This window comes from Aptenodytes patagonicus, chromosome 11 (assembly GCF_965638725.1).
Source record: "Aptenodytes patagonicus chromosome 11, bAptPat1.pri.cur, whole genome shotgun sequence".
Classification (NCBI taxonomy): Eukaryota; Metazoa; Chordata; class Aves; order Sphenisciformes; family Spheniscidae; genus Aptenodytes; species Aptenodytes patagonicus.
The window spans coordinates 20,553,420-20,841,777 of NC_134959.1; the positions used below are offsets into that span (position 1 = coordinate 20,553,420).

General features: G+C 38.3%; 5 protein-coding genes across 18 annotated transcripts; 2 read left to right on the forward strand and 3 right to left on the reverse strand.

Annotated features, from left to right (window-relative positions):
* The first annotated feature begins 41,345 nt into the window (after positions 1-41,345).
* On the forward strand, positions 41,346-166,822 carry SMPD3 (sphingomyelin phosphodiesterase 3). 2 transcript variants are annotated; one of them, XM_076349341.1, is made up of 8 exons: positions 41,346-41,515; positions 128,364-129,988; positions 142,816-142,891; positions 150,505-150,660; positions 153,960-154,049; positions 154,914-154,977; positions 160,461-160,623; positions 162,128-166,822. In XM_076349341.1, exons 2-8 carry the CDS (start codon positions 128,651-128,653, stop codon positions 162,227-162,229), a joined length of 1,989 nt encoding a protein of 662 aa, XP_076205456.1. In that variant the 5' UTR covers positions 41,346-41,515; positions 128,364-128,650; the 3' UTR covers positions 162,230-166,822. The 2 variants fall into 2 exon arrangements, with proteins under 2 accessions (XP_076205456.1, XP_076205457.1); XM_076349342.1 differs by lacking the exon at positions 41,346-41,515 and adding an exon at positions 58,807-58,821.
* Positions 166,823-180,906: 14,084 nt separating this feature from the next.
* On the reverse strand, positions 180,907-200,321 carry PRMT7 (protein arginine methyltransferase 7). The gene is made up of 18 exons (XM_076349343.1): positions 200,269-200,321; positions 199,410-199,583; positions 198,560-198,596; positions 197,033-197,182; positions 195,488-195,596; positions 195,038-195,150; positions 193,579-193,820; positions 193,259-193,436; positions 191,996-192,123; positions 191,045-191,186; positions 190,467-190,550; positions 189,153-189,200; positions 187,314-187,403; positions 186,462-186,623; positions 183,953-184,027; positions 182,984-183,144; positions 181,710-181,806; positions 180,907-181,127 (listed from the first exon to the last, which is right to left on the reverse strand). Exons 2-18 carry the CDS (start codon positions 199,502-199,504, stop codon positions 180,969-180,971), a joined length of 2,070 nt encoding a protein of 689 aa, XP_076205458.1. The 5' UTR covers positions 199,505-199,583; positions 200,269-200,321; the 3' UTR covers positions 180,907-180,968.
* Positions 200,322-200,395: 74 nt separating this feature from the next.
* Positions 200,396-207,393, forward strand: SLC7A6OS (solute carrier family 7 member 6 opposite strand). Of its 2 annotated transcripts, none has more exons than XM_076349363.1 (5): positions 200,396-200,554; positions 201,479-201,856; positions 203,714-203,914; positions 204,723-204,852; positions 205,318-207,393. In XM_076349363.1, exons 1-5 carry the CDS (start codon positions 200,396-200,398, stop codon positions 205,437-205,439), a joined length of 990 nt encoding a protein of 329 aa, XP_076205478.1. In that variant the 3' UTR covers positions 205,440-207,393. The 2 variants fall into 2 exon arrangements, with proteins under 2 accessions (XP_076205478.1, XP_076205479.1); XM_076349364.1 differs by having other exon boundaries at positions 203,717-203,914.
* A 122-nt stretch (positions 207,394-207,515) lies between these two features.
* SLC7A6 (solute carrier family 7 member 6) lies at positions 207,516-239,260 on the reverse strand. 10 transcript variants are annotated; one of them, XM_076349353.1, is made up of 13 exons: positions 239,206-239,258; positions 238,040-238,105; positions 234,894-235,049; positions 234,470-234,586; positions 232,305-232,877; positions 228,441-228,566; positions 226,474-226,618; positions 223,798-223,921; positions 212,214-212,317; positions 211,060-211,156; positions 210,663-210,812; positions 209,740-209,923; positions 207,516-208,368 (listed from the first exon to the last, which is right to left on the reverse strand). In XM_076349353.1, the coding sequence occupies exons 5-13, from the start codon at positions 232,834-232,836 to the stop codon at positions 208,274-208,276; spliced, it is 1,557 nt and encodes a 518-aa protein (XP_076205468.1). In that variant the 5' UTR covers positions 232,837-232,877; positions 234,470-234,586; positions 234,894-235,049; positions 238,040-238,105; positions 239,206-239,258; the 3' UTR covers positions 207,516-208,273. The 10 variants fall into 10 exon arrangements, with proteins under 10 accessions (XP_076205468.1, XP_076205466.1, XP_076205463.1 ...); XM_076349351.1 differs by lacking the exon at positions 239,206-239,258 and adding an exon at positions 238,414-238,754; XM_076349348.1 differs by lacking the exon at positions 239,206-239,258 and adding an exon at positions 238,273-238,754.
* A 13,259-nt stretch (positions 239,261-252,519) lies between these two features.
* Positions 252,520-270,506, reverse strand: LOC143165706 (receptor-interacting serine/threonine-protein kinase 2-like). 3 transcript variants are annotated; one of them, XM_076349345.1, is made up of 12 exons: positions 270,427-270,506; positions 267,849-268,010; positions 265,460-265,613; positions 264,053-264,208; positions 263,762-263,910; positions 261,859-261,908; positions 260,560-260,721; positions 259,722-259,807; positions 258,130-258,198; positions 257,177-257,345; positions 256,117-256,269; positions 252,520-254,038 (listed from the first exon to the last, which is right to left on the reverse strand). In XM_076349345.1, the coding sequence occupies exons 2-12, from the start codon at positions 267,998-268,000 to the stop codon at positions 253,716-253,718; spliced, it is 1,623 nt and encodes a 540-aa protein (XP_076205460.1). In that variant the 5' UTR covers positions 268,001-268,010; positions 270,427-270,506; the 3' UTR covers positions 252,520-253,715. The 3 variants fall into 3 exon arrangements, with proteins under 3 accessions (XP_076205460.1, XP_076205459.1, XP_076205462.1); XM_076349344.1 differs by having other exon boundaries at positions 267,849-268,014; XM_076349347.1 differs by lacking the exon at positions 267,849-268,010.
* Between the last annotated feature and the right edge of the window lie 17,852 nt (positions 270,507-288,358).

The following is a 288,358-nucleotide window of genomic DNA, read 5'->3' on the forward strand; positions in this document are numbered from 1 at the left end:
TAAATGAAAAGATGCTCAGCAAATAGAAAACTGTCACTAAAATATAAAGTCAATCTGGTACATGCTAACTAAAGTGCTAAAATCAGACATATTTAGCTATTAATTTTGCCTTGGTAAAACACAGTGATTACCTATCCTTACCGTAGCTCTTCTTCAGTTTACTGCTTATAACAACACGCTGTTCGTTAATGTAAGGTAATAAATCTCTTCTGCAATAATATTTTATTGATGCATGGCTGTGTGTGGGAACAGAATCTACTGGTTAACCATTGTTATGATCCTTCAGCTTTTTATGGTAAGAAAATATCTCGCTTAAAAAGCAATGTGTACTCATGAATGTTTGCAGCTTAACTATTTAATCTCATATATTCTTCTAAGGATCTTCTTATTAGCTGGACTTTGATTTGCTAAATTCTAAATTTAATTGGAATTTGGAAGATTTATATAATACTTGCATGCCAATTGTAACCGTAAGTCTTCATTCACAAAACTCTCCTTTTGGCCCCACATGCCTCTTTTAAGCAGTCAACTCAAGAAGTTAAACACCAAAGTAATTGGGAAATACTACATGGTTTGAGTAGGATATACCAGCTTTTGTAATTACAAAAAACCAGGAAAGTACAAATGAACATTTCTACACATTTTCTACAAACAAGCAAGCTAAAATAAGTGACATAACTATGTAACTATGAAAACATAATCCTATAATTGGAATTCCAAGAACAGCATAAGCAAGCTACATTCCTTTTTTCCCTCCATTCCACACAAATTCTCTTGCTAATCTTCCATGATATTTCCATCCAGAGATAAACTGTCACAGGAGTACAGAACATATACACATAAGAATCATCAAAATCAGAATGACGAATGTAGAGTTAGAATAACCAGACTTCTCCATTTTTCAGACCACACTTGATCTCACCAAGTTGGAAACTGAAGTGCCATTATGTGCCTTAAACAGAGTTCTTTATTCCATTTGTGCTTCAGAAGAGGAACTGTGTTAGGTGGATTTAAAGTACTGCTCTTTTTACATGAACAAAAGCAGTCTTCTTCATTCTTCCTGTTCTATTTAAGTAGTTTCCTTTCTTGCTCTGGTGACAGTGACATCATCTCCTAATTCACATGTGATGCATGATCTGGCTCATAAACTACAAGATTGATTTTGATATAACTGACTATATATTTAATGTGTAAATCTAGATGCTAGAAACGTTCAGCATTTTTACTCTTACTTAACTTTTCTGATAAGCTCAGTTGCATCCTCTTAGAAATTGAGATAAAATTACTTGAATATTTCAGACTTTGAACAAAATGCTTGCTTATCGTCTAAACTTAAACTATTTGCAGTTTTTAAAAAAGAATGTCTGTGTTTATTACTATAACTGCAGGTACAGAAAAGACCTATTTCTAAGTTTGGGATGCATAATATAAAAAAATTTAAAACTTCCATACACTTAAAAAAATGCAGTTAGCTCAGCAATCTAAGTCTGGCCTTAGAAAGGAATGTTAAGATATAGTATGATGTATTTCATGCTCTACTGCAGTGAAATGAATTTTAAAAATGAGCTGGAGATTAAAATCTTCTCTAAAACAGATGGTTATAGACACCCCTGGAATTACAATCAATGATAATAATTAACCTTAATAATAAAAAAAAATCCTATAAATTCAAGAAAATAATTAATTACTACATCTAAAGAAAGAATACCAAGTGACTGAACAGGATATTTTAGCACAGAGTAAGTTCTTCTTTCCTTATCTGATCATCTCTGCTACATGCAAGGGAAGACCAACAGGCACGGATTACTGTCACGCTCTTGAACCTTTAGGTAACTTGAAGAGATATTCCATAATCCTTTACTCATAGCAGAGATGATCCTAGCTCCAGAGTTGCTCATAGAAGCACTCAATATATTTAGCACATGAGGAGAGAGTTTTTGGGTGAGACAAGTATGTAGGGAGAGGGAAGGTCGTAAATTATTAAATGCTTCAAGAGTTATGCCTGTTACTGAATGACTGCAAGAGTCATCTTTTGTAAAGGGAGGTGATTTTGAAACAAAGCAATATTCAGACAGAATGCTGAAATCAGTCTAAAGAACTCAGGAACTCTACTCTCTTGATAGGTCTATACTATAATATTGTACTTCATAAGTATCAATAAAGATACATCCTCCAAATTCTAACTAAGATTGTTCAACATTTTGCCACAGCTTTCCTGCTACTAATAAACAAACTAACTAGATTAATGCTAGCTTGGATAGGCTTAAAAATGCTGCAATATAATAAACATATCCACAAAATAATCTCTTACAGAGTTTTGATACTTCAACATGCTTCTGAAGACAAATGCTCAGAATGTAAAACTGTTTTTTCATATGATACTTTAAGTCAGAGCAGATGGCAAACAATTTAAAAATTTTGACTTGCTAAAGCCCTCACTTTATTTTCTCTCTTACTCTTGATTTTTTGCTAAGCTTCCACTTAAAGATTATTTGTAATAAACAGAAAAAGAAGAATCTACTTCAAACAGCACTAAATTGGGTATGTCTCTACATAATAGAATACTTAAAAGTCAAAATCAACATTCCAACTTGAATGTATACTGTGCATCTTTATTTTTGTCAATTATGTGCATCATCTTAAACATTATTTTCTCTGTGAATTGCTGCTCCTTGTAACACTGCAAAAAATAAAAAAAGAAATGGTCACGTTCTACTTTCTTAAGGTCATAATACAAATTGTCACTCCTGTTACTATAGAAACAGAGTGGATTTCATCATTCTAATGCACGCAGCGATAATTGTTTTTATTTCAGTCTATGGATAGGTAGTTAATGGTGCCAGCTGCAGTTAGCACAGACACAGACTATTGTCATCTAAGCACAAAGCTGCTGTCTCCTGTTCTGTCACTGTGAGCTTTCCTAACCATCAGCAATTCATAGGAGAACATTCAGGCAGAAAGAAGAGCTGTTCACAGGCCTTCGCTCTGTGGCTAAAATAGAATTCCCTGCAGGAATTATGTTTTCATATGAAAAGCAAATAAATAAGGCACAGCACAGAGTGCTGCTTCAGATTGTCCAGTCAGGCCATTGCAGAAAAACTAGTTTCTACGTGGCAGCTCATAAAATTTGGATTGTATTGAGAAAAAGTTCAGTTGACATCCTATCCATAACGCAAACTTTCTCTAGAAAGTACAGCTAGATTTCATAAGCTTACAATTAACACAGGTCTCTATGCAACTGCATATTTTAACCTTGATATTATAAACAGATCAACAGGTATTAAGTAAATGTGAATACTGCAGTTCTGTGAGATCACAGCTATTACATGTATGCTCAAATTTAGGCTCATTTAGAACATACAAATGGATAGTAACATAAAACAAAATCGTAAGTGAAAGCAATATGGGATAAGAAGACTACTATCCAAATTCCAGGGTCATCCAATCCCTACCCAAAATTAAGGTTGCATCAGTTTTAAAACTGATGTACTCTAAAATAAGCAGTTAATGGCCCCACAGAACATTATGACACATAGGGAATATTGGTGTTTTTGGATGCCATCTTTCCTAACCCACAAACACACATACCGGCTAGCACTGACAGTTTTATTTCATGTATTATATCAAACTTGAGCTTCGTCTCAATTTAGGACGCGTACCACACTTTTAGTTCCTCTGGATATTTATTTCACAGAATCACAAAGTGGTTGAGGTTGGAAGGGACCTCTGGAGGTCATCTTGTCCAACCCTCCTGCTCAAGCAGGGTCACCTAGAGCAGACCACATCCAGACGTCTTTTGAGTTATCTCGCCAACCTGTTCTGGCACTCAGTCACCCACACAGTAAAAAAAGTGTTTATGTTCAGACAGAACCTCCTGTGTTTCAGTTTGCACCCACTGCCTCTTGTCGTGTCACTAGGCACCATGGAAAGGAGCCTAGTTCCACCTTCTTTACACCCTCCCTTCAGAGATTTATGCACATTGATGAGGTGCCCCCTGAGCCTTCTCTCTTCTAGGCTAAACAATCCCAGCTCTCTCTACCTTTCCTCATAGAAGAGATGCTCCAGTCCCTTATGCTGGACTCGCTCCAGTAGCTCCATCTCCCTCTTGCAGCGGGCAGCCCAGAACTGGACACAGTACTCCAGGCATGGCCTCACCAGTGCTGAACAGAGGGGACGGATCACCTTCCTTGGCCTGCTGGCAACACTCCTCCTAACATAACCCAGGATACCATTAGCCCTCTTTGCCACAAGGGCACATTGCCAGCTCATTGTCAACTTGCCATCCATCAGTATTCCCAGACCCTTTTTTGTAAAGCTGCTTTCCAGCCAGTCAGCCCCCAGTATGGACTGGTGCCTGGGGCTGCTCCTCCCCAAGTGCAGGTTGTTGCATTGTCCTTTACTGAATTGTGTGAGGTTCCTGTCAGCCCATTTCTCCAGCCTGTTGAGGTCGTTCTGCATGGCAGCACAACCCCCTGGTGTATCAGCCACTCCTCCCAGCTTGGTATCACCAGCAAACTTGCTGAGGGCCTTTGACATAGTCTTCCATTGTATCCTTAGAGCCAAAATGGCGAGATATGGACTGGTGAAGTAGACTATGAGGAGAGCAGAAAATCAGCTGGACCATTGGGCTTAAAAGGTTGTGATCAGCAGTACAACGTCCAGCTGGTGGCCAGTTACTAGTGGTGTCCTTCAGAGGCAAATACCAGGGCCAGTACTGTTCAAAGTCTTTATTAATGACCTAGATAATAGGACAGAATGCAATTTGGACAATATAAAATCAGGGGGAATGGCTGATAGGCTGGAGGTTACAGCAACTGTTCAGAGACACCTCAACAGGCTGAAGAAACAGGCTTTCAAGAACCTCATGAAGTTCAACAAATGCAAATACAACAGTACAGACTGTGGAATGATTGGACTGAAAGCAGCTTTGCAGTAAAGATCTCAAGAGGACAGTAAGCTGAACATGAGTCAGCAGTGTATTGAATGACAATTGCACGCTATGCAAAAGCATAGCCAGCAGGTTGAGGAAAGTGATTACTTCCCTCTGTTCACGACTTCTGAGACCATTGCTGGAGCACTGTGTCCTATTTTTGGCAACTCGGTATTGAAAGACATAACAGACTGGAGGAAGCTCAGTGGGGACCACCAGGACGATCAGGAGGCTGAAGCACATGACATATGGAGAAGCTGAGAGTACAGCTCTAAGAAGAGAAGGCTCAGGGGAGACTTCAACTACCCAGTGACAAGGTATGGAGAAAATGGAGCCAGACTCTTCTTGGACGACAAGGGGCAACAGACCTAAATTGGAACATGAAAAGTTTCAGCCAGATCAAAATGCATTTTTTTCAGCACAAAGGCAGTAAAACAGTAGAACATGAACATCTTTTTACTGAGAAGGTGACCGAGTACTGGAACAGGTTGCCCAAAAAGTTGTGGTAGCTCCATTCGTGGAGATAATCAGAAGTCTTCTGGATATGATCTAGGTGACCCTGCTTGAACAGGGGGTTGGACAAGATGACCTCCAGCCACCCCTTCCAGTCTAAACCATCCTATGGTTCTCTGACAGTTTGTACACCTTTGGTTTGACATCTCTACCACAACTTCAGACTGATCCGGTAAGTATTTGCCAGAACAAATCCAACCTGAGAAAGCTTTGTATGTTTAACTTGTCTAACAGAGGACACTTGAATACTGTGTCTCACCTAAGACACTTAAGTTTTGCCCAAACAAGGTCTAACCATCATGTGAAACAGCAGCAAAATGCAATCTGCTGTAATCTGTGCTCTCTGACAGTATGAGAGAATGTTGTTTTTCATAATAACTTTCTGTTAATTCTCTAAACTGGCTCTTTTCAGGATTATTTGAAGAACAGGAAATCACATGTGAATGGGTATTACACAGGTGTTGGCACTGTACTAATTTATTTTTACTTCAGATGCATTCTACAATTTGCTGAGCTGAGCAACGAGTGGAGTACTCTTTCTTAGTGTACAGTTAATAAGGAATAACTATCATAACTGTTACTTATATTAAAAGTATTGTTACCACTTTTACTAAGCTTTGGCTTGAGCCATGAAAGATTTATTCCCAATCAGTTATTCTCAGTTCATGTTAATTTGGTTATAATTAATGGAAGTTATGGGGAATATTATCTCCTTGTAAGAGATGCAGCTAATGTGTAGTTTAAATATTAATGAGCTTATTCTTTATAAGGATAACTGCAGTGCTTAATGTAGATTAGCCAAGCAGACAGTTGTTTTTCTTAAAATTAAGGTGCTTCAAATCAATAGGTTTACAGGTTAACTATAAAGCACTATTTTCTGTACTTAGCCTTCCTTGCTCAACACCATGAAGTACATAAATTGTACACAGGATTGTATTTCCCTCTGACATGTGTCTGTGCAATTTGGTTCTGAAAAATCTCTCAGAAACCAATAATAGGATATGAAAAGCAATTGGCTTTTGTCAATTTGCCCAATTTAGAACTGACAAAAATGCTGTAATGAATTAGAGAAGTGTATCATCAAAAATAGACATTTATGCAAAGTACTATGAAAACTGAATTATGACTAGAATTATACTTGGAAACGTCTGTTTAGAGGTCCCATCTGTGAACACAGCAAATTATAACAGACAAAATGTTGATGGTGGTATAATTCGTGAATACCAATAATGACATTAGCTGTTGCTGGACAGATAATACATAGTCACCAAGCCACATAACTCCTGTACAGTTCTTTCAGTAATCATTTCTCCTCAGATCCTAAGAATTGTAACATACAGATTCTTAGTCAAGAGGTTCTACGTAGCATATCCCTGCATGTCTCTGACTACTGAGGTTTTCCCAGTTCCTCTGGGATTCTTCACTCTGTTATTCATACATATGTACATACGTACCCTACTTATTTTGTATTTAGGTCACATCCACTATGCACACACAGCAGCACCAAACAGGTCACCATATGTCCAAAAATTCCACATATGTTTGTTATGCATGTACATTCAAAAATGTATTTGATTTACAACAATGAGCATATACATTTGTTCAGAAATACAGTAATCAACTATAATTTTAACAATATGTCAGCAACACAGTAAGCACAGTCTTTTGGGGAAACATTAGGCTTACTGCATGTGTTCTCCATAGTGCATATACACATACAACTTCCTAGTAAATCTCAGGCAAATATGATAGCCCTATATATTCTGAACCTTTTTTTTGGCAGACAGCCAGACTGGAAAGATTCTGCTGCAGCCCTATAAGCTATATTTGGTCATAACTCACTTCCCAGCAAGTATATATAAAACTATGTGAGAGGAAAAACAAGGTTCTAATTCTCACCCATTTGCAAAGAACCCAGTGGAAAGAAAACCAACAGTGTTCTCTGCAAATGTGGCTTGCTGCATAAAGTTGGAAATGACTGTGACTATGATTCCCGCTCTTTGGGCCCTGGCACATTTGCCCACAACCTGGCACATTTGCTCAGGCCAGGCATTGAGCTGTGACTTGGAACAGAAACAAAGTATGATCAGTGAAGTTGTGTTGGCTTTTTTTTTTTTTTAACAAGTGTCCTCTTTGAGCAAGTATAGCTAAAATAAATAGACCATAATAGGAAGAGAGTAATTTAGGTATATTTCAGCAGTCAGCTTGACTCCCATAAAACTTTGTTATGGATAGATGTTAAATACTTCACCTTCTTTAATAATTCTACAGCATATCACATTATACTGTTTTCTAAGATGAACTTAATCAGCATGCACTATGTGGCAAAAAGACATGAAAACTACATAAGAACAGAAAACGTACAGTGATATAAAGCACAGCAGTACAATTAGAATTTGGACAGCAATAGTCCATCAAAAGTGGCATTCTTTCACATTCCAAATATCAATTAGTGAGATCAGTACCTTGTGTTTCCCTAGGACTCCAGCTACACTGGTAACCAGGCATGCACATATAATTTACAGCTATCAATATAAGAACAGAAGGAAAAGTGCCCTTCCTCCAAAAAGGAGCAAAACTGAAGCATGTAAAAAACACCTGTAACATTTCAAGACAAGTAATCTATGCAATTACAGGGGTTTTTTTTTGATGAACTATAAAATCATACCAGGCTGAATGAACTCAAAGACAAACCACTTGGAAAAAATTCACTGCAAAATACTTCTATAGCTCATTTTTTAACTACTTACATGGGGCTGCATCTGATTAATTTCAGGGAAAGTAGACGAGAGAATCTTTGTCTTTGATAGGATTAATTAAATATGCAACTTCAGAGAGATTATCCTTACATATGTTGTTGGTTCCCTCCTGCTACATGGAACATGCCTGAAAGGCGGGGAGAACTTTGTTACACTCTTATCTTTTATGCTCATACCAGCACAGAGCAGTGATTTAGGGTCTTGACTAGGAAAGAAAAAAAAATATTAAAAAATCATTATTATTCAAACAACTATTCACCAAGTTTATGGTATTTACACATAGGTTACTTAATGAATAGTGACTACTTGAATTCTTTCTTGAACCTTCTTGGGACTCCAGAGTAAGCCTTCACAGAACAATGCAGACAATACTGGGAAAGATCCAGTTCTTCATGAAATCCAGACAGATTTTGCATACATAAGAAAATCAGCTTGCTTTCTTACAAGTGTCTTTTTGTAGGCAGCTGTTAATTTTCTCAATAGCTTTTGTGCTTTCATTGTATTTCACTATACTTGGAATGGTGTGGAACACAACAACAAACAGAAACAGCCTCACATGTATCAAATTCATCTGGCCATCCGGAAAAACTGCTAGCTTTTTATTTAGGATCTGCTACAACAGCACTGCTCCTGCCCTTATATCTCTGACACCTCTTTCAAGCTGTTATCTTTCTTCACTCATCCTCCTATCAGTGTTAGCAATAGATGAGCTTTGGTTACCACCATGTTTATGCTTTATCACTAAGCATGCAAGAGCAACCAGGAGCAATTGCCTGTGACTTCAGTAGAGTTACTGCATTAATCTGCCAATAACTGGAAACCAATCCAGAAAATTGCACCTACATGAAATAGTGCGATTGATTTTCATGGGCCCATGGCATAAATAAAAATGTAACATTTTGCAAATATACCTGAGCATTCTTGGGGGGGGGGGTATGAAGAACAAGGAGTTAACCATTTATTTCACTAAGCATGATAATGCACAGAATTACCCAGTTGTTTCAAGTTTACATTGTTTAAATCAATCCAGTTCTTCAGAGCAGTACTCTTTGTATTTTACCTACAATGAATTTCTAAAAAACAGCAATCTATACAGACACATATTTTCAGCGAGAGCCATCAAAAATATTTATTCCTCATTTCAAGTCTTTCTTCTACAATTTTAGTCATTAATACGTTTAGTGAATAAACATTAAAAACTATTGTACACAGTAAAATTTAACAAGGAATCTTACATTCAAGCAGAAAGACAAAAGCAGAGTATCTGGATCTTTTTCTATTAAGATGGCAAAACCTGATTAAGACAGCAAGTACACCTGTTTATACAATCAGTCTACACTTCAAAATGGAAATGGGCATTTTTCCACACCATAAATGTAATTGCACCAAAATGGTATTTTACATCTCTAAACTCATGTTCACAAGGTCAAACTGATTTTCTATTTTTTCACAGCTCCCTCAATTATTGTCAATATTTTCAGAATTCTACTGACAAGTCTTCTATGTGGTATGAAAAGTAAAACTTGGGAATCACTAAAGGCAGAAAAGGTAGAATCTGTTAAACACTGAGTACACATTTGTTGCTGGAGATGTAGAATTACAGCCTCAAGTAGGTTTGGGTTGTTTTTTTGTTTTTTTTGGTTTTTTTCAGTAAAACTTTTACTATAAGTATTCAAAAAGAACTTCATCAGGATTACAGCATTCCTGCATCAGGCACCTTTGTACAGTTCCTATCCCAAATTTCTGTCCCCTGTGCATCATAAAGCTCAGTAAGACACGTTGCCACTAGTACAGACAACATGCAGAAATCTTACCAGATAATGAAATAAGGATGCTTCATGTACTGAACCTGACAGACTATCAGCTTAACTGAGCATGCAACATTACCTGCAACAATCCTAATGGAGAGTGCAGAGAGAAACCTTTTGATCACAGAATTAGTGAATGGTTGAGGTTGGAAGGGACCTCTGGAGGTCATCTGGTCCAACCCTCCTGCTCAAGCAGGGTCGCCTATAGCTGGTTGCCTAGGACTGTGTCCATGTAATTTTTGAGCATCTCCATGGATGGAGACTCCACCTCTGGCCAACTTGTTCCAGTGCTCAGTCACCCGCACAGCAAGAAAAGAAAAAAAAGGGGGGGACGGGACTGGGAAAAAAAAAGTAAAGAAGAGTGTTTCCTGATGTTCAGACAGAACCTCCTGTGTTTCAGTTTGCACCCACTGCCTCCTGTCCTGTCACTGGGCACCACAGAAAACAGCCTGGTTCTGTCTTCTTTATACCCTCCCTTCAGAGATTTATGCACATTGATGAGGCCCCCCCGGAGCCTTCTCAGTTCTAGACTTAACAGTCCCAACTCTCTCTGCCTTTCCTCACAGGAGAGATGCCCCAGCCCCTTAACGATCTTCATGGCTGTTTGTTGAACTCTCTCCAGTAGCTTAATCTCTCTATTATAGTGGGCAGCCCGGAACTGGACACAGTACACAAGGCGCGGCCTCACCAGTGCTGAGTATAGGCACTTCGCAATCATTAATTTCTCAACACACAGTTCAATGGGAGATAAATAGTCTATACATCCTTCACTCACTTCTATTCTATAAGTAAATTCTAGAGCTCACAGTACACTTAATAGAACTTTTTAGATGCTAATATGGAATACTTCCAAGCCACTCTCCTTTAGGATATACATACAGCTATTAGAGAGGGGTTTGAGAGACAGGATATTATTTATTAACAACATTTTAATGTAGGCTGCCTTGTTCAGCAAAGTAAATTTGGTCTGGGAAGAAACCTTTCCCCATCAGCTCTTAAAATGATTCAGGTAATATTCTGTCTGATCAAAAGACTAGCCAATTTCCTCCTGACCACATCCTTCTCTGCTCTGACAGTGAATGCAATGAAATACAAGCCTGCAGGCACATGCTGGAGTAAAAATATTTTTAGATTTTTAATCCCCTGGCTGGATACAGCCACATTAAATATAGATTACCTTTTATGACTAGAGACAAAACTGAATGAAAGAAGGAAAAATGTCACTGAATAAGAAAGAAGCATGGCAATGAAGGTATATCACGTACTGTAGATAATATACATTAGCTTTCTGTATGCTGTATGTTCATCATATGAAGTAGAACAATGAAGACAGTATTTCTGGTGTACATAATTTAATATTAATAATTTATAAATATATTCTTACTCTAATTCCATGACTGAACCATCCTTGAATTTACAGGGCCTCATTTGTAAGAGTCCTCTATACAAAATGAGATTCAAGCCCTACAACCTCCATTTATATAGCCATGTCTTGGGATATAGAGAATATGGAACACTTTTCCATTTAAAAAATTTTTAAAACTCAGTGGTATTTTACCAAATATGCAAAACTTCAGTTCCCTTGGCTAGCCTTGCAAAATGAAACAGTACTATTTTGATGAAGGATTCAAAATACAGCTTATTATTATAAATAGTACGATAAGCTGATCTTTCAATTAGGTTTTCACTGTACTGGTATGGTCAACAACTTAGAGTCTTCCTGTTATAATTTTAAATATGTTTATTTGGCTTTGTATTGAGTCTTCAGGATACCTTCCTTGGTTATGGATAAAATTTCTATTTTCTACAAGTGCATTTGCCTTTAATACAGAACTACAGATCAAGCAAACAATTCAATCTTCACTGTGAAGTAGTTGGTTAGTCATATGTCATGAGTTAAGTGAGATGAAACTGTTCAGCTCTAGTGAATAAGTGGTTGCTGGGAAGGACTATTGTGAAAATTGATTATACACTGAACAGTTTAGCAGTAGACAGGGAGAAAAACCATTAAATCCTATGTTTTAAAAGATTACCCCCAATTTATCCCATTTATTCCAAGATTCACAGAGCCAAACATTTCTGCCTGGAACAGACTGTATATAGGATGGACCGAGGAAAATGAAGGTGTTCCAACCAATAGCTCACAACATTCATGTTACTTTCAACAGAAGTAGCAAGCCTTTCCTGCGAAAATGCTTCTTTGACTAGTCCAGAATCCAAATTTACTGAGCTAATCTGGAAGCTTCCTTTCATTTATAAACCCAAATCCTTTTTTGGTGTATCTTAATGACATATATTAAAACCCAAGGGCAGAGGGAAAGGAAAAAAAAAAAAATGAACTCCCCACCCTTTGCACACATTTTTCTGGTCTGGTATATATAAAATCAGTCATCTGTTACAGAAAAAAAAAAGGAACTATCGCTTTTACTTCCAACACAGCAGTAATAACAAGGTGCCTAACTAGACAGCCAGTGGGATGGTAAAAGTACTGCATTTTTTTTTTTTTAAAGCATTCTTTGATTTTTTTCAAAAGAATCTTATTTTGTGGGTTTTTTTTACAAAAATAGCTCTTTTCCCAAAATGGCATGGCAGACATCTGAAACACAGATCAACTGGGAGACTGGAAAAGTTCTTAGCGGACACAGCTCTGGCTAGAGTTTTCTACAGAATAAACACTACCACTTAGCAATGACTGAATTTAAGGGCTCTGCTCCAAAAATAATGCAGAACTCCAGCTTTGCCTATTGCATAGAAGCGAGAAACATTCGACTTCAACATCTTTCTGCTGATGAAAAAGGCCTATTTGGGTTGAAATTCCATATTAAAGTGTAACGTTCATTTTTGTAAAGTAAGAATCATTAAATAGTACTGAAGCATCTATTACTGAAGTCACTAGCACCACAATGTTTAAAACACTTCTAACTCATACTTCTATTTCTGGATACTTTTTTTTCCCTGTTTGAAATTTTGAAATTGTTCACAGCTGAAAGGAAACTGAAGCCAGCCTTTAAATAACTGTCTATGTAGATGAGAGATGGCTAAATTTTGAAGATCTAAGGAGTCAAGAAGAGCACAATAAGCATACGAAGCCCATTTGATTACAGAGGGTCAGACTAGGCTGTGTTTGATCAAGTGTTATATATTCTCCTGAAATAACCTTTAAACTTGTGGAAACTTTCAATACATTACAATATATAGAATATAGAGCATAATCCTTCACCTCTTATATTAAACTGCCTTTGCAGAATTCCTCTCTCAAAATGTCTTCTATTAAGACTTCATATTAGCTAAAACAGTATGTTGGAAGAATCCTCCTTGTTTCATCAGTCTTCCTAAGAAAGAGGTCTCAGCATAGTAAAATTATTTCTGTTTCCAATGGTCCCTGTCCAACTCTGAGCTCTTAATTAATTTTCCAAACACTTATTTTATCCCTTCTCCTATTGTTAGGTCATCTTCTACCAATGTCTGTCTGAAGGGAGGTTCAGTTGAAAACCTTACCAGTTATGAGGCATAATTGTGTTCATATTCAACACTGGTATAAACCAGCTGGAGTCAGTAGACAGGCACTGGCTCATTCCAGAGCTGAATTCAATACTTTGTGTTTACATTAATTGTTTCACCATTTGAAACAAATGTTTATTTAAAGCTGATTGAGGCAAGAGCTGACACAGTGTGCCATTTATATCATCAGTGCCTTTGCCACTCCATCTCAGCAGGTTTTACTTTGAAGAAGCAAAAATAGCTTCATCAGACACAGAAAGAAAATCTTAAAGCTCTGGTTAATCAGCAGCAGTCTGTGAAGAAAACAGCAAAGTAATGAAATCTCCACTTCTGAATAATTTTACTTGGGAAGCAGTGAGATTCCAGCATAAATTAATTCTGAACACCAGCTCAGTTTTCAGCTAGAATAAATCAATCAAGTACTGAAGCTGAATTCACAGCTCTTCATGGCATACTCTTTAGGGAAGGATGCAGAAAGATTAAAAAAAAATTTAAGGCACTAAATTTTTTTTCCTACACAGGAGATCCATTACTTGTACAATAGAAATCAGTTACTGACATAGGGACTTTTAATAACCTTATGTTCTCAATATTCCAAATACAAGTAATCGACACATTGGAAGGCATGTAGAGATACCCAGTGTCTAAACACATTTAGACATTCTTTGCCTTTTTTTTCCCTCCTCGATCTAGCGAACACAGCTGTCAGACCTGCAGCACCAGAGTATTTCTGAGATTACATATCTACTTTACCCATAACCAGACTGCAAATATGGGAAAAAAAAAAAAGTTCAAATCTGTTAGAAAAGAATCTTAACTAGATTACCGTGGCCATTTACGCTAACAATAAATTTAGTATTATTTAACAAGATGGACAATTAACACAGAGAAGCAATGCTATATGCTCATCAGTGCACTGTAGGCAAGTTTACCATTACCCACTTTTACGTGGTTTCTAGAGTAACTACAGATTTTTTTTTTTTTTCCAGTATTCTCTTCCCCCTCCTCCCTCAAATCACACAAGAATGAACCAGTTTCTAAAACCTATGCACTGCAGTAAAGCAAGGTTTTCCAAACTCTCCATTAACCAAATCCCAAAGAGTTATTCATAAGCACCTTGTATGAGGAATGTTATTTGCCTGGCTAAATTTCCAAGATTGACAGCTATATTAACATCAGCAATCCTACTAAAATTACAGGCAAAAACAACCACATAAAATCATTCCACTTTTGGCTTGCAAACCAGGCAACATGTGAATGCTAAAACTTGCATTGATACATGCACATACATCATCAGGAACTATAAAAGTACTGACTTTATTTTAAAAGGGTCTAGGAGAGCAGAAATTTTGAATTATGGTGAGAACACCAATATGTGAGATGTAATGCTATCCTGTACATTGAAAACACTCTGAGTATCAGTATTTAGCAGAATTACTCTACAAGGCTCTCTACTACATATTTTCCAAGTTTAGCATAGGTATACAGTATTTAAAGTACATGTTTGTACTTCTGAAGAACACCACCCAGATTTACTGTTTTTAACTAGTAGAAATTAGTTTTATTTAGAAAGGATTAAATGTATATTAAATAAAAAACTAAATGGCTTTGAAATACAATTTTTGTTTTATTTTTGTAGTATTTTATAATTTTAAAGTATTTTTGTAAATACAAAATACTTCTCTTAAAAGTCAACACATTTAAAACGTGTTATTAATGCAAAATATTTACAGATTTATCTGTCTCACTTCACAAACTAAGAACTTTTTAAATGCAAGCACCTAACTACAAAGTAGCTATTGACAATTTTGAAAGATGAAGAAGAGACAGAGGAGTAAGTAGAGAGAAACACAGAAAAAATACGTGAGGAAGAAAACATCTGTCTAAAGGTGATATACAGACACCTGATGATTTTGAAAGCATACGTAGATGCAGAAGAAACTGTATAATTTTTACAGATTTTGACCACGTACAAAAGTAGGGAAGAAAATGTCACAGTTAAATAAATGAAGTATTATTTTGTCTACAATGCGGGGTGGGGTAGGTAGGGGTGTTATTCAATGCAGGAAAGTGATTTAATTTTTGTAAAGAACTTTTAAAATGTATTCATATATGTCCGATATGAACTATTAACCTGTCCATGAAGAAGCCAAATGCAAACTAAGAATGCTTATGGAATTTATATTCCAGCAAAACTTCTGAGCTTGTGGGGAACATCATCAGCCCTGGAGGCTTCCTGCTGCTGAGCTCCTAGGTGCCATTTCCATTATCGCAGACAAATGAAAACATTCCTGGAGACGACACAGGCCACAAGGGAATTACAAAACACAAGCACCTAAGGTGGTGGGATGCGAACAGCCTGGCAAATGGGGGAAGCCAGTAGCACCATTTACTGTGTGAATATATTGTGTCAAAACAAAATGCTTACTGGTGCAATCTCACTGAAAAGGAATCGGTATTGTGCAGTATCTCCCAATGAACCTCTATTAAAAGGCAAAAACATGACCCAAAAATTCAGTTTTTTGCAGGAATAGGTCTTACGTGAACTGGTATTCGTACAAAGTTCCTAAAGGAGCACCATTTTTAAAATTCAATCCTTTCAGAAGGATTACTAATGAACAGGAGTATATGGCTCAAACTGACTTAATCCTTTTAAATCACCTAAAAAAAGGGAATATTCAGAGTATTTTCAATGAAAATATTCTTGGAGCTTTTAAGCCAGGTACAAGTCTTGCACCGGACAGGCATTGTTAATCAGCTGACACGTTACTCAGCGTAGTTTCAAAAAAATTAATTTCCTTTCTTCATGATTGTTGCTGCCTTCAAATGCCATGTACTGAAGGTGAAATCAAGCCAGCCACTGAGTAAAACGGCCTATTCTTTAACCACCATTAGCTAAGTACCTCTTTTCACAACAAATACATGACAGAATTACTTTCAGAGTGCAAAAAAAGTATTTGGTTTAAATCAGGATTTTCCATTTGCACAGCATTAAATATTTTCTGTGAGAAAATTTCATGGGCATATATATTTACATCTTCTGCAAACGAATATTTGCATGTATTCAGTTTGGTGTGAGAATATTTTGAGAATATCATAACTATACAGCCACAAAGCTGAGGACAAGAGCACACAAAGTCTCCAGGGAAGTAATATAGGTAGTAACCTGCATGAATAATCCTATATTTATGCAGTTCTTGCATCTCCTCTGAACAATTTTACTAAACAACCTTTGATCCTTCCTTCTAAGCCATCTAAGAAATATTGGTCTAATCCAGTATAGTAATTCTTATGCTCTTACATAATTGACAGGCAAGGAGTAACAACAACTTTAATTCCTATATGCAGTTAAAATTTAGAATATATTTCTTAGTGTGAATTACTGAGGCTAACCCACCATAGTAACCTGACTCTCTAAATAGAAAAAGGAGTGGAAATAGTATAGCAACACCGACAATGAGTGCTCACTGCAGCGTGAGTTTGCTCAAAAAAAGCTATCATTTTTGTAACAACAAAAATTTTTAATAGAATGTAGAAAATAGCATTCTTTGTTTCAAAACTGGTATTTCTGCCATAATAAGAATATCTGCATAGAACAGCTTTCTACTAAGAGAGGAATCGCTTAAGTTCCCAAATGAACAGCCAGTATAGGATCAGACTGATATGGGTCTGAATTGGGTCCAAAGCCAAAGAAACCTGAAGTCAAATGGAAAGCCCTGAAGTATGGATTATTTTCTACTGTGTTTTACTCATTGCTGCAGTTATTTCCTTTACAGGAGAACGACAGCTACCTGAAGTTCTATTCGTCTCTTGACAAAGGTGGTATTTTTGAGGTTTTGGGATTTTTTGGGGGGTAGGAAGAGGTGGTTTGTTTTTGTTGGGGTTTTTGTGTGGTTTGTTTTAAATTCAAGGTACAAAGATTGAGAAGTTGTGGAGCCCCTTGGCCAGCACTGCAGAAGTTGTGAGCCAGCTCTTAGGAGTTCTGTTGCTGCACTCTGATAGCACCATGCTTTCCAACAGCACAAATCAGAGAAGGGACTATCCACATGGAAGTGAAAGTCCCCTATATGAATTTATTCTGATCTCTGAAAAATCCAGCAAAACAATGGCCTCACTGTACAATATATTATGAGCATGGTACATGTGCAAACTTATATGGAAAGTCAAAAAAAGGGTTTGCAATGCTCATTTAAACTGCCAGAGTTGTGATCTTTCATCTTTTCCTCATTTGGAGGCAGTTCAGATTTCTGAAAGATGCCTTCTGCTTCTCATAGTCAGCTTTGCCCTTCTTTTTAGGCATGCCAACTTCCTTGTGGGTTTTCTCAAGTAATTTTTTACAACTGATAGGTATTCACTATAATATTCATAATCCTCAATTATTTTTTTCATAGAGAAGACTGAAATATTTCCTCAAAAGTATATATTATTAAGCTAACATTTGTAACTATGAGTAGCTCTACTCAAGGCAATGAGACCAGTCATGGAGTAAGGTGGTATTTCTCATAACGAAAGAAAATAAAAACCTAAATATAGTATACAAAAGTCATTGTGTTGAATCTGTATCTGTTTTGGAATCTAACTTGAAGGTTTGGTAGCAACTTCATTTACAAAGGTTGCAATCTAATACAAAGACAGACATGCTTTTGCTGCTGCATTCCAAAACTTCATCAGAACGTTCAAATCTTAATAGTCTAGTCATCTGTTTTTGAAAGTATGATATTCTACAGCAAAGCTCCAGAACACTGGAATGATTCTTTTATTACTTGTTTCCCAGAATTTTAACTGAACAGGATTTAGGATTTGAGTAATTTTAGCAAACCTATCCTAAAAAACACCCAATCTTCTGTTGTTTTATATTGCATGCAATCTTTGTGCAAAGTTCATAAAAAGCTCAACTATAAATTTTGAAAAGGAGTCCACATCAGCCATACTTTCATAGGGAATTTATCATTCCAACCACTCATACTTTATAGAAGTATAATGAAGAGAAAGCAGCTAAAGCGCTATTTAAGATATACCATAAAACTTCAGGCCTTCACAAGCTAGGGATGGTAGGGAGGGGAAGGAGGTAGAAAAAAATTCATCCCCAACACTATCTTATACTATCTCAAGTACCCAGTCACAGAAAATGAGGATCAGTTAAATAGAAAGTAAAAGGAAGAAATAAAAATTACATCCTAGGTTAGAAGTAGGCTGTTTTGAGTGAGCCAAATGTAGCTCTAAGATCATTCCACCTTAGCTAATCAACTTGCTACAATTTAGGTGACTGAAGTGTCTGAAAACATCTTTTTGTAATTTTATTCCATCACTGCACACATCTATCTTAAAGAAAATGTGTCCTTAGATCCATGAATATAACATATCCTACTCATTCCATTCCTTTGGGTACTTGACCAGTCTTCCAGAGCGCAATGAAATTTAGAAGGCATTAAAAGGATACCAGAAATTCCAGACTAATTAAAGAGCTGGTAATGCATAAAATTGCTGTGGAAAAATAACGTTCTTGTGATCAGTATTAGCTAGAAAATTTCTCCATTATCCTGCTGTATTTCAAGGTAAATGCCTAAACCTTTAAAATCCCTCACAAATTTTTAGCAGTTGAACATCTGGAATTCTGAGAAACTTCTGAAGGGGAAAAAAGTATTTTTTTTTTTTTAGTAAGAAAACCATCACTTATTTAAGCTGTAACTTGCGTAGTCCCTAGAACCCCTAGCATTTTTGCAAAGAGGGATTTTTATCTGAAGAGAGACTCACTGTACTTTGTCTTCAGACTACAATTGAATGGTTTCTGCTAAAGGACCTGTGATAGGGGAGTTGGTCAGTTTCTGTGGTGAGGAACATTCACCCTAGAAATCAGCAATAGTACCAAAAAAAAAAAAAAATTAATATATATAATGCCAACCACTAAAAAAGCACCCTGACAAAGGAACATAAGCTGTTCCTTGCTCATCAGGACCATGTTTTCAGCTAGGTGAGAAAGGAATTGAAGGTAGAAAGGTTTAAGTTTTCTAAAAATGTTGTTCTTAGAACAACAGGTATTAGAAAATACTTTCCTTAATATAAGCTGTCATTTCATACTGGAAAACCATATAATTTCACATTCTGATGAATTAAGGGACTTCCCACTGCATAGCAATCTCTGAATCTCAAGTGATTCATCTCATTGGCACTTACCAAATTACTGAACTAATCCTCATATGCTTTACAACAGTTTAAAACAAAGACCTTCGTAAAACTGTGTGTGCAATGCCTCTAGAATTGGCAACCTTTACTCCAGTCTCCTGTGTACTCTGAGTGATTTTTGCTAACTTGTGGTGGTAGGTAAAAAAATCTGTATTTCTTCCATCCTTTACTGTAAGAAAAGAATAATGTGCACAATCCTTTGCTGTGACCTATGCTCTCAGATACTTTATTCAGAGTTAAGAGACGGTTTAAATTCCTTAAGATATTTTAGAAACTATTTCAGCAAATTACTGAGTTAATGTTACAAGAACTCCTTCATTTGCATTTTTTTCAGTACCTGCACAAAGAACATCATCACCTCCCTGCTGTTGGCCTACGTGTGCCACAGAGAACAGAACCATAAAACATGTAAGTTGGCTGTGTTATCATCTAGATGGAAACAAAACGTGCAAATACCAAATACTAGATGAGCTATATCCTTTACTGTAGGAAAAAGGAATTTCTAGGAGTGCTTCCTGACCTCCCAGTTACTGACACAAACCTGGACACTGACCACAGAAAACTAAAGGAGACATTTTTTCTAGGGAATGTTAGAGCATCACATCCTAGCCAACCTTTCTGTATTGCTTCCGGAAGACAGACAGAAGGCAGGCATTTCGATGTTATAAAAATAAATAAATAAATAGCTTTCCACAAAGAGACTTGTCCTATGTTCTACTAAGACTAACTTCATTATCTTATACTGGTGAAGCAGCCTCAGCAGGGGAAGACTTGAGTTTTGATAATGAATCTTTTGGTTGTTACAAAAGTAAAGCATAGGACCTTAAACACAATCACATTTGTGTCATCACACAACTTTAACAGTTTCAACTAAAAAGGAAATAATTAATTCACCTGGGACCAAATCAGAAATTATCACATCAAAGGAACCCATCTGAGAGTTAAGAGTACATTAAACAGTTGTATTTTCTGGAAAGATAACTGGGATGACTATCAATAAATAAGCACCTTCTTGAGACCTACTTCTGAGAAAGACACCAGTTGGAAGCTCACCAATAAATGAATACCGTTGGAAAGACGGAACACATGGCACATAATGAGAAGTATGATGGGTCTTCAACATTAGAACAAGAGTCATATTTGTAAGCTTTCTTCTGCTTCTCTCAAGATTGATAGTCTTCTGCTGTAACTGTTTCTAAAACACATAAGCCTAGACGTTGACCAAGTATTAACTGAAAGCTTAATGGTGTAAAACAGAGTGCAGCTTCCTCATTTCTCATCACTCCCTGAAGGATGATGATTATTCTTTCCTCTTGCTTCAGAAGCCAAAAGCTCTCTGTTCATTTGTTGTGATTTCCCAGGAGATCAAGGGAGACAGAAATTACACTGTCATGACCGCAGCTCTCAATGTTTTCTTTGTAACCACAGCATCTCAGATTTCAGATTTGTTTTTTAATGCTTGCTAGTGACCCACATCAATGCAGTTCAAAGAAAACATAATTATATAAAAGTCACTGCAGAGTCCAAATTAAAGATCTCATAACTGATCTGAATGACAGGTCTGTCTATAGCAGAAGGCTTGAATTGCAAGGCTTGCTTCTCCTTAAACTAATGGTAGACTCCTCCGTGGTCTCAGTTTCGCTCTTTATTGCTTAAATTAGAAGACTAAAATACACTAGTTAGCAAAGATGTTTTGCACCACATTCATCTCTGAAATTACTCCCCTAACTTGATAAGAATAAACATTTTTGCTTTACAAAAAAGAAATCACAGTAATTCTAGTGTTGTACTATGAGAAGTGCTAGCGGTTACTATGCAGACAGGTAGTAAATTCAGAATTAGGAAAATAAAGCTTAAGCAACAGCAAGAAATTAAGGATTTAAAACACTGTCTTGCTAGCTGCTGGCTGCACAGATGCCACAAACCAAAAAGTATGACTGGCTCAAACTAGTACATCATGGTCACTAGCTTTTAATTTCCACTGTTAGGGAAAACTTTTAAACTTGTTTCTACGTGACAACACTCAACGTAATTGCAAAGATGGTGACAATTATCATGAGCACAGGAAAGCAGAGCAGTAAAACTACTGCTGCATGCTAAAGTAAAATTTTACAAAGTAGCATAGAAATTTTTTCCTCAGCAGTCGTTAATCACAGGTCAGTTTGTTTCAAGCTAGACTTTGGTGCCTTGAGTACAACACAGCCACTGCAGCTGCTACTCAAACTCCGTTTAATTTCACTGTAAAAATGATTTTAAAAGCTGGAACTACTCAATGTCATAACTTAAGCGGAACTTTGGGCCTTCTACTGTAATCATTACTGGACCACATATCACAAGAAGAAAGATATCATATCACAGCTGTTACCAGAACAGCTAGCAAAATCCTGTGAATGAGCAAGGTTGGCAAACTGTAGCAGCCGGCCCTGTGATACTGCCACAGCAAACAAGAACGTAATAAACTTCTTGCTGAAAGAAATACTTGGCATCTTCAAAAGACCTAAAGAAATCTATTCCAGCTGAACAGACCAGCTCAGCAAGAAAGTGTAGCTCTACCAAGGGTACCCATGCCACTTGACTGATTTCTGATACCCTCTAGGATTTAAAGAACATTATACCTACATAAACCAATGCAGTATCATACCAAAATGTCTCATCTACCTCAGCCACTTCAAGTTAGGGATGTGTTAGCTGAAGGAGAATGCCATGCTAATGCAGCTCAAACAGCTGTCAGTATCCAAGCCAGTCGGAGCAGACCTAGCACTTGTACCCAAGGAAAGCACCTGCTTATGGCAAGTCGAACGGAACACATAATCCCTGAAGTGACATCGAAATGCACCCTCAGAGTGAGCTAAATATGGGCTTCTGCATTCCTGCTATCTCTTTTTTGTAAAGGATGTTTATTTCAGCCCCTTCCCTTCCACCAGCACAGGCACATACAACTAATTTTGGAGTGGAAAACTAAATCTTCACCAAACGAGCAGTTTTCTGAAAAGCACAATCACAGTACTGCATATACATCAGTGTCAGACTGGCAGCAGGTTGGAAACTTTTCATCACAGAAACTGGGTTTTGCCTTCAGCTTCCTAGGAAGCATGGCCTGAGTTCTTACTGGTTTGTGTATTTTATAGTCCGCTTGTACTTCAGTAAAACCAAAACCCATTTCTGTGTAGTGCTCTCCATGGTTTTAAAATGCATTATTGAATCCCACAGATTCTCTGGTAGGATCACTGAATCTTTTTAACAGGTCATGTTTAGTACATGTGAAAGTATATGTTCGTGATTTGCTAAGTGGACAGATGAGGCAAAGTGTTACTACGAAACCTAACTAAGCTTTCTCTGGCTAGTGAATGCTTAGAACAGTCTACAGAAATCCTTTAACATTAACCTCAAGAAAACTGTTCCTGCAGTTCATTCAATCAGAATTCTTGCTAGTACAGCTGCTTCTCTACACATACTTACAGGCCAAGAAATCACATAGTACTGAGTCGTTACAAAACCTCTTCTGGAAATTACTCTGGCTGACAAAAAGCAAACAAAAGCCAAAACTCAATTCTGGACTGTTTAGGGTCCTCTCAAAAAAGCCAGCATATAAAGATTAAAAAGGTTCATGTGAATGACGAAAGTAAGAATTTCATTTCTGCCTTATTTTCAGCCTGTCGTCAAACAAAGCTTTCTTGCTGTTTATCAAGGAAGATCTGTAGCTTTGCTGCTATATTTCATCCTGGTGTCAGATACTATATGGAATATACATTTGCCTTCCACCCATAAATTAATCAAGCTTAAGAACTGCAACGTTTTGCATTTCACATGTAAACATTTGTGAGCTCTAGTTGGTAAAACTGAAGAAATTAAGTTATTCTTCTTATCTTTTGTGTTGTTTTGTCATTTCCATAATATTATCGCAGAGATCAGAATTAGGCCAAGTGATACAAAGAAAGTGATTTCAATTTAATACAAAAACATACCACTTATGTCTAATACATTTGCATATAGATTTCAGAACTGAAAAGAGACTGAGGATGATGCATAGTAGCTTTCCAAAAACTACTGGACTCATTATCTTTCCTTATGCTATCTTGATCTATTCAGGATGACTGATGTTTTAGCAACTTTTATTTTAAATTTCTCAGGACTTAAATACTGTTCAACTGATATTTTATACACAGAGGATTAAGTTATCTACTTGAGCAAAGACTTCAAAATCAGGTCTTTCTGATGATATTTTTACCATACTGAGCAAGAAGCTACAAAGAAAAGAATTGTTATATTAGCTTGATTATGCCTATGATTAGCTCAGTTTTGCCTCTGATGCCGGCCAGTATCAGACACTGATTACAAAAGAGTAGGGATTTTGAATCCACTTTGTAGACAAACCAGGGCATTATTGTGTTAGGCTCCAAGTCTTCATTCGCTATATAGGTGAAAGTTGTACAGCACATTCTTTTAAAAAAACAACATTAATGCAGTATAAAGCATACTAAAATATATAAAAAGGCAAAATTTAGTTCTGTAGTTAAACCCAGAAAAACCTAAAAAACTCATCTCCTATGTCAGCTTAGGAGTGGCTGTCTTCCAGATGACTCTAAAGTCCACTTCTCAACTATTTACCAATTCTGCTTCTAGATACTGGGAGCAGTATTTTACAGATCAGAAGATGGACTGGAAGCCTACTGAAGAGAGAAGGTAAAATGGTATATAGTATTTGTGGTAGGAGAGAACACTACAGCAGACTTAATAGGCTCTGCAGAACTCAGTCTGTCGACAAGAATGAACACAGAAAGGTCATGGCCGAAAAGAACTGAGGAAGGCTTCAGAGAAGACTGTTCATAGGAAGTGCATGTATTAAAAAAGGCAGTCCTTTCTAAACTAAAACGTGGAGCTGTAGAACAAAGTCTGAATTTCTGTGCATGTTTTTGAGCCTCCTTTAGGCTATAACCACAGTAACACAAAACTAACAAGTTCTCAGACCCAACTTATGAGAGAGATATCTACATTATTGTCTTGTTGAAGTCAACACTAGGAGCTCAAATAATGAACTTTTTTCAAAACTGCTTTAAGTGCTACTTTCAGTGAAAGCCATTGTGCTTGTGAAGACTTTTGTCCTCCTTTTCCACAATGCTCGTAGGTTGTTCCCAGTTCCTACACAAGAATTGCCTACAAAGGTATGACACCATTTTAAGACACCAGAGCAACTGAATTTATTTCAGTTTTCTACTTTTAGTTACAGTAAGAGCTACTCTAGATTTCATGTTACATTGTAGCATATTATATTTGGATATATTTACCATGTTCTATAACTCAGTCTTTCATCTTGATAAAACAGAGAGAAGATCACAGAATTGGAAAAATGTGTTGTTTTGATATACCAAATGAATTCAGAGTGCATATGAGCAAAAGGAGGGTAAAGGAAAACATGACAAAGGTGAACATCTTCAATTATTTGTAAAAGATGCTAGTTCTACATAATAATGTAACCACTTCCACATTTGAAATAAGATGTTTCTCGAGAATTCTTGTGGCAGCCAGGAAGATCCCTGCTGCAGGCCATGCAAAACAGTACAAGAAAAAAGTAAACAAAACCAGGCATAGCTTGTCCTAGTGAAAGGAGATGGGAACATTTTGCACAGAGATTACATTTTTATTTGATTAAAACTTCAACAGTGCTCATGGCATTAGACCATTTAATTAATTTACTGGAAGATTAGTTTCAATGCTATGCCTTTTAATAGAAACTTAACCTGCAAGTCAGAATTTCTGAAATGAGCAAGACAACTAGCATATTTCAAATACCAAATTAACTCTTATTTAATGAAGCATATATATAAGTCTAAAACAATCTCATAAAAATCTATTGAAAGTAGGAACACTCTGTATTAGTCAGCGGAAAAAGAAGAATTACTGTTAAAAGTAAAGCTGACAGAGTAACGTTTTTCCTATTCTTCAGTGTTCTGACATGAAAAACAAATCCATTGCAGATCACAATGAAATCAAGACTTTACAGGTGTTCATGGAAGTATAAGGAGAGGGAACTCTTGTCCCAGAAGCACCTGGTTTGCAGCCAAGGTATTCACTGATGAATTCAGATGCAAATCCTTGGTTTAGTTAATTCGAACCTAGCTCCTAACATCCAAGCTACTGGCCATCCAGACAGCATGTTTGCCTCAGTACTTCCTTGTTGATGTGATTTCATACATTAACAGATAAATACTCATGAACCAACAAATACTAGGAGCTACACCCTGAAACAAATCATTTAGAGATCAGAGCTCAAATACAAACCGGCAAAGTTCAGGAAAGAGATCGTATTTCTCAATGTGCTGTTGATAGTGCCTCTTTTTATTTTTTGGCTCACAGACAGTCATTTTCAAGAAGTAACAAGAATTGTGTTGTGTCCCACCATGGCTTTTGCACACAGAAGCTATGCAAAATACACTGTTGTCAGGATAGACACAGTAAGAAGGAATGAAAAGAAGGATATTTGGCAGAAAGTCTCTCTCATTTGCAGGAGCGGTTATGCGTCCACTTCACATTCTCTTTGCTAATAAACACAGATAAAAGGACTTGACAACTTTCCTTTCCAGTAAGTGGAAGGCATATGAGAACATACATGATTTTTAAATTTTCTGTCTGAGAAAATGTACAGAATATCAAGTCTTTGTACTTGCTAGCTCATTCTTAAATACATTCCATACCCAGTTATCTTACAGTAGAGTCAAAGGAAAAAAAAAACCACAACACCAAACTTCAATGCTGTTCACTACCTATGTCCAAGAAGTGTTTCCAGAGGACTACAAGTATTTTTCAATGCTTTTTATTTTAGTCTCCTGACTGAAAATTTAATTTCTCTTGGTCCTGTGATATCAGTCTTGGCAGATGATGCCTAATGACAACATTCTGATGTTAAGAAAACAGAAAAACCCTGTGATTTAATAAGAACACAAAGAACAGCTATCTTATTTCAGCTCATGACCTGTGATTAGTGCTGCACCTCTTCTACATTACAGAGTTAGATTAAATGGTAAGTAAATATATTTCTTGGTAGGTTTTAATATCAAGTGACAACTGGGTGATGCATAAATAATTCCAACAAGTCTTAACCAACTAAGCGAACAGTGTACCAGTGCCACAGCATACAACTGTTGGTAATGGCAATTATTATCAAGCATATGTCCTGGTTTCAGCTGGGATAGAGTTAATTTTCTTCCTAGTAGCTGGTATAGTGCCATGGTTTGGATTTAGCATGAGAATAATGTGATAACACACTGATGGTTTAGTTGTTGCTGCGTAGTGCTTACACTAGTCAAGGACTTTTCAGCTTCCCATGCCCTGCCGACTGAGAAGGCTGGAGGTGCACAAGAAGCTGGGAGGGGGCACAGCCAGGACAGCTGACCCAAACTGGCCAAAGGGACATTCCATACCATGGGACGTCATGCTCAGTATATAAACTGGGGAAAGCTGGCCGGGGGGGCCGCTGCTCGGGGACTGGCTGAGCATTGGTCAGCGGGTGGTGAGCAATTGCATTGTGCATCACTTGCTTTGTATATTCTTTTATTATAATAATTATTTTATTTCAATTATTAAACTGTTCTTATCTCAACCCACGAGTTTTCTCACTTTTACTCTTCTGATTCTCTCCCCCATACCACTGGGGCGGGGGGAGAGTGAGCGAGCGGCTGTGTGGTGCTCAGTTGCCGGCTGAGGTTAAACCATGACAGCATAGTTAAAAAAAAAAATCCATCTCACTGGATTCAGAAAATAGGGGAATGGTTTAGATGCTATGTTCAGTTTCCCAGCCAACTTAGGAGAGCCACTGTCACTCTGCTGTATGGTAACTTACTTCAGAAGAGCACCTTTCATATCAGAAGGAAGACAGAATCAGGTACAAAGAAAATTTTTTGTTAGATGAGGAAATAAATATACAAATCAGAATTAATATCATGTTAAGCTAGTTTAGGTTTGAAATGAAACTCAGATAATTCTAAGTTATGATTCCCGTAATTAGAAATTGCATTTCCCCATCTTTGTCATGAGACTGGATAGCACCTGCTTGCAGGAGTTTCATAGCAAACAGATGAGCAACTTCTGCTCTAAAACCCACCTGTGAAATCCTAAAACATAAGACAGTATTATGTCTTTTATTTGCTGAACTTTGCTGGGATGCAGAGGAGACAAACGTACTGTTTCTGTAAGAGCTGATACGACTTAATCCAGCTTGAGTATTTACCCCACTGTAACCTTTTGTTTAGATGAGCTCTTGAGGGCCCAAGCTCTTCTCTTCCTGGGTAAGTAAGTACTGTGCATAAATGTGATCTTCTAGAGCAAAGTCTGTGAGTGTGTCTGGTATTTGTACAAAGGTGTATTTGTAGAATGGAAAGGTTTTGTGCTGCCTTCCTTTGCTCTGAACCTATGCTTTGTTCAGCCCTGAGGAAGTGACCTGGAAAAAAGTGAACTTGCAAGATATGGGAAATAAGTTTTTTATGACGCAAAGTGCACAGCATTAATAAAAGCAGAACTGCCAGGTGGTAAATAAGCTTAATGAGGAAATCATACATACTTTGACAGAAATCTTCTGGACACAATGCACAAAAATAGATAATGAAAACCCTAACAGTCAGTCCATGTCTTTTGGCTAATACTGAGCCTGCTCTCATTAAGAACAAACCTTTAAAGCAAACTCTACACTAGAAGTTTTAAAATTCTGTTAGATGAGCTAGTGTTCATTCCCTATCCTTTATAAAAATCCACATAAATTAACTTCATGCTGTATTCAACAAATGTGCAGAAGCATGATCAAAAGAGTATATTTTATTTCTGCATAAGCTGCAGAATTCCCTTGATTACTTGGGCATTCTAAGCATTTGAAAATGAAAGGTATTTCACCCATCTGCCCAAATAGGTGACAGAACTTTTTACACCAATGATCTAGGGAGGTGCACAACATAAATTAGGCAGGCCTGTTCCAATAAACTGACAAATTCCTTTTACAAAACTGCTCAGCCCCAAATGGTATATAGTAATTAGCATAAGAGGTACTTAACACCTCATCAACACAAGGAAATCGCCAATACTTCGGGTTCCACGTGTAAAGAAATAGTTAAATACTTACAACCGTTCATTCCTTGGCCTTTTTATGCTAGCACTTTCAAGAAAGGTGCTAATCTGTATTAAATCTTTGGGAGACTTGTGATGCACGTGTTCAGCAACCATATCATTTTACTTATATACTAATATTGTCACACAGCCAGTCTACTGCTCGTGGCCATAAGGTGCTACCCAGCTTTTCTAACCTTTACTTCCTCGTCTCCTAAAATCTGCTCTGATTTTGAATTTCAGAACTGTTTTTGCAATGGACAATTACTATGCCTTAGGGACACTTGAAAGTCATCTCCAGAAATACAGTACCTAATCTTAGGACAGGATTGTATATATTCTATTCTCTTCATAAACTTGAAACACAGTAATCAGTTCACAATACGTAAATTAGCTCAGATTCTCAGATGCACTACAGCTTATCTTGGTAAAGAATATTTTTGTTTGTCTTAAATATGCTTCTTGCTTTTTCTGAGTGACCGCCCCTTCTTTGTACTTGATGAGACAATCGCTATTCACTCTCTCCAAACTAATATAATTTTTTTAGACCTTCATCCTACTCCCTCTAGTTGTCTCTTTTCCAGACTAAAGGGTGCTAACCTACCAAGCCTTCACAATTTAAGTTGGAAAAAAGTAGGATGTACAAAGCTGGTCATGAATAAGCTACTTAATACTGCAGTTCTTTGGGGATTAAAATCAGGGGTCTTCATGCCAGAAAACTCTACAGTTACAAGACTACTGTTATACCTGGGAAACAGTCACCCAAATAAACAGCAACCTACTTAAAATGTAGTTGAAAGAATAATGGAGAGCATAAACTTTTAAAACATCTGTTAAAACACTTCCTTCAAGTGTATACAGATAAACATCACATCTTCATATTTGGGTGACATAGGCAAATTTCTTACTAAAGTAATTATTAAAGGGCTCATTTCTTACTACAGTAATAATTAAAGGGTTGACAAGCTTATCTGCTGTTTTAGAAAACACTTTTTCTAAAATTGCAGAATTGTATCATAAGAACTTCTAGATTTTAAATATACAAATTGGGTATTGGAAAGCTTGTTTTTAGCAGGAAATACTCCAATGGCAATGGTGATTAAATAGCTTGCAATTTCTGGCACTTCTACTGTCATATTCCCTTGAACTGCTGACTTGCTACTTTTCCAGAGCGTATACCTTCATGAAAGCCATTAGTGATAGACTGAGGAAAATTTTCCTTGGAGTAATAACCTGCCCCCTCAATCCAATTCTTGATTTAGAATTCAGTGAAGATACAATTTTTAAAAAGGAAACGGAGTTGAGCATGAGAAACGAGGAGTTATCTAAATGGCTTTAAATGAAAACACATTTCTGTTCGTTCTCAATTTCACAACTAAATGGCTTGTGGCAAATGCTCAGCATAGATAAAAGTTCATAATCCTTTTAATAACAACTTGCCTGCTGTTCAAATCCATTTTATTTTTTGGTTAACTGCAGATATTTTGGAAAGTATCATAAAATCATAAGAAACTAATTAATTGTTTTGTTGATGCAATCCATTTTTTATGTCACAGGGTGTGAAACTGCTAAAATACTAAAACTGGAAATTCAAGGAGGATATTATTATGAAAAATAAATTAGGCTGTTCAATATCATCTTCATATTCTTTTAGTTAGCATTGGAGAAAGGAAGTATTTAGCACAGAAATCTAGTCCGGAACAAGTTTTCAGTCTTCAGTTAGCATTTAGCCTGAACAATATTCTGCAGCTGAGATGATCTTGCACCTATTGTGCAGTGTGAGGTAGTTTTGCGCCTACCACAGCTAACAGTTTCAAAAAAGGCACTCGTGTCTGCAGGAGATAAAAGCAAGGAACTTGGCAGTTTATCACTTCAAAAACAAATCTCTCTCTCATAGTACAAACTAAAAATGTTTCACTGGAAGAGAATACTATGTCATACAAGAAAAAAATTAACCTCTCTTATATTCTGAGTCAGCAAGTCACTGAGATTTCTACCAAATTCAGATGTTCACATTCATTATACCTCCTGATTATCTTGTTGAATTATGTTCTTAGAGGAATTAAGGATTTAAATAATCAGTAAGTTTTTAAAACTAAACACCTAGTGGGAATATCTTAAATGAAAACCTTGTAGAACATACAACTTTAAATGCTGAAATCTTTCTTCCAAAAGCAGAAAGGAAAGAATCATATAATAGTGAGTATTTGGGTGGTAAAGGACAGCTCGTAGTTACTTAACAACTTAACTTTTTTTCATCTTCAATAAACAAATCTACCAAGAAAGCCAACTAGCAAGATCACCCAAAACAAAGAAAAGTAGCCACAAATATCTTCAAATGTATTTTTTTCCATCACAAAAATTAGAAGGAAATAGAGAAGCTGCTCAATTCTAGACTTTGGTCTGATCTTTTGATTTGCTTCATTACGCAAGGTGTTGATTACGTCTCATCTCTCTAATATTATTTTCTCAGAGGCTTCTGTCTTAGCAGATAATGAGGTCTGTTTCATGAATCTCATTAAACTTTTTCCTAACTTTATATTACAGCAAATTTTTCACCAGATAGGCAGCATATGGCTTCAGTGTGGACTAATACTTAATGAATCCTGTTTTAATTAGCTTAATCCTTTCCCCCGTCTGTACTAGTTAACAACCTATGCTCAGATCAAATTTTCTTGAAATAATCTGTTATTCAAAATGAATCTGAGAATCGAAGTTAATTTTTTACTAGAACCTAATAAGGCAAACTGTTTATGGCAATTATTCAATATTAAACTAATTTGAATTACAAAGGATTCTGAAATTTCCCAACTTGGATGTCCAAAAGTAGGCAGCTTGATCTATGCTTCAGTATCTAAATTAATGGTCTGTCTTTTCAAATATGCTAAGTAAAATTATTTTATTGCCTAATAAGGCTTAACTAATTAAATCTTGCACAAACTTAATATTTTTGAAGGATTATGAAAGTGGCAAATACTTGGTTTTCATTTCCCAAATAGCTCACAAAAAGAAGAATGATATTTTAATGTTCTTGTATTAAAAAGTAACATAAGTGGCTTTATACTCCAACATAAATAAAACATTAAACAACACAGTAAAACCACCCATAACATCAATGAAGTTGTCTACTAAAAACCAAAACATCCAATTCAAATGAATAATGAAAGGCTTCAGCACAGTTTTTACGCTTACAATATTTACTTATAGATCATCTAATTTCCTCCTAGGGCTAATGTGGAAACTGGAAGCTGCTGCCATACACAATCAATAATCCTCCTAGAAGCTTAGTGTGAGATATAGGAGACTGCCAAAAGTAGTCAGCCAGAAATTAAATTAATTTGGGTTTTTTGGTTGGTTTTATATTTTAAAGGAGAAAGCAATACAAACATTTCCCAGCATCCCTCATTTAGCTTACTGACTTTTCCTTGTGAAGGATGATGTTCAAATCTTCTAAAGCTTTGTTTGACTGGCTGGACCTTATTAACACGATTTGAACTTGAAGAAAAAGCAACAAAACATTTTGGAGTTTATAATTTCTGTGAAGTGTTTGTCACAACACAGAGGGCAAGTTCAGCTTATCAGTCTTCACTGCTATTAGACATATTTGGGGCCCAGAAGAAGGTCAAGTAATTTTTCCATGGGGTAAGAAATTATCTGGTTGCGTTAGAAAGCGGAATTCCAATAAAAGATCACATCTGATAAAAGGTACACACATTCTTCCTAGGAACAGCAAGAACCAGAAACAAGAAGATTCAAATACACAAGACGCTGCACATTTTAACTAGTGCTGTTATTTGACAACAAGACAAACATCCAACTATGTAAAACAATTTAATTGGGCCTCTGAAATATTAACTATAGAGTTCAGCCAATGTTTTCCAGTTTGTGTTCTTGAAGTCAAGCCTAGAGAGTTACTCTTCTAAAAGTCATCCAGCCTGACTCATTAAAAAGATAACATTTTTAGGGAATGATCAGAATGGTCCACCATAAAAAAGTTGCATCGGGCACTGCCAAGAATGAAAGCATCCAAAATTCTGAAATTACAACTGCAAATTTAGCTCTAGTTCCATTTTTAGGTACACTAACGAAACTGTTTTAGGCATTCAAATAAAAGCAGTTTTCAGAAGTGAAAAGATGCAAAATCTGAAAATAAGTATTCAGACTGAATTTTTGGCCTTTGTTAGCATTAGAGCACTGTTGATATCTGATGGAAAAATTACATTTCAGTGATAATTACTTTCCTGTTATTCTATGGATTAGTTCAGTTCAACGGTATTAGATATTTGCCCTTCTAAAGGCTAGTGACAGATTAAAACTTCTCCTTGGTACATTTAAAAGTTGCCTGTAAAATCTTCAGATATTCTCTTTGGATCTCATGTTTACACAGTATTTGCACAGCATGCTCACATTGTGTTTGTTCTCTGACAGACAAATCTCTTGTGATACATTGTTATGATACATTGTGATACAATCATTGTTAAGGTTTTATTCAGGAACCATTTTTTTCCTCTTGAAGTATTTCTGTATTCATGGCCATTTTGCCTAATTTATGCTAAGTTGTTTAAATAATGTTTTTTCCTCCTCTTTGTTCCGAATCATAACTTATGTCTATCCAGCATGGACAGCACTGTGTATCAAATGCAGAACTGTTTGTCTTTCCTCTCCTGTCCGCCCTCCTTTTCTTCTCTTTCTCTCAAAAGCAGTTCTGCTGCACAAAAGCATCTGCTACACAGTTCCAAAAAAACCCCCAAAAAGCAAAGTGCTACAGAGACTTTGGGAAGACGTGAAGGGAGGTGGAAGTTCTCTCATAATCTCAGTTTACAGGGAAGGGCCACTCATTTGGAATGGTTTCAATGACAAGTCACAAACTAAATCTTAGTGTTTTTCATTTCTCTGAGCAAAAGCCAAACATCTTTTGGAGTCCAAATGTCTTTCATACTGTTCTCAGATATCAGTACTATTGAAAACCCTTTATAAAATTGGTCATTCATCCAGTATAACCGAAAAGCTTCCCATCTAGTTATTCATGTTACAGGACATGAATTATATTGAACTTTGGGACATTTTAAGCATTTTCTCTCTACGATGTCATCTTAAGTAAAACATCTGGGCAGACTTTAGAAATTCATAAAAGAAAATTTTAATTAAATCATGCCTTGTCACTAACTTCTTGAAAGCAAGTAACCTTTCATGAAGGTTTTTAATGGAGATTTTGCTGAACCACTTAAGAAAATCATCTCAGAATGAACACTCACTATTTCTGTGGCAACCCATCATTTACGTGATTACCCAGAAGAGTATTTTAACATCTCACAGACAGAAGCTGGTAATGTATTCCAAAACAAGGAGCTTTTTACTGATGGCTGGCAGTGAAGTGTGTTCCTTGATACCTATTTTAACATCTATAAAAATAAACTTTTCTGAAATACTAAAGTAACAATCTAACTCACAAATCCATCATGTTCAAAGAATTCGGAACAATTTCTCAGCAGGTTTAAAAAGCCACAGAGCTCCTAACTTACATTAAAATATCTGACCTGTTAATACACTCATTCATTAAAAATAAAAAAATCATGTCTTTGTTTTATACCTGAAATTTCCACTTTCTCTACAGTCATTTAAATTTCAAAGTTATTAAAGTATACATCCTAACTGTTGAGTGATAGATCTGTAGGCACAAGTAAGTTCCCCCACCACTGGGCTATCCAGAAAAATAAATATTAAGCATGATTTGGAGAGCTTTAAAGCCAAACACAAGGACAAGTTCTTAGATTTGCTGACAAATGATTGCTTTAACGTTATTTTCTCAAGCTTTAAACAGAAGCTGTGCATAGCCCTTCTCTCTGCAAGGGAAACACAAACACTAGAAGTGAAGAGAAATAATCAGTAAAATTTGAGCCCTAAGAAGAAGGTAGCCTATTATCTTGAAATAGCTATAATCCTCAAAACTTGGCAATACTTGCAAGGGTAGAGAACTGCCAAAAATCAAGTTAGGAGATTATGCCTACTACTTGATACTAATTTCAATTCTGATTAAATGGCAAGTCCAAAAATCAAGAAGGGACAAGCATTTCAAAAAATCAACATAAACTAGTAATCACTCAAAAGTACAAAGGACTAATCAGAAAAATCCTTAAATTTATTAACTGAGCTGTAAGAGTATTTCATGCACTGTACATGTGCTGATTCTGGTTTGTTTATTTTTTTAAATACAGGGGAAGGCCTCCTTTACTGGGACATTTATATGTTATATAAATCCAATAATGAAGGAATCTGTCTGCATTCCCAAGGATGGACAGTGAACAAGAAGGAATACAGATGAGTGTACAGCTCTCAACAGGAGGATCAAAAATTGGAGCCATTTTTATTTATCCAGTGAAACCAGGTTTGTAGTATCTATTACACTTCATTAAAACTGTTCACAGGACAAAAGCATGAGATGCCCTGCTGTTTCTGATTATTAGGGCAAGGCTAATAGCTATCTTCATCTTCTGTTGCTCACTTGGATGCTACAATTATCCTGGCCAATAGGACTTGAAAAAGGATACCCATTCTTGCAGAAATCTGAAGCATAGTCTACTAGTCCGGACACGTACACTGCTTAAAAATTGACAGATTCAACCATAATTGTTCAATTTGCTGAGCCACAAAAAGATCTGAAGCTGAAAATAAACATTTGACTCCTGCTTCGCTGTCTTTTATACACTCTACCAAAGAACACAATAATGGATTGTGTGCCCTCCACCTAAGCTTATGTGTTTTCCTGTAGTTACTCTCTAATTTTAATCCTTCACTTTTACCTGTTTTTCCACTAAGATCTAGAAATATCTCAAGACGTTTGTCAGTTGGGCTTTAAAATGAGATTGCTTAGATTTCTAATGAACAAATAAGAGAAATAAAGGTTGGGGGGGAAAAAAAAAAAAAAGATTTCAGACTGCTTTCCAATGCTGATGAGGTAAAAACCAACCTACCTACACACCCCAAAACATCTTGTTCCCTAAAGATATCATCCAGATACTGGATAAATCACCCACCCTGGTCACCTCATAAGAGGTAATGAAACCTCTTATGATTTTGAACTTAGTAAAATTTTTAGCACTAGGTATTTGATGATAGCTAACTAAATTAAGTGTGATATTGCTGTCTTGAATATAAATTCAGAGTTGAGAGAAATATTGAGAGAGAAAAAAAGTGCAAGAAAGTTGCTTTAATGACACTATTTTTAACTCTCAACATTTTCTAAATACAATCTGCTCTATATAGTTGATTTGACTGCAATTTATATTAAGGAAATATTTCAACAACATACTGCTTTTTGATAAAAAAGCTTGTAGTTAAGAGCATAAAAGTGATTAAAATGAAGTTTCTGGTGGTGGCCTGAAGAAAGCTTCGTTGGGCTGCACCCAGTAACAACACTGAGAGGGGTTTTGGTTTTTTTTGTTCCCCCTCCACTGCAATAGAAATAACCTGTCATGGTCAAAAATGTTCTTAGATTATAAGTATTGCATTTATTCTTCCCTGGTAAAGAAAGATAATTCTCATCCATACCAATAAAAAATTTCCTCCATAAATTATGGGCAGCCTCAAGCTAACTTCATGCATCATAAATACCAAATGAGAATACTAACTGTCAAGTACTAGATGTCTTCATGTCTTAATCTATGATCATTTGCCTTCCAGTTGTGTGGTCCAATAAGTGATTTAAAAGCAATTTTATAGGGCTGCAATAGTGGTTTTGTACACTACAGGCCTTCAGTTCTTGATGGTAAGCTGAATTTAGAAGCAATTGCTACTCTCTTGTCATGCAAATCCAAGTAATATTGAAAGCCAGGGTTCATGGGCTAAAAGTTTGGCGTTCATTAGTTTGACTGTGTATTTAGGAAGCTGAATTAAATAATGTTTTATTTTTAAGGATATTTTTATTTATATTATAAAGGCAGGCAAACATGGCATGCCATATTTGCTTGCCTTTCAGAAACTGAGACTTGAAATGCCACTCCATTAAAGAAGTTAAACTAAAGGTGCAGCAGAAGATTAAGCAAACTTGCTTTTTGGGGACCTTGCCAGTAAAATATTTTTCCTTATCAATACAACACTATTAATGGAAAACCAAGCCAACTTTATTCTCTTGATCAACTTTTACCTCCTAATAGCTTCAGATATAGTTTAGTCATTATAAGACCCCTTATCCTTCCTTGCTGACAGCAGGACAGTTAGTATAATCAATTCTCTTTTCTTTACACAAAGGACAGCTGCCTTATGATGAACAAGGCATAGATTTTTCTCTCTCATAAAAAATATTCCTGACTTAAGTTTTTCACTCTTCATGTAGGCTCCACAGTGAGGGTGTCAGAAGCCATGGCATAAAGTTAGACTGGAAAAATTAATTTCCCACTGTGGATACTAATAAATGAAAGTATACAATGAAATCATACTATAACTAAAAAAATATATTTTCATAGCAGTAACAGAACTTGCAGGCAATAATTCCAATACCTACCCCATTGCCTTATACTGCACCTTGCTTTCTCTGCTGCTTTCATTCTCTGCTTTAATTCCCTTACCTTACTGCTTTCCAACAATACAGCACAATTAGAGGTACTGCATTGTGCTCCACTTCATTTCTGCTAACACGACAGTAGTTACTACAGCTGTAGTCACCTTCTGTGAAGCCAACTTGATCATCATCTTGGATCCCCCAAATCTTTGAGAATTACCAGATAAGGTTGGACTGTCTAATTAACGCCTTTTAGCATTATTGTCTGACATTTCCTCTTTCATAACTCTGAAATCTTGCACATCTACAACTATTTCACACTTTTTTGCTTCTGGTTTGTTAACTGATATTCTAAAATCAACTGCTTTCTCAGTTCAGCCTATTTTTTCTGTGTATTTGATATCTATGCTTGAACAGTAATAAACAAACCATTACAACTACATGCATAGAATACTGTGCCATGGTATCTCTTACTGATAAAACATTTAACTTCAAATGGCAGAATCATGAAAGAGTTATGCAGGACATCTCAAATCAGTTTTCAGTACTCTCTATGTGAACTGGAAGGTCTAAAACATATTTAGGTAGTGACTACTTAAGGGCAGATCAAGGCTGTCTCTAAGAAGGATTTTTTAAAATGTTTGTTGCATTTTTGAGTAAATACCTTGAATTTATTCTTTTATATATCCTTTCAATTATATGAGGCTCTTACGGTATATGGCTGTGCCATTTATTTTAGCTACACCATTTGGCACAATCTCTGCTTTTCTATTCTGTTATCAACTAGACAGAAATTCTTCTTCTGCTATTTTAATTTGTCAGTTTATTTCTTTGCAAGGCAAAGAAAGTGTTGACCCTGTATGGTTATAATTTACCGAGGATGAGAAAATGGAGGTAGTGAGGATGAACATCTGCTGTTCTTTCACTTAATAAGAGAAAACCTTTGGAAGCGTAATTGGGCAATCCTTAGACAGAATGATCAGTGATCCTTCAGTATGTCTAATTAAATGTTTACTAAGCCCATCAATAGGAATTTGGATGTACAACAAACTGAAAAGCAGCAACACATTGAGGTATCTGTAGAAAATAACATTAGTAACCTTTTCTCGCTTTCCTTCATAAGATAGATGAGCTGCTGGGATAAATGCAAGAATTTCACTGAAATTGGGAAGAAATTTAATCTTCTATCTGGGTTTCCCTCTATCTGTTTTATGTGTGCAAGAAAATGGGAATCGCCGTCTGCAGGGTAAGCAGACTGGTTGCTGTTGACAACAGCACACTACAGCTGCTGTTAGCAAAAACCAGGATTCATTAATCCAGTTATCCAGCTGTACTCGAATGGCTGACGACTGCCTGTGTAAGATCTTAAAGAACTTTTCATATTTCATTTGATAAAGATAGTTCACTTTTACTTCTGTCTGGAACCATGTGTAACTGTAACAAACTTAACCTAGGCAGACCTAACTCCAGTTTCAAAGGAATTTCTGTGTGAATTTGGAAGCAAAGTGATGTTCGTTCTTCTATTTCAGTGCCCAAAAACTTATAATTCAGAACTGTGGGTACGAAAGAGAAGAGTAGGAAAGATGTGAGATCTGAGGTTTGGATTAACTAAGTTACCTGCAACTTGTATAAAATTGTTTTAGTCACTAAGTCCTTTAATTGAAAGATAATCTGAACTGTGTTACTGTTTGAATTAATATATTTAGATTATTCACAACTATTTTGACTGTATTTTGGATATCTATTTCAATTTTTCTGCTTTGCAAAGCAGAAAATGGTTACTGCTTTAGTAGGACCCTTTCAGCTAACAAAAGAACAAACTTGGCTTCATTAAGATTAACGGGGAGCTCAAATAGCACACCAAAGCCCCAGTTTTGAGGACGTACATTCTATTGTTACTTGAATGTGAAGGAAATGACAAAAGGAAGAAATTGTTTTTCATTATTTGTTCTTTACTATACCAAGAACTCATTTTTAATAATCTCAAGAGTCATTATTCAAAATGAAGCATTTGCCTTATAGTTCCATAAATACTTTCCACACCTACAATTTGCTTCAGTCAAATAAAAGTTGTAAAAAAGTAAATACCATTTTAAACTCATCTACTATACTTTGCCTCAACTGATGAAAAGTTCCGGTAGGGAACTGAGAATACATAGTTCTGATCTAAGCAAGTCTTGTGAAAACAGTGGGGAAGGTACTTCAGGAAATAATTTAGAAGTCATCATGTAGAAAGATTAGAATAATTATCAAACAGCTGTATGTATTCCACAGACTTTACTTACACTGTGATCAAGTTAGTATGCTGGTGGCATATAATGTAGTATCAGAGCAGGCATCCATTACAACACAAATCTGACAGTACTTTAAATCGAAGAATCACTATGCAACACGTAGTATCAGAGTCAGTGTCAACTTCCACCTTTTTGGGATAGCTGCAGAAGTGAACTTGCTCAGTAGGGCGTGGCTGTGTGGTCCAGTTGCTATCAAGGAAACCTGTTACATTTAAGAACTATCCAAGAAAGCATCTGAAAGGGGATGAGAAATCATTATAATATCCACCCATTGAAAAAAAGAAGCAGTAAACCTAACTTCTTCTGTATCACTAGTTTAGAATAAACCACATAGGGATGAAGACAACCCAAAGGAAGATTTTGCTAACATAGTGTAAATAAAACATACTGCTTAGTTTAATTTGGTTGTCCTATATTGCTTGCTAGCTTGCAGCACAGTTGCTAAAAACCTTCTCCTAGATGAAGGCGATGGTTGGACATCAGGGTTTCAAAGCAGCAATAGCAGGGGCATGCATGCAACCCGAACACGCAGGATTCTATATGCAAGTTTCCAGCACCTTTCAATACCCTGTAATTCAGGGTAAGAGATGGGCTAGGTCTCAAACTTCTAAATTAACTCGTTAACCTTAACTCTCTTTTTAAATAACTCTTAAAAGATTCTTCTACTATGGTCATTACCAAAAGTGTAAGTTAACTTCTAATTAAAACTGCACTGAATAATGACTTTTTCTTTTGACGAGCAAGTAAATAGAAAATCTGTTTGGAAATACTGTATCAGTTCATTTGTAAGTTAACTAATAACACACCCTGCTTCACAAAATGCCTCATAATTATCTGAAGAGCCCTGTATAAACTTTGGTATTAGCGACGCCTTTCTGGAAGCCAGCTGCAATTGGGTTACAGTGGTTTTTTGCCACATTTTTTTGCGGTGCTTTGATTAGCAAGGCAGAGTCCTCACTCTCTTTAGCTGCTTACACGTATCTTCTAGCTTCTGAATCTTGGTGGGAGGGAGGAAGGGAGCACGGCTTCCAGGACTTTCTCGAAGACCTGAAGAACTATAGTAACTTTTTTTTATTCTCCCCTAAAAAAGCCCCTAACACCGCGGAAGAACGGTAGTATCCTAGACTTCTGTTAAAAAAAAAAAAAAAGAAAAGAAACAAAAAAGAACACAAACATTTTGAGAAGTCTCCACAAATAGCGCAGCTGCCCACTGACAACGTACCAGTGAGGGGCAGCCTCGGCACCGCGAAACGCCAGGCAGGAGGAGCTCTGCCGCTCTGAGGGAGCGGAAAACCGTTGGTTCGTCCGCGCGCCCCGCCCTGAGGCGGCAGGCACGAGCGCCTCTCTCCCACCCGCGGGCCCACACCGGGGGAGAGGCGCAAGGCCGCCGGCTCCCAAGCGGGCCGCTAGTCAGCCCCCCTCACGGCGCCGGGCGGGAGGCACTGCCCTACCGAGCCCCTGACGCCGGTGCTCTCAGCGCTCCACAAGCGACAGGACTACAACTCCCGGCTGCCCCCGGGAACAAAGCCGTCTCCTCCCGCAGCGGGGGCGGCTGGGAAGTGTGGTCATTCCCGCCCTTTCTGCTCGGCCGCCGCCCGCGGGCCCGGTCCCCGCCTGCGGCGGGAGCGGGGTGGGGCGGAGCGGCCGCAGCGCCGCGCAGCGAGGCGGGAGGCGGCGCGGCCCTCCCGCGCCCAGGGGCGGGGAGCGCGGCGCCGGCCCCGCCTGTGGCGCTCCGTGGAGCTGTTCAGCGCCCAGGTGCTGAGTCTCCCCCCGGCTTACGGAGGCTCCGGCGGCTCTCCCTTCCCACCGCTCCTCGGCGCGGCGATGGCTCCGGCGCTCAGCCGCCTCTGCCAGGCACTCTGAGCGCCCGCCCGCCCGCCGCGCCCCGGCGTGGATGCAGCAGCTCCAGGCGCCCCTGGCTCCGCGGGGGAACGCGGCAGGTAAAGCCTCTCCCTCCCACCCATCCGCATTGCATCCCCGCCCGCCCCTCTGCTCTGAGCTGCCTGCGGGGCCCGGCTCGAGGGGCTTTTGCCGACCCGAGAGCCGGAGGCTGACGGAAAGGCGAGTTGTCTGGCAGGGAGCGAGCACCGCGAGGTGGACCACGGGGAACAAAGCGGTGCAGTGCATGTGCTTTTTAAGTAGTTTCGTTATTTTAATTTCCATGGGGTGGGGAAGAGAAGAGAAGAGAGGGAAGGCTGGTTAACTGCAGATATCTGTGCTTAGTTATATGTAGAACACCCCCCCACACCCCCAAATATATTAATTTGCTCTTGGAATTATGTTCCTATTCTCATGGTTCAGCAATGGAAAAGATAAAGGCAGTGTTTGTCATACAGGTAAGGTAGTGCTATAGTCAAGACTGCAAAATGGTTTCCTTGAGTACCCTCCTTAGCTGTAGTGCTTGTATAGATTTTGCACAGCTACAATTTCTTACTTATTTCTGTGTGGATTACTGGCCCCACTAAAGAGCTAGGACAAGCAGCAGGTTAGAGGCAGGCTAGCATATACTGTTTCTGAGAATAAGTGTCAGAAAAGGGAGGAAAAAATTCCACTGTATTTAAGGCCAAATGACAAGTTATATCCTACATGAAGTCATTTACAGCCAAGCATTGTGCTGCTATGCCTGATGCTTCAGGCTTCCTCTTAGTGCTGGGTGATGAATATGGAATTGAGCAAGCATATTAAACATGCATAATCAAGCAGCAAGTGTTAACTGCTTGTATGTGTAGTAGCTTCTGTTGTCAAAGGATTGGTGAGTATTCCTTAGCTATCAAAAGACCGTATGTTTTACCCTAGAGTAGGCTGCAGCTGGTTTTTTTTGTATTGGTAATACAGGTTGACTTACAATTTCTCAGAGTGGCATGGGAAGGGGGAGGCTGGCAAAACGGAAACTCAGCACTTTTCTTGGGTGTAGATAGTGAGAAAAGTTTAACCTAGGAGACTGCATGCAGCCAGACCAGGAACTTGCACAGTTTCTATGCTGATTTTGACAAGAAACTGAAGAACCAAACTAAGATTAAAAAATTGCTTCCTTTAGAAAACCAAATGCGGTCTAATTAGCATACTCTTAACACTTCTGCCCTGTGTCAAGAAAGAATTTCTTTGTGTATAAGGCAGCCCCTGCTCTGCACGTTATTAAACCAGAAAAAGAGCCAGACAGGCAACTGCTGGGATCAGTAAGGCAGGTGTTTAAAAGCAAGTTGATGGGACTCGCATCAGTTCCCATGTTATTAAAGATTCTCCATCCTGGATAGAAACTTAGTACTTCTCCTATTTCATCAACTTGGACTTTTTTTTTTCCTACTAATAATTTTAAGGTTTATGTATGTAATCCATTTCCAAGATAGCATGCATTCAATTTGTCTTATATAGGCTGCAGTTTAACAGTTTTTGTGCTTTACTGTAATAAAAAAGTTGAACAGATTGGATACCATCTCACAGTCATTACACATCCAAAAAACTCTCCTTCTGATGGGCACCTTGGACATGCAGGGGCATCACATCAGGCCCTTAAAAGGAGTCTTTTAGGAATCGAGTTAACAATTATAAGTGCATATAGTGTATTACTGAAAAATTAAAAATCAATTTGTGCATATGACTATGCAAGGCAAGCTTCCCCCCCCCCCAGCAGAATTAAAAGATTTCCTAACACAGCTCCTCCCTACCTCTGCCTTTTAGTCTCAGCACCACAGAAGCCTCAGAACATGTGATCGGCTATGTGTGATTTAAACTGTGCTATTGAATTTTTTCCACGGGGAACAATTACTATAGAGTGACAAGTCAACCATTTTGATCTTAACAGATCTAGCTCTGTTTAGTGATGGTAACCATAGCATACACTGCCTAACCCAGTCTGAATATCTCACTGTGGCAGTTCGCTTCTAATTTAAAAGGACGCTGTTAAACCTTAAAATAGACTCTCATTTTTGGGTAGGAATGAAAGAGGCTTAATACCAGAAGAGCACTGTAGACATTTCAGTTGTACATTTTCAGTTGCTGCTGCCTGCAACAGCCCTTGAGAAGCCACTAAAATATCAGAAGAGCGAAGCAGCATGCTCTGACCACACCCCTACATTGCCATAATTCATAAACCGAGACTCTGTGCTTGCTGCCACATTCATATTTTTACCTGGTCAGTTAGGACAAAGACAAAGCTGCTTTGTGCTAATGAAGCTAGTGCAGCATGCTTTTAATAGAGCAAATGATCTGGTCTTCCCAAAATATTTTAGAAAGGATGCTTCTATTACCCTGACACTGTTTACACTAAAGGCTATTGCAAACAGAACATTTATGCTAATTACTTACATGTTGGCTTGGGCAATAAACAATCAATATTTTTCTGACGTAGGATCCACTGCCAACTTTCCCTGCCCAGTTATTCATGCATTCAGCACAGTAAATCTCAATTTGCAATCTCTTCATGGAAATATTTATTTTAACTTCTATAGTAGACTACTGAAGTCATGGAAATGTTTCCATTACACTTAAATAAAAGTCTATTTTTCAAAAAGACTTGCACAAGAAACTGACCTGGAAATATTTTTAACATTAGAGCCACTGTTATGATCACACTATACAGCAACGCAGTAAGGGTTGGGTTTTGGGTTTTTTTTTTTAAGATTAAAAAATCCTTGTAAGCACAATCTGTACAAAAATTCTATAGTTAAAAATCAACTTGTGCTATTGAAAAGCAGAGACTAGTGGTTTTTTACCGCTACCTGTATGAGGGAGAGTGACAAGACACATACCTTTATGAAGGAGAACCAAAGTACCCTGTATTACCAAAAAACATCTTTCAATATGCTATTCTCTTCCCTGGATTGTGGCTGGGATGACCCATGTATTTTCTACAACTCTAAAAAGAGAAAAAATAGTTTTATGTATTGTATAGTGCCAATTTTCTGCTTGAATTCTAGCAAAGCTTGGCATTAAATGTAACTAGATTTTACTTATCCCCATAAATGTCTTTAAATTGTTAGTATGATACGCCCAAGATATTTAAATGCACAATGCAATAGGCAGTTACTGAACTGCTTCCTCTTACAAGAGGGGGCCTGTTAACTTAAAAGGAGTAATCCCAGTCACTTGCTTCAAGTAGCAAGTAATATTCTCAGTAATTTTTGAAGGTATAGCTCCTAACTTGCAAATATTTGACTATAGATTTTAAGCATTTGTAGTAAGTTCTCCACAACACTCAGGAGTAAACAGAAGAAAGCTGTAGCCGCTCTCCAAGCATGATTGCTATAATCATGTACTTTTACGTATCACAGTTCAAACTCACTGTAAAATCTGGGAAAACGTTAGACTACAGTTGAATTGTGCCATTGTTGTAAAAAGGAACAGTCCATAACTTGAGCTGACAATACAATGCTGACAAAGATTTGTGCAGAAATATTCACTTCCATTTTATTTTGTCTTGAACAACTAGTTTCTGAGAAATGTGTAGTTTGTGGACAGTATCTATGTAGAATTGCAATGAATACAAGATTTTCCCTTGACTAAGTTCTACTCAACTTTGTTTCTAGTGCTTGGGATGGGGGTAAGAAGAGGAAGAAGATGGGATAGAGGGCAAGCCCTGCACATAAGGTTGTATTTATCCACTGGGAAGTCACCAGATTTTGGCAGTTCCTGACTTAATCATGCAAATACTGCCCTTTGGTAGCTACACTGTCAGGGTCACCCAGCTTTTACTCTAAAAGCAGGCAGAATGCTGCCATACCTTAATGAAGCAACCAACAAACATCCTCTTAAGTCAAAGCAGGAGCAGGCAACTTCATGATTATAGAATATCTCAGTGAAGGTGAGGAAGACTGAGAAATCTCTCAGTCTTGAATCTTGTGCTACAAGTCTGAGGTTTAACAAGTATATTTAAAGAACAGAAAGAAAGCACTCTGTGTATGAGCTGACCCCAGCCGCCTCAGTGGGAGTGGATGCCTGGGCAGCATGCCTGCTGTTCTGTCTGATGATTATTCCCTCTGGCTGCTGGCCTACTAGGCTTCAGGTTAAATGCTACTTTGTAGTTTGTATTCTTCACTCACCTGCTATTCTACAGATAGCATAGATGATGTGCCTGGACTAGCACCTGTTCGTGAGAACTGCACGAAGTAACTTATTCTGTCATTCTTCAGGTTTCTTTTTTTGCTTTTTTTGAGACTCGTCTGAGGCTGCTATCAAAAAGTTGCAGGTGGTTTTTTTTTTAAACCTCTTGCTACTTGTCCTCAAAAAGTGCAACTTGACAAAATTTGTAAATACAGCCGTCTTAGATATTCCATATGAAACACACAGGACCAAATTCTTTAAAATTTCTGAAACAGACAGAATTTCCATTAGCTTCAGTTTAAGATGGTTATACAGTCTTCTTTAGATTTGGATCCAAGATGTCTCAGACATTACAAAAGAAGAGTCATCTATGCACAACCAATATTCCACTCATAAGAAGTTTAGCCTCTGTCTGTCCACTTAGCTTTATGCCTGCAGATAGGGACTATTCTTACTTACATTTGCAGGTAGAGAGCAGCTCTGGTGACATGGTTTGGTATCTTTGCTTTGGAAGTGCATTAAAATTTCAGCATCACCAATACAGAGCAGATAAACATTAAATTGGCATCCTAAAAATATGGGAAACGATTCTTAAAGGTGCCCTTTGTTAACATTCCTTCAGCATCTGTTGAAACTTGCACTTTGGAAACTAGCATGTGACCTATGACACAGCTCAACTACAGAATTAGAACAAGTTTTAACAACTCTGTTCAGTTTTGAGATCATTCAAAATGCATATTCTTCAGATAATCAAGAGGATGTTTAGTCCAGAAATATGTTACCAGAGAATGAGTTACACTTAGACAACCTAAGCTGAGAAGTTCTGATTTAAATATGACGTACATCAAGGCTTAGTCTTATATCACTGTCTCATGGGAGAAATACCACAAGATGCACTATGAGTTCAGTGCAAACTGCAGATAACGTGTCCTAGGCACTGTTCTGGGTAGCTGAACGTTGTCTTAAAGAATACACTTAAGGAAAAAGTTTAACGTGTTTACTGTACAATCACACCACCACCCACTCCCTTGCTTGCTATAAAGCATCAACTTGAACAGGATTCTATTACTGTTACATAATTTCAAAGTTTAACCACATACAGCTCCTTAAATCTGAAAGCTGAGATAATAAATGCAAGACAAGTATTTTCTCTTTGGTACTTAAGACTTCTGTCAACTACTGTAACTCAGGCACAATCTATTTCAGTATTAACAATAGCAAAAATAACGTCTAAAGTGACAAGCTGTATCTGCCACTCAAAAGTACACAAACTTTTAATATATTTTAATAACTGACTCGAGGAGAGGAGAGAGAATCACAGGATTCCATCTGTCCCTCTTGACTATTTCTAAACAAGTTAATGTTTGATTAACAGTTTTGCTTCAACACAGGTTTTGGGTTATTTTTTGTTCTTTCCCACCTATACTGTGCTTCAAGTACAGTAGAAGCTATTCACTTTTAAGCAAGATGTCTTGCTTTAATCTCCTCTCTGCCAAAAGAGGAGTTAAATAGTCACTTTGCTCCCTTCACTTACTCAAACATTGACAAAGCCATGTTGGAAAAAGGGATAAAAATCCATTGACTCCTTTAGGGTAACTGCAAAGAGGCTAGCAGAAAGATTCATGATCACTTGCCTCAGGAAGTTGTGCAACTTTGTTTTCTTTCTTTACTAAGCAATTACTGGATGGAGAAAAGGCAGAGTTTAACCCTGCCCAGGAAGAGATAATATTATTTCAAAAAAAATTAGCAGCTATCAGTTGAGGGGCTGTAGCTTTCTATACAGGGTACTCCACCCTTCCCATATTGCTAAGCAGAACTGCCTGTCACTGATGTATGAAAACAATGAGAAATTCTGCCTCAGTGAGAGATGACAAGTGAAGTGAAGATACATTAAAATAGTGAGTGTGCCCTGAAACACTTCAAATATCACAGATTGGAAGAAAAACTAATCAGTTTCTAACTCCTCAGCACAGTTACTTCTGCGAAATCAGTACTGCCATACAGATGAGAGATCAGCATTTCATAGGTTTTTCTATAGAAGTGCTTCATCCAGCTCAAAGCTGAACTCCACTGATGACCCTACCAGAAGAAGGAAAAGACAGGGAGAGTCTGGAAAACGCAACATAGACAGGAGTCTCTTATCCAAGCTAAAGAACTGGCAGAGACCAATGAAGAAGGATAAAAATCTTGTTAATTTTATTATTTCTGTGTGGGCTGGGATATGTTAGTAAATCTATTCAGAGGGTAGAGAGAAGTTTGTGTTCTCTTGTCCCCATAAGTGACAGGAAAGAAGGATAAAATCCATGTTGGAAACCCTTAGTGCCTCTTTGAGAGAGAAAGAGAGGGAGGAAAAGACCCTGACAATTAGTGCCCATAATTAATTCCTGAGCATAAGGATGCATATTTTGCTGACACACATTGGAGAGGAGGATTCTTGCTAGTCATAGAGGATGCATGTACCATCACTTTTTCATGATGAAACTTAAAGCTCTATAGAGCTTTAACTTTAAGCTGCACGTACCCTTCAAATATGGCAAGACAATGCAAAAGTAAAGATGACTGTATAGTCTAAAAACAGCACTTCATTGTTTCTAGTCCTGGGGAAACTTTTCTTACTCCCACACCAGAGGTGGAAAAATTACTGAAAAAAGCCTGTCCTGATAAGGTGCAATTATGTAGATTACTCTAGTTGCTGCCAGGGTATCAGCTACATGATAAGCATTCCTTTGAAAGAACAACGTACAATGGAAATGAAGCATGAGAAGTTGGCTACTACAGACTGGCAGACCTAATTCCAATTGTATGCTGCTGTAAATGGGTGGGCATATCTTGGGTATAAAATGATTTTTATTCACTGAGAGAAGGCCCTGAATTTGTCACTTCAGCTTCCTTGTTAAACTATTAATTTTCAAATAACATGAGTGACAGAAATAGATAATTACAACTTTTTAAAAGCCAGCCTTCTGATCACTTCTCAGAACCTTCAGCTTTAGCCCAATATTCTCCTCTTTGTCTTCCAAAGTGAAACAGTAATGTATCCAAGGTACATAAGGTGAAAAGGTACAGGCACAGCTAAACCTTTATTGAACATAGAAACCTTTACTGAAAGTTTCTGACACACAGCACACAGGCTGCTGATGCACACATCTAATTACATTAGTCTGCATTTTGGTCTTGCAAGAAAAGGCTATGGAACACGAGTCAATCTGTAGGTGCAGAACACTACCTTACCAGATTACTAGGTCAGCACGAAGTAAGTATTCCTTCATATGTTCACTGTTTTGACTTTCCAAGACAGTCTGCACAAGTAACTTACAACAAATATGAAGAGTTCATCTCTGCCAGCTGATATGATGCTTGATTTCATTATTTCACAATGGTAAGCTCCTTCAAGTTTAGTTTATATGCTAACCTGGCAGATTTTGCACACTACACTTCCTCAGAAAGAAAAAGCTAAGCCCAGTCCTAAAAGAAAGAAACAAACAAACCCCACACACAGGCTTCCATTCAGGTCAATCATTCTCCTCAGATCTTAATGCTTTTGACTATTATTTTTCCTACTATTTTGTCTCACACAAACAAGTTTAAAGTGTCACACCAAAGAGGGGAAAAAGATTTTTAATTTGTTTAGTTGTTGTAAACTACTTCCATCACACCCATTCACTCCTTCATCTGGTAGTCTGCCAGCAGCTACCTACAATTCTTAGAAAGGGTTCATAACGTATCCACAAAGAAAGTTTTCCTCTATGCAATCTCAGTTTCAAATGTATGTATTTCTTTCCCATAGAAGCTAGGAAAATCCTGACAGATGGAAGAACCAGTAAACAGCTTCAGCCCTGGAAAGGCTGCATATTAACTCTATGTCAAGCAGAGATTACAGCTCTAATTTCATAATCTGCCTCTGAAGAGCTACTTCTGACAATGCTGCAGGGCCCAGCTCCAGATTTCTCCATTCAGAACTTACCTATATGCAGCCTTTATGTCTGCACCACAACACAAGTTATATCATTCATTTTTACACAATATGGGAAGTTACTTAATCTAACTTCTTACTGAACCCATTATAAGTAAATGGAACAGCCTGCCTTGTTTTAGAAAGTATGAAAAAGATTAGTAAGCTCTACACAGTGATGTTTCTGTTACTTTAGGATGTCGCAGATGAGCATGTCTTGGCAACTGGAAGTGTGACTTATTCAGACAGTTTCAATAAAACGTAAATCTATTTAATTAGAATACAATGTAAAAACTATGATGAAGCTAAAGCCTCTGTATTTTCCATGATAGAAAGATTCTATTAACCTAATGCAAAAGTTAAGTTTTATTCACTTCACACTTCCTTAACTATATTGGTTCAAATTTTGACTGGTTTGTTAGCAGGAATTCTCTTCGGTAACTCAGATTATTTAAAGTACAGAATTTTGAAATCTTGTGAGGCCTAATGATTTTTTTTTTAATTTTATTTTTTACAGGGGGAATTGAGAGATTCCTTTTCATTAATAGGATGCTAAGTAGCAGCTAGCTCCTTCTAGCCTAGCATGTAAGTGGATTTTGTCTGCTCTTAAAATACCCTTCCAATCACATTGTGGTGAATAGTTTTATTCTTCTGTAGTGAGTTTACTTGTTATTTGCAGCACAGTAAATTAACATAGGCAGTGTGTTCACCTAACAATGATGACATTCCTTAATATTAATGGGATAATGCTTAGTTTGAACCCAGGCTACAGAGTATATCCTAGTTACAAGGAGGGAAGATAAGTTGTAGCTCATCAGCTTCTATCTGCAGCTTTCTTGGGTTTGACTACTTACTCTTTTTAGCATAAGATATCTGCAGCTTCACTTAATGAGATGAAAAGTTTTTTAGTTACTAGTTCATAGTTGCAGACTTCTAGACATTTTCAAATTCATCTGCCTCTCATGGTCATACTTAATCGTAAGGCTTGTCTTGACCACACTTGAGAATCTCACTTAATAGGGTTTTGGAGACAACTTCTGCAGCCTCAAATACTAGCACTATGCCACCTTCCTATCTGAAGTCACATCCTGGGGGCAGGAAGTTGACTTGCCTGAGAGAAAGACAGAGAATAAATTAATTTACACTCTCACTCTTTTCCATGCTGCTGTCTTACTTGACTGTTTTCACTTTCTGTGCACAAAGACCGCACAAAAAAGGCCTGGGCAATGCCAGAAAGACACTATGTAAAACTTTTAGTAAGACTGCAAACTTTTCTGTACCACTGGAATTATTATACTAGCATAAATTCTATTACCAATATAGTAATACAGCTTTAACTTCCTAGCCCAGAACAGACCAATCTATTATGAACATTCCTTTACCAGCATAAGAGTATCACAATGGGAGAAGACCTGTTTCAGCTGCAATGGTTTAGTTTGGAAACAAACCTTCCTCACATAGACAGTCCCTCACTAGAGGTATTAAATGACAGGTCTAAATTTACCCTGGAGGTCATAAGTACAGTGGGAAAATAAAATCCTGCTTACTAATTAGTAGTTACCACTGTAAGCACACTCAGTTTTCTTTATCATTAAGAAACAACACATATGAAAGACCCTTAGAAGATGACAAACAGTAATATGCCAATAAAATTGCCAATGTGACGCCCATCCACAAGAAGGGTCGGAAGGAGGATCCGGGGAACTACAGGCCTGTCAGCCTGACCTCGGTGCCGGGGAAGATTATGGAGCGGCTCATCTTGAGGGCGCTCACAAGGCATGAGCGGGACAACCAGGGGATCCGGCCTAGCCAGCATGGATTCATTAGAGGCAGGTCCTGCTTGACCAACCTGATCTCCTTCTATGACCAGGTGACCCGCCTAGTGGATGAAGGAAAGGCTGTGGATGTGGTCTACCTGGACTTCAGCAAGGCCTTTGACACCGTCTCCCACAGCATTCTCCTAGAGAAGCTGGCGGCTCACGGCTTAGACAGGTGGACTCTGCGCTGGGTCAAAAACTGGCTGGATGGCCGGGCCCAGAGAGTTGTGGTGAATGGAGTTACATCCAGTTGGCGGCCGGTCACAAGCGGTGTTCCCCAGGGCTCAGTACTGGGGCCGGTCTTGTTTAATATCTTTATTGATGATCTGGATGAGGGGATTGAGTGCACCCTCAGTAAGTTTGCAGACGACACCAAGTTGGGCGGGAGTGTTGATCTGCTCGAGGGTAGGAAGGCTCTGCAGAGGGACCTGGACAGGCTGGATGGATGGGCCCAGGCCAACTGTATGAGGTTCAACAAGGACAAGTGCCGGGTCCTGCACTTCGGCCACAACAACCCCATGCAGCGCTACAGGCTTGGGGAAGAGTGGCTGGAAAGCTGCCCAGCAGAGAAGGACCTGGGGGTGTTGGTCGACAGCCGGCTGAACATGAGCCGGCAGTGTGCCCAGGCGGCCAAGAAGGCCAATGGCATCCTGGCCTGTATCAGAAATAGTGTGGCCAGTAGGAGTAGGGAAGCGATCGTGCCCCTGTACTCGGCACTGGTGAGGCCGCACCTCGAATACTGTGTTCAGTTTTGGGCCCCTCACTACAAGAAGGACGTTGAGGTGCTGGAGCGTGTCCAGAGAAGGGCAACGAGGCTGGTGAGGGGTCTGGAGAACAAGTCTTATGAGGAGCGGCTGAGGGAACTGGGGTTGTTTAGCCTGGAGAAAAGGAGGCTGAGGGGAGACCTCATGGCTCTCTACAACTACCTGAAAGGAGGTTGTAGCGAGGTGGGTGTTGGTCTCTTCTCCCAAGTAACAAGCGATAGGACGAGAGGAAATGGCCTCAAGTTGCGGCAGGGGAGGTTTAGATTGGATGTAAGGAAAAATTTCTTTACTGAAAGAGTGGTGAAACATTGGAACAGGCTGCCCAGGGAAGTGGTGGAGTCCCCATCCCTGGAGGTATTTAAAAGACGTGTAGATGAGGTGCTTAGGGACATGGTTTAGTGGGCATGGTGGTGTTGGGTTGACGGTTGGACTCGATGATCTTAGAGGTCTTTTCCAACCTCAATGATTCTATGATTCTATGATTCTAATATCTAACATGCAAATCAGTGTCCCAGGAGTTTTAATCTCCTGGGGCCTTCTTCATGAGGACAGCTGCCAGCTACAGATGCTTGGCTGACTAATTGGCACTAGCAATAAACAATATTTGAATTTGTCCAGGAAAGGAGCAGAGGGTCTGAGAAAGGCTTATCAACATACATGAAAAAAAAAATCTGGTATGCCTCTATGTTCATTGAAATTATTATCTGTGTGATTCATTTCTACCCCTGAAAATTGCACTAACACCAAGTAGTCATTTATAATGCTCTAGACACTATCTAAATGAACCTTAGCTATTGGCAGATTATAAAGCAGGTATAGTATACAAAAATAAAACAAACTGCTACTATAATAAGGGATACTATACACTCGGGGCTTCATAAAGCAATTTTGCATCCAGACCTGACTGGCTTACAAGCAAATAGAACTTTTCATCAAAAAGATCGCTAGATTGTTTAGCAATATGCCAGCCCCTGAGCTACAAGACAACCTATCCTATCTGTAACACTGATACTGCTACAAAGAAGTTGTTCTCTAACTCCTTGACAAAAGATATCAATCTAATGTTTCTCAGGAGCTATTACCTGACTTATGTAATATCTGAAAGTATTTAGATGCCTCTTTCAGAGACTTTAAAGAATAGAGTTACTGGGAAACAACAAACAGAACTGGATTAGACTTTCCTTGCATTCAGACATGCACTTTTGAGACAGAATTCAGGGGCAAGCTAGGTTGTCAAATTGAAGAAAATTACTCTAAAAATTTCAGGAAAAGAAATGAAGTGATAGAAAAACAAGTTGCAAAAGAACCTGTAAAAAGGAGGAGGCTGAAGAAAGCAACCGTAAGTGCCAAGGACTGAATAGAGAGGATTGAAATATAGGATATTTGTGTGCAGCAACAATTGTTTTAAAAGCTTCTGCATAAAAAAATAACAGCTGACAGTGTACTCACTAGAACCCGCATGCAGTCCGAGAAGGAGAGCTGTTAAGATAGCGAGTGAGCCAGCAAGACAGATGGCTGGTGAAGGAACTGACACTGCAAGAGCTAGAACATTCAGTAGCGAGGAAAAACAACAGCTATACCCATTAAGGAACCACTGCCAAGCACATAAGTGAAGTGAGAGGAATCATGCAATTTCAACAGTTTCTATAAAAATGTGGATGATGTGCTGAACTGCAGGCAATGTATAAGGCCCCAAGCCTGACAGTTCAGCATCAGTGCAGAAGCAAAGAGACAATGGAATGATTAAGAGGTCAAGCATTACTTGAAAAAACAGCAACAAATAGTTCAGAGATGTATAAGTGATTTCACAAGCGAGTACAGAAAATACTCGATAGACGTAAGCACTGAAAAGATAAATCTATCACCTAGAATTCATTTGCAAAAAGCTAATTCTTGGTATTCAATATGAAAAACAGTGTCAGAAGCTAAGAATTGTGAACAGTCCCCCCAGATTTAAAATCTGTCTACTAAGAATAAAGTAGTTTCCACAAAGCTTGCATTTCTCACAGCTACAGACTTACTATCAGTAAGATTCCAGACATTCGTAACACTCAACTGCAATACCTGTATCTTGAGACCCACTTAATATCTGCAATCAAGTTTCCACATGCTTTCAAATACTTTTAGTACTATCCACTCCTCTTCACATTTACAAAAAAACCCTGGAATATTTGGCCATAACATATTCTTGGAAATAGAGTGACTTAAACGTACAGGGGGTGGGGGTTGCAGGAAGAACAAGTTTGAGAATTGAACAGTTCTGCATGCACAGGGAGGTGTCCTGAGGTCTCATGAAAATTGATCTCAAATTTTATTAGCGCTTGATACCATCATAAGCAGCAATAGTTCTGACAAAAAAAGAGATGCATAATAATACCCAAAATGGGCACCTAAACAAAAAAATTGTTTCTACATTGACTACTGATTAGTCAATTTACTTTTTCTTACTACTTTTCCAGCCCATTACTGCTGCCAGTCATCGAGAACAAGAGGAAAACTGCATCCTCCTTTTGAGTTCTGTGATGGTGTTTTTGTATTTAGGGTTGCATTACTACACAGATATACACTTCAGTACATGCTGTTTTCATTAAACATGTACTGTATAATATTAAGAGTGTTTAAGCTGTACAGTTAAAGAAAAAAAGCTCATTGCTGAAGACAGCTCTTCCAAAATTCTTTAAGCTGTGCTGAGACTTTTACCAATACTGCAGAAGAAAAATGGCTGTGGCATGAACAAGTAGAATATTAAAACTCCTGTCAAATTTCTTACAGAATAAGATTATCTTTCTGGTATTCAGAAAATTAGATTACTTTCCAAGATGCAGAAAGATTTTTAATACACAGGCCAGGCAACCTAATTAAGTAAACAGTATGGGATGGCTCCAAAACATTATAGCTCACACGTTAATGCAAAAAGCCAACATAATTACGAAGTACCCATCCCAGACTTCTGGGTACATACAATAGATTTAAACAAATCACTAATGTAATAATGAGTATAAAAATCATCATCAGAATGACAAAAATAAGTCAGTGCAACTGAAAAAAACTAATTAATATGCTTACAGTTCAGAGAAAAAAAAACAGTTTAAGAGTCATCATCAGCCAGACTACCTAAATCTACTACTAATCAAGCTACTTTAAAAAGGCAGGTAGTACAAGTCTTAGATTAAACCATTCTCTCTGAAAACTACAGAGAACTTCCATTAAGTGGAAACAGGTTCACAAAGAGCTGATAGAGCTCAAATACACCCCATCCCCCCAAAAACACACCCCATCCCCCCAAAAACCTCACACCTCACTATCTACAGATATATCAGAAATTAAAACGCACTTCCATGATATTTTCCCTCTTCTTCAGGCCCTCTCAAGTTTCCCTTTCCTAGCTTTTTGTTGCATTCCAGTTCTGCTAGAAGGCAGCAGCAACGTGAAGCAACAGTGAGAGGGCAGGAAAGCCATTGCTGCTACAAGGAGATGCCAGGAGGCCAAACAGGTAACATGAGCAGCTCTTCTACATCCCAGAGAGGATTACTATCTCTCCCATGCAACGCTCACTTAATGCAGTCAACTTCTGCCAGGCTTACACTCAATCCTCTGATTCCATACCTTAGTCACTTGCCAGTTTAGGAACTGGTAGAAGTGGTTTAATAGTCAGCAAGCCAGCCAGGCAGTCTGGCATCAATAAAGATGGCAGGACTTATTAATTATAATCAGTTAAGGCACTTTTTTTCCCGGTTTAAAAACTGACCGTGGTGTTAAAAGCTTGTTGCATAGTATCAGAAAGATATAGGTGAAGCAAGGGTATTCCTCAAGAGGGCACTGACACTTTACTTCTGAAGCTAACACTGGATACCTCCAAACAAATATAACATTGAGAAGAATAACATACAGATTATACTTCATCCGGAGAACACCAACTGATGTTTCACTCTTCACCAAAGCTAGGCACCTGGCTCCCAAGAGCAGGAGAATCTTTCTTTCACCAAATCGCCTCACAGTATCAACCACCACCATCTTGTACTCCCCTCGGCTTCACAGTCGTTACACAGCGCTGCCCTCGCCTCTGGTTGGTGTTTTCCCGCCGTGTCTCCGCCTCTGCTGCCGAGCAGCCAATCAGAGCGAGGGCGGCGGGAAAACGGGATCTCCACTACCGCGCCTGTTGGAGGGTGAGGGCGCCATTACAGCTTCCTCAGAGCAGGCGAGGAACGGTTCGGTTTCTGAACGTGCGATCTCCTCAGGGGAGGTAAGCCCCTAGGCAGTAACCAAAACCGGTTTCCTTCGTTCATCTCTTTCTTGGCCTTACACACTAGCCTTGCAGAATAAGGGGGGGAAAAAAAAAAAGAAAAGACGGGAGAAAAAAGCCTGGACGAGTGCAGGAATGGTGGCAGCTGAGGGAGAGGCTGGGGAGGTCTGGGAGGTGTGAGGAGGGTCAGTGAGCGGGAAGGCGTGGCCTACCATTGCCGGGTTTCCTGGGTCACCCTGCTCCTCAGAGTGTGGATTTCTGTTTGTAAAGCTCTCTTAGTTCTGTTTCTCCAGTGTTGTTGCTGGAAATTAACCCTGCTAGGCAGCATGGAGCAAAGGTGTTTCAATGGCAGTAGATTTATTAAATAATTAAATGTTTTATGAAATAATTTGTTACTAAATTACTAAAAGCAATGTTTTAATAGGGAGATTGTGTAAAACACTAAGGCTTTGTTTTTTTGTTGGTGTGCAGATCCTTACTCAGACTGTACCAAGCTGAGATCAAATTAACCCGGTTACTGTTTTTGTTGGAAGGGGAGGTCTGAGGCGAGAATCAGGGCAGATGTGCCCATTTGCAGTGCACCTCATGAATGACCAGCCCATCTCACAAAACATAGAGTTAGTCAAAAGGAACAACAGATGATAAGTAAGTCTTACACTGCAATTTCTTTCTGCTGAATTTACTGAAAAATGAAGGAAGCATAGTCTATCTGCCATCCTCCCCCCTTTAAGTGGGTGAATCTATAAGTTGGGTAAGCACTCTTGATCGTTGAGGGTACACTGGGGTGGAGCTCTTCTGTGGGTCTCTGTATCAGATTTTATTGAGACAGTGGATTTTAAGAGCTTGGGATCAAATTGATTAACTATTCTGTGTTGTGTTTGCTCAAGGGGCAGGAAGGAAACATTAAATTATACCCACTTGAAGTTACTTGCTAATGAATAATGTAATTATACGCTAGGGTATTAGAAGGTTTTTACATTAAGTCCCTGATGTTTTTGTTGTCTCATAAGAATCATCTATGTTTAGATAAGCTAGAATTAACATTGCCTGTTTAAAAAGTCTGTATTTGTAACTGGGGTGAAGAAAGTTTGTGTTAAGAAAATAAGATGTTTAAATTATCAGGGCAGGTGGTAACAATAAAAGCCAAACACTTCTACATTAGATGTCATACACATCTTTTAATGGCAAGAGTTCCTTAACAGGTGCTTGGAGACTTATCCTTATATCTCTGATTACAGCATGCAAAAAAGTCTGATGATTCTCCTTTTTCTGTATGGCAGTTCAGGGAACTAACGGAAACTGACTTTCTAGTGTAGTAACTATGAATGGGCCAAAGCGGTCATTTCAGTTTTACATTTGAACGTAAAAGTGTAAGCAGCTACTGTACTGCTAAATTCAAGTATCTTCAAAGAAACTCCAATAACAACACAAATTTTATTCATGTCTTTGGGACAAAGAATTGTGCTGAAGGCAGAATTTTGACCTTCATATTCCATATTTTATATTAAAGTTCAAAGTTGTGAAAGCTTCAAAATGTATAATTCAATCTCATTTTGCACAGTAGTTTCTTTTAGGAAGTGATTCCTGGAGTGCGTGTTAAAGCTAAGTGATACCATCCTAGTCCACTGAAATAACAAATGGCTATGTTCTCTTTTGCAATTGTATAAATTATCAGTTGGATGAATATTCTATTGTTGTCTTTTTTGCCCATGTCATGTAAACCCAATTCATTTACATAGATTCAACCTGATTTGGTTACAGGAAAAGAAAGGTCTGAGGGATTGCTGCATTTTCTTTCAGGCCAGCTCATTGTTCTGGCTCTAATTTACTGTCACTAGCAACACCCTAGGCTGACATCAGTGAGGAACTGGCAAAAGGAAGAGGTGCTAATTTCTTGCTCAGAAAGGCTAATGTATAAATAAAAGAGGGGCTAAACCCAAAACTGGCCCATGGACAGTGCCAGTAAATGTAGTAGTAGTAAGCTTTGTCATTTAAAGTAGATTTATTCAGTAGATTTATTCAGTCTGTTCTAGGTTGCCTCTTGCCTTGCTCCTCCCCTGGTAGAAATACATATTGTCAGGAGTCCCAAAACCTTTAGTGGCTGCAGTGTTGGTTTTGAGCATTTGAAAACAGATTTTTAAGATCTCAGAGCCAGGTTTTCAAGTACTTGGCATCTATAATGGGGACAGATTTTCAAAAGAGGTTAGCACTGACTGTTCTAAGCTCTTGTGAAGATTTGTCCATTTTGATTTTGTGCCCAACTGAACTGATCTGTTGAAAATCTGGTCCCTATAGCTAAGCATGGCATTCTTGGGCAGTAATAACATGTCCAAAAAAAAAAAAAAAAAGGCAAGCTATGCAGCAGCCCTCATTCAGTTCAGTACCCCAAAGCTGCCACTCAGTACGGAGTAAGACAGGCTTGAGCTCTCTGGTATGTGCAGGCAAATAATTTTCCAGGTTGAGACCAAACTTAGCAGTGAAAGTAACTATTGTTTTGCTACCTCTGTAGCAAATTCTGGCTGTGTGTTTATTTAAAGTATAAGCTTTTGTGAAAGGGAGGCTGCTAGTTATAAGAGTGCAAAATGTCATTTGTGTTTGGGAAAGCACAGGAGTGAAATGCTTTAATTAAAATTTACTTAAGTAACCATTAATAATAATGTGAGTTCTGAGATACCACCACTGCTTCTAGAGTTGTGCTGCCTTCTGGCCTAGAGGCTGGGATAAACACTTTGATTCCCTTTCACTGTAATCAATGGTGCAATTTCTACTGAGTTTGATTTAGCAGTGTTGAGTCCTGTATTAAAATAGTTGCAGTACAAACAAAAATGAATGTTTTGTGTTGGAAAAAACTTATTTCAGTTGGCCATCTTTTTTACTGGCAGAGCTGTTACAGGGTAGTAATAATGATTCATGTGGTCTTTCTGACTAGTTATGTGACTTATTATTGCAGATTCAGGCACTGTAGAAGATTTTTAGTTCTGTTTTTGAATAATTCCTTTAATCTGAAATTTAGTTGTCCATTTGTGCAATGTTTTGACCTTGTCTTTGATCCCTTAAAAATCACTATGTCTGATTAGATATTGAATAGTTAAATACATTTTACATGGTTGGAGATTAGTTTGTATTTATGAGATGTACTTACTGTAGTTATGTGAATTCTGTATAAGGATTTAATATTTTACTTTTATTATCAGGACACAAGTGATAATTATGAATTTGCAAAGTTTTTGTAAATGGATTTGGAATTAATTTCTGTGCCAAGTCCAGCCACGGAAAGACAGTTTCCTTAAGCTTAGGTAGATCTTTTTTCTTATTTAGTTTGCAGTCCCACAAACTTTGCAATGCCTTACTAGTGAATAAAAGCTGTGTGTGATGTGCCTGTTTTGCCAAGTGGGAATGTAGTGTGAGATTCCGTGTAAAATTTGCTAGTCCTGCTTCTGTAGAAGCAGAAAAAGAGATACTGATCAACTTTATTTGATAGAAAATGATTTGTAATGGAAAAAGTAAATCCTCTGTTTTAAATGCAGGAGATATTAACATGGCTGTTTTATAATAATGTAGTATGGCTTTGGACAAAACTTCTTTTATACATGATCATCACTTGATACCAGTATAAACCCTGGGAAAATGAATTATTAATTGTTGCAACTAAAGAAACAAACCAATAATTTTCTGTGGACTTTTGAGGGAAGAAGAAAAGAAAAATCAAAACAGAGCTGTGTTTTTGCATGCATTGTACTTCTTTTGTGCTGTGCTTGCACAGTTTAAATATGGACTTTAAATAATCCAGATTAAGCAGACTATAATACCGTAATTCTTATGTAGGAAGCATGGGATACCTGTCTATACGCTAGTGTTGCACTTACAGAATAGCTGAGTGAACCTCAGATAAACAAATGAAAATAAACTCAAAATGGCTAAATTTAAGTCAGTAACTCTCAGAGCAGTAAGACTCAGAAACATTCAAATAAAGGTGATAAGGGAAGAGAGATGAATTGTTGTTAAGATAACTGCTTTACAGACCTTTCATAAAATTGAACTGGAGACTTAAGACATCATGCTGTTTCTAGCCTGCCAGTGTTAGCTGGAGCAAACTCTAGGCTTTTAAAAAACTTAATAAGTTAGAATAGTATGGTGATTGTACAGATTGAAAAAACTTGCATGAAGAGAACTGCCCATAAACACTGTCACCACTCTCTGAGCTCCAGGTACAGGTCCTTCCATTTTGCTTCAGAGCCTGTCTATGTGGTTGAATGGAGACTTTATTTTACTTGCAACTTAGCTGTGATGATATGACATTATTCTGTTTTGTTGGTGTCAAGTGCAAGCAAGTTTAATATAAAAGATCTTGATTGGGCTTTGAGATATATTCTTGTGTTCATTGTTAGCGTGTACACAAAGTTCTGGAGTTTCAGTTATCCTTCTAGTGTTGCATACGTGCACGCTAATAAACACATGTAATATGTGCTCTGAAGTCAGTGACATATAGAGTCTAAAATTATCTATATCAATTTCATGTAGCAGTTGCTAATTTTTCATCTCGTGATTTTTTTTTTTTTTTAATGTAGAACTTGAACACTAAAATTGCAACGAATAGCCTGTACATACTCTGTAGATCAGTGAAAGCTATTTTCCCAGACACATCATTGGGTCACTGAGCTTCCTCTCTGTCTTTTATGGTATGTACACAGTTGTCACAGTGGTAAATGCATAAGGTTTAGAAGGGGTATGTTTTAGAAATCTTTCCTCTTTCATCACAAAGACTGAAGATATTCAAAATTTGTAAAAAAAAATCTATCACGGAAGACTAGAGAAATCTCACAGCAGTCACAAATCTCATTTTGGACAAAGAATATTTGATGTGCTTATGATGCGACAGCTTCCTTTGTCACGCTTTCGGGGGGGTTAACTCTGTTTTACATCTGTATCCCTTGAATGTCCTTCTGCAAATGAAGATTTAATTTGGTGAGGCTAATATAGTGAATCTGATTCAGCTCGCACCTCACTGACATTGTGAGCCCATTATGGCATTATTACTCTCCAGTTACAGGCATGAAGGTAAGAAGTGGCCCAGTAATGAAGAGCACACACCCAGAGCAGTGTGGCAAGAATTTTAAATGAGGCAAAAGGAAAAAAAAAAAACAAACATATCTACTACACTGATATCTATCAAAAGGCCACTTTTCATAAGTGGCTACTTTGAAAGAGTCCCCAAGAAGTGTTAGTGCTAAATATTACTGTGCCATCATCCGTTCATGCAGGCTACAGACTGGAATTTGTCTCAGATGCAGATTTCTACAATTTCTTTAGTTTTATGTACTGCATAGCACTTGTACTGAAACAAGGTCAAGCAGTTTGGTATCATAACGTTTATTTAATTTGTGAGAATAATGTCTAAGCCACACTTCAAAAAAAAAACCTAACATGGAAGCATATTTTCTGCTTTAGTGTTTCATGTGCTTTCAGTTTTGAAAATCAAATATTCAGTGTCAAATGATTTATTTGTGCTCTAGAAAACACAAATATTTACTAGCATTGGTATAAAATCAATGTAACTGTCTTCTGTGGTTTAAGATATTAGAAACTAGCTTTGTGTGCCTTTCCAAAATGTCCTTTCTCCTGTATGAGTAGAATTTTGTGAGACTGACTGTTATGGGATCCTGCAGGATATGTTTTTAGAGAAACTCCTCCCTGCTGTAGGATCACTTCACTGAGACTGTTCTGGATGTGCTGCAGTAAACTAAAAGGATTAGAGGAAGCAGAGGGATAATAACTGTCAGTAGGGGGCAGAGTCCATATAAATTACATGTGTAGTATCAAATGATTTAATACTGCTTCAAAAGTATGAGTATTTCCATTCTGAAGAAAAAACAGACCCACAGAGGACTGGTGGCCAGAGAAAATGGAATAAACCTGAGCAGCGAGGAAATAACTTTTTTTGATACAGTAAAGAGCGAAATCCAAGAAAAATGGCAGAAGCAGAGGCAAAAACTGCACATTCTTTTCAGAGGAGGTATATCAAACTTGAGGTGCTCCTGACAGAGGAAGAGAATCAGTGGAATATGAATAGTAAGACTGCCAACTGGCAGAATAGCAAGTAATAGTGAGTTTCATTTAGATACTTTTTGCCCTTTTTACCAATTTATCTACAAATAGTCACATAAAGATTCCAAAGTTGTCAGCTGCAGTGTGACATGCTGTGATACAATGTAGTACTTTGGGGATGCAGATCCATGCTCAGTTTTAAGATGATGCAGATCAGTGCTGCTACACACAGTTTTTAGCTGCATCAATTCCTTGGTTTAGTTGACTGTGCAGGGCTGCTTGAGGTACTAGTGTCAGTGCGAAGGATATGGTGAAAATGCATATAGCAGGAGGGAAGAAATAAAAACCAATCCTTTCTGGTGGCTGCACAGATTCACTCTAGCTGAGTCAAAATTTCTGTGAATGTATGAAAAATGGACTTGCACATAGTTTAGTTACTCCTTGCCATTTGGAGTAGTTTATTAAATTATTAAATGTCATCTTGCATCTTGTCTGTCCAGTTTTCTGCTCTGGTTTGCTTTAAAACCGGAAAAATTCACTTAAGTGTTCTAGGTGCTATGGAGACAGTGCTGATGTCAGAAATGTTTTCAGTGGGGCCCTGGAAAAGGGAAACAGATGGCTGCAGTTACTGTTGAACATGGTTGGTTGTTGGTGCATAACACAGAGCAATGGAGTGCAGTACAGAATTGCTGAGCTAGCAGTGGATGTGGTAGAATTGGGAAGGTAGCAGAGCTTGCGGAGAGGCGGAGGTTGTTAGCTTACCCCCAGTGCTGTGTTAATGAAACTCAGTTTCTTTGTGTCCCGTTGTGACCACACAGGGCAGAGCCACACCATATGGCTGCATTAGCTTGAATTGATGCCAGCTCAGGCATCTGTATTATTTGCAGACTTGGGCCAGATTACACTGCCTATTCAACTCTGGCTTTTCTTCTGTCCCAGTATATGATGGAGTATCTTTCTGGTACTTGGGTTATCTTGACCTTTATAGACCTTTATTTTCTAGGTGGCTTCTCAACTCATGGAGCTTTTATAAGAACTGAGGAGTCAGGGGTGAAGAGATAGTATAGGTGTAGCTTGAAGTGCCACTGTTAATGAAATAAATGCTTGTTTTTTCTTAAGCATTGAACTTTTGGGTGATGTTAATTGCTGTTGCCATTAATAACTTGCCACAGTATCTTGCACTGAACTGGAGCAAAACCAGAAACTGAACCCCCCAAAAAGTTTTCCAAATCCCAGACTTCCCCCTCACTCTTGAGAAAAAGCCTTCTTCTATGAACCTTGAATCCAATTTTGTGCAGTTAAGATCAATGCAGAACTCTGCTGTTAAGGTCATTTGCTTGGTTCTTGAGTTAGCCACCCTGCATGGTTTCCCTACGTGCCTCTTAAGTATACTTGTGACAGGATCTTTCCAGCTATTTCCAAGCAAAGCTGCTTAGTTGTGGTCTGCTCTGCCTTATCTATTGCCTCACTTGCTGTTATTTTTTATTCTGAACTACAAATGAGCAGTCAAAATGTCTTGGTTGTTGATTTATCAAGCTTTCTAACAAGCCCCTTTTGTTTTACCTTCCCTTGTGTTTAGAAGAAGCTGCGTCTAAATATCCCTTGAGGTCACCTTCCTTCCTTTCAAGTCCATCCTTTTGAAACTTTCATTTGCTGTGATATCTATAAAGCCTTTACAGTGATTAAACAGTGCTTATCACAGTGTTCAAAATCATCTTGTTACTTGTACTTTCCAGTCACTCTGTGCTGTTGTCTAAAAATAAAACAAAAGATTCTGTAAGCTCTTCAGTGCAGAGATTGTCTTTTTGTACAAGTGTTTAACACAGCAGGGCCAGGAATCCAGGCAGGGGCCTATAATACCAGCTTGAGATAGAAGAAAAAAATGTTTCCAGGTATAAATTATTTTTTGATAGGAAGGTAACTGTAAGGTGCCTTCAGGGATCATTTCTGCATAATGAAATGTGCATTAATGCTAACAATATGCAATCATTTTTAATCAGGCTGACATGTCTACAATGCAAAGAACAAATTTTTTTATTATTAATGGTATTTAGGGCACCAGTAGCATTTACGTGAGCTAGAATGGGCTATGTGACAAAATGATTCTGTGCTCGAAAGCTACAATTATTCTGTAAACTTCAAAATCCAGAATTTCTGCATTTGATTGGCTCAGGCTGAAAGCTGGAGAAAAAATGGTTTGCCTTTTATGCATTCTGTCAGCTACAACAATGCTAACCAAGGAAAGTGTCATCTCCCTAGAGTCTCTTTTCAGACAAAAGTACTATAGGGCAATAATGAATCTCAAAAGAAATTCATGATCGGAAAAAGCAGTGTTTTGCATATAAATGTTTCTAATGGAGCTATGAGCATCAGTCTTGTGCTCTATTACTTTGAAAAATACCATGTGAATCCCTGTAGCTTTTAGTAATTCAAGACATGAAAGGTGTTATTTATTTTAATTTGTATTATGTTCCTTATAAAATATTAAATAATCCTTTGGCATCAAAAAGTACTATTAGGTCTTTAAGACTGTACAGAAATATTGTTCATAACTTCAAAAGCTTAAGTTGCTAATGGATGACATATATAAACCATGATCAGCAGAGAACAATTCCTACTGGTCTCCTAGATAGAAGTATCTACAGGTATGTAGATCAAAATCTGTAAGAAATACATACTTCTACCAGTATTGTTGACCTGATTAAATCTTTAAAAACAAAGTCATACTATACAGCCCCAAATAAGTGGCTTAATTTTTTAAATTTTCTCTTAATTTTTCTCTCTGTATCGTCTGTCACTATCATTTGGGCCTATACAGCACAGATTTCCAGCTCATCTCTTCAGCCAGGGAGTAGACTCCCTGACAATTTTTTATTTTAAAAGAATTCATAAGATTCATTAAAATTCATATAATTTGCTGAAACCTTAGAAGAAAAAAGTATGTTAGGGGTTGTTAATCTTAAGTCTATTAGATCAGCGTTAAATTAAAAAGAATGTTAGACCTTTTTTCTGCTGTATTGCATGGGAAATTGATTACTCTCTTGATTGTCCATCTTGATGCCATAGCCATCCCCAAGCTCTGCCCACAAAGCTTACCATCACAAAAATGAAGCTGTGCTGAGATTCCACTGCCACATGCGATTGAAACAAAATGTTGACATTTCTTGGAAATTTCAGAAGTGTATATACAAGCTGAGTTTTGTGCATAGATTTTTCAAACCAAGGAAGTATTTTAGTGTTTGTATTAGTTTTTTCAAGTTCTGCTGTTACAAAAAGCTACTCTAATACTTTGTTTAGTGAAGCAGGAATAAATGATAACCTGCACTTGGGTGTTTTTGTTTGTTGTCATTGCACACACACCCCTCCCCCCCCAAAAAAAAAGTAGCCTATGTAATACACGTAAAGGATTGCTATATGCTACAGGGAAGGACTACTGAGACTAAAACAAGAAGAACTGACTGTGGAAGAATCTGTTCTGTTCCATTAGGACTTTGGTATAAGTAGCAATCCAGCCTATTTTGCAAATAGAAACTTCATCCCAACGTCTTGTCCTTGTGTTCCAGTAGTGTTGCCTGAATAACTTATGACGAAGTACAGTGGGATTTGGGCCCGAATAAATGGGCATATTGTCTCTAAGTTGTTTTCTGTGGTTCTGGAAAATACTGACAACAAGTAGTTTCATTTCTTCTTGGGCATAACTGTGACCTGGTTGCATTGTGCATAATAGATTTTTTTTTTTTCCCCAGTTACAGTTTTTCATTGGAAATGAACTTGTAAAATTTAAGTCACTCAGGAGTCCATGGCACTTCTTGCAACAGCGAGGGGTTGAGGAACTCAAATGAAAAGCACTAATTGCTTTCTGCAGTATATTTTTGTTTGCTATTAGAAAGTACTGTAGCAATGTCTGCATTTTTCTAAGGATTGTACTCAGCTATTCTCTTTTCCTGAGATAGTTGGGCTCCAGTGGAGACTGCAAATGTTTTTGCCTGAAGATAGAGCCAATTCTGACGTGGCTTACGTTAGTTAGTGCTTATTTTGCTAGTGTTTGGCAGCAAACAGTATGTAGTTACTAGCTAAAAAAATAGTGTAGAATCTTTTGGGATGATAGTAACTGCTTTAAAAGTAAGATTCTGATTTCAGGGTTTAATGCAAGTCTGAAACTGGAGAAAGTGCATCTGATGGATAAGATGAGCAGGTAGTTCTGCATTACTTCAGTGTGCAGTATCATCTGCTTTGCCATATGCAACTTGTTTATCAGAGATCTGGATTCCAAAATAGAGTTTCTTTTGACTGGGTTTCTCTCCTGGACTCTTTTGATGACTTCTTCATATGAAGTTTTAAATAAAGGAAACAATAAATTAGCATCTGACCTAAATCTGCCTTTCGCTTTCAAAGTCAAATAGCTGATAAAAACCTGCATATAAGCTGGCATTGCACTCCAGCATTCAGAACCAGAAGAATTTACAAAAGATTAAAGGTCATAAATACTTGTAAAAGTGTCTGTTGCTAGACTATGTTTGTGGCCTCTAAGATTTAGGTGTTCTTTGAAATGTCTGTGGCTCTCCAGTATCATTGGGAGCTACCCTTTGTATGACGAATCTCTTTCATGTTTTTATGAGAAAAATTGAGAGAGAATAGCAAACACTCTAGAGAGGGGCAAGAGAACGTATGGGGAAATAAGACATATGTTTAGTTTGTAGTAGAGATTTTTTTTTTTTCTTCCTGAGTATTAGGAGTTTAGTTATCGCTTAGTCTCAAACATTACCAGTATTTCATGTTCCTCAATTTTTGTCTGCTGCTAATCACCATTGTATCCTTCATTCTTTACTGCTGGGCATTGAAAAAGAAAAAAATGAGATAACATTAAAACTGTCCTTATTGGTTCTAATGTCTTTAGTGTACTGTTTTAGAATCAGAAATTCAAGTATTTTCACGTGTCGAGTCACTAGAGGAGTACTTTTCCCTAAGACATATTATACCTTTTCTCACTTTAATGGTGACATCTCATGGAACTGGCAGATTTCTAGTTATTGTTCGATCTTTCTCTATAGAAAAATAGAATTTACATGAGAGCTTCCTATTTCTAATCCCTATTTGAGGTAGCATTCTGTGTAGCATGCTTTCTTTTCCTTAGTAAATCCTGTTTGAAAGATTTTGCTGGTTTGAGAAATTAGTTCTGCTCTACTGTTCACTTCACAATTCCTCATTTTCCTTTGCTATAAATTTGACTTCTGAAAAAATCCCTTGTTTTTCAGACAGAGGCAAAATAACTTTAATCGTTTCATCTTTTTTTCTCCCATTTCTGTATGGAACCTTCATTCTTACTCTTAGTCCTTTGTGTAAAAAATGGTGAAATTTAATTTTAATTAAGTTTTGGGAGGTGAAATTCACATAATTGAGACTGTCTTTTTATTAAACTGTGGTTCCTGAAAAAAACAGAAGAGGCTTAATGGACTGAATGTAAGATTTAGGAACTGGGAGATCTGGATTCTTTCCCTGTTACTGCATGTTTTCTCTGTGTGACATCTTGAAATCTTGTTCCCTCCTGCCTTTAGAAGTGCTGAAGAATTATCTGTGGAAAATGTACCAATTTATAGATGATAGTTAGAAAGCATACGCATTGTTTAGCTTTATTTTTAAGTGTTTGAGTTGTATGAGGCCCTGTGCTGTCCTCTTATATGAAAACTGTTAACTTTGAATATTCTTAACTACCAGTACTTTCTGTAAATATAAAGCCATTCTTTAAATACTCAGGTGTTTGTCTGTTCATGATAGTGTTTTTCTACAGTTTAATTACGGTTAAAATTTTAAAACTGGCATGGATTTATTAGTACAAGTGACCTTTTCTGCTAGTATCTTCAAGAGAACAAGGACAAAGAAACAGGTGTTCTGGCTGAACTATTCTATTTTCAACTTTCTAAGTAGTTTCAAAGGGCAAGGAAAACACACAGGTTACGCTTTTGTGAGGGGTATTCAGCTTGTCTAGCTTTGTGCAACTACAGTATAAACACACTGTCTCCACAGCATCTGAGCTAATCATCTGCATCACCTTTATTGTCAGTGGAAAGACTGAAGTACTTCAGTGTCCAGTTCATTTCAGCTTTGTAAATCTGAATGAAAATAGCTGCTTTACAGAGATCGGAGCCGTCTGCCTTGTTACGCCCATAAAACTTCTTAGCTATATTTGTAAGGGAAGAAGAGCACAATACATTTGGTTGTGTCTTGTATCGCTTCAGATGATGTTTAAACTACATACGTCTGTCCTGAATATGCTTAAACATAGAACAGATTTGCTTTGAATAGGTTTTGTCCAAAAACTAATCACTTGTAACAGACTGCCGTTACTAACATATAGCACAGCTAAATGACTTCTCTTCTTCATGGAGAGTTGTGGCGCCATCAAGACATGCTTGTTCTATAAAGTGCGTAACATAATTCTTTCATTTTAAAAGTGGAGCATTTGATTAGTGACTGTCTCTATTTACTCCTTCTTAATGTCAGGTGGATGTTGATGTGTTGTATTGTTAAGTCTAATGCTTGTGCTAAAGGCAACAATTAATTAAAGTAAATCTGAATTAAAAGAAAATATGAAGAAACAATATGTCCAGGGAAAGAGAGCATTGTAGCATTACTTAGAAATTGTATCAAAAACTAAAGCAGACATACAAATAAAAAGAAAAGTTGCAGTTTCCAAACAGTTAGTTACTCTTGTCTTGTTTGCTCAGGTGAACTGTGATAGGAAGTATAAAATAGTAAAGTAATCAGTGTTTTTTTTGAATCTTTGAAGACTGATACCTGTTAGGTTATGAATACTGAAATTTTGTGGAACGATGGTAAGAAATTATCAGTTTGTCATTCCTGTGTCCTGCTTATATGTCTACAGTAAATGTCTTACCATGGATTTCTTTAGCCTTAATCCAAAAGCACTGCATAGATCTCAGATGGCTGTTGTCCCCCAAACAAAGCACATTTGCTTTTGCAGAAGATAGATGACCATGGGCACCCTTTATTTGTTACAGTCACTCCTCCACAAGTTGTTGTTAAGTCTGTTACGTGAATAATGTCCAGCGATAGTGAAAACTGAAGACTTGAATTTCATACATTTATTTTTCAGTTTACAAGATGTTAAGATCTTTCTCTAAAAATAAATACTTACTGCTCTGTATTTTCTGCCTGATAATTATTGAGAATGTAAAATAACTTCATATATAACTCAGTGTGGATAAACACTGAAAATGTTAAATGCTTGGTTAGAACTTCAAACACTTTTTTTTTTTAAATTTAACTAACATTAGTGTGGCCCTACTAAAGAGAACACGCTGAAGGTTAAGTGAAACTCAGCATTTTGTGTTGGATAGGATGAAGGGAAAATATTCTGTAAAGGGTATACATGTATAATGTGAGTTACAGAGAAGTATATAGGTTGGCAAAGCAACACCATCCCATTGACACTAATGTGATGCTGATTTTGACTGTTTTGGTCCAAAGACTGGGATTTCCCACTGTAAACTTTCCTTTTTGTAAGAATCAACAAGTAAGATGGTATGGGTTTGCAATTTGTTTTCTCTTTTCAGAGGTATGGGAGATTTGCACATTCTGTATAAGTAGTGTGTGTGAGAGACTGATTTATGCAGACTTATGTGGATTATGCATATGCAATTAGATACATAACATAGATTAAATTTTGAGGTTTTTTTTGGTTTGGGTTTTTTCTTTTTTTTTTTTCCCCTCTTTCCAGAAGACCTGTTTATGTAAGTTGCATAGAACTCGCTGAGAATGTATGTATCTGTGTGTGTATATATATGCAAGTGCATTGGTTATATTGTACAATTCTTATTTGGATATTTATGTATATTCATCTTATAAAAATTGTTGTCAGTAGCACTAGAGTTAGGTCCCAGTTTTCCTTCAGATAAAAGGACCAAGGAGGCAGTGTTTATTTTGTCTTTCTACAAAAATTAAAATTAGTTCTTATTTTCAGACTTTTAAGTTGGCTGACCTGCAGACTGTAATTTCCATGACTAGGGCGATGAGCTTTGAGAGGCAGGATATTTGAAAGAACTGTACTTAGCTTTCTGTGTGAAGATTGTTCTTAATTAAAGATTTAGGAATCTTAGGTTGAGAGAATGCAGTCATTTTGAGCTTAGACTTTTCTATAGCTTGCAGTCCAGGCTTCTGAGAATTTGGGAATCAAGTGTTTGCTTTTTTTTACTTTTTTAGTGAAAGCTGCTGACTGACACACTTTTTCAGTCTAGTATGTTTTGGGTTTGTTTGTTTGGTGGTTTTTTTTTTTGATCTAGAAGCAGCTGTAAGTAGCTATTGTAAATAGGTAAATGTATCTTCCAGATGTATTTGTAGATTGTGGCTGTCCTGGACCACACAACACATAAAAAAAGAGTAAAAAGCCACATTAGAAATTATATTTGAACACCAGCTGAATGAAGGTATGTGCCAAAATTTTTTTTTCTGCAGGTCTGCAGATGAAATAAACTGCATCGATATATCTTCAGATAAGTTAACAAGTGTTCTAATTTCTGTCATTACTGCATTACAAAGCAAGTACTGTCATATCAACTGCAATGAAGTAGTATCTCTCCAGTCTTTTTTATTTAAATACGCATAACATTCATGCCCATGTTCTGTACTACTGTTCCTGAGTATAATGAATTCTGCCTTTAACACTGCAAGGAAGGCAAGTTTCAGAAGATAGTTACAGTTCTGTGTATTTGTATATGTGCAGAATTATTCAATGATGTATGACTATACCTAAATAACGTCAGGTATCTCTGTATATGATATGACTCAGAAGCTACTTTAGCAAGTCAGTTTAAAACAAACAAACAAAAAGGTGTAGTCTAGCTAAGATTCTGGACTTGTGCTTTCACATTCCAAATGATGACTCAGTGATATTACAGTGTACTCTGACACATGGTCATCCATCACTATGAGTCTGTGATCCCATAATAAGAAGTACAGAGATTAATGTTTTATTACAGCAAGGTAGCTTTTACAATTACATATGTAATGAGAGAGGGAGCAGGGGGATTGTAAAGCCTCCATCTTTCTATAATTAATATGGAACTCAAATGACCTAAAAATGTAGAACATTATCATCCTGGAAAAATTAGCTGTCTTAAGTTTCATTCTTCCCTGCCATCATGGTTCGTTAATGAGGAAAATCCTTTCCATTGCTATTTTGTACAAAATGATATTCAGCAAGAACAGAGAGTGCTTATTATCTTCTAGATGATACTTAACCCTATCAACAACCATACAGAACAATTTTATCTCTGCAGTGAAACGTATGTAGCTTACACTATGGTTCTTTCAGTATGGTTCATAATAGTGAGATAGCTCCTTTAAATAGCTGTTTGGTTGGTTCTTTGTATTCTGCTCCTGAGAAATGATTTGCAAGATAGGAAGAATAGCACTAGGTCTGCTTGATTCTGCTTTCTATCCTGCTCTTGCCCTTTCCAAAATTCATTTTGAGAAAGGTACAGATTCACAAGCATGGTCTGGTATAGAAGATGATTACTCCACAGGTCAATACTGTTTTCCTTAGTAATTTGCAGTTAAAAATGGTGGGAAAGTTGTATTATCATCTGTTCATTCCCTCAAATTGATTACAGTGAAAGCAGGTTTGGCCTGCAAATTGGGGAAGAGTAGGGTAAGAAAATCTACCCATAGTGACCAGAGTTATTCTGTTATCTTGTCTGCTTCTAATCCAACACTAGTTCTTGATGTGATTCAGAAACGGAGCCACTGATTTAATGGTGTAGCCTTTACAATGTGGTAATGGTTACTTAAAGTTACAAGATGGAATTATATATCTGATTATGTTTGATTTAGACAGTAACAGAATCATCAATTTCTTAAGATGCAATAAGACAACTAATAGCCTGCTATACATTCTACAGCTGTCTCCTGAAATGTTAAAAGATCAATAGGTCTGTAAGGTCAGGGAGTGGGGCAGTTGAAAAAAGACAAGAACAACTTGTATTGAAGAAGGGTGATGGAAAGGAGGGAGAAGATGATTAGCTACCTAGCATCACAGCTTATCAGGGACACAACACTAATGCAGCTAATCCATATAAACCTAGCAACTAACAATGGGGGAAAAGCCATGCTCCTGAAACCTGGGAGTAAGGAGGAATCCACCTAGTTGTGGATTCATTATGAATGGTACTTGCAAATGTGGGCACATCGCAGTCAGGTTGAAGGCAAATCTTAAGTTTTGATGACTTCAGGAAACTGTTTAAAGCCCTTTAAAGGGCTGGGATGGAAGAAGAAATAGAAAATAAAGTAAATCCTTAAAATGCTTTACTAGTTAAAAATACTCCATACATAGGTCACTATAAGTAAAGAAAAGAAAATATGGCATGTTTTCTCATCAGATTGAACCATGAATAAAATGTTAAATATTGTCATGAAAGACCTTTAATATTCATAGCTAATATTTACCAATCCAAAGAGAAAACAATGATTAACTTTTGGCAGAATAAACCCTTTTGTTTTTCTAAGTGTCTTTTTTTTTTTTAACATTCTTTCCTTTTTTCTTGCTTTGCAGCTTTACTAGAAGACTACCTTCTGTAGTCTTTCATGCTAGAAAACAGAATGTACATCTATTGGATAACTCAGTGGGTACCTTGCTGATTTTATAGGTAACCTTTAGGAGGCAGGCACAGTGGCAGTAATGCTCCTAATGTCTGTTCTGTGTCATTTGTTCAGTAAAGGTGCTGACCTCTTCCCATAAAGTATTGTCATTGTGCAGTGTAATAGGAATATTATTTAGGAAATAGTCCTAAGCTTACTGAAATTGATAGGTATTTTGTCCATCTGCTACTTTGCACTCAGGGTGAGTCCTGTAGCGTCCCATTTTGTAAAGCAATTAAACATTCTTGAACTGTCTTCAAGCTTGTTGCCTTCCCCCATTGAACTGTTGTCAGGAAAAAAACAAACATAGCATCTGTTTCTCTTTGACAGAATTAATAAAATAGAATGCTGACAGGATACAGAACACATAATTTCAGAACTGCTGTTATGCATCGTTCTTCCCCAGCAGTGGAAAAGCCAAGTACAGCTTGATATCCTGCAACAACCCTCAAGATGAATTCCTTTAAGTAAAGCTGTCAATTTGCTAATTATATCTCAAGTTTATATCAGAAGTTCTAATAGAAATGTATGTAGCTTTTGTTAACTCCTCTCTCACTTTAAGGAAAAAAAGAATTTGATGTCAGAGTTGCTAGATTGATGTCAAAGTTACCTGTTGCAGTTCAGAGACTTGCTTACTTGGTCACCTGCCTGCTGTTAAACTTAACTGAGAACTGCAAAGGTATGTTAAATGCTGTGGATGTACTTGCTGGATTTATAGCATCATTTTCTTCCATTCACTGCTTTGCTCTATGATGATGGGTAAAACACTTAGGAGCCTAGTTTGAACCATCTGTTAAATAGGCTTAATGTTAAATTATAGAACTGACTGGATGCTGAAACCAGCAGATAATCTTTTGAATGGACATAGCGGCATGTTCAGGCCAAGAAGTAAGAAGTGCAGTATAGAGGGGTTAGAGACTTTTGAGAGTCTCTCTAATTAAACAAAAACCCAAACCCACAAAACGCAGAGTTGAAAATTAAAGCAGCTCAGGTTAGTTAGTGTCTGACCATTAAATCAGTTTTCTGGAGTCAGAACCAAACACTGTGGGAGCTAGAAATGAAGCAGTTTCCACTCGAAATTTTATTTGGGTAGAGATGTTGAGGTAATGATTATAAAATGACTCGAGATGTTTAGGGGAATAGGTCCATAAAAAGCGTAACTTTGGATTTACTGCTTTCTTATTAATAAAACGTAATTACTGTCTTGCTATAATAAAATATATTAAAATATTACTTAAAGTATATCTCATTAACCTCAGCAACCTTAGATATTTTTTAGCAGAGAAATTAACATTTGTTGAGAGCAAATATAATTTTCAAGTTAGAAAGAGCTTATAGAGAGTTAAAGCTGTGCAGGATCATTTTTCATCCATTTTTCTTTTTTACCACAGTAATTAGGCACAATGCCAGGCAGCACAATGGAAAAGCAATTTTCTTTAATAGAATATTTTTTTACAGGCACTGCTGGACACATATGGACATCTTTATTTTTCTTCCTTGTGAAGCTTTCTTCACGGTTGTATCTTCTATGGGAAAGACTTTTGGTCATTAATTAATTTTTTTCTAAGGTATCTACATGCTGTTTGAGGTTTGAGCCATTTCAGTTAGAAAGGTGATTGCTCACACTGGCCATAATGTTTTGGAGTTTTTTTGTCCTCAAGATACCATGAGGGTAGTTGATATGGAACAATGTTGACTAATATGGTGCACAAAGAACATTTTGGAAGTAACGTCAGTTTGTCCTGCATGTTTTTAGCAGAGTTAACTGGGGAGTAGAAAACAGGAAAAAAATGTTTTCAATCCCTTACATCACTAAAAGAATGCTTCTGCTGCTCAGATACTTACCTCTGTAGCTCCTGACTTCCAGCATGATTCTATGTAAAGAAGAAAGTGGTTTACTGCAGTAGTTCCTTAAATTTGTGTTTTACAGGGCTTTTTGTATCTTTGTAGGACTGGCTGTGTTTGCAAGAATATTTTCTTTGGCTGAAATGTTAAGAGCTATTTGCAGACAACCGAGCTGTAGAGAAGGGTTTTTTTGTGTTCTGTCTGGTTTAAAAGGCTGTAACACCATTTCATTCCTGTTACTGGCCTGTGGTACATGAGATTTCTAAAGCTTTGAGTTTGATTTTATGGTATTTCTGATTTTATTGAAATCTAGTCTACATGTTGTGTGGATCTCATAGTGTCCATTTTTCATTCTGCTACTGTAGTTCAACTATTAGAGTATGAATAATCAAGTTTGGAGTTGATTTAAAAAAATCACCAACTCTCAGCATTAGCAATTCACTCAGGAATTGGAGGTGTATTTATTTTCCTTTAAATACTTCTTAAGGCCTAAGTTAAAGCTTTCAGATATAAAATTTGAGTAGTTTGGAACTAAGATGGTAGTAAACAGATAATTGAGTTTAACCAGATTGCTTTTTATGGTTTTGAAATGCATGACCTTGAAAAGATTTTATACTATGTTGTAGGCTTTCATCAACACTAGTAAGCTATATAGCAAGAGGCGACCTCTTCTCATCCAAAGTCTATTGTGAAGTCAAAAGTCCTCTTCTCAGTGCTGTAAATTTTTTTTACTATAGTTCAGTGAGTTACTTAGCAAAAATATACCTCTTTTATTGCCAAGGCAGCTGTCTTTTAAAGTTTATTGTGTCTGTTAATTTAGACTCCAGTCCCAGTTTGTGTTCATAAAGCCTTTTCAGGAGGATAAAATACTGAATGTAAAAATTAGTGTGTTAGGTTTTAAGACTTTACAGGCTTGTTTTGGATTGAACAATTTTGTAGCTGCCTTGAGATACTAATTGCATCCATAGAAACTGTGAGAGTGCTAGTTACCTAGAGAGCTCCTTCTTTACTTCCCATTTCTACAAGTAAAATGCAAAAATTTTGCATGATGACTGCCATCTTCCAGAAAATCTGTGCTCCTTTTTGTTTGTGGGATGAGTTGAATGGTTTTGACCATTTTATATAAGCTCTAAAGCACTTCAAATCTTTTAGGCATAGCACAGTAATAAGTGCATGTGGTAGACTTGATTTCCATACAGTCTCTCTGAATCAACTTGTGTAATTGGAGTCTGAACAATGTAAGGAGTGCATATATATAATGTTTTGCGATAATATAATAATAATAATATTATGCAACCTGGTGCATAACTTGGTCTCTCTAAACTAAAGGGTATTAACTTGAGGAATACAGGGGACCACTTTCCCATGCCTCTTTATTGTATATTCAGTTGATACTTTAACTATTATGCTTTCATTGCTTTACTGTGGGAGGGGCATGGCCTCATAAAAGATCCACAAAATTACAATAACAAAATGTAATGGTAGGGATAGGAATGCCTCCATTACAGAGATGGTGCTGCTTCTGCCCAGGGCTTGCAAGTCAGTCTTAACCCTTTTGTGAGTTGCATCAGTAAATGCTTCTGGGAGTGGACGGAATCTGTAATTCCAGACTGCTTGCAGTGTGTTCCTTTCTAGTTATATGCCAGTTTCAGCTGGTAGACTTAGACCTGGGAGAGTGCAGTTAAATACAGTTTTTCCACAATTATCTAATTCCATAATTTGTATTCTAGACATGGTTTTCTTTGCATGAATTTTTGATATATATTAGAATTCAAAGAGACTGAGTGGGGAAATTTAGGACATTTTTGTATGCTAAGGGAAGTGACTTTAGTATTATTGTTTGTAAGAGGAGGAAAAAAGATCTACAGTCCAAAATGAATTGCATATAGAAAACTACATTTGAAGTTGCCGGTAAAGAATATATTTAAGGTTTTGTTCATGGAAAAAATAGTACATCTTCCACTACTTAGCTTCATGGGTATAATATACAGTCTTACTTGAAGGTCTCTGTTGGGGTGGAACAATTTCTCCTAGAGTATACAAAGCTTAGTATTACTGTCTGGCACACATCCTGCTGAAGGACCTGGGAAGTGTCAGAAGTTTGGTTTCTCAGGCTGAAATTTCTTCTGTTTCTTGCTTGCTTTGTATGAGGAATCATACAGCATGTGCTATACAGGCATTTTTGTGTATGCAATATACCTGCAGGCATCATTCTTTATTGTAATGTTTCTGCACCTTTTTTAATCTAAAGTGATCTTACTGATTACAGAAAAGTAAAAAAAACCCCAACCCACGAGTCATGTTACTTTATTGAAAGAAAAATCCAGATGTGCTATAAAATAGGACTAATGCTTGAATATTTGTTACATCTTCATTCCTCCCTCCCATTTTATCATGTTTATGAATGTGTGTTGCAGGGAAGGTGGTTTTTTTAATCAAGTTTTCTGACCCTTTCATGGACCGCATTCTGTTCTCATAGATTGCAGCTAGCGAGTGGGTCACAACAGGGGAAAGCTGTTCATAGGCCTCGCATATCTAACTTGTATTTGTCTGGTTGGTAATTGGTTAGAAACCAGTGCAGTAGTAAACGAGCAGAAACTGCATAATTTTAATGGTTTCTTCTAAGGAGTGGACCAAGAACTGAACACTGAAGAGATGTAACAACAATAGCAGCAGCTGTTGTTTTTGTGTCCATTAACACTGACGGAAGTTGTTTGCTGCTCCCTTCAATGGGAAAAAGATTGTGGCTAATAACTTGTGGTAATAACTTTTTAGCTTGTAGTGACAGGATACACGTAGATGTTTAGTCTAAAAATCACTCAGAAATTAAAATCAAAGAGAGTGGAGAGTGCTCAGTCCCTGTCAGGCAGTTGATGCTCTGTTTCTTTGCTGTTTCTTTTCTCCTCTGCCTCTGGTTTTAAAATGCTGCAGGGAAGGTTCAGAGGCTTGGTATTTTTCCAGCCAGTAGGCTGAAGTAGTAGCTGCACTGAAGCAATTCCTTAGCTGTAGTTTCTGAGCCCATGGTTCAGGGTTGGTGGATTCTCTTATTTTACTATGTTAGGTAGAAGTTTGTTGTTCAGACTTAGTACAAGCGGGAAGGACTTTGCCTATATAGTGGAGGTGTTTTCATTATGTAACTTCTTTTATAACTCTCTTCTATCTATGTGAAATGTAATCACTTCTGAAAATTGGCAGTCACCTAAAAAAATTATACACAAAGGAACTTTGTTATTTTAATGATGTAATATACAGTTGGATTATTTCAGACACATACAAACCAATTTAAAATAGAAAACTAATAAATGCTTTCCCTTAAATCTATTGATATTTCTTGACTGAGAGCTATGTGTGAATTCTTACATTTTTAAGGAGATAAAATTCTTTCATGCTTTCAGTTATTAAAAAAATGTTTCATAATCTTCATTTGTTTGACTCAAAGTTGGCTCTTTTTATCAGAGATTTGCTGTCTTATTTTTGAAAAGCCCATTGTTTGCCTCTGAAAGGTTCTTAATAGGGCTTTAACAGGAGACTAAATTTGAACAGCCAGAAATATTTGAATATAAAGTTAGCTCATTCTCACTCTGGATTGCTTAAATTTTAATCTTGTGAACTGCAGCAAAAAATTTGAAAATCTGTCCCCTCTTCCTCTTCTGCAACTTTAGCCCTTGAATTTATTCTCTACTAGCAAAATCCTGTATGTGCTACTGATTCTTTTATCAGCATCATTATTATTTGTGTACTATAGACATCAAAATTTACTTCTGCTTCTATTTTAGGAAATCTAATTTCTTTCGACCTGTAGGGAGAAAAAAGTTATATACTTAGATGTGTCACACACAGACTGTTCTAAAAATGTTTCAAATATTAGATTATGATTCTTTTATTAACTTTTATTTGATGAAAATTATGTTTACTTATTGATCAGTAATTTTGAGTTATAGATATCTAATTTCTGGTTAAGAAACAATAGTCTTAATTATGCAGGAACAAGAGAGGACTGAAAGAAAGCTTGAAACATCAAGCACTAACCTTGCATCTTGTTTAGGCATGGGTTTTTTTACTCCATTTCATGGTCTTTTCATGTAACAGTGCATGAAGAACCAGATCTAGGAAACAGGCTGAGTTAAACTGGGTATTTTTTTCCTGAAGAAATTGTACTTTTGTTTTATTCATAAATTTGAAAAAAAAGGATGAGCACTTTTCTTGATGGCCTTAGCTAATAGTTTAAAGGAAGGGGAGCAAATGCCCAAGTTCTATGCATGCTTCCTAGCTTGGGGACCAGAAATATTCTAGACATTTCATTGTGAACTGTGCTGAAACTAATCAGCTCAGCGCACAGAGTGTTTTCTGAATCAACCTGGATCATGTGGATCCAGCTCAGATTTCTCTGCACTATGCTCCTGGTGCTGAGATTTGCTTCTACTGTGCTAGCTCAAAGAGTGTTTGTATGCATGGGCTAAATACACTCATATTTATCCTTGTTCTCATTAATGAAAGGACTTGAGACTCTATAAACCCCTGAATAACCTGGTCTGACCTCATAGCTGACCCTACATTGAGCCAGAGGCTGGACTACAGGCCTCCTGAGGGCCCTTCCAAGATGAATTTCCTATGAGTATGGAGAGGCCACTAAGGACTTTGGCATTCTAATGTGTGGTGAAACCTGTTTGGGGGACAATTCCTTCATTAAACTGAAAATGAGCTAAGCTTTTTTTAACTGAAGAATTCTTAGGTGAGTTATGCAAAGTAAAAAGGTTACTTAATTCAGGCATGTACAGTGTCTTCTGAACGGAGTTGGTGCTGAACAATCCTGATGGTCAACCTAAATGGAGGTAAGTGATTTTGAATAATCAAATTCTGAGAACAGCCAGGAGTAATGTGGCTCATTAGTATGCTACAGTCATTTTATGGTAGTAGTTTGACACACGTACAGTTAAACCTGAGTTCCCATCCATTAAAATGATGATGTGATAACTGTTTACTACTAGTCCAAGTGGTTGGCAGCTGTAATAACACCAAATAATAAGAAGACTGCATAGCGCATATGTCATTGAATAAATGAAATTTATTATTGCTTAGTAAGGTAAATTTAATATGTAGTGAACTTTTGTATGCAGTAAAGCAAACTGTATGATTACAGTTGTAACAACGTCATTAATATCCATGTAGTATAAAAATGGAATTTTATGGCTAATTGTATATGTGAAGTATAAATCTAAGCTAGGTCTATTGGTCCAAATATTTGACTATTCACCTGCTGATGATGACCAGGTACTTGATAGCTGTGTCTTCCCAGCCTTTGCACGGTTGAGAAAAGTAGCAGTTCCCATTTCTCCCTAAATCCAGGTCCTCACCTTGGCTCCTAGTGTTGAAGTCAAATTAATAGAGAGGGAGTGGGGAAAGTGCAGATTGAATGACTTTAAGAGTGAGCTGGATATCAATATACCATGCTTAGCTGGGAGCACTGTTTGGTTATCCCTGAGGGTGGTTTCATGATATACTTCAGCCAATCTAATGTCACACTGCAGCTGTCTGTGCAGGCTTGCCTTCCCTCTGCACTGATCCAACTCACCATTAGCACCAGCACAAAGTAGATGGCAGGAATGCAATACATGGACAGGAGACTGCCTTTTCAGCTGCAGCACTGAGTTGTACCTTCACAGAAGTTAGGTTCAGCTGAACGTGGTAATACGAACCCTGTAGTTTCCTCTGTTATGCTTCCTACTCAGGACTCTGCTTTGAAAGAGGACAGGATGTTCTCTCCTTAATACCTCGCAAGAACGCAAACCTCCCCAATCTGCTATACTGTACTTCCATGTTTGGAAATGTTGCAAATGGTGATCTAATTCTGTTGGTTTGAGGGAAGGTGAGACATCGGCTGGTGCCCCAGTTGTACACAAAAGCCAGGCTTTAGGCCTGGTGCCATGGTAGGGTGCTAAATAATAGCAGAGATTGGTTTTAGGCCATTGACGTCTGGATTATTGGCCCTGCATGTTTCCTCTGCACCAAATTCTATTAAAAATCCAGCAGGATTTTTTTTCCAGTGACCTTCCCCTTCTACCATATTGAAGCAAGTGCCACAGGATAAGCAGCGTTAGGTTCTTTGTATCCCTTCTGTATTCCAGGCAAATAATCTCCCCGCCGACCCCCCCACAAGGCTGAAACCTCTGTGTAAATTAAAAATCTGATTATGCAAACACTGAATCATCATCAGTTCCTACTGCAGAATATTGTAGACAAAGGTGATTTTTTTTCTACATAACCCCTGTATGTCAAAATATGGATTAATTGAAAACAAAATCATTTGCCAAATAGGATTGTTTTCCATTAATCTCTCACCTTAAAAAAAAAAAAAATTTTTTTTGAACCAAAATTAATGTAACTTTACATTTTTGTATTTTCAAAATGAAATATTTAGAGTTTTAATTAAAAATAATTTTTTTCAGTTATTTTCTGGAGAAGAAAAGTCCTAAAATCAAAATACAATTATTTAAAATTAAGCTAATGACTTTGAACCAAAATTAAGATGGAGGGGGCAGCCACTCAGTTGAAAGTTTTCCACTTTTGAGGAAATATTTCAGTATTTTAGACCTTCTACTGACCTGAGAAAATTATTTCATACAGAGCTTTTCACAGGAGTTCACAGAAGACAAGATCTTGCATGTTTTAGACTTCTTTTAAAACCTAAACCCAAATGTATTTTCAGATGACTGCGTAGCCGTGATAAAGGTGGGATCATTGTCTACTGTAATACTGAACCATGCCAAAATCTTGGTTCTGGACATTTTATTAGTAGTTAGATCTTCTAGAGACTAGTAATTTTCACCAGTGTTGTACAAAAACACAAGAAGGCACTGTCTGCTCCCTAAAAGTCTTTCTTGTCTGTTTAGGTTGGCAAGAACACGTGGCAAGGCGGGGATGGAGAGGGGAAAAATGACATGTCCAAATCTCAGAGAGGGCTGTGAGCAAGAGCCACAGACAGAACCAGAATCTAAACATTAGTCTAGGGATGTAACCAAGCAGTTCTGTCTGAGTAATTGCAAGACTTGAAGTGGGGAGGGGGGAACAGATCTGCTCTTTCCCACAGGCTTTCCACTGCATGTTTTAGCTCTCCTGTCACTTATGTGGAAAATTCTCTCATCTTTCTTGCATCGCTTTCTTTGCGCTTTTTTTAGCGCAGACTGTCTTTCGAATCCTATAGTGTGGTGGGTTTTTTTTGGGGAAGGATATGTGTGTTTGCTTTCTTTGGGAAATGCTGTCTTTTTACAAACTCCTAATTACTTTTTTGCATTTAATTTCTCTTACAGTTTGCTTCATTCTGTATTGGGTACTTTTTTTTTCTTTCTTTTTTTTTCTTTTTTTCCCCCCATCTTTTTTCCAACAATTTCTAGCTGCTGCTGGGCCAGAATAATTCCTGATAACTTCCATCAGGATGTATGAAAGACATGATGTGTCCCAAAGACTTCAGAGCTTGAATAGGGGCTTTCCAAGGGAAAGAGGTCAGAATGGTCCAAATAGCAAACTTCGAAGCCAAAAACTGACCTTACATCAGTGTGGAGGCCCAGCAGCTGTACCCAACCAGGCGCGAGGAAAAGAAAGAATTGGACTAGAGGCACACCTTGTACTGAATAGGGTGCTTAGAGGTTGCCTGGAGGCTGTTTGCCCAGAGAGAAGAGGTTGCGTAATGGGGATCAGTCTCTGGACAAGTCTGATCCCTTCTGAAATAAAACCTGGAAAGAAAATCTAGCCTTCGTAATATGAAGGGCTTTGATAATGCTTTTAGGGCTACAATAACATATTGCTGCTACTACTGCTTGCTTTACTGACATAAAAGGGACAGAAATTTGAAGCCCATTTCCTGAACATACAGAGAAGGATGAAAACCATTTCTAGATATTTTTGTAAACAACGTAATCCACTTAGCTTGTTTATTTCTTTTATATTGTTTGGGGAGATTACTACTAGGTTGCTTTCTCTTTCTGATCAAGTTTTCCAGAGATCTTCACGATAGGCTCACAATTTTTAAGGGTTTTTTGTGTTTGGAAACCATAATGTTTGTGTATATAGGGTTTTTTTTAATCTCACAAGAATTCACAGACATCGTGGACTCAAGTTAAAATAATCAGCTCAGCCATGCTCACAGTCAAACAGTAAAATTGTGCTTGCAGGTGTTGCTTGTGTAAAGCCAAATGTAATTGCTAGAGAAGTCAGCAGGAAATCTGATTCACTTGTATCTGAACCAAGTTCACAAACGGCTGCAATGATTAGCAGCATGACTTCTGTATGTCCAACTGTTCCCCTGCAGAAAGTCTTAGAATGATTCTAGAACCTGTCATCAAAAATTTGTCCTATTATTGCAAAGCTTGAACATGTCCCATGTAGAATAGTACTTAAATCACAGTCAGTAGTCTCAAGCTTCTTATTTTCTTTAAAGTCAGATTTGACCAAAATATTAGCAACCAGCATGGCTTTTTCCTTTGCTTAACCACAGGGTACAAATCTCAGGTTTTTAACTGCTGCTAATCTGTTGTTGAATCCCACTGAGGAGAAAAGGTTGCTGCATAATGATTTCCAAATAGGTCTTTAAAATTAGAAAACAATATGTTTATTGGGAAATATACAAAGTTCTTATTGTCTGGTATTAAATTTGAAAGTTTTGCATTAGAAATAGTTTGTGGAGCATTAGGTTGTCTATGCTGCAGTACTCCTTAGAGTCAGAAATTACTATTTTTGGGGACCAACAGCATAGTCATGGTTTTGTGAGGAAAACCCAAACTACTACGGTTGGGAATGTCATTTGGTTTTGTTTTGTTTTTCAAATCTCAAGAATTTGATAGTGGAGTGTGTTCTGGAATGTTTACACGTACAAGTAGCTGTGGAATCTTTATAAAAGTAGGCTGCTGGGAGGGCTTTTTTTTGTTTTCAAGACAGCTGTTTATAGCTCTTGAGTTTACAAAGATTTGTGCATGTAAATTGACCTGCTGAAGCAGAGATGGGTATTTATAAGAGAAAAATCTGTATGAGTAGCATTGCAGAAACTTTTTCTTCCTTAAAGCCTTATTTGACTAGCCAAATTATTTTTATGTATTCATAATCATTTATATATGATTTTTCTGCTGCTAATCCCTGACTAGAGAACTATTCTTACCTTTGGTATGCTGGCATTAGTTGTTGAAATCACAAATGTATGTTTGCAGGACCCGATGTGAATATTCACCGGTGTGATTCTTATTGGTGTTAATAGAATAACATAGCAAACTTCTTTAGGAGCCAGATCTTCAGTCCAGGGAAGCCAGGATATGTGTTCCCTGATAGGTCTTGGAAGGTTCTGTCTTCTGATGTGGTCAGCGTTCATAGAGAGTTGCATGTACTCTCTCTCCATCAGTACAGCAGGAACTGGTTGCAGTCAAGATCTCTCTGCAAAACTACAGTAATTGACTGCAGTGTCGGTAAGATAATGCAACGTGCTGAACACTGCTGCTGAGGGAAGAGGGTGCTGAGCACATGGCTGGAAAAATCCGTAGCTGGCTGCTGAATGCGGGAAAGAAAAATGGATATTCTTCAAAAAAAAAAAAAAAAGAAAAAAAAAAAGGCCTGAAACTTCTGATGTGTTGTAGAATGTTAAACGTTGTTTAGGGATATTCATATTGAATAAACTTTGGAAACATAGCTGAGGTAAATATTGTAAATATGTAATATTGTAAATAAATGAATTTTTGGAAGCCTTTGGGAAGTTAATGTGTTCTACTGATAGCTGCAGATTTAAGATGCATCTGCACAGTTAACTTTTTTTCTGTGTTCTTATACAAAATGTTGAATCAGTGCCTCTGAAAACTAATAAGGAGAGGAGTATGTCTGTCTTTCTGGCTGGCTGCTTCAGAACAAAGTAGTTCAGAGGTACAATGAAAAGCAGTCGTTGTCTTGTCTTATCACTTTTGTGCCATATGTTCGTTTACACAATTCAAACGGTGACTGTATAAGACTATCCAGTCTTCTGTAGAGGATGGTGTGGAGCTGTGTAAAGGGTTTCTGACAAGTGTTTGTGGTAACTGTTGAACTTGGAACTCAGTTGTACATTCCATTTTGCTTATGCCACTTTTTTTACAAGAAGTTTCTAAAGTAATTAGAGCAGAATAGTAATTTTGTTTCAGAAATATTAATTGTAAAGCCCTGATTACTATGGACTGTGCATGAGGTACTCTGTAATTCCATCTAGAATTTGTGGAACTTGATGGTAGAACAAAACCATACAGCTAAATGTCAAGAATGGTGCGTTAGTATAAAGTAAAATCTTCGATTACCTGATTCCTGAAAACTGCTTTAATGACCATGCTTTGTCACATACCTTTCTCATGCTTTGCTTAGCAAAGGTAAATACCTACAACCTGAAAATGCCATCATTTGGTGTATAGTTCTTTTCCAGCAGAAATCTGCTGTGTTTCTCTTGCACCTTTCCTCTTCAACAGGCATTGCTGAAATTTATGAAAGAACGGTAAACGTCTCGTATCACTGATAGCAAGGCAAGCACATTGGTGGTGAAATTTTTTTTGTTGTTGTTGGGTTTGGGTTTTTTTATTTTGTGGGTTTGTTTCTTTTAAGAATGTTATAACTGGAAAATGTTGAAGTGTGGAACATCTCAGTCATGGCAGAAACGAATGTCAGGGTTGAGTGAGTGATGCAGCTGGAAGTACAAAACAAATGTAACACAATTTATTTGGCTTTTGTGACTTACACCCATCAGGAAAATCTAAGGCGTCTATTATGTATGACAAATGAGCTGGTGAATCCAGGCTTGGAAACATAACTTTTGATTACTGTTGGGAATACTGTACTTGATTTGATGGAAAAGATTTGCCAAGAGCATTATGAGAATTGCTATGTCGTTTAATAGATGCTTAAAAGATACAGTGGGGTAGGATAGATGTGGGGGAACTCTATTAGGGAAGTGGTTACTCTAAGCCCCAGCAATGCTAGACTGCTAACACCATCTGTCCCTTTGTCTTCTGATTGTCTTACTTGCAAGATTTCTGTTTACATAGTTTTAGAAGCTGCAATCCTTGAATGTGCAGGATCCTGTAATAGTTTTTTACAATATGGATGGGAAAATTATCCATGTACCATTAGCCAGCTGACTTCAAAGCATCATAAAAAGTGATTATTATTTTTTTTTCTAGTGCAGATGGTAGTAGAATTCTCTTACGGTACATTTGATGTATATTTACCAACTGGTATGCCTAAACCAGTGACAGCATTTTCTGATTATATGCATCCCTTCTGAGGGTTGTATGACTACAAGGCATAGGATGTTTGAGCAACTGGTGAGACATATATGCAGGGCATGCTTATTAACTTTTGTATGTAAAATTCTGATGCTTGATACTGGATTTCTTTTAAATATCATTGCTTATTCTTATTTACAGTACACTCTGTGTGTAGGGCAATTACCTGTGTTTTTTCTAATAGCATCTGATATACTATCATGAAGAGAGAGCCTCTGGTCATGAGTGCAAATCTTAACATCAAGGCTGCAAAAACAACGTTTTGGATCCCTAAGAGATCACCTCTATTTCTTTGCCTGAGTCTCTGTAATATTTATGGGCTTTCTAGAAGGGATTTGTCTCTCTCATTGCAGTTCCAAAATAAAGTAAGGTTTGAATCTTGGTTTCAGTTTAAAAGGGAGGAGTAACATTCGAAGGAAGGAGGGCATTTTTTGAAGTGGAAGTAACTGTCTGTAAAGATGACTGGCAATTTGCCAAAAGAATGGCATGCAGAGAGGTCAAAAATAATAAATAAAAGACTTAATAAAAGATATGATTAAGCAAGATTAAAAGGATAAAATATCTAATGTGAAGGACTGGTGGTTTCTTTTAGCCATGTTGGCAATAATAACAACAAATTTCTCATGGGAAGTCTCAGTCAAATTTAGACATTGACAAATAGAGCTGTTCTTTAAGGAGAATTTTCTAGGTACAGAGAACAAATTAGATTATTATTGTAAGCCTAGAGGTCTACTAATATGTAAATCAGGTGATTTACATATTCTGAGTGATTTTACATCTAAGATGCTATAAGTCTTAGAATTCTCCAGTGTGAAGAATGAACAAATAAAGTCAACATTTGTTCATGAGTGAAAAGCATTCTCTCTGTTCTCAAAGTGGTTAATGGGCTGACTAAAACTGATATGGCTAAGAAATAACTTTCACAACAAATATTCTTCTTTGGAGCAGAAAGGTAAGGGCACTGGGGGCAGGAGAAAATGCACCCAGACACAAAACTGACATCGCACCTGTTGCTCTGCTGCTATGGTATTTCAATGGTAGAAATGCCATCTCCGTATGGTATTTGAGAATAATTTTGGAACCATGTGTTTAGCTTGCTATCTCAGTATCCCACTCTTTTTACTGTGGCACTTTTACCCACATATGAGGATGGACTTCCTGGTAATTTTGTTTGAGTCAAAGAACTAAGTTCTGGAAAAGAGCAGCCCTTTCCAGCTTGTTGCATCTGACCTTTCAGAAGTTGAGGTTCCAATTTCCTGATCCAGATGGTTGAGGAAATCTTTCTAATAGAGTAAATCTCTACAGATGCAAACAGTTCATTAATAATTCAAATTGCCTGAATTAAGACAGTCATTCCATTCTTTATTCAGTGTTTGAATTAGTGTAATCTTATTTCCTTTATTTCCTGTACTGCCTTTACCAAATCTTATTTTGATATAGCATATGAGTAGGCCATGCTATGAAATAACATATTGTAAGGGGTTCTATTAAATGACTTTGGTCATGATAATTTAAGCAGTGAAGACTAGCATGTATATGAAAAGAAATCTTTACATATAAAACCCAGAAATGCTTACAAATAGCTTGTGGTATTATATCATTACGTCCAGTCATTTGCAGTCAAATCTCAGTGTGATAATCAATCTGGTCTAACAGTAATTTGGATAAGAAACTTCCAGAGATAACTAGGTCTTCTATTCAGTATTTTCTCTATATCTAGTTTTACGTAATTTGAACACTTCTTAAATATTAACTGTTCTAGCATTCAGTTTTAAAACAGTACATGGTGTTTCATCTTAAAAATGAGGTAAATTTATTGTTGTTGCAGTTGGTTTTTTCTTAGTTGTAGAAAGAAATGGTTTTGTGTGAGAAAGGTAAGAACACGCTGCTCAGTTCACTGCTAAGATATAGATGTGTAAGTCCCATGTGACAAATACATCTAGATTTCCTAACGATTTAGGAAAAAAACACCCAAAAACCCACAAAATAAAAAGCAATGCAGGTAGCAGAACCTGGTGATGTGCAGAACAGGAATCTTTGTTCTGAATTTTAAAAGGATGTGGTTATATAATACAAGCTTCATTACTCGACTGGTCCCAACCTTCCTAGGTAACAAGAAGACATGGTCTTAGCCTTTAGTCAGAGTTTAGCATGGAAAATAAACTGATAAATGTGCCTGAGCAGGGTTTGAGCTTTTTTGTAATAGTTTCTAGAGGCTTATAGATCATCTTGCACTGAAGTGTGGATACTGTACTTGGCCGTCTGTCATTCAAATGTTTCATGGACTGTTCCAAAATGAATTAGAAGAAATTGTGTCTTATTTAAGATTCATGTTCACTTGCCACTGTATCCTTTTTATTAACTTTGAAATACATTGATTTTTAAATTTAGCACACTATTCTACATGTGGAACTACAGTAGCTATGGAAGCGAGTGAACACCACCTCCTACGATTCTAACCCTTATTAAAAAGAAATTGATAATAGAAAAAGGCATAAATTTGCACACAGTATTGCTTCAAGTTCTAAATTTGCTATTTGCAAATTAACAACTCTTTCACCACTAGGTTTTTTGGAGTTAATCTTGCGCTTCCATTTTGTGCACCAAAGGTGTCCTCTCTCTCTCTCTCACAAATTAGAAATGGCCCCATCTGGTAGAGTAAAGAGTCATTAAAAATGCTAAGTTACAAAAAGAAGTAGATGATCATATTAATTTCTGTAATAATATTTAAAGATGATGTTTCTGGCCAATGGGAACAGTATGGAATTGCGTGGTATCACTTAAACTTTATGGGAAAGTAATTCTAATTTTTTTTTCACTCTCAATGTCCGTATAAGAAATTAGATGTTTAGAAGGCAAATTCATTCCAAAGCTACTGTACCGCTACTGTACAGAACTCAGTGAGTCAGAAATACTGGTTAACCTACACTGAACAAGCCTGGACTCTTACACTATAGGAAACAGCAGAGCCCTGCAGAGTGAGGCTTATGAAGCTGAACTGAGCTCAAGTGGAGGTGAAGGACCCTATTGTTCAATCAAGAAGAAAAGCTCTTAAATACTTATTTGTGTTCCTGATTGGCTTTTGGCCATACCTGCTTAATCAGTGTGCTGCCAATAACCTTTACTAGTGAGAATTGGGCTCTCCAGAAAAATGGGGATTGCAGATACTAAGCAGAACAAGTGTGTGGTGTTTTTTTTTTCCTGGTAGTAAAAGTGTAAATGCACCAGGCCACTTCAGTTCTTTGTCTCATAAACATTTCTTTGAAACACAGAAAATACCTCCCTCTTTTTTAGCTTCTTGTTTTTGGTAAACGGATTTTCTTTGGGAGGGGGAGAATTGTTTCTTTTAAAGTATTCATCTTTCTAATAGACAGGAAGTGTAATACCCTGACTGCTCTAGCAGTCAATTACAATTGGTTACACTGCTTACAATTACTTTTTACAAATACACTGCTTACAATTGGTTGCACTTTCTTTGAGTTCTACAAAATTGCACAGTAAAGTAACAGTATAGCGTGAAACCCACAGACTGCCCCCCTCTCACACACCTGCAGTCATTATAAATGCTATTTCTGCAAACATTAGGCACACAGCACTATGAATGACCAGGCATTATGGCTTCTCTTTGTCAGATAGCAATTGTTAGATTATGTGAACATGAACACGGAAGTATTTCCGCATCCAGTTGTCTCCACTGACGGTGGCCAAAGCACTATGAATGCTTTTGAGGAAGGTTGGCTTTATTGGTGGGTAGCAAGAAAGGACAGTGGTTTTAGAGATCTAATGTTTTAGAGAAGAGGGAAGGTAAAGTGGAAGAACTGAGACATGGGAGAGATCTTGCAAGCAGCCAAGACACTTCTGTTAATTATATTGCCTTTTTTTTTTTTTAAAGCTGTAAGGAATTGGGAAAAAATGAAGTTGAGATTTGATTAATGGTTGCCTAGACTGCAGTATGAAGGAAATGGATAAAATGCTTTTGAAATAAATTTGACTTTTAAAAAAGAAAGAGAATCTGTTATTGCTCTCTCTTTGTTACATTATCCTCTGGCAAATGAGATACACTTTGGAAGAACAAAACGTAGTTGAGATACCAGTGTGACAGCACGTCTCATTCACAGTCATAGAAATTTCCAGAATGTATCAGAATCATGTTCTCTGTTTCTGCAAGAAGAGATGGCGATATTACTACATGGTGGTGCAAAGAGGCATCACATATTATAGGTGCCTGGAATGCTTAGAATATAATTTTATTAAGCGCACTTTCTAACTATTGAGTAAACCCTTGCATGTATAAAAGAGAAAGTTACATAAACCTTCAGATTGACAAGATTACTTAATTTGCTCATTACTTGTCATGGGGATATATTATAGCCCCTTACCATCTCCACAGCATGTCCACTACAAGCATTGTCTAATGAATTCTTAATTTGTTATGCACCACGTGACTTTGACTGGGCCAAGTTAGTGTATATTGTGCAAATGGAGTGTAGAAACGGGCAACACTAATGGGAAGTCATTCACTCAGTCACTGAGGGAGTCCTTGAGACACTGTTATGGATAAGGATAAACTGTACGCATTGTGATTTCCAGACCTTTTTTTCTGATAGTCTTCTAATGCGTAGTGTGTCATTAGTCTGCAAGTTACTCTTCTGTGATAAAAATAATGGAAGCATGGTATAGGCACTCTTTTCTTTCTTTTAAAAATGTTAAAACTGACTTTTTTCCTGTATGTAAAATTAGATCTACAAATATGATGGCTATTAAGGTAACTTAGGGTCAAATTTAATTGAAAAACATCCTTATTTACAAAAATAATTTTAAAATGAACTGAACTATCTTTTAAAGACTTTTTCTAATTCTGACCACTCTTCTGCTTTTCTACTGAAATTGGTAATGAAGGCACCAGAGTAAAATTGAAATTTAGCCCATTCTGTCCTTAATGTGACTCTAGTCAGATTGACAAAGGTTTTGATGCATATTCTTTCTTGACACTGTTTTGAGGAGTACAGCCATGTATAACTTTTTCCTTAAGGTCTTTTTTTTTTTAATCTAAGCTGTGCTTCTGCTTCTCCCTCCTGGTTGTGTTTTCAGACAAACCCCCTCTTCCCCTTTTTACCCCAAATAAACAGTGCTATCAGTCTAAATTTACTTGATTCTGAAGCTAACAAAAAACTCGGATGACTGCTAACAGGAAAAAAAAAGAAAGCCATAGAGCCTGCGGTTACCATGCCAACACTGTTCCCTGGGGTGTAGCCACACAGAGATGGATGCTGTGAAATTAAGCTCTGTGTGATAGGCAGGGAGGTGTGCACTATTTGAAGCTTTCATGTACGTTATATTTTACCATTTGTATGTTTAATGTTATGCATTAATCTGGTCTTTCTGTTGTTCCCTTCTCCCTCTGTGTGCACACTACAGTTTCCTATTTTTGTGGAGTGTAAGAGAACTTGGCGTTTCAAAACGTACAGTGTATAGTAAGTTCCATGAAAAATGGATTATAAAATGGATGTGATATGATGAAGAAAGAGTGGCTTCTGACTCAAATTCTGCCTGCCATCTAGTTGTCTCTGTAAAGTTGTTGGAGTTGTACTCTGATCTCATTTATTTTGGACATGCACAGTCTATTTGTGGTGGCAATATAGGGATAAGCAAATTGTTTCACAAGAGGACCACTAGCAAAACTATCACATGAGACAGTGGTGCAGGACAAAACTTACTTTAAATGTGTTTCTGTGCTTATGTGTGATTTTTCTAAATTTGCCTACAGCTGATCTTTAGGTATTTGTCAAACAGCAGACAAACCTCCTTTTTCTTAATATTCTAGATGTGTTTACCTAATGCTGCATCCTCCTTTGGAGTCATAGCTTACTCCTCACTACACAAGTACTCCTTCCTTAGATTCAAGAAAAGGGCACTATTCCGTATTCTCCTCTCTCCCACCCTGTGTTTGTGCTTTCTGGGTTGGGGGAGATGACAAGAGATTAGGGAATATCATTCTCAATAAGTTTTTAAGCAGGTCATAAATCTCTAAGGCCTTCACAGACCTTAATTAGAATTGTATGTTACAGTTCTACAATGTTGTCCTATTTGAATGTTTTGATTTAGTGACTGCTTTGAGAGCACCTTTTAATACCTTCACAAACTTACTGACTTCTTGAAGCTAATACTTTCTATGAGTTAAACAGCTCAGGTTTTTTTTTTTTTTCCTGCTGCTTTATTTGTTTCTCAATCCTCCACTCAGACATACATGAAAAGTACAAACAGAACTGTTTATAACATGGTGAGCTTGCCAGGTTTACTTACTTGAACTTTCTTGGAAGGCTATGGATTGGTTATGTAAATGGAAATTCTGTGGGATGTTTTACTAACATTTTTTTCAAGTCTCTGAGAGGTTACTTTGTGTACTAGAAATGCCAGTCTTGAAGATTTAGACTGAAAGCATCATAAAGTTCACGTGGCTCCAAAATTTAGTAGTCTGTTTAGATTTTTCTTGAGTCAGATTAAAGAAAGCAGTCTTTAACTCAATAGCAGCTAATTAAAAGTATCTAAATTGCAATGTTTTTGCATACTGATTTTTGCTAAAGACATAAAGCAACAGGGTGAAATTAATGGTAACTGCGCTTATATAATGTCCCAATGAGGTTTTCTTCCTTCCAGACCACAGTTACACTAAGAAATGTTCAGCACAGCAGCAAGTGCACTTTGTCAGTGTTTATTATTAAACATTGAAAATGCAGCTAAAACATAAGATCTCAGCCAAAAAGGTAACTAAATCTATTAGTTAGTTATGTGGAATTATAAAAGGGATTAATATATATTGCAACGAAGTTTAAAAAGCTGGTCTGCTAGTAGATACAAGCTTATCAAACCAAAACAACGTGGATTGTGGTTTAGATCTACTGGGTGCAGCTGTGTATACTGGAGACTTACGAATTAAAGTTTAAAGATAACTAAGATACTAACGCATCTGACTCTTTCCTGTCAACCAGTGGTTTCTTCTGGGAGGGTTTTTCTGAGATGGCAGCCAGAGCTTCATGTATTTAAGTCTTCATATTGCACCAGGCTCAATGAAGTTGTTCTTGACATCTGCAAGCATCGTGTTAATGAGGCTGAACTATAGAAAGGGGAATGAGTGCAGAAAATCTAATTAGGAGCTGCTGCATAACAGCTGTTATATCGACACATAGTACAGACATAGAAACACTACATAGATGATGGACTCTAATTTCATATGATATATGTATATTTTATGTGTGATGCACATAATTGCCTGTCTTGGATATATGTCTGACAGACAGAGTCTGTCTTGGACTGCCTCATTTGCATAGTAAGCTATTTTCCTGTGACTCCATATGATGTATGAATTCCTTGAGCAGTTGAGGCCGGCTCCTTATTTGTCCACAAAATTTGACTGTGAAAGCATGGGAGTTGGAATTCTGGCTTAACAAAGATTTTCATAACCCCAATCCTTTCCTGTAAGAAGTATGAATTAAGCTGAGGGGAAGAATCTGGAGCTGTAAGTAATTAAAACTTACCTCTTTTGTATTTTTATAGAATTCCCTGGAACAGATTATATTTTTTAGGTTGTAGCCTGTAGGGATTGTGTATTGATCAACTGTATAAATGTAATGAACTTTTCACTTGATGAGAACATGCATAAGCACATATCAACTTTGCAGAATTTTTCTCGTAAGCAAAGAAGCCTTTGACTATTATCTTATATCATCAACTTTGGATTTCTGTTGGTCTTTTAACAACTGAATTGTGTAAGGCCAAATTCTGCAGCCAGAACTCAAATGAAACTTCTGTTGCCCCATGGAATGATGGCATGACATTATTCTTGAATGCCTGCTGCTACTATATGAAAAAGAACTCTGCTATTACATTTGTGATCCACCTTGGAGGAAGACTGTTTTTCAAAAAAGTTTCATTTGGTCATATTAGCTAATGAACTGAGCAGGCCTCAAATGTAATAACTTTGTAAAACAGTATGTATAAATTTAGTTTCTGTAGAGATTAATGCAACTTTTGCAGCTACTTTAATGGGAAGAAGCCAGGCAACAGCAGGACATGATAGCTAGATGAGTCGTGTGTACCTGAAATTAATCTGAAATTTTTAGCCGTAACTAGTGGTTAATGCAAAGCTTTTAATTGTGACTCACAGGAAATCAGCTCACAGAGGATACTTTAATCTGTACATCATGCACTGTCAGGCAGAACACCTGGAAACATGATTTAAGTGGTAACTCTATGCACTACACCTATCTACCTTCCACTACCCCGGAAATGAGCTTGGTATTCTGATGCATAAGTGAAGACATGCCTCTGAATTAAAACGCATCAGGTTGTCTGAATGCGGAAATTAACCACCTGATTGAAAGTGTGCCTCATAAATATTAACTCTAACTGCATTGTAAAAATAGAAAGCATATTACAACATCCAGTTAATAAACAGATGCCTTCTCTTTAGCATGTGTTACCCTTTATCCGCTCCCATTTTCTTCAGGAATGTTTTCAGAAGATTGTCACTTGACTTTTCCTGTAGTGGATTTGTTTGTCAAATGAAGACCTGAACCTTGGAGTCTGCAGCTTGATCCTAGTGTGTGCTCGTGTGCTAATCTTTGTGCTGAGCTGCTTTCAGGCTTAAATCCTGAAAGATGTACTTAAAATGGAGATTGTATGTTACTAAATAAGCCTTGATTTGCAAAGGAAGAGTGAAGGAAGAAATCACAGTCAAAGAATGGGCTAAAAAGCAGCTGGACACAGTTGATCATAATACAGTGCTGCCAGTATAGTAAAAATGTTACCAGTCATATTAAACTGGCAATGGGTTGCTCTCATAGGAATCTCTTTGCATATTTAAAGCCAGTGCAGCAGAGTTGTGTGATTAGGACTTCCCAAGATGATAGTAAAGTCTGTTGAGTATCCCCATGCAATTCTAAAATCTAAGAATAAAATTTACCTCACTTAATTACTGCCCAAGCAATAAAGCTAGAGTTGAACTATATGTCTGAGAAAATAATTAAGACCTCTATAATGTGCTTGGAATTTCTGGTATCAGGGGAAGCTAGTTCTGAGTTTTCCTATGGTACTACCTGAGAGGTCTCAGTGCTGCTTGATGTCTTGCTTTTGCTGTTAGGAAAGCTGGTTGGTTCAGCCCTGCTAGCAGATCTTGCTAGCTATTGACAAAACAAAAAACCCCTAAACTGTCTGAATGTCTTATGTTGATGTTGGTACTGGTAATGAGGTAGCTGTACTTAATGAAGCACCAAATTCTTCAAATTAATTATTTATTGTTTCTTTTTGAGAGGTGTTGTCTTAATGCCAGTATTAAAATTTCATTTTGGTAATGTTAGTTGTCAGAGTACTTGGAAGTTTTATGTAATTGTCACTCTAATGCTGTTTTACAATAATGCTGTTCAACACGTTTAGCTATGAAGAGTGTAGTCACAGTATTCAAGAATTAAAATAATGTTAATGCAGCTCATCTTGAAAAAATTGATATACAACAGTATCAACATAATGCATTCATACATTGGGTAGGGTTGGTCCTAACATACAAGTAATTTCAGTGTGTTTCTTATTCACAGTATGTTTCTATAATAAACTTATTAAACTGGAGCTTTATATAACAGTCCATCAAAATATACAGCAATAGCTAAATTAAATATGAGTGACTGTAATGGAGAAAGAGAGAAGGAAATATATTAATAATGAAAAAATAGTGGCAGTAAAAGTAATATTAAATTTGGATGGGAGAGCTGATGAGGTAAAAGGATGCAGAATACAAGGTGGTCAGTGTAAGGAGATGAGCAGTTCAAGTGCAATCACACAGGGTGTCTTCATCATAAAAAGACTAACAGATACGTAAGAGATGTTGTTAGACGTTCTCTGTTTTGTTTAGGGATTCTCTACTCTAAAACACTTCAACATGAATGTGTAGAAAGTGGAAGGCTATGCTGGTGACCTTTGAAAGAAAAGACAACATTTGAGCTGAAAACTATCCCAGGATTTTATTTCACTGTCTATTATATTGTAAGCTACCAAGGAGAGCTTATGCTGTGGGATTTTTCTCCTTTATTTGTTTATGCATTTATGTTACAGTTTTTTGCTTATGCTTATACTCTTGAAGTTTTATTTTCCTTGAAGCTTATGCTGTGCAAGTGTTTGCATGCACAAATGGACATCCAGGCATGCAGGGTTCAGTAATAACAAATAATAATAGCATTTCACCTCTTTTGTCTGTAGTGTGATGGCAACGTGTGTTCCATTAGCACTCTGATTGCAGTGCTGTTGTCAAGATTCCTGGTTTTTGCTGCTGGATTCTGAAAGCACTTGATCAATTGATCTTGGAAACATGCTGAGCTTTTTCCCAAAGCCTTTTACACTCACTGTCAGCAGGTGAAATTTTTAACAGTTTGATCCTATCTGTAAATCACTACAATAGAGGTGGAGGAATCAATAAACGTTTAATGATTTTTATTGAACCAGAGAATTGGGAATCTTTACGTAAACAGAAGTTTCCTCTTTCGGCAGTATTTGTTTGTAAAACTAGGTGAATAATACAAGGATCTCAATAGGACACTGAGTGCTTTTCCTTGCAGTTAGTAAATAAAAGTATCTTTTTCTACTTTCTGGAAAACTCCCTGTAACATATGGCCTGCACCTACCTAATTTTTTAACTCTTCATTTTATGTGGTATATTTTACCAGCATTGCTTCTCCATTCTGTGATGACTATAGTCATAGAAATTGATTCTGATGGGCGTTATTATTATCGGAGGATTCTAGACAGTCTGTGGCTTGTCTTGAATGATGTGTGTAAGCAGGTCTGTGTGTCATACAAAGACATTTTTTGTCAACCGCTAAGCTCAAGAATTCAAATCCAGATTTTAGTTTCTGCAGCTGTAGAATCTCCCTTAGATATCTGTCAGACTTTGTTGTCTTCCTTTGCTTCCCCCCCTCCCCCTTTTTCAAAGCTCTCCTGTTTCTTGAAAGTCTCAGCCATGATGCTGAGAAAATCTTCCAATACCACTATTTAGAGTAACCTCTTATGTTCTCTAGTACTTTCCACAATTCATTGGAACCCTAATTTTTTTTCTTTTTCTGATTTCCCTGTGTTTCCTACTCTTCTTAAATGTAACTGAATAAACTTAAGATTTGTATAATGTACAAGAACTAATTTCATTTAGACCTTCTTCACAGACTGTTACTTTGAGTACTGAAGTTGATGTAACAATTGAGTAGTGAGTGGCGGAAAACTTTGAACTCACCAGTTCACTAAAATGAAATACGTGTTTTAATAATTACATGATCTGAAGCTCAGTCTTAGCTGTGTGTTTAATAAGTCATGAACTATGACAATGACAGAATAAATAACAAGTTATGTGGTGAGAGAAGCTTGTTAATCCCAAGCTAGATTTTGAGTATTTAGCTGTTACACTTACCAGTGTATCTTGAAACCACTTGAAAACGTTGAATGAATGAATTAATTTTGAGGTGGGTTAAGAAATGTCTTTCAGCCAACAAAAAAGACTACTTAATTCCATTTATTAAATTTTATAATTTTGTGGGTCAGACAATGTATGAAATACGTTGTAGAAAACAAAGTTATATAATGAATTTTCTGCTCATTGTTTTTCTTTCTTGATGCCAAAGGATCTTCTTATCATTTGCGGACTTCTTAAAATTTTAACTTGCAACTCATTCTTCATGATGTACTGTATCATTTTTGAAGTTTGTGAAATATAGCACAACTTAGCTAAACATTTGTCAGTCTGTGTTCAGACTGTTACCTTCATAATTTAGAATGTAATCTGATTTCTTTAGAACCACTGCTTATGCAGGTGCATGCATGTTATTGCTTTGGCTGTTCAGTTAAGACAAACTGGCAAGGTTTGGTAAACATGCTAACTACTAATATGATTTTTTTTAGTTTACTTTGTGGTGAGGAAGGAGCTAATATTGGAATGAATATGCTGGAAAGAAGATGAAATTTTTCTTTCAAAATGTCAAAATTATCAAACAATGGGAAATTTCTTGCTGCAGAGAAGTGTTTTTTTTAATACCAAACATAGATTTTAAGTATTCAGGATATAAAACTTACATGCAATCCATTCCATTGTACAGGAAATCTGGGTGACAAAGTGGTCAAAACTTTCAGCCCTGTGTTAGTTGTATCCCCAGTCCTGCTAGGCCTCATGGAGCTAAACTGCTCTTTGTTCTAGAGGCGCTGTGCAGCACTGGGAGAAACCTATCAACATATGTAAAATTGTTGATTTCTGCTTTCACCCACTTCCTTTGTGAGGAAGGAAGTCGGGTTTTGCCCTGATTACAGCCTTTGGTGTAGTTCTGGCAACCCATTCTCCTGGCGTTGAAAGTAGATAAACTCCTGCAAGCCATGATTTGCATTGATGCAATTTATTGCAATTTCAGATGGGTGCAAACAGTGCACTTTTTTGGGGAGTTCTTGTGTTAAGGGAGGCAGCGTATTGTTTGTAAACTTAAGATGTGCCTGAGGCTGATGGCTGAGGGCATTGGTGAGGTGAGGTGAGAAACTGAAGACTAACAGAAGTTTGTAAGGGAGTAAGAAACTCTAGAATTGTTAGCCTCTGGTAAGTCAGCTTTTGGCAAGACAGGAAAGATTATGATCATTGGAAAAAGCACAATAATATTTTTCCCTCTTTTTCTTCCCTCTTTCTTTTCTGTCCTCTCATCAAGGAAATAAAAGTTACTTCAAAGATAAAAGATGTAAAAGATAAATCTTGAAAATTTCTAAAGGAGGATTTTAAAATGAACACTATATTGGGTTAAAATGAGGGTGACTCAGAAAAATAACAGGACTATTGCTATTTGAATTAGGATTATGTGTATGTCTCTGGAAATATGTGCACTGGTGTAAGAGAGCTGATTACAATATTGCAGTGTTACAGGATTGGGGTTTGAGATCTTTTTGTAACACAAGATGACACGAATCTCAGAGTGATCGTTTGGTATTATACTTGGCATGACTATATATCAAGCCACTCCGAATCTAATTGCACAAAATAGCAGACAAGTTTTGATCAGTAAATAAAAGGATATGAAGACTGGTGGATGGAACCCACATCAGAAGGAAGAAGAGGCACTTACAGCACATTTCTTTAGATTCACAGACTATGGAATATAACTGGAGGAAGTCTGTAAATGTCTTCTGTGAAAGACTTGCATATAAAGATCCGTGATCATGACATCCGCAGTTGGGACATATTTTCATGTGGGACTATAGTGATTCCTTGGGAATGGTAAAGGGAAAAAGCACAAAGAGTTACTTAGTGTATAAAAAGAAAGGGTGATGTGCTAAGTAGGTAGCCATATGCAAAGTGTCTGGTGTCTGTTAGGAGAAAAATTCTTTAAGTTGATCTTTTTCCTAATACTCCTTCCTCACCCCTTCACAAATATATCCATTTTCTTTTGAAGTATGCGTACGGATAGCAGGCTTGTACTACATGAATCACCTTTTTATTTTATTCTTTTATTTTTTAATAGTTTGTATTTTAAAGATGTTTATAAAAGCAGTTTTCTTTTTGTATAACCACTTGCCTAATTCTGTTTATAGCACCAATTTAATATTAAAAAAAGGGAAACAAATATGATAGGAAAAGACAGTGAATTTTTGAAAGTTGCAACCAAGAATGTGAAAGGCTAGTAATAAAGAGTGTTAGACCCAAGTTCAAATCCAGAGTTGCAATGTGACAGTTCCAAACTTAGCAGCTGGTGCTTATCTAGATGTCTGACAGAGCAAAGCTTTGACTTCAGTAACACATACCCTAATAATTCAAATCTTAGTTTATATATGCATTAGGAAAGACCCTTTGCAGTTGGAAGTCATTATTTTGTCATCCTTTTAAGGCGAACTGTGTGCTTGCTGGTCCTTTGACCTTTATCCTAGCCTATTAGGGTAAGTGTGGTTGGGTAAATGACAGCAAAAACTTGCTAGCAGCCTTATATAAGAATCCCCCCGAATATAAACAGATGAAAGTTGTGATGTGGGTGTATTTTGGAGAACGCTGTTGTTAGACGTTTGTTCCTGTTGTCCTATTGCTTAGCAATAGGAAATGGGGACCTCCCATCTCCCTGTATATGCTGCTGCTTTAGTAAAATCTTTACTCTGTCCAAAATTGGGGATTTTGCTTTCCCTTTGCATATTTCTCTGAGTGATTTTACTGTCTTCTGCTGTGTATTGGAGGAGTTTGGACTAATATTCCCTATATGCAGTGCTGTATACTGGAGAGGTTTGCGCTAATATTTCCTAGGCAGTGGGGAGAACACCCACCTTCTAACTGACATGTTGGTCATTGATCCTATCAAAGACAAAAAGCTAACTGACCATATTGATAAGTCAGTGGAGGAAGTTGGGAAAGTGAAAAAATCATTAATTAAATGACTGTTGTGGGCTGATACTAGAGAATTTAAACAAGAAATGCTTAGAAGAGATTGTTTGAAAAGATAATGGTGGAAACTAGCTGAGGTTGCTTGAAGAAAGTAAATACTGTACATCAACAGCTTACTGGTATTCTAAGCCCTGACCAGTGCTATGAGAACTTTTTGGGTGATGTTTCTGCTCTGTCATTTTCTCTCTGTGATTCTTCAGAGAGTGTTTAAGACCTAAGGAATGAACAACACAGTGTCTTGAGGACAGAGAGCAGGACTCCAGTCTGTGTTCTACTATCTACTTCCAGGACTGTTTCATGTAGTTACCTCATCCAGAAACTGTATGGTTGAGAATACTCCCACTAGGTGAGTGCTCTTGATAAGCCTTTAACTGAGCTCTGCTCAGTTCCTTTGAAAGTGTACCAATGCCTGTCTGCAATGGATGAACAAGCCTGTGGAGGCCAACAGGGTGGCACAATTTTCTGCAGCCTTGTGAGATGATTGTCAGAATTTTAACCAAGTAACAGAATATCATTAAACAGCTAATTCCAGCTAGTTTCTTGCTCGTGTTATCAGTTAATTTGAATTCTAAACTCTAAAGGTAACGTTCAGTATGAACTGTCTGGCAAAGCTAGGCGTCCAGTGCAGAGGGTTCCTCTGAAGTCCAGGTACCTAAAAGCTAAGGAATGAAATGGCTTTCAGGTGTCTATAAGAATAGAAGTTTTCTGTTAGATCACAGCCAGTTTCTCTACCTGTCCAGGACATCCTTAGAAAATAATCTTTCATCTGTCTTTCTTACCCCATACTCCCTTCCCCATGCAATGCTTTAGGTGATAGAATAATACAGCTTTAAAGCACCTGAGATTAGATACCCTTCTGAGAGTACATGTAAGAGACTAAGATATGGAAATGAATTGCAAGTCATTACATTCCAATAATTAGGTAAAAGAGAGCACAATATGCCTCAGAACACAGAAATCGGGGTAATTTTTTAAAACTTTTTGTTAAAGAAAAGATGTGGCAGCAGTATGTTAATGATCTTGTACTCAGATTCTTCATCACTCAGATATGCTGCAAGAACTGCCATTGTAAAGCAGATTAATGTCACAAAAAGGTAGTGTCAAACACATTACCTCTTTCTTTTCATACAGTTCTAAAAACACGATTTCACCCAAGCTTGTGTACTTTTTGTGTAACTATTATTATTCTGTGCAAACTTCATTTTAATGAAGCATGAATTTGAGGAATAGTTCACGCTTTCATTTAAATGAAAGCTGATCTTTAAGGCAGCTGGAATACCCATTTTAAAAACAGTGCTTATATTTGGAATATGTACTCTGATTATTGTGAATTAAATACTCCTTTGAAAGATATGGTTCTCTACAGAGTCCTCATTAGGCTTTACATTAACAGTTGAACAAGATTTATGGTTTTTTTTAGGGTCCTACTTGAAAAATCATCTGCTTCATCTGGCTGTAGATCCAGTCTATAGAATAAACTCAAGCTGTACAGAAGGGTTGCGTTAACATGTTTAGATCAAAAGAAAGTAAAAAAGGGAAAAGCATCTTCCTGGATCAGTCTTTTAAATTGTTTTGGAGGGTCTGCAAATGAAAAGATGTGTATATGGATAAATATATGTGTGTGTATGTATATGTATTATATAAATGTATTACATAAATATAAATATATGTTTTTTATATATATATTCCATGTAAAAAGTAAAAGCATACACGTACAACTTTTATTTATACATGTGAAGAGAATGATGGACTGACCTACTGTTTTCTCTAGAATTTTTTTGTTTGTTTTTAAGTAAAAATGTTGCAAGTGCTTCTCCTGATGCGTTCTTAAAGCCTCCTGAGATTCAAAATAACCTGTTGGCTATGCTTGCATTTGTATCACATGGTAGTTAAGCATGTTAGCAGCAACTATATTCCTGGCACCCTGTGAGGATCCACTTCTGCCTCCAGAAACTGATTTCAGCAAATAATTTTAAAAATGGTCTCACTTAGCACAGCTCTGCTGGCAAGCGATGACTGGTAAGAATGGAACAGATTTTTTTTTTTTTTTTTTTTTTTTTTTTAAATAAAAGTGATTAGTGTAAAATGTTTCCAATTCAGTAGTGACCTTGAAGAGTGAAGTGGATCAGTTTTCAAAGGCTGACATTGAAAATTGATTTTGGGATAAAGTCCATATCTACTGCAAATGATATTTGGTCTCAGTCCGAAGGTGATACTAAACCTTGAAAATAAATTACTTTCTACTAACCCAGTTTATATAAAATTTGCATTTCCCTTCTATATAAAAAATTGTTTCCCTGAAGATAGAACTAACATCCAGTAACATGAACTTTGATGTCTACATATACACGCTTCTCTAGTACAAAGATCCATAGTTGAGTTAGGATCCTTAAGGCTTGCATATCGTTGCTTCTCGCACTAGTTAGAAGCACTTACCATAAAATTGAATATTCTCTTGCAAGTTAATGATTCTACTGAAAATCTCTTGAAGGTGGTGATATGCTTGGGAATGTCTTCGATTTATTTTTCACAGGAGATTTTTTGCAGAAATACTTGTTTTTTCATGACAGCTTTCATTTCAAAATTGTGAGCTAACTGGACAATAATACTAATTTGCAAAAATCAAACCAGTATGTTTCTACAAAACTCTGCTAGTTTGATTCTTCATTGTCATGCTGTTTACTCATTCAGGCACAGCCAGTGGATTCAAGATCCTCAAAAAGGACTTATGTTCCTAAATACTTGTTTCAGGCACACGTCTTTTTGTCACATCTTGGATTATTTGGCTTTTAATTGTAGTTCTTCAGCACTTGTGCTTTTGTTCCGGAGATTACAGGAAAACAATCTTACTGCATCCTGTAAAATTATTCAGTGGATTGTTTTACACGTTTGTGGCATGCATATGATGCATGCTTCACCAGATCTTCCTTTAGTTAGCAGAAGCTGTACAAATGCTTTTTTTTTGTCAATGTTTGCAGGGGTTTGCATAGCAGGATCATTTCAAATTTTAAAGTGTTACTGATTGTTTTATCATACGTTACTGAGTTACAGGAAGGCAACCTAATTATTCTGTTGTAAATCCTATCGTGGACCAGTCACTCACATCAGTCAGTATTCTAGTGAGCAAACTTGGGGGAAAAAGTGATCCAAACAGTGTGTAATTATTCTTAAGCAGCTGCTCACAGTGGGTATGACAGCCTGGTACTTTCTTTCCCATGAAAGCATGTGAAGAATTCTTTTGCTGATGCAAAGTTTTTCTTGCTTATTGCTGTGGTTTCTTTCCACTACCATTTATTGCAGATACTTTTCAAGAATTTGTCATGTTCCCTTTGATTTTTTTTTTTTAATTATTATTTATTTATTTTTAATTTTTGTTGGTCTTGCTGAAGTAGATCAGCCTGCATCTGGAAGGGAGGTATAGGGTTGTTACAAACTGGCGTAAGAGTTAAGTTCTCTGAGTCCTCCAAGATAAAGATGGAGTCTTATTTGAGGTACTGACTTCTAAGGAGACCAGAAAATCCCACCTTCGATGCTTTGTGTGTGAGGAGGGGTACGTTTCATTCTTAATTCCAAGAAACTGCATAAATCTATGTTGCTCTTTTTGTAGAGGAGGAACAAAGCACTGATTTGTAGTGTTGGAAAAAGTCAGAGCTGTAACACTGAACGACTTCCCTGGTGGCTTTCTATCAAAGACATTTTTAAAGGCATTTAAGCACCAAACTGTTCTTTGTGCCTTTTAAAAATCCCTCCTGTGAAAACAAAGGTGATTTAGAAAGGCTTTTCAATTGCAAAGCCTTTGATAAGACTTCATAGTGGTTTCACAATTTCAGGACAAACATTCTTAATCTAATAGCTACTTGCTTACAAACAAACTCATGCTTTCTTAAATGCATTCTTAGTAATAAGGAGGCCGTAATGAATGTCTGGATACCTGATCTGGATCCCTGAACAGGATGAGTTGTGAGCAGTGTACCCTGAAAGAGATGCCTAACAGAGAGCAGTGCTTTAGTTCCTTGTTGACTGTTACATAAATGTGTATTAAATTTTCCAGTGCTCATCTCCATATTTATTGCAAACTGGATTTGGTGCTTTTCTTCATATGTTTCCTTACTAGCTTATTCCTAGCTTCTAAACCATGTTGGCTTGGATCCCTACTGAAGTTATTTGTTTTGTTGGCATCATGTGTTAATGGTGTTTTTGTGTAGTCAGGGTTATCTATCTGAAAATTCTTACCAGTCTTGAGCTACCCATTACTAGCATAACTTCCATGAACGATTAGAATATGCACAGGAACAAATGCTACTCTTGGGCTACAGACTCAATTTCCTAATACAAAATCAGTTGTGTTGTTCACTTATATTGCATGCTATGTAAGGGGTTCCTATGAGGTCAGGACCTCACTATGGTTGCTAGCATATTGACATGTCATTAAAAGACAGTTGTTGCTGCAAAAAGGCATAAAACCTTTGAGGACAAGATGTAGATCATAATAATAGTGATGGAGGGTTGCTCTTCCTGTATTTGTCAAATACTCATCTCCACGCAAAAACATATCTTGGTGACTATTAGGATCATCATGTCCAAAAAAATGTTACTTTTTTGTATTGTCAGGATTGTATATATTTTCAATAATCATATTACTTCTGCTGCAGATCTGGGGAAGAGAGATGCTGCATTTATGCCTTTGTTGTTTAATTAGCACAGCTAGCTTAATTTTCTGATTTCAGAGCTTGTTAACATGAACTGCATTTGAAAACGGTATTTTTCATTTAGTGAAATTGCATTAATGGGGCTAAAACTTGCTCAATAACTGCATGACATTTTAAAGAATTTTGTGATTTTTGTATGCCATGTGGCATCAGTTTACAGTACTTGGTGTCCTTTTTAAGGAATGTAAGACTAGAAGGGACCATCTGGGTTATCAAATACAAAGCCCTCACAATTGCAGGCAACAGAGAGAAACAAAGGTGGTGCAGAAAGGCCCACAGAGTATTTTTCTTCCATGTACTCTCCCTTGCCAAAGACAATAAAGATAAAGCACTTCCCAAAACCTTAAAACAAAGCAAAAAATATTTTTAATTAAGAAGAAAGTGAACTACTGTTTCAGGTTTCATCATGGCCAAGAAGAAAAGCTAAAGTGTCGTGAATTGCATACAAATTGAGAGAAAAAAGAAAGCACTTACAATTAACTGAGAACAGGATTCAGAAGACGTGAGAATTTTTGCAGTTTACTTACTGCCAACTGCATTTCTGAAAGCAAAAACGAGCCACTAGTTGGCACACAGACTGTGTATAAACCTCTTATCAGTTTGGAAGGGCCATCAAGGCTATTGAAGTATGGCTATCCAAAGCACAAGTCTATCATTCTGAGCTACAAGGAACATGTCATTTCATAGTATAAATTGTCTTTATCTTCAAGTTGAATATAAACCAACAATTATGAAAAGATAGTCTAGTAACGCAGCTATTCCTTGGAAGCAATTTTTAGTGGGTTGATTTCAAGTTAATTTGGAAAACCAGCATCTTTTGTTCAGAGAAAGAAACTGCATGTGTTACCATAACATTATGCATATCAGCACCCATTACAGTAGCATTTAAGTTGATTTTAATAGGAGGAGCTTTTCAGAGCCATAAAGGGGGCAGTCAGTTGTTTAGTTCCTTAATGAGTTCAAAAGAGTGAGATTCTTGTTTCTGTCTTAGTGTCTCTTGAAAGACATATCTTTTTTCCATGTTTGGGCAAAAATGAACAGGTGAATGTATACTCTATGTATTTGTAGTTTCTTAATCCACAGGGGCACATACTATATTGAGTTCATCTCCAGAAGAGATTTAGGCATGAGGGAATTTACTCTTCCCCAGCCCTTTCTCCCTTGGGATCTCTATACACAGTAGAGAGAGAGATTCCTGCTGAGTTTTAGGTATTTTTTTATTCTTTTCATATTATCTGTGATTACTTTTAATTCTTTTCTGTTGTTTTTAGGAAGATTTTATATCATAAAAGAAAAATACTTCGCCCTTGTCTGAATGAAAGAAATAATTTAATACTATGGAGAAGGATGGGCTGACAGTATTAAACATGCACATATGCACTACAACAAATCCACCAGTTCTTTCCTACAGTTATTATGTGAGCGATTATAAAACAGCTTAACAGTTCTGTTTGTCAATGTTAATATATGCAAATACATACATGAAAGTTCATGCACACCTACACACTCATCAGTTCATATAGATGAACTCCTGCCTTTTGTCTTCATTACTGTCAAAGTTGCGTAAGGGGCATGATCTGCTCCTGTGGAACACATAACACAGGCTGGTGGACAAATTCTGTCTTTGGATCTGTACAGCTCCCACTTGCTCAGATTTGAGCTGCTCACAGAAATGCAAGGATAAAAGCAGGCCTACAAGAGTGAAATATGCAAGGAAAGACTAAAAATGTGGCAGTTGGTCTTCGGTTGGCTGCAACTGTGTATTCCCACTGAGGAGGGTGCCTGATCTGCTGAGGTGTTAGGAGGAGATTGTTCTTGAGTAATAGAAAAGCTAAAAGTCAGGTTAGGTTGTTTATCGTTACTATATTCTTAAACTGCACATGCTTATGGATTTTAAGTAATTAAATTTCTTGCTGTCTCTACAGATTATTCAGCTCACTTTGGTGTATCTTGAAAGGATTTTACGTGTTACCTTCAGATGATTTTCAGTGATACCTAGAGAAGAATTTAATTGATCTTGGAAAAAATGAGTATCTGCATTAGAATGGGTTTGGGTTTTTTTTTAATTATTATTTATTATTAAGAGTTGGTAGCTGGTAATTGTGACCATCTCCTCTAGCTCTTATTTAGGTATAGCTCAGGCAAAGCTTTATTAATTTGATTGGGAATATTGCTTAGCAGAGATTGTAAGATTTGTTTCCAAGTGTCATGTTTAATTTATATAGTACCCATACTTACTTAATTTCCAGTAATAACAGAAATTATCTAAAGACTTTTAAAATGCCTTTTTAAATTATAGTAATATACAGGTAGAGCAGTAGGATAGAAAGTTATTTAATAACTTTGTAGATGCAAACAGAAATTTTAATTAAAATAATTTAGGTTACCTCATGCTTCCATAAAGTCAGCACACAATACAGGAAGCACAGAACACTAAATAATAAATTCTAGAATGTTAAAACAGGTGGCAATTAAAAATAAAGCAGAATAAATTAAAAAAAAGCCAAAAAAAAGTCCCTGTGTATTTCTCCAGTGATTGTGGAGCTCTGTCTTTTCCTTCTTTATGCAAAACATTTCTGTCAAGGCCTGTCTTTCCTAACCCTTGCAAAGAAATATACCACCACATAAACAGAAGCAGATACTGTTTCATCTCTCATACACTGAGTAACCTCAGTACTGGTAAGGGGTTTTTGCCTGTTACTATCTACATCTGTTTTAAAAACTGTACTGTTGGAGGAAAAATTCTCCTTAGCATTTCCAGTGCAAGCACATAAAACCACAAATCTGACAAACAATGCACACTACTGAACACTTTAAAAATTGCTAAATAGTACAGAATGCTAAATTAGTACAGAATTTCCAAGAGATATGGTAACAGCATTGTTCTTGTGAAAGATAAGCAGCAATCGTGCTGGTTAAGCAAGCAGTATTATTTATTTGTTGGGAGCTTCTTGCATTATTTTTATGAATATAATATTGCTTGCCTCTTTTTATTGTTGTTTCTTATTGTTTCATGTTGCTTTGCTATTTGCATTCAAAGGGCTATCTCTTGCTAAGTTCACGTCTTATGTCTGCAGAAGACAAGGAGTAGCTTTAAATAATCCCTCTGACAACATTTAGTAGACTGTGCTGAGTGCTAACAGTGAATTTTATCTCCAGTATCTCAGGGTGTGATACCAGATATGAGTTGAGAAGTTTCAGCAGACTTGGATTGAACTACCTTTTTTGATTAAAAATAAAATCCCCAGAAATTACTGAGAGGCACCCTCCAGCAGACAGAACCCTTCTCCTTAGAAGATAATGAAGCTAGGATAAGTTGGCCCTAACGTTCATGCTTCCCCTCAGTAAGATATAGGAAGAACTTGGAAGAATTCCTTTCTTTGAATTCTTTCTTCTGATTGCTATATTCCCATGTGCAATTAGACTATTAATTTCGAAAGAGTTGTTCTGGGTCTCTGCATTTACACAATGGTCTTAGCTCTCCTTGTAGCTGAAATGCTAGCTGGTTGCCTTTGCTGAGAAACTGGTGAATGAGAGTTCAGTTACCTGGGGCATTACAACTCAAGGAATGATGCAATTCTACCTCAAGGGTCTGATCTTTCTGGGGATGCATTTCTAAGAAGCCCTCAGAGATTTCAGACTGCAAAGGTGAAGATTACTCTACAAGAGACATAGAGCCTAGCTGAAGAAATATGAAAGATAATTGTAGCTTTAGTGTAGCAGCAGGTAGGCTGCCTGGATGAACCTGTTCTTTCCCTTTCTGGACTTCAGGTCTTCAAGGAACTGATGTTCCTTGATCTGTTTCTAATGACAGTTCGTTAGAGGACTCCAGTGTGGGTCTTTACTGTGAATAATATTAATATGCTGAATGCTTCCAAATGGATGTTTGGCGTGTATGTATTTGTTTGTTTTGTCAGAAAATTATTTTGGTGGGTGGCCAAATCGATTGTAAAATTAAGTAGGTAACAGCGTACAACTTTAACATTAAATAGTTACGGCTACTGTGAGCTACTCCTGCTGGTATGAGCTTTCTCTGTGAAGCAAGTATAGCATCTATCTTTCATGTATTCTGCATTTGTACTGACGTAATGATTCTGAACTTAGAATCAATAAGCTGAGAGTGAATTAGTCATTATATATGAGTATTGTGTCCTTTCCCAGGGAATTTAATCAGTAACACCATACGCAATTAATTTGAACTAATCTAAGCAGGTTACAACAGGAACAGGAGCAAGCATATATTCATAACAATCAGGCAACACCTATATTAAATGTTCAGATTAAAATTATAATTTGAATTAAAATTCAAGTGAGGTCCATTTACCTTTAACCAGTTTCTTGGAAATAATCACTGCTGAAGTACATATTGAGCCATTTCATTAACCTTTAAAAGAATGCCTGTAAGTGTTGCTCCTTGGCTGAGATGTTAATATGCTAGTCATGCTGATGACCTGTTCACAAAAGCTGAATTACCAGCTGCATTTGCATTGATCTACGAATGAAGAGTGCTATTTTAGAGCTGAGTGTTGTTCTCGAACCACAACTGTATATACTTATTTGAGTGATAATACAACAAACATTAATTATGTTGATGAAAATGCGTCAGTTTTTAATGTGATTAGTATGAAATATATCTTTTTTTATATATGATGGGAAATCTTATACAATGAATAACAATTTGTCCATCAAAGACACCAAGATAGACACTTACTGCACTCCTGAAAGCTTATGGTGTGGAGGGGGTGAGACACAGGGCAAGAAATTAAGTCATCTCAGTGGGGAAAGTTGCTTGACTAGCATTACACAGCTAATTGTTGCCTCAAAGAATAAAATTCTTATCTATTTTCAAAGGGCAGCTTGTCTTTTGGTATGCTGACTGGCTGCAGGTTCACCAGCTTATTGGGCTCAATAGTGATCAGTGAGGTGCCTCCCTAACAAGCTGTGCCCAAATTCAAGCTCTAACACAGCACAGAACTTGAGCAGGTAAGTCAGCGTGGACTGGGAAATTGGGCAGCGAATGAGGAGGTGCACCCAGAGGTCCAAGAGCTCGCCTAGGGTCATGTGACAGGAGCAGGAATGTGCTTTGCTTTGTGTCTGTCACAGCTCCTGCTGCTCAGCAGTCTCTGGATCACCCTGTCTCAGCTGCTTATGTTGTGCGGTGGCAAGGAGGCAAAGGCAGGGCAGCATTTGAATTGGGACCATGGATGATAGAGAGATGTCAGAAACAGTGAAGCATGTCTGGAAGTTTTGTGAATCAGTGCTTTGTCCTGTAGTGGCTGCCATAACCTGGTCATTACTCTGGTCATCAAGTTTTTCCTACCAGTGCAATAAAAAGTAATACAAGTTATTTAGAATTACAGTGTTAGGCTGTTGTGGAGGCCATCCTTTAGTCCTGACCTGACCATTCAGTTAGTTTTTAATTCCATCATTACCACTGTCTCTTTGGGATGGAAGCTAGTGACAAGAGATGCATCTCTGGTTCATTCCTGTAATATTTCTCTTTAATTTAGCATGTCTTGAAGGTAGGGTTTTAAATCTAAAAGTAGGTAAAAGTGCTACCTGGAAAGCAGTCGTATGCTGTATAACTACGAATGAGTAGAAACACAATGTATTAGCAGTACTTGCATGTCTGCGTGCATTAAAAGAAAACTGTGAAATAGAAAAATGGTAGGCAGAGGAAAAAAAAAGGCACGTTGTAAGATTCGGGTTTCCTACTGTGTGAATGGCAAAGTCTTTTGTTGGTGATGATCTTTTTTGTGTAGGTGTACCTAACCTATTCCTGTTTTGGGAATTTCCATAAAGAATTAGTAGTAGTAGTAGTAATAATAATAATAATAATAATAATGTTATACTCCCTCAAATAAGAAGAAATAGTGATTCAAAGGATTTTTCTAAAGGAAAGAAAGATGCTGTCACAAACCATAGGGAAAAAGAAATGGGGACCTATATGTCCAATAGCTAGTAAATCACTAAAAACTAGGGCTAGCAGGTTTGTATCATAAAGCAAAACAAAGTTAAGTCACACATCCTGTGTTATGATTACTTTGAGTATTTGATGGGAACATTGCCTAGATTATCCACTTATAAATAAGAGGTTTTTTTCATTGAATTAAAGCATAAAGTCTGTCCTAGCCTCACTATGTGAAACTGAAATTACAGTAGTTAAACCTCATCGGCTTGCAGCCTCCTCGTATGAGGCACAATATCAAATACTCCTCCTCAGCTGTTTTCCCTGTGGTTGCTAGAGTTACAGCTGATGACTGCTACTGTATGTTGTGCTTCCTGGGAAGTCTCAAGTGTGTTGTTTCAGACAGAGACCGGCTCTTTTAAAGGTAACTGGAGAGTTCAGACTGATGGTATTCAGGACACAAATGTATTTTGTTTTTAAGAATCGGTGTGTATGCTGATGACAGTGATAGTTTGATATGTGAGGGTTTGACTACTCAGTGCCTGTCTGGGAAACGTGCTGCAGTCTGTAGTTAGCGAGTTAGCTTGTAAGGGAATACGATTTTTACATATCATAAAAATTACTTAATGGTGGTAGAGTTCTGTTTTGATTCTTCTGCTGATGGTATTTTAACATGAAGCATTGTGTATTTTGTAAAAGCAAGCAAAGATGTAGTTAGAGGAGAACTAACCGAAGCTGTCTTCTCTTTACATTGCAACTTGGAGAGATGACTGAATTAAAAAAAAACTTAGTCCACTGAAGTGCCAAACAACCAAGATATCAGTACAGTTGGTAAGCAAAGTATGTGCGGTTTGTTGATCATTCTGATTATCCCAGAGATATAATCCCAGAGATTATTCTCTTTTGAAAAAATGTAGTTTTCCTGGTAATTATTTAAAACATTTGGACACTGAAACCTTACGCTTACACAGCAAGCTGACACAATGTGATCAGTGGCATTCTAAGCTTTCACAATTTAAAATGTGCCATCACTCTGCCCTCCAAATAAAGCCAGAGGTTTGTATGTTTGTAGTAATCATAAATGAGCCAAATCACCTTTGAGCCAAATGTATGCAGAAGTCATTTGTTTTCAAATGTCCTATTCCTGGTCAGTACATCCAGAATGGTAAACACGATGTCCAGTCTTTGGATCAGTATACTTTAAAATCTAACACTGAGATCTGTTAGTGTCAGCAAGGGTCCATGCAGATGGTTGCTGCAGTGATGGGATTTAAGAAAGGGTCATTCTACACAGTGGAATACAATCACTAAATTCATTTATAAAGCCTTCCATATGCTTTGTTGAAGGCAACTTTTTATTTCTGTTTGTGGTACTGCATATTAAAACCTAGGTTTTTGTTGGTAAATTCTTATTCCAGATTCACATGAGTCATCCCTATCCATTTAGACTTCAAAAACCCAGTGGAGTAAGGATCGAGACATTCACCTCAGTGCTTCCTTGTGTTTGGGCTTGCAGGTGATATGTACAAGCTGTCTTAATTCAATCCTATCCGACTTCTCTGTGTGTTACTCTGTTAACATTTCTAATGTTGTTTTTAACATGCCTTTTTTTGAAATGCAATCAAATTAAGGAAGAAAAGGTCAGTAATAGGAGATCTCTCTTGGAGGAGTTTGTGGCATCTGACACCCATATTCAAGTCCCTTGTGTCCTAGTGACAGAAGCTAGCATTCAGCTGCTGTGGTATTAACTTAATTTGCAGGTGGCATCACCTTTTGTGTGTAGTAATAAAAGGGAAAGTGAGCATTTTGCATTCAGTATTATTGAAGCCCTTTACTCTGACATTTATTAAAAAATATAGCACTGGTACTGATGAGTATTAATCTGAATTCTCAAGCATATTGTTTGAAGCATATCCCAAGATTACAAAAGAAGGTCTTGTTCTGAGCCCCAGTGGGGGGCTGCTTAGGAGGTACATGTGTGGGTTAGGCGGTCAGAAAAAAAATGATTTTTAAAAAATTTATTTATAGAAGCTTCCCCCCAGAAAGCCCATAAACCTTTCTGTTATTTCAACTTTCCAAATATTCTACTGAGCGCAACAGAGAAGAGAAATGTTTTGGGTTGAACTCTGCCCTATAAGATAATCAACATTATTAGAGTGCTGTTAGAGTAATGCAAAGTTTGAGGTTCCTGATCTTTTTTCCTCTACCAAGTCAAGTTTTGCTTCAAAGTACTTTTTTCACATGGCTGTTGCTGCAAGTAGATGATGTGAGTTTCTTCAGAGACTGACACTGATTGTGGCTGACTGGAGAGTTAGTGGTTAGAATGGCATGCTTGAAAAGCCACAGCTAGTGTCTGAAAAAGGTTTAGACCTGGCTGAATTACTTGTTACCCACAAATTTATACAACCGATCTGTATGAGCCATGGTAGATGGACTCAGCAAAGAACTTTCAAGTGTGGGTCCTAACTTAAGATAAATACTTCACAGTTTCCAGTGCATACTTGTTATATAAATGTAACATATAAATCTGTTATATAACTATAGCACGTAGCTGTAATATAGCTGGTGAATGTAAATAGCTTACTAGAGGCCTAAGACAGGGAACAGCCAATACACATTTGCCTGTAGACATCAATGTTGATTACAAAAGCAGTTGTTTCCTCAAAACTTGTCAGAGTTCTTGCAATTGAAGAGAGGGATGAATGTGGTAAAACAAGGCAGCTATTTGGCTTCTGAGAAATATTCACAAACATGGAATTAGGGCTTTTGTTTGTTGCTGTTCTGCTTTGTTTGTTTTCAGATAATGTTGCAGCACAGAAAATCCTGGGATGTAGAAAAAGAATAATCAGTAAACCTGCATTTAAATAACAGTTGACTTCAAAGAGCGTCTTTCATACTAGAGAAGTGTTTTTGGAACTTAAATGAATTTGCTTTGAATTTACTTAGCTTGTATTCATACCTTCCTTTCTTCTGTCAGTTCCTTGTAATTTCATTGATATATGTATCAACTGTGTGTTTGAAAACATAGTATAATGGTGACATAATTAATATGCCAAGCAGCACATGAAGGAACCTTGACAGGTTTGTGGTTTACCAACAATAACTTTATGAGATTAGGCTGGAGCTCTCAAACTGACCTACATGAGTTGTTTACTTAATTTCTCATAATGCTGAAAATCAAGTTGTATTATCAGCTGAGTGAGCAGCAAAGTCTTACTGTCTTCACTACTTACCAGTTGGACTTCTTTGCCTTAGCGGAGCCAGTCATAATTCTCAATTAATTTCATGATAATAACTTCAGAGAGTAATTTTGATCTCAGCTACAAAATTACTTCTTTAAATGCATAAGACAGTCTGAGATACAAAGGAAAAATTATTCATTAGGAAAAATGGAACATAGAACAAAAAAAACAGAACACAAACTTTTTTAGTTTAGTACAAGAGTTTTTTGTCTTTGGAAGGCTTAATCTTGTATGTACCGGCCTTATGGCTTTTGCCCTGTAGTGTTTCCCATCAAAACAGATCAATAATCCTGTTAACCAGAATGAACGGTTGGACTTGATCTTAAAGGTCTTTTCCAACCTAAATGATTCTATAACTCTATGAATAGTGTAACCAGCTGGTCATACCTGCTTTCAGTGTCCTGTGCGAGTTCAGTGATCTCAGCCCAGGCCCTGACCAGCTTGACAACACTTACTACAAAATGCATCAGCAAATTTCGTGGTTGTTTTTGCTGTAGGGCTCAAGAGTGAATGAACGTGGCTTGTAAATAAATGACATCTCTTCCCTAGGAAAAGGTCATTGACTTTTGGGTAATTGTGTAGCTTGTGGATTATGCTGGTCCATGGGTATCTTTGTGATAGCAGTCTGCTGCACATAGCTAAGGCAGTTGTTTCTCTCAGTCATATTACAATGAGTTGTCCTTTTGGTGTGGAAAGTTTGACATTTAATTCCATAGACACAAGTCATTTCTTGTTACCTGTAGCCAAGACACACTGGAATTTGAAGTTCTGCTGCCTGTGCTGTACTGTATAGCTCTATGTCAATACACGAGGCTTCTGGTCTCTTGATTTATCAGCTTAACAACTGTCAGATTCATACAACAAATTCAGAATAAAAATTAAAGTTCTCTTTTGTGAATTCCCTTCACTAGAGGTAATTCAAAGGCTTTATTTCCTCAGATTTGCTGGTGCGTTTATTGCACGTAGAAATAATTATCTGAGATAAAAATCTACTGCACTTTGACTCCCGTTGATAGTGTAGCTCATTACACCCCCATTATAATTACTACCCTCTTTATGTATACCTCGTTAAACACTTGAAAAACAGGCATCCAGGGGATGCTGTTTTAAGAAACTATTTAAGTGATCAGGTTGAATTATGTAAGATACTAACAGTATGTTCCCTCTACATCACCTCAAATCTTACAAAATTTGGGATGCATAATAATCAGAATTATATAAATAATGTTATTCTGTCTAACAGTGCTCTGATACTTTCCCAGTATGCATTTGCTTCACTAATGCAAATTTACCTCTGGGAATAGTCCTATTAAAGGCAATATAGTAGTGCAAGCCATGGCCAACAAACAAATGGCATCTCTACCTGCAATACTCGAGTAAATGTATGTCCTGCAAAGTGTAGCATAGGCAAGGGGCAGTTAGCAGAGGTAGAAATGCAACTAATAGCTAATAAAGATTGCTTTGCCCTTAAAAAAACCCCCGACAGTTGCTGTTTCATCGCTGAAGCTGTACCATTCATAACACAGACTCTCAGATACTGGTATGTGACAACTTCAAGTTTGTGGTGGGGATTTGATAACCCAAAACCAAGAAGATGAAACGTAGCAGAGATGTAGCATTCCACAACTTCAACTTTTTTCTTTGACAACTGTCCTGTTACATGGAGGAGATAATGCAAACTTACACTGGAATATGAATTTAATTTCAGTGCTGAAGAGCTTCACTTCCAAGATCATAGTGTTCAACAAACGAAAGCCTGCATTTCTAGTAAAGACAATTAAATTTTTTAGGAATGTATTTCTGCTCTACAAAATGACTCTTAAAATTGAATTCCGAAGTGAATCAAAGTGCAAAGTGCGTTTATTTAATGGCAGGACAAGGCTATGTTCGTTTGGAAGATGTAGCAAAAGTCTTTCCAGCTTTAGGCATTGCTATTAACAGATTCTGCTGTGTGAATGCTGTACTTCTTAGCACTTTCATAACCCTCATAATTTATACAGGTATCATACATGTCTATGGTATGTATGTCTATAATGTCAAGGATGGTCTTTGAAAATGATGGACTGCATAGTTGGTCCAGGGAATGGAACAAACTTGACAAATGCATCGATGCAGATCTTGTCAAACCAAAACCCCATTTAACTTGTCATGGTAGAACTGGCTGTGTAGAAGCTACTAAAACCAAACTTTGTGAAGGTAAAATTAGTTGCTTGAACTGTGAGTATGCATCAGAGATCTGGTTAAAAAAAAAAACAACAAACACAAAACAAACCCAAAAACACACCACTTTTTTGTTTTTCTGACCATGTTTTGACCAAATTTTAATGCACTCAGTTTTCCCCCCCCCGGAATAGCTGTATTTATTTGTAGTATCTTGTCTTCTTGCTAAACAGTTGCAACAGTAAAGCTTACCTGACTGAGTAAAAGCAGCAGTGAGGATCTAGGATGCTTGCTTTGCATCCTAAATGTAATACTGAGATCAAGTTTATATTGGAGATAGGCCCAGGTCTATTCTGAAGTCAACGCTTCTGGTTCTCTAAAGTTTTGTTATTTGGATTGAGATCTTATTTAGACTTGTCTTATATTCTAGTATATGGAAAATATCATGCATGATATTTCATGCATGAAAATCTAATCTGGAAATGCCATGCATTTGTGTGCACAGCTTCTGTTTATTTATTAAGCAACAGCTGTTTCAATTAAACATTTTACTTTCAGTCACAATGAAAAAATGGGTTATAGTTTGAGTCGGTAGAATTTTTTAAAAGCATATTAAATATTTAAACAATATTAAATATTTAAACAATTTTTTTTCTACTGATGGCTAAGAGAGGCATCTAGTATGCCTCATCTGTGTGATCATCTGTTGGTGATCACACAAGAACACTGCAGAGATTCCTTTTAAATATGTAAATAAACTACTCTGTCCCTCCTGCTCGTTCTGGGTATAGAAAACTTGCTGATTTCATTGTAGTTGCAAGAGTAATTAAAAAATAGGGGTTGGGGTGTAAAATGAAATATCTGTACATTGTCCTGATCTTTACAACTGCATTTAATAACAGAAAAAACATAAACAATTACTGTATTTTTAAGGAAAATAAAAGTCCACAGAATACTAAGGAACTTCGTATGCAGATATGCATACCCAAATACAGTAGCTGCTCATTTTCACTTGTTCATTGTTTTTTCCTTTTAAATTCTTGTCAGGTTCTTTTACTGGCTTATGCTATTCTCTGATTTAGTGGTAGAAATGTTAGAATGTTCCGTATTTAGCATAGCTTCTCGTTTCTTTTCTAAACATGGACCACTGAGTAACAACAACACAATTTTGATGTTTCAGGGTGTGTTATGGATTAAGCATTATTTTTTCCATGCTACAAAAATCAGATTTCCCTTTATTCCTGTTTTTCCACAGAGATATAAAATCTTTTGGTTCAGAAATCAGATTCCCCTTTCCCTACTCCCCCTCAAATTCTGCGTTCACTTCGTTCTACCAAATCCCGCCCCCCCAACCCATGCACAAAAACACAGTGATGTATGTGGAGTAGGAATCTCTGAAACATGGAACCTGAAAGGTTGGAAGCATCCAGACGTGAGCCAGGATCTGTTCTGCCAGCAGAAAATATGGGAGACACTTAGGCAATTTAGTGGAGAGTGCCAGAAACCTGGTTCTTATCAGTAGACTTCAAAGGATGCTTTGTGACTGAACGCTGCTTCCTGTGCTGTAACAGTAAGGCATCCAGAACATACTGAGCATGTTTCCCGGTTTGTCAGAATGTCTCGGAAGGGGAAGAGGAAGGATCAGCATTTTCTGTATAACCCAATACTTAATAAAAAGTGAAATAAGTTTTAGGTTGAGTGGGAAACATATTGCAGTCCTTCTGTTTTGCATTCTTGTGAGAGTCTAGATGATTTTTTTTTTTTCCCCAAGAATGCTATTTTGGTGGCAGACACATTTAAAAAAAAGCTGCAGGGTGTCTCTAGAAATGCGTAGAAGTGGAGTCATGTAGTTAGATAGTAAGTGGATTCTTGGCATGGGTCTTATCGGATATAACTTACTGTTCTTGCAGAGATACCCAGTGTAACAGAGTGGCATATTACTCCATTGTAGACAGTGAAGAGTTGAAATAGGTCTGCACCACTGTTCTATGATGTGTTTTGTAGTTGTAACATGGCGTGAGGCTTCCTAGAATAAACCTGCACAAAATCTTCTCTCTGCTTTCTTAGGAGTGGTTTTAAGACAAATCGCCAAACAGATTTTGTGGTTTTAAATATTTCATTCACAAGTATTTGAGATGAATAGCTTTGTAATATCTGAGCAAAATTCAGCCATGCTTTATGTAAAGATGGCAACAAATGTTCTCTGAGACAAAGTACAAACTGATTGGATGGGATATTTAAAAAAATCATATATTGCTGTCTTTTTTTATGTCTTACTCTGTAACAAGAAATGAAAATATGAGACGATTGGTGTACTTTAGTCTACCAGCATATTACAGTGAAATGGATTTACAAACGAATAAACAAAATGTTTTTGCTTGAATTTGTTACCACATTCAAAAAGTCAAAAGTGTAGAGTGCTCTGGGTTGTTGTTGTTGGGTTTTTTTTGTTTGTTTGTTTTTTAACAGAATTTTAATAGACATGTTTAACTGTTTGAGGCTGGCTATTTTCATCGTGTATACCTCAGAACAATTTAATCTTAAAAAAAAATCTTGAGTTTGAAGTCTTGCGTTTTTGTCAGGCTGATATGGTAACAAGTTTTGGGGGAAAGATTCAGTATTTATGTGTTGAGTTTTGAGTAATGCTGATTCTTTTATGATTATCCACCATACAATTAGATCTCTGTGAATCCTGAGGAAATATGCCTTTGTCATTAGAGCAGGAAATTGTGAGTTAAGGAGTCTAATTTCAGGGTTTCCATGAAAACTTAAGTTACAAATGCTCTGTTTTTCCAATTTTCCATATATAGAACATGAATAAATATACTTTAATTTTCTTTATAGGGGTAGCTGTGTTTTAATTCAATTGAGTTGTATTTTAATTTCCTTTATAAATTATTTTGAGAATTGCAGGTGAGCTTTTTTTATAGAAGAACAGATATTTATTGGCAGGGATTTGTGTTGGATTTACTGTAGGCTAAGATAACTTTTCTTTGCCAGCTGTTAAGAACAACTTCAACAGTATAAAAATACCCACTCTGGGGAAATTTGATTACTTTATAATTCTATCTGATGAGCCATATTGGACTAACCAGAAGCCTGAAGGCTTGAAGTGCTGCTTGAGAAAGTACAGCTTTTCATTTTACAGGGAGCCTATGCTCCCTGACAATTTATGGGCTAGGCATGGCTGTAGTCAGGCCTCTGTAGGTTTTAGATGGTGAAAGATGAGTAGGAAAAATTTTGTCTCCAATTCTGTCTTGCGCACCCAAAGCTAATATTGTTCCATCTCACTAAGATTTGTTAAACAAACCATCTACAAAGATTAGATTTATTTAGCCATTATTGAATTACTCCAGCTCCTGTAAAATATGAGGCTAAAGCACACTAAAAGGTGATTTTGTAAATAGAGCCCATTTCATTTCTAAACAGAGCTTAGTGTCACAGATTCGTGCATTTGTATGCTGCAGTTGTCTCACTACTGAAGTACACCAAATAAGGTCTCAAAATAGAGAGTGTTTAGCTTTCCAGGTACTGAGTGAGATCACCAAGTGGTCAGATGAATTTTTTTTGTCTAAATCTTGCCTGATAGCAAAGCTTTTCTGAAAACTTAAAGCTGTATGAAGTATTTGCTGTTATTTTCAGCCATTAGAGGATACACTGTTGATTCTACTTCTCACCAGTTCCTAAGGCCATAAATATTAATTGTTAATTTGGAAATACGTGATTGTGTCTCCTGTACAAGAAGAGACAGTTTTGCTGATTAGGATTTTTTTTTTATGAATTCCTGAAGAAGTTACTCAAATGATGCACTTTAAATTTATGTTTTAAAGTAATGTCCTTGCTGATCATAACTGGCATTGGTTGTTGTGTTACTTTGCATAACCATGATATTTTTAGAGGCATTTGTGGCATTGGCCCCTCTAAAACACAACAGAAACTGTCAGTCTGCCTCTGTTTCCACTGAAATACAAATAATTTATGAAAGCTTCTGGAGTCCAGATTTTTAGATGAGTCTTTGCGCTCTACAGCGAAGTAGAACTAAATGCCCTATTAAAAAGTTCCCATATGGCATGTATCTGACTAGGCAGCTTATGTTTACAGGCTGGTATTGGTGCACTCAAATTCAAATAACAGAATACACAAAGTTTTTCAGGGTATATTTTAGAATTTAGAGTTGGATTGGTGAAGTTTTCTGGGTTTGGGTCAGGCCTGCTGGGAGCCATTAGTACAGCTGGTGTGTAGCTTGGTGTAGACACACCAATTGTCTGTTCATTGTTGGGATTGCAGTCTATATGTGTAAAGTAAAGAATAAATCTCTTCTAGGCTTGAAAGGTATGATGTATCCCTTCTGCATTTATGACTCCAGACATAAGTTTTAAGCAAGTAATATCTGTTGTGTCAGGGTGGAATCAAGGTTGCTTGCAGGAATAGAAAAGCTGGTTGTTTTCTGCAATAATGAATTCAGCTTCAATTTTCCATCCATTTTGAAAGAAAAGAGGGACAAAACTGTCATGTTTTTCATGTTTTTCAATTGGTTATAATTGTTTAGATATATTTTTAATGTGTGTTTCCATACATTAACATAATTGAATTTATATTTTAATATTAAGTTTAAAACTTAATCCAATTTAATTTAGGTGGCAGAAGGTGTGTGGGTATGGTTTTTGTCTAGGAATATGATCTGGGACTACCAAATTGAGATGATTTGCTTTTGGAAATGAGAATCTGTTGCCGTGCCACACTTAACTGTAAAGCACAGAGCAAGTTTTACAGTCTGATCATAAGCAAATTTTCAGCTCTGTGATAGAAAAACTCCCATTTGGGGTGAGGAGGTATATAGGATACCATGCCAGCATGAAGCTTGGTTTCTCTGCTGAGGTGACTAAGCAGCAGACCAGCTACACCCAATCTTTTGTCAAATGAACAGGATTACTACCTCCCATTCATTGTGGGCAGGCTGTCATATAGGTGACAAGAGCTACCTTTGTCGCTACCAGTCCAACTCCAGTAGGGTGGGCTCTGTTACTGAAGGGCTGATTTGCTCTGAGTAGTCGACAGACTTCATAGCCCTGTTTCAGGTCCCTTAAGCTACGAAGGCTGTGGTTAATAACAGCACTGTATCTGCTTAAACGTACAGCTTTTACAGAAACTCTGTGAGAGGCATCATTGAGGTTCCAAAGACTCCTTTTGAAAATTTAGCCCAAGTGCTCGATAACCTCTTTATTTCGAACAGAGATTGCATCATCATAACTCTACTCCTTACTAAATACGCCAGAGGCTTGAGCAGGCTTTGTGCCTCACCCCCTCTGTGAACTTGTGGGGGTGGGGGTTTGTTTTGTTTTGGTTTGGTTTTTTTGTTTGTTTGTTTTTTGTTTTTTTCTGCAGACACGTACTTAACTGCTGACATCACTGGTATTCAGTGAGACTTGTAAATTCACACTTCTTAATATTTTATTTTTTACAGGTTAGTTCAATTAAGCTAGACATCTTGTTTATAATGGCTTCTTGCCTGATGGCAGCCTATGGACATAAGAGACAAGCTGCAGAGTAGCTCGGCAATGTTTGATTACCTTCTTTAGAAAGAAGGAAGAAAGCTTAGGGAGAAACTGGTAAATGAACATCACAGTGGCAAGTCTGCAAAAACACTTTCCTCCTTCCCTTCTCCTTCTGACAAATCCTTAGTTTGAATGGGTACTGCTTTATTCATCAGTATCAGTAATACTCCTAATTCAACTTCTCATATCATAGTGGATCCACATCTTTACTAGGTTTTTACTAAGATTTTCATAAGCTGTAAATTGTTATTGACTTAAGTGGAAGTTAAGGTGAGCCAATAAGTGCTGCTTAAATTCCCTTACCCTACATCTTGAACTGCTTCATGAAATGAGTCCTATACAAGATGACAGGATTTCAGTTAAAACATCAGGCTGTGAAGTGATCACAAGGGAACAAGAAAGCATCTCCATTAGAGCCACTGACACCTTGAGATAGCTGCATCTCTGTAATTACAGCCATGTAATCAAGCATGGAAAACAGTTCACATGTATTTTGCCTTTTGGAGTAGGTTGTTTTTTTTTCCAGAAGGGTAGTTTGTTCTTGAACTAGACTCTAATTAAAAGCATGTATAAGAATAATCAGGGGAAAGAGACTGAATGAAGAAAGGGAGAATTTATGAAGTGTGTGTGTGAGCAAAACCAGATGAGAGGCCATGAAGGAAAGCAGAGATTAAGTTGTGGTTTGTCTAATAAGCAAGGTTGAGACCCTGAGTGGGAATTCTCTCAGTTCTCTCCGATCTTCATTTCGCCTATTCTCAGTTTCAAACACTAATTTGTGCTGTTTTGCATGGTATAGTGGCAGCATTGTTGTAAGCTGTATTTCTGTGCTTCAAATTACAATGACAATAACGAAATAAAGCTAACAAAAAGTCAACACAGTCTAAATAAACTGCTTTTCTAGAATCCAATTTTAGATACATATTGCTATGACTTTCACTGAAGACCAAGCAATTGTCAGGATTCATGAAAAACTAGTTTTAATGAATTTATGTGAATTATTATGTGGAGTTACCCATAGAGTAACTTTCCAAATCAGTTAGTCACTTCAGCAGTTCTATTCTGTTTTTAGAAAATAACTGTCTTGCAGTGATTTACATGTATTTTAAAAATACAGTTGAGATGTTAATAGCAAATCTGAAGAAATTTGAGTTGTCTGAATTTGAGAGTGTATTTTAGTTTTCTAAGAAAAAGGAAGTTAAAAATTTTCTGACCATTTCTAGACTGTCCGCATAACCTTATTATTGCAACATTTGTTGTTTTCCTTCTGTTTCTCTATCATTTGTTGACTTGTATTGTCCTTTATTTAGTTTGCAAGCTATGTTGGAGCTAGGAACATCTCTTTTGATCTATGATGTCTCTAGCATACTTCTGGGCATAATTGTAATCATAAAAATCTTTGAAACCTTTCCACCTGATGTCTTGTTATCACTAAAGTTGAGATGTTCTATACTGGCACCATAAAAAAGACTAAATAAAGTCTTTTTTTAGCCTTCAAACACTTTGAAAATAACACAAAACAACTAAACAAGACTGCAGTTTACGTCTGTAGCATACAAAAATATCTGTTTCAATGCAATATCTTAAGTTCTCCCTTAATCTCTCAAAACCCTATGAATAAAGCATTGGATTACCAAGTAATACTGTTCATCACATGGAATTAGGCACTTTAGCTTTAGGCTCCATCTAAATCGTTGCATTAGGAGAGATGTTACTGACGTCATGTTTTCCAAGTTGCAGTTGACTCACGTGGTGCCTTCCCTTGCCCTTTAAGATCTTGCTGAGATAAAATGTGTCTCTCATGACTCTCTTAATTCTCTCTTTTTGGGTGGCTTTGGGGCACTAGCACGCATATGGTTTTGTAGCTAAGAGACAGGAGTAGGAAGCTTAGTTCCTGTTCATGTGCGTGCCAGTGAGTCTGTAACGGAGCTTTGGCAAATTGTGTGATTTCCTTCATCTATAAGATTATTAAATTAGAATAATATATTACTTGCAAGAAGAGTGTTTTTAATTAGGGCCTTGATGTGCCGACGTCTGTCTGCAATATGCAGAAATTTAAAGGACATCTAGCTCATGATTCCCTCCTCCCTTTTCTCCAACTATCATGTTTTAAAACTTGCTGTGGTACCAGAGTTTTTGTACTTCTGTATCATTATTTGTGAGAATTCTGTTACAATTCATAAAATAAAATGGATGGAATGCATCTCTGTACCCAAATCCCTATTGCCTCCCCACTTCAGCTGGGTAGCAAATAAGGAATGCAGCTGGCACCTGGTCAAAAACTGTCCAGCAATTCCTGATTTTCAGAGGTACTATCGCTGTTTAAGGCAGAGGAAGTGTAGGAGTCACCACTGGGGCCTTGAACCCTTGTTCAGTCCTTAGTGTTTACAAAGAATTACATTCTTGCTAAATGTTGTTAAAACAGACCTCAGTCTGAACCAATTTGCTTTCTGATACTTGCTGTGTAATCTTATCCCGTGAAAGGATTTCTGATTGCATTCATTTTTCTTCCTTTTTTACTAATACACGATAGTATGTTGTATCTGCAGTAAGCATGAATTCCTTAGATTTAGTATGTCCCCTTGATCTGGATAATTGCTTTTGTGAAGCCATTTTAGTTGAGCATTTTGTGGTTTGTTGGACAGCTGTTTATCTTGTAGATTATTGATGCTGCAGTCCATAACAGAACCGGCATGAGTTATGTTTGGTTTTTTTACTTCATCATATCATCGAGCAGGTGTTGACTAGTCTATTTACAAAACTGTCACTTGATGTTATGTTTCCCTAGGAGTTGTAACACCCTGTCATCATATATTTAAGAAAATTCTTATCTATGGAAGACCTAATTAGACAAATTATTATGGATCCACTGTGGTTCTGCATTTTTTCTGGTGTGTTATTTTAAAATAGTAAAAGTCAAGTTGACCTTACAGTCTGCAACACCAACTGCAGCTTTCACCAGAAAGGTCATTAGCCTGAAAGTTGGAATATAAGGTTTGCAGTCCGTCCTCACTTCACATACCCCAAACAACAGTGTTCTGTTTACCCTTGGCACTGTTGTAAACAAGAACCTTTCTGGTCTGCTGAGTGATTATGTAAATAGACGGGGCTTTTATAAAGTTTTTTAAGCATCCAGTAGAACAGAATAACTTCTTTACAGTTTTTTTTCTTGTCTAATGGTAATTACATAATTGGACAGGTTTTAAGTTATTTTTTTCTATCTGGTATGTAGATGCCAGAGTCTCTTTTGAGCATTCTTACTAAGGAGTCCTAAAAATCATTCAGGTAAACAAATCTGCTAGGCTTCCCTCTATTATCAATGTCCCAGAATGCCTTTGGCAATGAGTAAATGCCAAGCATTTGTTATTTGGCACTTGACTAGTCACTCATTTATTTAAACTCAAACATGTTGCATAAGATTGTGAAAGTTATGCTAAGCTAATAATTAAAAACAAAAAAAATAACCTCTCTTGATCCAGCCTTTCCAATTTCCATCTGAATAGTACTATCAGGGCAAAAATACACAGGACCATATATCCCATTAAACGTAATTGACTGCCTGGTGTTGGCAAAACGTGCAGTTGGCAGTGAGCAATTGCAGGGGTGTTATTCTTACACTCAGAAGGCTAGGTGTCTGTTGCTGCAGTAAAACAGCTCCTTTTTCTTCTCTCCCCCCCCCCTTTTATTTTTAGACAGGTTTTGGTGATCTTTTCCTGATATCGGTACATGCATATTTATTAAGCATCGTTTGCTGTCTTGAAGATTCTATATAAGATCTCTAAGATACAGCTTTCCTTGCATGCCCAGGAGACAGTAGTTAAAAGCAGTTTTCTATTGTGGTACTGCCATCCTTTTTAATGCATGCGCTTACTGACTCTTCCTTCTCTATAGTATTTGGGAACCAACTACTTGGTTTTGCATTTAAAGGTCTTTATAATCTTGTCCCCACGCAACCTGATTTTTCTCATTCTATTTTAGAATTTGATTCCTACCTCCAGTCAGTTTTTGTTACGAGCCACTGTCACCATCTTACTAGATTTTTCAGACTAACACTTACTTGCTTGCCCCAGGGTTGCCTTTCACTTCTGGGAAGAAGTATCTGCAAAACTATCTCATCTTCATCTCTTCCTTTATTAAAATTCTTCTTTGCCATGGTGCCTACCAAAAATGTATGGCTGCAAATCTGATGTTCCGTGATGATCGGGAATCTAGACTGAGGGAAGAATTTTCTTATCATTAATAAACAAAAAATGTGTGGTAAAAAGGGAGCTAGTTAAGCCATATATTTTAATGCCTTACTTATTGCTTCTGACCTGTGCAGTATACTCTGTGTCAGCAGTCTGGTATTGCATGTGTACCACAATTAAAAACGTGCTGGTAGTAGGAACATAAATGAGTTGCAAGGGCTTGGTTTGAAGAGGCAGAAATCTAAAAGGTGAGAAAAAAAATTGAAGAATTGCATTTTTATTCTGACTCTAAGGCGGCATTGCTTTGTAAAACTGTATTTCTCTCTTCTATGTCCCTTATCATTGTTTTATTTGCTATTAAATAGAAATAGAAATGCCCTTCCGTCTCTGGGTGCACTGCAGAATGTTTAAAATACACATAAAACTACTATTTCCTTAATTTTGGCTCCCTGAGAGCCCCAAATTTTAACTGAACTTATGCCAATAAATACTCGTATGTAACTTTAATCTCTCCAAGATGTCAGAAATAAAGATGAGTTTTGAAGCATGGTCCAGTGTACAACCTCTCTTTTGCTTATTTGGCGAATGGTTTTTATCCAGTGCTGCTTAGTATTATTTACATTCTAGGTTTGAAACTTGAAACATTATAAATGGGAATTCTGCCTTCATCAGTCATCTAGCTTTGCCCCTTTTACTGGGTAATGTCACAGTTTCAGTTTATGGAGAGTGACATTGCATTCATTGGTGATACCAATCTCGAGGTTGATAAATTTGGATTAATGTGAGTGGGTTTTTTTTTTAAATAATTTACATTTCATATTATCAAAACCTGTGTTAAAACCTCAACTTACTACAAGTTGTTAAATGACTTAAATTACTTTAAAAAAGTATGTAAGCTGTATGTATACTGCCAAGCTTTTTTAATAAGATCATGCCCCTAACAATTTGTTGTCTTTGGTTAATCATGACATTTGCTAAATACCTCAGGTCAGAATTTCCCAACTGGTAAGGCAACTTTTGAAAGACATCATCTGTCTTCAGAGGAAAGACGTGAAACTGTTTTTCTTATTTGATACATTCAATTAGTATTGTTTCCTTCAAAGCTGAAAATTGGAATTTAAAAACAATGATGTTAATTATGATTAATTTATATTTAGCTTAAGTAGTCACTATATGTAAGAAACCTTTAACAGGAAATCATATCAGGAGTTTTTGTGGGCTGTAGCTGAATGAAATTGAACTGCAGCTTGAACTAAATAATGGGTATTAAATACCTCAATATTAAAGCAAAGTAGTTTGACTTACTATTTTTAATAAACTGAAAATTAAAAATTTGAAACCATATTCCAACCATATGAAGAGTATTTTAATTGATTTACATCAACCCATTTTGTTTTAAAGTGCAGCAAAGCAAGTAGTATTTTATAGCAAACAAATGTTTTCTGCTCTTAAATACAAGGTGCCTTTGCCATTGTGCCTCCATCACATCACTTTTTTTTTTTTTAAGGACTTTGGCAATTCAGGCAAATTCAACTTCAGTGGTAAAATACTAGATGTAATAGTCTTTTAGAGCAGCCTAGAGATAACTGCTAAACACCATTTGCAAGGTTCTGAAAACAACTAATATAAATAAATATAAATATTGGTGTGAATGGATTATAAAATAAAAGAAACTCCAAACTATATTTCTCAGTGTAAGGCCTAAAATTCATTGTAGAAATGTGTTTCGTGACAACATCAGTCATGTGCATTAAATGGTCAGTGTACTGATTTTATTGGCAGAAATACCAGTCCCTTGTTGTTGGAGTTGCCCTAGAACCACAGTCTTTAACAGACTATCAAAAATGCTAAATTAAACAAAAAAGAGAAATAATTTAGACTGTAAGGCAAAATTAGTACGAGAAAATCTGCTTTAAACTTTTAATAACTGTTACGTATGTTTTCTGTCTTTTGTTTTTACAGATTTCCTTTCTGCCTCCGGAGTGTTTCGTTATGGCAGCCTCCAGTGAACAATGACATCCTTTGACAAATATAGATGCCAAAAAGCCAGACGAAAACAGTGGCCTTGTTTCATTTTTACTGCAACACAGTGAAATGGTGCTCTTAAAGTTTTGGTATTGACTCTCACTGGAAAAAAACAAACTCCTGACTGGACCTTTTTTCCCCAGCCTTCTCCCAGTGTTCTTATGGAGGCTTGACACAGTGACATCATGTAGTAGGCCCTGAAGCGTTGTCATAATTAAGTTGCAATGGTTTTATACACTTCCCCATTTCCCAACAGCTTTCTATCAGTTCTGCATTCTTTTTCCTGGGGCCTGATTTTCCCATGCTACTGGTTAGCAGATAGGCTTGTGGCCTCTTTTGTTCCAACCACCTATGAAAAACGTCAACGAGCAGATGATCCATGCTATTTTCATGCACTCTGCATCATTATTACCACTCCCATCTACTTGGCACTGTTGGTAGCCTCTCTTCCTTTTGCTCTGATTGGTTTCTTGTTATGGTCCCCACTCCAGTCAGCCAGAAGGCCATATATCTACTCCAGACTAGAAGACAAGAGCCATGCCAATGGAGCCACCCTGCTCACTGAATGGAAGGCTGCAGGGAATGGGAAAAGCTTCTGCTTTGGCAGTGCCAATGTTTGCCTGCTGCCAGATTCTCTGGCAAGATTTAATAATGTTTTCAACACACAGGCTAGGGCTAAAGAGATTGGCCGGAGGATCCGAAATGGAGCAAGCAGACCACAGATCAAAATATACATAGATTCTCCTACCAACACATCCATCAGTGCAGCAAGTTTTAGCAGCTTGGTCTCCCCCCAGGGTGGAGATAACACTAATCGTACTGTTAATGCTGGCATCAAAAGGACAACATCAATGGAGTATAAAGGAGACAATTCTGGCTCAAACAACAGTGAGGATAGTAGAGAAGATAAAGGTGGAGCTGGAGAGCCAAATGAGGGAGAAGAAAACACTTGCATTGTCCGCATAAATGGAGAGGATAATGGCCACATGTCAGACACAGAAATGGATACCGTCAATGGCCAGGCTCATGCCAGTGGCCCAGCAGAGCCCTCACTGGAAAGTGACGTGGAGATCTCAAAAACACCTAACCACAAACAGAAGGAAGGAGATTCTGGGAGTTTAGACAGCTACTCTGCCTCACGAGAGTCCTTAGTTAAAGTTCGCGTTGGAGATGGTACAGTGGACCAAAGCACTGTCAACAACAAGCTCCTCTACAAAGCTTCAATCATGAAGAAGACTTCAGTGCGGAAAAAGAAACATACAGATGAGACCTTTGATCATGAGATCTCTGCTTTCTTCCCTGCCAACTTGGACTTTCTGTGTTTGCAGGAAGTGTTTGACAAAAGAGCTGCGGAGAAATTGAAAGAGCAGCTTCATCACTATTTTGAATACATTGTCTATGATGTTGGGGTCTACAGTTGCCATGGCTGCTGTAGCTTTAAGTTTGTGAACAGTGGTCTACTTTTTGCCAGCCGCTATCCTGTTATGGATGCTGCCTATCACTGTTACCCCAATGGAAGAGGAACGGACTCCCTGGCTTCCAAGGGAGCCTTGTTTCTCAAGGTAAGAGCCTTTTTGAAGCCATAAATATTGACTCTATATACGTGATACATTATAAAGTTACGTTATTTTCTCTCAGTCATTTCTGTTAGAGTTCAAAGAGGCAATATTCAGTTCTAGATTACCTACTATAACCTATATATAGGTTTTGTGGTCTAGATACTGTGTTAAAGTGATGGATGTGCGTGAAATAATGGGGGACTTTTGGAGGCAGAACTTGAGTATAATTTCAAGTGTCAAAATTTGAAGTAGTTTCATGTAATTTTAGTTTCTTTTTTGCAGAAATCTCTTTAATAAAATGCACAAATTCTAAGCTTCATGACATGAATATAGTACAGTGGGCATTACTGTTAGAAACCAGCTTATGCATGTTGTGTGTTTATGTGGGAATCAAAAGTCTAAATGCCAGTAGAATAAAACTGAAAGAATTGCAATGAACTGTATGGCTATCCCTCTCTCTTGGATGCAAAAGAACTGTTAAGGAGAGATACAAAGAAGAGTAAACCACAAAAAAAATACGCCTGGGACACTGGGGAGCACAGAGGTTTTACACTTTATTTACACAGTTTACTTAAATTAACTAATGGTAGTGAGAACGCGAAGCCTGGGGTTATACTTCTGTAAATCATGAAAAGCAGAAATAAAAGTCTGCGTGCAGTGATTTGCTTTTCTAGCACTAGTGGCTGTTCATGCTTAATTCTTGGGAAAATCTGGCTGTGCTCTTCATGAACTGGAAAGCGAGCTCTTCTACTTTGTGATTAATCAAGAACCAAAACTTTGTGCAGAGATCCAAATCTGTAGACCCAAACCTCGACAGGTCAGAAAATCTCCTAGGATACTGGATTTCAGATTTTGTGATTTTGTCAGAGTTTGGAATGAGTTTCACTAACTAACACCTGAACTTTTTTCCTAATGCTAGCAAAATACATTAGGTGCTCAAATGACATGTTCTTTCTAGCGCATATGCTCACGAGTCCTCAACAAAAGCCATTAATAGCCCTGAAGAATATGGATTGTTAGTAAGGATCAGTGGGGTTTTTTGTACCCGCTGTTTGTAATTTATAAACAAAGCAAAAACTTTTGGTATTGTGGCTTGCATAAAAAAAGCAAATACTAGAATTTGCAGTCCGATAGTAGTCCAGTATTTCACATACATCTGACATAAACAAAAGCCTATCATATTGGAATACAGGTTTCCAAAAATTGGGTCTAAGCTTTCTATATTCCACTCTTATGCGTTTATAAACAGCTAAAGTTTCTTTTTTTCATCATAAACTGCTTGTCGTGGTTTAATTTCAGTCAGCAACTAAGCACCACGCAGCCGCTCGCTCACTCCCCCCCACCCAGTGGGATGGGGGAGAGAATTGGAAGAGCACAAGTTAGAAAAACTCGTGGTTTGAGATAAAAACAGTTTAATAATTGAAATAAAATGATAATAATAAAATAATAATAATAATAATAATAATAATAATAATAATAATAATAATAATAATACTACACAAAGCAAGTGATGCACAGTACAATTGCTCACCACCCGCTGACCGATGCCCAGCCAGTCCCCGAGCAGTGGCCCCCCCGGCCAGCTTTCCCCAGTTTATGTACTAAGCATGATGTCCCATGGTATGGAATGTCCCTGTGGCCAGTTTGGCTGTGCCCCCTCCCAGCTTCTTGTGCACCTCCAGCCTTCTCAGTCGGTAGAGCATGGGAAGCTGAAAAGTCCTTGGCTAGTGTAAGCATTACCTAGCAACAACTAAACCATCGGTGTGTTATCAACTTTGTTCTCATCCTAAATCCAAAACACAGCACTGTACCAGCTACTAGAAAGGAAATTAACTCTATCCCTGCTGAAACCAGGACACTGCTGCATGCAAAAAATGAACGTACATGTTGTGCAGTATAAATATTGCCAGGGTCACAAAGACTACCCTTCAATATATGCATATATTAGGGATTAAGAGATTAAGAACAATCTGCTTTCAACTGCCCATTGCCGAGTCATTGATTTGCTACCCTGCTAGGCAGGCCGCAATGTCTCCATTTCTCCTGCAGAAAATTAAGCCTCTCTTCAAAATTCCACTGGGATGATGAACTTAATTTTGGATTGGAGTTGTTAAATAATGTTACAGTTGAGCAGGGAATAGGGACCAATTATTGTGAAGATTGGAAGACGACTACATTCTTTTAAATGTGACAGAATTCTGGCCCAGCTAAAAGACCATTTTTCCTCATGTCTGTGTCATTCTGACATACTGTACCTTATACCTAAAATATTTTTCATTCTGAGTTAAGTCTATCCTGATATGAAATGACTTTCTGTCTGAATTGTACATTAAGTGATCACTGGTCATTTCTTTCTTTGACCAAAAAAAAAAAAAGTAGGAACGATCTATTTAATTTTAGCTTTGAAACAAAGTAGATTTGAAGGTTGTTTTTCTTGATGTAGTGCTTCATCAGCAACTGAGCGTGTGTGGACTCCGGAGACAAAAGCTACAGTAAGTAAAAACCTGGTTTGTTTTTGAAGTCAGTGAGAATCAATCCATTAACTTCAGAGGTCTTGAGGTCAATCATGGGATAGCAGCAAGCTAGCGAAGCGTATAGTAACTGTGGTTGGAAGGTGTCATTCTAGCCAGTAGTCTGCCGTTCAGAATGGACAGCTTACATCACTGCTTTTTAGATACTTCTTTTACTGGCTCTTACATTATTTTGTATGTATATAACGCAATCCAGTACTACATTAGAGTCTATCTCAGTGTGGTTTCCACGATAGTAAGATAGCCTTGCAGAACAAGAGTCTTCTAATGGCTTTCCATTCAGCAGTGGCGTGGAGTTAAGTGTCTCTGTCCTGTGCAAACTCTGTTTTTAAGTTCCTGACTCCTGTGGAAAGCACGGTGCTGAAGTAAAAAAGACATCAATTGAGTTTTGTTTTGGAAGTATACTTACGAAGACTGCTCCCCTTGCATAGCTTCCATCTTTGAGTAAAGGAGCAATTGCCCTCTCTGTTGTTTTTAAAAAAAAAAAAAAAAAAAAAAAAAAAGTTGTGAAAAGCGAGTGAGGGGAGGAGACTTGCATATTTTGAAAATATGGATAAAATCACGTAATGTTTCCACTCATTAGGAGGATGAAGCCTTTATTCAAATCTTTCTGAACCTCAGGAAAGACCCAACATCCAAATTCAGAAGAATGTTCAGAGAAAAAGAAACTGGTTCTGATTTAATGAGTACGGTTTGTCTCCTTACTGCAAATATAACTGTGAAGGAGATAAATTAAAGGTCCCGGAACTAAATGTTTGATGAAAGTTGAATTATTGTGAACAAAAAGGCAAAACTGTTTTGGGGGAGTTGTGTTACAAAACAGATCCCTACTGCCAAGGTACAAGTGTTTCACACATTTTTTTCCTGTTGGAATAGCTTCTGTTTCCAGTGAAGAGGAAATGATTTTCCATTGCCCCCTCTTCCCTGCCCTGCCTTCACCATCTAGACTGTAAAGTTCAATTGGAGATTTGGAAGGATTTGAGAGATTTGCTTAGTCATACAGAATTATTTTACCTGAGAGACTTACACAGCTCAAGGGTTATTATAGCTATAATAACAATCAGCTCTTACGTACTGCTTTTCATTCATATGTCTCAGAGTGTGTAATAAAAGGTCACTATGTGCTTAATAGAAGGAGAAACTGAAGTGCAAGAAGGTAAAGTGATTTGATTGTGGCTTAACACCTGGGGTGTCACAACCAAGGAAAGACGTTGGAAATAAATCACAGAGGCTTTTAAAACACTGCTTCATGCTACTGACTTCATGCTACCTAACAGCTATCTGGAGACCTGTGCCAAGGAATTTTGCTAGCCCTGGTCTGTTCTCTTCCTAAAGATGTCTGCCACAAAAGGTGCTGCTGCTGGCATTTTCCTGGCAGAGATCACAGGCTGGTTTTTCCATCTGTACAGGCTGATGCTTTCCAGGTCAGGATGCAGGCTGTGAGTAGCTATTGTGTAAAGCTCATTTTCTGCATAACTGGAGGACTAATTTACATTCAGCACTTTGATCTCTTCAAACTCTAGCAGTGTTTCTGTCTCCAATCTGAGGGTCTCATTAGGACATACGAGGGACACAGCCACAGAAAAAATAGCATGTAAGAAGGGGGAAATGTCACTTGCATCTAAGCAAGTTTCACGTCTGAAGTGTTAAACCACTGTTCCTAGTTGCTGCTCAAGACTCGGAGGAGAAGTTAGCAAATATATAAATCAGCCAATCCATTTTCCTACTTTGACAGTCTGGGCCCTTGGGAGACTCTGCCGTGACACTCTGTTCTAGCACTGCATTTCACGTTAATTTAAAATGCCTAAGAAAAGAACCCTTGAGTCTGCTTTGTAGGTTTTATAACTCCTCTTGTCTCTTACTGCTGCTCTGCTACAGATAGAGGAGGGAAGTGGGATGGACGCAGATGCTGTCCTGTGCTGGTGATTCTAACTAAAAAGCTAGCTTGTATGTATGTGTATATAACACAGTGCAGATCGCAGTGTTCTCGGTTACTCTGCAGCTGTTGGTTTGACACATACATAATTTTAATTCACAGTGGTTTTGATGAATTTAAAGGAAGTTTTAAAATACGTCTCTTTCAGAAATTGGATGATTTTGCAGTCAGATGAAGTTTAAAAGGTATCGATGAGTGCTGAGCAGAGATTGTGTAATGCATCACCTGTTTGTAATCTACTAGAAGGTTTCAAAATATCAACATTCATCTTTAGATAGAGGGGTTAGTATGTAGCCTTAGTTACACTGTCTTTCAGGGATGCTGTGTAAGTTTTAGACAGTAGTGTAATAAAACCAGAAAACATCCTTAACTTGACCTGATGAGTTACTGAATTGGAGAGCTTGTCCGTATTTTTCCAGATGTATCAATCTAATAAAAGCTGTCACTTCTGCTGACAAATTTTGCCTCTCTCTTATCCTTAAATTGCAATAGCTGTAACTGGAACGTAACTCTAAGCCATACAAGACACATAAATGCATACTTGGGGTAGGGAGGTGAATGAAAGAGGTATTGTTCTCAAAATGGCTATTAACTGCGGAGAGGTTTTGGAGGGGTTTTCCTCCCACCGAGACTGGGAGATATGAAGTATGTTGCCTAGAAGGCTGTTCTTCCTACCATTCGTAGTAGGAAATTATTCTGGTTTTTGGCATCTGCCAAGACAGAGAATTTTAGCAAAAATAAGAATTATTGCTTACAATACAGTATGTGAATGTAGAGCAAAAGCAAAACCGCAGTCTGATGTGGGTAGTTTGAACAGCTAATAGTATTCTAACAAAATCAAAAGGAATCAAAAGGAAAAAATGTCTTGTGGTTTTTGCTAAATTTCTGAAAGAACTTGTATTTAATTAATATTAATTCCTAAGCTTATTAACAGATTTACTTTTCAAATTCCCTGAAAATTAATGCTGTTCTCAGGAAGTACAGTAATTGTGCAGAGAACATGTTATTATTCATTGCTTAAAGGAAACCTAGCAACCTTTGCTTTATGTGCAAAGCTAAACTTGTTTTCAAAAGAGCTGACATGGTGGCAACAGATGGTAGAAGGAGCAGGAGCTCTGACTGCAAAACTGCTTTGAAGCAGTTTTTACTATTTGCTACTCTCGAGGCGCACCTGCTTTGTGTGATAAAATGAGGGTTCCCTGAATTAACCTCTGTGAGTCTCCTTTTTGATATTACTGATGCAGATACGTTTTGCTTGGGTAATTTAAGCTGTCTTTACTGTCCCATGCCAACTGGTGTGTGCTGTGGCCGAGAGCGAAGGGGCAGCTGCACAGCATACTGAGGGGAAGCTTTTTTACCTAAGAATTACACAGAAAAGGGGAATGGCTGTTTTCTGACCCCAGTAAAAGATCATCTAGAGATTTCAGTGGTTAGATTTTCTTGTCCTTGATCATTTGTCCAGTATCTACAGTTATCCCAAGATGCAGAAAAGAAACGTCTAGCGCTGTTCATGAATTTGTTTAGATAACTCTAAAGCTGTGCCACTTAAGTCAGGAGGGTAGCCTAAACATTTTCCACGTGTTCAGTTTCTGCTATAAAATGTTAATGCGGGAATCAGACAGAGTCCAATAAACTGCCTGAGACTTTTTTTAAAAAAGAAAAAAAAGACCCTACCATGGCACTGTACCATGTTCCTTACTTTGATATAATTAATGTTATTAATCATGGTCTTTTTCTCCTTCGTTAATGGGGACAAATTAAAACTGTTATGCAGTTTTGAGAGAATGTGAGCTGTGGGCTTTATCCTCTCCAGAAGAGGAAGAGCCCTTCATTCATGGCACCAATTTACAGCCGCTTTCCCTCACATGTAAGCTTAATGAAGCTTTGCCAAATAACTAATTCTCTGAGTTCATGGAACAATAATTGTCACGTGGTGGTGGTGGGAAATAGGATTCTGAAATAATCAAGAGTGAATGCGGCTAGAAAGAATTACAGAGCACCAAACAGAATTTTGAGCTGACCTCTATAACATTTTAAATGCCTTTAATTTATTTAATATGCTTAAATAATACATTTATAATAATAAATTAGTAATTTAACTAATGTGTCTTCTCTAGAAGCTGCTACATATCCCTGAAGGCAAAAAGCAGAGCTGTCAAAGTACTAAAAATGAGATAGATCTTTTTACACTATGTCTAAGCTAACCAAAAAACTACTACAAAGAACACAAAGTGCAGGAATAAAACACGTCTTTCTTGGAAGTTACCACTGTGGGACAGGAGTAATTGAATTGTGAATGTGAGTAGTTGCAAGTTTTCCTTGACATCTTCTCTCTTATCAGTAACAGGAATGAGGACTTGGGCACACAGTTTGACTGGCTATTCCAGTAAATTTCTTGGTGCCAACTCTCCTGATTGTCTTGGAAAATTGCTGAAATGGGAAAAAAATGCCCAGGAGGGGTTGATACAATTTGGGAGATTACAAAAAGTTGTACTGGAAAGAAAGAGAAACTATATTTTCCATTTCTTTCTTTTCTCTTCCTCAGGCTATTGTTTGCTCATTATAATTACATAGGATGTCTAGAATGATATTCCCACTGTAGCTGAAATAGGGCGGTACAAACAGTATACTGTTGCCAGCACATCTCAGAGCATCAAACCCAGTAAGTCTGAACCACGAGTGTGTGTGGCAATACTGCTACTTGTGCATATACAGTTGCTTTATCTGCAGTAATTCCGTTGAATCTCATGCTCCTGTATTTTCAATGGAGCTTCCCTTGAACTTAAACAATATTGGCTACATACATTAAGATGAGTATTTCTGTGGGAGTAAGTCACTGTCACATCTACTGTAAAGTCTGTTTCTGTGCCCTGCTCTTATTCTCTGTCTGGGGTGTTTTGTTTCTAAGACAAACAGTAACTCGAGGCCCCTGCTTAGATGATGTTCTTTACAAATGCAGCGTTCGTGCTTTTGTTTTTAAGGAGAGAGGTTTTTTCCCCACAGAGCATGCAGGTGTGCTCTTCAGCCTGGCTAGTTTTTCTTCATAATATGAACATCATTAGCTTGGTTCTTGTCATGACCGTACATTTGTTTGCTGTAGAGCTAGACTTCGGAGACATACCCTCTTCAAAAGATTAACGCAGGAATCAGTACTACAGTTCGCATTTATTCCAATGGCAAAATTGACACCTTCATGGTCAACTAAGCTGATGAAAGGAATGGTTTTGCTCATTTACTGCTCATTTACAGAGCTCTAGCTCTTCTGTGTAGCATCCCATCTCCCTGAAGGATTCTTAATGTTGCTTTCAGATTACGTACCTTTCCCAGCCTTGGGTTTATTGGCCGCGTGTAGACAGTGGGTTCATAAACTCTGTGGAGCTCTTTTTCCAGGAGTACGCCAAAATTTTAGCTCTCTTCTGGTTTGCACACCTGGCTTTGCTTCCCATGAAGGAAGAGGCAATGGCATATGCTTGGACTTGTATGTATATAAACCCTTCATATTGGAGGGTACACATTTAAGAAACTGTCTGCTTTATTTAGGATTTTTTTGAATGGCTACCTCCTGGCAATGTGAAGCTTCTAGAAGATGTCACTAAAGGTTAAGTTCCCCTCATAACAAACCTTTTGTTTTTGTCTACACGTTATTGGTCAGTGTTTGAGAATCTGGTTTGAGTCTTTAATCGAGTGAGATTTCTCATGTACAGCGCGGCCCAAATTTTTAAGCATTAAAGAGCATTTCCTTCCAAGTAGCTGATGATTTATTAACACAGCAATGACATGTTTGAAGCTGGTTTTTTTTAAGCTGGTATTGAAATACCCCTGGTATTTAGGTAGCATTTCCCTGTTTTTTGTTTAAGTATCTGTTGATGCTTTTCTTGACATCCAGACGTAATAGGACTGTTTTGCACTGCTGGGACGGATGTGTGTAAATACAAACTGTTAAAGACAAGATATTTGTCATGTTTGCAGCTTTGTATACTTATTATACTGGAGTATGGTAAACATGAGATGTGCAAGATTTTCCAGCTAGCTCAGAAAACTCCCATGATAGCAAGTAATGTGATTGAATTTAAAGTTATTTCCTTCACTCTAGCTCTAAAATTTCAACTGTTGGTACTCATTACATTTTTTTTTCTTGTCAACACCACTCTTTCTGCCGTGGCCCTGTTGGCTGGATTTCTTTCATGAGCACTGTTCGTTACCTGATACCAGTGTAACTGGAGGACATACTACTCCTCAGTCCATACAGGACAAGTTTTTCATACACAGTTATAGGAATATACACAATTTTGCGTAGTACAGCACAGTATCAGTATGGTCTTTCCAACGGATTGTACTAATGTGCTATGGCACAGAGATGAAATATTTTAATAAAAAGACCTTGGTGTCAAGTACTTTTGTGTACTTGACACAGTCAGTACGCTGACTGAAAATAGAAAAATTCAGAGCTGTCAGTCTTGCACTTACCTACTTAATTTACAGGCAAGGAACAAATGTAAATATGTAGCAGTAGAAACTGGCATTTTGAATTCCAAACACAACCTTAGCAGGCTTTCCCCTTTACGGAAAAAAGCCTCTTTCTCATGTGTAATGAGCTTTTCATGCCCCTCACCCCAACAGCTAACAAAATGTAATGCTCGGTGGTGTAACAGGGTTCAGAATCCACTCCTAGCTTCCAAATGTTTGACTAGTTTGATTACTTAAACTTTGCAAATGTACTGAGAATTGGAACATATTTTGCATATTTCAACATAATGTTGAAAGATATTAATTTGTTTCTGTCAAAATTATATCATTGGGACACTTTATAAAACCACAAATATGTTCTCTCAGTTTCAGTTTTACCTCTAGGTAACATCAGAGTTTAACAGGATATCACATCTTTTTCCTCTTGTAATAATTACCCCATTTTAAAACACTGGGAACTTACAAATATATTTAGATATTACCTTCCTACAAATTTCCATAGACATAGAAGAGTGGTCCATGACACAACTAAGACTACACAGTCATTTCTAGAAAGCCATATATGAAGTAGTTCCCTGTTTAGAAGGGTAATTCAATGAATGTATTATTGATACAGAGCTACTAATGCAGAACGGCTGAGGTGAACTTAAGTCAGGCTTATGGTGAAGGAGCCACTCTGGCTTATTTGCTTACATATATTTTCTTTGTAAATGTGAATTTAGAAGTTTCTTCTGTATTAAGCAGCAAAAATTACATTTGTGAAGTGCTGACTTGGTTTGGTGGAAGTGAAACCTTTCTGCCAAGATCCACGTTGCAGGCTGAAATGAACGCTCAGTGTTGTCTTCCTGAAGGACTGCCACGTAGCTGCTCAGGCCAAGTCACCACAATATAATATACCCTTGAAAATGGAACAGTCTAAAAGTAGCTACAGTATTTGGCCACACAAAGGAATGTTTTTATGCAGAATTATAGGGCTTGTAATATTCCAGAGGTCAAGTAGTTTTCCTGTCTGCACATCCCATAGTCCTTGTCCATCTGTGAAATACCAGATTAGACTGAATAATCAGATTTTCCTTACTATTTTATTTCAGACCATATTTAATATACTAGTGCTTCTGCTGTAGCTGGGAATTGACTGGGAGGCTGCAAGGATATTTATTTTCTCTCCTAGTAGTTGTCACAAATATTTGTCTCCATTATGATTATACTCAAAATGACTCTGCTTGGTGGTTTACATCAATACTGCCACTCAAAAAAAACCCCAACCAACCCAACCCAAAAGTCAAAAAAAAAGTTGGAGGAAATGTGAAAGCTGGGAGACAAGCTGCTTTGGATGTACTTCCATGCCGGCACTTTCCAAGGAAATTCTAATTATGTTAATGTCTTCAGCTCTTGCTTTTGAGCTGCCTTTTTTTTTTTTTTTTTTTTTTTTTTTAATTAGCAGGGTGTTTATGAAAGCCCCTTTCCTTTTCCCCTCAGGGGTGTGTGTAAAGCAGCCGTTGTTCCTAGCAAGTGCGGAGCCCAGGGGCACTGTCCCCCTGTGGTGGCAACCCTGAGGGGCATTGGTTGCGCTCACCCACCAGCATACAGCGGCAGTCAGTCTTTCTTCTAGGCCATTTCTTGTCATTAGAGAGCAAAAGATCCCAAGTCCATTCCAGTATGGATCTGTGCACACAGGGAAACCGTATGATACATGTTTATTTATGATTAATGGAAATCAGTGTGATCCTATGCATAAATTGGTTAATGAGTACGAGGCCTTGTCAGGCACTCCATTAAGGCTGCACAGGAAATTCTAAAGCCAATTTGAGCTGACTTCTTATTCTCAACTTGACTATAATTTACGTTTGGATGTTCAGCTTTTGGACTTAAATCTTTTATGCTTTTTGGATAGAGACACTGAAAATGACTCCATCTGCTTTAGTCAGTAAGAGGATTATAAGCAGCACATTCTCGCTAGAAGGCAGAAAACTTTACGTGCAGTATTTTCTTTTCAGTGTGGTTACAGTAGATGGCATTGAAAGATGTATGACATGCACACTTTTTCTCTGCAGCAGGAGACACTGCAGATTTGTTAACTAGTAGAGACTTTACAATATATAGTTTTCAGTGTCGAAGAGAAAATCTGATTTTGAGTTATTAAGTTTGGAAACTATATTCATACACCTGCCTTTCCTAGATAATAGAGGATATAAACCAACGGTTTCCCACTTTTCTATTGGAATGGCATATGTTGCATAAAAAACTGGAGAGTGCGCTCCTTTTAATTCACCTGTGACATTGTGATATATTCAGACCAAGGCAGCCTGAAGGAGGAAGAAAGAGGTCTGCGTAGCGAAGCTTCTGCAGTAGTCGCTAATAGCCATCCAGCAGATCGGCGTATCCTTCGAGACTCTGCCACAATCTTGTGAGCTTAGGAGAATCCTCTGGCTTAGGGGTAGATCCACCAGTGATTGCGTGTATTTTCCTTGTCTTCCTCTGCCTTCACCCTCCCTGAAGCAGGTTCACTGGATGGGAACAGCAGTAAGAATGCCATCAATACCCATTTGGAAAACTGTCTAAAAGAGGACTGAACAGACTGAGGACAGAACAATGCCAGTTGTTTATTACGTACTCTTCTAGCTGGAACAAAAACTGAAATTTAACAAGGCATTGTTGAGTACAAATGACTTCCAAATTTGCTTACTGCAAAGCTGACTTTCCAGTTATAAAATGAATCAGATGGTTCTTGGATAGCTGAAAAACAAGAAAACCAACGAAGCTGACAAAATTGTGTCTGTATGAAATGGACCTCTGCTTGTTATTTAGAGGTATCAGCTGAAATCTGAGCCTAGCCTTGTGAAGGAGAGTCATCTGTGGGGTTGTTTTCTGAGCCCTGGGTACAACATTCCTCTGTGGGCATTTTCTTTAGGAGGCCATGCAGTGTTGCCACGTTAATTGTCAACAGGAAAACCATACGCTCAAACTAGTTTCTTGCCTCAATCCAAAGCTTGATCTTGATCTTGATCCCAAAATCATTGGGAATTTTGATTTGCAGCTGTATAAGTCCTGAACTGCCAAAACCTTCAATAGAGTTGAAAACCTAAACCAGAACTTGATTCTAATTTGCTTGTGTGTCCACCACCAAATATATTTTTAAAAGATCGTAGCATATGATATAGATGAGGAATTATACTACGTTCCAGCTTCCCTGGAAGTCCTGCCTCTTCTGTGTGTAAGAGCAGGGGCACACATTGTGTTTTCAGCTGGCTGACAGACATGGGGGCTGCTGCTGTGAGCTGAAGAATGTAAACACTGTGCTCAGACAGAGCAAAAATCCCCAACACCTTTGTAGAAGAACGTAAAAAATCCATCAAAATCCAAAACTTGCTGTGGAATGGAGAAAACACGGGTCAAGACCAGTATTTATTTCGTCGTTCATCCTTTTCCCCAGACTCCCTTGGCATTTTTTCCTTCTACATTCTAGTCATACACAGATAGGAAGAATTAGACTGCTGATAGTGTTAGTATTATATGGCACTTCAGTGGTGGGCCTGAATCTTGCATATGAACAAGAGCTGGGATGCAAAAGGGTGGCAACGCAACTGGGACAGAGAACCAGTGGGATTGCGAAGAGCAGGAGAAAGTCACATTTTTGCTATCAAAATGGAAACGTTGAAGTAGTGGTGGCCAGGAAGGGGAGTCAGTGTGCTAGCAGCAAGTGGGACCCCAATAAGCCCCAGAGTGTCTCTGGTGGGTTTTTGTACGTGTGTATGTGTGTTTTCAAAACGGAGCTAGATGGAAAGAGTGGTGAAAAAAGGCCAATACCGTGTACAAAGGCTGCACAGCCGGGGTTGGAAGTGGAGTTGTATGAGCTCTTCCATTAATCACCTTTTTATTTCCTCCTTCCCTTCCAGGTGCAAGTGGGAAGTACACCTCAGGACCAAAGAATTGTGGGATACATTTCCTGCACTCACTTGCAAGCTATTGCAGGTACTGTCCTAATTTGCATATCTTGGTTTTTCATTATTTCTAGGCCTGTGGTGCCTATTCTTGCGCAAAAGTAGCAAGTATCGCTCCTCCAGTATTTCTGATAAAGGGCAGTGTGCATTGCAAATAGCAGTGAAATAGTGAAGAAAGAAGGGTAGACAAGTATCCCCAAACCTTCACATTTTCAGTCTTGGAGTAATTAAGTATTATAGGACACAAACAAAAAATATCCCTTGAGACCTTTTCTTCCTTTTGCTTCCTCTTAACCAAATATTGTTATTTTAGCAAATACCTTACTATCTTCATTACTCAACAGCATTTAACAACCCATACTGTGAGTATCAGCATATAAACTAAAATTTCTTTGTATGTAACTAGGGGATTATCAGAAGATACAAGTGGGGACAGTTTTTCCATCAGAAACTGGCAGCTGGAATAAGCCCAAATTCTTTGGTTTTTGACCTGCAAATTTCATACACAAATGGCTAGCAAGTTAATACACTCATTGAAAACTTCCCTTGGTCGTGTTCAAAAGCAGTTCCACTATTACATTTACTACAGCATGACACGGCATGCTCTGTGTCCTTTGTTTCATGAAACAGTATTTTCTAAGGTTGTTAAAGATACATAAAATGCAAAAACTCTTAGCAGGGTGTGGAAGGCTTTTTTGGAATTTTCATTGAGTTACCTTAAAAAAGAATGAGATGTTCTTTAATAGCAGGTTTCTGTGTCTGCGAGATACATGGACTCCACTGCTTCCCATAACCAGACTGGAATTTCATGTAGCTCTGTCAGGTTATGGTGGAGCCTGTTCCTCCTCAACCATCTTACGACCTTTTATGACCTTTTTTCATGATAGTATCTCAAAACTCAGCTCTCCTTTTAATATTAATATTCAGAACAAGACTGAGGTAGATGGGTGGCCTTATCTCCATTTTACAACCCAAGTCCAGAAAGCAAGGGGAAGAAAAATTAGTAACATCAGGTTGTTTTATTCCATTTTTACTGTTCTGATGCATACATTTTGAAATCGAGACGCTTCTCCATTTTAGCTGTTTGCCTGAACACTCATCAATTAAAATTGACAAATACTTGAAATTCTTGGGAGATGTCTACAGAAAATTTTCCATGTCTCTCTCCTATCTTTTGCATCAGAACTATCAGTTCTATACTTAGAGTAGGTGTAGTAATAAAATAAAAGTCAAATCTACATACCTTTACTTTGTGTAAGATCAGAATTTAATTTAGCCAGAGGGGTGGATATCCTTAGTTTTACTTGATGCAACTGCGATTCTTGTGCTCCTGAGAGCTGGAGAGGACAACATAGCCCTCCTAGACTGCTTGAAGACAGCACGTACGCTGCAGATTGAGGCAAAAAAGTAGTGTATTATAAATGGTAGAACTTCGAACCTAGGTGCTACAGCATGTCTAGCTTAATCCAGTCAGGCAGCTAGCATTCTTTCCGCTTTGTCAGCGCGCCAGTTGCAGAGAGACAGACTTGGGAACAAAACTGTCAGTCCCTGAAGTACATTAGAGAGACTGGATCGTTCTAAAGAAGATTCGTGAATTTTTCAGCTGCACTTTAACAATGTAACGTCCTTCTTTGGTTTTCTATTTTAAACTCTGGAATTACGGTAATGTACTGTGAGATTGCTGTTGTGGAGCTGAGATTTGTTGCTCTTCTAGTTTAGGTTATAAACCTCCATTTTTAGTCCTGTTCTTTTTTACAACTTGGTCATGTAGTCTTTGAGAACCACGTTGTGAAATCCCTAAAACATTGAAGAGGAAGAGGGGGGAGGGAAGAAGAATGGGGAAGTAATGTTCTATTTTCACAGTCAGCCTAAAGCTTCTTCAAGGGTAAAACGCAACCTTTCATTTTCCTACTTACATTCTTGCTTCTTATTTTTAGGCTTATCTAGTTCAAACTACATTCAAATAGAGCAGACAATGATTTAGGAGTCTGACTGTCCTTTGATACATCATATTAGTTTATGTAATGAAATGGAAAACTAAAGTTCGTAAGTTTGGCAGAGCTGTGCTTTCTGATTTGTATCATCTGATTCATAATTTTTTTAATGTGTGAAATGTTATCCAAAAAACAGTTCAACGATGTAAAGATGTGGTATCTATAAAAACAAGCACTGTTTGAAAGGTTAGACATTTAAATCATCTTGTCATGCATGGCTGAGTGCAATTTGGCATCCCTTCTGGGATACATAAACTTACACTTGACAGTTGTGATACTCATCTAAGTATAAAATGAAAGGATCCAACTGCTTATGGTCAGGGACGAACTACTAGTGCTTTTTTCAAGAGATGTGCTGGCTCAACTCTGTTCTGAGCAATTACTATTTTTTCAGACCTGACATTCACCTTTCTCAGTAAAACTTTAGAATTAGATGTAACTTATAGAATCATAGAATAGTTTGGGTTGGAAGGGACCTCTGAAGGCCATCTAGTCCAACCCCCCTGCCGTGGGCAGGGACATCTGCAACTAGATCAGGCTGCTCAGAGCCCCATCCAACCTGACCTGGAATGTTTCCAGGGATGGGGCATCCACCACCTCTCGGGGCAACCTCTGCCAGTGCTTCACCACCCTCAGCGTAAAACATTTCTTCCTTATATCTAGTCTAAATCTACCCCCCTTTAGTTTAAAGCCATTCCCCCTTGTCCTGTCGCAACAGGCCCTGCTAAAAAGTCTGCCGCCAATCCTCTCGGTTCTCTACCTATTACTGAATGGTGCTGTGTAGCAGCTCTTTGTTTCCACTGTGGAAATAGCTGCATTTCAGTGACAAATGAAGGGATCCTTTAATGAGACTTGAATGTAATTATTTTCCAAGGGGCTGTTAAGTTTACATGGTTCTTTTATGTCTTTCAATTAGTCAGTGATTAATGTTCTGGACAGGTTTTGCTGCCTAGAATCCACCCACCTCCCAGGTCCCTTTGAGTCATGCCTTTCAGACACCCCACTAAGCCATCAAAACAGAGTAAGCCTCAAGCTATTCCAGCCCAGGCCTGGGGTAGCGTGCTGGACGCCATCTCAGAACCTTGTTCACGTCCCTGTTTTGCATTTGTGTGAATCTAGTCATTAGCAGTAGAGGTGCTGGCAACACGCTTCACTAGCACCAGTTTCAGGTCCCACAAGCCTACACACAGCTTAAGCAGAACTCGGCTCAGGACTGAGAGAGATCCCTCAGTGTTTGAAATTCTGACTGTGCAATCAGGAGTAACTTCAGTGCCAAGCATCCTTAGGCAGTGATTCCACATATGTTTCTGAAATAGCAAAGCTGGCGTATCCACACCGTGGCAGCCTGCCCTTGCCCCCTCTTCTCAGTTGTGCGAACACAGCTGTTGTAGGCTGTGTTGCACTTGACTGGGGACCTGACCTAGCTGAAAAGTAACCCCGCAGAACAAAAGGGGTTTTTTTGTTGTTGTTTTGGGTTTTCTGGTGGTTTGATTTTATTTTGTTTTCCCAGCCTATCCTGGATTAAGTATGTTAGAAGTGTAGGGGTCTGCTTAATCTGTCACACAGTCAGGTGTGACACAGCCTGTCTCATGGCTACACTGAAGGCTTTGGTTGTGACTTGGAAACAGTTTTTTCCTTTTGACTAGGCTTTACATCCTATGCTTTACAAGCTTTTTTTGCTCACCTTCCCCAGGTTCCCTGCCAATATATCCCATAGTGCTTATCGGTGCTGAGAACTCTGGTTTAAAAACCTCCACTGGATCTTTTAATTTCCTCTGACTAGGTCCGTCAGCTGCCTTGTTCAACCACCGTAGTGCTCCTTCTAACATCTTTCAGAGTAGGACAAAACAGTCTTCCTCAGTGTACAGTACCTACCTGCAGTTCTAACTAAAGCCAGGATTTCACTTCAGCATTTCCGAAGTGAATGGAAAGGGCAAGTATGATTATTCTATAATGAACAGAGATGAAGTATTTATTTATGCTGGCTGAAGTTTCCCACACTGCCCTTTTGTCCTTCCACAAAATTTGAAGCTGAAGGGAACTTGCAGAGAATTTGGAAATGCTGACTGCAGGAACCAGTCACAACACAATTATTTGCATTTTTCCAGGCCAGTTACTGAGGAAAACAGTGTAGAACAATTAGCACAAATCTGTATCTCTGGTTAATCACTGGTGGCAGTCAATCAGATCAATGATTCTGTCTGAACATTTAATTAGAGCTGAAGGCTGGAAGAAGTGGAATGTTAGTGTGGGGAGTTACTACCTAGTTCTTTTCCGTTAATATTTACTGATGCTATTTCATTTCAGCAGCAGTTTCTGAAATGTCTGCTCCCCTGATTGTTCTGGATTCAGGTTTGGCTTCTCCTCTACTTAGGAGTCTGATTAGTTCAGTTAGCTTCATCTCCAAAGCTATTGATCATTGGGAGCTGGTAACTTCTGCATACAGATACGTGCAGTACCTGCTGTGTAGCTGCAGTAAGCTGGATACCGTTAGTTTAATATTAATCTCAGAAAACAGTTCTATTTGAGTTGCATTAGAGGATCCCATCTTTTGTCATGGAAATGTAGCTCACTTCATTGCACACATTCCACATAGTGTACTGAAGTGCAATTACTTCTATGACCTCTAGTGGGGATAATCAGAGACGCCAGACTATCACAAGTTCTACACTTTTTCTAAAAAGAAATGAAAGTCATGTTTCTAGAGTTCCAAGGCTACTATTTTTCTGTAGAGCCCCCTGAGGTTATCTGGTGTACAGTGCTGCCTCAAAGGCTCAGCATTCTTACCGAGGGAGATGTATGTCACTATGTAGTTAATGCTTTTTTAGTAATAGCACTGCATGTTACCAGACACCTTTCACAATATCCTCCTAAAATGTTTTTGCCTGTCTGTTGTTTTTCTCAAGAGTTTTCTGTTTTGGAGAATTTTACCTTTGTGTGTTTCAGTTAAGTGGGTTTGCTACATTCTTGACGCTGGTCTCTGACAGGTTGCTGCCTGAGTTTTATGCCCATATGGTAATGGCCACACTATTTTATCACTCATCCTAGTGAAGCCATGCTAGATGGATAATTCACAGAAAATGCAAAAAACTCTTGACAGTTCAGGGATGTAAATGCTGGTCTTAAGACAGGTAAGTAATTTATATAATTGGGACTTTGTAGGGAGCAAGACGTTACTGTGTTCTTGTCAACAAGCATCATGCTTAAAAGTTATGAGGAAACAAAGGCAGGCCAGAAGAAAGTACTGGCCTAAGGAGATGAGACAGGATAGAAACATCTAGATGCTGCAGAAGGAGGACAGTCCATGAATTTGAATAAGCTTCACCAGGAATGAGAAAGCTGGGACTGTTCAGCTTCAGCAGAAGGCTCAGGGAGGATCTTACCAAAGTGTGTAAATACCTGAGGGGAGGGTGTAAGGAAGATGGAGGCAGACTCTCCTCAGTAGGGCCCAGTGACAGGACGAGAGGCAATGGGCACAAATTGAAATGCAAGAAATGCCTTTAAACAAAGGAAAACGTTTTTTATTGCAAAGGTGACTAAGCACTGGAACAGGTTACCCAGAGGTTATGGAGTCTCCAACCATGGAGATATTCAAAGCCTGACTGGACACGGTCCTGAGCAACCTGCTGTAGGTGACCCCGCTTGAGCAGAGGGGTTGGACTAGATGATCTCCAGAGGTGCCTGTCAAGCTCACACTTTCTGTGAATCTGTAATTTCGTCTGTATCGTTAGTTAAGCAGAATGTATATGTTAGTCACGCACACCTCTTGTGATTAGTGTCACCTGCTCCAGGCTGTATTTATTCCACATGACCTATTTCTTGTGCTTTTGTCAAGCTATGTCTTCACTGTAGGACTTTCTTGTGCTGTTGTAGCAAGGGGTTTTCCCAAGAATACATTGGTCTGGATTTGTGTCAAGCTGTGTGATTAGGGTACTGTGTGAACTTGAGGTACAAGTAACTAGAAACTGTAGGTTAGGAAATAGATCCAGGAAGCGCTTGTACCTGCTTTTATATTACAGCCCAACTGGTAAAGATTTTTTGGGAATAACACGAGTGGAAGAAAAAAAAACAGATTATTTGCTCTTGGAATTACCAGTCTGAAGAGATGGGTCACTGTCAGAACCTACTTAAAGCTCGCTCTTTCCCTGGTCATGTTCTTTTCACTATTTCTTTTAATTATTTAGGATTGTATCTAATCATGCTTGGTTGAATATTTCTGACTCAGTTTGTATTTAACTGTAGTTTTAACACCCCCACCTCCCCAAGATGGTCTTGAAAATCCAACCCTTCCCAGGTTGATAGCGGTAGTCCTAACACCTAAAGTTTGTCTGTATGCTAGCGCAGTTACAGTGTGCTGCGGAGTTCGCAATTTAAAAGTCTATAAAGAGTGCTGGTGACAGCTGCAGTTGAGATGAGTGATGAACAAGCTGTGAGGATGTAGACTTAAATATTCATCTCCATAGTGGCTGCTGAAAGCAGCTTTGGACATACATAACTGATGGTTCTAATTGTGTTTTACACCTTTTCAATAGCTAGCACAAAGTAGTAAATTAGGTTAAAATAAAATTGTAGTCAGAGTAAGTTTTTGAAGAAAAGTAATGCTGTTCTGACTTGACATATCATGTCAAGTCTGAAACAAGCAAAATTGTAACTTAACTATAGGTACAGTGAAAACAAAAGGAAAGGAAAGACAATATGGTAAACAATTATTTCTAGAATGTGTCTCTTCCTGCTCTTTCCCCACATCAAGCTTTTGCTGTAATCATTTTAAGAGAGGCAGTAATTAATTTTTTCTTAGGCTTCATGTCACCTAATGTGCTTGAAATTAAGTGTGGTTAGTTGCTATAATTAAAGAGCTGTTTTATGTGTCAGATGGTTTCACAAACAAAAAATATCTGGCAACCAATCGATCTCAACCCTTTCATATCACCCCTATAAAATGGGGGCACATCCTCAGCACATGGCCTACTGTAACTTCCCTGCAAGTGGTGAAAAGGATCTGGTTCTTTATTTCTGAAGTACTGCCTACCTAAACCTGCATCTACACGTACCTTTAAAAATACGAAAAGATACTTCCAGTTTAGGCATTCTTACTTGAACACAAATAGAACCCCTCCTCGGATGGACTAGTACAGTAGGAGTAAGCTGAATTTACCATTGATGTATATTTACTAGTAACACTTGGAAGTTAAATTTTTCATTTTTAAAAATTAGAAAGCAAAGCAAAGAAGGATCAAGTGGTTTACCCCAGAACGTGCTGCCCAGTTTTGTCTGAAGTAGGATTTTAATGCTGAACTCCTGATTATAAATGTAGTGCGTCAGATCCTCCTCCTCCTGTGGCTAGAAACGTCATCATTTTGGCTGGTTGTCTGCAGCACAGATGCCTTGTCGTCTTACTTCTTCAGATGTGCCTAGTATGATTGATCCCAGAAGGAGATATTTATATCATCAAAAAGTGTGGTTCCTAATGAACTTCATAATGGGCTAAGCACTATGTACTGAGTATGCTATTAGCCGCACCATTTTTTTATCTTGCACCCTTTTTCTCAGGATGTCTAGCAATAGCTTAGCAACTAATATGTGGCTGAGTAACGTGCTAAAAGGAGGTCTTATTTCTTGGTTTGGTTATTTGTTTGTTTGTTTGCTACAGGAGATACTACTGTTCGATGTGAGCAACTGGATATGCTTCAAGATTGGCTGTCCGAATTCAGAAAATCTACCTCCTCCTCCAGTACAGCCAATCCAGAGGAGCTGGTGGCTTTTGATGTCATCTGTGGAGATCTCAACTTCGATAATTGCTCCTCTGGTAAGACAAGGTTTTCCTTTTCCTGGTGTCTACCTATTCCAAAAAGGAATAAGAAAGTTCTAGATTCCTGTGGGTTATAGCAGTATACTAAGTTGTGACTGACTCTTGCAAGGAAAAGACTTAATTGCTACAGATACTTCTAAAAATAGGTACTAGCCTTGAGATGAGCCCTGGAGAGTAGCTCACGCTTATGAGCTCTGCTGAGTTACTAAGCATGATGTTTTTTAAGGCCCAAAGGGCAGTAACTTGTGACTTGCGGTAGCAATAATGAGGACAGATCCAGTGGTTTAGCTTTACTTGAATTAGGTAGACACCTGTTGTCCTAGAATTTTAGTTACTAATGGAAGACGTATATTTTAGGATTTTTGTGAAGAAAAAGCAGTGAATTCATGCAGTTAAAAATAATTAATGCTGCAGAGAGAACTAAACATTGCTGAATCAGTCTTGGAAAAAATTAACTGATGCTGTGTACTTCTGGGGTTTTTTGTTTTTTTTTTTTAATTTTAATAAATTTTTAATTTTTTTTCTATATTTGGATGCTGAGGGTACTAGAAAAAGAACTCCACAAAGCCATAATTAATGGGTGGTGAGTTCACAGAGATGGTAGCCTTTTCCAAACGTAAATATTATGCTCTGTTAACGGTTAAATTGCCAACATAAGAGTGCAGAGCATTGTTTGTGTGTCCTCTCTGCCTTCCCGCTCGGCACAGCTCAGGTATCCAGCAGAGCTCCTTGCTGGCATTATACCATGGCAATCGACTGCTGGTTTGGAGCTGGCAAATGGATCAGCGGTGGCCAGCGGCCAGCTTGCCGCAAGGCTGATGGCTAAAAGGCCTTTTGCGTGACTCGGCCAAAACTGAAGTGCTGAGAGATGTAGAGCACAAGGCAGGTACAGTGGGGGGGTTCATCAGAGGGATGGCGTCTGTGCTGTGTTACCAGGGAGATGTGCAGTGTACAGGTGAGCTCAGGCTGCGGTATTCAGCAATTCAGACCAGAGTTTGTGGATTAACAGGTGAATTTGTGAACAGCATCCAGTGTGAACTCTGTAGTCTTCAAAAGAAGCCTAGGTAACTGAGGCTGAGAGCAACAACTGAACCAAAAATACTTTTAAGAAACAAAAAACAAGCACTGTCTGATCTCAAAAATAACTAGTATTCTCTGATCTCATGACTTGTGTCAGACACTTGTAATGGAAGATTTTAGCAAAGTTGGAGAAACATTTATTTGGGTAGAAAAGACCATCAACCCAAAACAGCCCTTCTGCTGTTTGTTTTCTAGCTTGTATGTACAAAAAATAAATCAGTCACAACTATATGATCCAAAGTAAACTCAGAATGGTCAGAGAAGGTGCTGGCAAGCGTGCCGAATGGTAAAAGAACCCATTTTGCACTGTGGAGGTGAACAATACGTGGTAACGGCTACAGAATACTGTAGTTAAACACATTATTAGGATAAAATATAATGGTAGCAGTGGCAGTGAGTTTTTAGGGAAGGAAGGAAAGAAGAAATGTGGTCAGTAACAGGTCCTCAGCCAGCCAAGCTGCTACGCAGACAGGCTGAGGAGGCAATTGCAGCAGTCCCGATGAAGGGAAACAGAAGCTGGGGGATACAAACGGACCCATCTGCTGTGATTTGACTGTTTCACTTGCAATATTGTTGGTGGATGGAGTGGCCTGGAGGCAAAGATGTCCATCAAGGAAATAAACAACCTGCTGCATACCAAAGGGGAGGCTGCCCAGTCAGACTGCAAATGGAAAGTGAGTGGGGCTGTGCAGCATGGGGAGAGAGAGGGACGGGAGTCAAGCTGTGAGGCAGAACATCTGGTCAGCATTCCCTGCCTGGGAAGTTTTGGCACTCTAACCAAGACCTTGCACAAGAAGTACAGAGTATAATTAATGCTGTTGTGACCTGTCTTCTTAAAGCAAAAGTAAAAACAGCTATTTGCTTTTGCAAATAATAGTTGTAAATATTGCAACCACTACTAAAGAGGATTGAAAAGTAGGTTATAAAAAACCATTTTATTTTTGCTATCTCTGCAGTTTATTTACATCCCCCTCCCCTTTAAAATTCACTCAGCCTGGAAACTGAAATTAAGCTGGCTATTTCATTTTTTTATTTTTAGATTGCTTTCTTATGCACTAAGCAAGATTAATGCAATGTTTTAAAGTCTTCTCCTCCATTTTTACATTACTCCTTGTTTTAGGGACATTTGTTAGCATTGCAGAGAATTAACATTTTAAGATTACTTTTTTTTTTAAACAATAATCAGCCGCCTGTAACTCTGTAAATGATTTTCTGTATTCTTTCCCACTCCACAGACTGATACGGCAAGTAATTAATGTTTCGGTGAATATCAAGCTTCTATTCTTAGATGTATTGACAGTACAGTTTTCAAAGATCTCCAGGTCCGTGAGCAACCTTATGCTTATGACAAATTTTCTGTAACTCAGTTTTCCCCTCCAGCCCTACAGAACATTATGACAACATTCATACAGTGAATTCACACTTATTGGGAACATTATTAGAAAGTTACGTCCTGTCAGGTTGCTTTGGACTGACTTGTGTAAAAGTCTATTATGTTTTTAAACCTTTTAGCGTAAGATAAAAAGCCTTCCAGTCAGATAGGTTAAGTTTGACTTGTCACCATCAGTGCCACAGTTACAAATTAATCATGACAAAATTTTAATCTGTCTTAGATGGGTCATGCTGATTATGTTTAGAATGTCTTTAATGCTTTAGATAGTATCCCAAGCAAATTATGAATTGCCTGTCCTTTCTCTTATCTATTATAGCTTGGAAAACATTCAGTGAATTCTTCTGAAGCATGTAAAGCACAAGCTTTTATCTTCAAACTTACTGAGATATGTATATACACCCACAAACCATTTACATTGTGAAGCCATTTACATTGTGAAGTCAGTCCGATTCTCCGTTGTGTGATCTATCGCAACTAAAGTTTTGTACCAGTGTAAGCAATGCAAAGTCAGTGGCAGGGTAAGGAAATACGTTGGAAACCCTTCACTTCAGTTTACAGCTAGAAACTACCAAAAAATGTCTCTCATAGAAAGACTTTGTAGGAAAGCACTGTTATTAGCAAGCACTTGTTGGAATTTCTAATCAAGACAAGATATTGCTGTGCATGTAAAGCTACTACTGAACTGGTTCAAATCCACCCCTATGTATGTATACCGAGTAGGAAGGAGGACTTGCCTTTTCCGTTGTGGCAGAACACAGAGTTGTCCACAGGTTTACAACACGTAGCTGATGTGCCTTTTCTTGGGCTTGTTCCTTCCCTGCAGAGGACAAGCTGGAGCAACAGCATTCTCTGTTTACACACTACAAAGACCCATGTCGAACTGGTCCTGGGGAGGATAAACCATGGGCAATCGGTAAGACCTTCTCTAGCTATCAGTGTCTGAACATGTACTTGTCTGTCAGTCGCACGACATCTATAAGCAGCAGGTAGTTCAGCTAACTGGCGGTAAGAATTTGGTGGAGACCAGGTATTTACAAGGGGTGTTTCTGTAGCATATATTTTATAAACCGTAACAGTCTTGCTGAATTATAATTAAGAACCAGAGATCTCAAACTTCAGTCCACATTCTAGAATTTATGCATCAAACTACTTGAATGCCTTCCCACACCTATTCTACTTTTAAAATAATCTCTAGATTACTTGGGGGGGGGGGGAGCCAAATTATTGTTTCTGTACTTTCTGCATGCAGTGAAAGCCTGCAGCTTTTGATCAGAATGTTCCATTTGATGTTCTATAAATACTGTAAGTGAGGATGTGATCTAACAAAGCAATTCAACAACACTATGAACTGGTAGGGTTCACCTTATAAAAGGTTTCATGGAACTCTGAGCTATTTGTACCTGGTGAAACTCAGTTGAACTTGGTGAAGTTTTAGATCAGGAATTAGACTTTCTCTAGAGGAGCAATTATAACTGTGAAGATACTAAAGGTAAGAATGTGGAACTGTTTAATAATGTGGCTTTACTCTGTTGTAGCAGAAAAACAAAAAAATCAGACATTGGGGCTGAGAAACTGGAAGGGCGGAGGCAACATTTTGAAAGATGGCAGGCGGTGGGGAGGTCTGGATAGAGAAGTGAACACAAAGCACTCTCAGTCAGAGCGGTCCCCTCTCCCCCACATGGATGCTGTCCTCGCACACCTGTGCCCCCGGAAGCTTCCCGAGAGGCAAGTCACAGGAGGTATGCTGGGACAGTCACATCTCCCTTTCTGTTCACAGGTACCTTGTTGGATCCTGAAGGATTATATGATGAAGAAGTGTGCACTCCAGATAACCTACAGAAGTATGCAATTCCTAATCCTCCCACATGCTTTAGACAATTCCTTAAAAAGCCAGTTCATCGCTTGCTATTTAACGTTTCACAAATTGAGGGGTGGTTTATGGACTGAAAAAAAACCCGAAACAAAAAAAAAACCAAACCACCAAACAAACCAAACATAATTTTTTTACTCAGGGGTACTTGAGGAAGAGGAAAAAAAGGGAAGGAAAAGTGGCTGCTTCCCTAAGTCTAATAGAATTGGCGTCAATGGGTGAAAAGAGGAGCGCAACCGCAGTCAGTGTTTTTATGTCTCTGGAGTTGGTCCCACCTGGGCAGGCCCATAGGACAAGAAACTCTGAGCACTACCAAAAAGGGGGTGCGGACAGCTTGTCTGAAAGGCTTTCTGCAGGCAGCCAGTTCCGTGGTCACGGCACTGTAAAGGACAGCAACAAAAGGAAATACAGTTCTCCTCAAATAAAAAACCCATAAAGTTTAAAACACCACCCCCAACCCAACAACTAATTACCCATTCTAGAAGGCTTGCAGAATTCGATACACCTAAAAAAGCAATCTCACAAATATAGAGAGGAATTAAATAGCACATCAGACATAACTACGAATATGGCTTAATACCCATCAGTGATACCAGCGTGGCATTACTTTTAAGGAGTGTTTGATACTGAGAAACAGGTATCTTTGGTTTTAGCTAGTGGACTTACGAGAAATACAAAGAAACTTAATTTGCAGAAGTCTTAAGATAAATTTCTTGAATATCTGTACCGTTTGCTAAATAATATGCCAGTGGAGAGAAATTAATAGGCTTTGTACATTTTAGAGCAGCCCTTAATGAACGTGATAATCCTTTTTGCACCTTTTCTACCTTGAAGGCTAGTTTAATGGACTAAATATATTACCATGACTAACTATGAAAGATGTTCTAGCTGTTAATCACCAAAATGTACTGAAGAGGTAAAGTTATTTGAATTAATGAGTCTCTGCAGATGCTTCAGTTAACATACGTAATGGAATGGTACATTATGTAGGCACAGTTTATGTTGGCATTTTTACTCGCGAAGTGCAGTACACTGCATGGTATAGATGGACACTTAGTTGAATGTATTAGGTGAGGCTACCCCTTGAAGTCGTCTTTGTATCAGTTTTGAACAAAGAAATGGCATTCTAGACATAAGGTCTGCGTTTAGTTTATATTCAGAATAAGGATTTGTTACAGCAAGTCATGCTTTGCGCATTCAAGAGCCTGCAAAATTTCCAGGCGTTTCTATTCACGTATTGAAAATGCGAATTTGGTACATGTGAAAGGGATTTCTGGAAAGCAAAAGTAAGGTAATTTGGCCCTATAATCAAGTTTGCAAATGCAAATCTGTGTGTGGGTGTAACGTTCTATTTTATGGTTCCAAGAGCAGGCTTGGAGCTTTTTAAAAAAAAAAAAAAAAAAAAAAAAAAAAAAAAATTTTTTAAAACCCCAAACCAAAAAAAACCTCTGTGTTTTTAAGCGGCCTTTTGAGACAATCTGTCACCAAATTACTTCTGGGGTATTTTGTTTTATTCCCTGAAGAGTTAGTTGTATTCAGCAATGAAGTTCCACTGGCAAATACATGACTGATAGATGAAGAGCCACCAAATGATCAATGAAGATTTTAAGAGTATTACTTCTGCTACCACTGTGTATGTACAGAACCTCGGTATGAGATAACTGGAAAATATTCTTGAGAGTTGGTAACAGAATATACGTAAGACTTTTTGCCTACTAAATGTGGCTTTCAGTTTTCTGCAATATGTTATAATTCTCTTAAACTGATGAAATCCCCCTGTATTAGACCAGAATTTCCCCTAGCTCTTTATGCAGATCTGCAGGGAAACAGGGATCTGCAGGTGGACATTATGTAGACGTGCTCATATATTACAGGAACCATCACTTCCACGAGAGGCCAAGAGAGCCTGTCCTCCCATCTCTGCAAGGGACTGGTAAACATAAAAACTGCCACTAAGTTCAGTAAAATTTAAAGGCATTGATGGAATCTGGGCTTTAAAGACATTTAAATGTTAAATAGTACAGAAGCTGAGGAGCACTGTCTAGCCAACAGGTATGATTCATGTACACAGCAAAACAGGGCACAGCCTAAAATTGATCCGTTCTCAAATTTTTCAATAGTAAACCTTGATCAAGCTTTACAGACATTTAAAACAGACTTTTAAATTGACAATGTAAGCTATGCAGAGAACTACTTCTTCATCAGCACTCTATAAATAAAATTAAGTAGTTCACATTACTAAACTAATTAGGCCATAAAAGCAGAACAACTAGTTCTTAAATATCTCTCATGTTAAGTACAGCATATGTAAAACATCGGACTAGAACAACATACTTGGTACAAATAATGAGCAAGTCATTTATAATTATAGAACAATTAATAAGCTAGATGTAACAATCTGGGCCCTACCACAGTGCTGGAAGCCACACAAGCTTCTGCTCAGAAAGGCTTCATGAGATGCACACAAATAATCTCATCTCACAAAGATGATTGTCACCTTCAAGCAAAGCACTGGAAGAAGCCCATCTTTGCCTCTAAACCCCAAATAGAGTCTGGCACAGGAGAGCGCATTACAGCACAGCTAAGAAACAAGATTTAAATGCAAATTTTTCCAGTCTCCACTGCTGGACAGTGGCTCACAATTCTGGACAACAGGCTGCAGCACCAGTAAGAAAAGTCTTCCTTAACTTGGGTGCTTCTCGCCTGAATGAGAGAAGATCCCTCGAGCTTTATGATGAGGGAGTGAGTTTTGCTTTACGGCTCCCTTACATACACTGCTCTTCATGCTCCTTTGTTTGTTGCCACTGCAGTCAGCACTACAAACCAGCCATCGGCCAGAGAGCTGCGTGACAGAATTTTTGTACTTGAACTTTGGAGGTATTTGGGACTGACAGTCTTTCAAGGAAAAAATAAAGTTCCAATTACTTTTTCTCCTCCCTTTCTTTGTGTCCTATGAATTAAGACAGTTATTCTGACAAAATTCAGGTTTTACTCATTCATAATTAGTTATGTTCACTTAAATTGTTAGCATTTAACTGTTAGCACGGCATAGCCGGATGTCCAGTACTTGTGTCTACTTCCTGTAGAGACAAACAGCAAACCATCGCATACAAAGTGGTACAAGTTTTAGTCAGAAGCAGATGCATGCACGTTTACAATTTGTTTTCCTCACGTATTTGGAATTAACATTTCCCTTCTGTGAGCAGTTGTGCAGGTTAAGTGAATACCCAGCGTCACAGACTTTTAAAAGGACAACACTGAAGCTAAAACAAATTCATCTTTTAAATTAATGCAAATAATATTTTTTTTGCAGTAATACTGCAGCGCTAATCAGCAGTTTCTTCTACTTTGTTACTTAATTAGCTTTGCCAAATACAAATACTATTTTTGAAAGAGGTCAGTCCCATCAAAGAGCTTGCTTTCTTAAACCTAGAAAAAGAATTTCAGGAAGTGAATCATTTGCAGTAACTCTCTGTAGAATCAGCTTGCCAGTGGGGTGCAGACAGTAAGCTAATTTAAGGCGAGTTATTAGATGACAGTCTAAAACTGAATAATGCATAAAAGGAAGTTTACTTTCATAAACTGGCTACAATAAACTCGTAAGAACCTTCAATACCTCACAAAGTCCAAAGGGGGTTAAGAAAAGTTCTGATTAAATAACTACATGACCAGAATTCTGCCATTGTTACCTTTTGAAGGCACATAAAGTACTTCTTGTATGTATCAACTGACCCAAACTTACAGATTCTAACGCTACTGAGACCTAATCAATTGTAGCAAGTGCTGTGTCCCCTCTGCCACCATTCAGATCCTTCCAAAGAAACAAAATTTGACAAAGAAACCACTTGAAGCTCAGACATTAAAACACATCACCAGTCTGGTGTTTGTCTCTTGGTTTTCCTTCATTCTGTACTCTCACGTGCATGCATTAAAAAAAAGTTCCTAAACCCAACCCCATAAAACCCATCCAAAGTCAAGTCTTAAAAACTGGGTGATCAAAGATATCTTACTTTTTTCCAAGGTGAAATTAAAGGCTTTGTACCTGCTAGGACCCAAGTTCATGGCTCAGTGTTTCTCCTGCGACAGTTGATGATGTAGCTTAATGGCGTAATCAACTCTTACAAGGGAAACCACAGAACCTTGAGCTCAGGTTTTGGCAGGTAAGTAAAGGAAAATGATTTTCAAGGAGATGGTTTTGAAAGCAGTTTGTTTGTTTTGAGCCAGATAGATAGCAAAACACAACCTGATCTGTCCCTCACTGCACACATGGCTACCGTGCAAAACAGCTGCGATGATTGAACTTGATATTAACTATCTGCATAATACCCTACACCCGCAGCTACCGTGTGCAACTCCTGCTTTTGCATGCACAGTTGTGTCTGTTGCCTTTAGCGCTCATTTGGTACATCTTTTAAATAGAATACAAGAAGGTAAACCAAGCTTCCTTTTAAATCCAATACAACAGCAAAGCAATAGAGAACAGCACAGCAGCACAGAACTATTGTAAAAATAGAGCGACAGGGACCTCTGTGGGTTCTCTGGTCCAAAGTCACGTTCAAAGCAGGGCTAACTGCAAAGTTAAATCAAGTTGCTCAGGGCCCTAATAGTCTTCTGTATAAAACCTACTGTTAAGGTTTAAGCACCCAAACTAAAAATTTTAATGGGAGAGCTGCAGCTTATTTGCCTGAACAGAAGACTGGTACCTAGAAAACTGGTTCTTATTTTTGACTGCCTCTGTATAAGGTCTTGGGCTGGGTAATCTCCATGCAAGATGAGGGCAGTACTAACACACCCAGTGAGTACGTCCATCTCTGTAGAGGAGTCTGAAGAGTGTCACATAGAGGAATCAAATAAATTAGGCTGTCGTTACTAGTGAAGTAAGAGCTTGGGGTCCAAGCCACAGTACTCTGATGCTGAGGCTTGCTCAAAACCAAGTACCACATGCCCAAATGTGTGCTCCTGAAAACCATTCCTCATCCATACCCTGTCTGTAAAGCTGGTTGTCTTATTTCAGAAGGGGTCGCTCTGATCAGAATGGAGAGGTTTCTATCAAAGTACTCAGGTTTGTTCTAAAGTAATCCATGAAACAGTTTCCTCCTCTGCTGGATTCAGCAACACTGGAAATCAGCGGAGGGGCTGTGGGCTGCAATATACTACAGATAGCAGGCAGGCAAGGTCCTCCTCTCAGATGTTTTGTCTCCTGGCTACAAGGGTAGGTCTGCCAGTACACCACCAGTGATGCCAAACCCGCCATGAGTCTTTAAGAGCACTGTCAGCAGTTAGTACAGCCTCATACCAGAAAACATGTTTGAAAGAAGGCGTGCTTTACGAGTTTAACAGTCCTTCCGGACAGGCATTACCCTTACCAGCGACTGGGAGAGAATCTAGCGTAATGCACGAAGGGACAGAATGAGCAAACATCTAAAGCACTTGTTTTGTTTTTTAATGACATAGGGTGCTGGAAAGTGAAGAAGGAAGGAAAGGATACTTAGTCTATCCCACCAGCAAGAACCACAGTTCCAGTCAAAAGGGGAGGAAGGCATCATTGAAAGGAAACGGGAGGAGGATTGACTATATGCTCTATACAGAAGAAGGTCTCTACCTGGAATGGAAAGTGGTGAGTTTCAGAGTTGACAAAAAGAGCTGTAACTCACACAACAAACTTGTCTGGATGGCACTGTAGCCTGTTCTGCCCAGGTTGAAATTCATACTCCAAGAAGAACCTGCTGCTTTGCTATCTTCTACTTTTGCATGCAAGTACCGAGTTTGTAAACCTATTACATAAACAACTTTAAGGCAAATTTAGGGATTCTGGTAGCAACACTGGTAGATGCGCTGCTCTTCAAAAACAAACAAACAAACCCCCTTGTTTCCGTTCCGTAACTTTTTGCCAGACTAAGTGTTTTGGCTGATGCTTTCCATGCCAGCAGTCTGAGTATTTTTTTAATCTTTTCAAGTGTCTGGATGTTCTTTTATTATGCCTGTGAAAACCTACCTAAGTTACAAATCTGTGATGCGCAGGTAGAAGTTGACACGGGCTAACCAGAATGAGAACTTGTAGCGCACTGTCTGCTTCCTGGTGTAGGACCTTGCCTTATACAGAATTCCACAATGAAAATGAGAAACTAGTGCACACTTATTTACCATACCCCATTGCAGTTGCCGCAGAAGAGCAGGCAGTAGAGCAGTTCAGCATAGCTTAGTGCGTGATACATCAGTCTGTTTGCGCTCTGTTTGCATGCGCTCTGTGGACACAGCAGCTTAGCAGCTACATTCTTTTCAGGCTTCCTGTTTCAGATGCACAAATGCCCGTGGTGCATCTGTATGGTAAACCCATCTTACATTTTGCACAAACAGCAACAAAACCAGTATTTGAATAGTTTTGACCCAGATTGGGTCGTGGATAAGGCTCATGCTGGCAGCATAAAGAGAACTAAAATACCTGTGCTTCCTGCAAGCAATTCCCAAAGTACTGGCAAAGTTAAGTACCTGGCCATAGGAGGGGACAACTACATTGCATCAAGTGAGCGTTAAGGGTGCCCCATCCAGCTTTCAGAAGCTGGGAAGCACGCGGTATTTCCTACAGAACTTTAATTTGGTCCTATGAAATGTTGCCAGAACAAAGGCTGGAATTCAGAGACGCAAGGAGCAGGGTTCCTGATCGCCTTAAGTTCCCACAAAGTTTAACACCTCAATCTAACGAAGACAGGCTTCCTTTTTAGCTGCATGCCATATCTAGTAGGGTACAGCCAGCCCCTCCTCCCAGGTGAGTACCTCCTTACGCACATGGATTACCTACTGCAGCACTACAGGTAAGTCTGTCTGGGACAACACAGGTGTTACCGTAAACGGAAAGAAAAGGTACAACAGATTTCATCCCGACTAGTTCAACTGTGTATCGTATAAATGGTTCACCTCATCAACTGCACCACACTGACATGCCCTGTGTGGCAGACAGTTCACCATTAGCCCAGCCAAGCTAGACTGGTCCCGTACATCTACTAATACAGTAACACAGTTCAAAGTAAACTAAAGAGAGGCATAAAAGCTGAGTCCTGGCGTGTGGTATAACAGATCAGTTTGCCAATTCCTTCTTTCTTACTTTTGTTTTCCTTCTGCAGGAAGTGGAAGAGTTCAGCTTTATTACCCAGTTAGCAGGCTTGACAGACCACCTACCAGTAGCAATGCGCCTCACGGTGTCTACAGGAGAAGATGACCCTTAAAACTGACCGGCTTAGAAGAGGGAAACGTTAATGATATTAAGAAAATATCAGAGGATAAGAATGAACTATTCTGGTGCCACGTTAGGAAAGATGACCAGACCTGACCCGGGCTACTCCCAGAATGTACCAACAGTGGCGGATATAAAAGGGAAGAAAGGGAAGGGGTTGTGGCCAAGAGCCACTGTCACAAGTTGCTCAGGCAACAGGGCAGGCCTGTACTACAATGCTTTCACTGTGGACCGAACGGAACCAAGACAGAAGTCCTAATTCCTTCTGAACCAGTGCCATTCTTACAAAAACATGTTTTTATACTAATATATAGCACAATTTAGTTTGTAATTAGTCTGTGAGTTAGTGCTGCTCAATGGTTTTTTGCATCATTTCTTTGTATAACTAAGAAGCTAAAGCTTTTTTTCTTTTTTTAGCCTGTTAAAGTTGTAGTAGCGTGCTTGCATCAGTAGCATGCGCCCGCACTGCATGCCACTCTGAGATAAACTAGTCAGTAAGATACCGTGGGGAATATCAGAATGGAAGTGAGTTCAGAAATCAGATACCAGCCAAAGCAAGGCATTCTGGGACTGGCAAACCTTTCTGTCATTACGGATAGACCCTAAGACAAACAAACAGAAACTCTATTCAATTTGCAGACCGGTATCTTCCTGTCCGATTTAAGGACACTTAAAAGATTTGGAATTTTAAGACTTTAAGAACACAGTTCTACCCTTATTCCAGCTGTGTTGCCACTGAAATTATGAAGTGTTTTGCCTGAATAATGACTCCAGAATTGGGCCTTTAGCTTTTGAAGCGCAACTTATTCCCTCAAGAAGAAATATAGTTCCCCTGTAAAGTCTTTTCTTTCTTTCCCATACGTGGGGCAGTTCTGAATTACGGTATGGGATGATATGTATGTTACAGTAGAGTGAATAGATTCCTGTAGTACCATTGGTAACACCAGAGCCAACATTCTGCCTTAACTAGAAAGAGTAAGTGGGAAATAGCTTGTAAAATGCATGCTAGATATAGGGTTAAAATAAACATAAGTGACATTTTGGGAGAAAAAGCGTAGAACAGTGTATGATTGATAAGGCAGGATAACCTAACAATTTTCCAAAGGAATCAGTACGCTTAAAGGGAAAGTGTAGTGTGGCTAGCTACTAGAGAACAGACCTCTGCCTCTCAGCCTTGGGTAACGACTTCCGACGAGCAGAGGCTTTGCCTGTGTCTGCGAGGCAATTCTCCGTTTGTTACGCACTCACAGACTTTCATAGGGGTCTTGCCATCTAATTCTTATGTTCCTTCCGCTGCAGCTCTTCAAACGTGGGGCTCCCCTCTGCCATTTTATCCCCATGACCTGACCTACCCAGCCTCTGTAAGCTTAACACAAATAATGAAAAGCTGAGAATCAGGTCCACAACAAGACTTGGGATTTTTTTAGGGATTTAAATTCAGAAGGGTTTGTGTTGCTGGGCAAACAATGACCCCTTGCTTTTAACCAATACTTAGTTTCTTCTGCCTACTTCCTGTTCAGTTTTAGTGTTATTTCCTCTTACATTACAAATTCGCTGCATTGAAAAGAGAAGAGTTAATCTAATACTTATACTCGCTCCATTAACTAAACTGTTTTAGTTACGCTGGCCACAAACTCCTGAAGATGCTCTTGTTTTGGTTTTGTTTCCACCTGCTAGGAATCAGCTTGAGCTAAATCAGAATAGATTTAAATTAGGAATCCCAGTCTGCACAGCCTCTGGTACTGGCTTAATTAGCTACAGTAAACCACAGAACTTCTACTTAGATCAGCCTGATTTTGCAAGCAGAGAAACTCACAGAAGTACTGGACTAACAGTATCGGCTAATTCCAAGTAGGTAGCAGGCCACTTCTCACGCTCTCCCACTGCACCTGGTCTCGACACGTTTTATGCCTCATTTTCCAGTCCTGGCATCCCTTCAGCAGAGACTGCCTCTTGAAAGTGTACTGTGCCAAACCATGGGGTAGTCTGCAAGTGTAACCCATGGGAACTCAAAAATGGAACCAGACTCAATTCCCCTTTTCGATAAAATTAGGAATTCAAGTTTACAGCATCAGAGACTTTAGTGTACTATCCCAGTGCACCACCAGTTCCCCACTTTGTATGTTTCTCTTTATACAGAGGGTACACATATGTGCAATGTGTTTTTCCGGTTTCTTATCTCTCCACCCAATTCAGAAAGACTTGTACCTGAAACAATGCTTTTAATCCTATTTTCTACTTTGCTTGTATTTTATTAACCTTTTTAAAAAAAAAACAAACGGTACCAGTAGCAATTTGTGTGCTGTCCAGCAGCTATTTCTCAGTAGTAAGATTAAATAGAAGGTACAGTATTTTTAATAGCTTTCCTAACAATGTAAATTACAATTTGATATCAACTTCACTAAGTATCAGTTGCAGGAGCTGAATTTGACACTGTGTGGGATATAATCATAAAACTACTGCCAAACAATGTTACATTTACAGTAAAACTAACATGGTCTAAATTACTTTTAAATTAGTTCTGTGGCTTTGTGCTGACTAAAAACCAGGCACTTTTGTCAACTTTTTGAGATACGTTGAGAAATATTTTTTCAAATTTGAAGTAAACTGTTTTAGATTTTGATGTTCTTCGTTTCTCAGTGATCAAGAAATGGATAGTTGTAAAATGTTCTCTTTAAACACTACACATACATTTAATCAGTCTAGGTAGTTCTTACGAATTTACAGTCTTCAGGATCTAACTTTGCAAGAGAGTGATGCTGGGAGGCACAGCATTGTGGCACCACTGTACAGATGCTCCTTGCTTTTTTGCATTGATCCTGTGCCTTTTGATGCCTTGGTACGCTTGCAGGAGTCAGAGAGCACACGTACCGGTAAACTGTAAGGAGTAGGCTTTCCTTTCCAGAAGAGCAACATCCTGGAGAAAAATGAGTTTTGTCTACACCACTACAGTAGTCTACTACAGTTCCATATACCATCTCACAGAGAATCATTCAGACAACGCCTGTACTGGCAGGACATCAATCATTACAAGCCTTAGACGGATACTATGTAATCGAATATTTGCATTTTAAAACAAAAGGGGGGGAGAACATGCCCAGGAAATCTGACTCTGAAGTCAGTCCCACTTCGCTTAAGGATAGCATGACCCAGTTTATTAGTAGGATGTTATTTATAAGAAATTTGAGTTAAGCTTACTCTACTATGCTTACCCCACTTTGTACAGGAATTTCAGGTATCTTCAAGAAGTGGGCGATAACGCTATTCTTGGTTTAGTAACTGCCACTTAACAGGGATACTGCAGATGAAGTGTCATCTGTTTTTATAAAAGCTAGATAACATCTTCTGGTTCACACGTTCAATTTGCATTTTACAACAGCACTTCTAGAACAAGTGAACAAAGGCCACAAACGAGGACAGCCAAAAACTAAGAACTTCCAGAATTTTCAAGGATGTCAGGTCTTTACAAAGTTGGTACCTTTAGATCACTTCAAAGACACAACTTACAGAACATAGCCTCTCAGGCACATTCAGAGTCAGTTAATCTGTGCACTGTTTGTCTGAGGGATGTGTGATCCACCTGCTTTGCGCCACAGCTCAGCCACCGAGGACGAGGGTAGCGACGCCTTGCCTGCAGCCCCGTGCTATGTGAAAAAGCGTTTAAGTAATTCAAGTGGTGGCCAGCTAGTTTTACTCCATCACAAACTGGGTGCTTAATAGAAGCGTCTAAAGCAGCCAAACACAAACTGTACGACAGACCAGCTCCAAGAGAAGCCCGCAGCCCGCTGAGGTGTGGCCTGCTGTAGAGAAACCCTTGAGAAAGCTGTCTCATATAACAAGTTTACCTATCTTGTGCTAGTATTATGACAAGGTTTTCTCCTAGGAGCACTCTCGGCTAGTCTGGCTAGACCCTCCATCCTACTTGTGGGTAAGACAGTAAGATTTAAGGAACTTACAATTCCAGTAAAGATTTTTTTTTTAAATGGCCTTTGTTTGGTGGTCCAGATTAAGCAGATCTGACTGTCCCCAGTTTGGTCTCTGAGCTACCCTGGGATCACACAGCAGCACATCAGTGTCAGCACGTATCATGAGCTCGGAAATGAAGCATTTTTACCTCCTCCTGGCACTATAGGATGAGATCAGAAATACAATTCAAGCACTTTGAAAAACTCCCAATTTTATCATCCATTACAATGAGGGTCAAATTGTTACTGAAGGTCTCATTTTTCCATGCCATCTTGTTTTAAATACAATCTTGATGCTTTTAAAGACTTGTATTATTGCTGAGGTTTAGAAATCCTATAATAAGAATAACCTTTTTTATTTCAATGATTTTTCGGTATTGTATCCTTCTGGAACCTAATGTTTTTATATGGTAAGCACACACCTTCTGACATTTTGTTATAAATGTATTAAAAAAATAAAAATTTAAATATTTTCATTGGTTTCTTTGCCTGCAAGAAAACCACAATCTCAGACCTGATAAAAACAAGGTATTTTGAACAACAGGGAGGGTTTTTTGTCTTTTATTGGTGCTGAAAGGAATAACTGGTTGATGCAAACAAGATAATAAAATTTCAAGGCTCAAATGATTCTGTGCAGTCCACTTTTTCTGGTTTTGTGATGTGGAGTCTGACGTCACTAACAGAAATCTGACTCTAAGATGCAGTCTGGTGGGTGGGTCAAGTATGGCCTCAGTGTGCTACGCCCGTTCTAGTGAATCTGCAGAAAATAAAGGGTCAACGAAATGAGTGCTTTTAACTCACCCTCCACCTTGGCCTCTACTGCTCAGACATCCTCCTGCACAGACACACCCCACGCAGTTTTCAAGGTGTGCAACCTTCATGCAGGCATTCACGGTGCCTGCTGGAGGCGGCAAACCTGAACCCCGCAGCTCACACCAAGTCCACGCTTTAAGTACGAGGATATCCACTCCACATTGCATTCCGCTAGGATTTAACGTAAGACCACTTCACAAGAACAATTTCTTACTATGCAGTTGTACATCTTGACGTCTCAACAGTTACCTAGTCCCTGAACTAATGGAGAGCAGGTTTTATCTAGATACTGTCCAGTCAAAGTTAATTTAAAAACAAAACAAAAAACTCCCCATGTACGTATGTCCTTAAGAAATCCAGTGATTTAGCAAAACAATGTCAAGGGAAAAGAACCCATTTTACTGGTTCAGTCTTTCTGAACAGTCCTCAAAGCCCTTTATAAAAGCCAGCAGGGAACCCCACCTCAAAGAGTTTACTTCTTCCACAAGCAGAAAGGAGGAGTATCAGTGGAATGCAAGTGATTAAGGAAGAGCACAGCGCACAAGTTTCTTGTCATTAGCTCAGGAAAGAACCACTCCATCTTGTGAGACAGGACGTTAGAGATGGGTCTCTGCACCTTTCTCCATTGCTGTACAGGTGATTTTTGTCTGCATTCTGATGCTACCACAGCATTATACTTCGACAGACTTCATTTTCCAGTGGCAGATTCCTAGTACGTGCCTCTCCCGCAATACCTAATCTATCTTTCCATTGTTGCAGCTTGTGCTATCGTGTGAGCAGCTCATGAGTGGGTTCCCCTCTATTAACTGCTATAGAACCATAAGGTAAAACACAATCATTTCTTGGACAGCTCGCGTCTTCCAGACGTTTAACTAAAAAGAACAAGTACAGAAAATTGTAACTGCTTCCTGCTCCCTCTGCCCCAGGAGTTGTAGTGTAGTTTATTATGAACTCGTGCCCACAGCTGCCTGTTGGTCAGCACTGCAACTGTGATGCCATCTGCCTCTGACTATCGCACAGATTCTCTTGGCAAAGCACCTATTAAAATACAGACCTCCCTATCCCACTGAAATTCCTGCTCAGAGTGCGGCAGAAACCATTATTCTTCTAGCCCTTTCCTCTGACGACTTAATACTTTGATGTACCAGTTCTCCTTGTTGCAGCAAATTCAAGGTGGTCGTCTACATTTTCACGGCCTTTCAAAAGACATGCTCTTGCCCTCTACCATTGTTTTTGACTAAACCAGATTCCCCATCTACCACTCCTAAATCTGTATTTTCTTCCATACTTTCCCTGACATTTCGGGAAGGCTCCAAGCAGCCATTTGTGCAATCACTGAGCGGGGCTCACGAGGAAGACTGGCAGGAAAACAACAATCCTTCCCCTCATCTTTTAAGTAATGGCACATTTAACAACTGCTCCTTATGACCATTAAATGTGGCCAGGAAGAAATATGCATTAATCGCAGGTAAATTAGAAGAAAATGAGAGGAGAAAAAAATATCTGAGAAGAGCTACACATTGGGTCTGGGTACCCAAGAAGTTAATGGAATCTCCGTCAACATTTAATCTGGGCTGTATATTCATTCCCTTTCCTTCCTCCCTGACCCCCCAAAAAAACCCTTTTATAGGTCTGCCGACCATTTCGTACTATTGCAGATCATATGAGCTGCTGAGGTTGCGCTCAGCCCTACACACGCCGCAGTGCACATGCTGATACCACTGCCTCTCACACCGATAGAGGCTTTTCCAACCTGTGAACCCAATTCACCCGCCTTCATCGTTTGTTATGTCCTCTCACCCTCCTCCTGTCTAACTCATAAGACTCTTTGGGGCAGAACACCATGTCACTGTCCTGTCTTTTATACAGCACCCAGCACTACATTGCCAAGGAAAACGGTTCCTAGGCACCAAGAACCATCCAAAGAGTAACCAGAAATTGAAAGAAGAGATTAACTGTAGTAGAAAAATGCTACAGCCTTCCTGTGTGCTTTACAGGATGAGATAATTGAATATAATCCTATAAAATAAAGGGACATTTTCCCCATGTTCCTATTAACATACTAGCTTTCAGCTAGCTTTCCTGTCTGTAAATTGCACAATTTCTAGAAACCAGCACCTGCTTACTCTGTTCCTCTGGAAGTGTCCATAAGCTGATGCTTCACCTTCCCTCACTTCCCGTGTGAGCATCTCGTACTCACCAACAGACCCCTGCACAGTCTGTACCACTGCTAAACCCTCTCTTTCCCTTTTGTAAGTAAAACCTTTGATACCTCCAAAGCTGAACCTGGCAGAACAACTCCAAACTGCTTCAAGTGCCACGATACAGTTGGTAAGCCAGATGTGTCAGAATATCCTTTATCTGTATAAACACTGCAACAAAAGCCTAAAGCTTCATAGATCGAGTAATTTTCACTGGTATAGTACATCTGTTACAACAGGGTTTTTTTCCAAAGCTCTGCTAAAGCTCCTCAAGTCATGGCAGCGCGTGTCCAAAGCAGCTGGACGCCTTAGAAGTTCCCCTCCTATTCGCAAATGTTTGACTCTTCCAAATCCCAGCAACAAGATGCGTCAGCCTGATGAGCTCAATAGAGACCTTAATGTGATTCTGAATGCCGTACTGTCATTAGTATACCAAATATTGATATCTCTGACCGCTTTCCACCCTGCTAAAATGGAATTTGCCTCACAGATACACACATTAAACACTGTGTTAGCTAGTAACTGATATAAATCCTTCTGCCTTAACGATGCAAAATGGAGGATGATGGCTAAGACAGTGCAGTGTTAGACCAGAGAAACAGAGCTGCCTGTAGAAAGGACAGTAACATGTTTGTAAAGCAGGGAGACACACACCTTACACATTTAACCTGCGAGCTGTGAGTCCACAAATGCCTAGCAGAATGACTCGCACAGAGTTCAGGATGCAACTATGGTAAGAACTGCTCTATTACACAACAATACTTCTGTAATTTTAAGATTCTGGATGATGCAGTAAAAACAACTGAAGGGGGTTCCAATGCAGCCACAGCATCGCATGCTACAGCGTCTGCACGGGCAGCCTCCGAACACTTCTGTATTTGAAAGAAATGATGTGGGAGTTCAGAACCTGAAATCACCCAACGGGAGTATATTCTGAATGGATCCCACTGCAATGAAGGGAAAGAGACAAGCATGACGAGGGGAAGATGACATCTTTCTGCATCAAATGTAATTAGGTACCTTTGTTCTCATTAAAGAGGTTCATGAACTTCTAAATTAGCAGAAGACTGTCAGCTTGAACGCCCTGGCCCTACTACAGTTGGCGTAACATCCTCACTACCTTTTCAGATCTAACTAGGTATAATTGCTACCTTCTTTGTGTTCAGCTGCAACAGGTTCTTAAATACCTTTCAAATGCCAATCCAGAATTTCGAATACCCAGCAAAATCCAGCTAGATCTTCCTCTACAATTAAAAACTTCTCCTGAAGTCAACTGCCACACTGTCACCAGCTTCAGCAAAGCCAACATTCAATGTTTTCTATTGCTTAGTAAGGACCTTCAGGATACCAAGGAGCAAAAGGCAGTTGCAAGGTCTGCAAGACACCAATGGAAAAAAAATCCTAGGCCTAAGCATGGTGCTTGACACCATGCTAAATATATTTCTAATGAAAGGCGTACCACACAAGACAAACTAATTCTCAGTACGCAGCCTGGTCCATTATCTCAGCCCCAAAATAAGGCTGTTATGAAACAGGTATTTAAACTCTATTTTCTGTTACTCCTTGGTTACAGAGAATTTCTCTTTTCCACATTTGCCGAGAAAGCTATTTATAGCCACAGCAAACTCAGACTTTTAACAAAACGTGTCTTGTATCCCACAATAAGCACATAAGAAGGACTTCACGCTACTTCATTATTAGATTGGTGTTCTTGGAACTCTGTGGCATATATGAGCTAACGGTGCTTACTCTGGTGAGATCCCTCTTACCCACAGCTGACCTTGAGTGTCCTTCCACCTCACTGCAAAAACCTCGGCCTCACCATTCTGCAGCTTTGTGTTCAATGTTAGAGCAAATTAGAAGCTGTAAATGCAGCATTTATTATACACTGACAGAAAGAAAATGCCGAGTCTGGTTAAATGCTGGGCTGTGGCTCCACACCCAGTATAAGAGGTCCTTGTCCAGGCCTGGATTCCCAGGGGCTGACAATCAGAAGGAGGTTTACTGACCACAAGACCAGACAAGTTCAAAACCAGCTTCCAAATGACCACAATGGAATGCAAACAAACAAACATTCCTCTCTGAAACCCCACTGCTTTTAAAACAGAGTTCAATGTATTTTTAAAAAGAGATTATATGCATGAGCCCTACTACGGGAAGGACTATACGGAGCAACCCAGAAGGTCCCACTCAGTCCTGTGTTTGGTTTGAGGACAGGAGGAAAGGACAGAATTTCTTCTGCTTCTGGGTAATGATTATTTACAAGTGCAAGCATAATTATCTGTTTGGGACCTTCAGTTTATTCTTTTAAAAATAATTTATGTTTTTATTCACGTTTTAAACATGGACAGAACTGGCACTTATCAGCAGAAACTCTTCAAGTATGAATAGCTCCTTGTCAAGGCTCGCAGTAAGACAACTGTACTTAAAGCATGGGGGGGGCAGAGGAGAATGGAAAAAAAAAGGAATGGAAGGAGGAGATACTCGATCTGCAGACATACTATGAAGATACCAAAGCATCTAAAAAGGAAAAAAAACCCACAGCAACAAAAAAAGTTAACAACATTAAGAAAGATTAAATGGCCCTTAGTTACTTGGGAAACATTCCACAGTATGTACATTGCTGACTAGTTTTGCTGCTGACAAGCATGACTACACTTTGCCTTTAGTTTTAGAGATGCTTTTTTATTAAATCTTATTTTAAATACAATTATTTGATTAGCTGTTGCCCAGCCAACCCAGGGAATGCAAATACAGACTGTCTCAAAAAGAGAGTCATAGCTCTCAGCTTTTAAGGGGAGGTAAACAATGGAGCAGTGTATGTAGTTCCCAGCTAAAGGCAGACACACAAGGGGAATATTCTCCCCGTAAGCAAAGGGATACAGGCAGCAGCATCCAAGAAAGCAGCAGGAAGCTGGCAGTTGATATAAGGCATTGCATCGATCTGATCAGATGATCTCCTGTGAGAAAATACCTTTATTTATTCAGGCAGACTACATGGCTTAGCTGACTGGCACCGTGACAAATACAAAAATGGCAGCATTCTAAATGGGGACATCCTCTGCCATCGAGGGAAGTTTCAAAGAATGAGAACAGGCTAAACAGCACCTAAAAGGGCACATCCTTATCGCAAAACGCCTGTTGATACAAGGAACATGCTGCCAACCACATCTGTACATTAGCATATCTACAACAGATAATTAGAGGAGTTCAACTCTCCATAATGCAACCCCGACACTAACCTGGTTTAGGAAGAACTGTTTAGATGATCCGAAGTGCGGGTGCCCCTTTTGGAAGGGAAATGTTACTTATACCTCTACCCTGCTGTTTCATTCATATAATCCATAAACATCAAATACAAACCATAGCCTGGCAGTGCAGGCATTGCACACGAATACAGTAAGAGACTGGCCTTGAAGAGCTTCCTGTCCGTGACAAGCACAAAAGAAAACACACAGAAATTAAATGTTTTGTCAGTATACACTCATTAAACCTGTGGAGCAGAGTGCCTTGCTACAACAGACATAAAGCCTATTTTGTACTGAAATACGAAGACACAGTCTTTCCTAGATTTTTCTCTGCCTTCTTCCCTTTTTGTAGACTTTTTTGAGGTATATTGCAGGGTACGTGCCAAGATAATACAAGACAGGGTGAAAACACAGCATTTAACACGGAATTTTACTTTATTCTGCTGTGCAACACAAAGGGAATTGCTAGTTTTTGTTGAACTCTGGTCAGTATTATGCAAAAAGAGAAGGGAGGGGTAGGAAAATTAAAAAAAAAAAAATTAATGCATGAAGGAGCAATTTTTTTATTTAATGCAACTTCCCTAACCGTTTCATACAAAACAGAAACATATACTAAGCCATCATAATGCAATATACTAGTACAGTTTTCAACACAAGACCATAACATATTAACATGCTGTCTCCACCAAGAACTTCATCCTTTGGCATTGCTATGCCTAGAGACTCAGGATTAGTGCTCTCTAATGACACACAGGCTGCACGAGATAACTTTGTTGTAATCTTACCACACTTTCCCCATGCCTCATCAGTGCCTTCAGATAAAGTTTTCGTTTTATGCTTCAGTTCCAGAAGCATAAGCTTTAAATGAAACATTTTTGCTGGTAGAAACACCTTTTGCCAAAGAGAAGCGCAAGTGCCTGCCTAATTCTGAGAGACTTCCTGGCTTGCTTTTCTGTTAGCCTCTGAAACATCTGCTTTGCTCTCAGGATACTCTGCCTGGTCAACAGGGCACGAGGTTGGAGGAATGAAAGAGATGGCCATTGATTTTAAGCAAGGCCAAAGCTTAACAAGGAGCAATGCCAACTGGGTTGCTTAAGGGACCATCACTTAAACTCTCTGAACAGACGGAAACTGCTAGATTTGGAGTCCAAAAACCATTTTAATCACTCAAATGAGAACACACTACTGGAGACACATAGGAACAGAGATAGCTCTGTATGGAGGCAGCTGAGGCTAATCCATGTCACTTAACACAGGGGGTATGATAAAGCTGCTTTTAAAATGGGGGGGGAATGTTTTAAAACAAACCAGGGATGACTAGACTTTAACATAAAGAACCCTCCCCTGAGTTTTCAGTGTTGCATGTATAGATTACAACAGAATTAACAGTAAATTTAACCCAAAACTGGGCTCTGCAACTAATATTTTCCTTTTATCCCCCACTGCCCTCTCCCTTCTTCCCCCTAGGGCAAGGAAAGCTAATAAATGCTAGCCATAACACAGAAAAGTATCTTAAAGGGGGGCAGAACCCACAAAAAACCCTTACATACTGTTTGCCTTTTTGTCAGTCAGCATGGCTTGAAAAATAGCTGTTTAGACTTATTTTATTATTTATAAAGGCGTATCTAGAAGAAAAAATAAAGTTCTACAGCAAATTAGACCTAAAACCAACTAAATTTCAGTGATGCTAGAACAAACAAAAAGAATTTAACCCTTTTGTTTTATACCTCTACAGGAAGAGGCTAAGTGTGTTCAAAACATTTTTTCCTCTTCATAAGCTTTCCACTAAAAGGCCATAGGACAGAGGTTCCACTCACAGGAAACAGACTATGAGAAGTATTATGGAGAACTCTTAAACAACATCAGCTGAAGTGGTAAGAGACCCTAAATGCTACTGATGTTTTAAAACACCAGGGGCATGAACATTCAATACTAAAGCCACTGTCTCGGTCCTTAGCTTACTCACTACTTGGTGCAACGTCCCAGCATGCCAAGATACACACGTGGCAAAATAGCAGGCAAAATTATATGGTACAAATAGTCTTTTCATACCATTTCATTGCCTGTGTGTGTGCTCGGCTTCCTCAGTCTGAAAGTCACACGGACATACTAAACATGTGAGCTTTTGTTTCTTAAGTCCCACTATTACTTCTAAAACAAAGCAGGCCTCTAAGCCAGCCAAAGTTTGTTCCCTCGTGCAAACCTGTGGACTGGAAGCAGGTGCTGACACGACTTATTTTATGTAGAAAACAACCAGGCTCACTGGGACGCGCAGACCCGCCAGGGCTGCAGGGCCGGCGGGTGCAGCAAGGTTAGCCACAGCCCGGTGGGAAGCGCCACCGCGGCGAGACGGGTGAGGGCCCGCCCCGCGCGCCCCACGACGGCAGCCCGCGCTGCCCTGACTGGAAGCCGCTCGAGAGCTTGACGCCCAGGGCCGCCCGCCGCGGCGCAAACAGGTCAGCCAGGCCAGGCCCGGACCCCATCCCCGCAGCGCAACGCCTCCCCGGCCCGGTTTACGGCGGCCTTCCCGCAGTGCGGAGGCGAGCCGCTGCTCCCTCGCCTCCGCCTCCTCCGCGGCAGCGGGGCGGGTCGGGGGGTATAAGGAGAACATGTCGGACCCCTCCCATGAGGCGGCGGGAGGCCAAAATGGCGCCCAGCCGCCCCGAGGAGGGGGGCTCGGCCAATCAGGAGCGGGGCTCGCGCCCCGGGCAGGTGTGGGCCGGCGCGTTCCCGAGAGAGAAGGGTCGTGGGGGGGCGCGCGGCCATAGCGGTCCCGCCCCGAGGTGCGGTGGCAGCGGCGGCACGGCCGCGACGCTTCTGTCCCCGAGACCGGCGGCCCCGGGAGGAGATGCTGCGAGCCTCGGCCGCCTCGCTACCTCTCCCTCACCTTCTGCGTTGGGGGGCTCCGGTGGAGTCGGTTTATTCCTAGTTAATTCTGGATGCACTCACGGCCCTTTCCACCTGAAGTGAGGATGTGATCACCAGCCCTTCGCTATAAATGACTTTGCAGTTGTCTGAGGTAGGCACGAGACTATGCACGTAGACCTACAGTACAGTCACTTCAACTGTTACTAGAAATACTGCAGTTGAGAAGAAATATGACATTTTCAGGTGCTGCAGTGAAGGCTGTTTGTCTCTCCCTCCCACCCCATTCATCGCCACAGCTTGATTTGTTTGCTGATTCTCAGGGTTGTGAATAACTGGTTCCTTAGATACTCTAACATGAAGCAAGCACCCACTTTATGGGAGTACAGATACAGCAGGATCCATCAGCCTTGAGAAGCAGGAGTCCAGTAAACTGCAGCGCCCACTCTTCCAAAGCACGAGTGCAACGCTTCACTTGGAGAGTGATGTGCAAGGCAAGAAAGAGCAGAGGCTGCGGAAAATAACAGCAGCGAGACAAAACCCACAGCAAACAGGCTGCTGCTGCAGTACGTTATGCAGCTGCACTTCAGCAAAACCCTGAGGAAGAACAGGAGGTTACGTGGCCAGTCTCTAGTGTGTAACACAAGAGCTAAGATACCCTGGGACTGTGCCCACGCCACTGTGAAGAGCACCATCAGACCTGCAATTGCAGGGCTTTCCCTTTGCATATAGGAAGATAATCAGCTCTCATTCTTTCATTAGTGCCCTTGCCCACAAGAGAGGCATCTTTAGGACTCTCAAATCCTAGACAGAATCCTGCTGGGAGAAAAAAAAAGAAAAGGAAAAAAGAAAAAAGTGGGTCATCTTCATGACAGCCTTTCTAAACAAAAACAAAGCCCTATAGCCTTGTAAATATATATAATCTATATATTAAAAATATAATTTATCTATAATATATTTTGTGTATACATATATGTTAAAACCCCCATGGTTTTAATTACTGAGGTATCCAAGGATTTGCTGCCTCTGAGCCTTTATCTGCTGTATCTCGGTCAAACCTCATAAGGCTGCATTCGAAATCACACTGCGCTAAGAAAACAAATTATTAAAGCAGAGCAAGGGAGTCAGGGGATTAGTTTATTCTGCACAGCTTCGAACAAGTCATTTTTAGCTCTGAGGCCCTAATCTTATAGTGAGCCTGGGGCAGATGAAACACTTGAACACCCACACAAAGCACACTTAGTTTTTTCTCATCTGAAAAATGGGGATAACAACATGTACCTCCCTCTGAGAAGCGTCTTAATCATTAATCTGCATTAAATGCTTGGAAATGTGAAGTTTTAAAATTATTAAGTACCAAACCAAATTAACATTTTGCAATGCCATCAGAGTCAATAAGGTAGAATGACAACACAAGCACCCATTGTATTCAGCTCACAATCGTCACTGGAAAAATGTAACACTAGGAAGCTGTAATAGTCTCGTCCCCTCCTAACAACCCAGCTGTAACTACAAATAGAATACAAAAGATGAGTGACTAAATGAATTAGTCCTGAACTGCATCCTCTATCTTGTTAAATGCAGGAAGCCTACACAGAGCAGTTTCAAAGGGACTAATGAAGGAGAAAAGCAAGCTGCAGGATCTCAGTCCTTGAATTGCCCAGCCTTCAGACAAAAGGTACCAGTTCTGCAAGTAAACAAATCTTGCAGCTGCCACTTAGAAAACACTCTTTAAAATGCAAGACTTGTCCTTCATTAGGACCATTACAATTTCACTGCCCTACGAGTATTATTCATTCTGTGTATTCAGCATGAGACACTTTGCCTGCTGCTTTTTATGGTAGGTGCAAGTCCGTATTAGCCTTACTAGCAGTTGTCACTTTTTGTACTAGTTTTCCACTTCAGTGCATATATGTACAGCGTATCTTATAACATCACAAGCATTTTATTTGCACGTAAGATGAGACAGCTGCATTGCAAGTCTGTGCTCTTTTCCTTATTAAAAGTAAACACCACCTGAAAATGCACTAGAAATTTAAAAGTGGATTCTCAGCACCCTCTTGTGGATTTGTGGTGTGATAACCACCAAGTATTAGTAAAACTCATTACAATTCAGAGCTACAGAAGTTACTGTTTTTGCAGCAAAACTACAATAGGGAAATTACATGTGAATGGCAAAACCTTGTAGTTCATGATTATTTTTAATACCTGAATAAAACCTGCGTCTTTAGTGCAAGCATCTCTTGTGCCGCATTAAAAAATCTGCCAGTTATACACTGGCTCTCATGCAATATATGAACTGTAATACTATTAGTTCAGTGGTGACAGGGGATCCTGTTTCTATTAAAACATGCACCTATGCCTGCAGGCCTAGTCAGGATCAAAGCTGCTGTCATTTAGAAAAAAAATTGCCTGTGGTGGCCACACAGAGTAAGTTCCTTCCAAGAGAAAATAGGATTCTTGCTCTGCTTATTAAGATGCCAGTAGCCAGAAGCTCTTCCAACTCAGCACATCATGGCAATGCTTCTGTCAGGTCTGGGAACAAATAGAAGTCTGAATGCTGCTACTGGGTAGATCTGTTCTTCTGATAAAGTGGCTTTCCTCCCCCATGGGTATGCTTGCAGTAAAATGTCCTGTGGAAGAGGACAGAGATAGAAGTACTTTTTGGGGGGTTTTTTGCATACGTGTGTAAGGAATGGACGGTATCCCCCTATAAGCAGCTGTTTTCCACATGATTTGCAGATCACACTAGGTTTTTAAGTCCAACCTGAAGAATTCACAGAAGCCAAGGAAGACCGATACATACACTAAATACTCCTAATTACACGTGAACAAATCTTTCCCCGAGTCACCCAGACTCGTATCAACACAGCTATGTTTCGTATGTACCAGAATTTCATCAGTGGTGTGACTTATGTGAAAACATTCAAACCGTACACGTGGTAAGGGTTTGCTTCAACATAACAGCTTCCAGCATGTTTTAACCAAATCCTCAAAGCAGATTCAGTGCCTGTCTAAATGCATAAGCATAACCAGCAAGCATTAGTAATGTTGATCACACTCACAGTGAATTAAAACATCCCCAAGGTTTCTCGAGTGCATCCGTCAGATTTTGTTCCTCTAAGGAACCCACAGGTGCTAAAATATGCTCAACATTCCAGCTTTCCAGCCTTTTTATTTTTTTGGACAGCAGCGACACAATTACCACTCCAGGTATATTGGAATGTAAGATGTTTTTCCTCACATGCAGATAATATGATTCATATTAATTGCCACAGTTCAGTTTTGGAAGCACAGTTCTGCAGATATACTAGCTACTACATCTAGCCTATGCCCTTCACTTTCACTACACCCACCTCCGAGAATCTCAATAGTCCCAAGTCTCGCAATACCAAAAGGGTTTAAAAAGGATACCTCTCAGTCACCTTGCCTAGTATCTACCACAGTGCCCACACATCTTCAACATATATAACACTGATAACAAAATACAAATTCCCATCAGTGTGGATTTCTTCCCTCTGATATTTTCGCAAATTTATCTGTTTTATTTTTTTCTTAGGAAGTATGATTCAGGCACATACATACACAGTTACCTTTGAGAAAGTTAACACTAGACATTAAAATACTGTAAATTCAGTTGTGGGTTTGTCCTATCTTACTTTTATTTTTCAAACATATAAATACTAATATATTGCTGTCTATTAGTTCTGTGTTCCCTTTGGAACACTGTATGCTTCTGTTAGATCCAGAATCATTTGTGCAGTTAAATGCCAAGCACCTTCAGAAGCTATTCCTACTGCAGAACAAAACAGCAGCGCATGCTTTCTCTTTTGGGCCACGAGCAAGCACAGGAGGAAGCACCTAAGTTTCTTCTGCTGCATTATCTCCTCCAGGAGAAGAGAAGCTATGCAGTGCAAGCCTTATGCATTCAGACTTGCACAACTGTCTCTCTGCCTTTTTTTTATTTTACAAAGGGCCAAGCCTTTACCATTTAAAAGGCATGGCCATATTATTGTTCCCTTTACAATTGTACAGCTTATGTTCCCAACATGTAACAAACAGATTTGTGCCACCATACTTTCTGTGGGCTAGGATCAGTGTATCAAAATTAGAAACAATTGTTTAATGAAGAGCAACCTATATATTCCATCAAAGTTTGTAAGAAATGAGAGTCTGAAGTTAAGCATCTTAAAAGTACAGTTTTGAAAAGTGAAATCCACAGATCTCAGTAGGAGCTGCAGGGTTTCTGTTCTAGTGAAAAACATTAGTCATGTACTTCATTGCTTCCTTACATCTATTAAGTGTTAAGACCTTGGTCAGGAAAATAGTTCTGAAAAATTTAGGAATATTTCAGATGACTTCCAGGTCTATAAATACGATCATACTCTTAGGAAGAAAAAGAGGAAAAATTCCTACTCACCAGAATTATATATCATGGTGACCAGGAAAGTAAAGTAGAGTAGGCTCCTGCTCCCTCATGGCTTCTTTATGGCATTCCTTTCACTTTGCTGAAGTTGCTGCTCAGAGGAAATAGGAGTAGCTTTGGTAAGCAGACTTATCCCTGCGGCTGGCTGACGTAATTTAAGACAGGCAGCACGTTGATTTTCTATCTCCCTTGATACGTCACACATACAAAACAGATACACCAATGGATTGTTCACGTAAAGCAGAATTAGTTGCACACACACGGTCACATACTACAATTTCTGCCAACATGATTTGGAACGCAACTAAGAAAACCTCAGTTGTGGACATGTGCTATTGCAGAACATATAACTTAGCTAAACTGGCAGGTATTATTTAGACCTCTGACGGAATGAATGTAAGGCCACATTTTTGACCATACTATGCACATTAAATATCTCTTACAGATTTGCAAGTTTTTTAGACTATGGCTCTTTTTCTTTTGTTTCTGGTCAGACTACCATCAGTTTGTCACTTCCAATTCACCTGAATATGTACATTTTCTAATTTCCAGTTACGCCTTTCCAGACTTTGGTCACTGCTTGGCAAACATCTCTTCAGAAATGCAGTGTCTCAGACTCTAGCAGAATGTCAGTGCATCATACTTTAATTCACTGACCATTTCAGTTTAATACTAGCCACAACTTACACAAGTCTGCGAGCAACTAAACTGTCTCTTTCTCCCTATTAAGTGTACTAATATACATATGTAGCTTGACTTGGGATTTCTTTTTGTGCACTCTGAAGATTGTTTCCCATTTTGCAGTGACAAGAGCAAAGCCAAGAAATAGATGAGTTTAACTCACTTTTATCTACTGTTGGTGTAAGGTTTAGAGTCTTCATACACTGATATGCCATGCAATAACTAGCAAGTCAACTGTTTTGTAGCTCCATAACATTATTCAAAACCCCAAAATACCAGAGTTTCACACTGAAACAAATGATAACAAGTATGTGTATATACGTATATAAACCCTGTCAGGAATACCTGTCCTTAAGAAAAGGTTCCTTTCTACCTCCCCAACTATGTATTTTGAAAACAAAACCAAAAATGTTTAAAGCATATTTCAGAACAGTTAGTTTGCTCTCTGAGCACAATAAGAAAATCCCTCTGCCGTACAAAAAAATACTATATGTTTATTATAATTTAGGAACATGAGTAAAAGGAAAGTATTTCATAATAGCTGAAAATCCATGGCAATCTCTCCTGTCTTTGTGTTGAAATTTATAGCATACGTGACAGCACTAGGAAGGTCTGACAGAGTTTCTGATTCAATAACAGAACTGAAGAAATAGACAGCTTGCTTGCAGTGGGGATTCCATTCACAGTTTCCCTACAGGAGAGAGTTAAAAGTGAAAGCAGTCAAAACTCTACAATATTATTAATAGACAGTAATAATGCAATAAGAGCACAAGAGTTCTTGTTCCCAGTTCAGTATGCAATGATCAGATAGTTATCACTGCCATTGCCATCCATTCCATTATAGGAATGCATAACTTGAAATAGCATATGCTACACTGCAGAGTGAAGTCGTAGAGGAAAAATGGATTTAGTCAAAGAATATTTAGATAGAATACTGAAAATACCTACTCCTTCCCCTCAAAATTTTTGCTTTTGTTAAACAGAGAAGGGATTAGTATGAATAAATTCTACTTTGAGCTAGCATCATATTTAAGTTCTGAATGTGGTTCAAAACTATGGGAGCATTTGGATCCAATTCAGACTCTCCCATTTTAAGGTACATCTCCTGCTCCCCCCCAAAAATATGAACAGATAGTTCTACTGGTTCTGTCTACATAGTATTCAAACAGTGTAACAAAGAGCACTACATAAACCAAGCATGGCCAGCAGAGACCTATTTTTCAGCACTCTAATCCTATAGACTTTGACATAATAAATTAGATTGAAGAAATACCTTTTCATTTGAAATTTGTATCGGTCCTGTACTAACGGAGATATCAGCAGCGAGATGATATTCCATCCACAGAACTGCTCCATGGCTCTTTCCTTTCCTGGGGAGAGGTGGAGGATCAAAACCTGTTACTTTATACAATACTGACAGCTTAAACACTGGACCCATTCCTCACATAGTTTAGGTGAGAGCTGTAAAAGCACGAATAACTTGTTTCCCTGAAAAAAAGTTGAACAGCTGAATGATTTGGTAAACAGATGGCAACTTTTAAAAGTATTTGCAGATATGAAATCTAAAAAAGACAAGGAAGGGGAGAATATGTCATAACTAAATCTGCTCAGAACCACAGTCATTTAACAGGCATTTGATAACACGACATAAATTATTTGGCATATTTGGGGAGTACTTCCTTCAGAGACCCCGGATTCTATTGTTTCTGAATTTTGAGAAAATATTTACCACATATCCCACCTCACTTCAGGTGTCTGCTCCACAAGGAGCAGAAGTCATGCTAGCGTGTTGCCTGTAAATACAAGAACTGGTGCAAAGGCACAGGGACCCCGCGCAGATCGTTCTGGATTTTGTGAAACCTTGAATTTCGTTTCACAAAGAAAAACGTATAATTACTGCAGTGTTTGAGCTACATAAGCTCTAGATAGTTAAAAATAACTTTCCTGTTTTTTAATTCTTAACAGCACTTCAAGTTTGAGAATTAAGTACAATCTGTAGTTAGATTATAATGAAAAATATCTCAGAAGACGTGACAAATATCAAGATTGTCAGAATTATAGTTGAAAGGAAGAATAGTGTACACTTTAAAGCTATTAGAATAATTTGGAAAGCTAAATAGGAGCGTTTTCTGCAAGAACTCAGGAACAGGGAACAAACAGAAAGATTAAAAACATCCAGACAATGGTTTATTTTCTCTAAAATATAAATTAATCTGTTTAATTAATCTGTTTAAATCATTGTCATATCTAGAAAAGTGTTGTTTTTGAAATACAGGCATATTATCTAAGAATTTACCCTCATTGTTATAGCCTATTGTGAATAGCCACGGGAAATTCGTGCCAGAGTAACTTCCACAACTTTAGGTCACTTTTTTTGCAAACTGTCAAGTATGTTCCCACTAGTTAACTATTGTAGTTAACTATACATTGTGTATTTTCTTACTATATATACACACACATTATATACACACACACACACAAAGAGCTTGAATATGAGGTAAAAAAACGGATTATGACAAGAATATTTACTGCAATGAGAAAACTCACCGTGAAAGATTTACAGAACCCTCTGTGCTGAGACAGTGTTGCGGTACAGTCTTTCTGAAGTCAAATGTCAAAACTTCCTGGGGGTCAGAGAGTGACTTGCAAGGATATTCCCACAGAGGGTGAGGTTCTGCTTCCTTGGATTCCCTAAAATTCAGAGAATTCTGAAGAAAGAAAATAAGTAATGAAACTATCTGAAAACAATCCAAAGGCAAACAGTCCTTGTTTTCAAGTTAATTATGTGTCCTGAACCCAGAGTATTTAAGCAACAAAGCTTCAAAAGGACAGGACTGCACTTCTTAGGGAAGTGCACTTTCACAAGGGAAAATATGTACTACATGCATGAACTAATCGCTATGACTATGGTCCTCAGAGGTCAAGCAGAAACAGGCACTTTCAAAATACAACGCATTTAACTTTTCTTTTCCCTTGAGATGAATCCTACTCTAGAACTGCCTGTACTCCTCCACAATGACTATAAAGGCAATCTAAATGGCTAACTCAAATATAGGTATCTACAATACAGCTCTAGAAATTGATACAGATAAATCTCACCCTTCATATCTATTTCGGGGAAGTCAAAAAGCCTTTTTCTCTTTCAAAAGTACCTGCAAGGGCAAGTAAAGGCAGCAGGATTCATCTATTAACAACTCCCAGATGATTTGATTTCAAGCTCAGAACAAAATTTTGAGAACAGTATTTTTCTTTTTGAACGAACAGAATTATTTTCAAAACAGTGCAAAGCACTGAAAAGCTTGGCAAATGAGAAGAAACATACAACCCCAAAACACATGCCACAGAAGTTACCGTTTTGCAAGAACTAAATAGCCACCATATTTATGAAAAACTAAAACAATGGTGTTCTGCCTAAAATACAAGTTTTTCAACAGTCACTGAATACTTTTTTAAGCCAAGGTGAGTTTTGTTCTGTTTTGCTGAGACTTGTACTGAAACTATTTTCAGTCTTCTTACTTTAATCATATCATCCATAGTCTGGACGTCAAAACCTTCACAGGTGCCACATGGACTCCGGATTCTCCATAAGTCCTAAAAAAGAAAACAGGATTTTGTACGGCTTTATTAAAGGAAATAGGAAACCTTAAAATAATTTTAGCTGTAGATTAGACATTTAATAACAAGTCAGATAAAGACTCTCTACTATCTATAAATTCCTAAACCATCAGAACTACTGCAAGAATAAGAAGATAGTGTATTCTGGGAAAATGTTTTGCAAGTCAGTTAATTCTTTAGCTACTGTTTTCAATTTTCAACTCCTCTAAAGAATATGCCACATTTCCTACCATCTCTATGCATAGTTTACTTTCAAGTAGGTATGGATTTGCCAAGATTAAACCCTTACAGTCCCCCCATTTCCACTACCCAGCACAGGTAAGTGCTCCCAGTTGCATCAAACATCTTACAGCCTATTAGACTACCATACTTCCCTTTAGCACTCCAAAGATTAGTAAAATCATTTTAGGCACTTCATACTATGCTCACTGGCTTTAGCAATCCACTGGACAGACAATGATTCAGTTCAACTTTTGTCTTTTCTTAGACTGCATTAGTGGTCTCTTAGTAGAACAAAAACATTCACTAGCTGTGAATCTATACATTTTATTACCTGTTCATTGTTACACTTAGCAACCTCAAATGTTCCTGCTTTACAAGATGGCAGCAGGACTACTATAAATTTAAATAAATGCTGTCATAATTTATGCCTGAATACAGCATGAACTAGAGTGACTATAAAGAATCTCCAAATGGCATAGCTGATAGAACTATCCAATCAGATAGGTAGCATCATGTTTCCTAAATGCAATTATGGACTAAACAAGTTTATAACTGAAGTAGTTTCATCAAATTCTTTCTCCTGGATCCAGCTTTTACTAACTGCTTAACTGTAATGACATATCCCTATTCTGACAAGAGAGAACAGCTTACAGAACTAGCTCTGCAGAATGCCTTACAACACTATGTCTGTTCCTTCTGTCTAACCAAGAACTGGTAAGTGCAGAGGTTATTTAAAAAAAACCCCACAGACTCTAGTCTTTGAGTCTAGATTCACCACTGAACGAAGAGGAAAAGGTAAAATTAAAGCAATAGCTTTTGGAATAGCTTAATGGAACAAAACACAAGTTAAATGTTCTACCAAAATAGCTATGTGGAATCATCTCTGAACACAGCCCTGTACATAAAAGTGTAAAACTGAGGTCCAGGTGACATGAATGTTACTCTACATTCTGCTACTAAATTGCTGAATAATCTTAAGTCATCACTCTGCATGCTTCAGTTTCCTCATCCAGAAAACAAAGAGAATAATGCTTACTTCCTTACAAAATGCTTTGAGTTCTAGGGAAGTAAATCCTTTAGGTAAGAGACCATGGAATTAAAATTAACTGCTTATTTCAATCTGATTACTGTTGATTAGCCTTAAACATGTGCTTCCTATGACAAGATTCAGATTTACATTATTTACTCAGTATATATTTAAATTCTCTACATTTTTGCAGAAAACTGAAAGGTATGTAAAAACATGCAGCATAGTTGATGAGTCCCAGAGGGAAAAACACCATACATATTTTCACATGCACAAATCAAAGGCGCAAGTAAGAGAACAAGGTTAAAGAGCATTTGAATAAGGAAACTGTTAAGGGAGAGAAGGCTCAGACACAAAACTACACAGCCAGTGAACCAGACACAGGGAAGAAAAGAGAGAGAAAAGACCTGGTATTTTTAACAGATAAACTGAAGGTTATGTTTATGTGAAAATCCATTAGATTACAGGCATTTTTTTTTTTATTTAGAGATATGTATAGTTTAGTCACACAATTTCAGACTATAAAGAGTTCCCTCACTTAAGCTACTGGACAAAAACTTTGCATATTCATTATGAAAGTACTTATTTAATTTCCATTGTCATTGTAGGTAAACTCTTCACAATCTTTACTGACCAAGTCCTTAATAACTGCAAAAAAGTTTATACATTTGTACAATTTCTGAAAGAAAACTTTTCAAAGTATTTTTAAGATGTGACCCCTATTATGCTCAAATTTAGAACTGTGCACAGCCTCAAGTGGTTAAAAAAAAAAACAACCCACACAATTATGAATCCTGCCTACAGTCCTATACTCATAAAGCATCGTTTTAAAAACTGGTATTTTGCAGAATATCTAATTTTATAAATAACCACAATTCTCACATACTTCAGCAGTATCTCTCTAATCTAAAGAAATATTTTAAAACATTCATCCCTTTCATTTAAAATGGTAAAATTACTCAAGTTAATTTTCTGACAAGAGATGGCTGAAATAGCAAAACTCGTCTTCAAAATGCCAAATACTGTTTTCTCAGGTGGTAAGTAAAAAACATCTCTAAGTGGACAGTATTAAGATGAGATAAACTCGTCGTTAAAAAATACTGGAAGACTACTCAAGTGGATTTGTGTAAATATCAAATGGATAGTTCTAAACAATCTCACCTGAAACTCCACAATCATCATGTGCAAAGAAGCAGACTGAGGTAGGACAGTGACATTGTTGGTAAGGTGACTGGTCACAGCTGTCCTAGCATACCAGAAATACAGGTTATGCCATGGCAACAAACTTGTAGTAAAAAACGGCTCTCCTACAAGAACAGAAATCTTGGCAAAGAAAGTAGGAGATAAAAAAGCAGAATAAAAAAGGTAATTAAAAGCATTATAATAAAGAACAACAACTCAGTAACACAGGCTGTTTATATCTTCAATAGTTGACAATGCAATATAGCAAGTGAAGTCATCTGGATAAAAACTGCTGCTGCTCTGTAAGGATTTAATTACTGCACACTGCATATACTGCACAACGGACATCTTTCTGTGTTTGTAGTTAGCAAATTTTAAAATGAATTTTCCTGCAACAAAGTTTGAGAGAAAATATTGCAGTTTCAGGTTGGAAGGCTTTGTAATGAGTCATAGAATTTTGAAATTTTTAATTTAAGGATGTTAGTACTTCCAAATAGACTGCAATCTTCTGAGTGGCTTGAGAAAGAAGAGCTATTGCCTAGTAGCACATATGCAGTTAAACCAGTTTAACTGCCTTAACAACTGGTGTAGATTACGCAGCACGGGAAAGTCATACCCTTTCAAAACAAAGCAAAAACCCTCCCACAGTCTTTAGTCTCACTTAGTTTTAGTGGGACAAGGTCTGAACCATCTACTCATTACATTTTATATGAACTGGGATATAATGGGATTCATTGTGGTTACAGTAGCACAGTAGGAAAGCAAGATTCATTTTCACCTTCTGCTCCCCACCACCCCACTGAAATTCAGTATTGGACAACTGTAACATACCTTTTTATCTTCCAACTGAGAAGATGTCAGCAACTCAGGACGTGCTTCTATTATTTTAATTTTATCTTCAAGATGATTTGCTTTAAAAAACTTAAAATAAAAAAAAGCAACTGTCTTTATCAAAAGCTACAGTTGAGACTCAAACCCATACCAAAATAATGATTTTATTAAAAATAAAAGAAACCAATAGCCAAAAGAAATTTTATAAAAAACTGCCTACCGTAACTCATCAGGATGATACAAGTCTATTCCTGAAGGGTGCATGCACTTAGAGCCAACATGTCACACCTAGTGAACTAAAGCACATGCCCTACATATTCCTTCAATTAAGTATATAAAAAGGCAGATAACACAAAAGTTGCCTCACCTTCATTCATTTGTACTTTGAAGCATATGGGAAGGACAGTCAAGAAAGATAAAAATTACTTCAACTACGAATACACTGCATATTTGGCTTCTGCTTGAGACCAGGTTTGCCTCCTAATTTGCCTACCGTTCATGTTTTTGCACTCCTAAGCCACAGGCTGAGATTGATCTCTTTCAAATATATAGTGCCAACTAAACCAGACACAGCTGAACGATGACTTCAGGAAGCTGCTTCCAGTCACTTCTTAGACATTAGCTGCCTCTCCTGAACAGCCTCCACTCCACTGGCACGGTGTCCTGGTTTCAGCTGGGATAGTTAATTTTCTTCCTAGTAGCTGGTACAGTGCTGTGTTTTGGATTTAACATGAGAATAATGTGATAACACACTGATGGTTTAGTTGTCGCTGAGCAGTGCTTACACTAGTCAAGGACTTTTCACCTTCCCATGCCCTGCCGACTGAGAAGGCCAGAGGTGCACAAGAAGCTGGGAGGGGGCACAGCCAGGACAGCTGACCCAAACTGGCCAAAGGGACATTCCATACCATGGGATGTCATGCACAGTACATAAACTGGGGGAAAGCTGGCTGGGGGGGCTGCTGCTCAGGGACTGGCTGGGCATCGGTCAGCGGGCAGTGAGCAATTGCATCGTGCATCACTTGCTTTGTATATTATTATTACTATTTTATTTTATTTCAATTATTAAACTGTTCTTATCTCAACCCACGAGTTTTCTCACTTTTACTCTTCCGATTCTCTCCCCCATCCTACCGGCGGGTGGGGAGGGAGAGTGAGCGAGCGGCTATGTGGTGCTCAGTTGCCAGCTGAGGTTAAACCACGACACAGGGCCTTCTGTGCTCTACCCCAAGGAAGCAGCTGAAACATCGCTTGCAGTTACGACCCACTGCCTACTGTCTCCTAAGAGCCAAACAGCAGAGCAGGCATTCCCAACTTGTCTCAGCTGGAAGACAGAACTGCTAGATACCACCTTCCCGATAAGACTGCTGCACGCCAAGCTGTGGCATCTCTCACATTCCACTAATCCTCAGAAACAAACAGCTTGGCTTTTATCACCAATGCAATGAGGGCAGCAGAGCAGCAGCTCAAGAAGACAAGCCAACAGGCATCTGCAAGGAGAGATCAAGTACTGGCAACCATATTTCCCTCTGTTCAGCTCAACTTCACCAGTGGCCTATTCAGCTTGTGGCTAAAGCTATGAGATTGGATGTATCTCCAACAGGATGTATTCCTCCAAGTATTTGCATGAAGCTCTGTACAAATACCAGGAAAAAATAAGAACTCCTCCCCCCCAACACATCCCACCTCCCACAGTCTTGTCAAACTGTATGATCAAATACATTCATTAAACTGATTTAACCTCCAAGCAATTGATGCAAGGACAATCAAAGGCATCAGCTCCGGCCTTAGAAATGCCATGAGTTCATTTACTGCTTTAACAGAAAACTGAATACTCACTTTTTCCATGACAGAACAGGACACAGCAGAGTTTTCTAATGTAAACACCTAAAGAAAATACACAACAGTTAGTCAAACTAGCTTCATAATTTTTAATTAAAAGAATATGTAAACGAACAACGAAGGAACTATTTTGATGTCCTAGTGAACATAGTTTGTAAGAACCATGCATCTATTCCACAGCCCACCCTCATCTACCTTTTTAACAACAACAAAAACACCCCCAATAACTACAGGCTAAATAATGCTGTTTTCACAGCCATACAAGAAAAAACCCCAACAGAATGCAAATATTTATTTTCCATTTTTAAGATGCACATAGCATATTAACATTTGCTCTAGGTATGTATTTACTCCTGAACAAATGCAAGCATATTGCCAGTGTGCTGAATCAACCTCCAGTAGTGCTTACTCCTTGTAAGCAGTTTAACATGATCTTACTGTATCAGCTGGAAAGAGCTCAGATGTGCAATGCAGCACACCAGCCTTTTGAAGTAAGAAAAAAATTAGGTTTTATTCAAAATTGGCGAATAGTTAGGCAATATGCTGCTACAGGGCTAGGAAAATATTATGGAAATCCCTGTCTGCCGTATTCATTTCCTCTCTCCTCAGTAGTTGTCTGTGACTAGCGACTACTAAAGACAAAAATACAGGGGGCATGGATCACTGGTTTAACTCAGCATGTTTGTTTATTTCTACAAATTGCCTAGTGTCTTCCTCAGGATTACATTACATTACACATTCCCAGATATTCAGTCCAACTATAATAGATTTTAGTTTGAAGAGCCCCATGAGAGAATACATCAAGTAAGGTGTATATACATAAGTGAGACAGCCAGGCAGCTCTCAGCTCTCATTTACGCACAGACTCAGTATTCTTACTGCTTCCTATCTTGCTGTTACAGACCTTCCACTTCAGACGAGAATTGGAATTAATAAATGTAATTATGGAATTGTAAACATAAAAGAAGAAAAAAAATTCCCAGACATTTAGGTCAGTAGAAAGAGTATTTCCAAAAGCACCAAGATACAAGATGGCAAACAGGAATCAGTGGGGAATGAGGAACACCACTTTCATTTCAAGGCTACGTAACGGTAAACATCAAAACTGGTAATTATTATCTCCCTAGACTTCAGCTTGATCAGAGATGAATTTAACCTCCACTTCAACACAATGGGAGCCCCTTTCTCACTTGTCTCTGAAGAGGCACTGGAAATAATTAAAAAATGGGCTGGAAATGCTGAACTATATGAGAGAACTAAAAATACGAAGCTACAATGCAAAGATCAGAAAAACAGGAAGAAGTACTGTACCTGCTTTGCTCCAAGATAGTGAGCCAGCACAGGCAGCAGGCTGCCATCACTGATACAAAGGCAAACACTATCTGTTTTCAGAACCTACAGAAAATAAAGTCATTGTTATTCCTATTCCAGATGAAAAAGTTTTCAAATTCTACACATTTTGGTGGCTTTTTTTCCCCGCTTTATACACCTCCATATTAAATAAGGACTGGGAGATACAGTGATTAATATAACCACTTCAAGCAACAGAATAGTGTAAGAAATGTTCATGTAATCCCCTTGTTTTAGGTCAGAGAAAGTTTGCACAAAAAGGTATTGGGTGTCTTCATTCAAGTACCAATACTCCTTCTAACAAATACACTGAGCTGCTACAAATTCCTACACAAAAATGGCTGCTTACAATTTAAAAAAAGTAATACCAAGGTTTTCATGACAAAATATAACTTGTATCTGCTGATGCAAATAAAATACACTTTGTGAGCAAAGTCCTTTAGCAAGGGAGAAACAAATTCCATAAATAATTAATGCAAATAAAACAATATATGCATCTATCACAGAAGCAAAAAAACCTACAGGCAACATGCACTCACTTTCATCAAAGACTCGATGTATTGGCGTGTTCGGTTCTGATCATTTAATTCCCCAAAGCGTGGTCTATTCCAAAGAAGATGAGCCTGACATCTACAAACAGGACTCTCAACACGAACATCTGCTTTATTCTCCTCTTCTCCTCTGGAAAAACATCTCAATGAAGTATCAACTACAGCATCAGTAACATGTTTTCGCAAACAGGTACATTTATGCATTTTAGCTAGTACGCACATTAATGCATATGGACTCCACTGTTACTTGTTCAAATTTACTAGTTCTCCAGGGACATTTTTGTAGCTTTGCGTTGCCAAATGAAAAGGAGAGAAAGAGCCAATTTTCATGTTTTTTAAAAGACAAAACCAAGAACCCCCCCAAACTTTCCCACTAACTGTGATGGTTAGGTATTTTAGGCTTTGACCTTTTAGAAAAAAGTTACTCATTTGGATTCCAAAGTAAAAAAGGCACATAAAACTCAGACATTAACTTTTAAAGCTGGCACTGATTTTTAAAAACGTTAGCTGCTATTGTCATCACAACCAACATGATTAAGCTCCTTTTGATTTGAGCAAAAGGCATTAATCTCAAAAAGACAGTGCTGACTAGGAAAATAGAAAATGCAGACAGAATGGCAATTATTTCACTCCTTTACCTATACGCCAGCTCAGCTGAGCTATATTTTAGGATTTCCAGGAACTAACCGTGAGTGCTTTTTGTTTCTCTGTCACAGAATGCCACCAGATATAAGGCAGGAGTCTGCAGTCCAAACCTCATCTGTGTTTTTATGCATAACGTGTTTTTTTTCACCTGTGCATTGCCCATGAAGTGGCTTTTAATCATTTTCTAGTCCTTAGGTTATTACCTTGCTCTTCTACAAAATAGCTGCTCTAAGAGCAGCAAATACTTGAGCTTGGAGTAAAATACCACCCTTTTTCACACACATATATTGTTACCTGGCTTTCTGCAGCTTATACCACACAGAGTACTCATCACGACAGGCAGTCAGGTACACCTTCTCACCCTGGAGAACTGGCTCCTCATTTGGAAGAAAATACACACACTGCATCCAGTGATCTCTCCACTGAAAAGGGTTGATAAACAAAACCTTAGGAAGTAACTCGTAAATAGTAAATGGAAAGTAAACAAATAGCAGGAAATCAATTCGTAAGAATGGGCACAACTTTGAAGTACTGATGTACGACTAGTTGAAAGAATCTTGTTCACATTAGCAAGGCTGGATAAAGACTAATACTGTATATTGAATAAACGTACTTTATATAGATTTCTTACAACAGAATAAGCCTGAGACCACTGGCTTGCTGACTAGCTAAGCTTATGTTTTAATCAAATGAAAAACAAATCCAAAATACACTTTGCATTTATTAACGCTGTTTCACCTCTATAGTTCACTTATGTTAGAAATCTGTATTGAATTGCTGACAGTGACCAGCGGTTGGAGCCTCATGCGTCAAATGAGGTCACTTAGTGTCACTCTGATATGACAGCACAACTATTTTGTGTTTCAAAAAGTTATTTTCTGCATTGCAAATATTCCAAGCTAATCGGTCATTCTAAGCTGATGGAATGCCCTGAAGCTTGGTAGTTTTCAACTTTATTCTCAAACATGTAAGTGCAAACAATCATTTTGTAGCTTCCTTTTTACTAAGTTCATCCTACTAGTAAATCCATTCATACAAAACCACAGGAATCTGATTTAATAGTGACCTCCTGTTCCTCTAATTATCCAGTATCAACCCAGCATTTTCCCACACCAGCCTTTTTTATGGGAGTATAAATATATTACCATAAATTTAACACTTATTTGGAAATTTAATATAAGAACTACATGGAAGCAAACCACAGACTAATATTTTGACCAGGGATAGAGACTAGTTAAGGAAAAATATGTGGAAACCTTTATTTCTTGAAAGCGAAAGAAATAAGAAATAAAATAAAAATATCTGGAAGACAGCTTCAGTTTTTAAGCTGTACATTAAAGCTTACATTTAAGTTTTACATTTAAAGAAAACCTAAAACGGGTACATACTATAGTTAACGTTTCTATGATTTGCTTATTTAGCATCTTCCAATACATAAAACATTAGTGAAGTTCCTATACAGTAAGGAACAGCTGCTTAACACACCCAGTATGGACTTTACTCAGAATCATTACTGATAGTCATCTGATGATAGTATCTGAAGGCTCAGTATTTTACCTGGAAAGCAGAAGTGGATTTTACCCAGTATGGAGCCATCGTGCAATTTATCATCCCAGAGGGGTCCATGTCAATATCCCACCATGAAAGTACGATTTGTGCCTTGCCAGATTTTACAGGCTCCAGCTGCACTCTGTAGTAGGTAGAAGCACTCCTTACTGGCTTACTGAAATCCACACTGCAGAGAAGCAGGAAAATTGTAAAAAGAAATAGTTCAGCATTCTTCAGAAATTCTCACTAGCTTCCTAAGCTGAATACACAACTTACATAAAAGGCGTAACAGGAAAATTTTGTTCTGAACAAAACAATGGCTACCTTACCTGAACATTGTCACCACATCACTAAGGATAGTGAAGTCACTTGAAGGCATCTGGTTCAGTTGGATATCACAAACAGAAGGAACACCTGGACAGTTCTCCATTTCTGAAGGGGAGACAATAATTTTTTCACCATCCTCTGCTTCGACATGAACAGGAAACAGTTTGTTCCAGGACCACATTCTTTTGGATTCCACTAATTGGACATACACTGTTGCCCTGTGAGGCACTGCCTCACATCCTTCCTGAGTGTTCAAAATAAAGGGTAAATGCTTTCAACAAGTTTGACTCATTAACATGCATGAGAATATCAATTGAAATGTGAACCGATTTAAAGAAAAGTTGGACTGGGAACTTTGAAATCTTAAACATAAATTATTTCAGAGACTTCTGTAACATCAGAGCACTTTCTCTTTGTCTCTCTATCTGTGAAATACGATGCACGCATCTATCCTGTTCAGTGTGGTTCAGCAAGGCCAGGTTACTTTATTAACCCTGCAACATTATCAATTTACTAGCCTCAGTTAAACTTGCATTTCCATTCTCATTCTGAAATAAGAGATCTATCTTGAGCTTCTCAAGGCAGATAACTACTAAGCTATGAACATTAAAACAGAGTTGTGATTGCAATGAGTAAATAAGAAAAATAATGGCTCAAATATTTATGCAATGACAACTTTGTATCCATGTTGAAAGAGTAGAAAACATATAAGTTGTTCTAAAAAATCCCACCAACACTGTGAACTAAGAGCTCTGTGAAGTCCAAGAACAATGCTTTTACAAAAAAGACTAATTAAAATTTAGAGAGATATATGGAAGGCAGCAAAAATTATGGAGTGCCGTTGTCTTTATACGTAAAACTGGTGAAATGAAACCTAGAAACCTAAATAAAGTTTTGCCATCCACATTTTAATTAAAGGAAAAAATTAGAAAGGGTAAAAGAGAAAGCCCTAAAATTATACCTATAGATTATATGTCAAAAAACTGGATATTAATTTGATTACAGTGTTTAAAGTATTTCCACAGGCAAAAAGCATGCAGAGTAGCAAAAGCTCCTTGGGAAAAAAAACCCAAAACACGAACCAATGCCTGGGAGGTGAAGCCCATCAAATTTAGGAGAAGAATTTAATTTTTTAAAACACCTTGGAACAAACTACCAAGGAAAGCTCCAAATCAGAACTGGATGCCTTTCTGAAAGACATTTGTTAACCAGTAAGTTACTGGTTTTAACACAAAGCAACTAAGTGTAATTTCACAGCCTGTGATTTACAATATGAACCTCAATAGCTTTATTCTAGGTATGAACCTAGTAAATTATTCACTAAGTAATTAGCACAGCTGATGGTGTATTTACAAAGGATACAGAAGCCTAAATCAAGTATAATCTCTATCCTACTCCAAATAAGACAGAAGAGTTTCTCTAGGGATAAACGTGACACACTATCAATTTCTATTTTCTTACCTGTACAAGGTATTTGTGTGCATGCTCATAGGTTGGTAAAGCTCCTTCTCCTATCAGCTCTGTATCAAATAATTCTGTTACCAGGATGTTTGCACGACATTGCATATCTCCATCTAAAAGACACAATTTAATATTGTAATATTAAGACTTTATATGTCTTTCAACAAGATGCCATCCTGAAAACACAAGTAATTAAAAAAACATATTCCTGTTAGAGAACCTGTTGAAGACTGCAAATTATTTTCCTTTAGAAGTTTACTATGAAATACAGATGACTACTGAAATACAATTACAACACTTCCTTTTGAAGTAAATTTCCAATGTTACTTTCTAGAGAGTAAAGGATTTCCTTGTTTTAATTAAAAACATATGGAAAATAAGAATAAGACATATTGCTTCATGGTTTTCAGGTACTTGCCAATTATTTTAACCCTAGCCTATTTTTCTCACCTGGGCCAACTGTGACTTCAGTGGAGTGCTTGTTGATTACCTTGATCTTGTCACAAAAACCATTTTTCTCCACTATCTTCACAGCAGCATTAGCCATGGGCTTGAAAACCTGTAAATAGCAAGAGTGTAACAAACTGGTAAGCTAACATGAGCTTTCAAAAATGAAAGAACACCAACACAAAATGCAGTAAATTTAGTCCTGCAAAAATTTAACATCTTCTGTATCTTCTCCTATGTTTGAAGTTCATTACCATGAAACAAGACAGAAAGCCTCACTTCAAAAATTCACAGAGCTCCAACGTCACTGTTACAAACTGAGTATCAGCTGTCTCCAAAAGCTACTCCAATTTAACTTTTGAAAGACAACAATACACATTAAGAATATTTTAGCATTTACATTAAACAAACTTCTTTATTTTTAAAAATAAAGATATATATGCATCAAGAGAGGCCCCAAGAGACTTATATGTGCTCAAGACATTTAATTAATTAATTAAAGAACCCAAAACAACCAGCACTGAAACGGTCACTGTAGAATGCCAAAAATCTGCTTTTATTAACAGCATAACCATGAAGAGAATTTTTGTTTCCTTCAGAACAAAGAGAAGAATAGAGAGAGTACATAGTTTGAAAATAACAGAATGATTAAGAATGTGCTGAAAGGGCTCAATGTCTATATCCAGTTTTTAAACTCAAAAATTTTAAATATTCTACTCAGCCACACAATCTGACTACTTAAGACAAGACATTCGTGGCCACTTTGGAAACCAGCACAACTCTCTCTGATTGCTTCCTGTGTCTACATGAAAGAGGACTGTCCCTGAAAAATGATCACAGGATAAAATCCTAGATTAAAAAAGCCGTAGATATTTACTTGGCTAAAAATCACACAGCACTCTTTCAACTAAGACCTACAGACAAGTGAATCTTCTCTTTGTTTCTTCAAATGCGTTAAAAAAAGCTAAACCGGCCAAAATGTTCCTGTTATTATCCTTAATATAAGTAACGGCTGCTAATGACCATCAGGATGTTTCTTAATTGCCAATAAAAAAGGAGATGCTCTATCTAATCACGAAGAGATGGAAAAATCAGTTTATGAGACAGTCTCTTTATTATGATGTGGTCCACGTTATGATTAAGTGGTCTGAGAACCCATCTCCAAGAGGTGAAACTTATGAAGGTCAGCAATATGGTTAGAGAACACTCGCATTTTTTCAAAAACTTGGTTAAAGTTTTCCATATTACACTCGAGTTTTGATAAGAAGTAGAGAAGACAGAATACTATGAAACTTTACTTAGTAATTTTAATCTGTACATTTACAGAAACCGTCCCAAAGATGAAAAATTTACTATACCTTTTCAACTATATTCTTGTAAGACCTAAGTGGTTTTGACACATAAAAGTATCAAGCTTGCACTTCAGAAGCCACAATACAAAATAGCAAATGGATCCACTCCACTGATCATGCAGACAGAACAATTGCACTGAAAAAGAGGCTACAAACACGCATGCAGAACTATGTGCAACCCGTGACAAATGCTTACCTCAATTGCATAGCAGAAATCTGCACCTGCTGAAGCTGCCATCATAGATAGGAGTCCTGTGCCAGTCCCTATATCTAGAACAATTGCTTTCTCACCTCTTTCTTTTACTCTGCTCACTGCAGCACGAATACCTTGGTAATATTTTACATTCTGTGGAGAAGAAAAAAAAAATTTAAAAAAAAAAATCAGCAGCCTTTTGTCCCTTTATACTTTTAATTCTTGTGCAGAAATCTTGCATTCTCCAACTATGAGTTTATAATTAGAAAAAGGCCTACAGACATTCTTTATGCTATACAGTCACACCAAAGCCATTTTCAGCAAAAGCAAGTGTTTTTGAAGGGATCAGTCCATTTAAAGTTCATCAATTTTTATCACAATATTCACATCGTCATTGATCAGTCAGCTATTTAGAGCGCACGCATGATTTACAAATGCAATATATTTTCTGGAGCAACCAATATTAAGATCTATGCGAGACACTACTGTTTTTCTGATTACTTTTCCCCTGCAGCACCACTCAAATAGTCGTATTGTGCCTATGACAGCACAAGAGCTAAAGTAACTTGGATTTAGATTCCTCTCTACATCTACTGAAAAACATTCGTACATGAGAAGCAACGTGTAAATACTGGCTTTTGGTTATGTGCCATTAAGTGGGACTACAAACATACCAGCATTAACAACAGGAAAAAAACCAAATGCTGTCATCTGTCAGCTACAGTACACATATATTAATAAGTGTATGCTTATATTTACTCCATAACAGCCTGTTGATAGATATAACATTGCTTTCCAAATGATTTATCAAGCCTTTCCAGAGAATACACTATCTTTGAACATTATAAATTTGGAAGGTTTGCTGGATCCCTTTCCGAACAATTCTAGTTAACACTTTTGATGTGTAATTCCAGTAGAGTTGTTTTAATTGCTTAAGACACAACTGGCTGTCTCTACATGGCTTATTAAATGCCTGATCCCACTGGTGTGTTTCAATTCAATATGAATTCAAGACTTACAGTGTAGGCACCATAAAAGTCCTTAAAAGGGTTATTGATGAAATGGTTGACTAAATGGCTAGAGCAGAAAGAACGTTTAAACCATTCACTCCAGACTTTATCATGCCTGTAGATACGGTATCTCGATTTTCTTCTCAATCCTAAGCAGTAAATAAGAGCTAAAAATACCACAAAAGAATAAAGATAGACTTTACTTACATTCCTATAAAAACTAAGAAGCCTAGATTCACATTTACAGCCTTTGAAATTTCATCTAATGAGCGCTCTCTGTCAAAAATGTCAAACATAGAACAGCAAAATCAGCTGTAAAAATTGCAGTAAACAACAGAACACTAGAGTCAGATGTAAGAAGGCATCTGTTGATCTAAGAGCAGGTCTGGTATCTTAAAGGGCACAAATTTCATCATTTCATCTTTCAGAGAAACCTGTATAATCACGCAGTGACAACTATTTAAGAGAAAGGAAATGGCTATTTTCTCACCATTCCAAAGTTTTTTGCTTCTATACTTACTCTGTCTTTATCGTGAAGCATATCTGCATAGCGTGATCTACAATAAAAAAAATTCCAGTCAAAATACTACATACCGCAAAGCGCAACAAAACTGCTAGATCTTATATAGCCTCCTCTGTTTTCTCTTACTAAGGCAACTGGTCCTTATGGCCCATAAATGCACAGATAACTGACATGCTCTTTGAGGATCTGAACTGTTTCCCAAATCTAAGGAATAATGTCATTTCAGTGATCTGGTCATCAGCATAAAAATGAACTAATTAACTGCTGGCATATATCCTCTCTTCAGCAATGGACCTATGGACAAACAGCTGTGAAATAATAGCTGGGACACATGGAGGTTCATACAGAGCAACACACAGCAATGAAAGACAGCCTACTAATGAACTATCATTTGTTACCAAGATTTAAATTTCTTTGGTCCCCATTTCTTCATGGGTTGCACTACTTAAAAATACCCCAAAATCTAATCTTCCCAGTTTCTCTGTCCGTTACATTAAGCTCTTAAAAAGTTACTACAGGAACAGACAACTGGCAATTATTTGTTGCACTGGAGATTTAAAAATTTAGTCAACGTATTTTGCCACAACTCAGTCACTGTCAGCATTAAGCACCTCAGAAAATGTTTAAAAAAATTCAGAAGAAAACTACTTGGCGAATACTTTACAAAATTCTACATTTACAGTTCTGCCCTGTACAACACAGGGTATTGTAACATTTAGACTGTCCTACAGTCTGTTCATCTCATGCCTTTGGAACTTCTACAGAGATAGAATGTTGGGTCATAAAAAGTTGGGTTTGCTCTTTTTTGTAGCTTTAGTGGAACAACAAGCTATTTTTTGCAGTATACCTTGCGATTTCCTGATGGTAGTCATAGTTCTCATCCTCTTCTAACCACTCCATTGCACCAGTGGTTGGATTAGCTCTTCCACAAAAGGTCTTCATGATCAATCTCAATTTGTGTTATTTATGTATTATGTGCAGTTTTGCTCCTTTGGCTTCAGTATAATACTCAAAATACTGGCTGTGAAAAAAAACCCACAAAACTTCCACTGAAAACAACAGACACCACTTTAGCTCTGGATACATATATATACTTTCCCTATTACACCTGCCCTGGCCAGAAGCACTGGTGACTACCTTGCACTTTTTCTGTAAGAATGTTGTAAGCTCAAATCTGTCACCCAGCCCTCCTCATGAACTCAGCCCGGAAAAAAAAAAATCATCAGTAAAATTCTCAAGGAAAAACTCCTCCCCCCGAGGAGAAGCACGTCGGGCGGGGGAGGCCAACCACCCTCTCTAGGGGGCCCCCACACCCCGAGGAGGGACCTGCAAACGCTGGGCAGCGGCACAGCCGAGGCGACCACCGGCCGCACCGCCCTCCCCGGCTGGGACCCCAGGCCGCGGTGGGGAGGCCGAGGCCAGAGCAAAGCACCTGCCCGACGCTCCCCGCGCCCGGGCAGCGGCAGTCTTGCCGGGGGCGGGCGTCACCTTGGGACAGGCCCGGCCGTGAGCAAGAGCAGCCTCGGCCCAGACCTCTCCCCACCTCAGGGAGGAGCTGCGACGGGAGGCGGCGAGAACGTTCTTCGCTATCCCCCGCCCGAAACCAGCGCAACGGCCCCGAGAAGCCGCAGCCTCATCTCCCCCTCAGGGCCCCGAGCCGGCACGGCGGCACCTCCACGCCCCCGGACCCGGCCACCGCCACCTACCCCTCAGGCTGCTTCACAGCGCGACAAGCCGCCGCCTGCCCGGCGTGCACCGCGCGGCGGGGGGGGGGGGGGGGGGCTGCGAGCGGCCGGCCGCGCCCGCCCCTTCCCGTCGTGCCGCGCGGGCGCCATGGAGCGAGCGGCGGTGCTGCGCGTCAAGCGGAAGCGCGGCGGGACGGAGCCGGCCGAGGCGCTGCTCCTCGCCTGCAAGCGTCTGCGCACGGAGTGCGGCGGCGCCCAGCCGGTGGAGAGGAGCCTCTTCAAGCTGGTGGCGACCGTGACCTCCAAGGTACCGCGGCCCTGCCGCTGCTTCTGCCGCCGCGCGCCGGGGCCGGCGTAGGCCGGGGCCGCGCCTCAGGCGGGCGGCGGCGGCGGTTTGATGCAGCCGGGGCGTTTCGCTGTACTCCTGAAGGGGCTTTTGAAAGCAGGAGGCTTTCGCCAGGTTTACAGCGCTGCTCCACGCGGGTCTTTCAGGATCCCTTCTGGATGCGAAGCTCTTGCTAGTAGCCGGGAGAGTAGCGACTCGATGCACGGTGGCGGCCTGTCCTGATAAGCAAGGGTCCGGCGGCCTTCTCTTCGCTACTGCCCCGCTGGCTGGTCGCGCAGCAGCGTACCTGCGTGCCAAGCAGGCCGTTAGTTAAGGAGCATAGAGCAGAGTGACCACCGTGAAAAGCTGTGTCCAGCACTGAGTTTTCTACACTTACAGACTGTTCTTTGCATACGGACTGCAGAATAGTCAATAAGTGAAGCCTGAATTTCTGCTGTTTGAGGTGCTGAGGCTCAGCCCTACAAGGTTAACAACTTTCATCCACCGTACAGCCTTTTATATCGAATAAAACAGGTCTTTCTTGGGAACTGGTCTTTATAGGAGACTGTAAAGGATATCGTGCCTTAAATTTAGGACCATCACAGTCTTCCAAAGGCATGTGTTTTTGTTTGGAGGGTTATTCTGTACCACAAAGTGTATTGTTTAAAAATCAAATTGAAACAGTCTTACAATTTACAAATATCTTGTACTTCTTTCCCCATATCAAGAAAATATTATGATAGTTGTGTTGCGTAAAGCAGTAGTAGAAATTACTAGAAATTGGTACTGCAGTCCTCAAATAGGAAGCAGCAGTAATAGTAGTTATTAATCACTTTTAGGAAGGAGTATGGCTTACTATGTTGATGGTGTCATTATATTCCTCCTTCGTTTTGTTCCTCTACTCAGAATGAACCGGTCCAGAAATACGTTCAAGAAGTGATCACTCGAGACAAAGCAGCTCAAAGTCTGCGACCCTCCTTAGGAAGCACTCAGCGAATCATTCAGGAACTCCGTTCTTCCAAGCAAGTGAAAAGGAAGGAAAACCGTTATCGTGTAATAGCCAGCCATCGACCTAACTGCACTGAAACAGTTGCACCTGTCATAAATGGCGAGGCATCGATTGATGGTGACAGATCAGACTCTGAATCAATGGAAGATGCCTCACAAAAGGAGAGCGGTGCCGTTGATAAGAGTTTGGACTGCTGTGGGAAATTCCAGTTGTTTGATATTGAACAAGAAGAGGAGGTGGTGGGAGACTCCAGTGTAACTGCTGCAAACCCACAGGTCAGCAAATGAACTTAGTGTACTTGAAGTACTTTGATATCACTGTTGACTGGTACATGTGGGCAAACTGACTGCTGTGGAAGTTTTTTTTGCATTGTAAGTATCCCACTGTTTAATAGGAGCTTTAACTAGATATTTGCAAATTGGAATATTGTAGAGGGAGTAATTTTCATGAGGATCTTTAAGTGCACTAATGTTGTTGAGACAGACAGCCGTGTGGAGTTGGCTGCTACAGGAAGGGCTTGTACCACCCTGGTTTTTCTGTACCCTATTCTGATGTATAAATTTTCACATTCATCCATCAGGTGGATCTCTGAGGTTTTTGATTAGCTTCTCTACCTAGAAGAGAAAAAAATCTAATACAATGTCTTCTCATCCACCCAGATGCCCTGGAATGTCACTTGTAGGCAAGATTCACTAAAGGAAAAGATACTTTTGAGCCTCCCCTTCTCAGAATTCCAATCTATGGTTTTACTGTATGTTTTGTTTTTAGCAGAACTCTAGGTGTCTGACAGGCTGCTTGAGCCCCTACATCCTGTTTTCATTGGTATTATGAGTTAAGTTTATGTTTTCAGTTGGAGGAATATCTGCTCAGTATCTAGAATGGTTTTAAGTATGAAGCAGCTCTGCCTTCTGTGTAGGTTTGCCCTGCATACAGAGTGTCATGAAGATTTTGTATTAAAGAGACTCATAACCATGTGGAAAAGGTGGTGAGAGGGCTGTGTATGCTTTCTTTAGTAGTTCCTTCACTGTATGGAAGTACACATGGATGCTTTACTTACGCAGCTCTGAGGAAAACTTAAATGCTTAATGTTAAAAGAAGATACTCGGGTGAGGAAAAGCCCAACCAGCTTCAGCGTTTCTTATGGGTTATTTCAGGGCTTTGCCATCAAACTTTAATATGAACTCTTACTTTCTATTAAGCAAGTAGTTCAGACAGACATTTGAGATCTGTTAGTTACCTGTTCTCTATCACTCTGTTGATTAGAAAAACAAATGAAACTGAGGTAGCATCAGAATTTTGCTCTATTTTAGAGCTAGCGTAAGTGTTGAAAGCAAGAAGTAAGCTTGCTTTTTCATTCTGTAAGTATTTAGAAGTGAATGAAAGGCTGGTCTGTAGCTTTTCCTCAGAATTACTTAAGTAGTTCGGGAGACACTGCTATGAATTGGAAAAGATACTCTGAAAAGTAGAAAAATTGGCAGCAAAAACCTGCCTGTGTTAGACTTTCAAGTGCAGGTCTCTAAAGCAATACATTGCAAATAATTTATTAGGAAGGAGAAAGCATGAAGAAATTTCTTCTGTGTTAATGTTGAAGTGAGGAAATAAAAAGCCTATCTGTAGGGCCTGTCAGCCTCTTCCTGTTAATCGGTCACATTTCCATTGTTTCTCCTGCACACTTTGTATACTGTAATCTGCTTGCATGTTATCAGTGCTAGTGTATGCACATCTTTCCTGCAGTGTTTGCAAGTGTAATGCTCTACAAAGCACAGGCTGTCTTAAAACTCATCTTTTCAACCAACATGTCGTCAGAAACAGATGAACAGTTCTATGGGATTAGTCATAGCCCCTTCAATAGTTTCTGATGAACTTGTCCCAGAAGTTTTCTCCTATTATCCGAAACAAGGCATGGCTGGCTGTACTAAGTTAATTGGAAAAATCTTTGGTGTCTTTCTGTTCTAGGTTGCCAATGTTCCAAATATCAGCGTTCCAGTGGGAAAGTGCTTTGGTCTAAGATTGCAGAATGTCACCCTTAGCTAGCTGTTGGCTACTGTCTACAAAGAAAACTGTTGACTGTAACTAAGACTTCGTGTGCGTGGCTTCCGTGGAAATATGCACTTCTTTTTATTTTTTCTCAGCAGAAGACTGATCCAGATGTGATTCTTTGCAATGCAGTAGAGATGATCCGTGAGCGTTTAAATGTTTCTGAAGATGGTAAAAAAGAACACCGTGAGAAGGAAGATGAGTATGTTTATGACATCTACTATATGGAAACATCAGCCCCTGGTTGGATCCAAAATATCCTTTCTGTACAGCCCTATAGAGAAGACTATGAACTGGTAAGGATGTGGGAAAACAGACCTTTCTTAAATAGAAAGGTCACAAATAAACATGCTTAAAGTCTTTTCGTTAAAAGTTGTAACTGTCAGTCCTGTGTTCCTCCATGTGACTGTTGATTCAAGCAAATTATGCTATGACAATGAAAACTGAAGGGATAGTGCTCATGAACTCAGAAGAATTTGTCTGGCTTCAAATTGCCAAATAAATTTTGGCACACAAACGTAAACTTAAGTAACTCACATCTCATTTGTGACTAGGAGGCAGCGATTAAAATGTAGTTGTGAATACGGCTGGGTAAAAAAAGGAGCGAGGGGGGTCACACAGCTTTTTCACTATTTGAGGACTTGACTTTAATCTTAATACGAGATATTTTCTTGTAATGGAATTGTCCTTCAGAGACTGTGGAGTTAGGAAGTTAAATGTAAGCTTTAGTCTTTCATTGTATAGCTACTGTGATCAATAGACTTGCATATCAGGAACCTGAAGCTGCTTTTTTTTTTCTAACTGCTGAAGTGAGTAGGATTAACTTAGACATTAACCTTGGCATTTAAATGCTGAACTGGAACATTTAAATGCATGACTTAACTGATTTTTCACCTAAAGCAGATTGCTATGCTATGGTGAATATACTGACAACACATTTTTCTACAGTGTGCTTTGTGCAACTGTTGAATAACTTATGCTTGCAGTAGGTAAGTATCTCTTGGCTCTTTATGATCTGTATAGTATTGTATAGGCGGATGAAAAACCACTTAATGCCGAGTGTCTGTATTTATAGTGAATGTTATGTTTTGTGTTGACATGCAGGTAGATGATGATCATATTCCAGGGGAAATATATGAAGATGAAGATGATGAAAACGATGAAAATAACTGGCGTAATGATTATCCTGATGAAGATGAATTCTTACCTGAGGAAGATGGTGATGGAGAAAAAGGTATGCCTGTCACAAATATTATTTGCTTTCCTGCTGTGCACATATAAATCCCATCCATTTTTACATGCCGTCTTTCTAAAAAAGCAACTGACTGAGCACTGCTGGCATGGTGTTTTGCTCTTATAATGGGTTAAATCTGCTTAGAGAAGGATCATCTTTCTTGGAACTAGAAGGGATCTTAGTGTTTTTGCAAAGTCAAAATTAAGAACTTCATTTCAGGCGGCTGCACTTGCCAGGGATTGCTTGTTTTGAGAAGGAATAGATGACTTGGTTCCATGTGCTTGTGAAACACTGCCTCTGCTTTCTTAACTCCCCATCTCAGTGCACTCCACAATTCAAACCTCACCCAATACAGAAGTTGTTCAGAATTTGTTAGTTACTCAAGAAACTTAAAATAGTCTGATTAACCTAATTGTTTAACTAAAAAGAAGGGATAATCTAAAAGCGTTGATGTTCTTTATTTAGAGTCTGAAGAAAGCTTCAGTGATGAGGACCAATGTTACAGGAGAAGAACATGGAACAAATACCGGCAGGAGGTTCTACAGGAATTTGGATATGATGAGATCCAGGATTTGGATTCTGACTAACAGCCCTTTTTTGAAGATTAAATGCACACTGAAGATGTGTTCGTAAGAATGTTGAACTAAAAAAACAAACAAAAAAAAGCCACAAAAAAACCCTGGAAAACCACTTTCCTGTAAAAGTTGTGCTCATTGGGACAGCAGGAAACCAATCTTTACATGGATGAGCTTTAAGCTAAATTTTTGCCTGTCTGGCCTTCTGAAACTGTTGGTGACTAGCATGGTTCACTGTAATGCTTACTGACGAGGCTTGAGTATTAGATACTAGATTGGGATTCCAGTAAATGCTAAAACCTTTTACTATCTGAGCTGTTACTATCTAGGCAGCCAGCTTCAGCTGGTAGATATTAAACAGATGGGTGTAAATATGCAACTTGACAATACAAATTTTCGTTCCAAGCAAAAGATATTATATGCTTTAAAATAATTTTTCTGCCCATTCTGTGATGCTGAGGTTCTGAAGGAACACCCACCCCCCCACCCCCCGCCTGCCAAGCTGCATGCCCAAGCATTTGTACCTGTACCGACAGTACCTCCACATTATATATGGAGGTACTGTTGGCAGCAGCCCTTCTTGTCATAACTAATGTGTCGGGTTTCACAAGAAGATCAACGTGTCTGCCGTGATGCCAAGTGGAAGTCCTAGAAAAAGGCACTCTGTCCTAGTGCTTTCTACTGTATTTGTTCCTAAGTTTCAAGTTACTTTCTTTACAAGTGCTTGAGCATATGAAATGGCTTGACCTGTCCATTTTATTGCTGGATCTCTCCAGTAATTTTACTGTTGGAGTAGAACAGTATATGTGCATTTAAACTGTAAATAAAGAATTTTTTACTAAGTTTTCTTGACTCATTTAAAGATCATAGGAGTTGGTACAGCTGAAGCCATTTTACCTCGCATGTAAAGGTAAATACCTTGTTCAGCATTTTAACTTGCATTCATCTTTAAAACAATTTAATCTCACCTGTTTGGACACACAAAGTGTTTCAGCACTCTTCTACTTGAGTCTGTAAAAAAAATAGCTAATAGGATGTTAGATCCATGTCAGTCATAAGCTGTAGGTTGCAGCAGTGACTAGGTCAATTAGTTCTGGCTGGTGATGTCAAGGTAGTGGGGGCAAAATATTTTTTTTCCTTGGTTTCACAGAAAGGTTAGTATGGCTGTTAACCTATGCCACAACCCTAGCCTGTTAAAGCTATGCTGCCCACTAGACAGATGTCTCAACTTAGATTCTGAATTCATTCTAATCATATGAAAGACTAAAGAGCTGTATTATGAAAATTAGCATTTAGCTATTATGAAATACTGAGAAGACCCTGCACGTTTATGTGCCAACTGTGCACAAAGTTCCTCAGCTAGAATTTAAGGCCCAATGCTGCTTCACAAAGGTAGATCAAGACTCCATTTTATATTAGTTTTCACCATCTACTACCACTTGCCATTATCTGTAGCTTTTTGTTTAAGATAAGATAACCTTGGTCAGGGAGTCACTACAAGAATCCAAATATTCTCCTATTATTCAAGTGTTTGATGCAAATGTGGTACAGCATTTGAAGTCTGCGTTGCTTCAGCCATAGTCTTGTGATTACAAGATTTAGTTCAACTTCAATGCACAAAGAATGCACGTGGACAAACTCAGGTCAACTGAGGTAAACATTCTGAACCAAGATAAAAATTCCAGGTATGTTTTTGAAGTATATCTCACTCTGCTAGCCAAACAGGCTGGCTTCATGTTACCTTTTGCTGCACCAAAATTCAGTATCAAAGTGTCCTGATGTTAGGCTTACGGCTTTGGAATTACAAATACTGCTAATTAGCATCGGTCTGTATTGCAACACTACTACTTTTTATTTGGTTTTATTCTTATTTTCTCTCCCTGCTGCTTAGCTTTCAAGATATAGTTGCTGCCACAGAACTTTACTTCTGCAATAGAAGAAAAAAATAAAGTCATTTGTTCTGTGAGTTTTTGGATGGTCATTTTCTAGTGAACAGCACTGAAATTTAGAAAGGGAATTTTCTGACTGCTGAGGTAACGCTGCTAATGTGTGTTCACTGAAACCGTTCAGAAACAAATGCTTACAAGCTTCAAACTGAACATTTTAATTTTGGAAGTTTCATAAAGCCTGCCAGAAGTTGACCAAGTACTAACAAGCTAACAGGAAAGAACTGTCAAATGTTAATCAAATCTTCAGTGCCGAGGTCCTTTGTTGATTAAATCCTTGCCACAGTCAGATAACCACATTTGCACGTAGCATACGGAATAAAATACTTATCTTTAAGGGAGAAAGGTTGGTTCAGTCTTTAAATAATGTAGCGCAACTTTATTCATTTTTCTACTAAGAATGACAAATTAGGTAGGTTGTTGTGACCAGTTGTCTTCTGGGGTAAGAACTGAGATAGCACAGCAAATCACTTCATGCAAACATCCATCAGAATTAAGCTGGAAATGACTTGTGGTCTTTTGAGTCAAAGTGGTTTTCAGTCTAACTTAAAAATGCATTACTTCACTGCCTGGTTCTGCAGAAATCTGATTTGATCCATTAGCTCTTACCATTTTAATACCAATTCTGAAGAAGGATCAGTATTGACGCATAGCTTGTGTGCCTGAAATGAGTAGGTAATCATTATCCAATGAAAACATGCCCCGAAAATATGCCACAGTTTAGGGAGGGTGATGCGAGGGCACGATTTATGTGGGAATCCAACTGCAAGTAAGTACATTTTCAGTGTTTCTGAAAGACCACTAGAAACAGTTTTCCCGTTTTTTCCAGTTCCATCTCTTCTGTTTTGTTGTCATAATTGCTTTATCCTCCCTCCTGTTTCTTGTAATGGCTTTGAAATCTTAGTTGGATTTGATTTCTAACTTCTTTTCTTCATTTGCGTCCATCTCTGTTAAAACACAGTAACAGAGCAGCTGCATGTTTCGTGTGACTGCACCTGCATAGGAAATTGAAGATAAATCAGAAGAATAGCCACCTATCTCAACGCTAATTACACAACAGGCATCTGACTAATGAAAGTTAGTTGTCAAGAATACTGCCTCACCTCTCTTAAGGGAAACAAGCAATAAAAGTTAATACAGAAAGTGTCTTCCACTCAATTTTTTTAAACAGATAATGTTTTAAATTGTTCTGTTGATATCCTAGGGTGTTTTTCTTCTTAGGCACCCCACCAAGTAACGGAAGTAAAATCTTTTTTCTCTATAATTAAGAGTGTAGAATTGGTAGAATAAAAAAATAAAACAAGAACTTAAAATAGCACACAGGAAAGTGACAAGATTACTGAGTGTTTACATATTCACTAGCTGCTGCAGCACCACATCCTGTTGCGTTCCAAGACTATGCTATAAACTCACATAGTAAGTGACAACAGTGTACTGCTGCAGAGAAACATATGATTTAACTGCAGCAATTCAACAGAAGGCAAAATTCCATCTGTCACTGACATAAAATCTATCCATCTTCAAACAACTGATTCAGTAAAGCAAGACAGTTAGCTTGCATTACCAAGAATGTCCAGCCCTTTTACGGTCATCAACCTTGCTTAAGAAAAAGACTTTTCATGTGCTTGATTAAAGAGAAATGCGTAAAAACTGAGGACAAAATCTGTAGGAAGTGGATGGTCTTTGAAATATACAGTAAATAAAATCTTGGTGTAAAAACATATACAAAATCAGTATACCCCTTTACTGGGTCTGGCTGGGATGCAGTTAACACTCTTCATAGCAGCCCATATGGTGCTGTGTTTTGGATTTGTGGCTCCAACAGTGTTGGTAACACACCAATGTTTTGGCTATTGCTGAACAGTGTTTGCACAGTATCAAGGCTTTTTTTTCCCCCTCCCACTCTGCCCTCCCCACAACCAGATGGGCAGGAAGTTCAGAGGGGGGATGGCCAGAACAGCTGACCCAAACTAAGTAAAGGGATATAAAGCAATAAAAACTGGGGTAGAGGAAGAAGTGCGTGCATGTGGGAGGGTGTCTTCCAAGGTGGCTGTTGCTTGGAAACTGGTTGCACATTGGTCTGCTTGTGGGAGGTGGTAAGCGATTGCGTTTGCGGCAGCAGGGTTTTTTTCCCCCCTTTGCTTCACTTACTAAACTGTCTTTTTCTTGACCAACAAGTTTTCTCACCTTTGTTCTTCCTGTTCTCTCCCCTATCCTGCTGGGGGGTGCTGGTGAGCAAGCGGCTCTGTGGGTACTTAGCTGCTGGCTGGGGTCAACTGACCACAACCCTTTTCATCAACAAACCAAGATTCACTTATTTAATTTTCCTCTTTCCTAACAACATCTCCATCTACAAAGAAACTTACCTAAAATCTTGTTGATAAACTGAGGTCTCCTTGATGCAGGTAAATAGACTCCCAAGAAAAACACTGGAATTCCAGATAAAGCAATGGCAATTCCAATCAATGAATTTATAGTGTCGCTATAGAGTGGCACTACCACCAGAAATACTGTGCATATACAGAATATTATTGGGAAAGCCACACTCAGCTGGAGATGGAAAAAAACAGAACAGAATGTTACTGAAATATTTGTTGTCTACAGTTACAAATGTTTTGGTGAGAATTACAGACTTTTCTCTCTCAACTCCACTTTGTGGAATTATCTGCTCTTTGTCTTATACATCTGGCTATTTGGAACCATAAGCAAATAGCAGAATAATTCTTGAACAGAACTGCTGTTAAAAATTGCAGAAGTAATCAAGTATGGTAACTCTGCTGTGTTGAAAGAAACTGTATAACAGTATGAAGTGTTTTTAGACAAATCCAATAAATCCGAGGAAACAAGAATGACATTTTCATGTAGCATATCAACTTTAAGTATGAGAAGATGGTAAGAGGATCAGATATTGAACTGAAACACCATCACAGCTACACATGGTCCCCACTGACAGAATTAATTAACTTAAGCTTTCCTAATTTGATATTTCTAATCCAAGAAAAAAGGCTAACTACTATGTTAGCCTATTGAGACATTCTCCATTGACAGAGAGAAGGGCTACTGATTGAACTAACGTACAATAAAAGAGTATATTATTACAATAATAACTTATTCTTATCTAGCAGACAAGCTAGTTTTCATGGTACAACATAAAAATGAAAGCCATGTTTTGTGTCCTGATCAATTTGTAACCTTCAGGCATAACATGTAGGGTCCAGATTTTAGACAGTACTTTTAATTTAGGTGGAAGAGAGGGATTTCAAACAATTCTGTAATAAGTAAATATTACCTTAAGAGGCCTGGGTCGATCTGGTTCCTTCCAACGTAGATATAATTGCCCAGCAATAGACAGACCAACAAAAAACCAGTAACTGAAACTGAAGTAATTAATAAGCTTGAAGACATCTTCCACAGCCAGGTAAATAAGGGTCATAGCACACTGTCAGAAAAGAACAGGAGTGAGATGAACAACAGAAGTTTGAAACTTATTGTTTATGCTGCTTTTTGCATGAAAGTAACACCTTTTACTCCTTGCTGTTTGGCATGCCTCTCAAAATTAACTCTTTCAGAAACCACCTCAATGACAGTAAATCTGAAGTTCTCTCCTGTGCTTTTTTGAAGTCTACCTTTAAATAATTCATATAGTCACATCTGAACAGCTGAAAAGAAAAGCAGTAATAACTTACGTTGAACAGCAGAGCTGGCACAGGTGTGAACCTCCCTATGTGGATCATAGACAACAGATCAGGAAGGTGACCTTCCCTAGAGCCTACAAAAAATAGCCTGAAAAACACGTATCAGAAAACAGATGTTGAGGCCACAGGTGAGAGAGAATGTATTACAGAAAATCAAACAACAATACCAGTCAAAATAAGTATTTACACCACTGAATTTCCATCCTTCAAACTGAAACATGGATTCAACCCTTCCAGTAAAGATGTACTGTACAACAACCATTAGAAGATATAGAAGCTATTAGAAACATGCTGTTAACACCCATTTTTAGAAAACAATCCTACAGGTAAAATAGAAAATATCTACAGTAACTGAAATAAATTTCTATTTTTTAAAAAAATTCTAAAAGCTAGCACTGAAAACATTCCAGCTTATAGCAGAACAGTTTTCAATGCCAACCAGAAGAGATCACCAGGTCTCTAAAAAGAGGTCACTCAACCACATGCTCAAAAAACAAACACACATAATTTTATTATCAACTGCAAATTGTTCTATATTGACTGCTTCACCAGATCATGTTCATATTTGTTCTCAGTACACAGGCATTGCACATACATTCAATGGGCAGGAAGGATGTTAAAATGCCTGAATAAAGCTATTTACAACTTTCACTAGTCACATCCATAATCGGTGCTCAGAGGAAAGCTTCTATACTGTACCCTAAGCTTTTTGACTGCAGCTTAATAGCAGTAGCAACTTTTAAAACTTTTTACTTGGAAGAAAACTTAAAGATACTGATTTTAAAAAGTCAGTAAGTTTTAAGCAAATACATTTGAAAACAAGAATTTGCTAGAATTACCGTACCAAGTAAAATGGAAGATAACTCAATCCCAATAATCAGAAGGCCTGAGGACTCACCACACAGACAACATTCATTTGATCTTTAACTGTACTGTGCATACAGCTAGGAACACTTTGGGGAAGTAAGGCAGTGTTAAGGGTGTATGTACACACACAGAGGTTTATTTAGGTCTGTTATTTTATTGTGGCTATTCATTATAGGTTTGGTTACAAAAGTATTTTTGCCACTCATAATAGATGAGCATAACAGTAACATGTAAAAATACTTATGAACATTTGTCAAACAGAAAGAGATATGCACTACCTTGATGATGCTAGAATTGAAGCATTAAGTCCACCAAAACAAGAAAAGGCTACAGCAATGGGAATTGTCCAGCTGAAGATACCAAACACCTGGTCAGCAAATGTCTAATGAAAGGGAACAGAAAAAGGAAACATGAAAGCATCTGCAACAAAGCATATGTAAAACAATGACATCAAAGCTTTTGTAATAAGTTTGTGTGGAAAAATAGTATTATAGTAAGGACAATCCATAATGCAGCACAAAGAAGCACACAGCTTTTTTATTTATTTATGGATTCTAAATAAGCACAAACTTCTTTAGCCAAGCACCTGAACTCACATTTTCTGCTCACAAAATTAATGCTCACAAAGGAAAACAAAACGTTTTTAGAATTTTCTCACCAATCCTCATACCTTTTATTATCTAACTGAACTACAGAACTCAAGTGTAACATAGTGACTACAGAGAATAAAGGACAAAAATATCATTACATATCCAAAAAGGGAAGTGCCATATTGCAGATGATAAACACAGCCACCATCACACCTACTGTTTATAGAGACTATTCTAGGAGTCTATTATATTTTCCTTCTTTTTCAATTTTCTAAGCAACATCATCTTTTCCTTTAGCTCCACCAGCAGGGCCTCTGGGCTCTACCCTCACAACATGGCAAACGACAGACCAAGTATCTTATTAGCATTCATTTGTTAATGTTGCTAGACAATACTGCAGGCCAACTGTGGTGACTTTCCATCATAGAGCTCTGAAACCAAGAAGCCAGAAGCATCAAAGTTTCACAGCAAGTGGTAAGAGTCATCGATTGCCAGTGATCTGGGACCTATAATGAAAATGGGTAATAATAATTTGCAAGATATTGTCCTGGTCAATTCTGTGCAGCCTCCTGGATGGAGAAAAAAGGGAGAAAGACTTAGAATATCAGGCAACATGTTTGAAAGATCAAGAAATTTAACACATTAAAACTGACAGCTATTCTAAATCCCATCTCGGTCTGAGCATTGTACATGTCTGAACATTAGCATACTTGGAGTTAAGCAGAAATCCACTCATGCTGTGTTCAGAGGACGTGGGTGGAAGCCTTCCTATCCCAATTCTACCTACTGATAGCTAAATTACTTCCATGATTTCTTTTACAGAAGCAAACTAACAGTGATGGTAGCAAAAGGATCATGTCTACATTAGACAGCATGAAATCACTATTTATAGAAACAGAAAGGTATATACTTATGTATAAGTGGTATTCAAACAAACCCCAAAGATTTTGTGGGCATTAGAACATTTTACACCTCAGCAGGTAGCAGTAATCTAAACCTTTTTATGAGCTGTTCTCTAAATCACTTTCTTAGCTCTCTTGCTTTATCAATTTCAAGATCCTCAGACATAAAAAGCATATATACTAGTTCGGCTTTCTGCAGGTCTGTCTTTTCTATTGCAGAAATTTTCTTCAGTTTTTAATATTTTAGTATTTTGAAACACCTCCCCCTTGACCTCTCCTTTAAACTATTGGTCTTCACTATAACATTTATGAGCTAAGAAGTTCAATCAAAGTGGATTAACATTCAGAACTGGCCTTTGTTTGTAGCATATAAAATTATCTGGATTTAACAGTGGTCAAATTTTGATTTAATTACTTCAGGAAGAAGATCACCAAAAGCAGTGCATTACGATCTGTTTTCTGAATGTTTCTGTAGGTCAAAAAAGCCTAAATGACTTAATACAGATTTTTTTTCATGAAACGAGTGATTGATTTTCATGAGGCAAAACCCTGCATATAATGTCAACCTTTAAACCATAAAATGCAGAAAAATTTACTGACATAAAACAAAGCTTGGCCGGTTAAAGTTTCCTGTTCTTTGTCTGGGTTGACAAAGTGCTTTGTTCAGCAGGTTATCCAGGTTAAGGTTCAGAATCCAACTCTGCTTAGCTGTACACCATCATCTACACTAAAAAGCAAAATTTATTCAAGCCTTTTGTGTAATTTAGTTGAGCCTCAACAAAGGCAGATAGGATTTCCTGCTGCTAAGGGACAATGCAAAAGCATATAATCACTTCAATGGGAACCTTGCCAAAAGGTTCAAAGTCAATGCATTAGCTGTGTTAGTCACCCTGATTCTTACTAAAGCACATCTCTTCCTGAGCTCTTTTAGTTTATACATATTAGTATAGCTTCCCTCAAAATGGAGCTTCAACACAGGGGTGGAAAAATGCACACACACAGATTCCCGCAGAAATTATAAAAATTAACATGAGAAAAGTATAAAAGAACTAATCCACGTATGAATTCTATTTCATGCTGAAATCAGAACATCGATTTAGCAAAAGACCATGCCATAAGAAATGCATTCTGTATACCACGGATTACCCATTTTCAGTCAATTGAAACTGAACAAGCAACAATTAATTTACATTATTGTATATAAAAGATTTCTGCTGCTCAAGAATAAATAACTACTAGAACCCACAGTGCTTCTCTCAGATCCTTATTGGATCTAAATGCAGCTCTGAGAAACCTGGTCTCCCAAAGCAGAACGTAATTCATAATGATCCCGTGAATGAATTAAGACAACTTCTCCAGAACAAGTAAGAATGAGGACAAGATGAAAATTCTAATAGGCAATTGTTGTAATATTTTAAAGGATGATTTAAACCTGGACTGCTGATTTCTGAAGCCAAACAGCAAGTGAAATTATTAGACACCAAACTTAAAACTGCTAGAGGATTTTTGTTTAAATATACAAAGCTAAGATACAGAACTCACTCAACAAGATGTTAGAGAATTAAGATGTTTAGTAAGGTTGCCTAAAGGATAAGCACTTAGGTAAGTAATATTAACAGCTAAAGTTAAAGAAGAGAGAGAAAAATGTATGAATGTAATCTTATGCTGCAGGATGCAAAGTAGCTAACGTCATTTGGAGAAACTTTTTCCCTCAAAAGGCAGGTTGGCATTTGTTCTTTGCAAGCATTTCCCATTTCCTTTTGAAACACCTAGTAATGGGCCAGTGTGGAATGCCAGATGTGGGACTAACTCAAAGGCCATTTCCATCCTATAATGTATACCCAATCTTTCTAAGATATGCTAATGTTATTTCACACATCCTGGAAAACAGCAATCACTCATATGAGCAGTAAAAACCACAAAGAGTTAAGGCAAAACTATGGTATCACTGCCACAAATTATACACAGATCAAGACGTTATAGATTCAACGTATTCTGGATGCAAGCTATATGATGTATAACAACTGTTGATCCAGCTCAAAGTCAAATAATTAATTTCCCTAGATCTGTATGAGTCAGCCTCTTCAAAAGAGAGAATAACCTAGTGATAGTCTTTACTAAACACTGTCATTTCCAATGTACTTTCTAATGTTGTAGTTGGGATTCCTGAGAGAGCAAAGGGTGGAGCATTAACTTCAAGAGCTTAACTTTTCCGTAAGTGAGGTAAGGGAAAACAGTATTTTAAATGAGAATGATCTGGAAAGTTCAGCTTGGCTTGTGAAGTAGATTTGTCTGCAAAATGATCTTTCAGCAAAAAAAAGTTGAAAGGTACCTGAAGGTTGGCTAAACTTTCTAGTGATAATAACTAGCTTAACATGACAAGCATAGACCCAACTGCCTTTATGCAGGTGTTTTCTGACACGGTTTCACCCGCACTTCCAACATAAAAATCAGCCAAGTTCACGTATTACTCCAAGGACAATAAACACACTTTTATACTTCAGAGTACACATTTATAAATCCTTCAACACTCCCATTTTAACAGATACCAAGAAATGTCTTCTCCAAAGCTGAGCTATACTCTCTTGTGATCAATGACAAAACCAAAGATCTCTACAATGTTTCTTGCAGCAAGTGTTACTGAAGTGTAAGTAAAGTGGCCACAATAAGCATTCAACTGTGTGCATGTCAGAGGGTTATTTTGCATAAGGAAAGAAGGGCAGACAAAAGTGCAAAAAGCAATCAAGTTATCAAGCACATACACCACGTGCACTGTACCAAGAGAAAAAAAAAAGGGGAGGGAGAAGAGTTAGTGGCTGCTTTCTGCTAAAACCGCAATTGTACAATCATGGATCCTCCACAAATAAGCTAGACCTGGGCTCTGATCTGAGCACTTGACCAATTCCACTTCAACTACCACTACTTCTGGGAGTAGTGAAGTGCATTTATAAAAACAAATGAGCTGGCAACAGGGGAAAGAATGGAGCATTTGCAAGGGTATGCGGAGGATGACAGAGGAGCCTACCTGGAGGCAGCTATAGCAGAAGCATTTAGTCCACCATAACAGGAGAAAGCCACCACTATGGGGATGGATTTCTTCTCAGGTTTCTTCTGAGAAAGTCTAAAGAGCAAGAAGGATTAAGAGATTAAATTATCATCTCTGCTATAGTCTGACAAGTCCTGTAGTCCAGACTTGAGCTATAACTGCTTCTAACAGCTAGGAAACAGTAAGAGAATTCAGTGGCTGATACAGCACTTGCAATTACAGATAAAGTCCTTTTATGCCCTCCCGTCCATTGGACATGTAAGATATACATATATACACACACACTGTAGAAAGACACGCACCTGGAATTGTTCCCCTTAGTTCTGTTTTTTTTTTTCCCAAACCATCAACAGGGAATAATAATGAAGGAAGAAGCTTCCAGCCATGCGCTTCTCAGCTGAACTGCCCTCCTTTCGTCATGACTAAAATGTTACATTACTCCCAGAAGAATGGTCAAAAACTGAATTACAGCTTTGTTTCAAGACATGAATGACTGATTTAACTACATTTTATTTTTATCTTGGGTTAGTTTGATCTCATGATCATCAGCTGGTAATTTGTGAATGGTTTGCAAGAACACTTTTTTGTCCTTTTAAAGGTTCAAGCAACAGTTCTATACAAACAGGTTGAACTAAAAGCAGCAGGAGCTGCCCCACATAAAGAGCTGCCACAACAAAATACACAGGACACTGCCTCACACCCAGTAATTCAGGCACACAGACGATTAGAAAGACCCACATTTATGTTACGAATCACAAGATGAGAACCGTTTCATCACACTTAGCTGCACACAAAAAGTGCACTTAGAGGTACACAAAAAATGTCAGACTACACTGAGAGCATATGGAGCTGCAAGCACATGCTAGGCTGGCAAAGCACTAAACAGTACTGATCAGATGGATAAATGCAAAGAGAATGTAGTCTAACATGAATAAGAAACTTATACAAAACTATACCCAAAGATTATGAGGTGTTTCTATTAGGAAGGCTTAAAAGGCATCTACAGAGCCTCTTTATGTAGCTCATTTCAAGATCCTATCGCACATGCGAGCTTTTCCAGGCCCAGTTCTATAACATTCTTACCCTGAAAGTCATATACAGCAGTAAGGAGATTAATATATATGAGCAATCTGACTAGTATCTTGGAAATGCGATTAATTCTGCTTTGACTTTTCTGTTGAGGCAGAGTATACATTCCCACATTACAGGAAGATTTGGCAGTCAGAACTACAGTCTGTTTTCTCAATTTTTAGATTCTCAGGCCTTTAAGGAGCTACTTCCTAAAGGAAACAAAGAAACTATGATTTATGGCAATCAGGAAGCCGCACATGCAAAAAAGCCACTGAGTAGATGAAGTTTTCTTCCACTGCCATAGATTACATTTGCAAGATACTGCATGACATCTGTTCAGTTTGACCAAATTAGATTTAACATCACATATATTAAAGAAAGGAAAGAGAGTGCACATCAACTGAAAACAGAGTCAGAAAATTGTAAGGGTGCAAAAGAAAGCAATTTAAATATTCAGGTTTCCTGTAATTCTTGTTTCAACCACCATTCTGTTGATTGATTCTACTCAGACAGACATAATTATCTCCTTGTATTATTGGCAACGCCTTTTCTTGGAGAAAAAGGTTCCAGTGCAGTGCAAGGTCCAGCATGAAAGTCTCTCTTCATCTTTAGGTTACCCAGTACAATCTTATGGTAAGAGAAACCAGCACCACTCTACTGCATTAACATTATTGCATGTCTACTGCATGTAATGTGTCTTTTCTGCATGGCCCACATTAAGATTACAGATGCCAGCTCCAACAGTAAAACAGTTTCATTCATGTCTTCATGGAGGTGCTGAAGATATTTCATCTAAATCTTCTCAGGTGTTTATCCTGTTCTTAGCATTTTTAATAGCTAGCTGTAGAATAAGGGTTCAATGTTTTCCAAAGCCTCTTATCTTTCTCATATTGAAAATATTATGTAGCACTCTTTCAAGTTCTGGCTCAACTTTTCAGCTTGGCCTCCAAAGCCAGAGAACTTCTGTATAACCAGCAACAGGAGTGCTGCATTGGTAATGAATTACGGCTAGCTCCAAGAAAGAAGGCAAATGACTTACTAAACAGCTGCCTTCTAAAAGCAACTGCCTGTCCCTAATGAAGAGTTCTTCCATTATAAGGTACAGAATGTGCATTTCATCCAAAGGAACCTTACTGGGAGGTACCAGTGCAAGCGAAGAAGGTGGACATGACACTGGCAGCCAAAGACAAGCAGATTTTCCTCTTCAGAAAAGAAGCCAGTGACTGGCCAAATGAAGGAAGAGAAGTAATACCCAAAGAGTCTAAGAGTAACTTAAGAATTTCTGGCTGAATTCAATTAGAACAAAGAGACTCATCATTTGTTAAACTATACAGCAAAGAATAAAAAAATGGCTAAAACACACAGCCTCCCACATTCCTGTTTCATTAAGGGAGAGGGCATGTCGAAGCAAAGCAAGTCTGCTCTAGAATATAAGTACACCAGGGTAAATTGGATTGATCAATGCTGGACTTGCAAGATGGTATGCAAAGATGCAGCTGAAGTCATCTTTATCCCCAATCTACAGACAAAGCTGTACAGCTCCAAGAAAGATGACAGCTGGCTATGCAGGACAACCGTTTGCTTCAACCAGGAATCATTTTTAGCTTTTCCAAGTAAAAGAAGTAAGCTGCCAAATATCACCTATTGTATGAACTCAGTAAAAAACCCCAGACATGACTAAACACAGGAAGCAGGTAACAAGCTATGCACTGGCAGCCAGTATGTTCTTTCCTGTTAGAAGATAAAGCAGCCCAAAATGTGCTTGTGGAGCGAGCTGCCCTCTTCACAAACAAAAAATACAATGGCTTTCTCGGATGCAAAAAAACAGTTGTTCAGTGACAGGGGAAGGTGAGATCAAATAAATAAATAAAAGCAGAAATTTTAAGTGTGTTTGTGCTACAGAGTAACTGCTTCATATGCATAAAACTTAACAGGGTTGTGATGGTTTGTATGAGGAAGTAAAACAGAAGTCAACTGTGAGACTGACAGGAATCTTTGAAAAAGGAAGTGACTTTTAGATGATCAGCAACTGTCTGAAGAGCATTTGCAGAAATAAGCTAGCTGTTGCTATATTACTTAAATTACTTCAACAAAAAAGAGCTTAAAAATTAGTTTCTTAGCCCCAACACTGGGACTATACCACAGTCAAGCTAATACTGAAGTAAAAGAAGGACATTTTATCATTTTGTTTCATATCATCTGTCGTGGTTTAACCCCAGCCAGCAACTAAGCCACACACAGCCGCTTGCTCACTCCGCCCCGGTGGGATGGGGGAGAGAATGGGAAGAGTAAAAGTGAAATAAAGACAGTTTAATAAGTAAAGAAAAAGCCGCGCAAACAAGCAAAGCAAAACAAGGAATTCATTCACTCCTTCCCATCGGCAGGCAGGTGTTCAGCCATCTCCAGGGAAGCAGGGCTCCATCGTGAGTAATGGTTACTTGGGAAGACAAATGCCATCACTGCAAACGTCCCCCCCTTCCTTCTTCTTCCCCCAGCTTTATATGCTCAGCATGACGTCATATGGTGTGGAATATCCCTTTGGTCAGTTGGGGTCAGCTGTCCCGGCTGTGTCCCCGCCCAACCCCTTGTGCACCCCCAGCCTGCTTGCTGGTGGGGTGAGAAGCAGAAAAGGCCTCGACTCTGTGTAAGCACTGCTCAGCAATAACGAAAACATCCCTGTATTATCAACACTGTTTTCAGCACAAATCCAAAACAGAGCCCCATACTAGCTACTGTGAAGAAAATTAACTCTATCCCAGCCAAAACCAGCACATCATTCCTTGGTAAGACTTCTTTCACCTCCCAGCCACCAAAAAAACCAGCATGCATGGTGATGTGCAAAGATACGCTATTACTAGTATTGCTTTTACTTACAACTTTTACTCTCATCATTTCGAAACTGGAAATAGCTTCCCTGCCCTTCCCAACTCAAAGCCTCTTGACTGAAAAGAATAGGAGAAAGCTACTCCATTCCTTCCCAAAATAGCAACAAGGAGAGATTAAATTTAACTGCTGCTTTACTACACAGAAGGTTCTAAAATGCAGCAATATTACTACCATGTTTCTTTAAAAAATCATTATTGCAATTTTCACTCTACAACTACATAGAGGGCAATAAGGAAACTGCAGCAATCTGTATCATTATCACATGTAGAATATGTAAGCAGATCAAAGTGGCTCATTTTCATCAGATTCGTTTTTTGAATGGCTTAATTCTCATCTCCTTTCTTCATTCATCCACTGACCACAATGCCCTAAGTTGTCTTAAAGATTCCACTGAGGATAAAATTCTCTTCCACCACCAGAGAAATTTCACCATGAAGATTTTTATATTTCTGTATTACAGAAGGGTTTTCAAATACCAACCATTACAGTCATTAGCTCTTTTTTTTTTCCCCTATTCACTAGAAAACTATGGGTGCATTACAAGCGTTTTAATTTGGACCACAAGTGCACTTTTGAAGCAACTCTCCCAAGTATTGCTACTTACTGCTTTTTGGTTCACATTGTTTAGCATCGGAGGTAAAAGAAGCTTCCCTTTTAGAACAGGCTAAATTGGAAATGTGCTTCAAGAGCATACCTACTGCACTCCCCTACTGCAATCCAACCACACATAGGCATTCAGTCCACGGGACCTCATTAGAGGTAATCCAAAGTAAAATACCCCTGAAGGATGTGTAGTGTGCATGTCAGGTCCTCAGTGTCAACTGTTCCACTCCACAGACATCTTTCCAGAGGTCCACACTACTTGATAATGTATTAGTAGATCAAGCTTAAAGTTGGTTTCATAAAACTGGACAATTAAATTCATATCAGCAATGAAAAGGAATCTTATAATAAGTCGTGTTAATCTTCAGCTGCACTTTCACCTTGTCATTCTAAAAGGGATATATATAAGTAGTGGCAATCAGAAGACCATTGTTTGCCAGCTGATGAGACATCTCAGCAAAAATGCCTTTAGATAGAACATTAGTTAAACTTTTAAGTGCAAGTATTTGGCAATCCTGAGATCTAGTGAAAAAGCACAGCTCTAGACTTCCAAAGTCATTAATTCGGTTAAGTTTCATTAAAACTAGCACAAGAAGTAAATCCCCTAATAACTTTGGAAATCGCAAACATATTTTTTCATTCTTATCCTGGTCGCCCAAAATCTCTGTGTGCAATTAGATTGACTAAGGATTTATACCATTCTTAAGTCTTCCTTTTTTCTCCTCCATATCCAGATGTATCCTATACTAGAGGGGAAGACCTGATCTGTCCAGTTCTGAGAATTACAATTTCATGTAAAATTACACAGCATGTGTACAAACATAAATGCATATACACACAAAAAAATAAATATATACTCACTTTTGGTCAAGAACAATGTCAAAGAACAACTAAATAAAGAGTATATATACACACAAAAAAATAAATATATACTCACTTTTGGTCAAGAACAATGTCAAAGAACAACTAAATAAAGAGTATATAAAATCATAAAAATTTAGGCCTGGGTTTCACATGTGTAGTAAGGTTCAGGCATCCGTCATCCATCCTTTATCTGGCCACCCACTGCTGCTGCAGTACTACCACTTGCTGCGTACAGCAACATAGATTGGACAGGCCCACAGTGAATCTTTCCCCCAACCTACCAGGGTAGATCAGTTATCCTGATCCCATTCACCAAATGGCTGTATAAACCTCTGTTATGACAAAGGCCAGGAGCAATAAAGTAGGCACAGAATACTCTTAGGGGATAGGCTGGATTGCAGAATTTGATTGCTGTCAAAGGAGTGTATTTTCCAAGTCTTTGTTAGAAAAAAACAATAGTGTATTGCTTTACAGAAGTCAGGACGGACAGTGGACTGTATATTGGCTTTTAATTTTGTCTGGATTAATTAATTCTATACAAGAATTAGAATTCCATTATGAGTCACTGGAAGGTACTTTATATGGGATACCATAGCCTACAACAGAAATAAATATTCCTGGAGATTTTATTACCCCTCAGCATATGCTGATTCAAAATTAAGTATTTTCTGTCCTTGTCTTGTTTTGTTTCATTCTGAAGCATTTTGCCAAGTTTTTCTACAATATATTTTATGACTTTTGTATTTCCATATTCCAACTAAAAAGAGGCAAAGAATTAAAATTTATTTACTTTCAATACATTTTTAAATAAACACCTGCATAATTGCATTTGAAGTAACAAGTTACAGCCCACATTTACCATAAACTATTTTGAAAGCTTACATTAAATATAAATATTTCTCAAGTTTGAAAGAAAGTCAAGTAAATGCTTTTGCGGAACCATCTGCCTAAATACCTGAAACAAGAGTTTGCTGATTTGCTAAGCCAGTTTTTAATGATAATAATCCTCTGTGGGAACAGAGTGAATACTTTCTTCATTTTGATGTATTTAAAACTCTCTGTCCATTGTCTAACTATTTAAATTTTAGAAGCCAATTGGGAATCTAAAAGGGAGGAAAGCTTTTTATTTTCCTCCAATTTAAATAACCAAAAAGAAGATTAAATTTTCCTAGTCTCAAGTCTAAAGGGTATAGTAACTAGAACTATCCAATTAATTTACTAGCTACACGGCAAAGAAAACCCTTCACTTTTGTTTAATGATTAGCTTTAAGTATCAAACATGTTTTGACCAACTTTTACTTTAAGAAGCTTATATATTTTAATTGGATTTAAACTTCCATCCATATACAAAAATAATGAATTTCAAAATATTAAAAGTTGTTGGAATTAATACAGCGCTGGGAAGACAGTGATTTAAGTTATTACAAAGGATATATAAAGCTAAACTTTGTCATAGCTGAGCTGCAACACATCCATTTACAGATATGCATTGCACCAATTATTAGCTCAATAGAATGTAGCTCAGTGCAACACTGTTCTGCGTACCGCTCCAGCTTTCTAAATACTGCAGCATGAAGGAACAGAGAAGACAATTATGTACTAATGAGTCTAATTTACAATCAGCTCAAAGTGCACAAGTCTAATTAGCATCTTTGCAAAATACATTAACAAGATGCATCTGTGCTTGTTTTAATAAATCTGATATTATTATTATACGTGATTTCATTACCTACTTTTCTATTTAAGATTAAATTATTCATGATGAGTTGTTCTGTCCTCCTGTATTCAGTGAAGTACTATAATAAACTAGGGATTTTTCCTGTTTTGTTCCTCAAAATGAAATGCATCCCTAAAAGGTGAAAAGTGAATAATATAGCAAAATACCACATGGTCAACTTACCACTGCCACAGCATCACTAGAAAGAACGGCTTCGATATCCAGCACTGTATAGTAAGCTATATTGGTCATAATATAGATAACAGTCACAATTGGCATAGACACTGCAATAGCCAGTGGCAAGTTCCTGTAACACAAAAAAACCCCAAAACCCACAACCCAGGAAAAAAAATCCATTAATAACAGAATAAACTTATTTATTTGCATCCTTTACCTTAGCGATAAAAGGTATGAAGACAGTATAAAGATTTCAAAATAGGTATCTCTGAAGAGTTTGGTTTCTTTTAAAACTAGAAATTGTAATACAGAATACTGGAAAAAAAATCTCATTTTTTGCAATAACTTAAAACCTAAATTATATGTAGAAAGGGATTCTATGCAACTGCTTTTCAAGTACCGTAACTTCAGGGTTTCCAGATCAGTAATAACAGCCTTCAAATTTACATGCTTTAAATTATTTCCTACTGGCCCTGTTAATTACCACAACTAGAACCCAAAGGGGCAGAGCTCTGAGTCACCACACTCATTATCCCGGGGGAATGCTGCTGTTCTTCTAGCACTCACTTCTAGAACTGATGTAGGGAGATCCACTAAACCAAACCCAACCCCTGGTCTTCTCATCTGCACTCATCACTGCAGAGAACAAACTAATTGGGCTGCGTAACTGCAGAAAGTAGAGATGCAGAGGACAGATCCAAAATTGCTGCACAGCTATGAATCTCTGGATGTGGTGTATCTTACTAGCAAACACATGTCTAGAAAGTAATACAAAAAAAGTCTGGAGTAACATGAAAACACTGCAAACCTCTAGATGTAAACAGGTAAGATCTAATTTAAAGCTGAGATAAACTCACAGCCCTGAGTCTGCAGCTCCACAGGGAGAAACTCTGCAGAGCAGAAGCAGAAGCAAACTTTTAATCTTAGGCTTTGGCTTTTCTCAGCCTTATTCTTTCCCCAAAGCTTGCAGGGATATTCAAATGTCTCAAAAGGGAAAGCAAAACTGAGAGTGTTACTCTCGCATTTGCCCAGCTTGAAATCAAACACGACATGGTGACATGGATGAGCATTTGCCATGAACACGGTTTTCAATAACCCCAACAAAAAACCACCAAAACCCCAACAAAGCAGAAAAATAAAATGCACTTTGGAAGTTTCCTCAAGAATTTCCTGAGGCTCAGAACTCCAGCTGGGTCAGTCTGATGCTGTGGAAGCAGAAAAACAAACACACGCCACATCCCCCCCAATATAAATCAGTAAATTAGTAACTGGGAGTTCTGAGACTGCTTTCAGGTTGCACACTCACAGTAAGAGACCTGTGAACCTCAGCGCAGAGAAGAAACAATTGGAAAACCACTTAGAAATTAATTCAGAAATGTTACTTAATGCAACAAAAAGCTGAAATGGCATTTTAAGGACTTTGCATCACCCAAGATTAAAGCCAAGGGACTGTTTCAAATTTAACTTGTGGATTGCAACTTTTGACTGGACAAGCATGAGGGCACTATGAATCAAGTCAATATGAAAAGTATGTAATTCTTGGAGTAATTTTACAGAAGTCTGGAACATCTCATTATTCCCAAGAATTGTCAATGTAGAAAGCTGAAATTTGAAGTTCACTTTATCAGCTACAATTGTCACCAAGAATGAAGCTTGTATTAGGCATTGATGCTTATAAATAGCAAAGCAAGTGAATCTAAAGAAATTTTCATCAGATGAATATCCTGTGAGAAAAAATTACTTTTCAAAACAATAGATAACAAGAGTTATCCAACTGATAACACAGAACAATACACTAACTTTAAAAAGATGAAAAGGCATTGCAACAGCACTCTAAAGGGGAGCTTTTTCAGTGGAAAAAATACAATTTGAAGGACCAAATGACTGATGCAAATACAAAACGTACGTCTCTTCTGAATACATATTACAAACCTTTGCAAGACAATTTAAGGAAACACTGTCAACCTGAAATTCTGACTAAAAATAACTATTTTTAGAGTTAAAATATTTATCTGCTATTTTACCTTTTTAATAGATAACTTTTCTGGTTAAATGAATGCACAGCATAGAACTCAGGGGTAACAGAACAAACTGCAAAAGTCAACATCAGTTGGGAGAACTGGGGGGGGGAGGAATCTATCTTCCATTCTTTATTTTTTGGTTGTAGCAATCTGAGCTGTTGCTTATAATAGGAAGTGAAAACTATCAAATGGAATTCTATTTTTAACACAAAGGCATCTGCTTACAGACTCACAACTGAACAAGATTAGTCAGTCACACTTTTAGAGCATAAATTCATGGAAAAGATAACATTCTTAAATATGAAATCAGAATTATTGCACAGATAAACACAGCACAGACTACAGTTATGTAACTGTTTCAGTGCAATATTAACACCTATTGTAATAAATAGTAGCAACATCTTGAACTGAAAGCTTATCAAGCACTGAATACAGCATCCTGCAATCGTCTGAACTTACTTATTCTTACCTTTTTTTTTTTTTTCATTTTTAATGGAGTTTAAAACTAATAAATCTTTGCTAATGGCTGTTCACAGCCTTACCATCTAAGTATAGAACAGTTCTACTCATTTCCGTATAAGCTCAGAACTCATTAGTGAAAGACAGCCACAAAACGAGCAACTTGGGAACTATCCAGGTTTAGAAAGCTCAAATCATTTACCTTTCTGGGTTTTTGATCTCTTCCGTTACAAAATTGAGTGTATCCCAACCAGAGTAAGAGAACAAGGCAGAATAAAGCGCGAGGGAAATGTCTCCGATATCAAAAGAGGATCCCTCAAAAGAGTTCTCAAAGTGCGATGAATGTCCTGTGTGTGGAAGAAATGCAATGAAGTACAGGATAATAAAATACAGCAAGTAATTTTTTTCAATTTGGCACACAAATACAAGAAAACTCAGAAACCCTAATTCCTTCAAAGCTGCTTATTAATCCCTTTTTCCAATTCTACTCTGTGCTTCAGCCATGAGAATAAGCATGGCATTTAAACTACTAAAAATTATGCTCTGTGGATGATACTGTTCTATAATTAAACACCTAGTTTGTCCACAATGGCACAAGAAGTTCAGGAACATTAAGTTCAGACTAAGCTACAAACAACTGGCAATGACAATACTCAGGCTGAGGCTATTTTTTATAACATATGTATTTATAAAATAATCCACTCTGTCCTTCTATATCCTTTTAAATTTTCAATCATTTATCCTATGCAGAAAACAAAGATTACAGTTGATTTTAAATAACTATGACCAAAAAAACTCCCACTAAATGGATGTTTAAGTTTTAGCTATTAAAAATAGAAAACTGAGAATTAACAGAACATAAAATATTATTGTTACTTGAGATAAAATTTTCCCAAGCTAAGAGAAAAAGCGTATGGTTTTTTTTGCACCAGTATTTGTGAGAACTTGTGCCATCTTTTGATTTTAAGCAAGTCAAGACAAGCTCATCAATGGCAGTTTTATATATTTAGACTATTTTACATATGCAGACACACACACAAAAACACCAAATACAGACAGGTGAGTAACTATGTATCTCCAAAACGTGCCCTGTACTATGCATCCTGAAATGTTTAGACTTCATCGAAACTGGCCAGGCAAATATTTGAGGCCTCTATAATACCTTCACTTCTTTCTCTTTTTTATCCTAACCAGATATTGCTATTCCCTTGGCACAGACACAGGCAGAGTAACTGCTTAATTAGAAACACAGAAGGGAGACAATGTCAAGGAAGTTAGTAGTGAACAAGCTCAGTATCTACAAAACAAGGGATGGGCAGATGTGCTAAGGATTAAACACTCCAGCATGGTGCTCACATATGCATATTCTTGTTCCATTCACAATAATTACCTTGCTCATGGACTTTCAACAATAACCGGTTAGAGCAAAGGACACAAATTGCCAGATTGCCAGGGAAAGACCTTTATGGCAGCTTTGAAAGCAGGGTAATTTTTTTAAGCTAACACACCAATAAATTCTCCCCAAAGGAAGAGATAAGAACAAAACTAAGTTCAGAATTCCTCTAACTTGAAGGCACAGTGCCCAACACACACACAAATTTTTAAAAAAATAAATAAATCCAAAACCCCAGCAACTTTCTAATTCTCAAAAGCTATAACAGAACTCAGGATTTGAGCAAAAAAAAGAGCTGCTGTTTCACAAATCTACTTACATGTTCTTACAAATCTATTTTTACTTCAATTTCAGTCACTTTCAGACTTGCACAAAATTCATTTTGTAAAAAAATATTCAGTTGATCTCATTGTAAAGTAATATGCTCCTTACAGAAATTTACAGCTTTCTCCGCTCCCATCGTATTTTGCTAGCTCTGTATTTTGCTGTTTTCATTTCCTTTATTATTTCATACCGCAGGCTGTAAGTTGAACAACATTGCTGAGCAATCAGTTATCTTCTCGTACCTAGTTCAAAGTCAGCTGAGATAGGATAGCTTCTCATGATATAATATCATGATAATGCCTAACTTTGGTATTATTGGTGTTTTCAAAGTGGCTATATTATGCTTGTACTGAGGCATTTGATAACACATACAGAGGTATTTTACAGTCTTTAGACCAGTTACTCAGTTTAACTGATAAATACAAACCTTTGCTTTAATTTTATAAGCTTACCCTGGCATATTTTAACAAGTCCGGTTATGATGATGACAATAAGAGCAGTGACTTTAGCATAAGTAAATATATCCTGCACCCGTGTTCCCCATTTAACGTAGGCACAATTTATAAATGTTAGAAGACCTGGGGGGGGGGGGGGGGGAGAAAAAAAAATGAACAATATTCAGTTTAATTCATTTTTCAAAGATTTTAAATTATAATCTAAATATGCACTTACCTGTTATATTAATACTTAGGTTAAACTAAGCAAAATACACTGGTACTGAAAATACACTGGTTTAAACAAAACAGTAGGAAACAGATGTTCTAAACACACTGTTTCAAAAGATGGAAGGAAGGACCTTCCCCTTCTCTGATTACATGCCCATTTTCCTAACGTTACCCCCATCAGCGGCACTCTGCAACTATCCTGAAGCTAAAGAAAGCATTGCATAATTCATTTCAATGTATGAATATTGTTCTGATAAATGAAAGATTATCTAGAAATTCCTTTAGCAAACATATTAAAATAGTGTGTGAAAAGTTTTTTCCCCTTCCTTGTTAGTCTGAGGATGAGTTCAACATCCACAGAGTATTTGTAATACTGAATGTGGTCACAGGCAATTCAATACTCTTTTCCAGTTGTATTAAACTATTACTAAGCGAGGTTAGAACAGATCTGACCAAGTAACATAGGCTTTACAGCTAAGGCAACATTAATCTGGATTTTAAAGAACTGGTAGTAAGTAATAAGTATTCTGAATATATTCCTCCCTCTCTCCCAAAATACATCAGTCTCAGACCTATTTCACAAGACTGTAATAGAACTTGAAGTGAGACCTTCAGATTTCACAAATATTTTAGTAACAGTGGCTGACTAAACTTACTCATATGATCAACTTCCCCAATAAACACATTTCAAGCTATTGTTGAAATACATTGTTCTCATGGCTCTCAACATTTTGCTTTTGCATTTATTACTTTTTCCTCAAGTGGAGAGCCAGACAACTTCTGCCTGAACTCAAATGCTGAATATTGAATAGGATTCAGTATCTTCAGTATTCTTTATTGAACAAAATACTAATTCAGTGCATAGTTTTCTTACCCAGATTATCATTACATTATTGATTCCAACCCAGAAGTTTTCCCCAAATCTCTTTTTCCCCCCAACTAGTAAAAAAGTCGTTATATTCTACTATACTTTTTATCTCCAAACAATTTTCTTATACTATGTATTTTAAATATGCATAAAAATAAAACCTAAACTTTATTGTTTAAGGAGTAAAGTAGTAGTAAATCAAAATTAAATGAAAAGATGTGATAAATTATTTCCTTTCCCATAATCCAAGAATAATGTGATACTATTACGATAAAAATGTACTTAGCACAGTTACCAAATAGAAAAGTAACAATTTTAAAAAGATAACAAAAGAAAGGTAATGATCTCAGAAGCGTGGCACTAGTACACTGGACAGTCTGGCCAAGTGGAATAGCTGAACGAGATTCCACTGAGCTTGGCAAGATGAGGGGAAAAAAACAGTTGTATCAAATTTCAACAGTCCAGACTGCCACAGCTCCCAAAGAGCCCTCAGGAAAAAAACAACTCTGCTTGGTCTCTGCTCTGCAGTTTTAATGATCGGTATTATCTATGGAGTATTTGCTCACAGGGTTTATTTTGGCCATTAATTTTTTTTTTAAAGCAACTTTCATTGGGAATAATTATTATTAACTCCTTATTTTAGTGAGTTAGGACTTGTTCCCTGCTTTAGATGAAATGCTACTCTGTTTCTGATATCTTAAAAGAAAAAAAAAAAAAGATAATCAAGAATCTGAATAAGCCACATCCCCTCCCTCTTTCTTTTACTAAAATTATTCTCTCATGCTTTCTTCAACTTAATTATCGTTTAGCTGCTTAAAGTTCCTGAGAACTGTCAAGTTTAGTTCTGTAGCACCAGATGCCACACCCACTGGCAAAATGATTGACAAAGTAATGCTGTATAACACTAAGACTGATCTCACACCAGATCTAGTATTGTTCTTACTACAGCTTAAAAAAAAAAACAAACAAAAAGAAACCCCACAACAAACCCACCCATTCTCACATACAATCTGTACCTAACCAATGTTCAGACTTCCACTCCCAGCAACTTCATTAATAAAGTATTAATCGTATCCAGAGCTAAGGATTTGACACACAACATCAGCCCTGCCAGGCCAGGGAGAAGCGTAGGCTTTAACAGGAACAGCTAAATGAAGTTGTAGAACAGAGGTGAGAGTCTCAGCGCTGACACCTAGAGCAGGGCAGAACAAGCATTTAAACCATAAAATGAACATTTAAAGTAAGTTGTTCCACCTACATAAGAGTGATCTTGCTGTCACATGTCTCCACTAAAGAAAAATGTGCTAAATTCCCTCTCTTAGCAGCAAGTGTAGAGGACATCACATTGTCTTTCTACATCTACTATATAATAATTTTAACTGAGTCACTTTGTCTTAATTTCTTGCTTTTTCATAAACTGCTTTTTATGAGGGCTAACTCCCCTCAGATGTGAGATACCTTAAATGGAAGAGCAGATTCCCCCACACTCCTGAATCTGTGCCAGGATACCTTGGGACAGTATCTGTTTAAGGAATGTGGACATGACACTACAGGTCCTTCATTTCTTTCCTGAAGTTGTCACAACAAAATATGGACACACATTTGGAAGGGAGGAGGGAGATGGAGGGAACAGAACTGAGTAAGCTGACGGATTTTTTGGAGGAATTTTGTGATTATTCTTCCCACTACCTGGACCAGCACATTAGTGCTTTCCCAACAGTAACAAATTAACTTAGAAAAATGGAAGGGGAAGCTATAATGTTCACAACTAGTTATAGAGGTGAAATATTTGAAGCACACGCTACTGCGCTGTCTTTCCCTTCTTCTAGTCCTACATAGACAACTGTAATAAGGAACATTAGAGCTATTTCAACAGACTCCCTGTTGCCTCAAAAAGGAACCAGCTAGGAGCAGCACATCTCCTCCCTGTAGCATATTGTTAGCAGTAAAAAAACCCAAGTTCTTTATTAGCTTTATGATAAAAGCATCAGGTCAATAGGAATGGCAGACTCCATAGCACACAGCGATGATGATCAGTATATGACAAAGGATTGCCATATAGACTTTCTGAAATATATTTTTCACTGTTTACTGGAAATGTAAAATATGTATATAAACACTTTTAATAGGAAATACCTAAATTAAGACACACACAGTACAATCATACAGTTTCATTCTCTTGATACAGCAGAACAGTCCTGATTTGAAGCACGTGGACAGCTGTTCATATTGACTAACAGAGCTAGCTATCTGATTACAAACATCTCAATGTTTTATGCGCACACAAAATTTCTGCTTTTCAAAAAAGCTTTACAACAGGTACAAGTTTTTTATGTTACTGTTAATCATGAGCATGAAGAATAATCTTGAATGAATGATCTTTTGAAACGCTACCAGAGTAATTACTTAAGCATGTCTACATTGAGAAGCTATTGTAAAATAAATTACAGCAGAATTCATAGCGTAAGAGCTATTCTGCAACAACTTTTAGACCACACCAAGAATATCTTGAGGTTTGATTCAATATACGTCCCTGAGGGAAAACAAACTTTTTCCCCCACTTTTCCCATGGAAGTAAACTTGGAAGAGTTAAATACCTTGTTCTGCTTCTGAATGAGAAAATTCACTGACTGAATACCTACAAGTTATTCATGTGCTGGAAATTGTTCTTTTCCCTGCTGTAACTTAAACCGTTGTAGATTCTGGGACTTGGTAGGATTTGTTTTAATAAAAGCTTAACCCTGGATAAAAAATTACTGTAGTAAATTTCAAGAAATACTTACATTCACAAGCAGCTGCTATAAGACGGCAAGCCAAATATGGAGGATCACAAGAAGGGAAGAAAGGTTGAACTATGTAGTTAGCAAAGGTGATGGCAATAATTGCCTGACTAGTTGGCTCAACAATTAGGAGTGAGGTCCACAAACGAATAAAAGCAATGAAGCTCCCAAAAGACTCCAAGATATATGCGTAGCTGGCTCCTGACTTTGTAATAGTGGTTCCAAGTTCAGCATAGCAGAGAGCTCCAAAGACTGAAAAAATCCCTCCGATTGCCCAAATTATTAGAGACAATCCGTAAGATTTGCTGTAGATGAGAACTCCTTTGGGAGAGACAAAGATACCTGAACCAATCATGTTGCCTACTATAAGGCTTATCCCATTTATCAAAGATATTTCCTTCTTCAGTTGCATTGTATTTTGGTTTCCATCCTGCATTTCACAGCTGTCACTTGGATCTGTCCTGTCTGATTTATTGACGGGGCTGTATTCAGCCAGTGAACTATGCGACTTCATACAATCTGTCCTTTCTCCCATTGTGGAAAGACTGTGAATTCTCCACGACGCCAAATCACAATCTAAAACAAAATATAGACAGCTGAAATCATTATAAAATCTTTTATGCCAAGACTTTCTTGCCAAATCTTCTTTCTACCTTTTCACCCTATGATTTACAAATGTAAATCGAGAAATTCCCTTCTGTTACTTCGTATGTGTTCTTACACAAAGGTAAATCCATGCATAGTTAAAATAAACAGAAAAACCAACACACACAGAACAAGAGACAAATTCCAATATAACTTAAGCTGAGAAAGGAGCTTCTACCTTTGGGGGAGGGGGGAGAAACAACAACAAACAACCCAACCAAAAACAAACTGAGGGATTCCAATGTTGAAAAGGAAGAAAGAACAGATAAAAGCAAAGTGACGTGATACAGAAAAGCAAGCACTGTAAGACCAAGCTGGAAGTTCTAATCATGAACATAGATTTATTACAGTACTAAAAAAATTAATCAAATTATTGTACTTACACATGTAAGTTATGAGTGATCTAGTAAGAGGGTTGCACATTTTATTAACGCAGTGTGGGCTCTTGCCAAGGGCAATATGAAGAGATACTTACTCCAGAATCCCCTTGATCCAACTCTTGACTTTTAACTGCTACTAGTTCACTCCCTCCCCCCTCCACAAAACTGTTCCCAGTTCCCACTGCCTCATTTCTTGGAGTTATCTAGGAGTGCAGGCTGTACATGAAAAAACCCACAGTAGTTTCAATCCAAATTCCTCCATTGCATTATTTTACTGTATCTAACAGCACCTAAGAACACAGAGGTGAAATAAACATTTTCCTCTGCTTCAGAATTGACCATTTGGAAATGAACCACCTTCTTCTCAAGTATCCAGGAAATTCTCCCATGCTTTCCAAAAGCAAGTTACTGCTAGTAACATTTATTAGCACAAAAATATACCAGAAATTAGCAGTAATTCTGAATAAGGCCCATTTTATAGAATTTCAAGTAAGAAATAATCTATTCAAGGAACAGTCTTGTATGGAAACCAGCTTAAATTGCAAATGTACCTTTGATTACTAGGTTATCAGCTCCATAAAGAATAGGCCTTACATAATTACCAGAATGCACTACCATTCATTTGCCCTGCTCCTCATTAAACCCTCAGTGTATACTTCAGCCATTTACTACAGAACAGAAAAATTAAAAAGTCTGGGTCAATTAGAATAAAGCAGCTGATCTAGCAGGGAGAAAAAAAAAGGTTTTGCGCTTTTTTGGGGTAACACTAATTTTACAAATGGTTTTGTTATTCCAACAATAAACTTGCCAACTAAGAGAACAAAAACCCTGAGTACGGGGATTTTAAAAGATCAGTATGCAATCACCCAAACTGCATATATATCTATGCATCTAGTAACATACAAACATACAAGGTTTTGCTCATGCAGTTAGGGGCACACCTTTCTGGAGGGAAACGTAATAATCATACTCTTCCTTTATTATAAAGCCAACGCCTGTATACTACAATACAGAAAATCTGACTTGACATCCCTGAACTAGAATAGTTCTAAAGATGTGAAAAGATTATTTTCAATCAATAAAAAAGTAACTTCTACTGAAATGGAGTACAAACAATTTACTGAAACATGTTACATCATTCACCTCCAGTTCATGAATCTTCTAACTTTTTCCACATTAAAATAGAGACTGTGTTCTTTTAAATAATGCAAAATGAGATCCTCAATCTGTTTAGTTGGATGCCTTCTGATTTATTTCCCCCTTAATATTTCAAAGAAACACAGAGATGGTTAATTACTAAATACATATTTTATCATTTATACATGATTCAACTTTTTATCTAGTGCCATACATACATCACAAGCCATCAAATTTCACATTTTTAATAAGACTAAAAATTTTCAACCTTCCAGAAACTAAAGTCTGCTATTTCAGAACTTAAAAGCTTGAGTGTTATAATGAGGCATCTCCAACAAAATTAAACTAATTAGAAGAGAGGGATCCACACAGTTTCTACAGACGACTGTGCCCAAAACTGCAAAGGAAAACAAAAGCAAATTCAGCTCACCAGTTGTTACTGGTTCTCCTTGTTATTTACTCTTCCATCTATCTTGTGCCAAATTCATTTGCAACCACATACTGGCTGATTTTCTGTTATTGGTGTAGTAGAGCTAAGTCTTCAGAAAGACATACGGCCTATGAGCTTGTAAGATTATTTGGTTTGCTTTACAAGAGAAAGTTCAGGTATTATTATAATAATTTATATTAATTTATACAGTAATCAATTGCAAATATGATGCAATCATCAGAAAGCATAAATGTGTAAAACAGCAGGACAAATAATCAAAGCAGATGTCTTAATGACTAATTTAACCGTAAGAAGTGGATTTAAAGAACACTTGTGACCCGTAGAAATAACATTCAACTCCAAATTGAGTCTTTTCATTTCTATTTTGACTCGGACAAGACACTAGTTGCAAATATATTTCAGAAGGCAAATCACTCTAGACAAATGTCAGTGGAAAAATTAAGAATACTACAGCTACTATTATGACATCCCACTGCCAGTTTGAAAATATGCCATGTTCATTCTCAACCCTTCCCCTATCCCAAAGGATAAAACTGAGTAATATGTTAAGAATTGACTCATGGATATAGAACATCATTCTGGTAATAACTACACAGCTTTATGATTTCTTACTTCACATATCCTAATTATCATTCCCATTTCTTCCTGGAACACCTTTGAAAGTATGACTCGTTCAGAAGCACAAACATGACTTTGAATACTCAGGCATTTTGATGATTTGATTTGATTCAAATTAATTGAATCATTCAAATCAAATCAAATCTGATTTGTTCGCACACTGGCAGTTTTGGACTAAGAGTCACCACAATTTACCTCATGGTCTGAAGTTCAGAGGTACATTTAATTACCTGTAACTACAGACCCTGTCACTGTTCAAATGCCTCCACCTCAATTAGCAGCACGTGACTGCAGTTCTATACAATTTTGTTACTGATGACCTTGACTGTTTCTTGCCCTATTCTACCCTACCCAGGAAAAAAACACCATAATATCCTCTCAATCTAGCTTATTTTTTCTCTCAATACTCTTTCTTCCTCTTCAAGTCTGCTTTTGTTATTCCCAATTTCAGGCATCTGCTGACAACTAGGATTTGCATGAAGGTGTGTGCAACAGCTCACTCAAGATTTGGCATTTCATTCTCTTCTCTAACCTTGTTTGTTTTATATCCTTAAAGCCTTCAGGGCAGGAATTGCTTATTTGCCTGAGTCGCGTGTCTTATTACACCACCTCTATGACAGAAACAAAACTATTGGCAGGTTTTTTCCTACAAGCACTTCACTTAATCTTAACTGGAACTAAACTCAGCAGCTTTGACTGACTGAAAAAAAAACCCACCAAACCTACAAAGGAGGAGGGAGAGCAGAAACTAGAGAAAACTGAAGCTATGTTAAGATTAGCAATATTGAGGAAAAAACCACATATATTAAAAACCTTTATTCTGCCACAAGACCATTATTTCTGTGGAAGCAGACGACAGGCTTGGAAGAGAAGAACCAGAGGGGAATAGTAAATGTTTTCTAAAATACAATAATCCTATAATACTCCAGTTCAAAATACTGTTAGCTGGTTTCTAATGCTGCCAGCCTTGCCACAGGACTGCTATGGCTAATGCAGGCTTATGCCTTCACACAAGCTAACGTGGATTTCCTCATCACTCACCCTTGCGCAATACAAAGTCTTAAACTCTTGTTTTTGCTGATCGTTGCAGCTGTGAGGAATCTTTTTGCTGATATGCATAAGATTCTTTACTGAAATGACACTGCCGTTGATATAGAAAGCTTTGACACAAAACCAGGACACAGTGACCTGAAACGAGGATCACTTCATTGTCTCACCAAAAATACATATTCTGATAAGGCCTATCACATGTTGGCCATGTACCAAAGGAACTAATGAAGGTTAATGTGCAGTTAGCAGAGTACTAACACTGCATTACAGGGTGGCCCTCCTTTAAGAGCAGGGAAAGAGGAACCATCTGCGAAGATCCCCTCTCTCCCACTGAGCAGGACAGCAGCTGACCTGTCATTTGTTCAACTTGGGGTGAACTTGCGAGCAGGTTAATGACGGATATGAAATACCAAACTGCTAAAAGCTTACTATGTTTTGCTATACTCTTATACAATAGTTGCTCATTAGCAAAGATTTCTAGTGTTCTTGCCTCTGTCTTCCGCAGTTGTCTTGATTGCATAAAAACGCTCTTGTTGTAACACAGCTTTACATATATACTTTGACTATTCACGTATAGCAGCTGTAAAACTCCTATTTCTGAACACAATGATTGGCCCTTTGGGTAAGAGTCAAGATTGCCCTACACAGGCAAACAGCATGAAAGTCTTCAGGGAGTTAAGCACCAACAGAGCAAAGGTTGTAAGTCCCAGAAATGCCTATTCCTTGCAATGTATATATTTAGGCACCTCACAGTCTGAACATTTAAGTGGGAAAGGCTTAGAGTTGTCTAGTATGTGTTTTTCTTGTTTCTGGTGAGAGAAGAATCATTTCCCTGCCATACATACAGTTAGCAGACAGGAAGCCCTTGCAACAAAAGCAATTCCCAATGTAAAGATCTAATCTGTTCAACCAAGTCTTTTGTGCTCACATATGCAAACACACCATCTTTAGCACTATAAAAAATAAAATAAACCTTTGATCAAATAGAATGGGTTGTAACATCCATTTTTTTAAAAGCACAAGGTGTGTTTATCATATAAAAAGGTAAGGAAAAGAAGTTACTATGTCAATTATTCACTTGATAGTGTGTCAGTGATGGCAGTAAGTTCTGACTACACACACCTGACACAGCTGCACAAGAGATGTTCAGCAAATACACATACTAGCCACATGTTCAGACAAATCCTGAATAAGGCTATGAACATTAAATGAAGTAGAGATCTATAATCAGCTCACAAACAGATATTCAGTTACAGTGTCTCAGAAACTCTTCAAAACTTCCTAAAGTACCAACCCTAGACAAATCCACCTCAGTAATATTAACCTAGATTTTAAACCGAGTCACTTTAAAGTTAGGGAACTGTGCTAGCTACAAGTGGAAAATAACATGCCACTATATCCTTCACACTTCTAATTTATTTTTATATTTCCAAGGGAAAAAATAGAAGCAAGCTCACAACATGGGACTTTGTGGTAGACAGTCTTCATTTAGACAGAAGTGAGGCTGGGAGTGCACGAAGCAGCTGCAATGAGAGGAACATCTGATGAAATTTACACAATAAGCCCCAGGTAACGGCAGAATGCACAATAACAGAGTTTGTTAAAATAATTTATCTTATTTTTTATGCTCGGGCACAAAGTGGAAACCTCTCAAAACGGGGAAAAGTAATGTCAAAAGGCACACGCTTACCTACAAATCTATACCCATGTGTACTCTTCAGCCGTAACTTACAGCCACACCTAATCAGATTGCATTTAATACACGTCACTTAAAAAAACACATAAACAACCAAAATCACTACCAAATGCCAGTAAGCAAAGACATGCTCACCTGAGGGTATTACCAAACCCACTTCAGTTCCCTGCGATAGCTAGTTAACAGAGCAGTTATAATTACATGCACCCACCACCAAAAAACATCCTGTTATAACCCGACCTGAGCACCAACCCTCATACCCGCCTGCTTGCCAAACTAAATAAAACACGTGGCTCCAGAAAACCACCCTCAAGTCGGGATGTGCACGACATGACGGGCTGTCGCAGGCGGGAACGGCGTGAGGAGACCGGCCCTCAGGGTCGCGCCGCAGGAGGGAGGATTTGGGGTCATTTCGCCCCTCGGTGGCCGCTCCTCTCTCCCCAAGCGGTGTTTACCCTGTTCTCTTTACAAAATATGCGAGGTTCAGACATATTTCACGCCTCCTGGACAACGCCGGGAGGAAAGCGGCTGCCGGGCGCCTCAGGGCTGAGGCGCGGGGCAGCCGCTTCCCTCCCGGCGCTGTCAGGGCTGAGGCACCCGCAGGTGCTGCCGCTGAGGCACCCTTTAAAAAAAAAAATAAATACACGGCGTTTGTCGCACTACTACCCTGTACACCTGCAGCCGGCCCGGGACGCCGAGGCCGCCAGCACCGGATGCTACAAGGGAGGCGACGGCACGGAGAGGAGCCGGAAACCTCCGCGCACGGCGCAAGCTTCGCCGCCAGCAGCCCCTCCGCCGAGCCGGGCTGCCCGCCGCCACAGCAGCCGCCCCAAGGTGGGAAGGAGGCCGCGCCTCGCCGCGGTGCCGGCCCCCGGGGGTCCCGCGGGACCTCCCTGCCGGCTGTGGCGGCGCGGCCGCCCGCGTTACCTCCGCTCCTGCCGGCCGCGCCGTTGCGTGTCCCGGGGATGCTCGCTCGGTGCCCCACGACACGTGATGGCGGCCGCTCCGCCCCGCCCCACGGCCCCGGGCCCGCCGTCGCCTCCCCTCCCCGGCAGGAAACCGCCGCTGCCTCCCGCCTCGTCTGCTGGAGGGAGACGCCGTAGGGCCCGGCCTCCCGCCCGAGCCCGCCGGGTTTACCTCAGCGCCGCCGCGCCCTGCGGGTCAGGAGGGCGGCGAGCCTTCGCCCCCGCGCGGAATGGGCGACCGCTTCCCCCCCCCGCTCTTGCGGGCTGGGAACCATCCTTCCCCTTTTCCTCGGGCACAAGATGGAGAAGAGGCTTAGCGCTAACGGTACGAAAACGGCGCCTTTTCCCACCCCGGGCTCACTAGAGGAGCCGTGGGCCCGCGGCCTACCCCCGGGGCTGCCGCAGGTGGAGGTGGGCCCTGCCCTCAGCCCGAGGTCCCCGAGGAGAGGTGAGGGCCTCGGGGACACGGAGCTCCTATGAAACCCCGGGGCACAAAGTTACACGCACATGAGTTTGCTTGAAAATGAGGGGCCTAAGAGGGTCGAAGCCCTTAAACCTGGTGATACTTTGGGGTACGACTAGTAGGTGGTAAGCGCCAGCCATAGTGGATATGGAAATAAAAAGGGAACTCCTAAAATACTACCCTTAACATGTTCCTGCCCTCAAGGGGGGCACAACCACACCCAAAATTTGGCTCCAGTAAGTACATCTAATGGATTTCTCAAAATTGTGATTAAAAGTGCCCAGTGGTATCTGAAAATAATAGTGAGTAAGCAATTTGCTGTTCAGCAGACTTACCTGGGATCGCATAAGGAAGGCTTTCTTGTTTGCCTTCCTCTATCAGGTTACTAGTTTTAGCATGTCTAAGCCAGTGAACTACAGGCTACGGGCCCCCTCTTAATGTTCTTTTACTGCCCTTTTTGCTGTTCCCCGCTAGGCAAAGAGAAGGTCAGTGTCTGGAAAGACAACAGGGTTTAGGAGATGATAGTCTTTGTCTTGCTCAAAACGATCTAATTATCCCTCCCCCAGTCCATGATTATTATCTACAGTCTCAAACAGATGAGTCAGAAGTGGATTTTTTTTGATAGGATATACCGGGGTAAAAACCTTACAGACAAATAAAAATTATAAGGCTCTAAAAGAACAGGGAAAGGCAAACTATGCACTGAAATACCCATAAACATGCCAGTAAATGTGATGGTGGAATCCAGTTCTATTACCACGAGACTTACATTTCTAATTTCCATACTACTACCTCTCTCAAAGCTTGCTTGTTAGTGAGGAGGTTTTTTTGCTTTCATTGTCACAGAGACAATCAGCATACAAAGCAGCCGTTGCCTTCCTTTATATCTCCAGATATTCCTTACATTGTGTTTGGACAACAATGAGTTAAGAAAGTAGTCTTTGTTAAAAGTTGGCTTTTTAAGTGCACATAGGGAGAGAACTACATTAGACTTAATTTCCAAACTATACAGCACCATAGCAAAACAAACTGTCATTTGCAGGTCATAATCTGAAGGAGCCTGATCATCTCACCTCTTTAATTATCTTTGTTTCAACTCTTTGTTTGGCTTTTGTCGGGTTTAGGTCTTGTGCAAGTACATGTAGAGGTAACTACACTAAGTCTATTACCTCCTAAAACTACTGACAATGTTGCAAAGCAGCAAACAAAAACAGCCTGCCGCCTTCTGGGAGCTTAACAGCCCTGATACATGACTGTTTTTAAGCCACTTATACAGAACTGATAGAAGGCATCCTCGGCATATAACTCAAATTCGTACAATGTGAAACTAATTGATTGCCGTTATAAAGATAATATGAACCAGAAAGCAGTTATTAAATGGTAATAGTTTTTAGTCATTGTTACAAATATTGATAATGCTCTATTTTCTGTAATACTAACACAGCATCTTTCGGGTAGATGGATACTTGAAATGGTCGTCTCACACATTAATCAAAAAAAGGATTGAGTGTGAATGTAAAAGATGCAGCTGATTTCAGTTGTTGCTAGACTGCCTTTTAAGCTCTCTCATAAATTGAATCTACCGGAGACAACATTCATTCCTCCAAAAAAAGGACTCAAAATGTGAGCTAATTATGAAATTGCCTTTAGGAACAAGAAATAGGTGACACCTGAAAAGACATAGGAAATAAATTATTAGGCATGTGCTAGAAGTATAGATAATGACGTTTTATTTTAGAACCTTGAAAAAGATTTATTGGAAAAAATGCCCATTTGGGTATTTCAAAATAGAAGTTCACCCTTTGAATTCTGAAAACTTACAATACTGTAGAGGTTGGTATGAGAGACCCAAGTTAGGACATCATCGTAAGGCTAGACGATGCTTCTAAAGTGTTTGTAAGTGACAAGAAGCAAACTTCACAATCATCATCCAAATAAATATTTTTGTCCATTTTGGCAAAGTTCATAACTTTATAGATTACTTCTTCAATTTTACTATGGAAGCCAAATGTAAGTCTGGACTCCTTACTTTACTTCTTTTCTTCTTGCTACAGATTACCTTTACAAACTGTATGCCTCATCCCTGATCCTCCACAAATGGCCACTGGTAAGTTATGTTTATACAGGAGTGTGCGTTCTCTAAGCACTAGCAGAGAAGACCTAAAAAAAGACTTTGTTTCCACTAGGATTTTATCTGATACTAATTTATCAAATTAAGATCACATCTCTCTTAGCTAGTGAGAACAAAGTCAAACTGAGTTTTGGTAAGTCTGTGAGTTTTGCCCTATCTGCTTTTTTTGTCTGACTAATATTTCCACTTAAATACATCTTAGAAAATGTAATTCAACTCAAAAAACTTGAAGAATAAACAGATTAAATACCCCTAAACAAATCAAAATTGAATTTGCTTCAGACTAAAGGAAACCGAATCCACAGGATATTCATTAAATGGTTTTAGAACGTGACAGAGCCAAGGTAAAAATTGCTGCTAAATCTAAGTGAATCTGAAGCCCAATCATCAGCTTTGTGCTTGTTAGCAAATGAATTCTGGTGTGCAGGGTGAGTTTATGGCATATCCTTACTGTGTAAGTCCCCCAAGAATGTGTTGCTCATGCACTTAATTCATGGAAGAATGAGCATGTACTGAGCTCCTTAAAGGTCAGCATTGAAGGTGTTGTTGTGTATGTGTAAGTAGTACTCATTGCTACATGGAACTTAGGCTATTAACTATTGTGGAGATGTTGCTTCCAGCCATGTGTTTGAGGGTTTATGTTGGTTCCTTTTGAAATTTTACCAGAGCGAGTCTTGGGACCACTTTCATGCTTCTTTTGAAATGTACATTCTGTGGGCACAGGAGTTACTCGTAGGGATCATAAAATGATTCGGGACAGTAAATCTGTGGCTTTAGCCAGATGCCAGCAAGAGACAATTTTTATAAGTACTTAAAAGCAGAGATTCTTTTTAGTAGTTTTCAACCTTCATCTCAAACAACACAGTGTCAACCATGTACTCTGTAGTCTTTCAGGAGAGCAACAGAAGCAGTTCAAAAATGAGTGTAAGTGTGTGCCTCTGTTTCTTTTCTTTGATTAAAGCTGAGTGACTTTGTTTACAAAAACAAATTAGCTGATCCTTTGCTCCTTCTTTTTATCTTCCTCTTCCCATCTTACAAACTTCTACTGTAGCTGGCTTAAGCAGACTAAGTATTACTTGCAAATGAGAGTGACTACAAGCACCAAAATGCTAGGCCATTAAAAAAAAAGTCTAAATTTAGGCTTCTAAATTTATCTTCCCCTGCTCCTAGCTGCATGTCTCCTCCTACTCCACTGGCTTTCAGCATTTGACTGGCTCTGGCACTTGCCTGGCCCCCTCTGTGAGGCAATTCTGCTCACTAAGCTGGCAGAAAACAAGACTTCTGTGGGGGTTAGTTTTTTACTATCATAATAACAAAAGTACAAATGTGGAGTAAGCTAGGAGCAGAGAGAAAAAGAAGAGGAGGGGGAAGTGGAAAATGTCCCTTTAAGGACCAGAAACTGTGGGATGGCTCTGTCTTGTCCAACTGCACTCTTACTTAAATATTCTGAAGATTAACATTAGGCCTTTTTTTATGGAAAACTTGTCTTCTCTATCCTGCAACTTTTTTAAAACAGACTGTAAAATAAGCTTTAACATCCCATCTTTTAATTTTATTTTTCTTATCTGGTTCTGTTGCCTTTCAGTTACCTTTTCCTTTTCACTGCCTCATCCACTCTCATCAAAGTTTATTATTTGCTTATACATATCTTTATTGCACATGATTACAAGCTCTTTTTGTTCAGTGCTGTCCATGCTGCAAAGCAGAAGTGGGAATAGGTATCTTCTAAAGTATGGACAAGTTTTTGAATGTTATCAGTAAAACTTTGCTAGGAGAGCAAAGAAACAGCAGCAAAAAAATCCAAATCTTCAGATGAATTTCAAAGGACTCCAGTATTTTTTCAGCATTACTTTGATTAATGCCCCAAACTTTCTATATTCATTTTACTTTTTTTTTTTGCTACTGTAATCTTCTCTATTACAAGTGGAATGTGCAATATGTCATGGTTTTCCCAGTCAATTTTGGAGGTTTATTTGGAAAAAAATAATCCTTTGTAGTTACACTTATTTTTAAAGAAATGGTTTGCGTTTTTTAGACAACTAAATCATTCAGCTCTGAGACCCTACCCTTTATTGATACAAATTGTCTTATCTGTGTTGAATTACCTTCATAAGGATCTGGCTATTTATTAATGAGAGTGGGCGAATCACTGGCTTCATTTTCTTGGAAAACAACATAGGAGTTAGAATCATTGCTTCACCAAAACTTAAGCTGCAGGGATTTTTAAAGATAATGCTCTTTGTGTCTATTTTGAAGGCTAATAAAACTGATTATGTATAAAAACAAGCTAAGGAGGATTTCTAGCTATAAAAAATAGCTTCTTAAGAATAAATATTTTTTTCTGGTTTCAGGTCCCAAATTAGTATGTGGGTATGCACAGATTATGAAGTCCTTAGTGATAGCATTTGTAATCCAGTTTCACAGCATTTAGATAAATTTCTTTTGGACGAGATAGTTTGAAGACATCTGTTGTTTTTTTTAATATTGTGCAACTCTCAGCCTTCTAATACAACTGCTCAGACTTTCTTTAAAACAGCAAAATTCCTTTCTGTTACAGATTCTGCTATATTATTGTCAGGCCTTTTTTGATATACTTTCTTCACTTGTGGTACCTGTCTCTCTCTCTGATTAAAAGCAGGAGTATGGAAGCTTAGAAGATTCTGATAATACTCAGCAGTAGTTATATTGATACCCTATTTGTAAGCAGCTAGTTACTAGAGGCTGAAGCCAATGTCATAATTTTGTTTGTATTATCATGCTGAGTCCAAACTTTGCAATTTAAATTCAACCAGATGTCCCTTAGCAGAGCTACTTTGAATTCTGCATGCTACAGTACAACTCCATCAGTACTGACCCCACTGATGCATCTTTGCTTTCAGTGCACTCCTGTTACTTTTCTCCTAATTACTGAATTACCCTGAAATGTTTGTACGATACAAATAAATTTGTACCTTTTCTAAAAGAGTTCCCTCCCATTTTATTTAGAGAACTTATAACAGCACAATACTTTACAGTGGTGGGAACAGTTACTGGGGGAACAGATCATAAGGTCTGCCTTTATTCCCCAAACCTTCAGACTTCTGCAGGATTCTGTAGTTGTATTTGCTCAAAATTTAGGCTGTCTTTAAAAGGAAAGTTTTCCAAAACATAAACCCAAAGACCTTTCTGTATAGATTCCCACACCATATATGCAAATAAAATATGCCTATTGACCTGAATTAATACATTTTGCCTATAAAGTGAACAGACTAATGTGTACTCCTTTAAACACATGGAAATAGTGACAATTAAACAATTTCTAATTCTTAAGTTTATGTAGCATAGGCATTCCTTGTAAAATAAACAAAACCACGTTGTTTCACAAATATGAGATCAGACCCTCCTTGAAGTTTTTGCTGAGTACTTGCCCAAGACTGCATGTTTCATGAGTGAGATTTTCAGAATGTCTCAATATTTCAAAGTACAACTTAAAAATTGAGATGTAAAATATTTTAACGTTAAGAGAGTCTTGAAGATTAGGGAAATTGCATTTTATTGAAACACAAGAGGATTTATTGCCAGTCCACTTGCCTTTGCAATAAATAGGATAGCCCTATTAATGGATTTAGTCTTTTGTCTGCCAGCACAGTTGTTCCAATTTCTAATCCATTCTTTGCTAATATTAGAAGTTATTCAGCCCTAAAATTAAAATTATGGTTGGCTTTGCTAACTTTTCAGAAATGATTTCTCAGCAGTCTGTTTTTGTGTGTTTTGCACTTTGCTCCTTTGTTCCACACTTGGCTCTTGATTACTTGGTGCATACAGTGTCCCACAGAGCAACTCGTAGTGGACTAATTAAGAACTACCAAGAGTTTCCCAAGTTATGCAAGATCCCCACAACTATGAAAAGCCTTTTCAGCCTCCCAGTCACATACTGTGAAGTGCCATAAATCAAACTTTTGAAAACACTCAGAGCTGTGCTGCCTGTACTTACAGGTATATTTTAGTTCCAGGAGAAAGTACTTTTGTTAAAGTTTACTGCTGGTTTTTTTCAGTGCTATTTTTATTAGCTTAAATCCCACAAGCTAAGAGCATTTTGAATACCAGTAACATTGATTTAATGAGACATGATCACTTACGCAACATTGGTGACATTGTCATCTTTACTTCCACATGAATCTGGAAGAGTAAGTGAAGTGAGAGCAAGCACTTGGGCTTCTATGTCGGAGCTCAGGCAGTATGATAGAGGAAACTAAGCCTCATGGTTATGGGTGTCATATTACTGCTTGTGGAGGTCAGGGAGGTATTTTTACCTTGGTGTCACTAGTATGGGAAAACTTGGAAGACCTCAGCTTATTTTGAAACTATATGAGATGGCCAGGTTAATTGTTAAGATGGGTCATCAGTGTCATCTCATGCAACAAGCTTTATGGTTGGTTATGTACGTGTCCTCGTCTCACACTTAAATTGGTTGATCACGTAGGTTGCTCAGTGTCACACCACATCAACAACTCTGTATTTGTCCTTATTGCAAAGGACAAATTTTATTACTGAAGTGTTGTATTGTGGGGATGGGAATCTCACTAACGGACATTCCTGAGTTTGATTTTAATGAGCAAACACTGTACCACCTGGCATGAGAAGGCACTTAAGCAGAAAATAACGGAGAAGGGAATGTGCAGCTGGAAGGAGAAAAACAAGATAAAGACCATGAGGGCATTTCGCATGATGAGGAAGAACGGGCCAATCTGCTAGAGCATAGATGCGCGTGAACACAAGGCTATAACCTATCTGCAAGCTGCAGGTAGCGCGTGTACACTTCTGCTTGCTATAAAAGATGCTAACAAAAAGCAATAAAGGTCTTTGGTTGCCGTGTCTGCCGGAGTCCGTGCCGCTTTTCACCCCCACATTGTATCACTGGGGAAATTGTTCTTTTGGATTATTCTATGCTGGAATAACATACATTATAGTTGCCCATAATGTTCTGTCATTAAAACAAAAACCAGACAGATTTACATTAGGTGGTTGTACTGAAACAGTCAGAAGACAGCTGCAATGCATACTCTTGGAGTTAAATCCAGTATATACTGTACAGTAAAAATACAGCTGTAAAATCCTGATAATTGTATTTTACTTTGTTCTTTAAAAAGGCTTCCTTTGTCCAAGAAAAAACATCTCTGATTAAATAGTCAGCTGTAAAAGCAGACAAGAAAAATCCTCTCTACATGCCCAAGCATACCATAAAGTAACAAATCCATAGTGAACCTTTACCTCTGCAGTTGTCACTGTGCACAGTAATTGGTACAGTTAATTGGCGCTATTATAAGCAGGAGAGACCTGGCCACAGTACCTTCTCTTGCTACCGAAGATGAACATAAGGAACACTGAATAAGAAATCACAGCTTTCACTGCTGGGGGCTAGTTTGGGCAAAGAAACTGAGAGTTGCCATCGGTTTAAAAAAAAAAAAAAAAAAAAAAATCTCAGACCAGCTAAGAACGAATTAAATTGCTATATTGCTATACTAGTAATGGAATAGCAGAAAACGTTCGACTAAACACATTAAAATAAAAGGCAACAGCTGAGGAGTTCAAACCCTATTATTTATCTCATATAGACAATGAAATCAAAGACGATCCAATTTTGGTTTTGAAAGACGTGATAATATAAAACAGCATCCAAATCTCTCTTCTCTTTAATATTTCATTAATTCTATACCTAAGTGAGAGATTTCTATAAAACAAATAAATCTGCAGCTTTGAATACCAGCATACAATTGATTTTAGCGGAGAGAACAGGTTTTAGGCCAGAGATGTCAGACTGCGTTTGAACCAGCTCTGCAGGAGTCAGAGCAGAAGGGAGGAGACAGGAGTATTGGCTTGTTTTGCAGAAAGCTTCCCTGAGTTGAAATATTTCTTTGGCTGTAAATCTTTGTCTCATACAGGGTTTAGTAAAACTGGGCTGAGACATGCAGTCTATCAGAAAAACAATCAGATTTTTGTGTGAGGTCATACCAGTTCAGCACAAATAACGTTCTATTTTTTTTCTATGATTTTGTTTGCATTTTAACATTATATGTCGTAAGTTTTTCTTTATGTTCCTATGGTTTCATGCAAAAAGAGGGAGGAAAATATATTAATGCAAAGAAAATCCCATTGTAAAAATAGACAAAGGGGAGAAGAGAAAGTTCAGGGTAATAAAGAATCTTTAATTAAGTTTTAATTAATTTTTCCAAATGAAAAAGTTTACATGTTTCAGTGGCTCTCTCAGCAAACATTTAAGGGATTGACAGAAATCTTGCTTGATAAAGATTGCCTTTTAATAAAGACGGAAAAGCTTTTCATTGTATTTGAGAGAAGATGACCAAGCATGATCTGTAGAGAAGCAAAAACGTAGGAGCGCCTTCTTTTCTTTTTAGAATTCACAGAAGCACTGTAGAGGGTGGAAATAATCCCCAGAGCTCTTTAATTCAGGTTTTCTCTATTCCATCTTCCTGGTAGCTGACTTGCTAACAGACACATGACTTCACAGGTAGATTTTAGTGAAATAAATAGTGATTGAGTTACAGGGTAGTTATAAATATTCATGTTATGTAACTCCCAGCAAAAAGACATTCATTTCTCCCTTAAATCACTTTAAACATTTGTATTTTGCATAAATAAACTGAACAGGCTGAGGGAAAAGGCTTAGGAAATCACTGTTGGTTACATGAATTTTGTCAACTAAAGAGCTCTTGTTCAGGTAAAAAAAAAAAAGTTCCATGAATATTGCTAATTGCACTGGGTGTGGGAAAGGAGACTGTCTTCATAACAACCTCTAAGTCTTTTTGAGCACCTGCTTGAAAGCCACTCCAGAATCATAAAGCCATAGGAACAGACAACTGGTTGGTACCAGGTCCTCTGTTTCATCACTGCACGTTCACTACCTCTGCTCCAGACTCTTATATTTTCCCTTCACCTCCTCTTTGCTAGACCAAACAAACACAGTTTTATCAACTTGTTCTTACATGTCAGGTTTCTTCACAGCCTTCCTCTCTCTTCTGGGCTCTCCTCAGTCCATGCTTACAGCTGTATACTGTTTTCCAGCTAAAACATTGCCAGCGTGGAACGGAAAACCATGGTTACTTTGGCACCTTGCACACCCACAAGTGAACATGGCAGGCGCTCACCTCACAGTGTTTTCCTTCTAGTTTCCTGTTCTTTTGTGACGGGACGCTATCACAGCACATGTAAGCGGCATAAAGACAACTCTGTTGGGAACATAGTTTGCAGCTATTCCAAGGTCAAAAGTCTCATACTTTTTTTTTTTTTATTTTCCAGATGCATTCCTTAGTCGCTTCTCAGCTTTTTTTCCCCAGGTAACATTCTACTGAGTTGAAAAAAAAGCTTTAAGCCCTTTTTGGTCAACAAAGGAAAACAAATATAATGTTGGTAGTCATCCTGTTACCTAATATGAATGCTTTTCCTTGAAATCTAAAGAAAGGACTAACTGTACAGAACTTTCTGGAGTACAGCCAGGTTACTTCTGAAAGGGTGGAATTCAGCTGCGCTTTCTGCTCGTATGGATATTGCTGTTGCTATGTGGAAAGTTCAAGACCAACAGTTGGAAATAAGTGTTGCAATACTTTGGAACGTTATCACATTTCAAGGGGTGAAGAAGTTTTTATTCTAAATCACTGCCATTTAATTCAGTCTGGTTGAAGGAGTCCACAGTTTCTTCAACTAATGCATCTCTTACTTCTGTGGAAGAGGAAAGGTCAACCTTAAAGCCCAGCAAAGATGGCAGTTTGAGGCTATAGACCTCTGTAACTCTTACTTGGGATGTATTCTTGGCAAAGAGAAATAAAGGCAGGAAATAACAAAATACTGATCACAAATTTCTGTCATATCAGCACAAGAGCTGGAAATAGTACATCTGAGCTTCTTGCCTACCATTTTTGTCATGTTGGGATTAAGCAAAACGCAATGCTGCAACTACCAGCAGCCTTTCTTTAACACATACTGAATTTAACTGTACAATTAATGTATTCTTGCAGCTACGCTAACTTTAATGTAACACAAATAACTCATTAAATATGTTCTTTGCAGACCTTGTCAGGTAGTTTAATTTATGGTGGACTTACCTTCAAAATCTGGGAGTTTTGTTTAACTTGGCTGACATACCAGCTGTCAAGTCAACCGTGTGGCTCAGTAAAGGGAATGTAGTACCAGGCAAGGCAAGCAAGGGATTACTTCCTTTGATAAAGAACAAAATCAAAACTATGCTAAGGCCTTTTGAGCTCCAGTATAATATTTTGCAAAGGGGGCAGGAAAAGAATGAAAGGGAATATAGCACAAGACAAGATTTCTTCATGCATAAAACACCCCAGCAGTCTTAGAGACAACACATATTACGGGAGGAGAGCATATTTAATAGTTGCATGGCACTATAATCAATAAATAGCAGTAAAGAAACCTAAATTCTCTATGCCTGCCTTGATGATGGTTGGGTCCTTCCCTAACATACCAGTCCCACAAGTATTTATATATGCATTTAACCTTCCTTACAAATCTTCACATGAATAGCTCGAGTAAACCTGCGCAAGCATGAAAATGTTTACAAGGTTATGTAGAATTCAGACTTGAAACAATAAAATAAGAATCCTTGAGGTTTAGTATGTTTTGGCTAGTGCTTTAGTTTTTGTACATCTTAGACTATCTACCTGGTGTAAAATTCTTCTGTGTACATTAGCAGTCCATTAATGCACTTTTTAAAATTTTGTAGATTAGTATTTTATGAATATGTACTTGTCTTCCTCTGTTGTTCTCTGGAACTCTGTTTTTAACAGGCACTGTTGACAACTATCGAGTGGTATTTATAGCTTGCTTTGTTTTGCTCTCTACTGGAAGGACTAATCTCTTAGACATTTCATTCCAGTACCTCAGATTAATTTTCCACAAATTAACCTCAAACAAATTCTAGTGCAGACGTTCTTACATTGCAGGAAGTATCCCAGCTAAGATAAAGGTGTTGTATAGGTAGGAAAAAGGTGAAGGGACAGTCATCTTTTTTACAAATCAGCAAAAGATAGCTGCAACCAGCATCAAGAAGAACAATATATTACAATCAAGACAGAAAAATAACCATCTGCCTACTCCACTTACTGTTCCTTTAATAAATCTAAATAGCTTCATAGAATTTGAATGTGACTTCTCATTTTTAACATCTATTAATTCTAGTTTTGTCTTTTCTGAGTAATTGCAAGATAAAGTTTTACTAATCACTTTGTATGGTCAGTCCTGAAGTGACTTCTTTTTGTTATTACCTTCACTGTTTTCTAGAGTTACCCATGTTTTATATTTCCTCCCTGGGACTCTAGACGTTCTTCAGATTCAAGCCTTGTTTCTTCCCATGGACACTAAAGAACAGTTTGATTCTTCTATCTGTACTCTTGCTCAGTGTCATTTATTCTATATTGTTTTGTGATACCAAGAGAACTGCAGAACAGAGGCGAGGACAATAAAAATCTCAGCTAATGAACTAGCTTGGATACAAGCAGAATACCATAAGCTTTAAGCAGTTTGATATTTCACATCAGTGATCAACACATTACATTAATGTTTTTGTACATAGCCAATGCATTATAGGCCTTATAACAGTATGTATTTTTGGTGAGACAAAATTAAATTATGCTAGTTTCAGGTCACTGTAGTCTAGTTTTGTATCAAAACTTCTTATATCAACAGCAGTTTCATTTCAATAAACTAGTGGCATCCCTCCAAAATACCACACTTAAAGATTCCCGACAGCTACAACTGTCAACAACCCCCCAAATTTAAATGTTTATATTACACGAGGGAGAGTTATGAGGAAGTCTATGCACGTGGCTACATCAACTTAAGTATTTTTATAGCAAGGCTTTAGCAGTAGCATAGCTAGTTATTAGCCAAAGTATCAATACAAAAAAAATCTCAAATTCATGCATTGATTTCAGTTGAGCAAGGTGGCAAAAATCTGATTGTGATAGAGTTAATTATTAAATAACATACTTAAAGAATTCTATTCAGGCTCTTCTGAACATGAAGTAACAAATTTGCCTTTGTTTTGTTATTGGTTACAAGCTGTCTTCTTGGGTTATCTTATAAAAATTTGTGTAAGCATGATAGCAGTAGATCAAACTCTAAGGTCACATCCTATTGCAATTACTTAAATTGGAAAGCTAAATATGAGAACAAAAATCTGTCTGGAAAAACAGATAACTTGTGCTCCCACTGGTTTGATGCCAGTTCTGCAATTCACAGTTAAGACTGGGCTTAGGTCTGGCATCAAGTGATATTCTCAAGTAGGCAGCTGTTTCAAGAAAAGAGCCAAAACTATTTCTATGTCAAAAACATAATGACAAAAATCAGCATAGCCTGCCAGCTGGCACATCTTTCACAGAAGGGTAAAGTGTCTAGCAGAACAACTGAATGGAATAATTTTTGAAAGCTGATAATTAAGTTTCAACAATATTGCCAGTTTCCCTCTTAAAAGTCTCTAAATATTTCCCACAGGTGAATGATTATCTTTTTTACTCTGACTATTGTATGCCTTCTAAACAGGCGAAACGCCATGACAACAGTGCTTTTCCTCACAAGCAAGACATCCTTCTTTAGCAGGGACCGATCTAGTCTGTTGAAAGTTCCCATTTAAAGTGTAGATTAAAAAAAAAAAAACCACAGTGAAGTAGATGTTTAGCTCCTTTAATAGGCAAAACTATTTTCAACATGTTCTGATAGACATGGTTTTTAATTGTAACAATATATTTTCTCAAGGCAGTCTTAAAGCTTAATGAATTTATGTAAAAAAATATGGTTCCAGCAGCATTGTAGTATGTGATGTAACAAATTTCTTATATCTTAGATGTGCCTGGAAAACACATCATCACTGTGTTTTTTGCAACCTGACAAACTACTGAATTCAATAAGCAGTTTGAAACTGCAGAGAGAACACATGCAACATAGGGAAACAGAGTAACGTGGGTTTGCATTTGAAATATTTGTAGATTGTACAACAAGTTCTCATGTTAATCCAGTGCCATGAAGCTTGAAGGAATCCCACTGTGCCTTCAAAAACCCAGCATCTTATATAACCTCATTTTCATTACAATTAAGATAATCTTACTACTTTCCTTTACAGTTCAGCAGAACCACTGTTTCAAATGATCAGCTTGGCACCTCTTCTTCCTGGTTTAATTTTACATTTGAACTGCAGACATACTTAGAGAACTACATGGATGTAAGGTATTAACCTTTTTCCATTTAGTAAATACTTTAAGCCCCACTTCTCCAAAGTGCTGCTATCAGTGCCCCATTTTCAGAGCATACGACCATTTGTGAGTGAAAACAAAATAATTTATATGCATAATATAAAATTTCCAAGTCTTACTTAAGGCCCTGTTGAAGAAATATTTCTTGATTCTCTTAAGCCTTTTACTGTAACAGCTGGCTCAGATATGAGCTCAGCGAAAGGCAGTATTTTTTTTCTCCTCATCCAGTACCCTGTTTGCTATCCTTATTTGGAAGGATTTAGTAACAGCTGTTCTTCCATAGCGCGACCTCCAAGAAGTCATGATCCATTTTCCTCCCTTCTAAAAAAATAAGGGAAATGAGGTGTCATCTGACTTGGACTGTATTTCCTCTGACACACATTGCACTCCTCCCATCTCTGAGGTCCAAACTGGAATTTGTTATACCAGTCTTGGTAATTTCTGCAGGCAGTGGTTGACTTGACCTTTTAATCCAGCTAGCTTTTTCCACTCGAGGACTAAAATCATGGGCTGTGGGAAGGACTGACTTTAGTCAATGGGTTAGAGGAATTAATATGAATCATTGCCATTCCAAGTTACAGTGCTCTGATCCATGTAACAAACTGCAAAAAAAGTCACAACAACAGCCTATTTACCTTAGAAGGACAGTCTGGGCAATGGCTGCCTCGTCCCAGAGGACTACATTTGGTCACTGAAAGTGCAGTTACTACAACCTGTGCTGCGCTCTCTCCCAGGCAAAGGCAAGTGTCCAACAATGCCCGAGCACGGCCAGTTACTGTAGGGTAGGAGATAATCGTTTCATAATCCATTCGGGACAACGTTTGCTGTGAGCGAAGGACGTCGAGGATGTGGTTGAGACGTCCTTCTGTCATGCAGCTCAGTATGGTCTGTCTCTGGCAGGCTAGTATTTGACAGCAGTTTCCTTTGCAGCAAGGGTCTTGAGTGAAAAGGAAACAAAATGATATAAACTAAGTGCTCTTTTCTTCCAGGAGTTGTTAGCAAGTGATAGCATCAACACCAGAAATATAAACTCAGTAGAGGAAAGGAGGAGGAAGAGTTAGTTTATTTGCATTCTTTGTTCAAAACTAGTCCAGTGTACTTCCATCTTTTGTTCAAAACTCATGAAGATCAGATTACAGAAAGTGTTTCTAAAGATTTAAGTGCTCAGATTGTGTAAGGGGAGGAGATTTTCAGGTCTCGCACTGTTCATCTAGCATCTGCATCAAACTTTGTGCAAAGCAGCTTGGCTCAGCATAGATGAGAAAACTTTGTCCAGTAGAAAGTGGAAGTGGTAGTTCAGGTAGGAGGACTGTTTGAAACGAGTGTTGTGAAACTGGGAACTTGAATATATGTCAAAGCCAAACTAGTAACAAAAGTAATACTCTTGGCAAAATGATCAAGAACTTTGGGTTCTGTCTCTTTTCACAAACTGATTAGAATACTTAGTGTACAGTAATGTGCTAGTTTTGGCTGGGATGGAGTTAATTTTCTTCACAGTAGCTAGTATGGGGCTCTGTTTTGGATTTGTGCTGGAAACAGTGTTGATAACACAGGGATGTTTTCGTTACTGCTGAGCAGTGCTTACACAGAGTCGAGGCCTTTCCTGCTTCTCACCCCACCCCACCAGCGAGCAGGCTGGGGGTGCACAAGGGGTTGGGAGGGGACACAGCCGGGACAGCTGACCCCAACTGACCAAAGGGATATTCCACACTATATGATGTCATGCTGAGCATATAAAGCTGGGGGAAGGAGGAGGAAGGAAGGGACGTTCAGAGTGATGGCGTTTGTCTTCCCAAGTAACCATTACACATGATGGAGCCCTGCTTTCCTGGAGATGGCTGAACACCTGCCTGCTGATGGGAAGGAGTGAATGAATTCCTTATTATTCCTTAAACTGTCTTTATCTCAACCCACCAGTGTTTTCACTTTTACCCTTCCGCTTCTCTCCCCCTTCCCACTGTGGTGGGGGAGTGAGCAAGCAGCTGTGTGGGGCTTAGTTGCCGGCTGGGGTTAAAGATTTCTTTACTGAAAGAGTGGTTAAACATTGGAACAGGCTGCCCAGGGAAGTGGTTGAGTCCCCATCCCTGGAAGTATTTAAAAGACATGTAGATGCGGCACTTAGGGACATGGTTTAGTGGGCATGGTGGTGTTGGGTTGACGGTTGGACTTTATGATCTTAGGGGTCTCTTCCAACCTTAATGATTCTATGATTCTAAACCATGACAAGTAAATACCATACACCAAGAGAAAATTAATAACCAAAAGCTATTGTTGCTTTGGAGACCACACCTCTTTCATTCTGATTTCTGATTGTTGCCAGTAGAGTTCTGTGATGAACTTTTCCTGCATGAACTAGTCTGTTGATTTATCCAGAAATTATGTCATCACTCAGAAGTAAATTGAAGTGCAGAAAGACGGACAGCTAGATGTGAGAACTGTCATAGGCCAGCTTGCAAAAAGTTAGCAAGAAGCTTTATGAGCTTTTTACCTACAGGCAGAGGCAGGTTCACAAATCAGAAGCTGGCCTTTTCTGCCTCTGTTCAGCAGGAAAATCTAAGACCATGTAAGTAAGGAAATGAATGGTCCCCCCTCCTCCTAGTCACCTGTTTCTGTAGTCAATAGCTACCTTTGTAGAGGTATAGAATACACAGCTTAAAGTTAAAGAAAAATTCCCCGACTTAAACAACTAGTGTCTTTCACATTCAATGTGTGCTATATTTTTTTGTATTTTTATTACGGTCTTTTCAGAACTGTTTTCAGCCTGAATATGACCCTGGAAAAGAACAAGCCAATGTTCTCAGTGGCCAGTGTCTGAACTTCTGAGAACATAGGAGCAGCTATATGCAAATAGACTCATGACACATTTGTATCAAGTTTGGAGGAGTTATTATACTAAATACCTGAAAATGTGCACAAAATTTAGAGATATCTGTGTCCTCTAAACATTAAACAATTTAATCACCAAGATCTGGCCAAGGAGAATATTGCCACCTCAAACTGGAAATGGGATCTTACCTGTCACTGCTTGTTCAAGATGCATAGGTTGTGGTCTGTACTTCAGAGCCAGTGGTGGGTCCTTATGCTGACTGCTTTCTTTGCCTGCAGTTGAACCAGATAAAGGAATCGTGCAAAAGGAATTTGATTTTCTACTGTCAGAGCCTGGGTGATCTAGAAAAAGTTTAAGATGAATAAGATGAGACCCTTGAACAACAACAGAACAGTATACATATGTCAGCCACTGCAGAGGACTGGAACTGAAGTGAAAACTAACTTGAGAGCACTTACTTATGACTAGCTGTTCTTTGGGCCCTTGTTAATACAGCATTATTCCTAGGAAGATTTTGGCATATATTACTACACACATCTGACTTTTTCAAAGTGTCTGTAGGAATTTGTTTCTGAAGTTATGGAACACTACTCTGTCCGTAAGTCTAATAGCTATTGCTCAGAACTAAAATGCTTGGAAATGCAGATGTTGCTATGAGTGAATTGACTTCCTATGGCTCAACTTTTGTATCCAAAGGCATGAGGAGTACAGAAAAAGCTTTTAAGGAAATATACCACTTGACACAAGTTTAAACACTTTGACAAGATAAATCCACACCGGAAAGGCAAAGCAAATTATTTATGTAGGAATGGTGATTACCAGGAATCATTCACATGTTCCTGTCAACAGAGTCTTTTTAAAACATATCTCCTTTTCTTATTAGCAAATTACAAAAAAGCAGTTATTCCTGGTGGCACAAGGCGGTGTGGTTCCCAGGAGGGACTTGTTCTGTCAAAAGCAACAGGCAATATTTGATGTGTGAGGGAAAAGGCAGCTGTACATTACAGGCCAGGGTTCTAAAACAATTTACCAAAAGAGGCTTTTTGATCTATACACTTAATCAAAAGGTATTGTGGCACCTCTGGTTTTCCGCAGTGAACTCATGCTTCAGATGATACCAGTAGAGGGCACAGCTGTACTCTGAGAAGGGGCAATTTTACATGGGAAGTAATGTGTATATGGAACAACTGGTAATATTTATCCTTTTCTTAGAATAGTTGGGAGCTGAATATGTTGCAAGGTAGAGACCTTTCTTTGTTGTTGTGTTCTGTGGGATAGCATTTGACAGACCCATCTCAAGAATATTTTCTCTTCGTGCAGTATTTGCACTGCTATCAAGTAGAATAGTTGACAAGCTTGGCACTAAAAAAGGAATTTTCTTGCTGATTACGTGGTTGGGTTTTGGTGAACAGATGACCTGAAAAAGATCAAAATAGAGAAGAATTATATTTGTTCCAAACCCTTTTCTAAGCAGTTTCCTCTTGGAATATAAGACAGTAGTATCACAGTGCAGGACAGGGTGGGTATGCAGCTGTTGAGCCTACAGACATACTTAATTCGACATTAGCTAGTTACCTTGGGTCACTGTGGTAGCACAGATCCATAGGCTAACTGTCCTAGGGTTTACTGCAGTCCTAGATTGCTTGTGCAATCTGCTGCCAGCAGCCATGGTGTCACCAGAACTTGAGCTGTTTAAAGCTAGCTCTGATCCAGGCATGTGAGCTTCAGTTCTCTCTCTGTATCTTTCAGTATTGGCAGGCCTGCCACAAGTGCCAAAAATCACTTTGAAAATGGGAGTTAACTGTATTTTGGAATGATCACAGAGCAGTTGGCCTTGATCTAAGAAAATTGGTTGAAAATGCTAGAGTTCAGCCTAGGACTTTTTCCAGCCATCATTTTGAACACACTACAAGAAAGGTTAGATTTTTGCCATTTCATTAGGACCTCTTCAAGAAGGAGAGGTTCAAAGCAACTCTTAAGTGGAGGAGGTTGTTTTTGCAAGAGCAACATCAGAGTCAGCTGCTTGGAAGAAAGTAGAACAGTGTTTTTTGTTGGTTAACTGGATGGGGTTATCATGGTTAGGGACAAAAACGGTTAGGGACATTTTGCCCCACAGTGTTTGTATTAACAGTGTCAGGGCTGGCAGGAGAAACAAGCAGCTTGCGAAGTACTCTTGTAAGACTCTCAAGCCATGTACTCACCTCTGAATTGCATATGCCCGTCTGCAATGTGTATATTTCTGAACCTTTGCATGCGTTAAGTGCTGTCTCCTGGAAAAAATAGCATAGTAACTCTAGTAAGTATACATAATGGTTTGTTCAATTCACAGTTGTCAGGAGCAAGACACTGACAATATATATGACACTCTCAGGTACGCTGATATATAGTAACAGTGAATTGCACAGAGCAATTTTACAATTTAACACATGTAAGTGGCCACAGAATCTGACATAACTCTACCCTGTTACTGTTTCTGCTGTTTCAAATTTATTTTAAAACTCAGTTTTGTATCATACAGGGGAAGGTGAAAATAGCCCTGTATTGAGAGAGAGAGAGAGATTGGGCTAGCTATAACATGCTTTCCTTTAAGTATCCAAACAGCAGGGCCATCCTGTGTTTAGTATGCCAAACTGTCTGCAATAAGGATGTGTCAATACTTGTAAGTTTTTTCCATTTTGTACATCTGCAGCAGATTTGTTCAACTATTTTTAGTTTATATACTTCAACATTTATGAATCAATCCATTTTCAAGAATCTCCAGTAGCATTTTCACAGTCATTTAGGACATATTATCAGTTCAGTTGTTTGAACAATAAACAGTGCTCTTTGATAATTTAGCAAATAGAAAAATAAAACCTTGCTCAAGGGAGATTGAAGCATTAGATTATGGAATATTTGGCAGTACAATCCTAAATGAAGTTCAACAGTAGCAAAAATGACTTGGACTATTAACCATGCCACCTATTAAAACATTGATCAAGTCTGTTCTATAATCCCAGAATGTGATTGCAACATGTAGAAATAATCCAGCAGGCATTAACATAAACAACTCACATAAGCACAGCAATGAAACCGACAACACAGCACGGGTGTAAATGGAGTCAGAATACTTGTTCAAGGGCTGAAGCATATGTCACTAGTTTTCCCACTCTGACTATCTAAGTTAACTAGATAGGATATAGCTATATTTGTGGCAGTCAGATTTGTGCCAGATTTCCCATGGCAATGTAGACATGTACGGAGTTAGCTGTATCTCTCAGTTGTTCCCCATCCATTCCCATGGTATCAGAGAACCCTCTTAGACCCTAGGACAGGCAGTGTCTTGTGCCTGAAGCACGTCAATTTAGAAGCAGTGAAGCATACAAAAAAAGTGCTGGTGCTAGTATTGCTGCAGCAGGTACTAACGCTGTCCAGGTTCTGGAATAAATATCTTATTACCAATACATAAAACAAAAATTGTCCTTGATTCTAGCCCTAATCTGATCTACTTGAGGCTGATATTTGTTCTCACTCACGTGGGCTTACCAGTCTGACTACAGCTGGTGACTGGAAAGAAGCTATCGTATTTTTATAGTCTCAGGTAGAAATTGGCACGGCTTCTAGAGAACCTCACAATATCTATTTGCTACAATTTCTGAATGAACCTGAAGTGCCAAATGGTACTCTCCAGCTCATTGTTTTATTGGACATGCCAGAGAAGACAAAACCTTTCCTGGTTTTGGACCACAGAGACTGCAGTTGAAAGAATCAAGTAATGTCCTTGTAGGAGAACAAAACTTAATTTTGCACTAACCTTTGCATCCATCAGATTGTAGATTGCAGTGGAAATTGCCTCCTTACTTATACTAGTTGAAATTCCATTTAGAAGGTCTACACATTCTGCAGGGGTAATAAAGCATTTTAAATACCACATTGCGTATGAAAGTGTGTATATATTTAGGCATCAGTGTATTGCAACTAACTTTACTGTTATGTTGAGTAGCTGGATGAACTAGATAAAATTAGTTTAATACAATTTCCACCTCATACCTCCTCTTGGTTTCCTTTTTGAACTGATTTTAAGGAATGGCTACAGTCACATTAAAATCACATTTTCTTGATTGTTTATACAGATGTAGTGAACTTACTTGCAAAAGATTTACATAACTGTATAAATCACAAAAGCTATATGCAAATTGCTTCCTCAGCACTTCAACTTTTTGCAAATTTGCTCAAAAGTCTTCAAATATCACAGTATTAACATTTCTTGGCTATCTTTTTAGAAACAGATGATAAATATAACAATTCTACTAAGGTAAACAATGATAGCACACTTCAAAGGGAACTGGTTATGCATTGGAATCAAGAAGTATTGGAGGCAGGTTGGTCTTTGTTAAACTAGTATATATAGCTGATAACATTCCTTCCTTTATTTGTACTCATTTTTACTTTATACTAAACACAATTTTGGAGATAAGCAAGCCATTTCTGGTAGGAAACTTCAGTTAGAAAAACCATCTACAGTACTCTGATGATCTAAAGACTACTTCTACTTCAGTTTTTCTGTTGTTGATTTAGAGTGCTAGAGCAATGTTCCCAGCAAGACTATCTCCCTTACAAACCTTGCAAAGAAAGCAAGCCCTGAACCTTACCTGCAGTACGTGGTCTATAATCTGGTTCTTGATGCCAGCACAGAGCGATAAGGTGTAACAGTGTATTCCTCTCAGGCAAATCGCTTGGTATAAACTTTTCTGAAACGCCAGGCCGCAAACTGCTGCAGATTCCTGTCAAAACTTCCAGCAGGGTTGTTTGACCTGCAATTTATAGGAAAATGTCCTATATTAAATATTAAAGACCTCAGACTCTCTTAAAATGATATTCAGCATAAGTTATTTTGTATTTTTTAAAACAAAGACTACTTTTTTGAAAGCAAAAATATATTAACACTCTTGTAAATAGATATGCTAACCTTTAACAATAACTATAGCTACTTATTGCAACAGGACATTTCAGGAAAAGAACTCTGTCCAAATAATAAGTCACAAATAGATAGGAAAACACACATTGTAAACTACATGCACAGATACCTCAGGAATACATGTAATTATTCTAAGTACCCAGTGTATATTCTAAGCACACAGTTTTATATAAAAAATGCACACCTGCATTATAAGACTAACTCCTATCGTAAAAAAAATAGTCTACTTTGGGCAGCCACAAGATGGCAGCCATAAGCTGTATGAACATTAAGATACTACTCTATGCACCATTTCTAAATGGTCCTCAGCCTGTAAAATACAGGAGTCTTTCAATCAGTTTTGCCATGCAGAACTGAGCCCATAGCAAAGAAGCCTTTCACTGATCTCCACCACCACGAAACAGGGATCGTTCCTAGACTGTGACAATTATTATACAATGCTTTGCAAACTAAGTTCCTTAAAACTGCTCACACTTTCATCTAAGAAAGTAAGATTCCCTACGTGCTTAAGAGAATTCAGCATGAACTGGCATTTCTTGATCGGGATTTGAAACTCATGGCAACTTTAAAAATGAGCATTCTACTCATCCAGTTATCTGCATGTCACTAAAACGTTCCCTGATTTCAAAGTGACAACTGTCAAATACAAAGTATTCTTTCTCATTAAAGGTAAGCGGAAAACCCAACTCAGCAACAGAGTGCTTCAGCAAGCACAGAGAGATCATACAAGTGGGGTAAGAAGCTACACCTTTCCCCTGCAGAAAGATCAGCTTCTTTGGGAACACTGAGGATTTGTTGAGGGATTCTAATCTTTACATTCCATAATGTGGAGCTATGTGCTGTAACAGTAATATAAGGCAAAGGGACATCTGAAAAGACAGTGCTGTTTGTATCATAATTTCCCTACAATAAGGGAATTTGTGGAAAAGATGAGGGCAACGCAAAGTCTGACATGAACAAGAGAGATAAATACCTTCAAAAGGTTTCCGTCTGCTTAGGCTCTCCCAACACAGTATTCCAAAACTGAAAAAAAAACCCGAGCAAAGGACCAATCATTAGTGTGCAATCCATATCTATGTTCTCATTTCCAAGAGCAAGTTTATTGGTTTAAGAGAAAGACAAAGTCTATCCAAGTCCTTCCTAATTTGATGAGATCCTTTTTCCTGCATTAAGTTTCAGTTTTCAACTGAATGTATCTTACAAAATAATAAATCAGTTCGAATTAAATTTTAAGGTTTTTTTAAACATAGGATCAATTAGAATTACATTTCAGGTTACCACCTTATCTGCATTTGCTCTTGTGAATTTCAGAACCTTCTGTTCTCCTTTCTCTATCATTTTTGTTTTGTTTTCAAGTAATTTAAATAGCAACTGAAAGAGCTGGACTTTTCAGCAGGTACTGACAAGTGCATCAGTTAACCTACCAAAAACTTGATTCTGACCCACTGTGTGTCTGTTTTCTTCAGCAAATTTTGATGAAGCTCCACATGCCTTTTTCCTTTTCTAAAATCCTAGGAAGTATTCCAGTGATACCATAGATCTACATATATAACCCACAACTCAGATGGTATAAAATGCAGTTTGATAAAAAGCTCAATCTGCAAAATCAGAGGCAGAAGCAAGGAGGCTGCTAGAAGAGAAAAAGCAGACTATGGAGGAGTCAGAAGCAAAGCAATCAAGAGGGGAAGAAGCAGTTCTAGGATAAACTTATCTGCTTACTCATGTATCTTGCTGTAGTGCTGAATTACAGTGTTTAAAAGAACCTCCTCTTCTGCCTTATTTCCACATAACATCTGAAAGTGCTTTTCTTAAATACCCTCTAGGAAAGTATTAATGTAATGTCGACACACATGTAACTTACATGTACTTAAGTAATATTTCATATATGACACATACTTTTGTTTTCTCTGTTGCACCACTGTCTAGACATGCACCTATGTCATGCACTGAGTCACATCTGAGCAGCTAAAGTTATATAAGAGTGACATGCTGGAAGATTAATTATGCCACCTGAAAGTAAGCCACCATTCTTCCTGCGCAAAAGTCTTGTGTTTATGAACAACATCAGACTAGTCACATCATTTATAGGTCTCCTCAAGTTTATGCGTTGACTCATCTTAGAGCCTACCTCTGTGACAATAAAGCAGGAGTTTAAATTTCTTGCCTCCATAAAAGCTCTGAGAGCAGAAGAGCAGTCATGCTTAAAAGTTATTTATAATATTAGTCCACAGGCTCTCTATGCCAGCTCTAAAGATGAATGTCCATACAGACAATAGTTGCAATTTGAGGTTGTCTCATTTATTGAGGCAACTACGAAGCATGTAATGTATCCAAAAGGGACACGTGGCAGTAGGTAATCTTCCTCCTTTGCATAAATCACCTTAGTTAGAAAGTATGAATGCTTGAGTAGCTCAGTGAGTTATTCCAGCGGAGATTCCATAGGACCTTAATGGGACACTACTGAGAGAAAGGTCTTATTTTTACCTGGGCCTCATCTAGGCATCAGCAGTTCTTCCTGAAACTAAAGCCAACAACAGTTCGTGCTTAGAAACCATGTGAATTGTAGTTATTAGGTTTCTAAATGTATATGAAAAAGTTTTGGCAGCTATGTTACACTTTTTAAACAGTTAGGTCCATTATATAAATATTTTTATGATGACTTTTAAGAACAGTTCTTAACCTGGATATATTATTCACCAAATATGGGGAATTTCAAATTTAATTCACTGCTGTAACTGGCCTCATGTGGAACACTATCCTACTGCATTATGTAGATCTGGCATTTTTACTGTAGTGTCTTTGAAAGTAAGTATTTTGGCAACATTCTAGAATGTAGCAAGGACTAAGTCTGACCTGCCCTTAGAAATCCCATTCACCTGTAAATATCACCTTCCTGGGAAGGAAGGCCTCCTTCAAGTATTTCAGGAGGGAGGTACACTAAATCCTGGCAGTTTCTCCAATTGCAGTTCTGCAGGTCTGACCTCAGTTGCTGTTTCCTCCAGTTGGTTAGACCATAATCTGATATCTACAGAGATGGAAGAAAAAGTAAGTTTTAGTAACAATACCTCAAGTCTCGGTATTAAACGTTGACTATTAGGATAAATATATGCAACAATAGGACAATCACTGGATTTTACATTAATAGGCTAAAAAGTAGAAGCTCCCACCTTCGCTCTGTACTGCATATCCAAAAGCACATTGGAAGGTTTCAGGCTGCAGTGGCAGAAAGCAGGCTCGAGGCTGTGAAGGTATTGCAGCCCTTCAGCCACATCCAACAGGATCCTTATGAGTAAGGGAAATGGAAGTTCTGGGTACAGTTGATGCTAAGTAACACAAAATACAGGTTTTGGTAGTGTTAACTTGTTGCTATTCACATTTTCATTTGACAATAAACAGAAGTATAATACAGAAGCTAAAGAACAGATTGACTGTGACTACTGTCCATAATTTACATACCGATTGTTCTCTTTTGGCTGACCTTGTAATTAATTTTGTCACTGTCGTGGTTTAACCCCAGCTGGCAACTAAGCACCACACAGCCGCTCTCGTACTCCCCCCCCCCCCCAAGTGTAATTAATTCTTTCTGAGATATGGTTCCTGAAGCATAGAGATGACAGCAATGCTGAGTACAAATACCGGATTAGTCTCACGACCAGTAATTTTACCATATCATAAGCCAGTGTTACACAGTACAGCAAAGTGATAACCTTAATCCAGTCCCCAGAGATGATAAACAGCACAACAGGGAACACATACAGCGAGTAAGGTGTTACATAACACAACTCTGAGAACAAGCACAACAACTCTGAGAGCAAATAAATCAACGACCAGCAGCTATTAACCTAATAACAAACACTTATGACAAATTTGTTTTAACATACTCTGGTCAGATCTGCCATTATCTCAACCCTTCGAGCCCCACGTTGGGCGCCTGAAGGAGCAGAGGAAGTATATTGTTCTGATTTCGGCTGGGATGGAGTTAATTTTCTTCCTAGTAGCTGATATAGCACTGTGTTTTGGATTTAGGATGAGAATAATGTTGATAACACACTGATGTTTTAGTGTAAGCACTGCTCAGCGACAACTAAGTCAAGGACTTCTCAGCTTCTCATACTGCCCTGCCAGCAAGTAGGCTGGAGGTGCACAAGAAGCTGGGTGGGGACACAGCCAGGACAGCTGACCCAAACTGGCCAAAGGGACATTCCATACCATGGGATGTCATGCTGAACAAAAAAAATTGGGGGGAGTTGACCGGGGGGGGGATGTTTGGAGTGATGGCGTTTGCCTTCCCAAGTAACCAGGGCATGATGGAGCCCTGCTTTCCTGGAGATGGCTGAACACCTGCCTGCCGATGGCAAGTAGTGAATGAATTCCTTATTTTGCTTTGTTTGCGTGGCTTTTTCTTTACCTATTAAACTGTCTTTATCTCAACCCATGAGTTTTCTCACTTTTACCCTTCTGATTCTCTCCCCCATCCCACCAGGGTGGGGAGTGAGCAAGTGGCTGTGTGGGGCTTGGTTGCTGGCTGGCATTAAACCACTACAGTCCTATAAAAGATGACTTCTTTTATGTACCTCATGGATGAGTGAGTGGAGGGATCCATTGTTCATCCATTCAGTCACTATCCCCACAAGTCTGTGGTATTGGTAAATCCCAAGAGAAGGCAGGAGACGTTCAGACTCATAGTGTCTGACATTTGCTATATCCTGAAGTAGCAACTTCCACTCCCTGTAAAAAATAGCAAGGATTAGAGGCAGATTAGACTGAAGAGAATTTCAGCTAGAGGTGAGCTAGTGTAGGATATGGAAATAAGAGATAACCATACGGTTGAACACAAGCTAATTCAATTCAGCCAATAAAACCAATAATATATCATCTTCCAAACAACTCTAAGAAAATGAAGCAATCCCTCGGGTAGTGTATTTTTCTAATATAACGTGAAAGACCTCTGGATGCTTTAATATGAACGTAAGAGCACAGTTTAAAGTGGGATTGAAGTGCAAAGGCAGGAGAAAGCTGAATTACATGAAATGCTAAATTAAGAAAAAAAATCAAGTTTTTTCCCCTTACTGTCCCCCAGAGCTTGTATTGCATCCTTTTGCTATTAGTGAGATCCACATTTACAAGGAAATTATGATCTTCCATGCTTATCTTATGGGACCGTGTTATATAAATGATATATGATATTATAGCATGTCATAGCATGATATAAAAGTGAAGCCAAATTCAGATTTTATGTAAGCAGTACCACTCTAGTGACTTTGCCAAATTTGATTCAAGCTCAACTGTGCTTGGATTGTAGACCTGAATTCAAACAGTTTATTTACAGAGAATAACAAAGCTTTACTTTGATCATCATCAGAAGAATAAAGTTTTGTTGTCTAAGGACTTCAAACAGTTACTTCTTCATGACAGTTCAATGTTTCCTGTGCAATTCAGTTGTGCATTTTCATGGAAATAATTGAACTTCTGCTACAGGTTCAAATTTTGTTAATTGTATGTTTCATTTTAAAGATCTGATTATCTCTTCTCTATGGTACTTGTGAGCTGAAAATTCATTGAAATTCATTCAAAATTCAGTTAATTTCAACAGACCTGGTTCTCATTCTCATTATTCTAACCAGCCTTTACATTGAGACTTCAGTTTCTCATATTTACTGTGTTGATTCACAAGCCTGTAAACTAGTCACTAGAAGTAACACACAGCCCCACCTGTTTTAACACTTATTTCCACAATTCTAAATATTATCATCAGCACACAGTTAAACATTTTGCAGCTGGAGTAAAACACAGTTTATTCTCCCAGCTTTCCTATACACTGTGTAGTGTAAATAAGAAATCAGAATGGTAGAAAGAGAAAAGCAGAACAGTGGCTTTACTTTTAGGGAGTAAGTTTGAGTGGAAAGATGCCAAATCAGGATAGCATGTTAAATTCAAAGCAAAATAAAACGTTGATTTCTGTAGCTTTAACTATTTTATTTTGGGGTTGGCTTGTTTGATTTAAAGAAAATGTGGACAGAGGAAACTTTTTTCTTTAAACAAGCTACCAAACAAATAACATTGGTTCCGATTACAAAATTGTCTAAAAAAACCAAGCAATGTGTCATCGTCCATCCCCCCCCCAAAAAAAACCACGCTTAAAATTTTTAACTGTTCCCAAATTCTGGCAGCATTTGTTTTTTGAAGTATCACTGACAATTTAAACTGTCAATTTAAAAATATTTGTATGAAATACTGTTTTCTCCTCGCCTGCCTTTATGATGGAACAAATTAAACACTGTGTATTCGAGTAGGACACTTTTGTATTTTACTTTTAACAAAAGCCACCTGAATGGCAGCGTTCTCAGTTAACAAGAGTAACTAGTCTGTAGATGCGCATGAGACACTCCTTTTCTGATAAGCAGTCAGGTCAGTGCATTCCCTAAAATGCTTTGGTCTTGCTTCATCAGAAGTAGCTTGTGGTTATTCATGGAAACTTTCTGTGTTTTTGCTGCACACTGGAATTTTGTGGTCAGTAGGCTGACGCCCATCAGTTACTGCTCATTTGTTTTTATAGTTAGGACACGTACACATCTCACTGCTCCGTAACCCTGACCATTATCGCTCCCTCCTCCCATTTCTCTAGTCCCTCACCTGTACATGCTGTTTTAGATTAAATTCAACTGAGATCTCTTCAGGGACCTCCAGAAAGATGTATAGCTGAGTATTACTGGTCAGGGTTTGTAGACATTATTATAGTAGGGATAATTAATGACTCCAGGATTAAGCTCTACTTTTATAAAAATTTGTAAAAACCATAGAGCTTGTTTCCCAGTATGACTGCCTCCAAGTTGCCTCTTGGCCAGTCAGGATTTCTAGGAATGCATTTAGGGATCAGATGATGCTGGGCATGCCACAATTCATTCTAGTGCCATCACTACAGGTCTGTGCTGTAGTGGTTAGTTGGCCAAATAAGACACCTACCTCTCTGTAGTGTCCCGGCTGGTCAGCAGCTTCACCGAGATGTGAGTGTTCCAAGAAACATGAAAAGCTTTGAGTGCAAAGCCTGAGCCTGTCCTGGTCAAGGTAAAGCTATCCAAATCTTCCTGGGCTACTACAGGTAATGATTTGGCCATTTCTTGATGGCTGGCTTGGGGAAAAAAATTGCGGAGAAGAAAGAAGTTAAGGACTACTTTTTGTCCCTACTACCAAAGCTCAGTGAAGTCGCACCACCCCTTACTTCCCAAGTAACTATTACTCTAATCCAACAGGCTTCCTTTTACCACTGTGTGTCAGACTTTCCTTATAAAGGCAGGAAAAATGCGCTAATTGCAAAGGAATGCCTGGAGCATAACTTGCCATCTGAAGCTGCAAGGTGCTAATTAATTGCTCATTATTATTTCCATCTGATGACTTTGAAATGTTGGGCCATTATTTATAATATAAAATGTGATTTTAAATGATACTGAATTATGTAGACAACAAACTAGTATCTTACAGGTACATGCTAGACAAATACAGTTTCCCCACTTCTCATAAAACAGGCAATTATTCAATAACTTATGTCAGTGTGTTCTGCATCATTCTTGCATATCTTTAATACAAGATCATGTCAGTGCAAAAGCAAGGTAAAGGCAAATTTCCTGCTGCTGTAAGCTGGCAGAACTCTGCTAAATGAAGTTGTGTCTTTATAGCAGCCACTAATTTGGCCAATACTCTCTCTATACAGTACCTCTCCAGGGCCATCTGAATGTGTCAGACACATTGCATGGCAACGCACATGGATTAGAGATAACCTCTGCAAAGCATCACAATGTTTTTACACGAGTAACATTTTTTAATTACATCTGTGAAGCTACATTAGACTGGAGATAACCAAAAGTCAGTGGTGAAAGAGGAAAACAAGCAAGCTAAGAAAACAGATGGGATAAAACCATTGGTAAGGATTACTGCAAGATCAGTGGTCAGTGAGTCAGAAGAACTCAAACTGAAATACTCCCTTCAGGGTCCAGTAAACCAGGGCTAGAAAAGAAAACACATGAGGGAACTGAAGTACCAGGGCTAAAAATTTGAAGTAACCAGTAAGGACTGTTGAGTGTGAATTGTGTCCTTCTAGAAGATGGGCTCTACCAAAAGAGCTCCTGGGATGCAGAAGTCCTGAAAGTCTTCTGACTTTGATCACGTGTTCTCCGTGAATAAAGTAGAAACAAAAACCTGAAGATAAATTAGCCTGTGCTCATGGCTGAACTGCTTCTAGTTCATGACCAACTTATTTTCAGTTAATCTCAGTATCTAAGGTGTGCCATGCAGGCACGTTCACAATCACTGATTTACCAGTTCAGCTTCAACAGTATTTGATTTTGATAGGAAAACACAATCGAATTTTTTGCCTTTGTCAGATTATTATAGCTTGAAAGCAATAGCTGCCTTAGGTACCTCACTTAGAGTTTCCTTAAAGAATAAATCCAATAGGGTATGAGACTGACAGACAGGTTAAGAGTTTCATAAAATTTGAAGAGATTGCTCTGAATGAAGATAAGTTTCCAAATGAGCCATTTATCCTTTAAAGTTGCAAAGACAGACCACACAGATCTACAAATCCTAAATATAAAGGAGGTAATCAGAAGGCTGGCAGGTGCAAAGTTATGTCTCATTTTTATTATATACTGCGATAAATAATCATTTAAATAGCCAAAAAAATTTACTCAACTCCAAACATAGTACAAGGAAGATCAATGAATATAGGATCTAAACCATTCCTGAAAATACCTGTTTCTATTTAACATTGAATTAAATAAAGCTATAACAGTTTTTTAAACTCTTGCTAACTGACTATATCAATAAAAATAAAACCTAGCCATCAGCTCCTATTTTGGATTTGCAAAATCTAATTTAACTAGAGATTTTCTAAAACCAAAATGAAAACCACTTCAATCTTTCTCTGTTACAAACCATGACATGCCAAGCACCATTGTCCCTGTGTCTGAGTTTATACATCTGTTTCCACACCAGAACTTAGTGATTTGCTGATAATTTCCAAAAGAGTTTAACCCTAAAATGAGAGATCTTTTATTTATCCAGGGTGCTACCCAGATTCCTAAAACAGCTGAAGGGACTAATCATGGAATATGGGACTATCATGGAATTACAGATAACAAAGTCTCTCTCTACCCCCTAGATTGCAAGTTTGGTACCAAAGCCATTTTTTCCAATAGTTCTGCTCTTCTGAATGCTTTTTCTCCTAGACCCTTTTAAAAAACTCACTATCAAACCACAAAACCAATATTTCTTAGGTGACCTTTGCAATGAAGGGTTTCGTATTATTTTTTAGTAAGACACTAAAAGTCTCAGACAACTTTGTCATCTTCCCCTAGTTGGGCAGGCAGGGGCAGGAGGGAGACTGCTATAAAACCATTTATTTTGAGTTTCTAATTTTAAAGCTAATTTTTTTTTTTTTAGAAGTAATTCGTAGCGAAGATGTTTCCCTTCGTATGAGAGAAACTATGTTGTGTTAATATTCAGATGTCTCAGTAAAAGAAATTGGAAACAAAAATCGACTTACCTCTGGAAATATGGGCATAAAAACTATGAAATAATGGAGTGAAACTGCTGCAGATACCAAGTTCAAGTCAGCTTTGAACTGCATTCAAACACAGCTCAAGTTTTCCTGCCTGTGAGTCAGCTGCGTTGTTGATCTCTCCTTTTATTGGCTGCCTGCAAACATCTAAAATTTCCTGGTCGCATATGCAAACTGTAACTCTTTAGTGACTGCAGATGGGTTTTCACAGGCTGATTTGTTAACTGCCTGTAATTAATGAGAGCAATTACAGAAGAGGTTGGATAGCTGCTTTTTCCACAATGAGGAATGCCAAGAGGGAAAGCTATGTAACAGTGAAAAATACCATATTGGAATACAGCCCAGATACGGAAGCATGTAGAGATGTATGCAGATTGCGCAGTTGGTGCCTGTCCCTGCAGTAGATCAAGCCAACAGCACAAGTACAAAACCCCTTTAAACTTTTAAAGTCAAGTTGATCTTAAAACAGGATGAAAAATGCTGGTTTTCTGGTTAAAAGATAGGTAAGCATAGGGGTCACATTAGGTTGCAAAAAAGAATAAGGATCAATTGGCTGTCAGGTAGCTCTGCTGAAAAGGATGTAGGTGTTATGGTGGAAACTAAGTTGATCACGAGCCAACAGTGGGCTCTCATCACAAGTGGGGAAAAATTGCATGCTGGGCTAATTAGAAATGCAGTCAGCAAAGTGAGAGAAATCATTATGCCTCAGTACTCAGAAATGGTGAGGCTGCATCTGAAATACTGTAGTCGACTTTAGGGCCCTCAGTTCAAAGAAAATGTTGAGAAACTGGAGAGGATGCAGTAGACAGCTACCGAGACGGGGCCCTAGAGCACATACCTTAGAAGGAAAGGTTGAGGGAGCCAGTCTTGTTTAGTTAGGTGAAGGAGGCTAAGGGCGGGGAGTCTCCTAGAAGCCTTCAGCTACTTTAAGGTCAGTTATGAAGATAGAGCCAAATTCTTCTCCATAGTGGCAGATAACAACCAGTGACATAGGCAGATGTCTCTACTTCAGAGGTTCAAGCCAGATGCTAAAAAAAAAATCTTTTCATCAGGTGGGTAATGCAGTACTGGAATGGGCCACTCAGGTTGCAGACTCTCCATCCTTTAAGGTTTTCTAGACTCAGCTAGGCAAAGCCATGGCTGACCTTATCCAGCACTGCTGGTAGTCCTGCTTTGAGCAGGAGGCTGGGCTAGAAAATGCCAAAAGTCCAGAATATCTTTAATTTTGTGAAAACTCTGTAAGGCCTAATTGTGTTCCTGGTAGGCCCCCAGCATATACATTCACACTGAAGGTTGATGGGACTGCTGGATGCAGGGTGGAGACTCTAGGAGAAAGCAGTCATTTCAGCTGATCACATTTATTCAAACTTTCCACTCCATGAAGACTGTCTTTATTTATAGAGTCTGACTTTAAAAAACAGTGTCAGGCAACGAGATTCTGTCCACAGACTGTTGGTTTTGGATCAAGTCCTAACCCCACAACAGGGAGGGAACAAGCAGTAGGGCAGTTACCTAATCCTCCTATGATCACGGGAAAGTCCCTGATATCTAAAAATCATGTGGCTAGGGCTCTGTGGCCTGAGAGGAAGCACACTACAAGTAGGAAGCGTGGACAATGCCTTCATGTACAACGCGTTATTTCCTGACAGCTGTAGCTATCTCACCAGCATCAGCTTTCTCTGTCCAGCACACCCCTCCAAAAGTGAAATTAGTACGAGGGAGCTGAAGTAGCAAAGGTAAAACAAGTGGGCTGTAACAGTGCTGGAGAAGGCTGGAAGCATGTCAAGTTGCTGTGGCCACAGGATCCTCCTCCCCTGGGCTTTGATTTATCAACAACGCATTCATTTGTGTCCATAGTCTACACTTCTGTAAAAAGTACATTAAAAATGTTTTCCCCTGTTTAAGGTATTAGCCTGTCAGGCTCAGACTGTACTACAGCAGAACCACAGCTGTTCAAAATCCTTCCAACTAATTAAAGAAACTAATTAGGCAGAGCTTTGTAGGCAGTTTGAAGGACTTAATTTTGCAGAAATTTTGACACTTAAAGTAGTCTTAGGTACGTCTGTATTTTTAGAATATCACGTGCTGGGGAAGCAGAATACTAGAACAATCCTGCATTTGTTCACTCCTTTTGACTATTGTTTTCAGCTTAAAAAACCCTCAGTATAAAACCATAAAGCTTAATTTTAATTCATATTTGGAGAAACCAGAAACATACAGGTTTGCAGTGCAGGTCTGAACTAATTAAACATCATTATTACTGAACATGTTAATTAAAAAGAATCTGTTAGTATTTTACCTACACATAATTTATCCAGAGAAATTTAAAGCCTCTCACATAATATGAAGGCTTATAAATAATGGGCAAGGAAAAAACCTCTATAGGCTTACAAAAGGACTGTCTTTGTGCAGTAATTAGACAAAACTAAGAAAACTAAAGTTTAGTTTGTCAGTAAGTTTTTTTTTTTAAATTATGGAAAATCCTTGGAATAAAACCTTCCAGCAAGGAATAATGGGTAAGACAGACATTGAATCTTTCTGATCTCCTATGCATAGGATTCATTCATTGCCATACAGAGACCTAAACACATAGACACTGGAGAAGTACAGACAACTCTTGCCAAAACCAGTAGCTGCTTGATGCTTAGAGACTGCATGCTATCTTCAAGGACAGGAAAGACTGCGATCCTAACGGAAATACCACCCAGTGCACTTCTGACCATATGCAAAGGGAAACAACAATCAACAGGAGGGTAATCTGAAGAGCACTTAAGACGACCATTATGTGAGTGTCTGCAGGATTCCTTATTTAGTGAGCGAATCCAGCCATCACAGCACGATTGGAGTTACACACAGCAGACAGCGTCTGACTACAACTGCAGGAAGAATTGAGAGACAGTATATTATTTCTCATATGTTCATGCTAAATGACACCCCAAGTCTTTCAGAAGAGCCATGGATCTCAAAAAACCCAAAGACCAGTTTTTATTTCATTCAGAAGACAAACAAAACTCTGAGCCTCTGAGTGTCAAAGAACAAACAGTAAAAACCCACCATATTTAAACTTTTCAAAGTGCCAAAGAAGGTCTTTTAAAACCTAACCATAGCAATGCAAGAAGAACTAGAACATTTGCATTTTCAATCCAAACTTGTTTTTGTGGCTCACTCACAAGCTAAGACAGTACATAGGGAACACAAACGTGTTCTTAGCATCTTAACATCCTTAAAGTAGGAATAATAGTGATGCCTAAAGGACAACATGGTTTAAGACACGAGTGGTTTATAGGTGCCCCCCTCATAATAGTCACGCAGAGTGAACCCAGTTACAATCAAACTTAAAACAAAATGGAAGCTTTACAAGCAGCAGCATTAAAGGACCACAGCATAAGAGAAAGCATTAATAGAGCGAGTATGCGCAATAAAAGGATGACACAGTACCAGAAAATCAAAGCATTAAGATGACCCAAATACCAAAGCCTCTGATGCATGTTCAGTAAATACTACACTTTGATATTTCAGAAGAGCTCCCATCATCATTTCTCAATCTGGTTATTCCAGTTGAGCGTTTGTACAGGATAACTTTTGGCAAAGAGGTACGTTCTAAGGTGCCATTTCTTTGGCACCGTGTGTATTTCAGGAGGTCTTGCACGAAGTGAATATTAAGATGTTGTTAGGCTTCAAATCTGTGGTATTCAGATGCTCTGTATTTCACCTTTACAAAACCTAAGCTATCATGCATGAGTGCAGCCAATGATATAATCATCTTGCTTTAGAGGATAGGACTCCAAACAGGCACAAAACTTGCCCACTGTAATGGGATACTTCAAGATACAAAATTATCGTTCCATTTCATGGATTGGCAGTTGAACTAAGTCTTCCTTTTCTTTGTTTAAGAAAATTGTTTCCTCAAACACCCATACCATGCTATTTTGGAAAATAGTCGTAACATTCACCTTGTCATCAATGAGATGACTAAACAAGAGTGTCACAGCTGCTAGGCTTAGGCAATTTCTGTAAAATGAGCAGTGCCAAGCACCACTGCTAATTAAATTGTACCACAGAAATTTATTAATACTTTACCCAACTGTTCTAAATAGTGGAATCTTAAGCAGGTATCACACAATTCGTAATTCATGTAAATGTGAACAAGATGAAGAGCTCCCAGACTTCAGAGAGCTTAGGGTATCATACCTCAACTTGTTAAATGGTTTGTAAGAAGTGCTCTAGTCCACATCCCAAGCTTTTGTGATCTGTTTCAGAACACAATGTACTAAACAGTATTAAGACAGGGTGGAGAAATGCTAAACCTCCAGGTCCATCAATTACTGCAGATAAATAGTTCCAGTAAGCTAATGGTGAAATGACAGAGGCCTAGATTGTATGACCTTGCTGTGAATGTACAGTATAGGTATGTAAGAGAATATAGGCAGGCTTTCAAAGCCTTTACACATACCAAGCAAAACTAAGCTCTTCTAGGCAAAAGAAGATAGCGAGCCTCCTTGCTCCCCTAAGGATACCTGTTCCAAGGAGAGAATGATGAACAGCCATGTTCATCAAATCCCCAAAAGAAGCCCATCCTATAGAAGAGCACAGCACTAACATCTTTACCAACACCATGCCTGCCTCCTGGATTTTCCACTGGAAAGTGAGCGGGTTTTTTAATTGGCTTGATCCTAAGCATTATGTTTTCTCTACCTGACAATTCTGAAATATGAAAATATGCAAGCGAGCACAAATAATCAACAGGAATTAAAAAAATCTAATCTAAACTAAGTGTTGCTTTTCCACCATGGGGCTGGTTTGGGTTGGTTTGTTTTGAGATTTTTGTTTGTTTTTTCAAAGTTGCAACAGCATGTACATTAAAGGCATCCGAAAGGTACAGATTGCTACTGGCTTCCTTTTAAGTGTTGGTATAATCAAGTCTGCTTGTAGGCCTCTTGCATTTAGTGACATGGAGAAAGAAGTCTGAATTGCTGCAGTAAACGTCAGTGGACTTTCAGTCATCTAGGAAAACACTCTGCTTATGGTGAAACTGTGCTCTACTAAAACTGACTTCTATTAAGTTCATATTCTTTGAATTTGGTCATTAACACACTAAACTGGAATTAAGTCCAAAACTGCTGGAGATGAGTACTTCCTTCTCTTCTGTGGAAAGCAGCCAACTAACACAGAGGACGTAAAAAAAGGAGAATTTACATGGTTTCCCAACAGTCTTTCCAACCACAAGTGTCATTGCCCTTGGCAGATTCAAAGAAGCCCTTGTCAACCTGAGAAATTTTAGCTGGGCTAGAATCCATGGATTGCATGAGTGATGTGAAGAGACAACACCTAAAAAAAAAAAAGAGAAAGCAGGTCTTTTTATACCAAAAAAAAATCTACTTATGGAACTTCAATCCTGTTCAAAATCTATTAATAAAATAGTTTTAACAGATCTTGCAGTAAGCAAGGGGCTAAGTACAAGTTTCAGCTTTCATTTGGAGGCTGCCAAATCAAAACCCTCTGAAACTCTATTCGTTACAGACCCAAGAGTTTGGAAGATGACTAAAAAGAACACAAAACATTGTTTTTTATTACACAGTCTCATTGAAAACATATTAGTTTGAGAGGCTGAATTTTTGAATGTTTGAGATGGCAACATTGCATATGAACTCCTCAAAGGAGGCTAAACAGTGCAGTCTTTGGCTTTTGCTTAGCACTTTCTTCCAGTAAATTTTTAATTGCTTAGCCCATGTAGATCACTATCATTTCTCCTGTGAAAGTCATGAGAGAACAGGGACACACAGCGAGAGACATGTAGGCAGCGTCCAAACAGGCTAGAGAACCCAAGTGCTCTCTGTCCTCAGTAGTGTGTTGCCTGTTTAGCTATCTTGCTAGCTTTCTTTGGAAGCCAGCATTTCATCTGTAGCAGAGACACTTGAGCCAAAAATATAATAATTAATAGTTACATGGTTTAAGAAAATGTTGCAATAATTCAGAATATCAGTCCCAAAAAGAAGATTATGCTGCCTTTTTAACATCTCAGTTATCTAACTATCCATTTTAATACAGGCAAATGAACTTAACTGAAAAGTAAACTGCTCTTCTAATAATATCAGCTTAAGTACTTTTTTGCCTTTTGCTTTTTAAAGCTGAAAATAGAGTGTCATGAGTGAAAACAGGCTTTACAAGGTGGACTTTGCTCTATTGTGTTCTTTCGAGGAAGTAGCAACAAAAAGAAATGACCTGTTGCAAATTCCCCCATGTACTGTGAGACACAAAACCACCAAGGCTTATCCATGTCCTGAAGTGATATATACACCCACTTCCTCTTGGCTTCAGTAGTGCAGGAAAGCAGGTAGCAAAACAGACAGCTGTATGGAAAACATTAAAAAAGAAACATTTAGAAATTGTGCAAGAGAAGCTGATGACCCCTAACACCAGCAGGCTTAGGGAAAAGCTGTGGTCTTTCCAGCTTACGTAGATGCCAGACGTAGGCTTTGGTTCATGATTGTGAGAAGCAGCTGGCATTAAGTATACTTGCACGATGGTATGCACATCTCCAGAAAATATTTTCCTCTTAAAGCAAAATACAACAACATACATTTGGCAGTGTGTACACCAAATTTAACGATTCTCTGGATTAATAGGCAATGGTTGTGCTGCCACTCAGAAGCAACTCAATAGGATGGAAGAATGAGCAAACAGGAGTCCCATGAAGTTCAAAGGGAAATGCCAAGTTCCACACCTGGGAGGAATAACCCCAGGCACCGGTACATGCTGGGGGCCAACCAGCTGGAAAGCAGCTCTGGAGAAGAGAACCTTGGGGTCCTTAGTAGATAAGCAGCTGAATGTGAGCCAGCAATGTGCCTTTGTGGCAAAGAAGGATGACAAGCATCCTGGGCTACATTAGGAAGAATGTTGCCAGTAGGTCAGGAGAGATCTTGCTCAGCACTGGTGAGACCACATCTGGAGTTGCATCCCCAGTTCTGGGCTTCCCAGTACAAGACAGACATGGACATACTGAAGTGAGTCTAGCAAAGGGTCGGGAAGATGATTAGATAATTAAGCAATTGGAGTATCTGACATAGGAGGAGAGGCTGAGAGAATGAAGATTGCTTAGCTTCAAGATAAGGCTCAGAGGGATCTTACTGATGCATATAAACACCTGATAGGAGGAAGTAAAGAAGATGGAGCAAGACTCAATGTTGCCCAGTGAACAGACAAAAGGCAACGGGCAGAAATTGAAATACAGGAAACTGTTTAAACATAGGAAAACACGATAAAGGTGATTGAACACTGGAACAGGTTGTCCAGCGAGGTTGAAGTCTCCATCCTTAAAGATGTTTGAAACCCAGCTGGACATGATCCTATGTTGTGGTTTAACCTCGGTCAGCAACTGAGCACCACGCAGCCACGCACTCACTCCCCCCCGGTGGGATGGGGGAGAGAATCAGAAGGGTAAAAGTGAGAAAAACTCATGGGTTGAGACAAAGACAGTTTAATAGGTAAAGCAAAAGCCACGCATGCAAGCAAAGCAAAACAAGGAATTCATTCACTCCTTCCCATCGGCAGGCAGGTGTTCAGCCATCTCCAGGAAAGCAGGGCTCCATCACGCGTAACAATGACTTGGGAAGACAAACACCATCACTCCAAACATCCCCCCCTTCCTTCTTCCCCCAGTTTCTGTACTGCGCATGACATCCCATGGTATGGAATGTCCCTTTGGCCAGTTTGGGTCAGCTGTCCTGGCTGTGCCCCCTCCCAGCTTCTTGTGCACCTCCAGCCTACTCAGTCGGTAGAGCATGGGAAGCTGAAAAGTCCTTGACTAGAGTAAACACTGCTCAGCAACAACTAAACCATCAGTGTGTTATCAACATTATCTCATACTAAATCCAAAACACAGCACTGTACCAGCTGCTAGGAAGGAAATTAACTCTATCCCTGCCAAAACCAGGACATCCTATAAGCATAGCTTGATTATACAGTTCTTCTGTTTTTTTGAAAAACCTTTCTGCAAAATAACTGTGAAATGTAGTTTAGGAAGGATGTGACATCAAACATTTTCAACTGCTTAACATTGTTATGAGCTTTGAACTATTGAAAAATTAGGAAAAAACTCCACTAAGAAAAGTAAACTGTGGGGGTTTTTTTAGCTCTTTTGCTAGGGCTGCCACACAAAGCTGTCAAATATTTTAATCTTGGTGTGGAAAACACTTGCTACAGTCTGGTGCATTTTATTATATAAGATGAGGGACTTCTAGTAAGTCTGGTTAGCTATGTACACATTCAGGTAAGAAAATTGGTGGAGATGAAATTTATCTCAAGAGGAAGGGATGCCCATCTGAGATTATTTTCTCTACAGGTAATTATATATGTGTAACATTCAAATCTAATAACAAGAAAAATAGCACTGCTTAAATTGCTTGCTTTTGCTCAGACTGCCGGTTTCCAGAAACCTGTCTGTTATTACCTCCCCAAGTGAAAAGTAATACCTGCAAACCACATTATAATAAAACTAATGAAATAAATATGGGCATGTTCATGGTTAAGCAACTAAGGCTGTGTTTGGGTTTTTTTTTTTTTAGAATCAAGACAAGAAGGCAAAGATATTTAAAGACTATTAACATCATCTAAAACAGGGGTTTCCAGAGGTGGCTCGGGTTTGTATATGCACTTGCATCACTAGCTGCTGTCTTGCTTAACATTAGAAAGCAGAGCCATCAGAAAGATCAAACTCAAAAATAATTTATTAGGTACTAAATATTGTATATTACAGCCATATATATATTTAAAGTATTATACTAGCACCCTGAATTTTATCTAGCCTTGTGCTTTTGACTTTCCCATGATACGGTATTGTCTAGACAAAAAAATATTCTTTTTCTGTGGTTATTTTCTCCAGACTATAGAGTAGGATACAGACAGTTAGCTTGGACAGGTTCAGCTAAACTTTATCAGTTTCTAAATATTTAATTTTTAAATTACATATAATACCTGTTGTCATTAATACATAATAAATAGGTAAATTGGGCCTGTCAACCCAATTTGAGTTATTACATGTGGTTTCATCAGATAACCAAAATTAAGGTTGTCTAAGGGTTTTTTTTCCCTCCCCACAATATCCTGAGGAAGTTGGGGTCAGAGGCTCATATGAGTTTCATCACGGCCTTTTCTTGCTTGCCTGCAGAGAGCAGTTGCTTAACTTGCCTATCCTACATCTTTAGTAGAGCCAAAAGTTATTGGAACTGCGTTGTTAAGTCAGATCAGGTATGGCACAACTAGCAACTTACTATGCTCCTGTAACTGTAAGAGCTCAGTTCCTGACGCTTTCAAAAAGTTCAGTAGAGCCTCTCTGCAGTGTCATGTTGTGATACGTGTTGTAAGCATACCATAGATGGAAATAAAAGTGAATGAAGCAATCAGAAAGGCTGACAAGGATGGACAGAAATATTAAGTCCTACCGTTACATGTCACAGTTTATTAATAGCAATTCTAAGTATAACTGAATTCTCAGAATTCACAAGCAAGAGTTCATGAGCTTCCTAAAGCTTGGCCTACAAGGAACACAATGCAAAAGCCATCATAGCACATCTCAATCTGTACCCTTTCCATGGTATTGTAATAATTTAAAAAGTCTGAGCTATGTTTTACTCAGGAAGAAGATACCCAAAGATACTGACTTCCCAAAGTTGTTTGAAAATAAGGAGCTTGGTAGAAGAGAGAAAGAGAGAACATGCATGAAGATGAATCAGCAGTGCTACAGCAAAAGGTAAGTTCTTACGAGACGCTAAAGACTCTACTTGTCATTAGGTTCATGCTGCAGCTTCAATATACCTGAATTAAAAAAAAAAAATTAACCACAAGATGCAAGTCTTGAAACCAACACAGCATGATTTTTTGAACACCAATGCAGCTACTTATAATTCAAATAAGTTTTTCAATTCTGTCCATCCCAGCTGCTCTTTGTCTCACCTAACTTCACATGGGCTTCATTCTACTTCCATTGTTCACAGAAAAACAAAAACAAACTGTAAGAGAAAGGCTACCATAATGATTTATCCTATATTGATGCTATTCTATATCCATTAGAATGTTTGTTTAACTAGAAGAAAGTTACTGCGTTGCTCCTTTTAGTCAATGTTCGTGATTATTAGTATCAGAGAGCTGCAAGAGCGGGCTGCTCTGCCAGGGAAGGTGAGCAGGAGCCACAGGGAACAGGGTGCAGGCAGGGACCACAGGGTGCAGGCAGGGACCACATCCTTACCAGCAAAGACTGCAGTACCCAAGGAAGTGGCGCAGAACAGAGCAGGCCTAGTAGTCAACATGCAAGTCCTGAGCAAAGAGGCAAGTCTGAGGGCAGATCCCAATCAGCAAGGTACCAGGCTGAACCCAAACACACCAACAAGGTAGCTCAGAGAAAAATCACCACTGAGGGCCTGAGCTTAAATGCAGTTCCTGGGCCAACGGGCAGACAGCGCGTGGGTGGAGGTCCCAGATGATGCTGATGAGGACAATTAGGGACTGTTGGTGCTCTCAGGGCCCTGACAGAAGATAAATTCTGGTAGTCATAGCCTATCTTCCCTTATAGGTAGGCCCTTTGAAAATACTGAGTTTGTATTAAGGGGTTTAATGTGGATTTATCAGGCTATAATGAATTTGTAATCTGTAATTGTTCAGTAGGCTTTGGTAGGATCTGTTTGTGAGTGACTAACACTAATATTAAAAAGAATAATTTTAATAGTATTGTATGCTATAATGCTACTTTCATGCAGTTCTGATTAGCAATTGGCCAAAGCTACAGAATTTAATGTTATCTCTTCTGAAAAAGTCTCTAATTTTAGTACTCTAAGTGTCTTCTCCCTTCTCTTTTTGGTGATACTCCCAAAAAAGCATGTTTTGACAGACTGGTGAATAAGTTCCGTTTCTTCTAGCACAGGGACTGTTTCACAGACATTGCAAGTTTCATATCTGTGATATCCTTCTAGAGAAAACAGTCATGATTTATTTAGAGGAACTTCATCAGCGGGTAGAAAGCCATAAGGGAAGTATCAGAAGAAAACAAGTTTCCCTAAATAGTTTCTAATAGGCTTCCTAGGAGCTAGCTTCTTTCTAAACTAGGAGTTAACACATTGCAGTCTGCTAGACACTTTAGAAGATGAAGATTTTGTTCTTGTGCATAATAGTAGGTCTGGACAGTATGTAAAATCACAAAAGTCATGATTAGAATCAGGTTTGACGTGAAAATGGTGTTCAGAAAACACTGCATGTGACTTTTTACAAAAGCTGTCTTCAGGCCTCAGCGCTGCTTGGCAGATGGAGGATTACCCTGTTCATGAAGCTTTCTATGCAGCGATACAGTGACCGCTCACAAGTGTCTACTGACTACCATTTGACGTGTGGTGGTAGAAGCTAAGTACTCCATGTACAGGATGAGTGTAATGAAATGAGAAGAAATACTTAAAGGTGATAAAGATGTTAAGAATTAAATTTTCTTGTGATGTGAACATACTACATTGATGTTGTGACACATTACATACCATTTGAAAGGTTGCTACTCTGTTTTGTCTTCTAAGAAAATACTATGCCTACTTTGAAAAATCAGTGTATGTGCTGAATCGCAAAGACAACGATGCTTTGGTTTCATGAGGTCACATCTGCTAGTTTGAGCATGCAAATCTGAGAATTGAAGAACTTGGCTTATTTTTAAAGACACTGAGTTTACAATGCTGTATCCGCAAGAATAAAAAGGTATTAAAGAAAATCTATTTTTATTTCACCATCTTGCATCTCAACATAATTTAATTTTGTCCAGCTACCACATTACCACTACTTCTCTCGTATCCTTTCAGTGTTGGGAAAAATGTGGTTGAGTTTTTTCCTGCTATTTCATCAGTGGGGTTTTCTGGTAAATTTTTGTAGCCTTACTTGCAAAACACCCACTTTCATTCTGAGAATGTGGGAGCTATTTTTAGATTCACTTTAGAGGGAAAACTGTCCCTTTCAGCATATGGTAACATAATTGCTTTTCCTTTTTATGGTTTCTGCTTGCAAGTTTAATCTCAAGATGCTTAGCAGTGTTGCATACGTAAGGCAGAAAATAAGGAATATTACAGTTTAAAAAAATAGGGTGGAAAACTGTTGGTTTGTTTCTGGCCCTGAAACAGACACTTTGTATGTTGAGACTATTGTCTCCCTTGCTGGGCTGTATTATGTAGCTGCTGTTTTCTCTTGCTGCCTTTTCCACAAGTTTGCTTCCTCTCCCCTTGTTTTAACTCATTGCTTGTAAGGATTGTAAGCTGTGGCTGAAGCAAGGCTGATGTGCATTTGTAGTGCTCAGCACAAAAAAGTTCTGATCATAGATCAGAGAGTCACTGTAGCAGTGCTGAACAAATAAGTATAAGGTGAAATGATAGAGACATACAAATGTTTGGGGTGGAAGGCGCTACCAAAAATAGTGGTAACAACAGGGAGATTTGTAGGGGAACGGGAGTTACATGGTAGACAAGAAGATGGCATTTTCTAATATTATCTGCGGAGACATTTAAGCAGAGAGGCACATGTGAACTGGATTTTGAGCTTGCAGCAGAGTTGGTAGGTGAGGAAGGGAGCAGAAGCTTTCAATTCTAAGGTCAGAAGAGATAATTTTTTACGGCTGTAGGAGGCAGAAAGGTTAGAGGATTCCAGCAGGCATCTGGGAGGGTGGTGGGTGTGGACAAAGGGCTGCACAAACAGCAGGAGCCTTAGGGGACTGCGAAACTCTGGGACCAACATAGAGAAAGGTTCAGCTCTTTAGTTTGTGGAGGATTATGATGAGAATGTTTCCTTCCCTTCTCTGAATGTTACAACAGGCTTTTAATGCTCTCTCCAGCTTTCTGTCAGACAGAACTTTTGCTCATGGATTCACACAAGTCTCACAAGTGAAGTGCACTGCTCAGCGTAAGGATGGAAGTTATCCCAGTGTGCCCGCAACAGAGGCGATGATTGTCTTGAGGACTCAGCTATGCCTTGAACTGAAAGGACCACATTCAGGTTGGTTAAAATAAATCCAATGTGCTAGAGGGTTGGATGGGACTGTTGGAGAGGTCAGCTTGAACCTAAATGGCTATGATGGAAGCTGAGGATGAAGGTGGTATATTACTTCATGTGGTCCAAGGTGTAAAACTAAAAAAAAGGTTAGGAGGAAAAGAACAGGCCATTTTAGCAATGGCAATGGCTCATTCTTAGATGGTGGTGGTAAAATTATTTGTAATTCAGAAATCAGTACTAAAATCCCTGTATAAATCAATTATTGCATATTGATGACAAAAGCAATAATCTGATTGCTTGTATAAGCTGAGGATTAAAAACACTTTAATCCTAAAGTAACCGTAGAGACTATTAAACAACATCACGTGTAAGAAATATTTTTTGTTTGACTATGAATCATTTGCAACCAAAAGTTCTCAAAAAAAGCCGCTGAAGAGATCTCTTGTCTCCAAATACTTAGTTTTGCCAAAACTTAGAGTACTGGTGATAATCCATTTGTTATCTCCAGAAAGATATAGGGGTTTTTTTGTTGTTGTTTCAAAAAGTCAAGCAGATAAAACTTACCCAGTTCACAGATGAAAGATATAATAAGCTGAAAAGCCACCAATTTACATATTACTCCTGGAGGAGGGATGGTATCACAATTGCTGCTATGAACGCCACACTGACACCAGTCATGATAGGAGATCATTCCATGGATCTAGCAAGCTTTGCAGGCACGTTTGAATCTCATTTAGAGGACAACATTCAGGAATGCTAAGTGAATATATGTACTTACTGGTACAGAGTATGTATTTGCTTGGTATCCTTAAGATAATCTATTTATCCCAGCTTTCTGGGATATTTTTACACTTAGCTCTAAGGAATGTTACAAATGTAGTGCCAATATGTAGAAGTACGAGGCATTCTAAATGTATGAATCCAGATTATTACTTGGCTTAAACATGAAATATGTTGCAGGCATTAAATGCTTTGTAAAACTTTCAGAACTTTGTGACACCAGAAGAGTACTGGTTCCAGGACTTACAAAAGGTGAATCCTGGTTGCCAGGATTCAAAGAGGAAATGAAGCAGTAACTGCAGATGAGTTTGCTTGACATAAGTTTTGAGCAAAATCATAGGAAAGCATGGAAAAGATTCAGTTGAGAAGTAGTCAGAATATAATGTGAGCTAACATTTTGATAGGAAATATTTATTTCCGAGAAAACTAACTTTATTCTTTGAGATTACAAGTTCAGAGGACAGCTGCATAGATAGAACAGACAGTTTTGTTAAAAGCTTTAGTATGCCATGACATTTCAAATAAAAAGTTTTACAAAGTAAACAGGCATTTTACAAATGTTAATCAGACATGAAGTTGATGATGAGCTAGTTTACAGGAAAATCTAAGAAGGTAGTTGTTGGAGAGAACTGCCATTTATTAGATTTATCACTAGTAGGGCTTCACAGTGGTTTGTAGAGGATCTAATACCTTTATCTAATCTGAGAGTAAAGGTGAAATACGATAAACTTTTGTGATGCAAAAAATGGTAGAATATTAAAAAGCAATACAGAAGAGAGCTAGTTTGTTTGCTTGCTGGGCTCATTCCAGCAAAATGCATTTTTCCTAAAGGTAGGGCTGAAGCTGATGCACCATGGAGCAAAAAAAAGTGAGCCAACCTAGACAATAAGACTTACCCTGGAAAGTAGTACCTCCAAAACTGAAACAGGAGGGGAGGTAGAAACAGGGCAGTAATGTTTGTGCAGAGGCACCAGTGAGGTGGAAATCCGCACACAGCTCCAGCACGTCCCTGAAAAGAATGTTGAAAAACTGGAAAGAGCAAAGAATGATTTGCCAGAAAATTTGAAGATTGGCAAAAACATCTCACAGGAAGACACTAGAGAATGTTGTACGTTTCATTTATCAAAAAGACACTGAGAAATAACTCGTTTACAGGTTTTAAGTTCTTCCATGAGGAGGGAAGATGGGGCAGAGATGCTTTTATAGAAAGAGCAAGGACACAGTAATGAACAAATGGCTAGAGATAGAAACAGGCAGTGTGAAATAGAGGCACACCTTTTTAACACTGGGTATGACTGACCATGGGAAAAAACCAAACAGGCACAGAGTATGTTGTCTGCCATTTGATCTATTCAGACAATAACTAGGTACCTTTTAGAAGAGGTATGTTACTCCGGTAAAGTTTTCACCTGCAATATAGGAGCTAGGGGATCAAGCTGGATGATATATAGGAAGTCTTACAATCCAAAACAGCATGGACGTGTGTGTATGCATAGCACTAACGAAAATACAGCCAGATTATCCAAAAACAAGCTACTGGGACGGATCAGGATTCATCTGCTTCTTTTTGAATTGTTATCACCATGGCTATTGTCTGTAGTCAAGCCCATATGATTAGATATATCTATGTACCTTGTACTTCTGGGCAGGATGACTGGGCTCTTTTTGCATGTCACTCAGTATATTCTTTTGAAGGCCTGTGGTTTTTCTTCCTCTCAGCAAAGCCTGGTTTGAGGACAGAAGAGTTTGCCATGTTCTTCTCAGCAGAACTTCTGGAATTTGTGTGAAGTATTTTGAGAACAGCTGCATTTGGTCAGCAGTACAGCATATCGCACTAGCTTTCATTTTATATTCTTTTAAAAACCTTGTATTTTTTCCATAATTTCCTGATACTGATGTATAAATAGGGATCTTTATAGCAGTCCTGGATGCTCAGTAGTCTAAGCTGAGAAGTCAGAGCCCTCATACTTCATAAATCCCACTCTCCAATGCTCTCCTGAGGAAATCCATAGGTGCAATCTTAATCCACAGCTGGCATCAGTGTTTCACTGATACCACCAGCAAACCAGTTTGCCACACTTGCTCACTGGCCTTTGCACATCTGAGATTCAAATTTTGAAAAATCTTTTTACTCCTGTTAGTAGCTGAATTGGATGTCACTGGCAGTAGTAAATGAGTAATAACCTCACAATGCTGCCAGGAAGCTTTCTGCTTATGGCTGGAGGGTTTCAGTGAAAGTTTGCTGCTTGCTCCAGCCTTGTTTTGCCACGCAGAGGCAGTGTGGGATCATACAGCTTTGCTCCATGCCAGCTTTAACTTTTTTGGACTAGGCAGTGTACAGTAATGGTGGACTGTTGCAGGGGCCAGACTCAAATTACTCATGTATGCAATACAGGGACAGGTCCTGGTCCCTTGGAGGACTGAACTTGATGCCTCTGCCATTGATTTTTGATTGTGACTGTGGCCAAGTCACCCAGTAGCTTGTGCCTCAGTTTCCTTCCCAGTAAAATTAACAGGAATATTTTTATGACGGTAGTTCAAGGTTCATTTAATGCTAATACTGTTTTTGATAACCAATGAAAGCATTAAAACATAGTTGTGGTAAGTTCATGCCAGTAACTTGAAAAATAATCTTCTGTGGTTTGAAGCCCTCCTATTAGTATAAAGAGGAATGTTCTTACTTTAAGGCAAGAATACTTGCTTTTGAAAAAAATTGTTGTTTTAACTTATCTGGAAGAGTATTAACAGAAGATTTAATTTAGCAGAACAAGTATGAAATACCATCAGCCATGCAGCAGAGGTCACTGCTGCATTATTTGGATAAATGTTGCCATGTGGCTGATAGGCCTCAGCAAAAGGATTTCTAATTCACAATAAATATTGGGATTTCAATGAAATAAACATTTCCCTGAAATTTTTGTTTCTTAGAAACAGAGAAAAAGCACCAGATGAGCTGTATATGCAGAACTGGTACTCCCAGGATTCTGCAGCTATTTGAAAAACCTGGTCTTGACAGTTTCACAGGCTGATAGGAAACTCTGTCAGACAGATATAACACAGGCAGCTATTTTCACACCATGTCTTTCACTCTTAACACCCACAGAATTGACAAGAATCAGTTTTACAGAGAAGTCAGCCCAGGTTTGTGTCTCATTGGAAACAGAGCACCCAAAAGGCTCAGGCTCCCCGTTCCATGGCGGACATCCTCAAGCACATGCCCTGTGGGGCTGGTGGTGTGCCCATAGCTGGCCTGCCCATGCTGCGCAGGGCAAAGTCCTGGGGCTGCTTGGCCTGCTAAGGAACCAGGGGAGTCATGCGCATACCTGGTGCCTGATCCTGGAGCAGTTCAGGTCACAAGTTGGGGTGAGTCCACTTGGCAGGCCTGTTTTGCAGACACTGATTTGGGGCACATCTAGAAGTGTATCACGGAGTTCAGAGGGGAAAGGATGGGAAAGAGACCCAATCCTAGAGTACTGGACGAGGACTGTAGGCAGGAATCCAGACCTATCTTGGATTTGATGGAAATTCGTCATACCTCAGGTGCTTGAATCATTTTAGGTTTAATACATCAGCATTTTCAGATGTAGCCAAACTACATCTGCTACATAGAAAACTACATTTTCTGCAGAGAAAATATTAGGCCTAAAGTAGTTGTGCAAAATAGCAAATGTAACCTGGAAGAGCATCAGTCTTTTCCAGTGTTTCAGGCAGGTGTCACGAGTGGGTGACACATACAAATTATTTGGTCTATCCTATTTATAAATGCACAACAGCAGTAAATGGGACAAGTAAAGCAGTTCAGGACAAACTGGTGATATTCTTTTCAGCAATGTAAAAAATATTAAAGAAAAACTATCCACACAATATTTTACCTTTCAAATCAAACAATTCTGAATGTGAAAATTACTTATTACAAATCATGCAAAAGGACCTCTTTCTCAATATACACATTGTCAAATAATAAAGAACAGCTCATGTGCCATAAATTTGTAATTCAGTTACTCCTTATGTATTACGCCTTACTAATACTTACTTGTTTAAGAATGCTTACCCATTTCACACCATTGATCACCTTATAGAGCCCTGCAACATTTCAGCACCGTTCTGAAGTGAGGTGGGACAGAAGAGTCCA

Excerpts from the sequence above, each read along its gene's own strand:
- LOC143165706 (XM_076349345.1), bottom strand. The coding sequence starts at position 268,000 with ATGGCCAAATCATTACCTGTAGTAGCCCAGGAAGATTTGGATAGCTTT. Across the intron at positions 261,909-263,761 it reads CAGGAAGGTGATATTTACAG|TTTTGGAATACTGTGTTGGG; the intron begins GTGAATGGGATT and ends TTTTTTTTTCAG. Across the intron at positions 258,199-259,721 it reads ACAATCTGATGGATGCAAAG|GAGACAGCACTTAACGCATG; the intron begins GTTAGTGCAAAA and ends TATTTTTTCCAG.
- SMPD3 (XM_076349341.1), top strand. The coding sequence starts at position 128,651 with ATGGTTTTATACACTTCCCCATTTCCCAACAGCTTTCTATCAGTTCTG. Across the intron at positions 150,661-153,959 it reads CTTCGATAATTGCTCCTCTG|AGGACAAGCTGGAGCAACAG; the intron begins GTAAGACAAGGT and ends CCTTCCCTGCAG. Across the intron at positions 154,978-160,460 it reads ACTCCAGATAACCTACAGAA|GGTGCTGGAAAGTGAAGAAG; the intron begins GTATGCAATTCC and ends TTAATGACATAG.
- SLC7A6 (XM_076349359.1), bottom strand. The coding sequence starts at position 232,836 with ATGGGAGAAAGGACAGATTGTATGAAGTCGCATAGTTCACTGGCTGAA. Across the intron at positions 228,567-232,304 it reads TATAGCAGCTGCTTGTGAAT|GTCTTCTAACATTTATAAAT; the intron begins GTAAGTATTTCT and ends CCCCCCCCCCAG. Across the intron at positions 210,813-211,059 it reads TGCCAGCTCTGCTGTTCAAC|TGTGCTATGACCCTTATTTA; the intron begins GTAAGTTATTAC and ends CTTTTCTGACAG.
- PRMT7 (XM_076349343.1), bottom strand. The coding sequence starts at position 199,504 with ATGAAGACCTTTTGTGGAAGAGCTAATCCAACCACTGGTGCAATGGAG. Across the intron at positions 195,597-197,032 it reads ATTTCTGCTATGCAATTGAG|GTTTTCAAGCCCATGGCTAA; the intron begins GTAAGCATTTGT and ends TGCTATTTACAG. Across the intron at positions 189,201-190,466 it reads ACTATCTTGGAGCAAAGCAG|GTGTTTACATTAGAAAACTC; the intron begins GTACAGTACTTC and ends TATTTTCTTTAG.
- SLC7A6OS (XM_076349363.1), top strand. The coding sequence starts at position 200,396 with ATGGAGCGAGCGGCGGTGCTGCGCGTCAAGCGGAAGCGCGGCGGGACG. Across the intron at positions 201,857-203,713 it reads TAACTGCTGCAAACCCACAG|CAGAAGACTGATCCAGATGT; the intron begins GTCAGCAAATGA and ends ATTTTTTCTCAG. Across the intron at positions 204,853-205,317 it reads AGATGGTGATGGAGAAAAAG|AGTCTGAAGAAAGCTTCAGT; the intron begins GTATGCCTGTCA and ends TTCTTTATTTAG.